The sequence below is a fragment of the Leuresthes tenuis genome, unplaced genomic scaffold (genome assembly GCF_036924035.1).
Source record: "Leuresthes tenuis unplaced genomic scaffold, fLeuTen1.0.hap1 SCAF_4, whole genome shotgun sequence".
NCBI classification, from domain to species: domain Eukaryota; kingdom Metazoa; phylum Chordata; class Actinopteri; order Atheriniformes; family Atherinopsidae; genus Leuresthes; species Leuresthes tenuis.
The window spans coordinates 23,905,864-24,194,221 of NW_027325358.1; the positions used below are offsets into that span (position 1 = coordinate 23,905,864).

At 40.2% G+C, this 288,358-nt stretch overlaps 4 protein-coding genes across 8 annotated transcripts in view; 2 read left to right on the forward strand and 2 right to left on the reverse strand.

The window, feature by feature from the left end:
- Window positions 1–1,283: 1,283 nt before the first annotated feature.
- adgrl3.1 (adhesion G protein-coupled receptor L3.1) lies at window positions 1,284–136,316 on the reverse strand. Of its 5 annotated transcripts, XM_072383332.1 has the most exons (26): window positions 135,738–136,316; window positions 120,722–120,802; window positions 103,368–103,533; window positions 94,419–94,632; window positions 77,246–77,355; window positions 69,013–69,027; window positions 67,112–67,900; window positions 52,784–53,194; window positions 51,941–52,044; window positions 50,469–50,654; window positions 48,993–49,031; window positions 41,243–41,426; window positions 37,016–37,138; window positions 36,603–36,808; window positions 32,945–33,121; window positions 31,802–32,011; window positions 27,119–27,339; window positions 24,447–24,513; window positions 23,224–23,315; window positions 18,651–18,819; window positions 17,299–17,427; window positions 12,140–12,233; window positions 7,250–7,378; window positions 6,231–6,248; window positions 5,270–5,572; window positions 1,284–3,854 (listed from the first exon to the last, which is right to left on the reverse strand). In XM_072383332.1, exons 3-26 carry the CDS (start codon window positions 103,525–103,527, stop codon window positions 3,211–3,213), a joined length of 4,794 nt encoding a protein of 1,597 aa, XP_072239433.1. In that variant the 5' UTR covers window positions 103,528–103,533; window positions 120,722–120,802; window positions 135,738–136,316; the 3' UTR covers window positions 1,284–3,210. The 5 variants fall into 5 exon arrangements, with proteins under 5 accessions (XP_072239433.1, XP_072239430.1, XP_072239429.1 ...); XM_072383329.1 differs by lacking the exons at window positions 69,013–69,027; window positions 77,246–77,355; window positions 94,419–94,632; ... (1 more) ...; window positions 120,722–120,802; window positions 135,738–136,316 and having other exon boundaries at window positions 7,250–7,288; window positions 17,248–17,427; window positions 67,112–67,896; XM_072383328.1 differs by lacking the exons at window positions 69,013–69,027; window positions 77,246–77,355; window positions 94,419–94,632; ... (1 more) ...; window positions 120,722–120,802; window positions 135,738–136,316 and having other exon boundaries at window positions 17,248–17,427; window positions 67,112–67,896.
- A 1,642-nt stretch (window positions 136,317–137,958) lies between these two features.
- LOC140304625 (multiple PDZ domain protein) lies at window positions 137,959–193,742 on the forward strand. The gene is made up of 44 exons (XM_072383333.1): window positions 137,959–138,125; window positions 138,862–138,952; window positions 139,595–139,761; window positions 142,600–142,827; window positions 142,978–143,046; window positions 143,163–143,285; window positions 143,489–143,572; window positions 146,231–146,338; window positions 146,455–146,557; window positions 146,668–146,759; window positions 147,057–147,270; window positions 147,550–147,624; window positions 148,255–148,334; window positions 148,949–149,095; window positions 151,196–151,381; window positions 151,563–151,724; window positions 152,130–152,339; window positions 154,106–154,273; window positions 157,143–157,266; window positions 159,851–160,049; window positions 169,167–169,472; window positions 170,830–171,027; window positions 171,750–171,927; window positions 172,761–172,871; window positions 174,069–174,134; window positions 174,448–174,519; window positions 175,018–175,105; window positions 175,738–175,946; window positions 176,218–176,309; window positions 176,405–176,528; window positions 176,699–176,785; window positions 179,532–179,606; window positions 179,702–180,046; window positions 180,262–180,345; window positions 185,429–185,622; window positions 188,707–188,854; window positions 188,959–189,030; window positions 189,260–189,356; window positions 189,479–189,519; window positions 190,599–190,721; window positions 191,006–191,110; window positions 192,255–192,358; window positions 192,479–192,602; window positions 192,834–193,742. Exons 2-44 carry the CDS (start codon window positions 138,940–138,942, stop codon window positions 192,978–192,980), a joined length of 5,742 nt encoding a protein of 1,913 aa, XP_072239434.1. The 5' UTR covers window positions 137,959–138,125; window positions 138,862–138,939; the 3' UTR covers window positions 192,981–193,742.
- A 5,106-nt stretch (window positions 193,743–198,848) lies between these two features.
- Window positions 198,849–204,112, reverse strand: tyrp1b (tyrosinase-related protein 1b). Its single transcript, XM_072383849.1, has 9 exons — window positions 204,061–204,112; window positions 202,996–203,354; window positions 202,672–202,780; window positions 201,806–202,019; window positions 201,291–201,495; window positions 199,886–200,053; window positions 199,438–199,617; window positions 199,199–199,345; window positions 198,849–199,120 (listed from the first exon to the last, which is right to left on the reverse strand). The coding sequence occupies exons 1-9, from the start codon at window positions 204,072–204,074 to the stop codon at window positions 198,915–198,917; spliced, it is 1,602 nt and encodes a 533-aa protein (XP_072239950.1). The 5' UTR covers window positions 204,075–204,112; the 3' UTR covers window positions 198,849–198,914.
- A 61,138-nt stretch (window positions 204,113–265,250) lies between these two features.
- ptprdb (protein tyrosine phosphatase receptor type Db) overlaps window positions 265,251–288,358 on the forward strand; it is a 170,138-nt gene continuing 147,030 nt past the window's right edge. The window contains exons 1-2 of the mRNA XM_072383343.1: window positions 265,251–265,359; window positions 265,542–265,655. The gene's annotated coding sequence lies outside the window, so the exon portion shown is untranslated. The remainder of the gene's footprint in view (window positions 265,360–265,541; window positions 265,656–288,358) is intronic.

Sequence of the window (288,358 nt, forward strand, 5' to 3'; positions counted from 1 at the left end):
GGGACAACCAACCCCTAAAAGGCGTCCTTCTTTAGCTTGACAGCCCACATGCAGGTGGCTTCCTGACTCTTCTTCTGGCTGAATCCGACTGATACTCCAACCCCTCCACCAGGTTAAGGTGGCAATTCTACGGAGGGACAGTTCACCATGCCATCCGCAAATGTAGGTCAAAGCTCTTATCATGAAAATAAGAAGCCATATGTGCACATGATCCAGAAACACAGAAGCTCATCTAAAATAGACAAAGGCAAAGTGGAAAACTCCTATGTGGTCAGATAAATCAAAATTAGTATCCTCCAGAATAAAAGATGAGAGGGGTCATCTGGCTTGCTGTAAGGAATCATTTCAAAATCCTGCTTCTCTAATGGTATATTGGTGTATTAGTGTCTATGGCACAAGCAAGTTACACATTTGGACAGGCACATTAAATGCTGAAAGGTAAATACAGGTTTTGGAGTAACATATGCTGTAGGCCATCTTTTTCAGGGAAGGTCTTGCATATTTCAGGAAGACAATTTGAATTGCAAACTGTATTCATAATGACAGCTTGGCTGTGTGGTAGACAAGACTGAGTGCTCTAGTGCCCTGCCTAGAGTCCAGACCTTTAACCAACTAAAAACATTTGGCGCATCATCAACTCATAAGCAGTTGAAACCCTATATCAGGCAAGAAAAGGGACAATATTCCTCTCCCAAAGGTCCAGCAACTGGTCTCCTGAGTTCCCAGACAAACTGTTGTTAAAAGAAGAGGGAATGCTACACTTACAAACTTTTATGAGATGTATGGCTGCCACAAAATTCTAGACGAGCTCATGTTTTTCATGAAATAGTAAAATGTTTCACTTTCAACATTTAATCTATTTCCTATGTTCCATTGTGGAATAAAATATTGCCTTTTGAGATACGTAAATCATTGCATTCTGTTTTTGTTTACATTTTTGACAGCATTCCATCTTTTTTGGTGTTGGGATTATAAAATGGAGAACTAATGCATGCATGTACGCCCCGAGGGTGGTAAGAAATCTTCCAAAATGTGTTGTTTGATATGATTTTGTTTTGCATTAGACTCTCAGCTAAGGCACTCAAAAGCTTTTTACAGACAGAAGCTGTTTTGATGCTCACTGAAAAAAGCAAGATTTAACTGAAGAAACAAACAAGATGATTGTTTCTTCACAGTTACATATAGTTACCGTAAACATATCTTTGTGCAGAAATGTATCTTTGAAGGTGGAGTTATCTTATACAATAACTAATAGCAATCGAGAAGCAGAAAAACCACAAAGCTATGTCAGTAATTTATTTGTTGGCAAACAACTTTCACTGTTACAACAAATATTAGTTATGAGATCATTCAACTTGGAACCCATACAAAAAGAATAAATAATTATCAGTAATATTGTAATTATAACCATGATCATAATAATTTAAGAAAGGAAAGAAAAAAACAAACCCAGTGCCACTTTATATACTCCTGCCTAAAGCCAGTTTTCGTGCCTCCCGGCTTGTTTTGCTGTCTTTAAACCAATAAACAGATAAATAAATAATTTCTCTCTTGGGAACATGGAGGGGGAGCTTTTGTGGAATACATGTGCAAACTACACTTCATACACTTAAGAATTTTTCCTCTGTAAATTAGTAAACATTGGCTTTCCACATTAGACAGTGCTGTTGTGTGCAGAGTTTTCACATGTTCAGTACACAGATATGGTGGAATCATGGCATTTCACAGATGAGAACCTCCCTTTTTCCAATAGTTACAGCTTAGAGCTTGACAATAAGATATCAGCCACTGCAGCAAAGGTAATGCCAGTTTGAATATTTGGCAACAGAGACGACTTCACTCATAAAATTCATGTTACTCCCGAAGTCTGATATCTCGTAGTGGAGTGTAGCACCTTCATTTTCTACCACATCGATCATCATTTAACCACTTCACTTTCCCTTTAGTTTTAAATCTACACAGTGGTAAAGTATATAGTAACAACTGATTTGCAAAATGTGACAGTGGTGCTGCTATAAAAAAGACCAGAGTGTAGTGTGTGTAGGGTATATGCATATTAATTAAGGGGTGCTTAACTGTATTTAAGAAAAAAACAAAAATGACATGAAAGATTGTTCCTTGCTCTTTCTACGGTCGGTACCCGACCAGGACATATTGTGACATTTCAGCACAGTCCATCAGACAAAAGGTTTGCAAATGAAAGTTCAAAAATAAAAAGCCTCAGTCATATGCAACATTTGTATCTGTATCTGTATTCTGTACAATACATAGAAACAGTTTGTGATTTCCTCATAATCCTTTGAAAACTGAAAACTTTTACAGAAGAAAGGAGAAAAAACAGAATCATCCTTTTTTTTTTCTTCATTTCAGTCAGATGTAATGTAATCTTCCTTCTTTGTTTTCAGCGAAATACACAGTAGCCGTAGTCACTACAACTTGCAGGAATGTTACACCAGCCCAGACACAACTCCAGTTTAGCAGATACGAACAGGAAAAGGGTTCAGAACATCGGCGTTACATGGGTATTGTTCAATATCCCATCTGTTACAGTTTTTTTTCTTTTCTTTTTTCTTTTATTGGTAGTGAGGGCATATATCATACATCCTTCACTTAATTGGCAGGTATGTGGTGCCTCTTTGGGGCCCAGTTTATATTGTGAACACCAGAGTTGAATATCCTGCTCTACCCTTCATAGGTGAAAATATTATCCAAGTAGGTGTCTTTAAGAGTTAGACAGAGACGCACATACAGACAGACAGGCAGCTCCATTAACCAGGGTCAGGAACCTCGCCCTTGTAGTGGTGGTGGAGACTATATGCTAGGATCTGCTAGAAGTCCATATTGGGGATCTTGCAGGGCTATGGTCAGTCTAAGATTCCACATTAAAGTAACTGGAATTTCAGAAAAGCACAATCTCTCCCCGTCCTGTTCCTGTTCCGAGTTAAAACTCCATTCCTGTTTGATGCTTACAAAGTGTCTTTAAGAGCCACCCTCACAGTCTGCACCATTTATGACAACACAATCAGTCCCTCCTTTCATTTGACCAGTGATATCTCAACCACGTCGTCATGAACTATTGTCAAAGTCACGCACAGTGTATCAATCCAGGGACGGGCCAGCTCACTCTGTCAGTCAACAACACAGAATGTTTTAATTGGAACTTTGAAAGGGTTCATTTTGGGCTCAGGAGGGATAGAAGTCTTAATGGCTCTATAGACTGGTAACCAGGTGAGAAGGGTCCACAGGTGGCTCCTCGGGAGATGAGTCGGACTCCTCCTTACTCCCAGACACCATATATCCATCACTGCCACCACGACCCATGTGGTAGTAGCTTTGCAGCTCGTGAAGGTGATTCCTGGAGCCCAGGTTTGGCATGCTCTTATAATAGACGTCATCCAGCTCTGGAGCAGTGGCACTCTTGCAAGGCTGTAGCTCCCCGGAGCTGTCTTCTTCTCCGTCTGTTAAACCGTTCATCTGCCCATCTGGGAGGTCCGTCAGCACTGGCATGCTTGTGTAGAGTGAGTCTCTGTGGTTTGGTGAATGCGTGTGCTCGTCAGTGTGTTCGCTGGTCAGCAAGGGAAAGAAGCTCTCGCTGGGCTCCTGGGGAATGCGCCGCTGTCGGGAGAAGCTGTGAGGAGGTGGCGGTGGTGGGGGGTGGCTGTCTGGGGGAGGAGGCCGTGGAGGGAGGAGGGGCGCATTGGACTCCTCTCTGATAATCTCCAAACCAAGGTTCTCCTCATGGGGGAAGGCTGCAGGGTTGTCCAGCACCATGGGACTGTTGTCTTCTTTACTGCTGCCCACACACCCACCAACTCCACTGCTACTGCTGCTGCTGCTGCCCCCAGCCAGACTCCCTGAATGAAATAGGCAGGAATAATAAAACACTGCATATTATACCGATTCCTGCATTGCTAGTAACAAGAAACAGTGCAGATGTTACTATGTGGATGTATTACATCAAATTTCTTGGAACCCAAAAGACATTACTTGAAGCAAAGTACAGACACGCCTCTTTTGATTCTTACGGTATATAGGGATCCCATTGGTACCACAGGACCCAACACAAATCTCGTGGAATCGGGTGGTTTTTAACTGTGTGGTCGGAGGAAGCGGCCAATCCAAAAATAAACAGCATGTCCACACTAACACCAGCTCTGGTACTGAGCTTAAAGCAGATTAAAGCAGGACTTTACAGTAAAAACACAAAGCTAGGCGAGTCTGTCAGAAAGTATAAAATTAACAAAAATTGAGGGATTGTTTCCAGCCATTCAGTTATGTGTTACACCCTTTGAGGCGAATACTACCAGTACTACTTTGTTGTGTCGTTGTGCAAACATGATAGAAAGTACAACATTTAGGTGTTTTACTGCTAGTTTACCTTGTACTTATCTCTACATGTTGTTTGTTGCTGGCTGCACATAATTTAGTATGCTTTATGAATATGTTGCTTATATTGCTTCCTAAGTCTAATATGCTCTGGTCTCAGTGGACTTAATTAAGTAAATGTCAGTAGTTTGGTGCCCTTCCTCAGGGCTACCATGGGATTGGGACCCATGTCTTGGTCGGAGATCTTTGAAGGGTGCAAACACCTGTGTACATTTAAATTTTTAGCCAATGTTCAATCACACAACAGTAAACCTATAGATGGCGATTTATTGCACATGTTTTTGCGTGTTATTGCGATTTATTCCTCCAAGAGCATCACAAGATAATAGATAATAAACTGCTGCGCATGGTTGTAGTCGTCCATGTGCACATCTAAAAGGGACTACATTTACAGACTCAACTTTATGTAGGATGTTGGTTCTTTTATCTAATTGGTTGTTTTCTAACTGGGTAATTGCCTGGTTTGATTCAGCCTGTATGGTTTAGCTCACTTTTTCAAGGTTCATGGTTTTATTTTTCACCTCTCACCTTTCACCAAAAATTAATTCAAATCAATGGTGGATGTGCACCAACAAGTTTGGCATTTCACCATAGCCAAGTTGATAGTATATTACCATTTTTTTTTTTTTGGTCACAGTTTTTCTTTTAGCTGCGCATCAGTGGCCAGGAACTTCATTATTCCAGATTAAACTCATCCCTTTACTACAAATGTATCAATAGCATGAATGTTTGCAATAGCAGACCGAAAAAGTCCAACACATATTTTGTTGTCCCTATTTGTCAAATTCAGATCTTTATAGTTAGATTATAAAGCAGCCTATCCAGATAAAAAGCCTTTACTTGTGATTGTTAATCTTAGAAATGAAATTAAACCACAAGTCACCTCCGTTGGCCATACTGCTGTTGACCAGCTTGTTCATCAGGTTGTGACTGCGCTCTGTTGTGCCTCTCTCGTGATTGTTGAGGTAAGGTGGGATGTAGTTGGAGGTCAGCTCTTTCAGGATCTTCTTCTCCAAGGTTGTCTCCTTGTGGTTGCTGTGGGTGCCATAGCCGCTGCTGCGATCTAGAATCTGAACGCAGTCACTCAAGTACTCGCTGCTGGCCATGCTGTAGTTGTTTGCATGGTTGCCATTAAGAGGGAGTGTATCCATAACACTGGAGTCTCTTGCGTTGTTCAGGATGCCCTCTGAGGGGGGAGAAAAGAAAGAATCATCAGGATTTTTCAATAAACCACATGATGGTTTGTCTGGGCAAAGATTTGAATTATTGTTTCAAATCACAGTACGTGCCGTGAGTTGAGGACTTAAAAAGCAGATGATCATTTTTTGGAAGGAAAAGTGGAGGACAAATGGTTCCATAATATATTTAGGAGAGGCTTAATGAGTACTTCCTTTTCTCAGTTACAACATAAAAAGGAAATAATAATAATTTAATTTGTGAAAATGTTTCGATGTGCCAGTTACAATGATTACATTGCAAGGAACTTCAAAATTAAATTAAACAAAAGAAAGAAAAAACACTAAATTAATCCCAAAAGGAATTATCATAACTTTAAGCATGTAACTTTAAGGTAAAATGTATTACATCTCAAATATGACTTAAATGTAAAAGTAAAAAAAATATTTAAAAAAAAAAAAAAGCATAATAAGAGCATTACTGGGGAAAGAATCTAAAATGGTGTCAAACTAAACGATGCAGCAGTACAACTCATTTTCTCCAATCATTTGGTGGACGGACAAAGACTTACTGAGAAATTTGGTTAGACTTCTTTAAAAGCAAGGAAGAAAAAAAGAATTGATGTTGTTGAAGGAGTTAAGAATGAATGTAATCAGTTTAGCTCTTACTTGTGTCTCGGTATGGCGCTGATGGACAGCATGAGGGAGGAGAAAGAGAGAAGACACACAGGTGAGTTCCTACACAGCTCACCAACTTCACAGCAACAAATCAAAATCAGTACAATACTACATATACAGTTTATAAATACACCAATCAGCCATAACATTATGACCAGCCACCTAACACTGAGTAGGTTCTCCTCATGTTGGTCCTCCACAGCTCTGACGAGTCAGGATGTGGACTGAGACCATTTAAGGGTTTTCCTGAAGTGTCTGTTAGTGGGACGTTAGCAACAAATGGGTTGTGGGCTGAAATCTTTGTGGATCGGGCTTGCTTTTCCACAGATGCCATCAGATCCCATCAGATTCGAATCTGGTGAGTTTGAAAGCCAGATTAAAGCCTGAGACTTGAAGTCATGCTCTTTGAGGCCATTTTTAGCAGTTTTTGCAGCTGCCTCTGCTGTCCTGCTTGGGGAGGCTGCTACCGTAGAGGAGCGCTGCTGCCTTGTAGGGGGTGTTGCCTTATGGTTGATCGGTGTGGGAATTTCAACATATATTGCTAACTAACTGCTATCATATTATTTCTCTTTTCTTTAACACAGATAAAAACATAAAAGCATACCTCACAACAATAAAAGCATACCTCACAACAATAAAAGCATACCTCACACTTAAAACACAAGTTCACAGTCGTGTTCATGAGCAACATAAACCCAAAGTCTTAATCACAAAGCAAAATTATGGATGACACAAATTAAATGACATGAATAAAACAGAATGAAAAACTAAATGGCTCCCAAGTATCTTATAAAAGACATATTCAGCCTGCAACCAATAACATGCACACACACACAGACACAAATGTTTCTATACATGCATCTTGGAATGTGATTCACCTCACTTGGGAACCGTAATAAGGGTTCATCAGAATAATGAACATTTTAAATGAAATACCCATGCAAAACGCATCTAATAAAAAACTACAAGCTAACTTTTTACAACGTTCATAATAGGAACATCAGGCACACCTTGGGTGTTGTACATGCCCACGGCTGGGTTGTTATAGACTGCCGAGTCCCCAAGGAGAGTGTTATAAGGGTTGTTAGTACCATGGGGACGAAGGAGAGCATTAGTTATAAGATGATTAGCCATGGCTCCTGGTACAGGTAGATAGAGAAAGAGAGAGGAAGAGTGACAGCCGGGGCAAGAGAGGAGGAGAAAGGAAAAGGAACAGCCAAGTCAAGAGAGAAAAAGAGAGAAGCACTCGAGAGAAAAAACAGGCAGAGTGGAGATAGAGGTTAGAAGAGGGAGCGTGTAGTCGTCAGAGAGTGGAAGTAAGCAAGATTAAGAAAAAAAAAAAAAAAGAGGAAAGGAGAGTGAGATGGAGAGCGAGTGTGTGGAAGAAAGAGGGAGAGAATAGGACAAGTGAGTCAAACAAGCAAACACAGTTTAGGGAGAAAGCTGAGAAAAAGCTTGACAAGTCATTCTTGCAGCCACTGCATACAGGCTGAGGAAGGGGACGGAAGACAGAGACAATGAGCGTAGCTCAGAGCAGGCTGTGCTGCAGTTCTATACGCTTGAGCAGAGAGGCATGACTACAGGATAGTTGATGAACAAAAGAGCCACAAAAAAAAAAGAGTACATTTTCTCCCCCCTGCTAGGAGAAAGATTGTGTACACATTAAGACAAAAATCTGAAGACAAATGACCATGACAGGTCTAATCCACTTCTCCTCATAGTGTTCTCTACTGTGTCCTAAACAGCACACAACCCCTAACCCTATGTGTGTATATGTGTCCTACAGAATCAGAACATGGAGGTGAAACTGAGGCACGAAAACTTCTCAGTAGTTTCATGCACAGGCTGTTGGCGTAGAGCACGATTTTCCCTTGTGGTTGTGTTGGTGAATGTGATGACCATCGAATCTTATATTAGAAACATCACACTTTTCCCCTGTTTTGACTCCTTCGACCACTGTCATTTATTTTGATAAGGTACTAATTCAAAGAATATTAGGTCAATTTACTCTCTTTAATCTCTGAGCTGGCAGCTTCTTTTTTCTTCTTCATTTTTTTTGCAAATAATTCTATGATGTAATAATACTATACAAACCAATGCTACTGATTAAAGTGACCATAAACATGTACTGTTGGCAGGTTGAACTAATTTGGAAAGAAAATAAGTAAAATATTAAGTTGTGATGCACAAATCTGTTGTTTAGTCAATCACTGGTAAGCAATGTACTGCGTGTTTTGGTTTATCTCCAATGCGAAATTCATTTAAAAAAAATCTAATCAAATGAATGATGGACCATGGCAGGGTTGAAAAATAGTGCCATGGTTAAATTTTTTTAGTCTTCGAGACATGACCTAGAAATAAGTACAGTAGGAATATGTTGTTACCACAGCTATACTTTACATGGATTACTGGGTAGGTATGTCCAAACTGTCGACTGGTACTGCATGTTTCTTTGTCCATATTTTCATGGAAGGACCAATTATTACCACATAGAAGGATCAAACTTGCATCATCCACCTTGCTAACACTGGATCTTATCATTTGAGCTAATTTAAGTCCACCGTCACAGACCTATGTTGCTTACAGTGGAAGGAGGCCAAGATACTGGGACTCACCTCAGTGAGACACATGCTAAAACAGCACAATGACCTAACATGTAGACACATAAATGACATAAATCAGTTGTTTTTAAGAAGTAAAGTGTGTGTGTGCTCATCATCATCACATCTTAGGTGTGTGATCACTAAAGTATTGGAATCAATCAAAGTATTAGAAAAATTAAGTATTTAGAGTTTTAGTTTTGTTTCCTCAATGGTTTCCTGGTTTTTAGGAGAGCTTCTGACAGACAGGCCAGATTTTTGTTTTTGCCACATCACTGCTGAGCACACACACACGCATTGCCTTCTTAAAATGTACTTTTAACAGGAAGCCTTTCCTGTTTTTACCTGATTTTTTCTTTTTTAATTGATTGAATGACTGCACTACAGTGTTATCATATATTATAGTATTGCTTTGTTTTAGGTTGTTTCTATGTGGCTTCATTTTTCTAACTGTCGCTCTGTGAAATACTTTGTAACATTTGTTTAGAAAAGCGCTATATGAATTGAATGTATTATGTTATAATTGCATAGAAAATGAAGTAATAAGACTTTTCACAGGCAGAACATTTCCCTTAGAAATACAATTTAGTAGAATTATGTGCTATGTGCTGTGACTGACAAGTACGTCGGTCTTGTGACATGACAAGCTTACCATGTATCTTAGAGTTCATTGGCTAATTAGTGTTTTCGTTGCATTTCGATTTGCGGCGTGATTTTTTAACACAGTTAACCTTCGCAGTTTCTGAAGGTTTGTGCAAGATGTTAAGCTGCTACTGAGGAAATGGACTCCTGATACCTGAAAACAAGTTTATAGTGCCTCCTGATGTCTTTCCTGCAGAAATGAACAGCCCAGGATTACAGCTGTCACAGATGATGAGCCCAAAAAGTCCATCAGAAACATGTTCTGTCTGAAAAAATGGTTCAACAACCTGACTGCGAGGCTGTGGCTACTGCAACACTGAGACAAGCTAAACGTATGCTTTATGACAGAGCATCACTTTTTTTTGACAATATCATCAATATGTTGTGTAGTTGTTCAATGTGTGTTTGACACACATTTCCATATCACCTCAGTTATATGACTGCCTTCTTTAGGTCTTATTCTGTCATTGTCAGCGGCTGCTGCCATTACTCAGGTGTGTTTGACTGGCAAAATTTGCGCGTCTCTAAGGAAACAGTGTCAACTTATGTTACCGTCATTGCTGCTATTCCACAGAACTATTTCTTTTCAGGGGAACTGGTGTTGTTTAAGAGACAGTAGAGGAAGCGCACATCTCGATTTAGCAATATAGACATCTTTAACACCATGTTTTTTTTTTTTTAAATGAATTGATTGCAATCATTTAATGTAATTCCACCCTCACTCAATATGTCACAGTATCTAGTCATTTGAAAATCTACTCGCTGTTCAACACACTATAAAAGTCTGGGGGGAGGAAAGAGGTGTGAGTTTCTTAAGCCCTGCCTCACTAAGTGCGTGATAATTCAAGTGCTGACATACACCGTGCCTGCTTTAGTATCAATCTGTCATGCTAACAGCTTATTAGTGGCCTGAAGGAAGCGAGGGCCACCTCTCAGCTTAGAGACTAACAAATGGCAGCACACAGTCCAGTGTGTGTGTGTGTGTGTGTCTCAAACTGTCTTGCCATTTGGGTATCCACACCCTTATTACAATGGCCCTCAGACAGTCATACTTCTGGACTCTGTTCCTACAGTCCATTACAGTGCCTTACTCTGGAGTGAAGTAAAATGAAAGTTATGAAATCAGCAGAAAACGTTTTACTGTACAATTCTATTAATGTGTCATGGTGTAAGCTATTCTGCATTCAGTTACAGTCAAAGGAATAGGACAGCATCTCCTCTTTCAGTTCAAAGGTTTTACATATCCCAACCAGTGTGAAGAATCCTCTAATTCTCTAAACTCAGATTATCAGAAACACATGAAACGGACTGTCATTGCAGATTTAACTCAATATAACCCAAAATGCAGGAATAATGTGTGAAAAACTAAGTAAACTCTAACAGCTTCCAGAGGAATTAAGAAGGTAAGTAGCAGCCAGAGGCTGCTCATCAAATGCTCATCAGAAGGTGTGAACGTCTCCATCAAAATGGAAGTTTTGCTGCTGTGGAGCATTCAGATAAAGACATCAGCAATGATCCAGAGAAGCAATTGTTGCTTCACATCAACCTGGGAAGGGTTATAAGATAATTTCCAAACAATTTAAAGTCCACCGTTCTACACTGGGAAAGATTATTCACATTATGCAATATATTCAAGACAGTTGTAAATCTTCCCAGGAGTGGACGTCACTGACAATGAACTCCTCTGTATACCAAAGTATCCTCGAGGTAAATGTGCAGCCATCTGTCTGACAGCTAAAGCTTGGCTGAAACTGGGTCATGAAACAGGACATTGATCCCAAAAACGGCAGCAAATCTACAACAGGATAACTGAAAAAGAAAAGAATCAATCTGTCAAAGTCCAGACCTCGACCTATCTGAAATGCTTCATGTGGGACCTAAAGAGAGCTGTGGAAAAACAAATTAACTGAAACCGTACAGTGGAGAAGATAGGGCCAAAATTCCTACACAACACAGATTTCTTGTACGACTGATAAGGTCATACAGAAAATAATTATTTCAAATGATTGCTTTTAAAGATGTCTTTTTACAAGCTACTGAATCATGGGATGTACGATGTTTTTCACACACTGCTCCTACACTTTGGCATAATTTTTCTTAAATAAATAAAAATCCATCTAAGATTGAAATGACTCATTTTAAAACATGGCAAGGACCTGATTGCGGTGTCCTGATATGCAAAACTTTACAGCTGAAACTGTAATAAAACAACATTAGTATAGTGTAACTGAAACACTTACTATAAAAAAAATAAAGGTATTCAGCTTAGTTTTACAACACACACTAAGGAAATTGATTTCTTTTTAACCACAATATTTCAAAAACTCATCTACCCATGGAAAGAGAAACTCCCAGTTGCACAATTATCTTATAGATTTACAATTCGACCACAAACTAACAGATGATTCACTTCTGACAAGTCTGCCTCTGTCTCTCCTTCCTCTAAAGTCACCCTTTGAAACAAGATTAAAAAGTAATAATATTTACAAAATTCAGTCTCCTAAACATCCACTCTTCAAGATTACGACACAGCTATCAGCAGACTGGACTTCCTCTATGTTGCCAAATGACAGCGTATGCTGCCTGCACAACCTGCTATTAACACAGTAGATATGGTGACAGTGATGTGGATGCAAATGATAGGTATCCAATGGTTACCTCGGTTGAGCGTGGCGGAGCTGTTGATGTCTCCAGTGATGAAGGAGGACTCCTGTTTCCTCACAGTGTCGTTCCACATCCTCCTGATGCGACTCTATACACAAGAGAAAAGAAGCAAGAGAGAAGGAGACAGGGAGAAGAGCAAAGAAAGTATGGGCAAAGGCAAAGGGATGTAGGTAGGCAGAGATAATGATGGGAAAAAGTGATGACAAGGAAGGGGTTAGAACATGGTAGGGGGGCAAAGAAATATGGTGAGAAAATATGATGTGCAAAAGAAAGGCAAATTAGTGCAGGGGAGTAAAGGAAAAAGCAAAGCAGTCACCAACATAAAATAAACAGACAGGGAATAATAATAATAAAGCATCAGTGTCATTCTCACTTAGTATACATGAATGTCAGCAACAGTACCCATGTTAGTCGGGGTTTGGGATATCTAACTTTCAGCAAACTAATTAAATGAGTAAATAGAATCCACGCTGTATGTCTGCAAACAAAACTTAGTGGCATTCAATCCAATGATGCATGTATTTTTCAGGGATCAAATCTGCCCACAATAAATAATCAATAACAAGTTGAATGTGTGTACCCTGGTGAAAAAAAAGTACTTTATTGTATTTCAAGTATTCAATTATTTTCAATACTATACTGAAAATGTACTCACACGAATTGTACTTTTTGTAAATATATAAAAAGTATACTAACATCACCTATAACACACTTTAAAATAATTATATTATATCACACTTTATAGAAATATATTATACTAAAATATACTTTGAGTGAAAGTTATGTATAATTTCTAAAGTGTACTTATTTGAAATTTGGACCTTGATGACGATGCGAATTGGATTGAAAGGAAATGTCCCACGAGTAAAGAACCACGGAGGACGATGGCTGCAAAGGTCTTATTATTTGGAAGCAAGTATGGATAATACCTATTATTTCCCCAACTCTTTCAGCAAGCTAGCAGCTAACTGTTTCATTTTGTCGTTGTTGGGAAGAATGTCTGGGCTAAACTTAGTTTTTCTTACTCTCCTCGTTTTATCAGATTCATACAAATAACTCGTGTCAAAGAAGAATCTGTTCCTTCTTGGTGAGGCTATATGGGCCGAGGAGGAAAGCAGGGATGCAAAAAAGCTAACGTGCAAAGTTATTTGCAGTAAAATGTAGATAAACTATCAAATTAAATGTAAATGTACTGATTTGCTCCCTCTGACTGATATATTGTTATATATGACAACATTAGATGAATAATACTGAAACATCACGATGTAGCAGCATTTTGGTGTTGTAGCTGCCGGAGGTAGGCCTACAGATAGATTCAACTACTGTTTATCCATTTTTACATACGGAGACACCAAATAGGCTATATCTGAGGGGTGGTGAGATAATTAATGGAAGATTAAATAAGAAGACATCTAAAATGTGAACCTGATTACACAGAGCTTTCTGTAGGATTCCAAAATCCAAAAAAGTTGGAAACCACTAGTTCAGTCGTTAACAATGTGCTATATTTAAAAAAATAGTTTTTTTACACCAGCCAGGAGGATGCACTGAAGCAACAACGAGCAGAAATGAACAATCTAATAATGAATATTTACAGTCAAGACGCCAAAATTTGGCAAGAAACACAATTTGAGAAAGTTTTCCATTGTGGTCAGCAGAGTGTGCTCTACATAATCAATGATCTATAATCATGATCAATACCTACTACTTCGCCACTACTACTGCACCTCTACTTCCATTGTCTGTCAGGGTGCTGATGAAATTATTTTATAGTATAAATTTATCCTGGATTTAATTAGGCTTGGTGTGCTAGTGAGAATTTTACATTGTGATGAGTCTTATTTTTGTCGTTTTGTTATAAACATTTTTGACAGGCAAAGTAAACCAAGATTAAACAGGCAGCCAAGGACCAGGTGTTACAAAACCTAAAGACTTCCCTGTCTCAGAAGAGGGCCCTCAACACACAAGATGACCACTGCAGTTCTGAGGAGGAATCTCCACAACGCGTTCATGGGGTAAGGCCTACTTTTTTCTTGAGCAAGTGGCTGCAGTGTTTACAACAGCAGACACTGTGGTGTCCTTCAGACACTTCACTAACAGGTGTTGATTTGAGAAAAATTGGACGGAATCTTTTCGTCCTGTGAACATCTATTATGCATTCTTTCTTCTGTTAATTGTTAAGGTAGTTTGTTCATTTTAGTTTTTTAAAAACATGACTACAATTTATAATAGTTAATGCCAACATCAACTGCTGTGATATATCTTTTTTTTCTCTAGTACAACTCAAATTTCAGGATGCAACTAATCATTTTCCTACTTTTACTATATAAACTTTTTTCTTCAGGGAAAGCGAGCAAGGGTTAACAAGGCAGCAATATGTGTGGTTTTACACCCGGCACCCAGTCCCAGTTCTGAGGACGCCACATACATCGGGAGTCCACACTGGCATGACATTGTAAGTCATCCTCTTTCCTAGCTGTTGTGTACTCTCAGACACAAATTCTTTCTCTGTTGTATTGCTTTTCACGGCTATTTTCTCTTTTCACTTTTTAAAGTTTCAGGACCATGCCTCAGATGAAGAGCTGGGTTTCTCCTCAGCCCAGAGAACAACAAGTACATTTATATTAAATATTATATTATTATGATAAAATGATATTGTATTGAATGAATAGGTCAGGCAAAGGTCAGAGATCTTACACCCAACTGCATGGAAAACTTTATCTTGCAATTGTTACACATCATATTTCCACAAATAAACTGTCATGTGCATGCCAACTGAGCATAATTTATTAAATTTACTTTTAGTTAATATAGTTAACAATATAATCATCAATCAACAGCTGGACTAACTGTAGTAGTAGTAGTAGTGTGTCTGTCGTGTTTGTTGGGATCTAGAAAAAGCATAAAATAATCCCGATTTATAACATACAAAATGAACACAACATTATATCTGAGGCCATTTCCTCCCACGATTCCTCACATCAGGTTCTGTGTACGTGTGTTGTGCCGTAATGAGGTTTGATGTGATTCTAATCTCTTTTTTCTCCTTTCTGCCTGGTATTTCATTGTCCCTTGAAGCTGACGGATGATAATACTGGTCATGGCATGGCACCTGGAATGAATGAAATCATGTCATCCCTTCATGGCTGGTGTTCAGATTGGAATTAGAAGGGTTGACATGTCAGAACACAGGATGACTCTTAAACAATGATTCAGGGTGTTTTCACATTATTGTCCTGTACTGAACTTAAGTACCATTACGTTGACTAACTAACAAACCAAATGTTTTCCTACTTATTAGTACATTCACCTAGACCTGCCAGAAATGATTAAATTAATGAGGGAGTGTGTCTGGGCACTGGTGTCCTCGTTCAGGGAGACCCCTTCATCTTTATCGTCATCATCTCCTGTGGACAGTGAAATTTAAATGGTATGTTGTAATTGAGGGCTCAATGTATGTATGCATTACTTGACAGTTCATTCATTAAGAATTCTATATTTGCACTATGGACCCTTTCGTCTTGTGTTGGCAATTGGGTCAGCAATAAAGTGATGGGATTTTATAGGTTATATGTTTCACAAATCAGTCATGAATTATCTTGCTGTCAGTGTGAACCTCAACACCACTGGTCATAGCACTCTCTAGTAGTTTATATGTACTAGCAGTGTTTCCAAGTAAAGACTAAATTAAGCACATTGTTGTTCATTCCTCATAAGTAGGTAGAGATAATCTAACTAACTTGTCCTCTCTTTCTCTCCCATATGCAGCACCCCTTGGCAGGCTGCATGGTTTCAAAGAGGCCTTCCTGCGGCTGAATAGATCTGGTATTCACAAAGGAGGGCCTTGCACATGTTGCCAAAGTGCAGGCTATTACAGGTATGTCATTGTTTTGACTTACATGTAGTCTATTTAAAAGCTTCTGTGATTTCTGTAGCAGCTAGATCACATGGAAACAGACCACCAGTAATTATTAAATACTATTATTAAAGACTATGTACTGGTAGCAATATTGGTATACCATATTGATACAATTTCTCAGAGTTTCCTGATGTACTGTTAAAAAATACTACGAATATGATGCGTGACTTACAGTATCTCTTGTCTATTCGGTTAACAGATGCCGTTCTTCTGGAGTGTCTCTGATGAGCGTGCGGCCATCAGACGAAAGTGTAACAATGAGCAGTTCAGACAGAAAAAAGGGAACATGTGCTGTGTGTGTTTCTGTATGGTGAGAGGGGCTAGGAGTGCAATAATAAGGAATGTTGTTTTTCATTGTTCAGTATTCCTCAGTGTTGTTTAAAGTTTAATGTTTAGGTCTGCTGCCTGAAATGGACCTATTTCTATAAAGTGTACTGAAGTACCAATATTTGAACATGTGTTATAACTTTTATAATGAAAATGTTTAAAAGCCATACGTAAATGTTTATACATTTAGAGATAGTACAAGTTTTTGTATTATTTTCAGTATTATAATTTGAATATGGTTCAAATACATAAAAGCATATTTTTCAAGTAGTCCCACAAATCTTTCAGCCTTTAGTATATTGGTAATACATTTGCAAGAATGTAGTATAGCAAAGTAATGATAAAATATATTGACTATTAACTGCAAAGTATGCTTTTTTTGGTAATTGGAATTAGAATATAATTAAGATAATAAAGATACAATTAAGCATATTATTACCACAGTAAGAATATATTAAAAATATAAAGCGTATATATTTTTAAGACACTATCAATAATTTTTAATGTACTTATAATACAAACAAAGTACACTTAAATTTTATTAATTAAGCACATATAGTCATATACTTAAAATATACTTAAAGTTGTTCCACTTTAGCACATAAAAGTACACTAAATATACTTCAAGTTGCGCTTTTCTACAATTTAATTACAATTCAAATATATTCAGTACAAATTTAGTTTGAAAATAGCGAGCCTCAAGTTAACTAATCATAAACACTCTTGAAGTATAGTGATGATTAGTGTGGCTTCAAGTACACCAAATTTAAAACTTCAAGTATGCCAAATTTTAGTAGACTCAGCACATTTATTTTTCACCAGGGTAGCGATAACCCCAAACCCCGTAAGGCCTCACCTGAGAGTCTGCTGTGCTGTAGCGTCCAGGTGTGCAGGCAGGTAAGCTCACCTGTGAGCCTGTGGAGTAGCGGCCCGGGGTCCTCGAGGTGGTGGTCTTACTGGAGGACGAGATGGAGGTCTCCACGCTCTTGCCGCTGCAGCAGTGAGTGCGCAGACATTTGCCGTACTCTTTGCGCACCTGGGCGGGGGAGGGGGGTGTACGTTTAATTGTAAGAGCGTTGAACAAGCACATTAAAGAAAGGAGAAGGGATTGACTGATGTTCTGCCTTAACCTTGTGCACACTGAAGCATATTTTCAGTGTGATGTAGTATGAAAAAACAAACTCTTTTTTTACTCAAATTCCCTGAGTAAACACTGAACCCATGAAATTTGGACATTAAAAGATTAACTTCATAAACTTTCCTCAGTCAACATTCACCCTAAAAGCCATCTGAAATGGCCATATCCTTTAGGGAGACATATGATGCACTTGTAAACACACAGCATCTGCACTTAGATCCCAATCAAGTTAGAACAAATAAGACTGTAATTGATTTTTAACAAGCTAGTTGGACTGGCAGACGTGTATTGCCACATGCTCTGTTTGAACAGCTGTGCGCTGAGTTGCTTCATGTATCTTGGGAGAAACTGCGTTGGGCTGCGGCCAAAAAAAACCTCTGCACTGTTCTGAGGACTTTTCTCCGGATAGCTGATCCCACAGCCTAACATGCACATACACTTATTCACCAGTCATACACTTAAAACTCTCTGCAGGACTGCAACCAGATGAGGGCATTAAGCATTTGATGCATTTGCTTTCGATATTCTACTCATATTCTGCTCTCACAGACACCGACAGTGTGTGGGAAAGCCTGTAAAAATATCCCATGATATGTTGGCTCTTCTTGGAAGCCACATATAACTCATGTATAAGAAGTAACACATCTGTGCTCACAGTTTCTAATAATCTTTTCTGTCAATCTACCAGAAATAATACACAAAAGACATCTTTAAGAGAAAAGGAGAGTGTTAGCGAGGCTGAAGGACTAAATCATAGAAATCATCAGGGGTGTGTTACTGTTACCACCACCAGTCAGACATCCAAATAGACATTTATTGCATCCCCCTGAGGCCAATATTTAGAGTAATTAAAACTGAGTATTACGACGACGAGAAGCTTTCTGTGCTGCTGAAAAATGAAAGTCAAGCTGTAAGATAAGAACCTCAATTTGTTACCTGTGGCAATACAGACGATAGAAAGAAAAAGTGTGAGAACTGAGCAAACTGATTGAACTGACTGATCAAACCAGTGGCAGCTCTGCCGATATTTTTGGTGTCACCACTAATTATTGCTAGCTTCTATAAGTGTTTGTATTTCTCCATTTGTCACATTTCTGTCTAGTTTTGTCTGTCTGACTCACCTTTTTCTGTAAGATGCAGTGGAAGATGAAGATGAACATGCCCTGCAAAGAGTTGAAGATGGTAAACAGGTACGCCATGATCACGGTGCTCTCGTTGATGTACATTAGGCCGAAAGCCCAGGTCAGGCCCAGCAGACACAGCAGGGCTATGGCACCGATCACCCAAGACCTTTGAAAGAAGAGAATAGAAAATGGATTAATGTTCTTTGCAACTGAGATTCAAACGTGCAAAGTTGGTCTTTTCTCTGGGATTTGAAAAACTATTCAAGGCTGATAGGTGTGGGACCAGGAGTGAGGGATTAGATATGGTTCATTCAAAGCCCTGACACTATGGGAAAGGGATGGAGAAACAGTGGGAGTTTTGCTTAAAGGAATTATATCCTTACTAGTCAGGGTGGATTTCCTCATTTAGATCTCATCTCTAGAGAAGGGAAGGGAATTTATAATCTAGGTGACGTAAGACACTACACTATGAGAAAAAGGAAATATTCTACATAACACTTTTATCAAGATACAGCCAAACTTCATCAGCCTAAATACATGGCAGGAGGTAAAAAAAAACATTTTCACAGCCTAAAGTGTGTCTGGAAATCTCTTAGTGCAATCATGACTATAACAGTGTAATGTAATCTAATATCTAAAATAAAAAGTTTTCAAGGATGTGAACCACAATTTCAAATAAAGGTTATGAAGAATGAGTCATAGGCCAAATGCCAAAGAAATGTGGTCATGTTGAGGCATGTATATCATTTGCAAGTCCTTGCCTAAGTGTGTGTGTGTGAATGTATGTGTGTTTAAATGTGTCTCTGTGTGTGCATGTGTCCATGTGATTGGCTTCACGGGGCAGTAAGTAGAGGGACATTACAGCCATTACAAATGACATTTCCTACAAAAGGTCACAGTTTTGGGTCTGCCACAGCTGAGAGGATGACCATTAATTTGATTGGCTGACTGGGCTGTGGTCACCTCTAATGCAATGGATAGAAACAAGGAAAGCGGACAGTGAAAGAAAGAGGAGGGATGGAGAGAGAACAACACAGAGGGTAAAATATTAGGAGAGTCATGAAGGAGGAAGAGAGACAGAGGAGGAGAGTAAGTGAGTGAGACTGAGGTGATTGATTCGACGTTGCCCTCTGTGGCACCATTCAGGCGAGACAGAACCTCCAATAAAGCTTGTCTGATGACCCTCTTCAATAAAGGGTACACTCGTCTTTCTCTTTTCTACCATTTCACCTCTTCCTCCAAAGCTCTCTTGAGTCTTAGGTTCTCTCAGCTGTTTTCCCTGAATTCACATGCTAAGTTATAGTATATCAAAAGTGCAATAGACTGTTAGATTTTAGGACCTAAGAAATCACAAATGCACAAGAAATCCCTTTTATAAGGCAGTTCAGTGTTTAATGTATAGACTTTAAACAGGTTGCATAGACAAATAAGATGACAAGTAAACCAAATTGTCTGTATGAAGACAACAGCTGATTGGAAAGTGGCCTTACCAGAGCCAATCCACAACAAAGATAACTTATGATGGCTTGAGGTTAAAGAGACAAAGAAAACAAAGGGAAGAAAAACAAATATAAGACAAAAAGAGAATGATGATGATTAATGAACAAATTAACCACATTAAGACAAGATTAATGAAGTAAAATAGATCTAGCCAGCCTTAAGTGTGCTCACTAAGGAAAGTCATTACAAAGAAAAAGAAGGACCCAAAAGCCTTTAATTATAAATCTTCCTTTGAATTTCATCTTTCATCTGGTTCATTTATGACATTCGTCTAAACTGCAGAAAAGCAAAAATCAGCTTTTGTCTTTATTTTCTGAAACACTTTACCCTTTAAGTTCTACTTAAGCAGCTGTCATGAAAGATGCATTGGCAATAATATCTAAATGATACCTCAAGAAACAAGTGAGTCATTTTGTGATTTACATTACAATTTCTGAGCTCAGCAAGTCCTTGAGCTTCGAGCCATAACAAATTATGTGAATTATACTGAGACTTTTTGTGTTTAGTTGAGTTGGAGTAAGAAATGACAAAATCTTAGCTAGTTAGTGAGTTGCTGGACAGAAACTCTGTACTATAGAAATGAAGATTTGATTAAAATATTCTGTAAGGGTTGCATGGGTATCAGGAACAAGACTGAAAACAATATAAGATGAATTTAGTGGGAAATTCTCAAAATTATGCAAAATTAAGGTGAAATGTGCTTCATCCAACACGGTGACATTAAAAAAGACAGATGGATATTAGATTTGAAGGAATAGTTATACATTTTGGGAAATATGCTCATTTTCTTTCTTCAGAGCTGGATGAAAAGACTGGAGCCACTTATGCAGGTTTAGCAACTGAATGAAGCTAGAGCTACAAGCTGGTTAGCTTAGCATAAAAACTAAATGGTAAGAAAATCAAATGCTCAATAATCAACCCATTATCATTTTGTTTAATCCATAGAAGGAAAAAATACAAAGCGTGACATTTGAAACTGCATGCAGGATTATCTCTCCAGTTGATAAGAAATAGTGTGCAGTCGACAGCGGAACTGCAGTATAGCACATAGTCCCCATGAAAGCACAAGTTGTCATTTTTCCATTCTGTTTATGTATAACTTAGAGATGTAAATAAAAAAATGACAAAATAACCTTTTAAGCAGTAGAGAACTTTAGAGATGCTAGTATGAATATTTTGTTGCCATTAAACAGAGACATGCAAATTGTTTCTTTGTGCCTTCAGTGTTCTTATGCTAAGCTGAGCTAACTGTCTATTGGTTCCACCTACATCCTAAATTTACAGACAAAAAAACAGACAAAAGTTTGACATAAAACTTTATCCTAAAGACGTGCTTAAAAGGTTAATATTTTTTTGTTCTTTAGTATTGCTTTGTTTTAATGTAGGACTGTATGAAGTACTTATGACACATAAGTGTCTTCCCTGCTGTAAACAGTGGTCAGCAACCTCTCAGTTTGGAGCTGACGGACATGCCGAGCTGCTCAAAATAGACAGAGGGGGAGGGATTTTTTCCCCCCATAAAACCAAAATCAAACCTCACAAATTGCAGTTGGAAACATTATACTATACTATTTTTGCATCATATGCTGATTTTCTATAGCACTACATATTCTTGATGAGTGAAACATCAGAACAGGTAGCACAGAGTCACCAGTCAACAACTGCTTGTACAGTACTGTGCAATGCTGACGCAACACAAAATTCTTTGGCTTAGAATATTTAGTGCCAATGTAAATACTTGTCTAAAGTCAAAGTGAAGCAGGGGAAAATATTGATAATATAGAATGGAGTCAAACTGCTTTAGGTTTTTGAAGTTTGAGTCATTTTATACGGCAAAGATTCGCTTTTTGTCCATCTTCTGTCCATCAGTTTCCATGTCTGCTTCTCCAAACTAAGAGTGCTCTGACTACTGTCCACAAGAGAAAAGGCACTGACCACACGTAAGTACTTCGAACAACTCCACTTCAATAAAAACAAAACTAATATCTGTCTTATTTGTAGGAGGCAGAAGGTATGCACACAGACCTGTCTGTAACATGTTTCAAAGGAACTCATCATTGTCAAACCTGAGTTTGACAATCCATTAACAGGAGCTCAAGTTGTGTTTGTTGCTTTTAGCTGTTAGACAGTCTTTCCTCTGACTTTAAAAAATACATGCTGCTTAATGGGGTTAATTAGTCCTCACTTATGCGGCAGAGACAAGATGGGTGAGGACCTAAGGGTAAATTACACTCTGTACTTTTCTTCACTTCAGACAGGTAGATCGCCCCACACAGACTCACAGTTTTACAGTAAAAATGTTCTGCTGTCAACACCTTGACTTTTGAGCTGTGTCACAGCTGTTATTTTACAGACAGTAGAAGTCTTATCTGTGTCCTACACGAGTAATATTTTTCATTAAAAGTTTATTTTAATTTCTCTTTTTCATTTTTGGATTCTTCAATCCAAAATTTGTACATTTTTTGTGTGGATGGATGCTTTCCATAACTACATAAAATATTGGAACTCTCTAATCATAAAAGGAGCCTCATATTTTCACTGTGCCATAAGATACTGCTGTGAAACTAATAAAACAATTCTGTCAACAACACTTTCTGTTGGTTTAGGCCAATGATTATTGATACATTATTTGGGGCTGTTGTTTTATTTACAACACATAAACATAATTTACCCCATAAAAACAATATCTCAGCTCATCTTTCTCTTGGCTTTGCAAAGAACCAGTCCACCCAAATCAGTTTTTGTTGAAAACAACTAATGATACGCTGTCTATCACCCATCCACTCCTCAATCTTCCGATCCAAATCTCTCTCCAAGTGAAAGCTAATATTTTGTCATCCTAGCAGACATGAAAAATTATATTGACAAACTCAGTGAAAAAGAAATGAACAAATTAATTAATCAAAATCATTTCAAATGGAAATGAAAGATTGAATAGAATCTAATATAAAAAAAAGCATATTCCCCAAAGTGTCAACTCTTCCTTCAGCCTAATTTACACCCACATGCATAATCACACTTGCTTTCAACACTTGGAACAGCGTTGTGGTGGCAGAATAGAGGAACTTACTTTATGTTGTCCAGACACCCAGAGTCTGGTTTAAGGATGGCTGTGTGATGGAACATCTTATAGAGGGCAATACCAAGGAAGATTACATTTAGCTGAAAAACAAAGACATTCACATATGCAAGTTATTCTTCTGCAGTGATGAGACTAATAAAGACACAGTGTCATTGCTGCAAAAGGCTCAAAAACAGTACAAATCATCTTATTTTTCTCTTCCAGCTGTAATTGGTTTGTGAGTATCAGTCCAAAATCTGCAACCTTTTATTGGTTCAAAGTACAGCATCTCGAGCTTCAGGGATAAGACAGCAGTCCTTACATTCTTTAATGATCATTGTTAAAATAAACCCAATTCTATAGGTGCTGTCTTTTTGACTGGCTTGATAACGTGTAGATGGGGAGCTTTAGTAAGTAACTTTAGACTGCCTGGCTTGTTTTGCTGGGTCTCAGAAGCTGTCACCAGTGGGTGTGGGCTGTAACGCAGCAGTTTCTAGCAAGTACTCCCCCCTTTGCAGCACTTGCTAGATCAGTGCTAACCTGTCTGACATATCTAAACTGAATACAAAGCATCTCAGAACACAGGCAACTGGGAACATGTTGCGTTGTTTCATTTTGTATCCAACAATGCTTTTTAGTTTTTTTTTTTCTGTTCCTGTCTGTGAGTCTGCCGGGTTGTCTAACTCTATTTCGGTCTATGTTGACTTACTCAAGGTAGAATGTCTGTTCCTCCCTCCTCACAACAGTTTGCTGACTGCTGAAACTCATTCAGCATTGCTCGATAAAAAGACTGAGAAAATGAGTCTAACTCTCTGGCAGCTTGTGTTTCCCCAGCAACGGCTCCATTGGCATCACCGTCAAACAGCTGGGCCAGGACGAAAAACAGAACTTGGATTGTAAAGTAAGTTCCCAATGGCAACATTAGTTTGCTGAGTTCTTCATAATCTGTGTAACGAACACCGGTGTGTGCTCTATGTCCCCTCCAAAGATTTCAAGGTTGTTGGAATATGTGCCCACTTGAGAGCTAATCCATGAGTGGGGATTATTAAATTGACATATAAACTTCCTTGTGCTTATACTTACACTACTGGGGAGCTCAGGAAAAACTTGTAGGAGATTATCCAACACCTTAATGTAACCCCTTGTTCCTGCACGAACATGCAGCAGCCGTTCTCTCTGTGCGTGTAGAGCTATGTCAAGGGTGTGTGAGAATGTACGTGTGTGTATCTCACCATAATGATGAGTGTAGCAGGTCCTATAAAGCTCCATATGAAGTATGTATCCAGCCGCAGCCAGCACCTAGAGACAGAAGATGAAGAGTAAGAAGGGGAGACAAAGACATCATGCATGAGAAACACGGAGAAGAAAAACAGGAGAGGAAAAAGACGCACAGGGATTAAAAACATACTCTAGTCTCAGATGGATGTAGGCACGCAAGGATTTACCGTTACAGGACAGGACATGCATCACGGTCAGACACACACAGGAGGGGAGGTGGAGGAAAAAAAGTACATTACAAGACAAACAGTATATCAAACTCCTCTCAACAGAGGGAGGACAAAAGGAATTGGGCTGGATGAAAAAGTGAAAGAGATGAAAAACAGTACAAAAGGTGTTACAGGTTGGAGGAAAATAGACGACATGTGCACCTCAAACATACATCACCCACAGAGGGAGAGACAGCGAGGGATGAGCATGTGTGATAAATAAACCTTTACTTCCCCCTTAGGGCACAGATATATGCCACATCCTGTGGTCGCAGAAATATGACATGACCGTGTTCATTTAAATACTGAGTTATGGATGTAGACCTCACAGGGCTATTTATGGAGTCTGAGAATGGCTGTGAAGTTAAAGGACAGAGGAGGTGCCTAATTCATGCACACAAACACACATGTAGGACACAAACACGCCCGGCAATTTCTGACCCTGAGTCTCGCTTTGGTTCTAAAGGATATACTGCTATATACTAAAATATATTACCCAAAACATCTTCTGTCATCAATGGCTGCAAACAGGGTAAGAAATGAAAAAAAAAAAAAAACTCCCAGATTGCCCTCCATTGAGGTCAGGCCTAACTGGTTGCAGAGAAAGGTGCCAGAGAGAAACCATTGGAGCAAAATTGCCAACTGATTCATGACCAGCTGCTTTTGAATTATTAATCTTTCAATTTCCAACACATTAGTGAGCCCTCCATTATAGGTCCCTGACTGTGTCACAGTATCCTCCATTAGGGCTCCTTTTGCTAAGTCATAGCCACCTTCATGATGGGCCGTGAATGAGACTCTGCCACCGACTAACGGGCAGAGGAACGGGGGTGCGTTGCGTGACAAGGTGACACAGCAGGGATGGCAGATGATATTTTCAAAAGTTTTGTCCCAACGTGTTATGTCAAAAATGATAAGCAGTGTCATTTTAAAGGCTGGACTGATAAATGAGTCCTAAAAGGCCTTGCTTTTAATGAAAAGTACTTTGCAGTGGAACCAGTTCTGTCAATTACTTTTCAAATCAGTGAGGGCCATTGGGCATAGAGCTATTTAAAAGCTATTTGCGTGCAATATTACCAAAAAACTACTAAAGAAAATCAGTTTTACAATGACAATCATGTACATCAAATATGCGTGAGAGTCTGTTCTTCATTCTAGAAAAGCATACCATGTCATTTAGCTTATTTTTTCAAGTGTTAAGCCCACTGTGTCAAGTCTTCTGCAATGCTTTGTTGGATAATGGCATGCAGTGTGATTATTCAACCAGAACTTGGCATTCAGACTCTCATGTTTTAATGATTGCCCTGCAATGAAATATTGATCTAAGTGGCCTGCGAATTGGTGTGTCTTGATAGTTAAACACAGCTAAATTCCACCCCTCCCTTGTCTTCAAACCTCCATTAGTTGATGTGTAGCCAGTGGACAGCTGCAATGTGTGAACTACAGAAGGTCCCAGAAGCAGCGAATATAAGCATTTAAGCATGTGCATCATGTAATGGTGCTTTTCATAGCTTTTCATTTAAAAAAAATAATATTCTGCAGGGAGGTGCTCTTTTATATGCAACTGAGGAAAGAGATTTTTCTCATGCCACATCCACATTGTCAATGTCCACTTTGGATCGTCACAGAATGGAGGACGGGTCATGTCATGTCATGCCTAGAGCAGTGCGTACATTACATGTGCATTATGTATTTAATATGTATATGCAGTAATGAGTAAAACTGTGGCCTCTTTATAGAGTCAAATCATGAATGGAGTAGATGTGCCACTCGAGTGTGACTGGGTATCGTGTTTGCTCCTGTTTGTTTGTAGGTTGCTTATTTTGCATATGCCTCATATGAATGACTTCTTTTGCCTTGGAGTCACGCAGTGTCTGGGGTTGGACAAGTCGAGCATGCATGGCTACGTGACCTTGTGCTTTTAAAATATGTCCTCATCTTTCAATACTATGCATTCCGTCCACAGAGGCCGGTTTTGTTTCAACACACACAAGTGCGAACCAGTATGGATGTGTGCACACCCTAACAGACTACTCCATCACTCCCTTTCCAATCCTTCCATTCTCACACTCTTTTTCTCCCCCTCAGTCTGCTCTGCTGCACACCCCCCCTCCTTCTTTCCTGCCTGCTAAATCCTTCCATATTCACACATTATAGCTGCCTCACTCATGCAGGCACTCTGTGGTGCCTCCTCTCCTGCTTGTCCACATACTTCCCTCCTCTTTTTCATCCCTCTCAGATTCTCTCCCCTCTCAGCCTCTCTGTTATTGACTCTTGAGAAGTGCCAAAGCTTGTAGAGTCCACTGTGGCAGACGCAGCCAAAATGACAGCAGCCACTGCAGGCACTCCTTTTTTTTTTTTTCTCACTTGCCATTCATCCTCCTTTCATGCTACACACTCCTCGCCGCCTTCCTTACACTCTATCGGTGCCATAGCTCCTGTAGTCCACTGCAGCAGAGACAGCCACTATGACAGCAGGCACTCCATATCCTGCCAGGTAGAAGTACTTAGTCCTGGAGTGTTCGCTCTCAAACACCTCTACCAGCATGATGTAGAGCTGCACCCCTTCCAGGAACATCCAGGTGAACGCTGCCAAGAAGAAGAAATGGAGCAAGGCCGCAAAGACTGCACAGACAATCTGGTGGGAGAAAGAAAAGATTAAGGGGACTTACACATACACACAAACCACACAAAAAATTCTCAGGAAGCGTTTAACCTGGTAGACACTTGCACTGATGAAACACCACAGGCGATGAGGGTATTTATCAGATTTAGCGAGGAATGATTTATCATATTCAGGAAGAAAATATGAGGGATTTCACATTTGCCAATACTTGGATAGACGAGAGTGAGAGCCTACAGTGCCTTCCATAATGTTTGGAACAAAGTCCATTTGTCTTTGACGTCCCCCTCTGCTCCTCGGTGTAAAGTTCTAAATCAAACAATTCAGACTTGATTAAAGTACACATTCCAGACTTTAATCTAAAGTCATTTTCACACATCTCAGTTCCGCCATGTAGAAATGACAACACTCTTTGTGCATAGTCCGCCTCATTTCAGGGCACCATAATGTTTGGGACAATTGACTTCCCAGGTGTTTGTGATTACTCAGGTGTGTCTCATCGCTTAGTGCAGGGATAGGTTATCTAGGCTTGCTTCTACTATTTGGATTCTGTAGTGGCCATTGTTCAACATGAGGAGAGAAGCTGTGCCAATAAAAGTCAAAGAAGCTATTATAAGGCTGAAAAACAATAATGGCTGAAAATCATTAGAGACATCAGTCAAACCTTAGGATTATCAAAATCATCTGTCTGGAAGATCATTAAGAAAGAATGCCCTGGCAAGCTCTGTAATCACAAAGGGACTGGTAGGCAAACGAAGACCTTCACTATTGATGACAGAAGACTCCTCACTATGGTAAAAAAAACTTAAAAAAAACTCAATCGCCTGTCCAATAGATCAGAAACAGTCTTCAGGAGGCAGGTGTGTCTTTGTCAGTGACGACTATCCGCAGAAGACTCCATGACTAGAAATACAGAGGCCACACTAAAAGATGCAAACCAGCTGTTAGCCACAAAAACAGGATGGCCAGATTACAGTTTGCCAAAAACTACATAAAGACGCCTACTGAATTCTGGAAAAAAGTGTTACGGACAGATGAGACCCAGATTAGCCTGAGTGATGGCAAGAAGAAAGTGTGGCAATGAAAAGGAACTGCCCAAAGATCTATAGCATAGCAGCTCATCTGTTAAACTTGGTGGTTGGGGTGTTATGGCTTGGGCATGTATGGCTGCCACAGGTACTGGCACACTAATCTTCATTGATGATGATATCTTCAAGGCAACACAACAGTTTCTCAAAGCTAAAAAAAAAATAGAACATTTTTGAATGGCCAAGCCAGTCATTTGATTTAAATGTAATGAGGGGGGCTATGTATAGACATTGCTTTGATTTCTGCATTATGAAACTGAAATGTATGAAAATTACTTTAAATTAAAGTCTGGAATGTGTCCTTTAATCCCGTCTGAATTCTTTGATATAAATACATAGAACATAATCAACATACTGCACATGTTGATTATATTAATCTGTCTTACAGTTTCGTTTCCTGTGAATATAGTAATTATAACAAATCAAATACAAATGATAACATGTATACCCACTTGTTTAGACTTTATGACTGTATACTCACAATGAATGTAAGTGAAAATATATTAAATTGTACTTTTTTATCAAGCCATTGAACAGTGACGGATGAAAGCGATGCAAACTTGAGAAAAGAACAAGAAAACAAAAACACTGGCAAAAGATGGGAGGTGGGGAAGTGAAAAGGGAGTATCAAGACTAAAAACGTGGTATGGTGCTTATAAAAAGAGGGTGACAAAAAAAAACAGGGGAGATTTTGTCTGTCGAGTGATGGCAATGTTCTAATCGAAGGAGTCACTCCTAAATCATTCAATAGAGGATTTAACAGATTGACTTCAATAGTGGGGGAGTTTGCAGTTAGAGACAATTACCTAATGTCTGAGAGACAATGAGTTTAGGGGACGAGGGAGTCACTCATTTCCATTTCTAAGGGTCACACAGTGATGCTTTCACACACAGGCAAAGATGTGCACACATGCGTGCACCCACACAGGTTAAAAAAAAAAGTGTCTGCTTATGCAGAAGTCATTAAGTTTTCCTTGTGGAATAACAGGCTTAACCAACTGTGAGCTAAGGACTACTGCTAAGGTGTTAATGGGGGTCAAAAATAGTCACCAGTAATTAACAGGCGAACAGAATGCACAAAAACATACAAAGAAACATGATCCTTCTCTAACAGACACACACACCCACAGAGAAAGAGAAATGCATTGCTGGGAAGACAAACATTCCATCAGATTGCTTTGTCTTTTCATTTGTGAGGGGAATATTTTTGCTCTAAACACACAGCAGGAGTGGAAGGTCTGCGGCTGTTTTTGTATACTGCGTGGGAGACAAAGTTGGTGGGGGGGCAGCTTTCAGTCCCCACAGCAGCCCCACACAAGCCCTGATTCAAACCGCTTCCAGACAAGAAAAAAAAAGCACCAAAGGTGAAGATTCCCGAAGAGTCTTACAAACTTTGAGATTAAACTGCGTATGCCCCAATGTATCTTTTATGTTATAAGATTTGGGTGCAAGTGTAGCCTTAGGGTTAGGTTTGAAGTCCTAAAGCACGACTGAAATATCAAATGTAGACAAACACAGATTGTACAAAACAGAATTTCAACCATGTGGTAGAGCCAGAACAGTACCACGCATTTTATGAAGACAAAGCTTTACACTGGCATCATAAAAAAATGCTTTACAAACTCTTACTTGATTTGATTGATTTTAAGAACCCCCTACACATTCAGGGGCAGGACTTTTTATTTTGATAGTCCTACTTGAGAAAGCTTAGGTCCTTTAATGTTTACTGCAAGATGTTGCATTTCTCTATGTCTGTGGCGAAGATTGCAATCTGCTTTGCAGCCATCTGTTGGGGTAGCAGCATCCGAGCCAGTGACTCAAAGAATCTCAAACTAATGAAGAAGGCTGTGCTGGGGACTGCTCTGGAGTCCCTGGAGCTGATTATGCAAGGAGGAATGTTGCAAAAGCTGCTGAACATAAAGGACAACACTCCTGTGCACACTGTGCACACTCATTGACATGGTGATCAAACAATGAAGTGTGTTCAGTCAGAGGCTTCTTCAGTGTCGCTGCAACAAAGAATGGCACAGGCCATTCCTTTTCTGTTTAAGTACACAGGACATCACCACCTGCTCTGCCCATAGAAATGCACAGTGTGCTGGAACCATTTTTTTATGCTGATTCTGAATTAAAGAAAATACTATCTAATATTTCAAAGTAATCCCAATCTTGGTCTGAATGTTAGTGTGTATTGTTTGGCCCAAATCTTGCTCCTGATTACTTTGCCAAATGGTATTCAGTAACATTGTTACCTGGGTGACATATTCCTGTACAATAAATGAGTACTTTGGCAACATCTACATTTCAAACATAAAGTTGTCTCTGCTCTATCTCAGTGGTACTTAGCAATTACAACTGGTGTAGCATAAACCCTTTACAACACAATATATATTAATCAATCTCTGGGAAAAAAAAAAAAGAAGTCCATTTATTATATAGCACAGAAGCCTGGATGTTACCCCATCTTTCCTGCAAGGTAATTCCATTATTTAGCATTGATGTGTACAGACTGAGGTCTCACTTTAAGTACCAAATGCAGGTTAAACTTACATTGTCAAATCTTTCTCAGTTTAGATTTTGTTTCGGGAAAAATGTTTTAACTAACATATTCCACTCAACTAACAGGATTCCGTGAGAAAAGAGAGACTGAGGCTAATGTTGCCTGATGGACAAATGAAGACTGAAGCACAGCAATGGTGTCATCTAAGCCAACACATAATAATTATTTCATTTATTATGCGGCAGGGTCTGTGTAAAGTGCACTTTGCATTGTGAATCATTTTTGTGGTGACTGGGAATTGAGGTATTTGACCGCTACATATTTATCATAGCAAAGTTACTTTGCCATTCATGCAGTACGACCGTTTATGAATTGGTAAAGTTTAATGCCGTTAATTTGTGGTCGCGTCTTTTACTCAATATGATAATGAGGGGTTGAGGACATGTAGCAAAGAGTGTATGAGAGAAAAGTTGCACAATCCAATCTGGTTTGAATACAAAGACACGCTTTGTTTGACAACTGCAAAGAAAAGTTTGTTTTTCACTTATTTACACAAAAACGACATTTTTAAAATCCGCTGCCTCCTGTTCACATAGCTGTAATCTGGTCAACAACAGGCAGAATGTAAACATGTCACAATTTATTTTGCAAATCATTTTGCAGGATCAGTGGTCAGGGTTAGTTTGCAATTCTGCCAAGACGGTACCATTTTTTAAGAGATTCTGTTTGAAATGTAACCTCAGAGCGGAAAATAGAATCAATATTTTCAATTCTATCCTACTCATTCTACCAAAGATGGGCTTGTCATAGCTTGTAGTCAAAGAATACCGACGAACACATTCTGCATTATTTGGACAGACGTCCAAAGAGAAAATGCCACCCTTCTTACCGGCTGATCGGCCTTGTTGATTCCAACCAGAAACAATGACTCAGCGATGAAGAGGCTGATACAGAGGTTCTTGTGAATGGTGTTGCGATCGCTCTGCAGCCCTCTGAAGAAGCAAAAGGTGAAGATGCAGATCAGCAGGCAAACCAGTGACAAAAGGATGCCCACCCACGTGATGACATCAAGGAGCACGTCGTGCATGCTGTCTGTTTTCTGCGAGGAGAACAAGAAAAGAAAGGCATGCTTAAGTCAGTCATTTCTAAAAGCACTTTAAAAACGCCGCTACTATAACCGCGTTTAACCTTGGTTTGCCAAAAACATACAGGAGTCATATTCGTGTAAGATGAAACAGAGTGACAGACAACTCCTTCCCTCCCTACCACCATCGCCTCTGACTGATGTGAGTCTGGCTGTGTGTCGCTGAGCGTTCAGGGCCACAGCGTTACGCTGCGTTGCACAGGTGCGCTGGCTCTATCCATCAGTGTCCTGCAACCTGGCAGGCAGAGCAATGTTCAACATAACATTCCTGTGATGGATCTACTGTTCAAAACCTCACACAGTGTTCACAGAGGGCTGCCAAGCCGGCTCTGACCATGACCCCTTTAGATGTAACACACATCCTCGGGCCAAGAGGGAGAGAATGGGTGTCGCACAATATCCAGAGATACGAGAGCTGATTTGTGAGGAGAGGCGTGGTCTCAGCGTAACAAAAGAGGGAGACAAAAAAGTGCTTATCCCACACAGGGCAGGGCAACTATGCTTTTATCCACCCACTATATCTAATGGATATCCAAATTAGTGATCTCACTTAACAGTCAAAATATCAATTTTACAATAACGTGATATTGAGCTTTGCTCTGTATCTGCTTTGGTAGAACAGAGCCCTGACAAAATAATGTTTGTTGCTCATAATACTTTACAAGTTTAATGCAAACTGTCTTAACAAATTACCTGCAAAAGTTTTCCCAGCTAAGTATGGTCAGACTCTAATCTGTTCCACAGATGTTTTGGTCTTTGTCTCCTCTTTCCTTGCCTTCCTTCAGTGTTTGACAGCTTGCCAGCCACTGCTAATCAAATGATGAATAACTGACCTCTTGATATTTCCCCCCTCCCTCTCCTGGCAGGCGCAGCAGAATGAGCACATACCTTGACCTCCACGTGGGCCATGAGCACCGCAAAGCTGGTGAGGTGGGTGCAGGAGCAGCTGGTGTGTGTGCGATTGGTGGCTAGAAGACGGCAGTCCTGCGTGGACCAGAATCCCATCATGGTGCGCTTGGAGTAGCTCCAGAAGGAGCAGTTGGGATTGAAATTCTTTTCCGAATGCTGGAGGAACAGAGAGAGGGTGATCAAGAGATACCCAGACAGGCAGGACGAAGCTGAGAGACAAAAAGCAGGGGACCACAATGGCAGAAAATAGATACTTGGCCATGGGGAGGTGGGAAGTAGAAACACAGAGTGGTTGGAGAGCCAAAAAAAAGTGAGAAACTGGTGGGAGCGATTGGTGGAAAAATGATAGGGAGGAAGAAACACTGAGAGGGAGTCAAGCACTCACAGCAACAAAACAACAAACAGAAGGGACAGAACGCAAAAGTGCAGCAACAAATAAACACGGAGCCAGGGCAGGAGGTGACAGTGCAGTGTCGATGCTTGTTGTGGGCGGATCGGGAGTGTAGGAGCGGCTTGTGTTGTGTGTTGTAAAGATACTCTCAAAAAGAGCAAGTGAGGAATCTGCTGACAACAAGCTGGGTCGCCAAATGGATACACATTTTCTTGTAGATGACAAACACAAAGTAAATTGTAATTGATACAGTATGGAATTCAGCCTGTTATTGCAAATGTCTTCTTATGTCATTAAGTGGAAGTCAAGTTTGTCTTCAAAGTCTTCAAAAGAAAATTGCAAAGTAGTCGCAAGACATTCTGACCTTTGAACACAGACTGTAGATGACACTTTTTTACATTTTCTGATCAAAGACGTGACCAAGAGCTTTCAAAGAAAAGGCAAATGATCAAATATTCAAGCTAGCAATGAGTCAACACAAGACAAAGATCTTCATCTTTTGAGCTCCAAGTTAAGTCGAGTCTCCAGTTAGTAAACCCTACAGCAGTTGGGACCTAAGTCTTGAATCTGATTGCAACTCATTCTAAGTGAGGGGCCTCATTCAATGCTGTATTATCACAGAAAGGGGACCTGGATGAGGCGTATGCAACTTCTCATATAAGTGTCGGGATTTTAAAAATTTATCTCAACAGGAATAAATTTGGCACTAGCATGGAAAACTCTGACCTATGCATAGGAACTTTGCAGACACACATAACTGAGGCTATTTTGTAGAAACTGACAATGACAATCTCTGAGGCATTATTGACATATCATTTCACAGGTTACTTAAATCTACATTATCATAAACACTGAAACCAGCAGGAATATTTGGGCTTGTGCCAGGAAGGCATAGATATTCCATATTAACCTTTTTAACTGTAAAAGACAAAGGTCAACTGAAATCACAATTTCAATTTTGCTCATTATTTCATCAGTGCTTGCTCATCATCACATTGTCCAACACTGGAGTGCAGAGGAGAGACTGAGCTCTAGCTTCTGACTCTTGGGGTCAGATGTGGAGCACTGCAGCGATGTTCAGATGCTGCCGGGATGTGGCGGGTGGCGGGATTCATGACATTCTGACATCCTTTTTTCCCCAATATTGAGTGTTAATATATTGAATCCTTTTCATTCCAATCATATAAATCAGGCTAATTGATGGAATTATCATCAGTTTGTTCAACACAATGACAAACCCACCACACAACAACATGATTTAATAACAGTGTCTTCGCCCTGAGGCTCCCTCAGCTTTGCTGCAGAACGGGCCGGTACAGGTCATTCCTGTCTACAGCAGTAACCCTGCGCCATGACTCACTACAATGGCTGTTTTTAGTAACTTTATTTAAATTACAAATCATTCATAACTATACTGCAACAATACAGAGATAAATAATGAAATATTCTAGAATAAAGTAATCGGCGGTTTATCAGTAGTTCTATATTCTGAACATGTAGTTTTACCGCCAAGTAAGACTTTAGTTTTAATATAGTTTTTTGGGTGTGAAATCACTACCGTGGACATGATTGGGATTTCAATGCATATAAAAAGCAATGGATGCATCTCTAGGCTGCCAACACTCACTCGGGTTTCATCAGTCACCTTACCTGGCGCATCTTCACAGCCTGAGTATACAGGCCATGTAAATCCTGCGAATAAAACTGGTGATGGCTCTCGCACAATCATTGCACTCCATATTTCAATTATGAGGACTAATAATAATGCGTGCCTAGTTTGTTCTGTCCGTTGTGTTCAACTCTCAAACTCCCATTTTCACGACAGTCAGTGATATATCCCAGTGTGGGGAATGGCACTGACTGCCGTCGTCATTTTTGCAGGGTGTTAATTAATCAGACTGTTGGCTGTAAATATAGCCTATAAATACTATAGTGACACACATGCGTAATGCTGAATGAAGGATGCACTGGCACTGTGAGAGGACAACATCAATGGAGACATTAGGGTGGAGCGAGTGTCCAGGGACAGCAAGAATTTTCTTGGCTCGTAAGTGTCTCGATTTCTGTGTCAGAAAAAGTCAGTTTGTTTTTCCCGTCTACAGTTGCATTGATTCACGGTAAAGATTCACTGATCAGCAGGTTCATTTCGGTGCATCAACATTCAGGAGGTGCTTTCCGCTGATCATTTATAATTACATCTGGGCATTCCATGGGAGTAGTACGAGACTGATAGACGTGCACATTTTCAGGTGGATTTATAACCTGAAGATTATTTTATGGCTTATGCCATTTATGCTTTTGTGCATGTGATCATTTTTATTATCAGCACCATTTTATAAAATACAACCCTATATTCTATTAAAGATTAAGACAAATCTGGTGGAAAAAAAAACCCAAAACAACAGTTCTTGCATTTGTTTCTTGGGACATTCCCATCTGTCTGTAAGAGCTTGTGGCATTCAACTATAATTCATCCATTCATCCATAAGCCCTACTTACTCAATAAGAGTAGACATCCCTCAACAGTGATGCAAATTAAATCAAATTTTTGTAAAAGGGATAAATCATGGCGTACTTTTCCAGGCTTTTCAATCATTTTTGCTGTCTTGTAGTCAGCATTTTGGAATTAGACCGAATCTTGGTCGTAATGTGAGTCAAAGATGATCGGCGGCAGGATACGGTGGGCAGCCACTGTGCATGCACTGATGCAGAGCAACACAGTTGAGATAATTCTGACAAAATAAACAACTGTCTGAGACTAAAGTGACATTTTGTAAACGTTACTATGTGGTGCATTTGCTCGATTCTTAGGTTTGTGTTGTTCTCGATGGTGAAAACGAGCTCTTCTGGTGGCCCCTTCCTGAGTAGCTGTGAGCTACCTGTCAGAATTCTTCCCAAATTCTTCAAACTAAGAGCGCTCTGACGGCTGTCCACTGTCAGTAAGACACTGACTACCCATAAGTGCGTCTCATATTCCATAAGAATATCTCCTTAACTAGATACCAGTACATTATACTTTAATATGGAGGACAGAGGAGTGGCCCTGCAGCAGAAGAACTGGGATTCCAGCCACATTTCTGTCGAGTAACTGTTACGATATGAAAAATGGTCAAAGATAAAAATGAAAATATCAAAATCAGACTCTGGTCTTTTTCAATCTTTTCTTTTTGCTATTAAATGAAAAATGAAAGCTAGAGAACAGACACATTATTAAAAGCTCTGCCTACTCTGTCTCTGTCTACTTACCTGCAGGTGTTTAACAGTGAAGACCACAGGCTCAGACAGGTAAACCTTATTGCTCTCCTTGTTAATGGATGCCGTGATGACCGGGGAATTGACGATAACAGAGTAATTCGGATACACTGCATCACTGCTCAATCGGACACTGGCATTCTCCGTGGGCAGGTAGGAACCCAAGTTCCTGTACAGCACAAAGGCCATCCTGATCTCACCTGTAAGAAGACATATGGAGACTGAGCTCTTAAAAATTGTTGCCATGTACCACTATTACAGAAATGGATGGTGGATGTGAGGAAAAAGCAAGAAAATTCATCTGAAGAAAGAAAGTCAGTTTGACAGGTTTGGAAGAGAGAGTCAGAGGGTTCATGAACTCCAGGGTGAGAGTGAGGGACAGAGAGGATTTGAGATTTGTCTTTTACCATTTCGGCCGTGCTGTTTGAGAGTGCTGGCTGACAGCTGGATGGAGTTTCCATGTTGTTCTGACTGAGGGAATGTCAGGTCTTCAAGGTCGCCATCCGTGCTCAGCCTGGCTACCTCAAGCTCTGAAACACACATACGCACCCTAATGTCAAGTCATTGCTTTGCACATTACATCAGATTTGCTTTGCAGAATCTTGTATCAGCCATGTTTTCTCACTAAGTGCTTCACAGCAGAACACAGCCTTTCATCCTGAAGCTGTTTCTAGTTTTGTCTGAAGAACGACAATAAAAAAAAAAAAACTGACACGTACATAACTGAAATAATGAGAATTTTTATACTAAAATAGGTAACAATGTTTCCAAGCAACTGATGCAACACAGTGAGGTAGATTATCCTGCCTCTCTTGTATTGCAGGAATCTAATTTCACAATCCAAGTTCGTTAGCACGTTCCCGATTACAGCCGTGTAATGTGTTAGATAAAGTTTCTAATTAAGGACTAATTATACCTTTGGTGTATCGCTATCTTGTGCTTCTGAGTGATTTCGTGATTTAGAATTGCTCTCATGGGGAAAACAGCTCCCTAATCACACAAACAACACAACGACATCTCAGATAAAAATGAGAGTGGATGAAGAGGTAAAAGCGGGTAAGAGGTGAAAGGGAAAGGAAGTTGAAGAAGTCGGGGAGGAGAAGGTAAAAAGAAAAAGAAGAGGGCAATCAGAGAAGCAGAATGGATGAGATTGAAAATGAGCAGATGTGTTGAAAGGAGAGGACTGGAGTGGAGACAGATGGAAAAAAGACTACAGTCTTTCACTTGGTTTAATAGATGGGGCTCTGAGGCTGGAGATACTGAGGTATAGAAGGAGAGGAAGTGGAGGCAGACGAACAGGAAGACACAAACACGGACAGTGATAGGCAAAAGGAAAGGCTGGCTCAGTGTCCCTTACTTGCACATTACTCAAACATTCAAGCTAGGTACACACAAATACACATGCACCCATACCTACAAACATCAGCGGGGTATCACAACACGCTGATTCTAATCTAATTAAAGTTTCCTTGTCACGACAATCCTCCTCCGAAGAAACACACTTATCATTATCGTTATCACATGAACACGCAGCTACCGCTGCGTTATCCCTTCAAATCACTGTTTTGCTTCTAATAATAACACTATTTATTCATCTGCCTTATACTGCGCCTCACAGTCTCACACACACACACACAACCCTACACAATAATATCACTTTCAGTAGCTGCACCAGCGTCTCTAAATTGTGTCAAATAATTTATTCTTGTCACTCTCATCTGAAGGGCTTGTTAAAGAAAGTGTGTGTGTGTGCGTGTGTGTGGGGGGGGGGCTTAAAAAGTGTGAGAAAGACAGTAGAGAAGGAGGAATAAGAAAGAGAGAGAGACAGAAGTGGAGAAACACAGAGATGACAGGCTTTATGGGGCCGGTTATGAATACAGGCGAGAGATAATCATGGTGGATCTTCCCACTGGATTAGCTGGAGGGGAAGATTAACAGCACAAAAAGAAGAGGAATGGAGGAACAAAATTTTCCGCAAAAAGGCGACTTCCCGTTATAAGTTCCTCTGAGATGCAGTAACCCACATCTTGATGACTGTTTATGTAACTACATATATGTGGCGCATTCAGGAGAAAACGAAGTTGGTGGAGATATAAGCCTGAAATTATGTAAATTGAAACGATGCAGGATGCCAGCTGTTGCACCAAACAGTTATTCTTAAAGTTAATCAAGAGCATAACAACGTCCGGCTGTGAGGAATCTCATAGGTCCGGACAATTTGTTCGCAACTACAGAAATGGAATTCCTACGCTGTGTGACTTAAGTAGCTGCAATATGTTTTTCCGATGTGAAAGTGAACAAAATTAGACAAAAAAAACCTCAGAGCATCATTTGACATTCTACTGCCACCATCACCCTCAAGCATGCACTCATCCAGTCTTCTTCTTTTCTTATCATCTTCAGTTTCCTCTCTTCTCCCGCTCCTCCTCCATGGCTTTTCATCTGTGACTGAGTAGCATACAAGCACGCTGAATTCCAGTAGCAAGGGAGCCATGCGGAGGAAATTTTTAAATATCAAATCAAAAAGGGAGTAAACAGCAGGATAACCGAGGAAAACACAAGAGGGTGCAACTTTCTTCTCTGGGCGCAGATTAAATGATGGCTCACAGATATATCACCATCTAAAGCCATGAAAAGCAAAGAGGCCTTTTGCTCTCTAGTAAAACTCTGTTATGAGATGAGATGATGAGCGAGAAAAGAGTGGAAGCAATGATGGAAAGAGGTGAAGGAGAGAGGAGGAAAGTGATGTGCACAATGGCATAATAACTAGCACTGTTCTGCTTTGTCAATTCCGCCTACGAGCAGAGAGAAGAAAACATGGAAAAAATAAATAAGTAAATAAAAATGATTGTCTCTGGCAAACAACTCGTGCCTGCCTTGAGGCCAAGACTGTTGCCTGTAGTTTGTTAGATGAGGATCTCTGCGGATATGACCCTTTAAAAACATTTTTATTGTGACCTCCATCCGACAGGGTGGGGGAATTCCCTTTCCTTTAGTTTGCTTTATACATTTTTGTGCTATGAGTTTATCATGTTATCAGTTTGCGCAGTAACAAAGATGAAGTTATCCACTCCCACAGTGAAGACTTCACTTGGACAGCCTGAAACACATTGCTTTTAGTCTGAGAATTTCTTGTGTTGTTCACCGTCTTCATTTTAGAACATATTAGCATATTGCCAATAGCCTTGCTAATTTGGCACGCTTCAAACAAAGAATAAGTAGCTGCCTTAAACTCTGCCATTCTTCACCAATTAGCTGGCCAGTCAAAACAGTCTGAGCCAGTAGCTACGAAGGAGCATGTCAAACAGACGGTGATGAGGCGCTGCAACAATGAACAGTGTTTATCTATATAGCAAATTCATCATGAATGAACTTGACCAAAGTGCTACTCAAAGTAAGACAATACAGCAAAAACAGCAATATATCCCAATTCCAACAAATATAAAACCATATATCTTAATAGTAAAATATATTAAAACTGCAGGTATCGCAAGACTCTCACTTTGAAAAGAAGCCCAAAGTGAATAATAGTGAATAAGTGTTTGTAGAAACAGAGCAGTTTTACTGTTTGGTTGCCTTGGCTATGAGAAGCTGGACCAAACAACTGATGAAATCTGCTTGTCAAATCTAAAATTACCACAAAAATGATCCCCAAGACTTTTCACAGATGAGTAAATCTAAGAACCCAGATGGCTAAGAGCACCCACGTCAACAAATGTTCAAGATTACGACCTGTCTTATTTTCATTCAAGCTGAGGAAATTTTGCTTTATACAGTAGATGCTCTCAAATTACACAGTGCAAATCACTGAATACGATGACTTATGTTACTGCATTCATAGAAGCATTCATTCATTGTCCCTCGTTTATGTAACCAGATAAGTGTGGCTCCGCCATTCTTTTAGTGTTGCAAACATATTACTTCGTAGTGCCGTGCAAAATGAAACAGCTACATCATTAGATCAAATGTGTTTGATTCTGACTGAGATATATTAAAACAATCGGATTCTGTATGCATGGAAAATCATAAAATACCCATTCTTTCAACATGTTTTGCACAACAAATTTCTGTTCTGGATGTCCATGCACTCAAATGTAAATGAACCAGAATTATAATATTTTTATAATTTGAGTATAATGTTTATTATTACATTTACATCTAAAATGTATAGAAGCTGGAATGAATTTCGTAAAAATGTTGTCATTAAAATGTTCTCTTGGGATACAGTGCAACATTTCTAAAAAAAAACATGCTTAAGTGCTTCAAAGAGAAAAAGTATTGTACAAATTCCACGCAGCAAGAAGGTCCCTGGTTTGTGCTTCACTGGTTAATTGGGTTAATTGGCATCACTAAATTGGCAGTAGGTATGAGTGTGTATGTTTTGTTGTGTGACTCTTTGTGTAAGCCCAGTGATAGACGGGAAACGTCGTCCCATTTCAGAGACTCCGGCCTACGATGACCTAGCACGGATAACATGGGTATAGAAAGAGGATGGATGTACCCGAACAGGTACTTTTCTTTTCTATTTTGGTGCAACATCTCGGTGCTGGCCACAGTTCTGATCCATTGCAGTAAAGTTCAGTGCCTTGCTCAACAGCCTTTTTGATGGGGAAGAAAGCTTAAAATGTACTCACGGATATATTCAGTGGTCTCCTGCACAGTGTCGGTCTTCAGGAGGTTGTCAGCCAGCACGAAGGCGCCAGTTTCCACCGTGTCGAGGAGCAGGGTAGCCGAGTGCAGCTGCTCACTGGTGGGCAGCTCTTTCCACGCAGACTGGGCTCGTGGATGCAGCAAATTATTCACCGTTTCCACCATAGCCTGAAGCAGCAAAGAAGACACACGTAGCTGAGGCTAATGCTAACACTTTTAATACTTTCAGTCAGTCATGTTAAAGAGACAATGAATGAAAATCTATTCATAATACAAGCAATTTTGCAACACCAAAACCACTGCAGAAAGCAGTCAATGGGATGCGACAGTGAGAATAGAGTAGCTTTTCATTTATCATGTTGATAAATCATGGCAATCAAGACAAAAAAATAAAGGTTAGCAATGAAAATGGGGCATTCCCATGCAGACATAACGAAAGCAAAAACAGAAGCTGAAGATGTTTATCTAAAAAAGCTGATCTTATCCACTTTACAGTGTTTATTATTCACTTTTTTTCTCTTTGTATGTAAGAAATCACAGATGTTCTGAGATTTGAACTAAGCTGATTACTTGATTGCAATCACCATGTGTTGACACCACAAGACCTGGCTCAGCTTTTCTTATTTTCTTTCTTGCCTGTTTTTAAAACAACAGTCTTATCTTTGAGTTGGAAAGCTTGCGCTTGAGGGTGTGAGAAGAACTTAAGAGTTTTATCAGATAATGTCTTCTGGTTCACATCCAGCCGCACAGGGCCGTTCTGAATCCAAAAATATGACCAATACGAAAAGAGACGAGTTGGCTCTCATGCTGCAGATGAAATGTTTTCCGTGAAACAATACAGATTTTGTCTCCAGCTCACATTCCCTTATGCTCTTTAGAATTCCTCTCCTCCTTTTCAGACATGAACACCGCACACACACACGCGGCTGACGCAGACACACACACACATCTCAGAAGACCCAGGGAGAGATAAAGAGACAGAGAGAAAAGAGAACTGGTGAAAGGGGGTGGGGGGAGGAGGGGGAGCCATGGGAGAGCGATAAAACAGTCCAGTGAGTCCATGGTGACAGGCGTCCACTGGGAGCAAGAGAGGCGGAAAAGCGAATACAGGTGCTATCAAACACACACATCTCACACTCCCCTCTGTCTCCTTATTTTCTGCTGCTCTGTAAACCACCCTTCATGCAGACACACTCCCACCCTTTCCTCATCTCTTACTCATCTTTCAATGCTACTCTCTCCCTCTTGAGGAGAGTGGAAGAGAGGGCGGAAAAAGTAACACAGGTGCCATTATACAGCAGAAGGGGTCTCCAATGGGGAATTGCAAGGGCAGAGAGGAAGAGTGAGAGACGTCAGTTTATTGCCATTCACACATCCACAGTTTGACTTCCACTTGGTCCCCGTCACTCAGGGTAAAGGAGGAGGAGGGAAGACAGCAGCAGTAAACGGTGTGTGCTCTAAGCATGCATCGGATAAGGCAAAGCATAAAGAGACGCGAGATGATGAATCATACAAGTGTTGACTGAAGAGATGCTACAAAACATGCAGCTGTCCTTTGGAATTACAACTAATCCTGTTTATTTTGGGGGTATGATATCCACATGTAGTTACAGAATAACACACATAAAAAGCTGATGCTTCGCCAACAAGCTAATATGATGATATTATGTCCTCTTTTAGCACTAGCAGCTAATTAGTAGGGATGCATATTAGATGAGTTTGGGAGGACCACATGTAAACAAAAACTAATTAATCTACTTCTTGTGAAGCACCTAATACGCAAATGTACACCGTCAAACTTGTTTCCACCGGCATCCTTTCAATAGACAGCAGGCTACAAGCTCCAATGTCCTTTCAAGAAAAACTTTAACTTTTTTAAATTTTAATTGTATTTTTCTAGTAGGAAACACAAATGGTGAAACCAATGAGAGACTTTTAGCTTTCTGTCTTATGATAGGAAGTCATCACGGAACTTTTTAACCTGAAGGGGAGCAAATCCTGGGCTCTCGCAAGAAATATTTGTGACTCCTGTTACTGGCTCGCGTTTAGTTTCGAAACTTACCTGAAGAAGAAAAAAAAAAAATCAAAATCCAGCATGATTTATGAAGGAAGCAAATTCAATTGACCTAAACTTCACTCTTCCTACCCTGGCCATAGCTGATTAATGATAAATACCAGACGACACAGAGACCCGTGGAGTTTATAAAGCCATGTGTAAACTGTTTGGTTAAACAAGTACAGTCCCACCTTTGATCATGGGTAATATCGATATCCAGGTAAGATGAGGATGACCTTTCAGGTCATTTTCAGGTCTTTTCAGGGAATTTTGCTTGTGATGTTAGCATTGCTTTATTAGCCTGACTTCACACACAGAAGTATGGCTCGTGTGATGCCAGTCAAATTGCAGCTGGCTGCATAAATGTATTTTCAAAACACTTTTTAATCAACCGTGCAGTGTGTCTATTATACAGTAAAATATCCCTTGATCAAATCACTACGCTGCTTCAAAAATAGGCTTAATAGTATTATAATTCATGAAACTACTTATAATTGCTCTGATATAATTTATGGTAATTATATAATTTAATATTGTCATGCGGATGTCGTTTATTGTGTTGTTAAATCCTTATAATCATGCTTTACTAGTTTACAAACTGCTCTTATTAATCATCAATTAGTTCTCAGTGTAGACAAAACTAAATTAATGATTATCACCAAAAATAATGATGATTATAAACCTGTCATTTCTTCTAAGGGTGTGGGAACACACATCATACAGTGGAATAGTGTGGAATTTGCCTTCATATTCTTTGTATTTGTATAGTATCCAACAGTTTTTAACACTCTTAAAAGTAATCTGTGTTCGTCCAAACAGAACATTTATTTTACGTTTTTGCCACTGAAAAACCTTCCATGGCCTTAAATTGCCTTGGGACATGACTCTACACTTTTTTTTTGTTGACAATTTCTGTTCTATCTACTCTAACTTGTTTATGCTATGCTCTGTTTAACACTTCGAATAGTGGTTCATTTCAGCAGTAACTGTTCAAACTCAAGAAGCTCGATGCTCAAGAAGAGGGAATTAAATCATGCAACGATGCATGCAAGTGGAAGTATCAGAATGGCAATTCTATTGCTTTCTGCAATATTAGAAGTACGCTGCTCGCCCGGCGGCCGGCTCCCATACCGCTCAGCCAGGCTGTGGGTTGTCCTGACCAGCAGCTCCTAGAGCTTTCTCAGCTCAGCTGCGGGCTGAAAGCCGCGGCTCCCTGCTCAGCCACGCTTTTACGGTCTTTTCCCCCAAGCGTGTACTAACTTCTCTACTAGCTTGCGCTAGCTTTTCGTTTCATTGGTTCCAGATGATGCAAAAAGCCCCACAAAACAAGATGTCAGGATTGATTCTCCCAGCATCATACGTAGAACACACACTGTCTGACCTTCCCTATCTGACACTGTAAGTGGTGCTCTGTTGTTCAAATAAGAAACCCTCAGCCAGAGCACTGGCTTATGGACATCTTATGGAATTGATCAGGAGTACAGTGATTGTATACATGCATTACAACCTGAAAGGCCTCGATGTTGTTTATCATAAAGCAAAATCCTTTACTGGTGATTGTTTTAATGCTCAACTATGTAAGCTGTATAACACATTTTTCTTTTTGATTTTTAAACATCCTGCAAAGATATGTTACAAACGTATCTGCTTTCTTTTGATATCATCCTTTTAATATCTAGTTTATTGCTGTTCCCTGTTCACCTGCAATGCAGAACAGTCTAAAGCTCACCCCAATTTTTCCCTAAGGCAGTTCCAAAGTTTTACATTTTTAATTTCTCACTTCCAGCTGATCTCGTTTTAGTTAATTCAATTGCTTTAAAGTTTAATCATTCTAATTATTCCTAACTGATTTTTACTATTTAACTTAATATCTTTTTAAAAACTATTTTCATCATAATTATCACGCAGGTCTCTCTTTCCTCTGTTATGTTTCCAGTAAGGCCTCCTAGCTTTAGGTCTAAGTGAATGTTGAATGTTGAGTTGCACAATCTGAACATGCGTGTGCGCTACTAAGTGTGTTGGCATTGTGTGTCCGTGTGCCTGTAGTTGGGGGTGTGCACTAGAGGGTTGGAGAAGCATTGTAGTGCATCATTCTGCTCTACTTGCTGTACAGTAGCAACCGAGGCAACAGAAACAGACAGAGGGGAGGGTATTCTGTACTGCCGGCACGGCACATTTGAGAGCAGTTGCGCTTGTTTCCATTCGCTCACTCTGCTGATGCTGCTCGCGAGCAGTCCCTTTGATGTGTTCTAGATTACCCTGCTTTTCTCTCATTTAACTTTCCACTGCTTCTTAGTGTACTTTTAACTATCTCGGGTTTTCACATCCATGTAACTTTTTCATTGAAATTCCTTTCGCTGGCACCAAGATTATGCCTGTGGAGGAGAGAGATAGGTAAGGAGAAGAAGGGGAGTGATTTCCTTGAGGTCCAGACATCTCTGCGTCCAAAAGTCTGAGGTGGAATATATGTGTTTGTGTGGGCATATGTGTGTTGGAGTGTCAGTAAGCTCTGGTGCCATTGGTGACATTTCTATCCGCACAAGTATGAGGACTTGAGGGCTAAAGTAGAGACAGGTTTTTTTTCTATTTTTTTTTTATTTTTAGGGGTCTTCAAAGAGGAAAGAGACTCTGCAGAGACAGATAAGGGTGTCGTTTGTGTTAGAGTGTGAGTTAGCAAGTGTGTGTCGAAGTGAGCCTACGTATTGCGGGGAAGGCGCGCGCTTGTGTGTGCACATACACACAGACAGAGTAGTAAATGGGGCAGAAGTGAAATGCTTTGAAGCGTTGGGGTAATCCAGCGTAAACAGCGACGGCAAGACAGACTCGAGCTGGGCCGGTCTACAACTCCTAGCTACGCGAGAGGAACATGGGCACACGCTTAAGCTCACGCACATGGACGTACAGTATGTGTACACTCGTGCACAATAATGTGTAAAATTACAGAGTTGGGATGTGAGAAGTATGGGAAGGGGGCGAAAGTAGAGGAAAGAATGGATTTACTTGCCTGGCTGAGCTATCAGAAAGTGCATGTTTTAAAAATGTTTCCATCAGAGAGGCAGGCTTATCTGTCATTTGGTGTTGTCGTCTCTGACAGATGAGTTTGCAGCTAAATCAGCCCTTAAATTCACACTATACCATGTTCCAAGCTGCTATCTGTACAGGGCAAATTAAAATTGTCATTGAGCATTGCTGTCTCCTCTCTGCCCACATTATTGTTTCTCTGTCTCTCATATTAATTTCTCTAATTTCTGGTCCACCCATCCCTGTTTCTCTTCCCCCCTTCTACCTGGCAGACTACCTCCCTCCACCAGTGCACCCTAAAGCATCAAAGCCTCTCCAACACCACCAACTTCATTGTGAATAAATTGCCAATTTGGAAGACATGAAACGAGTCCCCAGTTCCCCAAACGAGAGTGAGTGAGGAGGAGGGATGAAGTGTGAGGAGGAGAGAGAAAAGGAGGGAGAGAATTCAATTATTTTTTGTCTCTATTAAGAGCCCAAACCTCCTGCCCACTCTCTTCACTTGGCAATTAGAGCTGCAGATAATTAACGAGGAGAGGGCAGCACCACGCCACATCCCTAATCATGCACATTTCTATCTGGCAGAGTAAAGGACTGTTGTTATAATTTTGTTTCACATAACTAGGGCTAATTATGTAATCGATCAGTCCAGGCCTCCTGCTGTACCTGAGGTGTGTGGCCGAAAGTTTGGATGTGAACCTTTAACCAGCTCTGTGAATGCAGTCGTCCCCTAAAAGCCGGTGTGATTGTTCCGATGTGGCAGCGTAAGATCATTGTTGAAAATATATTCATATATTTGTGATGCATGCGAGGGTGTGAGTGTGTGTCAGCTTGCATATAGTCCTAAGCCATGTTCTATGATGTGACATTGCTGACTGGTGCTGACGTTAAGACTTTTCAGGGGAGAGCGGAGAAAAGCCTGCATCAGGAGAAAAAGAGCAACCCCATCAAGTGTGTGCACGCGTGTGTGTGTGTGTGTGTGTGTGTTGAGGGGGTGCAGACAGAAATCTCTGCAGCCTATCTACAGCACATGAATGAGGATGTCAGGGTCCTTTAATGTAGTAATTTTAGCTGATCAGAAACATGCCCAAATGGTGCTAGATCCTCTTTTTGATGTGCAAGGCTATGCAGTCAACACAGACAAACATCAATACAAGCAGGCCAGCAGGACAAAGAATGAACAATATTGAGCCACAAACACAGGTAGTACTGTTTCTGGTGTTATTTGGTAGTGGTATTATTTTGTAAGGCACCGAGGCTGTGATCAAGCTGTACATACGCATCATACTTCAATGAATTTCAATGAATAGAGATGGATAAACAGTCATTTGGTTCCAGACCAGCCTGATTGCAATGCTGCAAACAGAACTGATCATAAGATGAGCAATTATTTCTATTGATCATGGCCTCCCATCAGTCATTTTATTTCTGAATGAAAAAAGAATAGAATATAAAAGAAAAGAAAAGAAAGAAAGAAAGAAATACAACCCCAATTCCGAAAAAAGTTAGAATGGAGTTTAAACTGCAATTCAAAACAGAATGCGGTGATTTGCAAATCTCATAAACCGATATTCTATCATTTTAGCAAAAGTCTCAAAAGTTTCAAAAGTTGGGATGAGGCTAGTCTAAATAAAAAATTGTGGAGCAATTTCAGAATAATAATCGTCAATGTAAAATTGCAAACACTTTGAATATTTCATCATTTACAGTACATAAAATCGTCAAAAGATTAAAAGAGTCTGGAAACATCTCTGTGGCCAAAAAATGATTTTTGAGCCGTCGGACACCACTGCATTATTAACAGGCACGATTCTGTCATGGAAATCATGGAATGAACAAAGCACATTTGTCTACAAATGCAGGGTAAAGCTCTATTGTGTGTGTATGTTAACACGATGTGGGAAATCCTGCCGTCTGATCTGGGCCAAAGGTCATTTAGAATGGACAGACCAAGTGAAAAGTCGGTCTGTCGTCAGACAAATTGAAATTTGAAATTCCTTTTGGAATTCGTGGCCACCGCATGCTCCAGAATGAAAGAGGAGTGGGACCATTCAGCTTGTTATCAGTTCTAAACCCTACATCTCTGAAGGTACGGGGGTGCATTACTGCCTCTGGAACTGGAAATGTGTACATCTGAGGCACCATGGCCCGTAAACATGACCCTGTCCCAACTTTTTTGCTTATATCTTTAAGTGAAACAGTAAAATGTCTCACCTTTAACAACTGATTTGCTTTCTATGTTCTATTGTGAATAAAATATTGGATTATGTGATGTGCAAATCATTGCATTACATTTTTATTTACATTTTATACAGCGTCAGAACTTTTTTAAAACAGGGGTTGTAAATAAAGTCGAGAGAAAAAGAAAATGAGCAATCCCTTTGAGGAGACTAAAAGTTTCAGACTGTAAATCAGGACCAGGACAGATCTCTAAATAGGCCGAGCTTCTCAAAGGGTTGGGTTGCAAAATCATAAGACGACTGCAGCGGCATAGAATTCAAATTCTATGTTGAGCATTGAAATGTGTGATAGCGCACACAGACACACAAAAGCTTGCTTGGCAGATTACATGCTTAATGTTAAAAAGAAGAAGAAGGAAAAAAAGACACGTGGGACTATGGCGTGGCAAAGTCATCGACCAAGCCATGAAGAAATACCTGTGTGAAAAATCTGCAGGACCTTTCTCTCTTCTGAAGCTGGAAATTCAAACAATTATGCTGTTAGCAATGCAACACCTCTCAATCACACACAAACACTTTGCATTCACTTTCACTTTGGTGGCCAAACTACATTGTTATTTCCCTTGCTTTGCTTCAATTCCCTCAACCGTATTTGTGTTTCCGGCCTTTTTCTACTCTCTTCTACCCTCGTTCTCTTCCACAGTGACTTACCGATTGACTCTGAATCAACTTTCAAGTAAACAGATGGCATTAATTACAAAGGCACTCATGTGTGATTGGCTATATTAATTTTTCTAACAAAATTAGCATAATAAATGAGTATATTACTCAATAAAATGCACACTGCATGTAACATTTTTTAAATCAGAAATAACCCTTTCCTGTGTAATTCCTGGGGGGCACTTAATAATTATGGCTGACTCCATTTATAAAGCTTAGTTGATTTTCATTGCATTTCCAGTTCAATTGATATGGACAGTACATAAAAGCAATGCAACACATACAAAAAATAATAACCTTGAAATGCATATTGAGCATCTAGCCATGGCTAATTTTAAAATCTTGTTTCTGAGTCAGTGGATAGATCCATTTAGATTTAATATTGCTCTTTATGTTGATGGACAAATGCTTAATCCAATTATTTGCTAAGTAGTTTTTGAAAGCACCTGCCCTTTTCCAAATTCTTTTTACAGAGAACTTCTACTTGGCCCTGAGTAACAATCAGGTGAGTCAGGTTAGTCAGTCAGCCAATCCCATTTAATTAAACTCACACACTGAATGCCTATTTGAAAAAAAGAACAGAACTTCCTCTCCACTTCTGTGCTAAAAGGAGATCCTTTGAGTTTCCCCTGAAGTAATCCTGAAGTAGAGAGTCAAGTCTTATTGTCATTAGCATCTTACTAGCTGTAGCTCAAAGACTTACGCTAAACCTACGCTCAATGAGATATAACATCAAATCTGTCCCAAACCTGTGATGTATGTTTCAATAAGAATAACCGAGACAGAGTTAAATTAAGTTTTGGTCCCGATCTGAAAAGAGTTGACCCTGCCAATGTCTAAAAGCGGTTATCTATCTCAAACAACATTTAGCTAAACTTATTACTAGGAGTCACATGCAGAGGGGGATAAAATAATGCCTAAAAGCAGTTATTCATCATATCAGTGTTATTGTCTGTCTACTTCTTCATCAAACTCTTTACAAATATTTTTTTTAAAACCCTTTTAAAACCCCCTGAGCCAAGGCAAAAATCAACCTCTTTTGGTTGACTTGGCCAAGTCCCTCTGTGCCCTTTTCCCTCCTTGCCCATCTTTCTCCTTATTTCCTGTCATTTACAGTAAGTTGCAAGCCTATCCAAACTGTATCTGTAAAAAACTAAATCTTCATCGCCTCAGGATTACTAAAGTCTATCTATCTATCTTTATACATCAATTTCTAGCTTCCTGGGGCCATACCTTAGTGAGACTGCGGGCCGCACTGTCCTTGCCCCCAGGAGTGAGGTTCCTGAGCTGGACGTCCAGCAGCTCGACCAGTTGGGCCATGGCCCGCACTGTGGATGGCACGTCGCCAGGCCGCAGTAGTCCTTTGGTCTGCTCTGCCAGCTCCCTGGCCACAATTGCTGCCGTCTCACCCGAGCGAAGCTGCAAACCAAAGTGGATGGCAGTGAGGGGGGAAAGATACAAGTGAAAGTAACAGAGAGAGATGGATGACAGTAACAAAAAATAAAAAAAGAAGAAAGAAAAGTTAGCTGGGGTGAAAAGTGAAAGGAAAGTTGGTGAAAGGGGAAAAAGTTTGAGTGTAAAGTAAAGAAACACAGCAAGTGAAAGGAAAGTAACAGCAATGACAGATGGAGAAATGACAGCACAGCAGAGGAAGGACAAAGACAAAGGACAGACGGAGTGAGACGAATAAATGGGAAGGAATGAAGGTGAGTGATGTGAGGGGTGTAAAGAGGAGAAAAAACTGCGACTGCACCGGGTCAGTCTGAAGAGCACTGAGTTTCGTGTGTTCAGTAACTTGTGAATGTTATCTTGAAAACATGAAATACTTCTTTTAGAGAAACAATTCCAACTCTGGCAACACAACGGTCAGTGTTTGCCTCATAAAGGAAAGACGAAAAGCCTTCACGCTCATTCGCAAACTATCAAAAGTCATGGAACATGGAACTTCAAATGTGTGTAATGAATACACACACTTCAAAATACACACATTGAAAAACAGAACAAACCAGAACAAGAAAGAACTGTTTAAGATAACAGCAAATTTCTAAAAATACTATTTAATTCAAAGTCTTTTATCTTTTTTTAAATTTCTCCTGGGCTTTCTGTTCTTTTGTCTTGTTTTTTTTTCTACTGTGTTTTATGAATAGTTTTGTCATTTCTCTGGTTTACTTTTTGTTTCTTTCTTTGAAAGGCAAACAAAAACTTTATGACTTGGAAATAGGCGAGAGAGAGAAAGATTAGCGATAATCCAACTTTCCCAGTGTTGGAAAAAAAAAATCTGGGAAAAGTTTATTTTTCTTAATTTTTATTCTTTTCTTTTGTTTGTTTGCTTTCTCTGGTGCTCTGTTTTTCACCCCAGGGCCACCATACTCAGGGCAGCAAGGTTTTTTTTTTTCTCTCTCTCTGTTTGTAGCCTATTAGCCAATTAGCCTATCATGATGTCCACTGGGGAATTGAAATAACAATAACAGCAAACTGAGAAAAAATGACCTTATCAGATATTTTCATTTCCCTATAGCTATGCCAGATCTCAAACATGACTTAAGGTTAACGAATAAAGACGGAGACATGGCCTAAATCTTTCCCTGTGGCCTCAGCCTCTTCACGAGTGAGAAAAACTGCTCTGGGGCTATATCCATAACACACACTCTTAATCCAGGGGCTCAGTGGGCACTATGACAGCCAGCAGCAGCGTTCAGACTTACTTTCTGCATGATGTGGTTGACCCAAGGTGACGTGCAGTTGCTGAGGTCAGGGCCTTGGGGATCCCAGTAGCCCAAATGGGCCACGCACATGTACGTAGCCACGCCTGCAAGACAAGCAAAGCAAACAGGCTGAGACAGTGTTGACATTCATCAGGAGACACAGAGACTCTCATGCTGCTTGGCATTTTGTGTTTGCAGAGTCTGCCTGTGTGACAATGGTAGCTGGAGGATGGGAGAGAATATATAAATATATATTTTTTTATCACAAAAGCTATTTGATTAAAATGGTGGGAATTTGAGCAGTGAGGATGTGTTGTGGAATTTTACACACAGCTTGTGCTCTTCTTCATCCAATAAAAATGAAAACTAATGATATTTTCATTTTAAATGTCTCCACAGGTCAGCATTTCCTGATCCTTTTTAAAATGTAAATATATTGATATATCTGCATTTATCTGTTGGGGTTAGTAGGTTGTTAGTTGAGGGATAATGCATGCATTTTATAAACCACATACTATTTGTGGTGTGTAGACACACAAAAGCTTTAATAACCTTTTTTTGCACAATAAAGTCATGATAGGGGTTGTAATTAATCTTGAAACACATCCAACATAACTGGAGGTGTAAATCTGTGTTTTTTTAAAGTAGTTTCACTCATGACAATAATAATAATAAAATTAATAAGAATAAGAATAAGAATTATTTAGAAAAGAAGCAGAAGAGGAAAGACCACAATGATGTTAACACTTGAAGGATTAAAGGTTTTTATGCAACACTTTGCATGTCTAAGTGGTCATGATAATGAAACTCTATGCTACCCATCTACTCATGCAGCTTCCTCACCCAGGGTCCCGACAGGGCAAGGCTGCTTGGCCATCTGGCCTTGCTGTGTCCGAGGCCACGATATGTCGGCCGTCAGCCTCGGACTGCAGAAGTCTTGGGGAGGCAGGGCAGGGGGCTGTGGGACTGCTGGCGGGACCTGCACCGGAGGGGATCCTCCACCTTTCTTAATAGTGTCAGGGATCTGATTGTTGTCAGTCGACGAACCTCCGGCGGGAACTAAGATGGGCTGGCGGACTGTGGTGGTCGTTCGGTACCGCTGGCCTGGGGAGGTGGTGAGGAGAGGCCTCGGGGTGGTGTAGTAGGGAGGAGAGCGTGTTGTTGTCGCGCGGCTGGTTGACGAAGAGGAAGAACCTCCCCCACCCATCGGACCCCTTCCTCTGGTGGGTGGGATTATTGGAGGTGGACGGTAATCTAGCAAGAGAGAAAAAGCATAGAAGAAAAAGAAAGAATTTAAAAAAAAGAACCAAAAAGAAAAACCCAACCGAATTATAGCTTTAGTGTTGTGAGCAGCCGCTTACAAGCGTAAATAATATACTGCAAACACAAGCACATCTGCAGGCATGCATTTATGCAGCACTGAATAGCTGTGACAGCGAGTAGCTCATGTTTCTGATAACTTCCAAATGTAACCGTTTCATCCCTTGTCACAGTAGTAACATCTCAGATCCTTTATTAAAGCAATGTTGTTCATCCCTTTCCAGCATAGGAATAATTTCTAAACAATTTTGTTAACAACAATCTAACAGAACGGGAGAATTGGGATAATTTCCAATTAAAACTTGAGTCCTAAAAAAGACCAGTGATTGGTCTTCTCTGAGAAAGATTACCAGTCTTTCCCGAGGGACTGTTACACAGCAGTGGTTCTTGCTGCCTAACTTGGCGGAAAAAACATTCTTTCGGCGTCATGTATGATTCATAACACTGTGACATCACGGGAGGCACTTAAATGCATAATGGTACAGTCTTTTACTGTCAATATTTCATTGTAAAACAGCTCAGTTATTCACTATGGCCCTGTTTTAGGGACAGGTATAAAGAATGAATGGATGTCAAGATGGAGAGAGTGAGGAATAAAGCACAAGTTTGTCAAGTATTTTTTACCTGCTGTGTATTGGTATAATTAATTTCCATTCATGTGTTGTGATCATACAGTTTTTCCTTCCTTTGCTGTAGAATTACTTATTAGTATCAAAGCTAGACATACATACATCCATATATCTATCTATCTATCTATGTATTTATATATATATATATATATATTTATACATATATAGATAGGTAGCTATATAGGTAGCGTTTTATCATAGATGGACAGATATGTCTCCAACTGATCCCAGGAACAACATCAGAGAAATCTGTCCAGAGAAGCTCAGTCCAAGGAACAGCTAAGATCCTGCAAGGAACCCTCAAGCTCCCAGGCCTTTGATATAGGACCTGAGATTCAAAAGTGAGCAAACACCCACATGGGGGCAAGTGGTGAGTTTTTTTTTTGTTTGTTTGTTGTTGTTTTCAGATGAAAGCCTTAGAGGTGTTAAAAAAAAGTCATAGTTTGCTTCCAGAAAAGGTATAAAGTTGCCTTTGGCAGCTTAAAAGTCTACCCTGATGTTGAAAATGATTGATTTCATGATTTTCAGCAAAGGTGAAAAGCACCAGGACTTTTTTTTTTTTTCATGATGTGCCTTAGGCTACAGTATGTACTACATGGTGGTCATTGCCACTGAAGCGTTACACTGTTGTCAACTCCCAGTGGGGCTGCATGTTTGTCTGGAAAGAGGCTGCAATTGTATAAATTTCCTCATTACATCTCATTATATAACTTATATAAGTTTCTGGTGTACTGTATATGGACTTCATGCTGTTAGGGTATCATCAGACTGAGCAGTATGAGCTAAATGAAGTGAAGAGATTAGATTTCTCGGAGGCATCCGCTGGGTTATGCATATAATGAGGTATTTTTCTGGAGTGTTTTGGTAAATGTCTTTTTGCATGCTTGTTCCTTAGGGGTTAATGGGAAGGTGCGAGAGTGTAGAGTATGCATGTGGGGGGTAAGAAAAAGTGGGTGTTCATTTCATTGACTGTGAACTTCAGATGTCCCTTCCTGTTGATTTTAAGTGTAATTAAATGTAATGCTCTTCTCTCCATTTTTCTGTGTGACTGCTTGACCGACAACCATCCAACATACCATACGTTGTGTGTTTCTGTATCTAAACTATGCTGCTTCTAAATCCTGAATCACTGCTGCCCTACCTCATGCATCCTCCGTGGAATGTTGCCATCAATCATGCGTGGCAGCCGCAGCCTAGGGACAAGCTGTCAATCTACCCGTGTTTGTGTGAGCGTGTGTACTCATGAAGCAGAGACTGTGTGTGCCTATCTGGACTCAAATGGGAAGCTCCATTAGGGGCCCTGCCACAACAATAGAAGAGTAATGGTGTGTGTATGTGTGTGTCTGAGGTTGATGTCTGCTGTCATTTGAGTACAGGCCAGAAAACAGAGCGGCTGGCAGCTTACCGGTGAGGTAGCACAAAAGTCTGCAAGCATCACAGGCAAGGGGCCACGGCACTTCACTGCCACTAAATGTCTAACTCTGTTCCCTCCTCTTGTCTTCTCCTGACATTTTTTTTCCATTTTTTCGTTCTTTCAGATACATTCTTTATCCAACCGATATCAAATCCCAAATTTCTCAACGTCACCTTTCATCTCTTCATGTACTCCCCTGTGTCTTTATTTTGTCCTTCTTTGCTTGCTCTTTTGCAGCTCATTCTCTTGCAGTGTGATGAATTCATCACTTGCATCACTCAAGGCTGTAGGGAACTACAGGAGCATGACATAACAAGTTCATGAAACATTTATAAAGAAGGAGGCTAGGTTGTACTCACGGGGACTGACATATCTCCCTGCATTTAAACTTGGAAAGCCTTCAGGTAAACGTGCTTCGACAGCCTCAGCTAACCTAAACATCGCGCTCCTTGCGAGAACCGATGAAGACAGAGGAAGCCAAAAAAAAAAAAGGCAATACAAGAGACATTCCACTGTACCTATGCTCTGCACATGTTTGTGGGTGACATATTCATACATATACGTTTTAGAAGAAAGATCCATTAATACATCCACTGCCTGAAAAACTTTCACTGCACTGCAGAAATGTAAGAAATTTGACTTATTTTACAGACACACTGCATTGCTGCTGTGCTGGCTGCCTGCCCTGTGAGATCCAACAGCAGCATTAACTCTATTGTTTAAGGCTAGGCATTGAGCTTGAGACAGCAAATTGTATCAATTATATATCAGAGTATGGCAAAATTAAAGGTCTATGAAGGACCGGTAATAGGCTTAATGTTTGACTTACTTCACAAAGGAATCTGCAGCCTCTCATTTCAAGGTTTTAATCATTTTTTTCTCCCAAAAAAAAAATCCTGCTAATAATATGTTTGTGAAACAATAAAACATGCAATCTTATCATCTCATAATTATACAGTAAAGACGGCAAACAACGGAATAATTCACCATCCAATGAGGTAGCCTGTGTGATACCGCGGAAAGCAGCAAATCAGCTGCTGATATTGAGACCCTGTGGTGAGGTAATGTTGCCAGCAGCTGTTTCTTAAGGCAAGAACAAACATCCAGGATCAGCTTTTAAGTTCACATAAATAAAAAGGGCTCTAAGTGCATAGAAATCTGGAAAAGTAAAAATCCAAACGTTGCATTTCTATTCTATTCTATTCTATTCTATTTCCTGACCTGTAGTGAGCCCTGGGGAATGTGAACAATAGCAGGCCTGCATTAAGCTGTTCCTGAAGATGGCATCTGTCACCACACTGGAGGGGCCACATAGATGCTTTCAATCATCCTGGGATGCCAACACATCTAACATGCAGACTGACAGCCTGTAAATGTGTGTGTCTATATGCGTATGTGACTGTGTGTGGCAGTGTTTCTCTGTTTTGGTGAGGCTGCCTAGTTCTGCTTCTGCACTCCTGCCCCGAACGCTCTTGTTGACTTCTAGCTTGGCAAACAGAGGGATCATAAATCCACAACACAAAAGGTAGAAGAAGGCAGGCAGGAGAGAGGAGAGGGAAAAACGAACTTCCCCTGGCAAGTGTTGCGACGCTGTCAGAAAAACAGACAGACAGCGAGGGAAGAAACAGGAGCAAAGAGAAGAGGGATTTGAACTAAGACAGAAGTTTCTCGGAAGTGGGATCAAGTGTCTATTCTACTTAAAATGCGCGACGATTATAGCTTGCACATAAGTTACTTCCTTGCATCTACACATATATATATATATATATATACAAGCCAGCTTGAACAGCAGAGAGTAGTTTGATCCAGAGGGGCAACAGAAAAAAGGATAATCTGACTGGAGGTCATAAAGCTTTCTAGGCTGGATAGTAGCACACACACAAAATGCTGATAAGACAGAATAAAGCTCTTCAAAGCAGTGATGCTTTAAGATAAAAAAACAACTCCGACTAATAGAGCCTCCTTCAAAATGGCTGCCAGGCACCACCCTGTTCCACAGCTAATGTTTCTCATATAGACGGCCCTGTTGGCTTGCCTCCTGGTTGCACAATCACATCATCCCTCTGCTGAAGTTGGCGGCACCTCCAGCAACTTTACCAATTACATGCTTCTTTCTTAATCAGGGAAAGTTCCCATGTTCAAAGCAATAAGCTAAGAGGATAAAGCCCTTTTCATTTTTCTGTATTGTTTTTTTTTCTGCATTACATAAGTGAACCATCAGCATATTTCTTTAAAGCCTGGATTGTGGCCTGTGCTTTCATAGACCTGATATATTTACGTGAAATTCAGGGAAAATAGCGGGTATGAATACATAGAGGGCATCCAAGAAAATCCTATTAGACTTCTTGCCTTTAGCAAGTTACCAGATGGCTATTCATAATTTTTCTCGCCACTTTATTACCATGTCCTACAAAATATTCTTCCACCTGCATAATTTCTATATTTCAACAGTTAAATCTAAAGAGACAATACAGCTTCGGTGGCACGCTGTGCTAGCTGCTCTCATCATTGTTTTTGCTTCCTGCAAGGCTGCGGGCTTCCCTTTACACTCTATTGTCCTGGCATGGCCTGCTTAATTTGGCATCTGCAGTTTGGCAGAGGAGGAGTGGTGCAGAGGCCAAATGCACACAGAGGGTTCTGGCTGGGGCTATCCAGTTGATAAGGACACACTGCAGGCAAAGAACAGGTGCGGCAAACTTTCTGAAGCAGAGTTCAGTCTCTGCTGACATGACTGTGTCGTAATCTATTTGGGAAAAAGGGAGACAGGCAGAGAGGGGGCAAGTGGAGGCGCAGGTGATGGATGCAGTTGGAGAAGACAAATAAGAGAGAGTGAGGGTGTAGACTAAGGCATTAAAGACACAGTGTGTTAATTTTGTGTCGTATGGCAGCGTTTATCGGTGTAGAAGGCTGCTGTATCGTGGGCAGAGTCTGATTCAAGCCTTAACGACTCGATAGCTGCCTTTTACATTTATTTTGCTATAAAGCTATCCACCAGCCCTGAATGTTTTCAGACCATTAAATTGTATCAGTTGTTATTACCCTCTTTATTTTGTTTCTGATTGACTAGTTTTCACATATTCATAGGCCAAAATACCATCCAATCAGACCCCCAATAAACAGGTAGCAGCTCAGACTGTGCAGGTGTCCGTCTGCTGTACATTCTCTGCAGCAGGAGGAAAAGACTACCCAGTATTCTTCCTGGTGTTCACACATGAAGATATCTCAACTGAGATATGAATATCTATTAAGTTTTGAAATCTTTGACATAACAAAATAACACCAAAACTTGAACGATGAACAGAATGTCTGGATCAGTCTATAATGATAATGGAAGCCTCTTTTTCTCTGAGTTGGACTCAGAGGTCACTCTCCAGTGAGGATGAAGTATCCCCATCGTCCAAACAACGGACATTGTCACTCTCCACCTCACCCGTATTCCCCTGCATCAGAATATTTGCTGTCCAAATATTGAAGTATCTCGGAGGCCATTGCAGCTGTTATTATTCTCATCCTATCGTTTCTTCCAGACACCGTGAAAAGTACTACAAATTTCTGGATATTAATGGACCAATTTAATCTAATTAGGAAGCCTGTTTGCTAGCCATTTTGAACATAAAATAGCACAAGAGAAAACATTACGCTCTTCTTTTCATAGAGAAAATAAAAGTACCAATTCTCATCACACCAACCGCTGGAAAGATAAAGAAACAGAACAGCGTGAAATCTGTGGGACCATATGACCACGAATGGTGGAAATAGGTGGAAATGATGATATTTTCTCTGACTTTTGAGTAATTTCTATGAAGTATTTCGAAATGAAAATACACACTCTTTAAGGAATAGTCCCGAACTAGCAGGACTGTATTTTTCTATTCAGTGAAGTTACTGTTTACTGTTGTTCAAACAAACCCAGCCTACCCTCACATCTTGCCACCCACTAACAAACCCAAGATGATAAAATTTCAGTCAACTGGGCAACTGTAACAGAACTGCAGTATCGGCATAGCAACGGTTCTGGATACAGGAACCGCAATATAATCATAAATTACCTGTAATATACCTGTGGCATAGGGAATCTTCAAGTGCAAGTTTTGAGTCTTGGCCAAGGTACAAATGCTACAAAAGAAAAACAACTAGTAAATTACACAAAAGTCTTTTCTCAATGTTTTTTTTTTGGTTGCACTTGACTTAAACCATCATGGAGAACTCATGATGAGACAAATGTACTGTTTGTCTTTTTGAGGGACCTTTGGGAAAGAAAATCCACTGCCTGATAACGTCAATCTTCACGATTTCAATTGTTTTTCTATCTACATGGCAAGAGCATGGGAGCCAATCCCATGTAACCCAGTTAGATACACATTCTTGTTAATTTTGCCCAGCATCATTTAACTCTTTTGAACTCCTTGAGGATTGTACAATGTGGAATCATAAGCATACATCATCCTAGCTAACAGATGTTAACAAAAGTTGAGGACTCGTGCAGCTACCCTGGGGTATCCCATAGTCAAACCTTCCATTCATCCATTTTCTATACCGTCAATCCGTCGGTCGGGTCATAGTCAAACCTTTTTACTGAAAAACTTCAATTAAAGTACACAAATTACTGCAATCTATGAATCAAATAATCCTTCATCCGTTCCACAGCCTTTATTATACTGGAGCCACGATGTTGGAAAGTAGGGATTTTTCCCCAAAAAAGAATTCATGGCCAATTAAATTAAAAGCAGTACCAAAGTCAAGGAAAACATAACCTCCAATTTTATCTATGCCATTCAATCAGTCATCAGTTATTGTATTATCATGGTACAAGTTGAGTGGCCACATTGCTATGCACACTGAAACTCAGAATCAATGCCACTGATAAAAAAAATAGTTCAGGATTTAAGAACAAATAGGCTGCCTATTAATTCACAGAGTGGAGCAAGAATGTTTTCATCGCCACACCTATGGGCAACGAAGGCCTACAGGCCCCCAGGAGGCCGTTTAATGGGCTAACAAGTTTCAAAGCAGTGGAAAGGATTCTGAATTCAAAGATTTCCCCTTTTTAAACTGTCAGAACAAATACTGAGTAATCACGCCTTCATTTTGACACGGAACGAAAGCACACCGACACACACACATATACAAATTTGTGTCGACAAGCCAGAAATGTGCTGAGGGTTATTCTTATCAGCAATCTAGTGAAAGAGGGTCACCACTTCACCCATTAACTGTTGCTATTCTCTCCACTTTAGCTTGTTTTCAACATTTCCTGCTCTGCTGCTGCTTGATTGCAATCTATTGCCAAGGAAAAGAGTGAAGGAGAGGAGAGGAGTAAACGGTGCAGAGGAGAACAGAGGAAAAGGGGGGTAAAAAAAAACAGGTGGCGGGGGTGATCAAGACAATAGTTACTCTGTGCTTGACTTCCTCAGGAAATGGGACTCTGTGATTTTGGCCATAAAGAGTCCAAAGGTCAACCTTTACATTTCTGTGCCAAGCAAAGGTCATTTCTATTCATCTGTAACTTTTAGCAAATGACTTGTAATTCCAGTGTTTGGCTACTTTCTGATGAAGATTGATGAAGTCATTTTTGACACTTTTAACATGAAGCTGCAGTAAGCGTTCAGCTTTAAAGGCATTTAGATGGGTTTTGCTTTTTTTTTTTTGGTTACAACACAGAATAATTTCTCTGTATGAGTCTGAACAATGCATTCAGAATTTAAAAAAAAATGTTCAAAAAAGCTTTTAATCTTCCTGCTGGATATCAGAATATCTTTTCTTTTTCCCCTCGTACATGCTGTTGTTAAAAGCAAAACTGACAGACTTGAGCAGATTAGCACAGCGCTGTACGAAAAGTGAGCTGAGAAAAATGGGAAATGAGTTGCACACAAAGGTTTCTACACAACCGTGGCAGGCAGCAGATGTTTTTTTTGCCTTAGAAACTGGATAAAGTATATATATATATATAGTTATATATATATATGTGTGTGTGTGTGTGTGTGCGAAAGTATTAAAATAATTTTGCATCAGGTTTTAACTTGTCTTAGTTGGTTACATTTAGGTAGAGATGATGCTTACAATCCAATAGTGCTTGACATGAAAAAGGTTTGGAAACAAAAAAGTGGACGTTAAAAGGAGTTGCTCGATAACAGTCAGACTCTGGACACGAATATAAATGATGAAATTATGTCTAAACACTAAAAAGTTATGCTGAATTTCTATCATCCATACTATTTTTTAAATAGAATTGTTCTGCCCTATCAAAACATAACCTTCAATGTCAATGTCTTTCCTACATTTCTTTATACTCTGTATAATTGGTCTTTGGCTTTTTTATATTTCATATATACTTGACTATAACTGTTTTGAAAAGGGCCATATAAATGAAGTGTATTATTATTGCTCAGGAAACTTTCGTAAATGCTTTCTTTTCATACCGAATTCAATTTCTGCTCTGTAGAATATGCAAGGTGTCACTTTAAAGGACAAAGAGACAACACTGGGACAACATAAAATATAGTAAATACACGACTGTGTCGTTTTGGAGCTGCCACCAAAAGGAAACAACCAAAAATAGGTTGAAGTAGGGTAGCTAAAGAGAAGAGAGTAAAGCCAAGGATGGGAAAGTAAGCACATACAAGTTGGTATGCTCTCAGTTTTAACCCTGTTTGCCCCTCCCATCCCTGAAGATGCAGATAACATGAATAATTTTGAGACTTTGTTGGAAAACTTTCTAAAGTGTGGCAAGGCAGACTGGAGGAGATAAATTATTCAGATGTTTCATCGGAGCCATGCTGCTTGCGTTGGGCAGGCCTCTATAATATGCATGTAAGAAGACGTGATGAAACGGCTCCATAAACAGCGGAGAATGAGTGAGCGTTCTGGGACCATGCGGTGGAAGAAAGGGGTGATGCAGAGACAAGCGACTTTGACTCTGACTTTAAATTCATGCACTAGGCCTTTATAATATATACATCTAAGGGCACTCGATGAAATAGCCCTGTGTGATGTGGGAAAGAACTCGATGCGGAGAAGGAGGGCAGATTAGGCGGGAGATAAGCATGACGGAGACTAAAACAGGGAAAAAAAACGCTGAGTGAAAACGAGAGATGTATGAGAAGGAAAGAGGAAATTTTGAGATTCCTGCTATTGTATGACACTGTTTTTGTGTGAGAAACATCGGGAGAAAGAATAGAGATTTAACAGTCAAAAAATAAAACACAAACAGACGGGGGAAACAGCAGATGTAGAGAGGCAGTTCCCTTTCTTGTCAAGTACCAAAGGAGGGAGCAGACACATTTCAAAAAGATCATTTCCTGCTGCACGCGGCATTTGGAACGAGATATAATACATGAGAGTAAGCCTTAATGCTATCTGTTAGCCCAAGGTTAACTAAACCTGCTTCATTTTTTTCCTTTCCAGTTATAGCTAATTTCTTATGCTTCACACTAACTTCCTGTGGTCTACAGTATATGGAGAAAGATTGGCCAGACACATTTTTCAAAACCAGGGTCACTTCTTTCTTTTAATACTTAATACCTTGAGAGATACACGTCTTTCTAAACTAAACAAAAGGAAAATTCGAATTTCCCTGCAGAGTACAATGTTATCTTGCATGGAGCAACCCACCACTCGAGCACAGCGTCTGTTCAAGGCATTGTGAGATACTGTTCCCCAGTCAAACTCACCACTTTTGATGGCAAGCCCTTTTTGCACATAAGCAAAGGGTAGCACTTTTGAAAACTTTTCCTTAAATATATCGATTTAAATTTTTGCACTTGAGCACATTTCAAGTGAAAACCATAACAGGGTGAAAAAACAAAACTCACATTAAAGTCAGGAGAAGGAAAGACAAATTGAGTGAGACTGGTCGAATCAACGAGAGAAGAAGCTTGGTGGTGAGTCGGCGGCTGCTGGAGGGCAGAGCTTCTGCTGAGGACACTCGGCTGACAGATACGGTGCGTGCTTTTAATGTGGGAGTTCACTGGCAGGGTAGGCTGTCAGCAAGTGTGAGCGCGACTGGACTGTGAACTGTATGAAAACACTGAACAACAAATTAAAGGGGGGCATCATCATGGAGGTGATGGTTAGCATTCCACTAGCATTCTGTGATTAACTGGTATCTGAGAAAATGCACCAAGCAGAGAGTGTGTTTCCCTCACTGTTGCGCAATCAGCAGGTGGATTCTGGTCCATCAGAAGAGCTAATTGTGAGAATGTGAAAGTAATTACACCCACTCTGGAGTTTTTTGTTTACACCTGTGTGCTATCTGACTTTATTTTACTGCTAAGTGGGCCAATTATACTTTATGTGGCTTAAAATTGCCTAAGTTGTTTGGTCTCAACATTGGCCTAACACAGACTGGTTTTGGCATACGTGTTGTCTGCTATTTGCTCTTTTTTTAAGTCCCACTCCAGCAGTTATTAATCCCCAAAACACCCAACTGCACTTCTCTAAATTGTAAAGATTGTAGCCATGAGACATCTTTTAAACGGCTTTAAAATGCTTGAGTCATGACTCGACACCTTTTTCCTCATTCATTGATTGGAGTCCTATGACTATGCCAATCTGACTCCGCCCATGTCTCCGCCCAACAGCTAATGACAATGTCTGCCCTGCTTCCTAGCACTTTTAAAACTAATTCAGCTATAAATAAATGAACCAGAGAAGAAGAAGAAGCTCAGTTATTCAAAGTAGCTTAAGTATCAGTATGGCAATGTATGGAATTTTTACCAATTTGTACAATACATTGTCAACTAGCTTCTGGCCAAGTAGGCTGGTGACTCTTGCAGCTTGATCAGTGTCCAGAGCCCTACTCAGACTTATATTTCTTACCCTTTTCTCCACTATCTTGCCAGAGAAAAGTTTCTTATGTATCTTATAACACTATCTTACAGTATCTTCTGTAGAAAATACAGACTGCTGGTGGTGCTCTGCTGATTGAAAGTAGAAATCCTAAGCCATGGCACTGATGTCTTATTTTGCTCATGGTATTTCTTGTAACAGATAGAAAAAAACAAAAAAAACATCAGATGAACATGTTGGCAAAGTCAAAATCTTGATTTTTAGTTGAGGGGGATTGTAACAGAACTTAAAGCAGAAAAAGAGGCTTTGGGTACTTTAGAAATGCCATCATTACTGCGGCTCCACTGTTTAAAGGACTCTCAGAAGTGTCTGCAGCACATTGGAGCAGAAAAGATACTGTTGTGAAGTCAAGCAGTTTCCTCACAGACAGTTGCATAGGTGCTAATTAGTTTGAGAAATACATCCTCGGAAAGTTAAACACTGACCCCAATTAGAACACTGAGCAATATATCAATGTAAGAATTGTACAAAAATCTGTATCGGCAGTGACTAAAACCCCAGTTGCACCAACTGCATGCTAAATTTCTCTCAAGTAACATTACTCTTACTTTAATACAGGTTTTTTTGGACTCTTTTCACAAATGGCGAGCGCACATTTGAGTGCGCCAAAGTAACTGTGCTCCTGTTCCTGTGTTCTAAAATCAAACAATTCGAGCGCCTCAGAGTGAACTCTTTAAAACCATCTGCCTTTGTTATCCAGTTGGATAGACACAACTAAGTAATTGGTGCCCTCTGTGTTGTACCCCAATTACTTTCGTTCCTCAGTGGCCAACCTCGTCCCTCTCTTAGACCATGGCCCATTTCCTGTCTCATTTCATATCTTAAGAAGTCCACATGAGCCGAAACAAAAACAGGGTGCGCATTAAGCTACATCAGTAATGAGTGGAAACCCTCCGAATGGCCCCTTTCCTTGGTCTGTTTCCTGAAAGGACCGCAGAAAGGGAAGGAAAGAAATTTTGCCCACAGCCTTTACAGTGACACTAAACATTAAGGACGACAAAAAAATGTGTCAACATGTAACAAAAGAAAACGTCAATAAATCAATCAGTTGCCTCATTTTTTTCAAAGAAGGAGAGAATCATGTAGCTCAGGTAGCTAATTTATTCCTTGTCTTCATTGAGTGAGGAAGTGGAGCAAAGATGAGCACAAGACAGCAGTATATCATTGATTGTATGTATTTATCCCCCACTGGCCAGCAGTCTGGCCTCTTGCTATGCACTGGAGGTCATTCTCCACATTGAATCCCCATTGATCCCCTCTTTAGAGCCTCTTGAGACACCCACAGCTCCACGAGGAGAGTGATCACACCCTCATAATAAATAAACATTCATGAATTGAGAAACAAAAACTCATTCTGCAAAGTACATTAGCCAGTGCGCAAATCCATCATCATGCATGTGTAAACAAACACCTAAGTACACTTTTACAGCCTGGCAATCCTTTACACACACACGTGCACACACACACACACACACATACACACACTGGTCGGTAGAAACTAAATTTATTGCTGTCTCCCTCTGTAATTTCTTGTACTGCGTCTCCTAACTGCATGTAAGAGCATGCGTTAATTCAGACATCATTTAATAAGACACGCAGCCAGACTGCCTTGACCACTCCATAGAAAGGTGCTGAAAGGCAATTACACTGGGCAAATAGCCCTTCAGGCTCCAGGGGCCAAAGCCCTTTCATCCAAAGGAAAGAAGGAGGTGAGCTTGGACTAACACATCACGCCAGAGTTGAAAGTGAGTTACACTAGGTTCGAGAGTATTCCCGGCTCCTTCAAATGGACCCAGTAGTGCTGGTGAAAACCCACATCATTTGTTAATTCAAATGAGCCAACCTACAAAATTGATTTACGAGCCTTTCAGCACTGTAGGTTTCTGGGTATATATAACCATCCTGTTGTAAATGGTCCCAGCACCTGAAATTTTCTGCATCCTTCTTACCTCCCCGAGTATTTAATCACTCAGAGGTTTGACTTCCATCTGTCAGACATCTGACGTAAACTAGCCACAGAGATGCATTACATCTGCAGTGCTCAAAGGAGTTTGAAGCTACACTTGCGTCCAGCTGGTTTATCGAAGCTTTTTTGCTAAAAAGAAAAACTTTGCCTAATAGCTAAGGCTTGCCAATTTGTCATGAGAGTAGTGTGAGCGAACCAAACTGAAACAATAAGCGGATACATGCTTAAAATCTTTGTCCACTGATAAGTCTTTGTGGTTCCACTGCGCGTAGTCATTAGATCTATTGTTGATGTGAAAATAACACATCACAGTATATTGTGTGCGTGTGTTGTGCTTTAGCACCGATATGTGAGTTCATTCATAGTAAACGGGCCAAAAGTAAAACACAAAATGTGTGTCAAACGGGTTGAAGCAATCTTCAGACTTTCATCACATGCGGATAAAACACCTCAAGATACTCTTGGCTACATTGACTAAGATTGCACTGTGATTTGTTTAGCAGCCGTGGAAACTAAAGAGAAAGCTGGCAAGTGGTGCACTTAAAAGCAGGAGGACGTGAGGCTCAGCATTAACACAGTTAGGGATAGTTTTTTTCCCTTAAAGGTAGAGATCCAGATAGTCTTTAGATGTCTGTCTGATTTCAACAAACAGCAACTCTGCTGACCTCTACATTTTCATTCGTATCACGGATCAGCTGTAAAAGTGTGGTGAGCTCTTTTTTTAATCATCATTACTATTTGTTTGTTTGAGAACAGTCCTGATTGACAAGCATGACAGCGTAGATGGTATGCTTCTTTTTCTACCTTTTCAAGTTATTTGCCAGAATTATTCGTCACAGGGAGATTAGTTTCTGTCATGAAGATAAATATTAAAAGAAAAATCCTATGTGAAGATTTAAAAAAAAGACAGTTCTCAAACCAGTCAATTTTTCACACTAACTTTATAATCCACTGAACTGCAAAGCATAGAGGAGGAGCTGTTGGGCTGGACTTACCGTTGTTGCCAAAGTCCAGCGAGTATTTCACCACGTGGTAGTTATTCCAAACGTACAGCAGGTTGTCTCTGGGGTTGTAATCCACTGCTGCAATGTACTGGTAGGAATTGGGGAATGGTATGTTAACCGTCATCTCCTTGCTCTTGTCAGTGTTGTACATGTAGTCGATCTTGTTCCCAGTCCCTTCGTTGTCGTCGTCTTCATAGACGGTCTTGACGACATACAGGACTCCGCAGATCATGAAGGCATTGGACGCAGAGCGCTTGTCGTAGCTGGTGTCCCAGGAGCCCTCAATGCGCAGGGTGTAAGGGTTGAGCTGGCTCACCACGATGCGCCCGTTGTTCTGCTCCGTTGCATAGATCACCCATAGTCCGTTCTCATCCACGGCGAGGTCAATGTCCGACTTGCCCCCCCAGCGGTATGGCGAGGTGTCGTGGTAGTTGGCGTTGGCAATAATCGCCTCACCGCTTTTGATGCGTGTGCGCAGATCAAACTTTACAATGTTACGGGTGCGCTCTTTGTTGAAGAAGAGCGCACCGTCGTAGACAACAAAACCAGTCCCATCCACACGGTGCGGCAGTTTGTAGGTGGTGGTGGGGCGGCCTGCGATGAAGTCCTCCTTCGACGAATACTCTGTCAGTGTGTCGGTGCGGTATGGCGTCCAGGGCATGTAGTAGATCTTATCGGAGGCTTGCATTGGGTCTTTGCACCATGCACCGGACTGGTGGTCTGACTCAAAGAGATGCTCACTTTGGTACACTCCCCGCAGAATCCCAGGGCACAGAAATACTGCAAAACAAATGACAACATTTTCACATTAGATACGCTTTACTCCACTGATGTGAGATGTCAGCTATTCTCTGCAGAGTTTCTGACAGTGCCTGCTGTGGGTTTGCTTCTTTTTATAAATGTTCATGAATAGAATAACAGTGTTCTAACTTAACCTTAACCACCAATGAACGATGATGACATGATAGGCTTACTGTGTTGTGATTTGGATGTTGTATAGTCACTGTCATTCTTAAGCACAGCAACAGCATGCCTTCTGTTCAACAGATAATACCCTGCTCTCACAGTTAAGAGATGAAGAGAAAATGGCACATTTTGTTCTACTTCCACCCTTTCCCTCTATTCCCATATCTCCCTCCCTCCCTCCTCAGTTCCTCATTAGTTTCACAGCTCTTTCTTCGTTTCTCTCCCTTTCCATTTCTGTCAGTAACCTCCAACTGTAGAGCCAAGCACATCTTTTATCCTCTGCTGTTTTTGCAGTTGTTACCATAATCATTTCCCACTTCAGGCTCAGTATTCCTGCCATGGAATACTGAGGTCATGTTTTATGAGGGATGTGGGAAATGTAGTAAATTCTGGGGAGCCACTGCAACCAATCATGGGAACCTTTGTAACTTAACTGGAATGCTGTCGCATCCGCACAGTAGATACACAAAGACAAGCCAGATGTGCGTTGTGGTTTTCCCATTCAAATCAATGATACAATTCCAGATTTTTACATAAAACGCTTGGGAATATTGATTGAACATTCATTTGCTTTCAAAGATCTGGCATTACCTTAATATCATAAGGAAGTATTGAAATATTAAATGTCAGTGTAATTTTCTGTTCACTGGCTCATTATAGAAATGTACTCAACCCATGGAGAGTTTGTTAAGTGACATTCTACACAATGCCGTGGAATAATATGGCCCAAGAGTGTGTCTAATGAGAACCAGAGTTTCTAAATTGCCTCTATATGCAAGCTGTCTTAATATAGCAGCAGTGACTTTGAAGGGGATGTCAAGCTGCCACAAAGCACAAAATGTTTCAAGCACTGCCATCAGAAAGTGACGCCCAATCCCCGATTTGTAGCATGTTTGCATGAGTGAGGGTTTGAGTCAAAGACTTACCTTTTTGTTCTACTTCTGCATGAGCCATGAGCAAAAAGATTTGAAGAAGAAAAAGAGAGAACAAAGGAGAGAAAGAGACAAGAGACAAAAATAGATTAATGATGCAATAATAAGGAAATCATGATAATACAATCTCGGATCTCCATAATCGTCCTCATATTTCATCCTAACCTTGTGAGAGTGCCAGGATGCTCTCCATGTGTGATTGGTAATAACATTACATAAACGTCTGAGGAGACTGTAGTGAAACGGGAAGGCTTTCTGACAGTATTGCATCTCACATATGTTGCGCACGCACATACGTGGGAGCAGAGACGCACATGTCAGACAGACACAAAAAAAGAGGGATACTGAGATCAAACACAACGTGCACAAACACACACATGCTCATGGTGTCCCTGGTGGTCTAACCCCTGGTGCAGAACAAAATACAGCAAAGCAAAATTACCTGAGATAATAAGCTCTTTAATGTATGCTAATAGCGACAGAGCAATGAAACCAAAAAAAAATTAAACTGATTTGTTCAATGGGATTGCATTTCAGTGGACCAGTCAAAATGGCGACATTTAAATGCTTTCTGATACACAGTGGGTGAGCTAATGCTTTGCATGTGCCGTATAATGTGTGTGACTGGGTGTGAGTGTACAAGCATCTGTATGTGGACATAGTGGTGAGCTGAATCCACTGGTTAGCATCAGTGCATCAACTCCAGGATGGCGGTATAAGCTACCTTGCTAGTGGTTGTGATTTAGTCGAAAAAATGTGTTGTCTTAACCAGTAACTAACCTTGAGGAGGAAAAAAAAACAGCTGCAGGGGATTCATAAAAGAAAAATCTAGAGACCTCTTCTTCTGGGAATATCTGGGTTATTATATCAGGGAAGACGTCGGTCAGTGACGTGTTTACCAGCTCAGACTTGAAAAAGCTTGTGATTTACAGCAATCTTTGCCAGGTCAGAAGCGTTTTGCAAAGGTTTTTTCCATTTCCCCTAATGCGCACCAGGTCTTCTAAACAGGCAAATCCAACCATCTCAAGCAAGTGTATAACCTTTTTTTGCACACTGGTCAAATGGAATCCTAGATTTTTATACATAAAATGCTACCCTTACAGCTTCAAAACATCCTGCATTGAAATGTACACACTTGCTAGAAATCTCTTAAACATATGAATTTCATTCCTGCTTGGTCCCTGGAGGTCTGAGTGGAATGTGAACGTGGCAGAAACCTTATCCTGCAGGCACTGCCCTTCTGTCTTTCAAGACCGTTAGAGACCTGCTGTATGGAACTAGTCCCATGAGATGTGAGAAGAAAGGAGGAGAGGAGATGACAGCAGGGCAAAGTCCTCAAAGGAAAAACATTTCATAGAACTTCTGCATGGCACATGTTTATATATAGCACATGTGCTCTACATGTTGCAAACTACGCATATAAATTCTTCAGCACATTAAAGCCAAAACGCATCACCAGCCACAAGACAAACACAACACATGTGACGAACAGAAACACACGCTGAGATGTGCACACACACACACCCACACACAAGCAACCATTAAATCCTCGGCTCATGAAAAATGCATGGTAACTGGTGCAGCTTAGCACAACTCCCGATAAATAAGCAATCTCTGGAAGGAGATCGTGTCCAACTCAGAACCTAAAACAAGTGTGTACCTGCGCGTGTGCACAAGCGTTTTGTGTGTGCCATCAAAAGTTAAGATACAAAATGGTTCACCACAAGGAAGCAGTTCCCCTGTGAGGAAAGCTGGGAAAGAAAGCAGATAGGCTGTCTATGCAGAGGGGTGTGTGCGATGGAGCGACAGATAACAGTGGACTAAGCACAAACGTACGTACACAACATGCACACACACACAATACAAAGAGACAAATTGCGGTGGGGTGGACAGGGATTGATGACACCAAAACAACAAGGCCTTTACATTACCTGATGCTCCTATATCTCAGACACAGAGCAAAAACATGTAGAGTTCAAGGTTGCCAGCAACTAATAGATTTCAAATGAAAGTGTGGAGGCAACAAGTAAACCAAATGGCACAGAAAATGTCAAACAAATGTCATTCAATTTGTACTGCTGCTCAGTGTTTCACTAGATTAATGGAGTTTCAGGTGTTTTTTTTTTTAATCTCCAGGAGAAGGGTAAGAAATCAAGGTTTCTCATAGATCACAGATGTTCATTTTTCCGTGCGAAGGATTTGACGAGGAGAATATGAGTCAGTAGAACTTCTGTTGAAAACTCAAGGTTTTGTCAAGGGTAGCTCAAGCATGCAAGATGATTTGAGAGATGAGAAGTCTTCTCCAACATTGTTAATTTAGCCAGCGAGTGTAGCTGAAAGAAGAATAAAATGTCCTTATTCTCCAGAGAACGTCAACAATAAAGCATCTTCTGTCAGTCTCCCTCTTAATGTTATTCAGAACTGAAGTCTGCACAAGAAGCAGCATGTTTTTTTTTTCCATCCAGTATCTTTGACAGATCATTTGCAAAATCACCTGGACTGTACTGGGACTTATGTATCTGCAGGGGAAAAAGATTTGCTCATTATCTCCTAGCACGGCTTTGAATGAATATCAGAAACACTAGCAGGATAATAAGGATGTGTTGCCTCTCTGGTTTCACATTCATTAAAATCATCAACTTATTCATTAGAATCTGCTGTTGAATCTTCTCAACTTCACTGTAACAACTCTAACACTGTACCTTGGATGCTTTCTGCTATGTTCTGCTCTCTTTTTAGTTCTCTTACACTACACACACGCATACAGAAGGAGTGTTAACCCAGCTGTGCTGCAGTGTAAAGATAATTAGCATTTTTATTGAAAATGTATGGTTTATTAAGGAGGTGTTCGTCTAGGAGGAGAAGACAGTGCGTGCTCATGAGTGTGTGTAAAGGGTGTAGATGCGCGGGCACGTTCTCGTGCACGTTTCTGCAGACTACGAGTGGAGACAGCAGCCTCACCAGCGATTATCACTGATCTCCAATCAGCACAGCCGGCTAAAGCCCAAGGTCATTTCTGGACAGAGGCGTTTTCTGCTTTCTTTCTCCATTATTCTGTTCTTTCCCCTTGTCCCCGTACCCTCACCTGCCATTCCGTTTCATTATTTCATCCTGTGCTTTTTCTCCTTGTTCATTCTCTCCATTACCTCCTCTGTATTTTCACAACTTCCCCCAAGCCAAACCCCGTCCACCTCTCAGGCTGTGTCTTTTATCAGTTAATTCGTTCTCTCTGTTCCGCGTCTGCTGGCCTCGTCTAACCTCTTTCCCTCTATCTCTGCTTCAGCTGTCGCTCCGCTGTCTCTCCTTCTGCCTCCTTGTTCCCTTTCCCATCTTCTCTTCCCCAGCTCTCTCCCTCTGGGAAACACAAAAATCGCCTGCATATGTGCCCACACAAACTTATCATACACCAGACATGGCACACACAAGCAAGGAATCCTTGCGGCGAGTTTCCACGACAACTGGCCCGGACGCGCACACACAGCTCCCCTTGTGTGATCATGATGAAGTTATTCCAAGGGTCCAATCTGACAGAAGTCTTTAATTGGACAGACGAGAAGGTGATTTTATCTTTTAATTAGCTTTCCTACCGAGCCAAGTTCTATTGTCTAAAATAGACTGCATGGGTATTGCATAACATATCACTGGCTTTTCTGATTAATAATTGCTAATTGCTTCATAACAGCAATTGGGAGAGCCAGAGTATACTGAATGAAGATGAGGAAATGGATACGCATAGGCCTGTTCTTAATTGATGAACATGAATGGGACGACACAAACTTCCTCTTTTTTCTGCAGCGTAGATCCTCCTTGCTCAAATTAAATCTTTCCATGTATAAGAGGTGCCTTGGTGAAGCACTTTGTAAGGCAGTGTGTTAATGGATGTATGGATATTTATAGTATGCCTGCAGTGCAATGAGACTGTATACACAGGTGGCTAATTACTGCAAAAGCTAGCTGGCTAGTTTGGCACACGACCGCCATGCACTCATACCACAGAGAGAAAGAGACAGCACTTGATTGTAGCTTTGGAAAACAGCCAAAAAATAAAAAAAACGCCTTGCAACGACGAGAGATGAGGAGCAGCAAAGCTAGCGCAAGCCAAAAAATTCTGAGGGAATAAAGGAGGGGGGGAGATGGAGGAGCAAAATTTCCCTGAAAACTGAACAGTACATAATTTAATTACCTGTTTTACAACCCACTTTGAGAATTGTTTACAATGTCTGTGTCATGGGGAGCGTACCACTTCCACTTGAATAGCAGTTCTTCGGAAAAGTACATCTGCATCATGAAGTTGTGTCTCTCTGGTGCTCAGCTCATATTCTTCCCATGCTTTCAGTTTGTGATTAGCAACACATGCCCTCGATAATTGGTAGAAGGTGGTGGTTGGTGTTGTGGTGGTGGTAATGGTGGACGGGTGGGGGTGTCAGGTATTTACACTCAACAAACAGCGCTTACGCTAGTGTACTTAATGTCGAGGGAGACATGAGTTATGATCATCTCTTGATGTTACAGTCATTTTGAGTGTACTAAAGTCAAACATCGCCTTCAAATGTAACAATGATGTATTAAAGTTGGTGCTTGTATCCATTTCAGAGTTTGAGTACGCTGTCAGATATTTGAGAAAACAAGCCTTGTTTATTGAATCATCTTGATTCATGGCAACATTTTGGAGATATCTCACCAACTAATGTCTTACAAAATACATCTCTCAAACCAATTCTGTTGACAGCATTGATCTGCTGTGTCAACAGTGCCGTGTGATCACTGGAGGCTGCATCACCAGCCTGAATGTAAGCGTGCTGCAACATGCACACATTATTACAGCTTTGGTTTCAGAAATATTTCAAGTCAGAGCATTGCGATATACCAATAATAAAACAATATCGATATTGCGTTGATAATTCCCTAATGATCATGAAGTTGATCACAACTGATAAATCAAAACATTATTGATTGCAAACAGAGTTTTTTTTCTATGTGTACTACTGTTCGACACCTCCTGTTTGAGCGCAATTCAATTACAAAAAGAAAAAGCGGGTAACAAGTTGATATCTATTACAATCACAATAATATCGTTATCGTGAAGGGTTTTGGCCACTCGTATGGAGAAAATCTGATACCGTGTAAGCACTAACTTGGAAAATGAGAAATGATGGCTATGTTAAGAGTTGTGCCATGTAAAGGTTCATATCCGCTGACAAAAGTGGGGAGTGTTGATTAATCTTTATACAAAATGTTCTCGTGAAGCACTTCTCTAAACACACCCACAGGAGACAGGTTGTGTATCACGGTGCTACCTGATCCGGCCTGAGCACTTCAGACAGCAGTCTGAAGATGGTAATGTACTATCAAAAGCCCTCTCTCTCCTTCACAGTCCCTTTCTATAGCCTTGCTTCATCTTTTTGACTATGTCCCTCCCTCTGTTAACTGAGCTCCTTAACGACTTTGTATCAGATGCTGTCTATTTCTGTGTGAAGATACGTTACTCTCACTGACCAATTGTTTATCAGATCAGCATGCCACTCGCCTCCCTTTGATCTTAAGCCACTCCTCTTTAAAGGGACGAATCCATTAAATAAGCTGCGTTGTACTTTCAAGAACGCCCGCAATTACAGTGAAAATAAAGACAGAGCATGCCGACAAATCTCTGAGAGGATACAGTACACCAGTACACACTCTTTTCTTGATGCCTGCATATGCGTGCAGTGGGAGTGTGTGTGTGCGCCTGGTGGGGCATTAAGCAGGTATCAGGTTGTGTTTCCATCTGCTCCAGAGAGGGCTCTGATAGTCCTATTATTTAATCTTCTGGTCATACTAGACGCCAGGCAAGAGCCGTTTAGCCTGACATAATTGAATGCTTCAGTGTGGGAGATCACCTTGGCCGTCTGCAAGTACAATGGTGCCAAGGCTGAAGACTGACAAACTGTCTATAGTTTCCGCAGAACTTGAGAACTTTTTCCCCCCAAAATAAAGTAAAAAATATTCTTAATCAGTTGGCTCATATGTGATGCACACATTTCTTAAAAATATTCTGAGCCAGAGCTCTTTATCTGTTTATCTGATCTATATAAAAACAGCTGAAGACAGTTTCCCTTCTTATGTCTCAAAAGCTTGTTTGGCCAAGAGTGCTTTTTCAACTATCAAAACGTCACATTTACATTTCAAGCCACATCATTCAATTCTAATTTAATAAGGATAAAACTCGACAGTCAACAATCAAAACAACAACTGTAGCTGGCTGTTCTTTAGTCGTGCCAAAACGCTCAGCAAAGCATTTAGGCATGAAGCCATATCAGATTCAACATAAGAATCCTCAGTCTCGTTGCATAGCCACATATTGCATATATTAAATCTAGGACCACATGCTGAAGTGACAAAAAATTTAATTTGAAAATCAGAATTGATGTTTGGAGGTCTTTAAACCACTGAAAAAAAATCAGATACGAGTCATACTAACACTTGACTTTGAATCACTTAAGTCTGATAATGTGACAACAGATAAATGAATAAATAGAAATTTGTACACTGAATGTATATCATTGCCTTTTTTTTCCCTTTTTTTTTCAATTTCAGCTGTTCCACCAAAGCCATGTTAAAATCAAATGAAACACGGAAACAGAGAGGTGCTGTGTAAAATATTCCGTGTGAAGAAGTGTGGACACATGTTCAAGTTAAACCAGAGATAGGCCTAATTCTGTCTTTTCTTGGCAAATGCTTCCACAACATGTACAAGTGTGTGTGTTACTGACCAGCAATCAAACACACATTTGTAACAAGTCACAGGGCTGTCAGTAAAGACTCAGGCTCCACTCCAGTCGTAGAGTATTATGCTGTCACTTTTAGTGGTTTGCCCTGGATGTCGTGATCCCGGTCTTTAGAGTGCCAAAAGAGAACACTGTTTGTTTTGGGGGTTTTTTTATTTCCTTTTTTCTAACTTTCATTCTCACTCAATGTGGCATTTCCTTTTTTTCAAACTGCCACAGTCAGACTCAGTGTAGTGGCTCTTTGATTGCACCGATAAATGCAGGACGCATATTTTGGTAACATGTTTATCGTCATTTTTTCTCATGTCACCTTTTCTTTGTTTTTCGAAGAAATAATGGACTTCCCTTTGATATCTGTTTTCATACAAAAGTCCAGAGTCACCCTCTTTTTTTAATACTTTGCTCTCAAAGAGTCCGACTTTCTTATAAACCTTTAAAGTGGCCTTGAGCAATACTCATTCAGGCTTTCTGAGACATTGGCTGCTTTTTAACTTTTTAACTCCCTTTCAATCCAGTCCTTGTTGTTTTTTAGGTTTTGTTAAGCTACTCAACACTGACCTATGAATCATTCAAGCACAAAATAGCACCACCTAACTTAAGGGATGAACCAATGTTGTGACATGCTTCGATACAAATGGCCATCCTTATTTCCTGTTTTCCAGGCAAAAACAGATGAATGTTTCAAGGCTTTTGCACAGTACTGCAGATCACCCATTTATTTTGTGTAAATAGTTTGTGTCCAAACTTTAGATTGATATTGTACATATGTAAATGTTCACACCTCAGCAGGTGTTAGACAATAGTATGGAATAGTAACCAGACAGCGGCAGCACATGAACAGAGGAATCATGAGATTTCGCTTTCTCTTTAAGAAAAAAACCCCTGCATTTTACCTCTGCCTTTAGATAAACCCTCGTAGCTGGAATGTGATGTAAAATAAACATCAAGGACAAAAAGGTCTCTTTAAGCTGCTAAATATCCATGCTGATCCCTTTTGCATTCATTATGCAGTGAGCTGTGACCTAGATTTCGGGGCAAATTGTGCTGGTTCAAAAAAAAAGTTGCTGGGATATATTGTGGACACGTCTTATGCATGTTTAACTGCAGTGAATACAGCCTCCTTGTCGTTACCACAAGGTCAAAGGTCACACCGCCATCTCCCATTTGTCTTTCTCATCCTTCCTCCCTCAAACTTTCCCAGCCACTAAAGTCCTTATGACTTCCCTCTGTAGACTTACTCTGGCATCAAATTACCGTGAGCATGTTGTTGTTGTTAAGACTGTATGTCTTTTCTAAGATAAAGCAAATGGTTCCTTAATATTTAAAGTCAAATTCTGTAAAAACTGATTTCAAACACATTTAATTCATATTCCTAATATGTGACTGATTTCAGTTACTGGTGATAGGTGGTGACATTACAGACAAAATAAACTTGAATTATGGAAAAAAATAGCCGTACTTACTGTAAGGAACGCACTCGTACTGGACTTCCAGGTATTTGTATGTGCCTGGGCATGGATCAGGAAAGACATCAGGGCCAGCCACCACTGCACACTGGGTACGGTTGTTGCATCTAACAAAAAGAAGACAAGTGAAGAGTTAAATCTCCATCCATTTCCCAAAATGACCCTGCTGCTGAAACAAAGAGGACTGAGCATCACAAACCATCATGAAGGCAGGATTTATTGCTGGACTGTTGTATCAGAGTGCATCATTTTCAGTTAGAACTGAAGCACTCTACAACACAGTGCACGGATCGTGACATTGTGTGATAACTTTTTATATCCGTAGAGGCCTTGTAATGCTTTCAAATAGGGGAACAATCCTGGAGAGATGTGTAATTAGTCGGGGTTTGAGGAGAACTGTGATTACACAAGGACAAGCAATTTTTCATTTTTCTAAATGAAGAAGCTATACAACCCATAAAGTATGATCTGGATAATTAAACCTGTTTAAACTTAAGCCTAACGATTAAAGCACAAACAAACAGGATGAACGAAACAGTTCATTTCTACCTATAGCTCATTTAATGTTTGAGTGGGCAAAATGGTGCCAACACTACTCATCATACATTTGTCTATTGTTTCTCATGTTCTATTTGTTAGTCTTTGAAGAACAGAGAGCTTAGTAGACTATTTTTCAACTTGTGTGGATTGACTGACTGATAGAAAGAAAGAAAGCAAAAACATGTGGAAAACAGCAGTTTGATCGAACAGACAAAAAAAGGTGTCAAAATGTGATTTTTTTTCTCCTTTTTTACTTGTCAGCTGCTGAAAATATAAAGTAAACATTGATATTTAAAAAGAATCAATAAAATGAGGTAGCAAACTGAACATTGAGGATGTCCTCGCTTGACTCTCTCCTTTGCTCGGGCGCCCACAATTATATGCACTTATATATTTCTGTACATACACTCAAGAGTCATCTGTGCTAAAGGACCCTTTATGGTGTAAATGTGGCAGGCAATAAGTCCTCACTGGTACTTCTGGATCGAACATTACATTAATGGATTTGTTGAGTTCACTTGTACACGAGGTGGATACTGAAGAGCTGCAGCACAAGGACACTCCTGCTGCGTGTGTGAGCAGCAAGAACAATAACCTATGTCTTTAAGAGTATTTTGACCCAGACTCCAGATAATTAATTCTAATCATCAGGGGGGGTCCTCTCCTCTGACACACAAAATGTAAGTATTTTTCATTCTTATTAATATGAATTATGTAAGACAGCGCACTGTCTATTTGGCCTGTGAGCATATGTGTTTACATGCATGTACAGCAGGAGTGCAGCTATTGAAATGCATACAACAGATTTATTTGTGATTAATTAAACAATAAAGGGGATCTGTTGAGGGACATCTGTGTCTACATATAATGACTGATATAGGTAATAACATAAAATGCTACTTTACTCTAAGGTGTCACTTTATCTCAATGGTACTTTTCTGGTTTAAATTAATCTTTGAAATAACATGAATGAAGAATACCTTATGTACACGAATAGGGACAAAGAACACATGCAAAGATGAGGGCTATTCTGAGATGGCTGATGAGCTATCTTTTCTGCTCTGAACACTTCCTTTCAATTAGATAAACTACTCTGTCTTTCCCCTCTGCGAACACCTGTCAAACAGACAACATTAACAGCAAAAACAGTCAGATTCTCCCATTGAGATGTTTTTAATGAGCATTCTAAAGCTCCTTTTTAAAAGTATCACTCTACAATTTGCATAATGTATTATGCATGAGAGTTAATTTAATTGTTAGCTAAATACTCACACATAAAACACAGAGACGTACTGTAATGCTGGCTACACAAAACAATTTACTGTGACATTTATTGGTGCAGAAAGCCGACCAATTTGTCTGTGATCAAGTGAAGGGTTGTTGGGGTTTAAAAGGTTAAAAAGTGTATGTTTTGAAATGTCTGTCATATTCTAATAACAATGCATGCCCCTCCTGTCCTCCCTCTTTTTCTCGCCTCTGTGCTTTTTAATTTCTTGCCCCGGTGCCTTCATCATCGGTCACCTGTCACCATTGCAACTTGTGGACTGAGGGGGGCAAAGAACTGACACTGCCTCAACTTTGCTGACAACACCCACCAATGGACACGACGAGCTGGCAGACGGCAGTGAATCAGAGCACAAAACGTCATTTAACGGCTGCACAAATCTTCGAACTTCAAAACTGTCTGCTGCTTTTGATGTCATCACACCCAGAGACAAGTGAGCCGAGCTAACTGTTTCACTTATAATGGTGTGCTCAAAGTACTGCCACAGGCACAAGTGTAGTATTAATTATTTCCACATCCAGACTTTAAGCCTGAACACTGACAGTGCAAAGACCTCGGGGCTTTGTAAAACTGGTGTCTCATCACTAGAGAAGAAGGGAAAAAAAAAATCCATCTGATATACAAAAATCCAAGCAAACTGGGCAGCGAAACCACATGACATCATAACATTTATTCAAACTGAATTATTAATGATGGGTATACTTTAAATTTGGAATTTGTGTGGCTAACGCTAAGCAAACCTTGTTCCTGATCCCCATCCCCTTGCTAGTACTCACAATAGAAGTCTATAATACAGGATATTAACAAAGATATTCAAAGATTCTCAAGGACTTCTTAAAGACTTGTTTCATATTGTCTCTGAATATCGACATCACTCCAGCATCTCCAACAGGTCATGTTATGAGCTAAATCTGCCAACAGAAGTATTGTACCTCCAGTCTGCATTGAGCAGTTATGTGATTTATCAGTGTAGCTGGGTATGTAGCTCTGTTAGCTTTAAAATAGCTTCAACACTGGTAAAACCATGAAATGAGAGAAAGTATATTTGAGAGTAGACAGTGTTGTCTTTAACCTCTCTCCGTGCCCTTTTTCTTTGTGATATTCTGTCCTATTGGCTATCTTACGTTATCTACCATAAGAACCATTGTCACAGAGCGTGCTGCACATTTTAAAACAGATCCATCCAACTGCTGATTAACTTAGCTGCCACCTTTTAATATTAGATGATTCGCAGTTGTGGAAATTAGTTGGTACACCGCAGTTCCAAGGCGGAAATGCTAAATCATGTGGTAGAATTCTCATTTACAGGGAAAGGTTAGCTAAACGAAAAATAATCTCAGGTTTGAGCTTGCTGTGGGCAAATTGGGTAAATTTGTGCATATATTCTTGCTTCATGACACTGCAAAAACCGTTTCATGTCTGAGCCATAAAGAACTGAAGGTTATTGACTAAATAAAAGGTAGAGTGCAGAGATTTGACATAATCCCTTGTGCGCTGTATCTTTCCCCAATCACTCCTTCTCTATCTATTTTTGTATGCTTCTTTTTCTTCTCCCCACACTCTCTAAGCCAAGATAATAAACCCCTTTTGTTTGTTTTTTTAGCCTTTGTCTTTATCCTGCCCGCCTAGAAATCATTCCCCTCCGTTCCTCCTTCTTTGTCTCCAGTTCCAACTGTCATTTCTCTGTCTGTTTATCTGTCTTAAACCCACTTAGCAGCAGTTTCTGAAGTCACACCCAGATATATGTGATAGGCCTCTTATTGCCGCCTTCATTCTTTCTCTTTCTGTCCTCTCTCAGTTCTTAATACTTTTCTCATCCCAGCCTCCCTCAGGGCGTCATCTCCAGCCTCCCTCTGTTTCTCCCTCAATCCCTCCATCCTCAGTAAAGCCTGCGCTGACGTAACCACTCTGTCTGAGCCAGTAGCCTGAGCCAGAGCCAAAAAACACTCCTTCATGTCCCCAGTCCCTCCATCTCCTTCTCTTTTTTAAAAATTTTGCTCTTGTTTCCTTTCTGCCAACATGTTTATCGAGCAGCCACACAAAACATAAAAACATCAGCAAAAATTCACAGTTTGTGTGTGTTCTCTGCATTGTGGCCCTGTGATTTCTGTACAAGCAGAACATGCACACACACACACACACACACACACAGTCATACACAGGGGCGTTCGCCCAGGGTGCATAACAAGCCGGGACCACCACTGGTCATACACATCTACAACCTATTCTCCATAACACCAGAAATGGTTCTTTATTTTCTACTGTTTTTTTCTTGCTCTTTTTTTTAATTAGCTTGACCACATCAAAACAAAGCAGTGGCCTGGATACCGCTTTGCCCGCTGTTTTTGCTTCCTTGCAACACACACGCACGCACACGCACACGCACGCACACACACACACTTTACACAAACAAACCATTCACTAACAAAGCCGAGCTGTGGCAGGCATGGAAACAGAAAGCTCTGTTGCAGTGGGTGCTGCTGTTGTTATCGCCTCTGATGTTTTTCACTTTGTTCGGCAGAACTCCCTTCACTTCATCTCTGTCTCTCTGTCTCAATCCTTCATATAAATATAACTGACTGATTTGATCAGGCTGATGCAGGCGAAGGAAACATGTGTGGTAATGTTTATGTATATGAGGGAGTATGTGCATGTGTCTGCGAGCAGATGTAAAACAGAATAAATATTTGAGTGTGTGTGTTCAGTGCCCACGAAAGCCCACACGTGTGACTGTGCTCAAATGCAGATGTGTTCAAGATCTATAATTACAGAACAAGTGAGAGCTGGGAACTAATCCTTATGAGTTGAAAGAAGTATCTGAGAGTGACGAACAAAGCCTCAGCAAACTCCTCTACAATCAGTATTTGAATATAGTCAAATCATCCTGAGCCCATTGAGAGTCATCTTCAACAGTGTGTGAACACGCTTATTCAGCCAGCCTCAAAACTCCCCAGCACTCAGATGTTCTTTGTCCACACTCTGTTTGATGTGAGCTTTACTGATGTCTATATTAAGCAATTGGTCATAATGTTATGGCTGACTGGTGTATAAATACAAGCATTCCAGAACAAAACTGGACAATCATCAGCACTCTGCTCCATTTGTGCTGCCTTTAAATGGACAAGACAGGAACATGGTAATGTGAACTGATCTTGAAAACAAGGTCTGCACAACTATTTAGGTCTGAATGTCTAAAGCTTCAATTACCCACTGAGCCACAACATTAGAACCACCAGCTTGAAACTGCTTCAAGCAGCTTTGAACCGTTAGGCCATGGACACATGACTTCTGGGCAGGGCCAGAATGGGAGCAAAAGAAAAAAGAATTGACCAAAGAATTTGTTCCTTCACGCCCCACTATCTAAATCAAGAATTTTCCAGGGGTTTGGATTTTTCATGCAAGCACATTTTGACACAAAATGAACCACTGAAAATATGTTTTGGTTCTTCTCACTTGAAACCCTTGATTGCATTTATTAGAAGTATAACATCCGTGATCAACATGATATAGACAAGCCATGACGCTATTTTCAAGCAGACAACAGCTACAGCAGGTTAAAAATGGGGCCTGTTGTTTTAGCAGTTTTTGTTCAATCAAACCCAGAAAAAAGATCTGGGTATCTATTTTTTTTTTCTAAAAGCCTTCTTATCTTCTAATCTCTAACTGAGTATCTTGACTGATATTGCCAAAAGTCAATCCAGTCAAATAAGTCCCATCATCATCATCATCCTCAGCATTTCACTGATGCTTTGCCTGCTTGTTCTTTGTGTGCTGTTCTGACTGTTCTGATTCACAACACTTTTTTCTTAACAGCTATGGAAGCTTTTCAAGCATTCACATTTCATCTGCTTTAAGTTATTTTCTGGAGCGTCTGATGGATTGTCATCAGATACATGAAATAGTTCGGTCGACAAAAGCCAATCAAATTAAAACGCCCAACAAACCCCCCTGGGTGGGACCTCTGTGCATCGGGCTTGTCTCATCTTGAATGGATTTGATTCGGAGGAGTTTGTCAGAGACGTTTTGGCCACAGTTTTGTTTAAACAATAATCAAATTATGCTATGTGGAATGTTCCGATCTCAGTTGCATTATATACACATGCATAGACTTTAATCCCAACATTACATCAGATCAGAGCTGTTGCTGCATTTTGCTGCTCTATGACACACACCTTTGGCCAATCCAGTCAGCACCGTAGCTGAAGCAGATGGATGCAATGTGGGAAAGGGAAATGAGGGGAAAGTAAATAAAATATCCTTTGGACAAGTCAGGTCTAAAGTAATATTATAAGGAATATTGTCTTATTTAGAACAAGTTCAGTTTTTAGAGACAGGTTATCGTAGCCACTGATGACGTGTGATGATTAGTAAGCAACTGGAATCTGGTTCTTTGGTCTGGAAGTCTGCATTACCTTTGAAGAAAGACATTAATGAGCCTGGGGTGGAAGAAGGGATTGGCACAGGCAAAAAGTAAAGTACATTTGGTGCTTTAAAGTAAAAAAAAAAAGAAAAGAGGAATTTTGCAGAATTACTGGCAAACTGAGTGTGCTTATTGATCACTTAATTTGGATTTACAGTACTGTAGAAAAGCCACCCCTCATTTCTTTATATTTTGCCTGACAGGCATGAAATAGTAATTTTGAATCAACAAGGAGATTCCCAAAGAGCTATTAGCCGAATACTTTAGCATGGTCAGTTTTAGATAATGTCTAGATATTGCCTTGATTTATGCTCACCTGGAGCATTAACAAAAGCGCTAAAGTCCTGCAAAGCAACTGTAACCTAATTTCCACACTGGGTTTCTATATTGTTTGAACTCATCAAGTGGCCCAAATATACCCAATTCCTGGAAAAAGAGCAGCTATACAACAGCGTATAGCCGCACAAAATTACTCTCTCCATAGTTGGAATGTGATACATTCAGTTCAGTAACATTTAAAAAGACTGGAAGAGCTTAGTGATAATCTTATTTTACCCCATTTATGTGCACAGGGAGCACACAGGAAGTCCAGCAGTTTGGTTAGTAGAAATCTCAGACCACAGGAATGGATTTTTGCATACGGTGTGCTCTTGGCCATGGATGTGCATCAACACTTCTTGCAAAATAAAGAGTGATTTACGGGTGTCAAAAGTCTCAACTCCCTTTACTCGCTTTATCCGACCCCACTTTCCAAATGCTCAAAGAACACAAGTTCTAACTCCTGAACCCTTTTGTGACATGCTTCATCACTATATTTTTGAGCATCTTTTGGCATCTTTTCACATGCCAGCGGGAACATCGATGGCTCAGAATCCTGAGAAATCTCTTGGTTGAGCTTCCTTGGAGAGTTGTGCAATGTTCGAAACATGCAATATGGACTCAATGCGTGAATGTCACTGTCTTCTTCTCACTCTTTTCACCCACACTGTGAGGTAAGTTGCTGAAAACAGACTGGGAAGAGTATTTTCTGCTTTAGACGGCTGTGCAGGATCAGGAGTTATCTATGGAGTTATGCGTGGGGATGTTTCAAACAGGCTAAAGTGATCTGAAAGAAATTATCAAGCACATTAGCATATTTGCCTTACGACTATGTTTACCTTCTCTTTAATTAGAATACATTTGAAACAATGTGTGTATGTAGAATAGATTATTTGTCCACTGTTTGCTGCCATTTTGTTTTGTTGCAATTCGTTGTGGGATAAACTGCTTCATATGCTATTCAGTTAAACAGAATTACAGCTACATAATTCCACCATGGATTTATAGTGCGTGATAATCAAGAGGTTTCAATTAAAATAGAATGAATACAGTTTAGCTATGAGACAAAAATATTTCATATTTTAAAAATGAAATGGAAGAATGTGTATATTTATTAGCTTGTTACACATGAACCAAGAAATTCAACTGAAATCTTCAAACAGGGAGAAAAAAAATCACACTGTGAGAGTTAATCAGCTGGGAAAACAGAAAACAAAAGGCTTCATAAAAACAACAACAAGAGGATAACAAAAGGGGGAAAGATGGTTTCTCAGGGTTCTTCATGTCCTGCAGGAGCTCAGGAAACCCATTTGACAGCAGTCACAGCCCAGTTAGATCTTGCTGCAGGATAAAAAGCCCCTGCTCTCTCTCTGCCTCACACACCACACAAGATATTCCTCTGCTACTGGCCTCATTTCTGCTTTATTAGCCCCCCGATGTGGTTATACACACATATACAGTGGGGATGTTTGGAGAGGGACAATTGGAGTGATGGAAATGGATGGCGGACAGGGAGAAGAGGAAGGGCAGAAGCTGTGGAGGGGTGCAGATGAAGAGGGGATGTAGCGAGGAACTGAAGATTGATGCAGGGATTGTGGCTGACAGAAGGAAGGAACAGGGGGTGAAACTCAGGTGTTTGTGAAAGTCTGTGTAAATGTCTTCCGTGGTGTGTGCTGAAGCAGATGCATCACATCCTGCAGCAGAACCACCACACACCACACAGTGATGAAGAAGTGACAGATCTGTTTCACTGTTTGTCCTTCTCCCGCACACATACACACAAACACCACTCTGTCGAGGTCCCCAAACGTGTTCCTGTCAGCTCCTGAGAGGCCTGTCAGACAAGCTGCAGGTAAAATAGCAGGTAAAATAATGTATTTTCCCCTGCTGGAAAAAAAAACTTTGAAATGTATTACATTATTGATGTTTGGCTGGAAGATGCCACCCTCACATATTTTTCACACTGATGCACACTGTGCAACATGTATGCACATACACCGTGAATACTGCATGCTGCGTGTCCAGTGTGCAGCTCTGGGTCAAACTGCGCTCTGGCAAGCGCTTGTTTATTGTCAGTCTCATGTGGAATACAAAACGAACTGGATTCTGAAGCAAGCCAGTGATAGAAAATGTTGTGACAGAGAGATGATCTGAAACCACTCATGTCAAGTGAACACAAATGGCAAAATCTGGATTCTGGGCCCAATCCATCAGACTTTGGTCAGGTCAGTGAAGTCAATCACTGACACACTTCTGAGTATTAAGGTTTTTTCCAAAAATCGGGTACCATAGTAGAAAGCTTCTTCTCTGCACACATTATTTGCATGCAAATGGAAAACAGAGCGTACATCTCTGCACTCTGCATAATGCCTGCGATATTGTTAAGATAACATGTAACGACACAATCTGATTTCAGCACGGCTGCTGGAGATGTCATTCCACGCCGCTGAAATAACACATCAAATGGTGAGGGTTAGGGTAAAAACACAGGGCAGGATGTTATCCTCTCACAGTGCATATCCATAAATGACAAGTAAAACTAGAGAAACTCATACTATTAACGGGCAACATGGCTCGACGTGCAGTAACTACGCCTTTCCATCCGACCAGACTGCAAAGGCACATAAATAACACACACAATCACTTCTTCCCTCTATCTTCCTGGCAGGCTGACAACCAAGAACAGCTTTTGAGCTCCACCATCTCTTCTCTCCTCCCATCTCCTCCTCCAGTGGTAACCATGGCAACTTCCACGTCGTCCAATTCCAGGACACACTCGGGGAGTCTTCCTCCTTGTTCCACCTAGAAGCATTCCTTTGCTGATATCCCCACAGCGTTACTCTCTCCCTCACACCTGATTTCTCTATGTGCGGTAACACCTACGTCTTTCCCGTTTAAATCAAACAACCTGCTTGCACAAACTTCAAATGTGCCTGAAAACTAAAAGATATACGGCTTCACGTGCCACCGGGTTGTCCCTCGTGATTGGCGAGAAGCAGAGGAGCAAGTAAGACGGCATTAACATCAAGCGCTACATCGAGAGGCTGACTTGTAGGATTTAGTCAGCCTCACCTGATGAAGCACTAAGACTTCAGGATGTTGTGCATTTGCAGTGGAGAGTTGAGAGGGGTGGTCAGCTTGCGTCGTGGTTTGGATTTGCACTTCAGTGTCAGCGTCAAAGTATCAAGTCAGTCAGGTAGTCAATCACTGTCTACAAACCGGCATGTCTGAGGCACTGATTCACGCTCTTGTCTCTGGATGTGTCACACTTTGTGTGTGTTTGGGAGACAGAGAGAGCGTGTGGTGTCTGGGTCAGTCTCAAGCCTTTCTCAGGCAGCCGTGCAGCTTTGCTGCTCAGTGAAGCATGATAACTAAGGTTAGCAGAGCCGTGGTGACAGGGTCAGACTCTGACATGTGGAAATACAGAGGTTCTGAAGAAGCAGCGCGGTTGTCAGTCAGGGTGAATGTATGTTAGTTCATGAGTGGGTAGACGAAACAGAAGTATGAGAGGTAAAAATATTATTGATAAGATTACAGGGTAAATTCCCTCCTGTGATACACCTGAAGGAAATTGTGTGTATATAAGTTTTTAGTTTGCCAGAGTCTATGTTTAAGTTTATCCTTACTTCTATCTGTCTCTCTCTCTCTCTGTGTGTGTGTGTGTGTGTGTGTGTGGGCTCTAATTACTGCAGTGAACAAGGGTGACAGTTGGGCCCCCAGGGTGCCGCAGGGCATCTCCTGTAGTCGTGGTGACTATATGAGGGTGGCAGCACACGCGCATGCACTTGCATACACCATCACCCACACGCAAACACACTACGTGCACACACACACACACACACTAAGTAGGACATTTCTAGAAATGACCTCATTCAGTGGGAAGCAGGAAAGTTAACAGAGGCAAGATAGAGGAAGAGTGAAGAAGAAAGAAAAAGTCAGAGATAGCTACACTAACAAGATACACTTGTTAACATCCTGGTGGGTCCACCTCTGCAAGACATAACACACGTACGAAACACAGTCCAGAACTTCATTTTAGCGGATAATATTGTTTTTGTGCTTAAAGTCACTGGGATGAAATGATCATCAAAACTGTAAGATTAATGTAAGGTTTTAACATTTATTCATGTGTCATTATCTGCTCTGCCTCTCTCTTCTTCCTTTTTCATTACAGAGATGGATTAGACTCAAATGGAGACGGCAGGTGAAGTGCAGATATGCCTTAAAAACGGGGCTCGACTTTATGACATAGCTCACTAGTTACACAGTGCTAGACTGCAGCACACAGCTAACACTAGACTGCAATCTGTGATTCAAGTGGTTTTCTATAATTCAGAGAGTCAGAGGAAAGGAACTTCAGAGGTTGCTTTGCAGTCTCCCAAGCGAATGGTTCAAACACTGCTTGTGCATGCTAACTAACACATTCACACTCACAGTCACAATCATACAAGTGTGGATGTGTACATCAAAAAATGCACCTATATAGGTGTGTACCGTACATACACGCACAAATGCTGTCAAACACGAGCACACTAGCCTGGCGCTTTGACGGCTGATACTCAGTTCAAAAGAGGCAGGCTGTCAGAACAACTTCACCGAGCTTAGCAACTGTCAAAGTGTGTGTTTGTGTGTGGACAGAAGAGCGAGTGGGCATGCATGCCTTTTTGTGTATTCATGTCAATGCGGTCACAGGGTTACAGCATTTTCTGGTGTGTTTACAGCGATCATGCACCAACTGCAGGATCTTCGAGGCCACTGTGCGTTTCACTTAGAGACATGGGATGTCTCTCTTGCTATCAACTGGAGTGCATTTGGTCAATATATGGGCAAAATATAGAATACAAAGTGAAGTACAGGAAACATGCTGCAATCCATACGGCCATGCACTTAAGCCTCAACCCCACTTTTCCCCAGAGTTGGGGAGCGAAAAAAAGCGCCTGGAAATAACAGGAAAGGAGGTGAAAGCTAAACCAGATGGCGAGAGCGGAAGGAAAAGTGACAGTGAGGGTGAGAAATAGTGGAGTGAGAAGCAATTTGAGGAATGGGGATTGGAAAGAAGAAAACTGGGAATGAGAGTGGCAAAAAAATTTAGGCTTCAAGAGGGTGACAGGTAGGAGAATAACAAATAAAGCATGTTGCTGTTTAACACTTCGAAAAGCAAGAAAGAGAGGGAGAACCACGGATTAGGGGGTGAAAAACTCCCCAGCCGTGTTTTTCTTGTTGAAGCAGTTTCTCCTTGTGTTTCGGGACTGCTTTGAGAGGGATGGAAAGAGTCAGAGAAGAAGAGCAACAGAAAGAAAGATGGGAGAGGGAGAGAACGGAGGAAGAGGGCAAACAAGGTGACAAGGTGGCAGCGGCGGTGTAAAGGTGGCGGGGGACAGTCTGTTTGAAGTCCAGAAGTAATTTTCTGTCATGATAGTGGTGGCAGGGGTAACAAAACAAAGTGTGTTTGCCTGTGTGCCCTGTCTACACATTCTCTGGGCTGTCCATGCTTTCAGCCTCAAGTATTCATGTGTGTGGGATTAAGAGGGAGATTGGGAGAGAGAGTGAGCTGAAAGGTACTTGGTTCATGAGGCACTCAAGTATCAGTGAGGGGCAGGGAGTGCATTGAGAAGCATCTCTGTAGACGCCATAAAGTCATTTAATGTTAATAGATCACTATAGAGGTATTTCAACATTTTGGCTCGCAGCACTCTGCCTGTGCAGAAGTGAGCAGCTGCTTTGATACAGAGTCAATCTAATCATATACTGACTGTCATGTGAAAAAGAACACCCATTTTAATGTCTAAGCTTTAACATATCATAACATAATAATGATGATAATAATAATAAGAATCAGGTTTTAAAATCAGGTAAATGCAGCCTCAGATGAGCAACACGGCATATTACACCGTGTCAGTATCTGTTCAGAGAATATAAACCCAGCCGAGCTCTCAGATCGAAGGACTCAGGTCAGCTGCTACAGTCCAGAGTCCAGACTAAACACGGAGAAGCAGCATTTAGCTGTTATGCTGAAAACAAGCAGAACAAACTGCCAGTGGAGATTAAACTGTCACCAAATGTAGACATTTTTAAATCCAGGTTAAAAACATTTCTTTTCTCATGTGTCTATGCATGAAATCTGCACGGCATCTTTTAACTTTTCTAGACTGTTGCTTGTTTTTATTTATTTTAATTCATTTTAATTATTTTATTTCTTTCTATTTATATTCTTTTACATATTTTTTATGCTTTTTCTGCTCCCTGCTGTAATGCTTTTATTTGATGTAAAGCACTTTGAATTGTTTTGTACATGAAATGTGCTATACAAATAAATTTGACTTTGACTTTTGACTTTATCTATTTCACAAAAGCAGAAGAAGTTAATACACTCTTATAAACAGCAGCATGGTTTTCCTAATTAAATGTACTTGATTTAACTGATCATCAGCAAGTGTGAGCACCAGCATCAGTTTGCTGCTCTGGAAAATTCAAGTGTATGTTAAGGAGGAAAGACATCAGCAATGATCTTAGAGACTTAGATGTTGCTGCTGGGAGGGGTTATAAGACCATCTCCAAAGAATACAGAGTCCATCATTCAACAGTGAGAAAGATTATTCACAAGTGGAAAATATTCGCGAGAGGTGCCAATCTTCCAAGGAGTGGATGTCCCATCATGTTCACCCCAAGGTCAGAACGCGAAACCTCAGGGAAAGTGCAAAAAACACAACAGCTACATCTAAGACTAATTATTTTTGTCCCGGCATGGAAATCTGAAGAGGAATCCGATTCCCTAATTTTCTACCACTCAATTTTCCATTGGCTATTGCACCATGAGTTCCATCAGTAACTGCCATTACAAAAGCAAACATTGATGAAGTATGGCACATACAAACAACTCTTCTTAATTTTAGCAGCTAAACACTTAAAGATAACAAAGTCCAGAATTTATTCAGAACAATATGTTATCGAGGAATTATGACTTCTTGATGTGTTATTTATTGTCCAGTGTCCATAACATTCTATGATGTGTGTTTTAACAATTCGAGTCAGTTCAATACGTCACCCACAAGGGATCAGTGGCCTACCAGCCATCCATGGTCCAAGATGAGGGAAATGTAAGTATTTGAGGAAAAAACTGCCAGTCAAGTTTGGTCTGTAGTCTGAGTGCCTAGGCTATTTATTGTATGTGCTCTAGCACGTAATAACGTAGGGTTATCAATTACTACCAGTCTCAAAAGAGGCAGAACCTGAGGAAGAGATGGATGGAGTGGAGTCAAGTGGGCCACCCGGTGTCCTTAAATGATCCGCATGCATAGAGATGCAAATGGATGTAAAAAATAGCTGCTGTGTTATTTTGTCCAAATCATCTCACAGGCATTTCATTCGGACCTCAGTAAATTTTGACTGCTAGTGGCAACAGAAAGGGCATAACAGGTTTCCTTTAAGTCCTTTATGTGAAGATTGGATGATATTTTTCTAAGTCCTGATGTGCATGTAAAACCTTAGAATTAAAAGAGCGTGTACTCATGAGCATATGAGATGTAATTGGGGAGACATTATTATCAAAGATAAAACATTAAAAAAGGAAGTTGAGTAAGCAGCAAGACCTTGAAAACAATCTCAGTAGCCATTTTGAAATCATGGTGCTTAGGTTCAAAACCTGATAAAAACAAAGTGAGTCACTGAACTGAGGCCAGCATATCACTAAAACAGATTAGGCATAACTTTCATGGCCACGGCTTCATTTCCTCTTCAACCCAGTGTATCCCAATAGGGAGATAATCTGGGAAATGCAGCGGTATGAGGTCCTTTCTAGGTTGCCTGAGAAGCCTTGTGAGACCCTCTGGAGATATGAGGCTTTGATATCAGGACCAATTATGTGGTATGGGCACACACACAAACATACGCAGACACATGCACACTTTCACAAACGCACGTACTCTACACACACACACACACACACACACACCCACACACTCCTTGGCCTTGGAGTGTGGTAGAGAGGAAAACAAAGAGAATGTGATACAGAGGAAACACTGGGCAGGCAGAACATGTTCTGATTTTATCAACCAGCTGAGCTGAGCTTGAAAGCCAGAGACGATACAGACATAGAGGGAATGATAGATTGGAAACCATAAAGGCTGAAACAGACTGAAGAAGAGGGAGTGTGTGAGTACTGTGTGAGCATAAGTTGAATACACAAAAAGCCTTCTTCAGTGTTTGCAAAAGCCCCAATAAAGCCTTCGCTGTGCAAAAACAATTGCAAAAATGCATGCATTCGCCATGTGCACTAACACTGATGCTTGTGCTGCACCACATAAAGGCTCACCACACAGACTCTGTCAACACGCACACACAATCTCACCTAAAATATATGTGATAAACAGTTGTTTCTGGGCTGAGTCACCTCCATAGAGGATCCCTCAAGATTAAGTTTGGCCTCTGGCTCTGCTAATTGGAGCTTAAAGTCTGGTGGAGCCCCTGGGCAGTGTATGCTTTGTGTGGAGTATGCCGTTGGTGTGCATGTGTGTGGGAGCGTGCGCGCGTGTCAGCGTATAAATTATGGATGGAAGCGGCTGGAGGAGAATGGCCACACAAGCTGCGGCAGACAGAGCGTTCAGAGAGACCGAGCCGGGGCCAAAGCAACCGCAATCATAACTCCACCACATGTCAGAGACAGGTGGTTTGATAGAGAAACAGAGGACGGAGCAGAAGACAGAAAGATGACAGCAATATTAAACACAGAAGAAAGACGAGAGAGGAAATAATGGGACAGCAGGAAGAGGCTCTCAAAGTCAGAGGAACACATGATCTGAAAAATCCTGATACTAATGGTGACATGAATGAATTATTCATATTCAGACTTTCTAATTTAAGATAGCCTTGCTTCATCACTGCTATCTTTGTCCTGTTAATATTTTCCAGTTACATATGACCAACATACCTGTCCTAAAAGTTAGCACTGTACCCTGTGGAGAGCACAGTGGCAAAAAAGACAACTTCCAGCACAGTTAACCAAACACCAAAAGACCAATTCCAGTTCCACACTTCAGGCTACTTCCAGAAGTACAAATGCTGTAAAAGTAAGCAAGCTTTTAGTGCTTAAAGCAATATTAAAAGATACTCAAGTGTAGCTGAAAGAGTGCACCTGCCTGTTAATAAAAATACAAACTCAATTACAGAGAGAAGATGCAGAGTTTTGCCAGAATCAGACAGGTTTATTATATCTGGTGCCTCAACAAATAAGTGCAATGAAAAAAACATTTCTGCCTATTTTGTGAACAGTGAGCAAATATAATTATATCAATGCACTTTAAATGTTGCCTCCAACATCCTAAACAAAGCTCTGGTTTCATTCTTTTGTCACTTTATTCATATCTGCATCTTCAAACATAAATATTCCTAAAGACTTGTTATACAAAAATTAGCTGCCTCAATTTTGTGTTGAACAGGGAGGTTTAATGGTGTTCTTACCCTTTCTTTTATTCTATGTTTTCAACACAATAGCTTTTCTACGTTCACAAGAGGTTCATGCCAAATTTATAAGAACAAAATCAGGAGCATATGTCTGTAGGAGACACCTTTAATACTTTGGCTGCAAAAATATCAGTTTTCAAGGTATTTAATTGCAAAATATCTTGTATTTTTCATTAGTTACGCACCAGATGGGGTTCTTTATATAGTTTAATCTAATTTGATAATTAAATTACATGAAGCTGAAACTGAAATTTTCAAGTTTTAATCTCAACTTTTAATTTGATGTATTTTTCTGTTCATTGCTTTCTTTTTTTATGGAAACATTTCATATTAACCATCTTGAAAGGGAAAAAAAAAAACATTTCCAGTCATATCTGTCTTACTTTACGCGACATACTTTTCGGGGTAAGTATGTTTTTTCCTACTCTTGTAAGGTGTCATTTACTGCACAAAACTGCAAAAGATAATTTACCGGTGGCAAACATAAGATCACCATCATGACCATTTCCTGTTTCATTTACACATGCCACAATTAAACTGTGCGCATTGTTGTGTTTACCCCCCACACTCATTTTATAATCCTCCTTCCAAACACGGACAGGAATCAGACCATTGCTGGCTACTAAAACTGTGACATCGAACCCGTATTCATCAAGCCATATTTGTAATTTTTAATAGCAAGAAACACCAGAGGCGTAAAACAGACATCTGCGATTGTAAAAGCAATTAAAAATCAAAACTGAGCATTTAGTCATTGACAAACTGATAATGAACTGTGAAGCATTCATCGCCCTCGGTCATTGTGCTCCCCAACAGCACTGTCAGGAAAGGAGGCAGTCACGCTGGAGAGGCGTGCGGGTAGGTGTTACCTGACTCACTTTCATCCTGCAGCTTTATGGTATGGTGCCATAGTACATGTACAGGAACTGTGAGGGGCAGAACTGCAAGGTGTGGGGCCTGGATTCTCTAGATTTCCTATCATTTTTGTCCTCCATTCCTTCACACGAAGTTTGGCAGGGGTTGTGTTTAAGCTTTTTTTTCCCTGTGATCTTCTTAAAAGCAGGTTTTCATGTTGGTAATTCAGAGCTTGACACATGACCAGGGTGACCTATAAACTCAGACAAAGACACATACACACAAAGACTGACCTGAGTGACATGATCTTGTAGGCATCCGGCAGGTAGCACCGTGTGTTCTCCATCTGGGCCGGGTCCGAGTCGCAGATCTTGTCATCAGTGCGGCCGTAGTTGGCGCTCTCAATCATGATGACATCTGTGCCTGGGCAGCGTAGTTCGATGGGGTAGGACTCACAGGACAGCTCCCTGCGCACAACTGCCATGGGGATAGGGGCACGGCCATACACTGGACACACAAATACACACATTAGCATCACAAGATGCTACTTGCTCTAATGGCAGTTGTTTATTTTTGCTTATGAACCACACAAAAAAACCCAGACCTGTTGGTAGGACTGCTTTGGATCTCTGCACAGTAAAGGCTTAAACTGCACAAGAATAAAATGTCTTCAGCCAAAACTCTATTTGTACTCCTGTCTTAGAGACTTGATTATCCCAAATACATGAAAACAACAGCATCAGTGTAGATTTTTCACGAGGGCATGCCCACTGTCGCAAGTGAACTGAATAGGTAATTACTGCTTTGTAATTAGCTGTTTTGGACATCTTTGCAGATAGTGGATAATTGCCTGGGCATTTTAACAGACACTTAGAGCTGCAGAGATTACTCAAAGATGGCAATGCGCAATTATTCCCAGAAGTTGTGAGCTTGATGCATGCATCCACTCCAGTCAAATAGGAAACATGTCATTAATTCCATTGTCAATGCGGCTACTGAACTCGTGGATATTTTTGTTTCTGTGCCATCCACTCAACTGTGGAAAAAGGCTCCCACAGAAAACAGAGCTATGATACAGAGCTGCTGTAAAAGTGTTGTGTGATGTCGGTGGTGTGGGGCTGGATATTCCCAGGGATTTTGGTTGTTGTGGTGTAGCTTGGATGTTGTTATTCTTTGTTGTTGAGAGCAGCAGTCCCTGGGAGGATCAACCAACATCCCCTGATAGATAGGTTATTAGCTGAGGTGTTCACATGAGGTTTTTTTCTTTTTTCCATCACCTAAACCCTTCTTTGATATTAAAGTAGACTGTATTATTTCTAACGTTATACAAGATATTGTGTGTCAACAGCTACCTCCTCCTGAGTAAACTCATCTGACAATATGTGCCATATCCAGAGCAATACACATATTATGAATTTTGACTACTGAATAAATACAATGTATTAAATCTGGACCAAACTGGTGTCAAGTCCAAGTTTTGAAACAGCTTGCTCCTCCGTTTTAAGACCTTTTAACCAGTCAGAACCTTTTAAATGAGTTCCTGAAAGCATATTCACATGTACGTGTATGAACATGCGCAACAATCGACAGACACAGACCTACAACATCCCCAAAAAGCGAGTCGTACTACCACCTTCCTCGTTCTCCCTGTGACGGTAACCATAGAAACCCTTTCCTGCCTCCCTTGGCTCTTTCATTCGTTAGGGGAGCGTCATGGTGACACATATGCAGCAAAGAATCTGAATGAGCTCAATGACACTCTGCCCGGGCTCAACTTAATACTGCCCTTCACCACATCTTGCACACACACAGAGGCACACGTGCATACAAATGCTCAGTGTGATGGAATTTCGAGGAAGAAATTCACAGCCATTGTTGCCTATATCTGTGCGGTGCTGGTACCTGAGGGCATAACACTGATAATGGCAGGCCATAGCTTAGAGATAGGACTGATATATAAGTGACATTTGCTGAAAATGTCCTCTTTGATGAACAGACACTTGCACACACACGTAGGTAGATCGCCATAGGCCATGATTAGACCTTAAGCACACATTCAGATTGGGTGTGTGTCTCAGGAGTTGGTGAAGAATTGAGGGGCATCTTTTGGTTTCTGTGTGAGTAAGCTTTGCTACTTAGGGCACTGAGGCCACAATCTGTTAACTAAAGTGTTAGTTTGCTAGTTTTCAAAGGCTGCATCACAACAGCCTTTGTGAGGATGAATATATATGAAAGAAAGAGTTAAGTGAAGCATGCAGAGATCATTGCAAAGTATTTTGAGGAAGCTGTCTAGACTAGATTTGGATAAGATGTCTTATAGTGTTGCCCACCGGGCATAAAGCAGGCATAATAACACACAAGCACAAAAAACATTTGTGCTCTAAATTTCAAGGAGGGGTGCTTCTGTATTCCATAATAACATTTTTTATTGATTTTTATGACCTTTATTTAGGTCAATAGGAAACGTGATACTGAGATTAAAAAAAGAAAAATCTTTTAGAACAGCATCTTAGCAAAGCTCGCAGAAGCACAGTTAACAGATTATAACCACATGTGAATGTGCATGTGAAAAAGAATATTTGGACAACAGGACATAATAAACTATCATCTGGTCCTCATCAACTCAGAAAATTAGGTAAACAGATACACATAGATACATAGATACACATATTCCATTAGATCCAGGACTCTGACTTTTGGGCAATGTAACAAACTTGAAATTACAGTTCCAAGAAATTTATTGACATAACTTTTACTGTTTCCAGAAAATGCATCGCATTAACCTGGAAGTCAGATTCCACCCTCTCTATATCGAAATGGATATCAGAAATGATTACTTGTTTACCTTTAAAGAAAATCACGTAAGTCATGAGAAATAAACAAGACACCTTTTTAAAGGTCTGGTAACCTTTTTTTGAGTATATTGAAACATTACCTTACCCCAACAGCTGTGGACTCCATGTTAGCCTTGAACGAGTTCAGTTATAATTTGTTAAAAACATCCAGGTACATTGTTTAAGATGTCTTTGACACATCTGTCGCAATGTAATAATTGCCTTTCTTTTTTAATTATGATTATTTCTATGTATTTTCTTTATTTTCTTAAATACTAACATTATAATTATTATCACTTGTTTGTTTGTTTTTATTATTTATACTACTTTATCTGTGAGAATGAGTACAGTGCATAATTGAAAACGTCAAAATAAAGTATTAAAAAAAGATAATTTTGTTAATATAACTTCAGATGAACAATGACACATGACTTATTAGGCCGTGTCATTGTAATCAAACTGTCGAAGCAGTATGTGTAAAACTAAGCACAGTCCATGACTGAATAGCTTGTTGCTTTTAGCAGTAATAACTGAAATGCACAATAACTCAATTGAGGTAACTGTTTTCTGTATAATGTTACCAGTCTCATCATTGTGGAGGAATTTTTTCTCTCTTTTTTACAATGAAGCTTCAGTTTGTTGATGCTTGCAGGCATTTAGTTTATTCACATCTCTCTTAAAGTCCTGCCACAGCTTTCTAATCAGGTTGAGGTCTGGACTTTGACTGGGTCATTCCATTAACTTGATTATTTTCTTTTTTCAGCTATTTTGTTGTTGCTGCTGTGCTTAGGATCATTGTCCTGATGCATGACCTAATTTTAACCAAGCTTTAGCCGCCAGACAGATGACCTCACATTTGACTCCAGAATACTTTGTTATACAGAGGTTTTCATTGTCGACTTCAAGGTGCCCAGGTTCTTTGACTGCAAAATAAGACCAAATATCACCCCTTCCACCAATGTGTCTTTTTCTAACTGTACTGTCATAAACTTTAAAACTTAACATGCTAACTGAGGCCCGTAGAGTCTGAGATGTAGCACTTTTTTAAGCAGCTTCTCTGAACATTGTACAGTCTCACCTTTGGGGGAACTTGCTGGAAGGACAACTCCTGTTGCGATTGACAACTGTTTGGAATTTTTCTGAGAAAACGTTTTCTGTTCTAAGATCATTGCTGATGTCTTTCTTTTTTAAAAGGTTTTGCGGGTTTTACTTGACAGTGGTTAGACTGGAAAGGCAGCAGGGAGAATGGGGGAAGACATGCAGCAAAGAGCCTCAGGTGAGGACTCGAACGAGGAGGAAATACAGCTTCTCCCAACCAGCTGAGCTATACAGCGCCCTGCTGATGTCTTTCCTCCTTGGCATTGCATTAACACACACTTTAGTGCACCAGATCAGCAAACTGGTAAAAGTTCTGCTTTGATACAGGTGCTCACACCTGCTGATGATCAATTAATCAAGTGCATTTAATTAGCAGCACCTGGCTTCTACTTACCCTGTTAATTTCTTTGGAAGCAGTGAGGGTCTTTTTGCTTTCACACAGTTTCTGTCATGTTCCTTGATTGTTTTTGTGTTTTTGTGTTTTAGTTTTTTATTCTGGTTTCCTAGTTTCTAGTTTGTTTAGTTTCTTATGAGTTTAACTTGTCATTTCCTGTTTCACTCAATTCCCTGTCAGTCTCCAAGTCCACCCCATCTCCCGTGCTAATTCTCCTCAGGTGTTTCAGATCAGTAATCATCCTCTCCTCAGTATTTAGTCTCCTGTTTTGTTCTCAGTGTTTGCAAGATCCTCGCCATCACCCCCGTAGTCTACACTTTGTCTGTTTCTCGAGTCGCTAGTTTTTCCGTGTTTTCAAGTATTTCTTCCGAGTCTTGCATAGTTTGTTTCGTTAGTTTTCTCTAGTGCATTTCTTTTTTTTTTGTTTCTATTTTTTCTTCCAGCATTGCTGTGATTTTTATTTCTTGCAATAAAATCTTTAAGTTACTCCTGGCTCCTGTCTGTGTCTGCATCTGGGTCCTGCTCCTTCGCCCCCCTCGAAACCTCAATTTAGCTTCTTTTTTAGTTTTTTTAGTTCTTTTCAAAATTAATAACATGCCGCAACTAACATGCCGCATTTATCTGTGGTTGCATTTACCAAATCTTGAAATGGGATAGATAATTTCTTTTATTATTACATAAAACCTATGCATTGACGGAAGGTGAAATTCCTTTTTCACATGACTGTACATATAACAAATAAAGCTACATCTGGTGACTGGCAGGTTCAAACTCTTTTGAGCTCAAGAGAAGTTTCAAGCTGGAATGAGTCAGATTCTGGGTTGAAAAACAAACCAAAGTCACCAGGCAGGAGGTCTTACAGAATATCTGAGCTGAGTTTACTTAGTTGAGACATGGATTGCTCCATGACAGCTCATGTTGTGTACAAGCCTCGCCACTTGAGAATATTCTTGAATAATGGTTCTTTTCTTTTACTTTTTTTTTTTATTAATGGTGCAGCTTAATCTCTCATTGCTTTATGTCAAATTCCATGATTGAACCATCCAAATGTGAGAACTAAATGGCATTTTACATCTTTTTTTACATGGAGCAAATCAGCAAAACTTCCCTAATATTGTCCAGTGGACATCTTTGTTCAGCACACTGTGCTGCACTTGTGTGTTAAACTTTAAGTTAGTCATGCTGAAGGTGTGCCAGAGTGGGATGTCAGTTACATTTATGGGTCTAGAATCATATCGCAACCATATGGCCAATATAGAAGTAATATTTCTTGAAAACTATTTTCAAATCATAAAATAAATCATAAAATCATCATTTTTGATTATAAAGTGGCAAGGTGAAGTCAATTAAAAAACATTGCCACCATAAGCAGATCTAAATGTCATGACTGGCACATAATCCTGTCTCATCTGTCACCTTTAAGCTCATCTTCTACATCAGCTGCCTCGCTTATAGCAACGCAGTGTTTAACCTGACTAAAAATAATTCTCTCCACGTATATTTCCCTTTCCTGCAAATGAGAATGTTCAGTCACGCCGCACCTTTCGATGCAGACACACAGCACAAACACATGCACTCAGCCACATACAGTATGTTCCCATGTTTAGCTCCCTGCCTTTGCCCACATCTAATATTGTTGAGCTGTAAGTGCATGTTAATGCATCTGTCATTAGTTGTGTAAGTGGTGACAGAAACTTGGCAGCTGCTGATAGTACAGACAATCTTATTCAGACACTCTCATTGCCTCAGGGGGCTGAAACAAAAGGATATTGATTTCTACATTTGGGCCAAGAACAAGAGAGTGGCGAAAGAAGTGGATAGATAGAAAGACGGAGAATGAGAGGGTGAGAGGAGAAAGGAGAGAGAGATTTAAAAGGTGATATCTCACTTGAACTGCCAAAGCATTTGGCCAGTGCTGGAGTCTGAAATATATGTCCTCTGAGTAAAAGAAATAACTACACATTTTTAAGAGCAAAAGATATTTCAAAGGTTATTTTATTTTTTTTTGTCAATAAATTCTATGACAAGAGATGAAAATCAAAACAAGGCATCATACAATACCAGCAGAAAGTTTTGGGGCAGCTGCTTGTTAAAATGAAAACTTTCGTTCCATCAAGATATCCTGAACATTCAAGATTGCTCAGAACTGCTTTGCCCAGTCACAGAAAGATATCAGCACATAACTGTGCTACCACCACCGTGTTTGAGTGTAGGGCTGCTAATAATAATGCGATGTTCAGTGACTGGTTCCCTAAAAACATGTCAGCACATGTCAATGTGAATAGTTTGGTCTTCTTCCTCAAATATTCAGGAAGTCTGTTGGTGCTTAACATTTCCTCCATTTTATCTCTGGATGGGAGCAAATGTTGCTCTAAAAGATGTATATACCCTTCAGCAGTGATGGTGTCTTTCCAGATGTGCAGGTTGCTAGTTCAATAGTAATGCACCCATACCATTAGAGATTTAGGCTTTTGAATCTAGAAATGACAGCAACCAGGAGGGTATCTAACTTTTCATATTCAATATGTTTTCAGTGTTCCATTGTGAATAAAGTATTCCTCATGGGATTTCTAAATTATTGTTATTATTTACAGATTACGCAGGATCCCAAATTTTTTAGAAGTTGGGCTGTTGAAAAATGGGAGCGACTGAGCTTTTTGCAACTTCCAATGCCTCAGAAATGCTCTCGTGTACTTCTCCAGATCTATGCCTCGACACAGTCCTGTCTCACGGGTCTCTAGACAATTCTCTTTACACCAGATTTGGTTTAGTTTTCTCTCTGACACACACTATAATTTGCGACACCTTATGTCGATATTTGCATCTTCTTAATTATGTCTAATGAGTTGAGCTATGCACAGGTGGACTTCAGTGAAACTGTAGAGGCATCACATGTGTCAAAGATCAAAGCAGGATGCAGCAACGCTCAGTTGGAACTGTTATGACAGAAAGTCTCTACTCATATGTTCATGGCACATTGACGTTTTTCCTTGATAAATGAACAAAACCATTGTTTCTTTGTCACTGTGGAGCATCATGTGTAGATTCAGGAGAATACATTTAATTCATGCTAAGATTAATCTCAAATATAAACGTGTCAAAAAGAAACTGAAACCATTTAGTATGCACTGTGAAAACTGTCCATACAGCCAATATAGATTTTATAAATAACTGTCCACCAAATAAATACTTGTTGGGCAGACCAAAGCTGACATGTCATGATGCTTATCAGGGACAATCTTCTTTTTGGATGTTTGTGACAACTTCCAGACTGAATATTATCATGTATGCATGATTTCTCAGTTTTTAATGAAATCATGCTATTGGTCACCCTCTATACTTGTCTGATGCTTTAACAAATATTCAACCAATGATGAATATGATGAACTTGTGCAAATTGTGTCTTATTGACTTTTTTTATTGATATTCTTTTTTTTAGCAGCAGCACTTCTCTTTATGAAAATATTGTGAAATTTTTTCCCACGTTTTTTTATTTTATTTAATGCAATTGTACCTACTTTCAAGGCCCAACACGCTCAACAAGTCCACTCTAGTAAAATCTGCTTGTACCAGATAACTTTAAAGCCCAGAAAAATACATTTTGCTGTCACTTTTACATATTTGTTTATTTCTTCTTCTTTTTTTTTTTGGTTATTTCTTTACAACTCTCTCATATCCCGTGATAATGACAACACTCAGCTTAGTGGGAAAGATGAAGTGCTTTCTATGTGTCCTGAGAGCTAAAATGTCTTTGTTTCAGCAAATCCCTCCAAGTATAAACAACATGATTTGCATATGTCGACTTATCCTTCAGACATTGATGTAAATGCTTTTGACTGAGACTCATCTCTTGGTGTTAAAGCAAAGCCCTCAGTGGCTGCTTGCTTGTGAGCACCCCTATGTGTGCCTGAAACTGTCCATGTGAGTCTAAAGTATTTCAGCATTTAAAGCATATCATCTATGCACAAGCATGGCACCAGGCATGTGGGCAAGTACAAAGTTCCAAATTGTGATTGACAGCAGCCATTAATAGGATTAAGTCCAAGTGGGCCAGAGCTCCCTCTTGGAGTCTTCAAAGCTCGCTATCACAGGGGAGAGCAGGGAACATATAGATGACCCACTGGCACTGCATCTCCACTGTGCATGTGTGGGAAGCCTAACTATGTGCACATTAATAAGGTAGAGAATACATGTACATTGACGAATGAGTGAGTGTTTCATTGGAATCGCAGCTGCAGTGTTTCTCATTACGTCCTTGGGTAAGTGGGGGCGGATGAGGAGTCAAAGCCGTGCCATGAAATACCAGACTTCAGCTTGACGTATCACCTTTTCTTGCTCTCTGACTAGATATAAATATGTGGAAAAGAACCTCGTCATAAATCGGCGCTTGTTAAACTGACATAAGTGCCTAAAGATTTATGCAAAGGGACCAAAAGAGTTCAGAAAACTACAGCATACATCTATATGTATATTTATAAATATATATATATATATATTGTGTTTTGTGAAACTTTGTTGTGTTTTTTTGTTTTCTAGTCATTGAGTTTTCTGTTTTTTCCTTTTTATTTGTTCGCCTGGTCTTCAGAAATGCTGAGGTTTTGTTCAAAGTTGTTGTATTTTACACATCAGAGACACCGCTGCAGCGCGATGATGTTCCATTAGAAAAAAAATGTCAAAGTTTCATATTGTTTCATATTTTCTAGAATCAGTTTGGTACAAGTAAAAATGTACAAATCTAGGCCACACGGCCAGCTTTGTTTTTTTTTGTTTCATTTTAGCTTTTCCAAATGTGACATAAAAGAAGGAGCTGGACATCTTTATGAATAAGTATGAAAATAATGCACTGATTATCATTACATTTAAGCCACAAAAAAATTGAAATACTGAGGAATGAGTAATGAGTAATGTGAACTTACCAATGGCGATGGGAGCAAGCAAGGTTGAGATGAAGAGTAGGCATCTGGCCCACATGACGTCTGAGTTTGACCTGGAAGTGTGTGTGGAGGTACTTCCTGCTGAGCCCAGACAGTCGTGTGGTGAGCTGTTTCTCTCACAGCTCAGTGTTCCTGACACCATACAGGCCTGTAAAGTGACACACACACACAGAAGAGTTGCTCACTTGGCTGCCACATTATGACACTTCATTTAGCCCACTGGATTTGCTTGCAGAAGTTCAACATGCACGAAAGAATGATGACACATTTTCCCCTTCAACAACAGATCAACTTTCTGATTATTAACGAAAATATGAATTATCAAGACAACTGTATAAAAGAAGACTATAGATGATGTTGGAAATTAAAATGCAGTCTCTTGCACATTGGTGTCCAATTTATGAAATGGAGCAAACACAATTCAAAGAAGCTGAAAGTGTATTAAATGTAATATTTATTCACAAATGATTATATATTCAAAAGCTGTTCCTTAACAGATCCAATACAGCCGGAGTAACACTGCAATGGTGATAAAATGTTGAGCAGCTGAAAAACAACAGTTATTCTTGTTGGGCAGATTTTACAAACACATATTTCACAAAGCAACAAATCATATGCCAGATAATCAATGCACAACAAATCTGGGAGGGGAATGCAAGACTAAATGCTATATTCCGATTACTTAAAGTTTGCACGAGGGTGCCTCTATCCGTACTAGGATTCACTTCACTTAGTATTCCACATCAGCATCAAAGTGTGAAATATATTGATGTTCCGATCTAATTGTTCATTTCATGGTCCATCAGCGATAAACAATTAATAAGATGATGGTTTCTGAGATAAGTTGCAACAGTGTTGAGCTGGTAAGCCTTGTTTCCCCTTCCCTTTTTTTTCCCAGAACATATGAAGCAGACTAGCATTGTTCAATCACTGGCTCATTCGCCCACTCGCTCAGCCAACAAATAACTCAATTACCTTCTACCTGCACCCCCAAATTTACCCTTTCCGTGATACAAAGGGGGAAATTTACACATTTCCTCTTCAGAAGTTGTGTATTGATATAATTTTTGTAAGTATGCAGAAGGGGCCAAAGCATCACACAGCCATTATATAATCAAGCTATTTCATGAGCATAGTTCAAAGGTAACAGAAGCCCTATTTTGTGCCTAAATGTTCCCTGCTCTCAGGGGAGGACAGACTTAGCTCTGAATTAACAGACATGCCAAGTTTGTGTGTGTGTGTGTGTGTGTGTGTGTGTGTGTGTGTGTTTGTTTGTGTGTGTGCGTGACTTTAAGAGAGACAGGCAGCAGAAATTTGCAAGAGCTGGGGACAGATGGAGCAAAGCAGACAGCCAGAGCCATGGGAAATAAATCATGTGTAACAGAGACTATTGATCAGTGCGGCCATATCATTTTGGTCCAGCAGAGACTAATACAATAGTGAACTATCTCCATCACGCCATGCTGTGAAAGGAAATCTCTGCTTTGGCACAGTCTCTCCCATAGAAACTTTTGATACGTACTGTTACCAATATTTGTTTTTTTATTTATTCAAATGAAACTTTGAAATAACTTTGATATATATTTATATACATATATATGTATGTATGTTTGTAACGTCTCTCTTGAACACTGTCAATGACAAAGCCTCACATTGACATGACAGACAGATTTACCTACAGGCACTTCTACACTGAATCTGAATCTCTGAGAACAGACCCAAGACACACAGCAAGATAAGAGCTGTGGAGTCATCCAGAGCTTCACTGATGGGGTTCTTTTTTCGGAGGTCAAAAAATACATCCTTGAAATTGAAAATTAATTTAAGATTATGATCATAACAATTCAAGCCAATCTTAATTTCAACTGAGTCTGAGCAGTATGGTCAATTTGATTTGCATTCCATCATAAGGAAGTCAAATCATTTTATCCAATCAGGTCATTTTTATATACTTTGATCATAATCTTTTAGTTCTGGATCATAGAACATCCCTCATTCTTTATTTTACTTTTTAGAACTCTCTAGATATAAAAGCTTGCAATTGTACTTACGGTTCTTTTTCCATGGATCTAATATTGTTTTCTATGTTTTCAGCTCTTTTTTTGGCCAACAGAGATTCTATTCAAATCATCCAAATAGGTTGTTTGTGAATACCCTTAAACACAAGGGGTGTCTTCACGGCTGAAAGAGCGAAATACAACTTGCATGAGTGTTCTAACATTGAAGCAAATGTCATTTTCAAGTTTTTCTTTTCATCAGTCATGCATTTTTCTAATGGAGGAAGAAGAGAGGTGGATGTGGTGACTGCCTGCAGCTCCTTCAAATACAGGATGAGAATTCCAGATATGCTACATTTTTTTTCACTCTCTTGGTTTACATAAAAAATAACACTTTACGGAAACAAATTTGTCCTTTGTGTTTGGATGATAATATGACCTGGCTAGGGTTAAAAATCAAATCTACAAATACATACAAAATACACTCTTTTTACAATAATACCGACAGCTCATATGCGGTTGCTCTCAAGACCATTAGAGGTAGCATGCTCTCTAAAGGTTGGTTGATCGGTACTGTAAGGTACAGTTACAAAAGGTTTTAAAGATCTTTATTTTGGATTCATCTCTGTCAAACAAGGTTGGTGTAAAAAGAAAATGACAATTGTCTAAAATGTACGCGTCATATTTACAGCAAAGCTTTTTCACACAAATGCTTCAAATTCCATGATTCAGAGCTGCCTTCTTAAGGCTTTCTGTTAAAAATAACCTTGAACACCGCACATTCAAATACATTCAGCTGCCTAAATAAAAGCTTTTGTACCTGATTCCATGGGAGTGAGATTTCATTTCAGCTAACAGTTCCTGACAAATCCCTAATGGCTCTAAAATGATAGACTCACAACACACTCCTGTGCATTATTCTTGCCGCCGCTTAAACAACTGCGCAAACTGCCCCATTTTGATTGATTGGACCCTAACTCGGTCGAACATGAGCAATTTGACCAGCTGTCCCCAGCTAGACAGAGCAGGCACACAGCAACATATGGCCGGACGACACCAGTCAGAGCATTCCTCTGTTTCATAATTCAAAAGCTATTCCATCACCCCGTATGCTCCATCACTACCACACCCATTGGTTAATTAACCCTTTCATTTCCTCTGTGCTCATGGTGACTTCACAGACAATAGTTATGTGATAGCCCGGAGCAGTCCGGGACTAATCCAAAGTCAAATCACTCTAGTTATGTTCATAATTCAGTAGGGCTGCATTCTCCCATATGCTCAGATAATGACATAAAAATATACTCCATCCAAAGAGTCCATAATGAATAGACAGTGGTGACTGCCTCAAGCAGTGCCTTGTTTTTGTAACCTGCTTCCTTTCATTATCTTAATCTGTTGATTGGTTGGAATATTACGAATAAACACCATGTAATTATGCTAATTATCAGAACATATGTTATGTGTTTACACTCTGTATTCATCAGAATATCATGTGCATAAGGTCTGGAAGACATCATGTAAACCTGTGAAACTACTTAATGTTTAAAAGGGCACATTTTTTTAAAATGAGCTCAACATTTCTTCTCTGTGGAGCCACACCCAAATAGATAGCGACAGAGCAGAACATCAGCCAATGGGCAGAACCAGACTAAAACTGATATCTGTCACTGGATTTATGTCCTTAGATGTACCTGCTGCTATCATCCATCTCCACTTCAGTCATATCTGTTTAATCTTTGTTGAAAATATTCCAAATATAATAATAATCGATCCTTTCTGCCTTGAAAATTTTGCTGCCAAGAGGACATAAGATTTTCAATATCTTTGACACAAGAGACTTGTGACTTATAGTTTGTTAGTAAAATTATTGCAATTAAAAGTCCCCACGACATTGTGTACTTTAGAGAATAAAGTAAATAAAGAAAACAGACCACTCCCTGGCCGCCATGCATGTGTAAGTGACAGGAACTCTATGTCCTAAATATTTCTGCCCTGAATCTTCATTTCCTACAGCGTCGGCATTAACAACGCTGTCGCCAAGGTCGCACCACTCACACACCATATTGCATGCATCCATGAACTACTTGATGTCTGGCTCATTCTGTTCACCAAAGCAGCCTGAGTCAATGTGTCTGTAAGTGGTGTGTGTGTGTGTGTGTGTGTGCGAAGTCTCTTAACGAGAGTCCTGCCTGTCACAGCACTTCTCATTCGGGGATTCTTTCTTTCGCTAATGAGTGCTGACCGGTCTGGGCTACCTTGTCAACATGCGTCACACGCACACACTCACACGCACGTGCACCTGTTACCCCAACCCCCACCCCACAGTTTACACACACACGCTCATCACTTGGAGACCAGATGCCCTACTACCTCAGCCTGCAGTCTTAAATGTGTAGGGACTGTATTTGCCTGTATTTGTCTGTTTGTGTATATGTCGAAAAAGAATATAGCAAGGACATAACATTTCAGTAGTTAGAATAACATCAAAAAGCAAAGAATAAGCTACTATACAGAATTTCAGAATTTCCATACTCTCCTTAATTAGATAAGCAGAAAAGAGTTTCTTCAGAGGTGAAAGAAAACTGAATGCATCCTCATTAGATAAACCCTCCAATTGTTTATTGAGATATGTGTTGACAAAGCCCAGTCAGACAAGGCATTTGATGTGTTAATCTATATATAAAAAAAAAAAGGTTTCATGTAAATCTTCAACCATGTACATGTACTTAGTCAGACTAGTTTGTGTTTCAGTGTACCAGAATTCCAAAGGAAAGCACTCAGCAGCTTAAGCAAGCTTTTTTTTCTTTCACCTTGCCATTTTGCTTCACTTAGTTTTTCTTCACCTGTTTTTGCTTCCCTCTCTTTAGACTCCTCAGTTGTTCGTTCTTTGCTCTGCTGGAGAGAAAAGTCAGTGCGGAGCAAAGCTCGGGGGGCTATGCACCATGTTCAGTAAAATGGCATGTGTCCGCCAAGCTATGGTAAATTACCTCCAGTTGGCTTGCTAGGGTAGGTTTAACCACCATGGATTTTGTGTGTATGCCTGTGTGTTTTGTGTGTGTGGCGGGGGGATAGGGTGGAATGAGGTTGTGTGGGTAAGAGAGTGGGAGCGGGTAAAGGCGGTGTGGCAAATCATCATCAGTGCAGGTAGACGAGCTGGAAGAATTTTGATTGGAGTGACCGTGCATGTGACACACATGACAAACATACACACAAAACCAGGTTATTAATCTTGCAGCGTTGAGCTGGAGATGCCTGATCAGGATGGAAGCTGGTGGGAGACTGGCCTGTGGCCAATAATTAGAGACACAAGCACACCTATTACAACTTGTGTACACTTATATGAAGAGCAATGTATAACAAGCATCTACTCAGGACAAGCCATAATGAGCAATTTTCAAGAGGAAGGCCTGATATGCTGACTGGCAGCAAGTGGCCCCTTGGTGTGACCAGAGGCTGAGGGAAACTGTCAGCTCCAAACAATGTGAATGTCTTGACATCTCGACCACAACACGTTTCTGTACTGTTGCATGCGTCTAGATGTTTTGAGCATGGGGAAGCTCGCATACAAGCCCCCCTCGGACCACATTAAAATCACAATTAATAATGAGTTGGTGTCACATGTTTTACTCTGGCCAAATCTAAACTCAACGAGACAAACAGTCATGTCAGCTAGTGTCTCTCATTTTGAAAGTGTATATCAAGCTGGTGCAACCAGAAGCCGTATGGTTGTTCCCACTGGCAATTTTCATGTAATCATGTACAGTACACACACACATGCATGGAGACATGTATGAGTAGGTGGGTGAGGGGCTGGTTGACTATAGGAATGTGCACAATTGTCATTGGTGCCTGGAAGACAAGTAGCCCGGCTGGCGATTTATTTTATACAGTGGTTGTAAATCCTTTGTGCGGCTGAGCAGCAAAGAACTGCAGAGTGCTGCAGAGTAGCCTTCAAGGTATGGGTCACCCCCACATCAGTGTGACATGTTTTGGTCATTTAATGTCCTCACCGGAAGATGAGTGGTAGCAATTTAGTGACATTGTGTTCTATGTAATGTAAAGGCTGTTTTTTGGTCATTTTTCTTAAATCTTTAGTTTAATGTACATATTTCTTTTTTTAACATTTAGTCCAAACGTCTTTTTTCTAACAGCATATGCTGAGGAATAATAAGACATGGCAGCACAGATCGGGCTGAATCTGGTACCCTTTGCATTTTGCATGAGACAAATATTCAAAGAAGGCTGTACTGTCATATCAGTCCATTTCCCTCTGTTGCTCTGAAAAGAAAATGTTTATCATATGTACAAATGTGTCTCTAACATGACATATCATTTTAAAATCATCTCCTCTCCAAATAGTTCAAAGTTTTGGAGTCAGCATCTCATCCTCTACCTCTGTTAGACAGGCTATGCGTCTGGGGAGGCTCTGGCTTTGACCGGACCACTGCAGTTTCTGCATGGCTGCCTCTGGCTGCTCTAAGGACACTCCCAGAAATCCGATGCACTGAAACCCCCCTGAAAATCCATCGCCAACGACCTCGTGTGTAAGGCACATCCGTTTAGATTCCACTCTGCCTGGCGGCTAGACACCACTTTCTGTTCTGCTGTGCTCTGAACTTTCTAATGCTCCGGTCTAATCAAGTCTGTGCACACTGCCTCCCTCATGAGACAAGATTTTGCTAAGGTGGAGATATGCGACGAAGAATCGAAAAAGGAGGAGAAGTGGAGTTGAGGGGATGGTTGGGGAATGAAGAAAAGATGAAGGATAAGGGGGGGGGGGCAGAAGATGAAGTAGGATATGCCTGGAGGAGGTCAGACAGGAAAAGAGCTCAGAAAAACTGATAAAATAAGGAGGAATTAAGCAGGGGTGACATAGGGATGGAGACGGAGTGGAGACAGTGCCAAAAGCAAATTAATAAAGCACTTATATTTTATCTCACTGTTTATCTGTGGCATCAAATATTTCAACACAATTTAATAAAACAAAGCCTTTAGACATCAGATAATGTTTCAATAAGCTCAATTTCATAATGTAATATGCATGAGTTATATGTGCATCAAACTTACATAGGCCTTATTATGCTTCCCTACAAAGGCCACAACATGACTAATAGCACTTGGTCACAATTGAGTGTAACAGAATTATCTGACTATGAGACTTCTTTTTTAATTTACATACATATTTACATTCTGTAACACAAAGTTATGACTGCATAGAAAATAAAACAAGTAATGTGAATCAGTGATTGAACTCCAGCTGGTTATGCAAGCTAGATACAGCTAGCTAGTCATCCTCAACACATCCTGGCTATTATCATTAAAAAAATAAAATTTCATCTGTTTGTGATGACATAAAATTTTGACTGCAATCAGAAAGGAGGAGAAATAAGCAGATTAAGCAGTCATGCTAAAGGCTAACGCGCCGAGCTAATGATGCCCTTTTAGGAAAACACCCAGGCCGTTTCTCAATACCAAGTATGCTTAGTATGTACTTGTCTACTTACTAGTATGGACTTGTCAGAAGTACAAACTTCTGAGGACCGAAGTAGGCTTATTATGCATTTGTAATGGAAGTACTTGATTACGTCAAAGACATTGACGTTGCTGCCAAAAATAAAAACATTTGTAGAAAAAAAATAAAAAATTCTTGCAGTTATATGTATATATATAACACATATATGTCTATGGTGGTGACTTGTGTGTGCTTCAGACAGCACAAACGAAGATAGCAGAGGAGAAAGCTATCTTTCTCTTGTAAATTCTGTTTGGAAATGTTACATAAAGCATACCAACAGCAACAACCTTCATAAAGCGTGCCATCATTGCACAATTTGCATTAAATGTGAAAAGTCAACATTATCTGCAAGAATGTCAGCATATGAGTTGTTAACATGCATAAGTAGAGTAAAACCAGCATAAAGTACAGCATATTACAGGTTCAGGAGATTGTCTGCCCTGGTGTTAAAGAGTCTTTGTAGCCAACACCAAGTTTAAACCCGTGATCAGTTATCAAGTGAATGTGAGTATCACTCTTTGATGTTTTTTGTCTTTCTGGGGTTTTCTAAACACATAAAATTGGCCACAAAAGCCTCTCATTTCTCAGATTCAGAAGAGGTTGGAATGCTCAGCTCACATCTTGCTTGAAAAATGAAAGCATAAAATGTCACTCCAGATTTGAAATGGATAAAGTAGTTTACAGCTTTTTTCTCATATTCACTGGAGTCCTGAAATGTTCTCGAGACGGTCCACAGCAGTGGCATGAGAGAATGCAAAAGTCCACAATATTACCTACAGATTTTCTGGAGCGATTTTCCACTCATCCGCTTAGTAAAATCTCCAGATCATCACCAGATGAGGTAGTGTGTATGAATGTGTCAACGAATACTCTGGAGTCAGTGTTTCTCAATTCCGGTCCTCATGACCCACTGCCCTGCATGTTTTTGAAGTTTCCCTCCTCCACCAAACCTGATTCAAATGATCAGCTCGTCATCAAGCTCTGCAGTGGCCTGATAAGGAGCCATTCATTTGAATCAGGTGTGGTGGAGGAGGGAAACATCGAAAACATGCAGGGCGGTGGGTCATGAGGACCGGAATTGAGAAACACTGCTCTCAAGCATTTCCTGCCAGTTAGCGTGTGTGTGCTGGTGAAATGTTGTCCTTTCTACTGTATGCTGCTTTCTGCTCACGCCTTGCCATCATATATACTGACAGCTACATACAATACTCAAGCCAATGCAACTTGGAACCTCATCTGTTATTCACAAGTGTTATAAGGAAAACATAGCGATTTCTACAGCACAATTGTAGGGGCTGCCTCTTCTGTGCTCTTGACAGCCATCCCCCACAACCTCCTTCCCAACATTTCCAGCCGGGAGAGTGCATCTCCAGCTGAACGCCTCCTGCTGTGATGTGCTTTTATGAACAGCAACCTTGGACCAAAGTTCCTGTGAGAATGGCTTAAATTCTATCTGATTTGACTGAGGTTGTCAGAGCAATAAAGCATTTGCTTTATTCCCACTCCTTATTGGAATTGGAATCAGGTAAACTGACCAAAATACTCATCATACTTTATAAAAAATGTTCTGCATAGAGATGGTTCCAAGACTTTGCACACTGTAGGAACAAACCCTCAAGCATCCTTTGTAATTCTGGAATAGGATTGTTTTTAGAAGTTTTTTTTTTAATGTGAAATTGGGCTGCTAGCTTGACCAAGACTCCTGGATAAGATCAAATATATATATTATATTTATATTCATAAGGTATATCTTAACTTTTCTGGTAAAAAACAAAAAACAAAGACCAAAGAGGGAAAAAAAGAATACATGAACTGTGCAAATATGCCTCACAACTGACAAAGGACATTTGTATTTTTATTAAATAAATGAATACTCTAAACAAGCAACTGTGCGATATACATATATCTTCAACCCTTCACAGTCAAACAGGTATTCACATTAATATGCAGCCTCCTGCATGGCGCTAGAACCGAGTAACCCATAAGGGGAAGTTAATGGTTTGCAAAACTGCCCCTGAAACACTCACTTTAGTCAATGAGACAAGCACTGATGCTGATTCCACTGCCACTTATTTTGCTTTCCCCTTTTGATTCATCTGTCTTCTCCTTCATACCACCTTCTCGCTCCCCCATCGCCATCTCCCCCTCTTCCACTCTGTCACCGTGTTCCAAACCCAGTACTGTCACAGTGGATATGTCAAAGCCATGCCTTAAAGCCAGAGGCAGGGTTTGTGTGTGTGTGCAATTGTATTTGCAAGAGGAGAAGAGAAAGTTGCCTCGTACAGTATGAAGAACAGCTACCTCAGCAGTGAATAATGCTACTTTAAAGAGGAGGCAAACAGACAGGATAGGACACTCATGGCCTAGATTTAAACCCTCATGAAAGGACCAGGCTTGTTTCATGGGAGGATACGCTCAAATCTTTGTCACCTTTTTTGTTGAAGAACTTTATTGTCTTATTCATCAGTTATTTTTCAGGTTCAGGACAATTCCTTCCGTTTTCATTTTCCACTGCTGTCTTCCATCCAGTTTATTTATCTGCTTTAAACTCATCATATCTGTGCTGCTTTTTCGTAATGTCTTTTTTCTTGTCTCCTCTGTCTTCATTGTCATCTGCCAAACAAACCCAGTTCCCTCTTTTGTTCGGTAAACAAGATTAGAAACATCTATTGTCTCTGCATCCATTGTTTTCTATTTCTATTTCTAACTAACCTTACATGATAGACCTATAAAATGAGACTTCTGTTCCTGTTTCTCTAATGGTGAATCAAGGTCCTTTCCCTGAAAAATGTTAACTTTAGACTCTCTGAAAAATGCAAAAAAAAAAAACTTCAAAAGCTCTCATTGATCCCTGTGATTCAGTTGGTTGAGGAAAAGATGATTTCTGTGTGGGGCATTCGAGCCAAACCTTTGCCATTGCAGTACAGGGCAGATATGAACTGTGTATATCAGGGTACTGAAATATTTATTCAAAAAGGCCTTTCTGGGGTGCTTACCAGGCTCTTCATAATTTAATAATGCATAAGCACCAACACTGGTATATAAATATAAAAGGAGGCACTTAAGGCTGGATTGTCTAACTGCTGAGAAAATGGCATTAGAAATGCAAATAAATCTACCTAAGAAGAGAGTACATTCATTTGTAGACTGTCACCTTAAGTTTTTTTTTAAAAAACGGGTTGCTGGACATATAGAGAACTCTTCCTCTAACATAACAAAGAAAATATTAAACATTACAGCCTTTATGAGCTACTTTGACAGCAGTGCTGCTCAGAACAGCGATGTGCATGTAATGTCTCGTGACAGGAGTCCACAGTGATATGGGAGTATTTGCCAGCAAACACGTTTGTTAGTTCTTCATTTTTTTAGTTCTCTCCAGAAACAAAGTCGAAAATCTGAACTAAGCAAGAGATTTTCTTGAAAGTTTACTGGGATTGAGGAGGCACAGCTGTGGTTACACAGTGCTAGAAGTTTACCTGGAACATCAATACATAAAAATCAAGACTTATTACTGTTCCCTGCTGAGCTGAACTTTAGATTTCAGCTCATACATAAAATGGTTTGATTTAAGTTCTAGTACTCATTAATGTAACGGTAAAGCTAAGAAAATCTTTGCTATACTATCATACTTGTGTTAAAACACATATTTTGGAGTAAGTCAACAGTCTATGAAAATGTGAATGGCATCAGCCATCCTTACAACGACATTCAATGGTATTTGAAATGCAAACGCACCAGAACCATGATTCTGTGACTGGAGGGCAACATGGTTATTTGCTGCACCGGCAAAGATCACCACTGTCGCATTTCTGATAAGCTCTATCCATCACCTCTCTAAAACTAATGATACAATGAGCTCCTGCAGGATGTATGGGCGGCGATTTTGATGCAATCAATGGAGACAGCAAAAGTAAACACAGTGCTAAATGTCAGCTACAGTGATTGCACTGCCACAATATCACCTCGGGTGGGGGATCCAAACAACCAAAATCAATAATCTTATCATTTCATATTCAAATCACACAGGGCAGAGGTCTGGATCTTATTGCAGTTTTCATATCCCTGATGGGCTGATATGTTCTAATCAACAACCCGGAGCAGGCATGTGGATTGAAAACAGTAATTCAACCGAGTTAGAAGATAGATCATGGTGATATTTTTCTTTTAACTACTGTGTGTTCGTGTTACTTTGCTATGGCACGGTTTGATGTCCTTCAAAAAGAAATAAAGCAAGGGAACATATTGCATGTGTTAAAAAATAAGTCTTTTAAAACATTTTAAAGGACTAAGGACTATGTTTTGCAGAATGGTGCAGTTGGGGCAGATTTTCATTGTTCTTTGTTCAGGAATATTAAGGTAGGAAATTTAAGGTAACCAAAAGTTCATACCCCTACCCCTGTTATAAATACGCCTACTACAATGCATTAGCCTGTGGATGTTAGTGGGGAGCTAACTGTTCTGCCTTCATTATGGAAATACATCTTCCCTTAATGCCAGAATTTACCAAATTTGGGCAGCCAGCTGCACTGCAGATGAATATTGAGAAGAAGAAGAACTGGACTAATTTTGTGAAGAGCAAAGTTGAAAAACAAGACAACCACAGATGTTGGACAGGTTACAACCAGCTCCAATAATAAGATAAATGCTCGGTAGATTCATGGCAAAGTTATAGTTCTTGTACTGAGATTGTTACAAAACTGAATGTGCACGTGGCTGTGCACTGTGGATTACATTTGTGCAGTGTCAGCAGTCACCTACATATAGAACCAAACTTTCAAGAGTAAGTGGTTAGTGGATTGATTTTATTTTTTTATTTTTTTGAGCCAGTGTGAGGTTGAGGATCACTGCCAACAACTGCCTAATTTTTCACCTGTTCATTTTTATATGTGATAATATTTCATCTCTCCAGTGAGCTCTTGTGATGTCATATCTATGCAGTCTGGTTCCGTTGAAACAAAACTCTTTGACCACTGCTCATTTTCTCATGATTTCGAAACCCAATTTGACTTGTTTGGTGTTTTTTTTTGGTGTGGTTAGTACCACAATTTTTCTGTGATGTGCAAATTTAAAAAAAAAAATCTTCCTGTACTTTGAGTTTGAAGTAAGTTTTAGAATAAAAAAGAAGTTTAATATCACAGTAGGTAAAGAAATTGTAATGAGAAAATAGTTAATTGTCATGAAGTTGGAAAGTCAAAATAAAAAAAACATCCAAGGTGTGTCACTCTATGTTCACCCTGTGTTTCATCAATGCTTAATTGTGCTAGTGTGAAGTATATTTGATGAAAAATTCATTTTATGCTGCTCAGATCTCATATTCAGGTTGTAGCTTCAGGTCTTGAACATCGATTCCCTTTCAAAAGTGAGGTATTTCTGGATAGATTCAAGTTCCAAAAACATGAACTGAATGTGAGGATTACATATGGATGTCGAGGGAGTCTGCCTCTTCGTGTACAACAACTGATCATGCATGAAAGGAGCACATTCACCATGTTTAATCTTCTAAGATGTGGTATACAAAGAAATCCTTTATTTGTAGATTTGAAATATGAAAATCTAAACCCAAAAGTATTCCGTAAATATTTGCTCAACAACACACAGGATGTATTAACGAGAAAAGTGAAAAATATGTGATATTTGCTATAGCTACCAAAACTAAACCTTACTTTTCCATAAAAAGTTAAGGTAACTCAGCTTTTTAATACTTCATTAAAAGTGTTCTTGTTAGAATCCACGTCGAATTGCTTAAATAGATGAACAAACCTCTATAGTATGTAATTGGGATATTTGAACTGGTAAACAGACACATAGAGGGAAAACATCTGTGAGTGCATCTGCTCATCATTGCACCAAGCCAATTGGGAATCTATATTCACAATTTACTCAACATGACTAGAGCCGGTTCACAAGCAAGACTCTATGCAAACAAATGGGCGAAGACAACAGACTGCATACAGCCTGTGGAGATGACACTGAGGGGAAGAAAGGGCAATAGTAGCTGCCATGACTTGTTTTGTTTCATAAAGGCTCTTCACACAAATAAGATGGCTTATCCTACCTGGAATAGAGTAGCCCTAAATAGCTGCTTTTTCCAAGTTGTTGACAAAGAGCATCTCTGTGAGCTATTCCCTTCTGTCAAGCTTGTGCATGTGTGAGTGAGTGCGTGTTGCACATGGCGTGCTGCACTCAGGTGTCAATGGTTTGCTCTTGTGAGGAGTTTTGATGTAGGTGTTTGCATGAGCCTTCAGCTGTGTGTGTTCATTATGTGCGCGTGCATGTTTGTTTCCCTGATGTGCCGATCTTAGGAGGAAAGGAAGAGAGCATAAGGGAACGATTGGTATCTAAAGCACAGTCAACAGGATACAAAGAAAACTGACATCAAGAGTGAGACCAACAGAATTCATCCTGACTGCGAGTGATGCACCACAACAAATTTGCAGTGAAATTGCTGAAAGTCATACCTGGAATAATAGCTGAAAATGACACATATTTGTAAGCTATCAAATCATAAGCTTCATTTAATCTGGCTCATTGACTGAAAAAAGAACACATTCACGTTTGCATGAATGACTGAGGGGAGGCAGACGAGAGGAGAGAGGGCTGGATCACATTCACACATTAACACTGTCACACCTGGAAGCTGTGCAGCACAGTCACACAGTATCGCACGACTGAGCACGAAGCTGCCGCACTGCAAAAGTTAAAGGTTAAGTGCACGTGGGTCGTAGCCCTGATGGTACTTGTTGAGGGATGTAAGCGCCAAGGTTTTAACAGCTACTACGCTGCTAAGATTTTAAACCCCGATCTTTCAGTCACAAGCTCGCTTCCTCTGTGCCTGTCTGTTACTGCACTTTGATACATGACTGCTGAAGGTATGCGCAGAGAAGGTCGAGGAAAGGCGGGCTTTTATCCCAGTTCTGTACCCATGTTTGTTGAAATATGGACATGACTAAAGAGAATGCAAAAAATATTTTTCTTCCAATCAATTCATCTGCAAAATAAACTCTCCACTTATCACCTTGCCAACAAAATATGAAAGGATAGAGACTAATTACCACAATAATCTCCCACAGACCAAAAATATGTATTGAAATTATTGAAGTTTTATTTCATTAACAATAATTTACTAAAAGACAAGACAATTAAGTCCTTTCATTTGACAACTAGACATAAATCAGATGTAAAAATAATCCCACTAATAGTTTTTTGATAAATTCATTATAATACACATGAACAGCAACAAAATCTGTCGACATCATCTTGATAAACGTCAACAATCTATAGCATTGATTTATCACTTAGCCCCAATAGATAGAACTCAACTCACAATTACAGCATCTGTCGGGTCTAGTGTTTCAGAGACATCTGCATCATGCCCAGCACTGACTGCATGTGGATGTGTGGGTTTGCATGTCTGTTTGTGTGCGCTAGTACACTTCTACACACAAGAAGGCTGAGTCTAATTGCACCGGTCCATCTGCCGCCTCTCGAAAACAGGCTTCCATCCCACAGACTCAAACAGTGCAGACAAAAATACGCAAGCACAGACAACACACACTTGCCACAAGTGCCTGCCTCTAAGCCTTCAACTTGGACCCTGGACAATCTGCACCCATTCTGCGGCAGCTGTGTAGACGCCATTGACTGGCATGGTTTACAATATGGGCTCCATTGTCTGAGGACAAAGGCCTCTCAACTCAAGGGAAAGGTCAGTTTGTAAAACAATAAGCCCATGTTCAAGGGGGGTGGCAACAAGGAGGTGGAGAGTGTATGTGTGTGTGGGCTTGTTTTACTATATTTGCTGGGTTCAAAACTCAGGAGCCTATCATACTTGTGAGATCTAACAGATTTTTGGAACTTAACAGCTGGGCCCAACCACAGCTTGGATTACACCCCAGGTATTATGTTGTTTATCACAACTGTTTTAAGTTTTTATGAAGATATGGTTTGGTATAGTTCAGGTTAGAGGATGCTCCAGAAAATGTGTGTGTGTGTGCCTGTATATCCATGTGTATATGACAATTTGTGGTACTGCTTCCACAGATGTAATTCTAGATATCATGCTTTATGCTAGTTAGTTCAGCATTTAAATCAGAAAAATACATATTCATTCTTTGATAAGCTTGGCCCTGTTTGTTGCATGTTAGTTTTTTCGGTACAAATACTTGAAATGTCAACCATGGTATGAGAGAGCATATAATATACAAGTGCCCAGCAGAGTGTTTTTCCACTTATCTGTCCGTGCACAAGTGCTCAGTGTGTGAGTCACTACACATGTAATAATTGTTTAACCAATAAAAGCAATATGGAATGTATTTCAGTCTGAGCTCTCATTAGTAATGTGGTAAATGAAGGTTGTGAGGTTGTGCATGTGGAGCAGGAAACACCTGTTTCACCCAGGGAAAGAAGCACATCCCCCCATACGAAGAAAGATATATCCCATTTCCTGTTGTTCTTTCTTTTCACTCATTGTTTCAGTGAAATAAAGACAAAACGCGGCCTTGATATCTCAAAATTAGATTTCAAAGCAAGCATTCAGAGTCACATGAGAGTCAAGGAAAGAAAGCGTACAGGGTGAGACACAGAGGAGAGGAAGTGCGTTCAAATGGACGAACAAATTCATGTGGGTCAAACATCAAAAGCACATGTTAGTTATATCCTGAAATGAATCAAGACTTAAAACTGATTGAAATAATGTCTGTAAAATCTGTAAAATTGTTCCCGGTGACATAACCTCCAAAGAAGCCTTCAGATTTACGCAACTAATATCTTGAAATTCATCCCACACATTTCCTTGCCTGTTTCTTTCTTACTTCTTTTTTTTATCTTAGTAATGGGCAACTCGAGTGAAATGACCTTCACCATTAGAACAGATAAAACTAACTACAAAGAAAAAAAAATCATACAGGAGAAAGAGAGAGCACCCGCATTCACATTACTCTCAGCCTTTTCAATCAATATAGAATAAGATCGCACATGAAAACATGACCTCTGAGTTTTTATAAGGAAAAGATGCAATATATTTCTCCTCTTATTGAAAAACGGATGTCAAGCTTGATACTCTAGCAGGCATGTCAATATCCAACAACTGCAACCCTTTCCATTGCCAATAAATTGAATGTGCAATTCATCAGCCAACTCTAGGAGACAGTATTTCTAATTAAAAGGGAGCTCGTAAATTCGACATTTTACAGGTCCTGCTCAGCTTGTAAATATACTGTAAATAAGTTGTGGTGAGTGGCTTCATGGGCAAATGAAGGTCTACGTTTGTGGTTAAACTCCTGCTGATGTCTTCAATGAACAGTGTGCTGATCGCAATTAATTCAAACTCTGTTTGCTCCTGAGGGGTGAACAGTACAAGCTGTCTCTACACTCCCAATTCTACTCTATTCTGTTATTTCCTATTTTCACATCTTGCTGCATTCGCTGCATATTGCATGCTATTCCGTATTCCTTTTGAAGCGTGGTCATATCAGACTGGATTAGCAGTTTCAGAGGACACATTTGTCAGGCCAATTAGAGCACTTCCTGGCACAGATGGAGCCCCGAGATCTCTGGGGAGAATGCTGGGTCGCATTTGGGTTCTAAAAAAGCATAATTCATACAGTAGAGTCGGCAAACAGCACACCAGGTGTGTGTGTGTGTGTGTGTGTGTGTGTGTGTGTGTGTGTGTGTGTGTGTGTGTGTGTGTGGCTATCCCCACAGGCTTAAATAATCCCTCTGATAATAAGAATACATTCTGAACAACAACCCCAGTTAAATATGTTTAAGATCATTGTACAATAAGCTTGTGTGTATATAAGCTTCTGCACACATATTCTTACCTTCTTTTGTGTACTTTCCTTTGTCAAAGTAAAATGAAACCGCAGAGAATCACATCTCAGTGCCAGCTCGATGTCCTAGACCTGCAGAGATGAGAAAGGAGAAGAAAAAGAACAGAGTGGGGGTTATTCAAGCTCACTGAACTGAAGTCGCTGTCATTTTTCACAATAGAGACAGATAGCTATAATATGTAGTGAATGCGGGGTGCCATGTGAATAATGGCTCCCTCCAGATTGTGAACAGCCATAACCCACTCAAACACAAGAACCAGACAGTTCACAAGCCACTTTGGCTTCTGATTGCTTGTTTAGTGTTTATGGGTCTATGCCCGTGTATCCATGCACACATGTGTTTGCTCTGCCTCATAATGACCTCTTAAGTGTCAGGGTATCGAAGTCTATAATAGTCTATCTCAGTGCTCGCTGGCAGCTACAGCAAAAAAAGCTCTCTCATGCCGTGATAGCTGGTTTATATGGGTAACATTTCACCGTCAAATGCCAGGAACGAGGGAAATTGTTAGCTCTGTTTGTAGAATGCAGAAAGGCAGTTATTCATATTTAGAGTGTCATATCATTCTCTGTTTCTGTCATTTCTCCTTTCTCTATCTCCCTCTGTGTCTCTCTGCATCTTCCATCCTTGTGTACTTATATGTACACAATTGTTCTCCCCCTTGAATAAAACCCCTCCGTTTTCCATTAATAGCACTTCTTCACACCATCAGATGGCCTCTATAAGGACATATAAGGTCTAATCTCACAGATCAGTGTCAACACAGAGAAATGTCAGAATATGCACCGATTTCCTCTGTTTACATGACAATGGTCACCTAGCAGTGATGTTGTTGTTGCATTTGACTTAACTTCTTCGCCTATAAATTGAAGGGCAAGAAACTGTTATGAGTTACATATATATCATATCAATCCTGTAAAAAGAATTGCATACACACACACACTATATATACATATATACTCTATATATGTATATTTTCTTTTTAAATATATATGTATATATCTACATCTATATATATAGATATAGATATATACATATACAGAGAGAGATTTTTTTGTTTCTTTGTTTTTTTGGAAAGAACAGAGAAGGGAAAAACCTGATTTTGAAATATAATAGTGTAGATGTGGACTTGGCCACAGACTGCTTATAGTATTTCTTTCTTCATTTTTTTTTTCATTTTTTTCCCCCTCTTTTTTCCTGTTTTTTGGCCACAAAATGCAAAAGCAGATACGGTAAAACAGCAATAGTAACAGATTGCTAATTTTACTATTTTCTTGTTGCTTTTTTACAGTGATTGATTTTAGAGTCTTTTCCTTTCTATGAAAAGATGATAAAGACGCAGTATTCTAAATTACCTGTGGGTGTGATGGCTGTTTCCAATGGATACATAGCTGCACCAGAACATAGAGGTACAGGTCAGTGTTTGGGATTACAGAATGGTTCTGTTCATGGTTCTGTTCAAAGTTCCGGACTAGAAGGTACAAAAATGTATCGGTATTCAAGGTACCGGGCTTGTACTCTTCAGCTGAAGAGACAAAGTATATGTACATTTCCGTAACCATTCCTGCATCTTGAATTTCTTTTGAGAAAATGTGTCTATTCTAAGCATTTCCACTGTGGTTGACGTGGTGCACGGTTTTGTGCATCTGTTGGCATGCCAACTGCAGTGTGTTTTTTGTGTGTGTTGTGTGCATTGCTGTTTTTTTTTGGGAAAACCTGATGAAGCCCAGGAAATAGCTTGTATCAGTTTGGCCTTGAATTTGCTTCTAGTCTTTATCTGTGTGCCATGCAAGATTTTCACAGGCACACAAAAACAAGTGGAACATACAAACACACACACACACATCCGCACAGAGTGTCGGAGCCTGGACCTCTGTGGAGCTCTCGGGTAGGGCTTTGCAGTAATTGGGTCTATTAGCCTGCACAGGAGGCCACGAGCAGTTTCTCTATTTGGCAGAGACTGCAGGAAAAAATGGCTTTTCTGTACTGTGCATGAATATGCTCATGTGTATGAATGTAAATGATAAATGTTATATATGTAGGCGAACTCTGCAATGCAGGAACATCGCTAAAGGCAACAGATAATTAGTGAGAAATAAATCAAATGATAAGCTACCCACCAAGACAGCCTTGTTTTCTTCAGAAAACCACATACTTTGTTCACACTGAACTGGTTAACAACACTGGGATCAGCGAGGAAGGCACGGAGGAAGAAAGGTGGAACAGAAATGGGTTTTGATGCAGAGGAGAGGCGGTGAAGGACAAGGATTGTGTAAGCAGTGGAACGTGGCAAGGAATGAGAATTTTCATTAGGACTCGTTTACGCGAACAAGTGGGAGAGAGGCAAGAGGAGCTCAAAGATGCAGCCACTGAAAAGGGCCCTACGCACATCAGCAGTGCATCACCTCTTTGTTCAACCCCTGAAAAGGAATTCGTCATTAAATCCTAAATTTCTTTTTAGCTGTCGGAGGGCACAAATCAAGAACTTTCCAGGAAATATCTCCGTGAAGCAACATCTGGATGAAATTAGATCTTTTGTCAAGTGGAGAGAGATAAGCACAGAATCCTTTGTCAATACAATGAAAATTTTAGCAGCCTATATCTGCCGCTCACATTCACAGCCATTACAGGAAGTCGTGTTTCCTTCTTTGGGGGCGAAAGAGGGGCTAGGAAAACTCGGATAGCTGTTGTTATTGCATGAAGCAATGAATGCGATCCCTTATAGACCCACAACTGTTTTCTGAAACTTCCACAAGAAAAAACATCCCCAATATCAGTCAGTAACTGACGGTAACAAACTGAACGGCAACTTGGCGTCTCATGATATCACATAAAGTTTCCTTATCCTTATCACCAGGACAGAGAGGGATTTGAAAAACATTTTTAAAAATTACATTTTTATCTGCACCTCATCAGAACTGTGAATTAGAGAGGAAGTAAAAGCCACAATCAGACTTTAATTTACTCGTCTTACTCCTCATTACTCATGCAGGTTTGTCAAATTGTGATAAGCGATGTTTGTTCATGCAGGCAGATACAGGATATACATTTGCAGGAAGAAAAGGGAACCTCTAACGGTCGTGAGCACAACTGTATGTAAAGTGTAAAAAGGTGACCGTGACGGTAGCATACTTTTGACAGAAAGGTTGTTGTCCTCGATGTCACATCACACTAAGGCCTGTGGCTGAAAGTGCGGCACTTCGCTGCTGCATCCACCCTCCTCCTTCTAAAACAAAAGACACGGCAATGACGTCTCTGATGTGGAAATACTCATTTCAGTCCATTTCCCCTCTGCCGCCTGGAGGACGGTACCTAACAGGACCGCCACTGTGAGCCTTATTGAGGGGCAGGAACAAACAGCTATGGCTGTTTATTATTATGAGTATTACGCAGCACCTTTAATCTCAATGTTTCATGTCTGGAGAATGACAAAGAAAATGCTGTTGGTTACATTCTTAGAACAAACAAAGAGGGGTCGCTAAAGATGCCCAATCGATTTAAAATATTCTTCTTAACCTTCACAACAGTTTTTTCATAATTTCAACCAAGCAGCCCTCTGTAATTTAGCTGACTTACATTAACAATAATGTAATTTCCCTGGACAGAAATTATAGAAAAAAAAGTGTTATGAATAAGATGTTGCAGAATGATCTTGTGCAGCTGTTTTTGCCTTGCAATAAGCTTGGGAGTGGAAGAGATACTTTCACTAAATCTCTTTTTTGATGCTGCTGAGCTTTTGCTAACAACATCAGCCCATGAATAATTTCTCTATTGATATCAACAGAGAGCTCCATTTTTACTACATTCATCCACACTGCCTTCTGGTCTCCCCTGATACAGTGGATCTTACAGTAGCCAGCGGTTGACCACCATTTTGAAGGCAGGGTACAATTTAATATCATCTGATGAAGGCGGGAGGGCAGTGACAATGAACACTTACAGCTTTCACTGCGACTTAAGAAGAGGCACTGGGCAAATGGGTTTTGGGCAGTGATGGGCGTAACTTGAGTAAACAATGGACAGACAAGTTTTTGTTTCTTTTTTTTCCTTTCTGTCTTTAGGCTCAGCATCTTCCTGATGAGAAGGACAAGATTTTCACACGAGGGAGACTGCTTGACTTTCCCACAGGAAAACAATCATGTTTTCTATGAGAATGTCTCACGTCAGCCACATTATTCATTAGTTCTCTGTGTGTAATTAGGATGACTCTGTGCTTTCATGATGTTTTTTTTTTATCATGGATAACTCTTTGTAATTATGCTGCAAACTAAAGATTGTGCCATAAGTCACCAGAAATTGTGTTGATGCCTGTTGGTGGAGATTTATGGCTAATCCAAAGCCATCTTTTTAAAGGGCGGAGCCACTTATAAGATCATGTAAAAACCACAGCTCTCCCCGTTGGCTTCCAATCTTCCAATCTAAGCATGAGGAATATGGAGCAATAGTGTGCATGGTCCACCCAGGCGTAAAATTAAAGACTCCTGTCTATGTGCCCCACATAAATCCTTAAAAACGAGACACAGACAGTGCGAAAATGGGGAAAAGAAGGTGTGCATGATGACATGTAACAACGGCTGATTTGTCAAGTTATTGTGGACCGCTGAACTGTAATTAACTATTCTCAAGCTTGGACAGTGAGATATTACAATACATGGGTGCACGGGCACACACAAAATGGAAAAAAAAAAAATATATATATACAACATCTATCATTTTAACCTCAGAAATAGCTCACAGTTGTTGTTTTTACGAAATGATTGTTTTTTAAAGACTAAATATCATTCATCAAAGGCTTGTTTGAGGCTACACTGCAATTAAGACCCTAGACCAACACCATCACTCTCATCTGTTATGGATGTCATCTCATTTATCACACCATCTCTGAGAGCCACTTCAGATAGCATGCAAGCACACTGAGGGAGAACATACATGGAGTTTCTCACAATGTTAAAAAACAGATATGAGGCTCATGTAAGTTATTGCTGCTGGCCCACGGGCCAGAGTGGTAGTCATCCGTCTTTGTGTGACACTATCAGGCTCCCTTACACAACACAGAGGTGGTAAAATGGCTTTATTACACAATAGGAAAGATACTTCAGGGACAAACTGGCGGGGACCGATGCATGCCAAAGGGGGCTTGGTGCTTTCATCTGAAACAAGTTGCAATTTCAAAAACTCTGAATCATGCAGCGCATGTTAGAGTCACACGTTTTGAATGTGCTAACAGTAACAGTTTTGAACAAAGCTCTTTGAGAAAGACCAACCAGTCAAGGGAGATTTAAGCTTAGGTAGAGAAAGCTACTACATTTACACTCCAGACAAAGCTTTTCTAGTGAAATAAGGAGGAAAACATGCAGAGCGCACAAAAGATGCAAACTTAAATGATCTTTTTCATTGATGACAACTATATCTGATTATTTCTTTGTTCCATGAAGTATACCATCTAGTCATCTTCACCCTCCTTCGGCCCATCATACCAAACCAACAGCTAAGCTTTGGATCAATACTTCCTGCCACATATTCTCACTGCCGAAGACTTGGAATGAGACTGCCATTCGATATCAATCAGGCTCACAGATGTACCACTGAACGGGCACCAAAAATGACAATATTATTCTTTCAAATTTGCCATCAAATGACCAGTCCCATCAAAGTGCTTCGAGTCAGATCTTTCAGCCTGGTTTATGCTGAAAGGAACCAGATGAGCAGGCAATGGAAGACGTATGTAATGCAGTTAAAGTAAAAGCCCAGTAAGCAGGAAATTTAAGAGGGGCCAGGGGATGATGGTATTACAGCAGACGCTGATTGCGGACAATCTGCTGAGGAGGGAAAAGATATGGTAAATATCACTAGATTGCAGTACAGTGGATATGCGAGGCAGGCAAATGCTTGAAAAGCAGAGGGACAGGATGAACTAGACCTATTCAACAGCATGAAAACACAATCTACAGTCATAGTTATGTGCCACAAGACGTAACTGCTAAAGTAATTGGAGTACACACTATCATAAAACCAGAATTCCCCTTCAATTGTCTTATCCAATAAAGTAATCGAATATTGTCTTTCATTTGCATCACTGAAACAGCCCTTAAACAATCTGCCATTCTCAAACCTTGCAAAAGCTTCCTCAATTGATAAGAAATGCTGTCTTATACACCGCGGCACAGAGAGATTTATGCCCGCAGCCCTGTGATGACCTCATTGTTCATTGCCCCATAATTCAAATCTGATCCGCTGTGTTGCATCACATTGTGCATGACTCATTTCCATGTAGCCCATTCTCCAAACAGGCAAGGCCTTAGCACGCCACAGTCAAGCGACAAACAACAAAGCAAGGAATTTCCCATTAATACAGTGGTGACTGACTTAACACGTAAAACACACAGAAACACACTTTTTAAATGGACTGAGCTGGGAGGAGGGGATGAGTGCTATTGTTAATGCTTTCCTGCAGAGAACAAAATCATTGGCAGACCTTTGAGTTAGCTTCTTACAATCGCTTTTGCCTTTGTATACTGATTCTCCATTCAGCTCCCTAATAGCACTGTGTGTGTGTCACCATTGTAAATGGACAGCTGCAAACAAATCGCAGTAAGTCCAAGTGTGAATGTACAAGGTTCTGCATGTGTGGAAGCACACGAGTGCATACATGTTACTAGTTTGCTGCAATGTGCTTTTGGACCTTAAGTGTAAGGAAATGCATGTGTGTGTGTGGGTGTGTGTGTGTGTTTGTGTTGAGTGGTGACAGCTCAGAGTGGAGTTAAGGGTGGTGAAGGGCACAGGGAAGAGTGGACAGGAGATGTTAGACTGGAAGGACAAATGTTTGTGTCTTTGTGAAAGAGGGATAGCAACGACTGGGTGAGAAAGAGATTTTACGAGAGCAAACACCGACCTCAATCGTTATTGTTCTGTAAAAAAAACAATACCGTTAAAAAAAATCTTTTTTTAAATCTTCTCATTCAACAAAACTATCAGCCTATGAAATTTCAGAGTGCAATGATTTCGACAGAATCGTGCCTGATCTTTATGCAGTGCTACCCGAGGGCCCCAAGACCACATCCCATAAATATTGGTTCACAGCCTTGTCCCATAAATACAGATTCCTTCTGATTCTTTAAACCTATTAATGATAATACGTCGCACAGAGAACGGAAGTCCAAAACTCATAGCTTTTTTCCACTTGTGAAATTTCCCTCTATTTCTTCTGAAAGACAAAGTTTCAGCATGTAATATGTTGTATTTGTACCTTTTTCAAAATCATATCTATATGGTTAAAATGATTAATTGAATTATTGATATTATTTGGATTTTACACAGCATCCCAACCTCTTTTGGAAAAGGAAATTACTCTTCCATGGAGGAAGTAAGCAAAACCATCTGATTCAGAAGCTTGCATTGCCAACTTCAGTTACAAGGCTTTGATTTGGCCATTACATAATCCTCTGTTCTTCTTTTTCATCAGTTCTTTGCTGGATTTATTTGTGCACTGAGAATCACTGTCGTGTTGAAAAATCCACTTCCAGTTAGATTTCAACTGTTGGACAAATGGCTTCATTATCATGTATTACTATCAAGCACTTTTTGAAGCTACCCAGATCCCTGTGGTCATGGTGTAACCCTGAACTGTAAGATTCCCCCACCATGCTTCACAGTTGGTGTGATGCTTTTCTCCAAGGATACATCAAAGGCAAAACATGTCCACTGTTACAGTGGCTGAACAACTCTATCGTCAATTTGTTCGTCCGGAGGTCATAATTCCAAAAAGCCCAGTATTAGTTTGCATGGTGACTGGTAAACTTTAGTTTTAATCAGTATGTTTTCCTTTATCCTGTCATCAAAATGTGGGGTTTGCATTCAATAATCTGCTCTCAGGCTGAATTTGCTACGGAGGCCAATCCCACATAAATTGACAATAGTTTGAAATTTTATTGACATTCCAGAGACTTTTCAGACTTTTTTTCCATGTCAGAGGTCATTCAGAGGAGATTATTGTATTACTTAAAACCGTAACTTTAATCAGTCACTCACTTCAGTCAAGAGATTGGAAGTCTGATGTTGAACCCCTCGGTCTTATTATGGTTTGACGATGTATAAATTTGGGGGCATGCTTACTTTTTCCATGTGACTACTTTGTTATTCTATTCTTATTATGAAAATGAATACAAAATATCACGTTTATGATATTTGGTTAGTATATTGCATTGCCCATTTTTCTGTTAATGTCCATCTGGTCATTTGTCGAGTTGCCTTACTTGGTAAAAAAAAAACAATAAAATCAAGCAAAAACCTGAGCACAGATCACACTCACTGCCCTTCCTGATGTTAAAGTGACTGTGACTCATCTCATTTCCGACAGGGATTAAAAGTGTCATAAAATGGGGAGATGCTGTTAAAGTTTTAAGATGCTGTTAAAATCTCTCGGAAAAGTTAAAGGGCCTTCTTTTTTCTTTTGTCCAAGTAGCACTTATTAAAGATAATCTATCAATTTACTGTCACTTATCCCAAAGAAAGTAGTGGGTCTCCCTAATTAAGGTGCTGGAACAAATTAATACTTTGCATGGTTTGTCGACAAAATTGCTCCTATAATGTATTAAAGCAGTGCTAATTCCCTCTGGTCAATAAGTCGATCAACTATAGATTTCAGCTCCAGTTATTAGATACAATTAAAAGCCAGTGGGTTCGAGTCAACCATGTGTGTGCTCAGATGATTTTGTATCAAACTGCAGCTGAAGTTGTTTAACCCATTCAGACCAAAGGTTTTGTTTAAAAATGCCTTCTAAAACCTGAGGGATTTCTGGAAAACTGAAACCCAACCACTAAAACTTTTTTATAAGCTTCTAAAGAAACTAGAAAAATTAAGTTAAAAAATGCGTTCAGCACTCCACAAATGCTTCATCACACCTGACGCAAGCAGGCAGGTGAACAGTGAGCATTCCAACCACACAGAAAATAAAAATGACCAAAATAGTGTGGTGGTTCTAGCAGAAAACCATCCGAAAAATCTATATGTACGCAGAATAAGACATCTTTCTCCGGACGGCAGTTCTGATCAAAGTCATAATAATGAGTGAGCGAATGCCCTGAGATGTGACGGCTAGTCGTCGACTTCTAGTTTCCCCTTTTCCCTGGCATAATTAACTAGCTGCATACTCCTGCTGCATGGTGAACCACTAATAGAGTTGAATGATATCTCACATGAGTTTCACACATAAAGACAGGAGGACAAATCGCATAGCTTCAGTCAGTGGGGCAAAATGCAGGAAGCCTGGCTTATTCTCTGAGCGGAGGAGAGGCTAGGAGGAAGGATGTGTTAACACATGACCGAGCACTTTAGGTGGACGAGGAAGACAGGCAAGAATCTGGGCTCATTATTTTAATGCGGGAGAGAGATGTCATCTAGTGCAGGAGAGGGCTTTTGAATTAGGTTAAGCTTGGCACTCAGAGAGGCTGAAACTAGAATTGTGAATCATCATTGCATTATGAAACAGCACTGAAATTTTTACAGCTCTATTTTCATTAAAACATATTATTATTTCATGGGTTTTTTCCCTTTTGTAAAGCTTTAGCCACAAGAGAGACAATTATTCATGTAGGAAGGTTGGTTGTCTCTATGGGCATAACAAACACCACCTTCAGTTTATCTCCAAAGCTCCCTGGCACTGACCTTTGCCTTGCCATGCATAAATTAACTAAATAGAGAACTGGATCCAAGGAGCATTCAGTTACCAGAGTAACCATGGTTTTCTGAAAACTGAGTGAATAATTTTTTACTTTGGGAGGCGTCCTCTGACGTGACCAACCACCAGAGACATTGACACATTTGTAAAGAGACAAGCCATGAGTTTTCTCATCATCACCCAACTCCCCCTGGACTTGCATCAGGTATTCTCAAGCATGCTTGTGCTCACCAGTGCAATGAGAACCAGGATTCCAAAAACCAAACATGCTCTTTTCACCCAGCTCAGTGTCTCTCTTTGGGGGATATAACTTGCTCTCAAATCACACGCTCTGAAACCCATAACAGATCAAGCCGGGAAGGTCAACACCTCATGCCCATCCCAGTGGCAGCTAAGAATCCTCACCTAGTGCTGAGTGAAGCTTCAGCTCCACGTAGTCCCCACACACAAACAACCCCAAAACAAGACCCATGAGGTAGCCATACCCCTGGTAGAATGTGCTCACAGCACACAGAAGGCCGCAGTCCCTGGCGATCATGCACCATCATGATAGAATCCACCACCCAGTGTGATGGATATTGGCAGGATAGAGGGTTTCTTTTTGGGAAGGATCCCCAGATATAGAAACCTGGATGCTTTTCTCAGCCCCCTTGTCATGTTCAAGCAGATGGAGGCTCAGGTAAGAGAGAATTCAGCATGAATTCAGCCACCTTAAGCCCACCTTGAGCCCTCATCAGCAAAAGGCAGAGGGTAAAAAGCCAGTAGCTTTAGCAACATACAACTCATAAACCTCAGAATCTGGTTTAGGGTGCAATGTCATCTCCCCATAGGCTGATGAAAACTGCAAACAAGATTCATGAAGAGAAAAAGCATGTATCTCACCTATCCATTTAGTTGATGTCAGACCCAGCAACAGGACGATTTTAGTGAAAATCCATTTGTGTCATCACACTCCACTGGATCAAAATATAGTCCATAGAGGTTTTTATTTATTTATTTTATGGCCTTTATTTTATGGCAGAGAGAATGGGGGAAGACATACAACAGAGGACCTCAGGCAGGGACTCAAACCTGGGCCGTTACGTTGAGGAACTACAGCCTCGTACATTGAGCACCAGCTTGAGCTATACAGTGCCCCCTAAAGAGGGTCTTTAAAATGCTAAATAAAGGCTTACAAGCAACCCACCACCCTCTATAACTTACTTGTGACCAATGCTGACCAATTGGCATAGTACAAAAATCCACATAGGAAGCTGAAATTTTGCAAGATACACAATACTTGTGGGAAATGTAGTGTTACTGCCCCAAACAGTTACACATATGACATAGGGCAGCTGGTGGAGTGGTTATCTTCGACCCAGAAGGTTGGTGGTTCCATTCCCTGTTCATCCATATATAAAATTACCTTGAGCAAGAAGCACTGAACCTCATATTGCAACTAATATGTTCATAGATGTGATTGTAGGGGGTAAAAACAACTGCATAGAGTATGTATAATGAATATCGTGTAGGATAACACATTCCCACCACCCCTCAAACTGTGTCATCAGAAAGTGAGCATGTGGACAGCCCGCCAAGTGCCCGAATCCCTTCAAAGGCATGGTCCCAGTCATTCAACTCTGGGCAATGTCAGTGCCTGAAGCTGACTGTGAAGGAGATCTGCTGGTGGGAGGACATGGAGTTGTGTTTCCCTCATACTGGTGAAGAAGGTGAAACTCCAAATAAGTACCTTCTAAGATGCATAACAATGGAAAAAAATGGCAATATTTTTGAAAAATCTATCAATTTTTAAAAAAAACAATTATTCATTCTAGCATGACTGATTTGGTTTTGTTTAGTTTTTTTTTTTTTAAAGGCGCAGGAAAAATGTTTTTTACGACTGGGGAACAAGCTCCTCTGCCCTAAACTGAAAGACTGCTCTCTTCCCCAGGAATGAAGATATTACAGCAGTGTCAGGCAGAGCAGTGAACAGAACCAAACTGAAAGATTAAGACATTCAGCAGAGCTTTAGGCATTTCTTCGCATCGTGTTTAACCAAGGAGGGAGATGGCTGCAGCGATGCAACCACTCTGGGTAGCAATCTCTCAATGGGTGGGCAATTAGACTAGCACACAGAGAGAATGTGGCCCTCTCACTGGGAGGAGAGAGCCACAAATGGCCCTGACAGAAAGGGCAGAAAAGACTCCAGAGCAAACAGCCAGCCAGACGGCCATTAAATTTCTTAAAGGACAAGAGCAACTGGTCCGGTCTTGTGGAGGCCACCATTGCTCATATTTGTGGGCTGTAAGGGCTGAGCCATACTGATCCATCCAGGTAGCCTCGCAGTGCACCTGTAAACACCCAGAGGATGAGGGCTGAGGTCCCAGTCACAGTGAGGGTGGAACAGCAGGTGGGACTGGGATAATAAACCCATGAACGCTCCCCATCCAGTAACTTAGCTAGCTTTAGAACCGCACTGCTGGTGATGTATAGATTAGAGCAACTTATGACAAAAGGTCTGAGGTAAAAAGACTCAACTCAATAATGCCTCATCTTCCTCAAATGTCGCAGGGCATCAGGCCTTGTCACCAATGGAGCTGCCAGAAGGATTTATTTTCATTGTTTTGGTCACCAGTGAGATCCTGGTAACATGCTTGTCCTCCTACACTCTGGATGTGGATATACCAACTTAGGGCCTTCCATCACATACCAGTAACAAGTGCATCTCAGGGCATCTTCATGGTTTTGACCTTTAACCACTCACAAAGAATGATGCAGTACTTGAAATGGCATTGCCCACAAGCTCCGATGCCAGCTGACCACAATTGATTTTAAACAGTTTAGTCAAAGACACATTAACCACCTCTTCCAAACAGTATCTTTATCTAAATAATTATGATCAATGTTTTCTTTGAAAGAGCTGTGGTGGTAAGCGTTCAAATGGACAATCCTGAACTAGGACCAACAAAGAGCTCAAGTGATCTTCACAGAGAAGACTGTTTTGTGTGCCGTTCAGATGACTGGTCTCTCTCGCTCTGCCAATGCAGTGGTATGCGTTTGTCACACCAGAGGATGCTCTCCACTGAAAAAACGCAAGCAATTTTGACAGAAATCAACAAATTCTTCAAGAAACATTTGTTTAGATAGTTCTTGGGAATATCAAATTCTGGATTCTGAGAGCCCACAAAACACAACTGATTGCACAAGTGCTGAAGTTAGACTCTTTAATAACCCTTGACAATGCAAATCGACCTCAGTCACAAGCAGCTGCAGTTGTTACAAAACTGATTATGTGCCTGCTTGTCTTAATATCCTCGCATGTGACTCTCTGATGTCGAATGTCTCTAATGCATCATGTTGTCTGCCAAGGTTTATCTTCATTATCTTGAGGTTTTGATGTTTACACAAGATGCTTAACACATGGTCCTTTGTTTGAATAAAAACCTCCTTCCGTTTGAGGGTTAGATGTTGCTAATGGAATCTTCCAAATCGAAACCAAATCCTGTTTTATATTACCAGCTTCAAACAAAGACAGCTAGGTTTTCACTCAAGCAAAACAATGTGAATTAGCACAGCCACCTAAATTCTTGTGGAGTTATTTTTCTTCTCTTCTTTTCTCAGCTAGGATCTTTGCCCGTCTTGTGCATCAAAACAGAAAGGAATCAGTGACCTAATTAAAGGAGGACAGATAGACCTCCAGAAAGCCCAATGCTTGATTGCTGCTGTTGCAACATTATATAGCAACAGGGGCATCAAAACATCAGTAATGCAGGAGTGTCATTACTGTACGTAACCAAAGATTTTCTCTGCCAACATTGCATTCACAGTGAGATGTCTGACCAACATCATGTGGCTCACTCTTGAGCCCGTCAAGATACATAAAAAGAAAAGGATTAAGGTTGATTTCTCCACTGCTTAAAACAGATTTAAAAATCAGATAAAGCGACAGACAAGTACAGTATTTGAGATTTTGTTCTTTTCATATTTTCAAAACAAACAATCATCTCAATTTCCAAGGTTCACTTCGATACAAACATGTCTCACCTCATCCACTAAGCTCGGTTTTTTGTTTTTATCCTTATTTTTGTTTTGATACCAGCTGTGGCCAAAATGGCAGCGAAGCAAACCTATAATTTCTCCAGAGTAGACAATAGCGTCGAGTGCCCATACTGACCATTCCCCACCTGCTTAGTGGATTCCTTATAGACACTTTTCTTAGCTGCTGCACTGAGCCAACATATTGTCAACCAGTCCAACCTACATGCACTGAATACTGAGATCTACACAAAGAGTTTGCACAGAATGTTGAGAGCATGGATTTGGATGTTGAGGGTACAGTGATTCAAACAGGCCAGTCTAAAGCCACCGGGCAGACACAGACAGCAGTGACAATTAGAGGGGGACCAGTATTCTTTGCAAGGGAGAACAATGTTTAGATTTAGTCAATCATTAGTGTGAATTTGATTGTGGTTATTTGCATCTCTACCCTCACAAAAACCCCAAGCCACTGTTTTCAGCAGGACTGTGCCACCTTCAGTATAGTTTTCAGTTTCACATCAAGGTCATCCAGCACCTCGGATGCCTCTTCTGTAAATAAAAGCCACGGCTTTCACTCATGGATCCGCATGACTGACGTGTCCTGGGGTGCGCGGTTCTGCTGGACGCTGCTTTCTTACGGAGACCGCTGCATTTACTCTGGATTTTAGACTGCGCCTGACAAACGAGAGCGGCCCCAAAATGAGCTGACTGCATTCCCATATACTCGAATGACAGCCGCATAAAATTGGGAGCGAAAAAAACCCGGGGAGCCAGGCGAACTCTTAGTCTGTCATCCATCACGCCAAAGCGTGTGATTTGTCACTGCGCCCTGCAGTGAGGCTGATACACGCGGCCACGGCATGATTAATAATAATAATAATAACAATAATAATAATAACGTGTGCACCTAGGCCGAGACGCTGTCATGGGATAATGAGATTGCATTGATTATGTTCCAGAGAGGTAATAGGTATCATTGCTTAATGCTTCGACTTACAGCGACACCTCACACCCAAACGACGCCCATGCAGCCACAAGCCTCTGGACCATCATCTCTATGAGCCCATATTCCATTTTCCCTCCTCGTCCGTTGAGGCCAGTTTCGGCGGCCCCTTAAGTGCGATAATCGCAGGCCACATTCCCATGGGCATCCGTGAGAACCAAAGTCAAAGCTGCAGCCCGCAGAGCATCTCAGTGAGAGACACGGGTTGATATACAGCCGAGAGATTTACCGACGCTCACCACTGATGCCTAAAATTATTTTTTTTTTTTTTTAAATCTACATTTGAGAAGGAATAAAAAGCGGATTTCTTACCGTGTTTCCAGTCTGAGCTATAGGCGCGTATGTTCCAGCGCAGAGAGGAATCAGAAATAACCTTTTCTGCGCTCTTTCACACAGTCCCCGCAACACAAATATATCTTCCCAGTCGTTATGTTTCACTTGCCGGGTAGGAGCCTCGACTCCCGACTCTCTAGTTAATTTTTTGCAGCTGCAAAACGACGAGGTTAATCCTTCCTGAGAGAAGGAATATTTATAAAGCTGAGGGTTTAATAAGCCAATAGCTGCGTGCTCTGTATCCCGATCAGCGCTGGCACAGGGTGAGGAGGGTTTCCGCGTCCGTCCAAACGCACTGTGAGCCCAGCGGAGTGCTGGGGGAGGACAGAGGCGTATCTCTCTCCCTCTCTATACGTCTGCCTGTATCCCCGTCATCCCCTCCCTCCTGCCTGCCTATGTATCACGGCCGCCTTTATGTTCTTACTGACTTCTGCTGGGGTCTGCAGGCGCAGAGCGCAGCGAAGCAGAGCAGCGTGGTCAACACAGAGAGAGGGGTCAGAAATGACAAACCAATTTAGAGGCGCGGTGAATGCTCGGTTGATCAGAGCGCAGCCCGGCGAGAGGAGCGTTACGTCGCGAGCGGGCGGGGAGCAGAGGGTGGGTGGAGGGCTGGAGAGAGGGTGATGATTTCTGCCTTGGGAATGCGGGAAGTGAAAGAGGGAGAGACGGAGTGGGGTGTCTGGTGGAAAACACGGAACTGGACCTGACACCTAAATATCTGGACCTAGGGCTCCACCTGCCGTGTGAAAACACATGGGCTAAACCCCTTGGCGAGTTTGAGTTGAAGAACCACATCACAGGGCATCATTCCAGGTCACTCACTTTAGTTGTTCTCGAGATTTGCTGCATGATCTGAGTGACAATGGCTGGAGATTTGGCCTGCTTGAAACAACTTCAGTTATGCTCATTTTCAACTAAGCCTACTCAAGACAGAGCAAGAATATTTTTTGTCCCATTGTAAAATAGTATATTTTATTTCAGCCCTCGTGGTCGTTTTCTGACCCCCACCCATTTGCCTTTGACTTCTGACGATAACTAAATGGTGTTTCTGCCTGGAAGCAAACAAACTGACAGTTGTTTTTTTTTGTTTTTTTACAGGATTACAGGTAACAAAATGGCGCCAAAGTCGGTTAACGTTACTGTCTAAACAAACCGTTGCTTTAAATGTAAAGCGTTCAATGGCTAAACATTTGTCTCGGCCCTTTTTTACATTTAACTCAAAAGTAAATGAAACAAAACAGAAAACAAACCCCCAAAAATGTTATTTATTAGTCTCTAACCAGTTCCCCTTTGACGACCTTACGGCTCATTAACAAAAAATTGCATTTAAGAAGGCATGAAAAAACTATATGGCCATACCAGTTGAAAGTTAAATCAAAGTTATGTCCAACTCTTGACCTTTTGGGTCATGTATGGCTCACATAGCACTTCATTAGTCACTATTCAGTGGAATAGCTGAGCCATAAATGCCTAAATTAGCCCAGATTAGTGTCTGCTACTCGAGTAAAATCACAGTAAGTTTTTTACAGTTTCTCCCTGGAATAAATTTCTGACAAGTCATTAAATTAACGGATTTCTATTGGCCAACAGAAAGAAAGAAAGAAAAACTGGACGTGTGTAACAGGTCAGACTGAATCACATTGCCTGATAGCGCTCTGACCCAAGAGGGGGAACTACAAATGCATGAAAGCAATGAGGCAGAAATGTTGGATGAATAAAAGACTATGAAGATTAAGTCTAAAAATGGAAATTTATTAATAAATTCATTTTCCAGGTGATTGAATATGTAGGCTAGTGTCTTGTAAGGGCACATGCAAAACCTAAGTAAATAAACAGCTTACATCCATTACAGCCCCATAATAAATAGATCAATTGGCTTTAATAACACGTGTAGTATCCTGATATTTCTATATTACGAGGCAATCCCACATTTGTAAGAAATAAATGATTGTTCTAATTATATTTCAATGATGAAGGCTGCGCTATTTTAGGGAATTATAGGCGTCTTCACTACTTTACCTGGGCGTCCTGACAAAATTCATTAGCATCATTTACAGAGACATGTTTGTTTCCACTGATTACTGAGGAGCACTTCTTTTTCCATCAGCCCAAAGGGATGAGCTCTTTGTTCTTGAAGCTCAGAGGGGGGCATGCGCAGTGCACCGTGAGCTGGCGAATAAAGTGCTCATGTCCCTTCTCGATGTCTTTCAGCGCCTCTTAGTCAGCTGTTATGACTTGTCCCATCAGCAGTGAGTGTCTTTCTTGCTATTCGGTAAAGGTAACTTTTTCCCCCGCGGACTGGAGTGGTGGTGGCTGTTCTGTGTGAGCTTAGGGACCTGTTGATCGTCTGCTGGTGCTGCAATGGAGGTGAGACGAAGCTCTCTGCACCTAATGCTGTCCGTCTGGTCGTCATAGTAATATAGTTGAAACGAACCGGTCATGTTTGTGGGAGGGAGGAAAAATAACCGAATGCCTCTTAGATTGCACATAAGATTGCTGTGATAGCTCTGCATAAGATTGGCCGTAAGATATACAAATAATCTGTCTTTTTCTATATTAGGAAGCAGTCAGCATCGCTTTGAAATGAACTTATAGATTTCATTAGGCTGCCGTGAAGGGCATATATCCCTGGTGACCATCAATTGATCCTAATTAGATTTCAGATGAGACGTTGTCATTTCCAGGCCATCGTTTTGCAAATCAAATCATGTCACTTGTATCATGCTTTGAAGCTATACAGGCTTCCCCCTCAAGTCAGAATGGTCGGGGAGGCCGTGTGTCGCAGTTAATTACCATCCCTGGCTGATAAAGCCTTTTGGAGAAGACGTAAATCCCACTAAAGAGCATTAGGTGACAAGCAAGGCGCTTGCTTGCAAGCATGGCACAAGCCTTTGTAGGAGAAGATGGAGGGGTAAAATGATACATGCTGTTGAACAGATGTAAGATAATTACTTGTACAGTAGTTATTATTCAAGGGTAGGGGGCACACTAAGTTTTGCCTGGGAGAATCTTTTGCAAAGACATTGTCACAAAAACGTCAGTTGGCCTTTTCCAATATGTAGGATTTATATTCATGCACCTTTTGTTTTTATTCGCATTACAGGAGCCAAACAGACAAGTATGGCACTTAACTGAGACATCACAAAGAACATAAGTGACTCAAACATTCTGTCAGGCAGCAATGGAGATCATGGGTAAGTCCATTCAGTCACACTCAAATGCAGAGGACACTTTAATTCCAAAATGTTCCAGTAACCTTTGTAAGACTCCCTGTCTCTGCCATCATCTGAGGCTTACAATTAAAGTGTCAGACATGCTTGGTTCAGTAAGACAGGAGAGAGTAGTTACATGTGCAGGTGGCGCTGGACTCAGTCTCCTGTCAAAACTTTGGGTTGAGGAGTTTACAGGGCTTTAGCCGTCTGCCACATACAATTACTGCAGTTGTGGCTCTCGCTCATTAGCTGCTATTCTGCTAAATGAGCGAGGATAACACGAACAGATGCAGCGTGGAGATTTTGCTCTGTAGTGCAGCAGACAACTTAGTGTGTCTTCATTCGTTTTGCTTTGGCAACATATTAACCTAAATATTGGGAAATTAAATGTAATGAGAACTCACATGGAAGCAGTTTGCTTGAAAACCTCAAAACAGTTATTTTCATTATTTGCCCCTCTACTTTACCACTGATAAGTTGTGACATTTAATAGCTTAACATCAAGGTTGGAGTGTTGTGTCGGGGTCAGCTGGCAGCTGCCACAGCATGTGAATGCTAAGCCAAACTGCAGAAAAGCCTGTTTGAATGTCTGAATCACACAAATGACAAAGAATTCCTCTGCAGATACTCAGTGTGTCTTGGATGCTGTGGAGAGGCTGCAAGCCAAATTGAAAGAGAGGGGTGAGGCCCCCACTCAGGAGAAGCTAACCCTGCTAAAGACTGTCCTGCAGAGCCCCTTGTTCCTTCACATCCTCAGCTTGCAGCAAGCTCAGCGGAAGCCCCCGCCAAAGGTATAGCACAAGCATTAGTGTGTGGGTGTTTGGTATATATTGACTGATGAGGAAGGAGCTGGAATCATTCCCAAAATACTAAATGTAGGAACCAAACTGGATGAGTAATCAGCTTACCTAAGCTTACCACTAAAGCTGTATGATAGATAGAGTGGGAGGGCAGGAGGGAGAAGGGGATGGGAGTGGGGGTGGGATGGGGGTTTGGTGGCTTTGTATCATGATAAGAAGTCAGCAAAAATCATCTATAGGATTGTCAAAAGTTATGATCCCATGTAAAGCCTAATATGTATATGTACAGGTCAGCCACAACATTTACACCACTTGCTTACTATTAGTTTGGGCACCATTGTGCCGCCAAAGCAGCTCTAACCCATTGGAACACGGACCTCTGAGCCTTTCCTGCTGATCCTTTTGGACCTCTGGGTTGCACAAGAACATATTTGACATGTTCATTGAGCTCTTCATAGAATAATTAATAGAAATCTAATGGCAGAACATGAAATACATATATTTCATAACAGAGGCTCAAAAATTGTACAATTCCTATAATTTCCTTACGCTGTTCCCCACTCAGATACAGCTTAAGTTTTTATGCGTGCAGCACGTTGATGCCTTACATATCCATGTGTTGCTGTGTGATGACTAGAGTTTACTTGATCACAAATGCTTATAAGTAGCAAGGAGGGCATAGCAGGAGGCACTAATCCACAGATCTTTGTGTCACTCTGAACATTTGTGCAAGAGATTTCTGGTTGCTTACCTTTGGACTGCTGCTCTCATTAGCAAATGGTGAGGGCTAATTAGATTCAAACCAACAGATCTGATCAAATATTCTCTTTGTCCCACTTTCTTAACATGGGGTGGTGAGGAAAATCTCCATTTGAACAGAAAAAGACTATCAGCAGGACCAGACTCAGGAAGCGATGTCATATGCCGGTTGGGGGGTTACATGTTAAGGGGGGTAGAATTGATGTAAAATCCTAGTTCCAAAAGCATTGTAACACTGTGTCAAATGCAAATAAAAATAGAATCCAATGGCTTCAAAATCTACTAAATCTATGTTTTATTCCCAATAAAACACGTAAAACATATCTGATGTTGAAAGTGGGACATTTTATCATTAAAAAGAAACAGGTAAAGGAAAATGTTGCAACTAAATAGATGAATTGGGAGCACATCAGTAAAATGATTGGGCATGAAAAGAGCACCTTACAGAGGCAGTCTCTCAGAAGTCAAGATAGGCAGAGGTTCAGTCATCTGCAAATAGTGAAGGAATTGTAGAATAACATTCCTCAATGTAAAATTACAAAGACTTTGAATATTCCATCACTACAATGCGTGATGTTATCAAAAGGATGCAGCGAACCGGGCCTCGATTACAACAGCTCTCTCTGGGCCTTTGAGGAAATATTTACAGAAATGCACAAAGCTAGAAGAAGTTGCAAAAAACAATCTCAAGACGAGAGAGTATCCTGCAAAGACTGCGCCAAATGCCCAGTAATCCTGAAGCTGGTGCAGTAGAGACCAGAGATAACAGCAAACACTTGCAGAAATGTCTGCATCTCTTTAAGTACTCGCATGTGTCTGCTATATGAAAAACACTGAATAAGAGGCGTCGATGGAAGGATGATTTAGCTGCTGTGGTATGATCTGTATAGGGCTGCTCAAACAAAACCGAACTGAGGTGGCTCTGTAAAAGGAGTGTTTAATTCCTCGTTGTTTAGGCAGCCAAACATCTCATAGTGATTGTTGCTTTTTTGAGTCTCCGATTGAATAAATTCAAAAGATCACAGGCTGCTCTATGAATGATTTTGATATGAAAAGCATAACAGTTTTGTGTGTGTTTGTGCTAGTTTAGTCAACACGGTGTTTGGTTTTCTGAATGATCAATGCAGAAACACTGATAACTGCAGAGGGTTTTTATTTTCTTTCAGCTGTGGGAGAAATGTGTGACACCGTTTAGGCATTTAACTTACTCGTTTGTGCTGAGCATCATAGCCTGGTAACTGCCCGATGTTGTGCACTCTAATAAGATAACCTGCAGCCTCCACACACAAGCGTTTATTAAATTAGCCATGTTGCACAAGCCTGCAGCCATTTAGCATCTTTGCAGCCCAGGAAATGTGGCACTGGACTATGCCCAAGGTCTGGATTTTTTTGAAGGACTGACACAGAGAGTTTGTATTTGTTAAATAAACAAATGGTTTCCTATCCATAGCAACAAGAATATAACGGCAAATCAAACTAGAGTGAAGTCGCCCATTAGATTCTTTTGATAGCATGATTTTATTCTGTGTCGGCTGTTTAAACAGTTGCCAACCAGTTGAAAGGTTTTTTTTTAAACTTTGGAACAGAGAGCTTAACAGACAAAAGGCAACAGTTTTGTGGAACTAAAAAGAAGTCTTTATCTCAGATCCCTGTGTTCCTACTTATCTTTTTCCATTCTGCTCCATTTTAACTGTATCATTCTGGGTTTTTATGTTAACGCTCATCTCCCCTCCCTCCCTGTTTTCCCTGTCACATGTTTTTGTCTCACAATGTCTCCTTTTCAATTTCTCCATCCTTTCTATTTCCACCCACTCCTCTCTCACCTTCATGCCATTCCTCCCTGACTCCATATTTCCTTTTTTAAAATGAATATCGCCACTTTTTGATTAATCTGCTTCCTCATCTTTTCATTTACCTCACCCATCTCCGTCTTTCCTTTTGCCTTCTCTGCATCCCTCAGTCCACACTCTCTATCTCACCTGTGACCTAATCCATCCCTTCCATTCTCCTATTTCCACTTTTTTATGTGTCTAATTAATTCTTTCCTTACTGCTCTCTTGATCTAACAAGGCGAAGGGAATCTCCAAGTCTGTGTCCATGAACTGCGGCCCATGCCAGGGCTTAGCTCTGGGCTCGAAGATGCTGAGCCATAGTGACTCATACACATGGGCCGTGGAGAACCAAAGGCCCAGTGCTGCCAGATCCTTCCAGAGGGAGGGCAGCTTTTCCTCTCTAGGCTCACAAGATCTGTCCCTCACAGACATCTACCCTGACAATTCCATTCACACGGAATTCCAGGTATGTAGAGAATAGCCATGATAAAGGACAGATTATGTTACATTAAAGACTGTCTGTACATGAATAAAGTCAAGCCCAGTTGTCTATCATACGCGGGAATAGATCTCATGAAGATTTTATTTCAAGTGTGCTTTGCCTTTTATTTTTCAGTACTGCACCCCCCCTCGGATCTCCCGCACCATGTCAATGGGGAGAAACCTTTCTGCCATTGCACATGAGGTACAGTAAGCTTTGCATGTGTGGTGTTCCTATTAAATGCCGTTAAAAGGCATATTGTTTACTTTGTTTATTTAGATTTTTTTTCTTTTTCTGTTTCCCTTCGTCTGCCATGTTAGAGGCGTCATGTGGAGATAATAGAGCTGATGAATGATGGGAAAGGACTTGGTTTTGGCATCATAGGAGGACGGAGCACAGGTGTCATGGTCAAGACCATTCTGCCTGGAGGAGCAGCTGGAAGGGTAAATCTACCTGTTTTAATTAATCTCAATCACAGGTCACTGATTGCTTTTCTGTTCTAAAGTTCCACCATAAGGAAAGCGATTTAACCTGCAAAAATCTCAAGGCATTTCCTTAGTTGATAAAGGAAGGCTTAAAACATTCTAATGCTGTGCTTATATTAAATGTTTAGAGTTTTATGGTTTGTTGATATGATGTTTCTCAGGATAGTCGTCTGTGTAGTGGAGATCAGATCCTACGCATTGGAGATACAGAACTGGCAGGCATGAACAGCGAGCAGGTGGCACAGGTGAGCGATTACCTCGAAAAATTAAGGTGGGAATAGATCTCATGAAGATGACCCTTTTGTGTTTACCCGTAAGGACGATGCTTTAAGAATCATTCCATATCACATATGTGCTACATTCTGATTGCCAAATAGTTCCCTGTGAAGGGTATTCAACCATGTTAAGTAGGGCTTGGCACATCAACGTGTTATTTTTGCGTTAACTAATGAATTCATTATCGCCAACAATTATCTCATTATCTAACGCAGTTTTTGTTATTTATTATTTTTAATGTAAACATCTGTTGCTCACTGGCTTTTATTTAGAAAAAGTCCATCGTGAGCGAGCCTAGTATGTTGCTTACTGCTGCGGCGCTCACTGGAAACAGTCAGAAAAGAAAGGAATGGCGGATGAAGTGGGCTAAACAAACATGGAGCAGGTTACAGAACTTTTACACGGCCATTTTTATTTCAAAGTTCTTCCAGGCAGCGCAGTCGAGACAGACAGAATTATTTGTGAGCACTGCAACGTTGAATTGTCTTATCACCGGAGTATTTCAATCATTGACTGTACAGTTCCAATAAAAGTGCATTATATGCTACTTTTGAATTCATTATTGGATTTTGCATATAACAATGCGATTAATCGTGATTAATCACAGGAAATCATGCGATTAACACAATTAAAGAATTTAATATTTGCCCAGCCCTAATGTTAAGTAATACCAGTAATATTCAGCAGCAAAAACACTCAATGCAAAAGCAACTATAACCAGTGTGGGGAAGAAGTGAACAATGGTTTATCCCTCCAAATTAAGTTCAAAAGCAAGATTATCCATCAACTGCAGCAGCTTGCCTGAGTTCCAAATAAAAAGAGGAAAACAGCCAACGGTTACACATTGAGCGTGAGACTCATGCAATTCCTCATTTTCCTCATAGAACGCATCAATCTTCTCATGCAGTGAAAAACTGATGACTGGTAACTAATGACTTTGCATTGCAAAAAAAAAAAGGTGGCACATGTAAAGACGGAGTAGCACTATGTGCTAGTTTGAGGTTTTCAGAACAATCAGGATGAAAGTGAGAGATATCCACTGTAAACAACTGTTGGATTTCTGACACCAGTTATCAGAGCAGAACGCTGCAGAACGGTGTAGCTGACTTATCAGAGATGTGCCAGTCAGCTGTTGCTGCAGCATCTGCTCTCTGACAGCTCACTGGAGTGTGTGTGTGAGTTTCTGTGGAAAGGGTAATGTGGCTCCCGTGCTCTGAAACTATTTCAGCTTTTTCCATTTCATTCTTATAAATCAACAGCCCTTTCTTGCATTTTTGACAGAAGCAGTCTTCAGGTTTAAAACTGTTCAGACAGCTTTAATTATTCAAATCAAATGATGATGCAGCCACAAATGTTTTCTGAACAGCCTCAGATCTCACAGTAGAATGTTAATAACAGAGCTGTTGCAACCCGCGTATTAAACCCACAGAAATAATGAGACAATGTTCCATTTGTAATTATGTCACAGAAGCAGTAGACTGTCTAAATCTGGCACATTCGTATTTTGCGTACCTCGACACGGTGCCTCAACAACAAACAGCAGAAGGGACACTGTCAGAGAAGACATGAATAAAGATTTTAAAGCACAGCTAGGTCCCATGCTTAAGTAGGCTACGTGTGTGATATAGATCAATAAATAGCAAGCTAGGATCTACAGTAATCATAAGACCGAAAAGTGGGAATTTAAGTGAATTATCGTTGCTGGAGGGTGGAGAGAGGAGAAGAGGACAGGAGGAACAGAGGAGATGGAGAGTGCAACAGACAGATCGGGTGTAATAAGAGTTGGACAGGTGAGGAGGAGGAGGATATCGGGTAGATAAGACGTAGTTTTTCACCATTCAAAAACATTCAATGTTGAATTGGTTAATTAACAAACAACAAAAAAAAAATGTTAGCAAAACATGATATACTATGTGACTGTGCAATTTATTCTCAGTGTTATATTCCTGCTGCTAACAGTGAAAATGACAAAACTGAACAACAACTCAGAACTGTAGAAGAAGAAAAGAGACATAGTAGGACCACCTCTAGAACATTTTATACACAAACATGATTAAGCGTTAAAAGACTTGAGGGGATGTTAAGTCGTCAACCATATGCCCTCACCCCATTCCGGTCGCCGTGTACACACATGCGCACACACGTGCACACACACATGCGCGTGCACATGCGCATACACATGCGCACACCTCAATCACAAGGACAAATGGAAGAGATGCTTCTTGTAACTGGGTACCCAGCATAAGGCATGGAGAGAGTGCTGTCTTCATTTGTGACGTTGGTGACGTTGCAGGGTGTTCCAAATAGAGGAATTTTGGAAAGGGAAGTTCCCTTCGCCAACATTCCCTGAACAGGTTGCAGGGGTTTGAGAGGTCTATTGAAGTGGCCAAGTCAAATTTATTTATGAAGCACATTAAAATCAACTGCTGTTAACTGAAGTGCTGTACACTGAAAAAAGCAATTAAGACAGAACAAACATTGAATATCAGCGTGGAATGCAATTATATCCCAGCTATCGCAGCTTATGTCTGTTCAGGAGAGCTGGCTGCCAACAGATTTTTCATTTTATGTATTCATGCTCCCATACTATCCCTTTTCATCTGTTCACAAATGACCACCTGGTCCAGGTGCTGCGAAATGCTGGTAGCAAGGTGAAACTGCTTATTGCAAGGGATGTTACCAAGGACAATCATCTCTCCTCTCCCGTTCTCAGCCAGGACAGCTCAGATGGCAAGGTGTGTCTGTGCGAGTGCTGCATGCGCATGATATTTTATACAAGCTAATTTGCCAGTAAGAGATATTAAATGTGTAAGGGAGTATTTGCCTAAAATGTTTCTCTCTGCCTTTTCAGCTCAGTGACTCAAGCGATGACTATGAGTTCAGTGTGGAGTTCACTAAAAACAGCCGTGGTCTGGGATTTACCGTCTCTAGCTATGTAGGAGACCTAAACTCTGGTATGGAGCTGACGAGTTTCAGTTGGGGCATAATTGACTATTTGATAATGAATTGCATTAGTAATTGTACATTTACACAATTATGTGTGTGTTTGTTGGAATCTGTTCAGTCTACAGTGCCGGTGTGATGGTAAAAAGCATTGTGAAAGGCAGTACAGTTGATCAAGATGGACGCATGCAGATTGGAGACACCATCCTGTCTGTAAGTTCTGCTAAAAACACAACAGATGGCTTTTTTACATTTTATCTCTGAAGACATTTAAAATGACAAATCGCAAAGATATGTTCTGTTCTGATGATTTTAGCTGATAAAGGAGTATTTTTTACTTGACTTCTTTATTTTAAATCACCATCCATCATCATACGTTGATTTTACTTGTACTTTCCATCTTGTTCTGTCTTTAATAATTGTTACTAATGGTCACTTTTGAACTTAGCATCACACCTCCCATCATACCTACACTCTCAGTCTGGATCTTACATTTGTCTCCTCCCTCAGGTAGATGAGGTGAGCCTTCAGGGCTGCAGTGAACAGCGTGCCATGGAAGTGCTCCGAAGGACAGGTCCCCTGGTCAGGCTGAGGTTGCTGAGGAAAGCTGTCTCTCTGAGTCACATCCTGCCGCCAGTTCATCCTCTGAAGCCCCTCCGACACTCCCACAGCTTCCAAGCTGGCAACCCCTACAAAGCTGGCCTCAAAAAGATTCAAGAGACAGGTGCTTTGCGCTGACAAGGAGAGACATTGCTACTGGCACAGTGGTGTATTATAGGGAGGTTTGAAGTGACTTAAAGTTATGCATCCTCCACTGTTTGGATAAACCAAAACAGATTAGATTTTTTGGTATTGGTTCACACAGAGTCTACAACTGATTTTTGTGCTTCGTTGGGCCAGTGTTGGACTTTTCTACCTTTTGCTTGTTGCCTTTCTCCACATTATTCTTTTTTGTAATAAGACTGTGTCTGTGCATTTATCTCTCAAACTTCCTGTCTCCCAGGAATTTGCTCTCTGCGTGAAATCTCCCGGCAAGCCGCATATGGCAGCAGACAACCCCGACATGAATACAGAGACGGTAGGCTCCTCTTCCCATACAGCACAGTGGTGCAGAACTGGATCATGGGACTCTGTCTGATATGCTAATTGGGACCACGGAACGGCGATGTGTCACTGAACCGTGCCCTTTGATGGGACTCTATTTATAGTTTTGTGCAATCATGTGTTTATCCAACTCATTCAGCTCATTCCAGATGATTTGTCTCCAACCCTGCCTGCATATACGGCTGTATTTAGACAAGAATTTGTGGGCCTGATTAGAGAGTGCAGTCAAAATAAGCCCTGATTGCTGTGAGGCTTTAATAGATGAATGAGGAAACATTACTTTGCCAGGAAATCACAAGATGGTGGATGTGAATATGCATGCCTGTTTGCCTGCGGTGTGTGTGTGTGTTTGTGTGTGTGTGTGTGTGTGTGTGGGTGTGTGTGCGCGCCTGTGTAAGTGGTTGTGTGTTGACACTCTAGTTTGCCACAAGGAGAATCATGTTGTCTTCTGGCTATAATAGAATCAAGGTGATATTTTTTTATATAGGACCCATTCTTTATTGATTGGACTGTCTGGGACTTAATACAATTTGAATTTGTGTGCGTGTGTGTACATCATTTCATATATTTGTGTGTATTCATTTTATGTGTGTACATTCTATAGGTGTAAAACTGACTGCTGATGAAGAGCACAACCTGAAGAAGAGGTGGCAGCATGCAGTCGGGCCCCGTTATGAAGTGACAGTAGGTCTCTCTGTGATGAAGATAAACACTAAGTATAGTACACAAATGAAAAAAGGCTAAAATATGAATACTGTATGTATGCACATTTTTAAAAATCTTGTATAATGTTAATAGGCTAAACTAAAGACTCAACTCCTAGCAATATCTGTTTAATGTACTGATTAATAACTGTATTAATACCTGTATCTTCTTCCATCTGTTAATCTTATTGTTATTGTTCTTCCCAGCAAATCTAGTGTAACCAGAATACTGGGATTGTCTATTGTTTATTGTGTGTCTATTATATATTTGTATGTTATTTATTTTATAAGGATATCTGGCCAATATCCAGTACTCGTGGATAATCGGGCACCCTATTAAAAGCTTTAAATAGCTTGCTTGGAGCTACCTTTTCACTCATTCAGTTGTGTAATACTTGCTGTATACATCATGTATAGTGTTGCATTTCCTGAATGATGTGTGAATAAATTAAACTACTTACTACTTACTAACTTAGTAATTCAACATTATAAAAAGCACTTTTTCAAACAGACTAATGACTTCCCTCTGTGCATCTCTTACCATCTAAACCTTTGTTTCCTGTCATTTATTTGGCCCTTTTCCGTCTGTTTTAGGTGTGTCAGCTGGAGCGCTTCAGTGAGACGAGTGGTCTGGGCATCAGTCTGGAGGCTCGGGCAGGACATCACTATCTGTGCTCCATTTTACCTGAGGGGCCTGTTGGCCAAAGTGGCAAGATCTTTATTGGGGATCAGATATTGGAGGTAACTCTGAAACAGTCTCCCCCACTCAAGCAGCTGTTCTGCTACTCGTCCTTCACCAGTTAACCTTAAAATACTGATTCGAGCTCTTCTTGAAAGTGACACCTTTGAAGGTCATTCACTTTATAAAAGGAACTGAAATATGATCTGTGTCGGACCGATTACTGTGCCACGTACTGTGCAGTTATGTGAGAAAGAAACTACACCCTCTTTCAGTTGTAAGCTTTCACAAATCAGCACATAATTAAAAGTCATTTGGTCCTTTGTAGGTCCAAAATTTCTGTCAAACCTCCTAACATTAACACGTAACATATTACACAGTGTTGTTATTTATTTCTCAAAATATAGGTCAGAATACAGAATGTGCTGATATATAAAAACGCTAAAATTGAAAGAGTGGGTACTTTCTTTTTCCCGACTTTATATTCCTGGATTACAGATGGGACACTTGTACTTAAATCCCACAAAATAGTTCAAAATAGTTCAACTTACAGCTTGAATTGTTCTAGCAGTGACTCTGGCTACTTAATACTCCTGGATACCCAAACCTGAAATGTCACCCCAAAAAAATGTAGGCCTCTTTGGCAGATTTAAAGTATTGAATACTCATATATTGCAACAATCTTACTCCGGAATGTGTGATAACCGTTTCATCAAAGCTCAAAATGTAGACATGTCACAAAAGCCTCATAAATTGTGTAATGACTACATTTTGAAGGCTTTAAAATAAAAGATTTTGCTTTACAGTACATGAAACTATGACAAAAGGAATGTCTGCCATTCTTAACATGCCCAAAAACATTTGTAAGGACTTAGGAGCAGTGTCCTGTGACAATAATCCATGCTCTCAAGCTCCATGAGGCTACATTTTCTAAATTTCTGTCACGTTTTCGTTCGGTTTAATAAAATACTTGCTTGAAATACGTGATTGCGGGGGCCAATACCTTTTCTTCGTGACTAAAGCTGTGAAATTTATGCAAGATACCACCTCAGTGAAACGATTACAGAATGAAGTTAAAGAACTTAAATGTAATAAATTAGCAGATGACTCGGGGGGGATGAAAGTTTAGAAATATATGGAAAATGCTAATTCAAATTCCAGTAAGCGTAAAGAAACTTTAACTTTAAACAGTCGTGTATTTTAGACATGTACAAAATTCTTTATGTGAGCTTTTAAAATGATCGTTTTTTTCCTCTGGGGAAAAAAAACAAATACAATATAAATATTAATAAATATAATTTGGGAAAGTGTGAGGGAAAAAGAAAATGAAAGAAATTTAATTTTAGTTACGAGGTTGGCAAATATTGAACAAATTAAGCGTTGTTGCTCAGGAGGAAGAGCAGTTTATCTGCCATCGGAGGGTTGGCGGTTTCATTCCCGGCTTCCCTGAACCGCATGTTGAAGTGTGGGAAAAGAAAAGAACACTGTTGTGTGTGTGTGTGTGTAAATGTGGCTTGGAGTGGTACACTAGCTAAACTCTAACCAGAATAATCTTACATCATACATTATAAAAATCAGGTGCATATTTTTGAAGACGAGGAAAAATGATTAAATGACATGATGTGAAAGTGATGTAAAATGATGCATGACAGTATAGTCAGTATAGTATGACAGAACGAGTTAAATAAAGAAAGTTGATTCACTGTGATATGTTTCCATCCATGGCTGTCGGAATGTATGTGTTATAGTAATAATATTTTCTGGGTGTGAATACCTTTGACTCTGATATGTTCGTTTACCTTTACATTGTTTTGTTAAGTAGTATTGGATCCTTTGTCATTGATTTGACCTTTTTTTTCTCCTTGTAAAATATCTCAAATTGAAAATAAAGATATTGCCTATTGAAAATGTATGGTAAGGTCCAGGCATAAATATACGGTAGGGTTAAGAAAGTAAAACGTGTGTGGTTCAGGTCAGCCATCACGTCTCATGAAACTTACCTGCCCTTTCCAAAACAACTGACAAAATAATAAAATACTTGGGGAGAAACCTGGCTATCACACATCCTGTAGTTAGACTGGGTTGCAGCGAGTGTCACCAATAATACACCTCTAAGATATTTTAAATACACGAATAGTATATGTATCATATCTTCTTGACAGGTGAATGGGATCCCTCTCATTGGAGTGACACATAAGGAGGTTGTCAGTATTCTGAAGGAGCTCCCAGTGCGCGTATACCTCGTATGCTCTCGCATTGTGCCGCCTTCAGTTCTTGACAGCGATGAGGAAGAGGATGACGACGTTCGTCTCAGCCTGAAGGATCTGCTGGCGGAATTTAATGACAAGGTGAGGGCACAAACCGAGCAGGGAATGAACAGGAGACGCGAAGCATTAGCGTGGAAATCCTTTGGCTGACAAAAGTCTAAACTTACTTTACATGTAACACCTTTACACATAATCTACATTAAAAATGCCACTGACGTGCTTCTTTTGAATGCATCTTCTTTCGTTTGTCTGCTTGTCCCAGCTGGACCAGGGTTGTGTCATTCCCTGTCCTACAGCTGAGGACATTACAAAGCGCGGCGTGCCTCCCATGTCGCCTCCTTTGGCCATGTGGGAGAAAGAGGCTCAAGTGGTCGAGCTGGAGAAAGGCGATTCGGGACTGGGCTTCAGTATCCTCGACTACCAGGTCAGAGACTACAAATAGAACAGACTGGGGTTTAGCGTTAGGTTGGGAAAGCACCAGGAAAATCGAGAAGTGGACTCACATGTTTTGCAAGAAGAATGTATGATATGAATACATGAATGAACTGTATTTGGGTATATTTTTGTAGAAAACTGCTGACAAAGTGTCGAATTCAGCGTAAAATGAATAAATTCTTTTTTTTTGTCCACTTTTGAACCATCATCATTAAAGCTTCTAAGTCACATAAGGCTGGTTGCTCCTTTGGGAAAATAAATGTCCAATTTGCTTTCCGAAGGTTAACTGGCCTTTTTATCGCCTTGTTGAAGCTGCAGTCATCTCTCAATTTACTCTTTAATTTCCACTTAGATTTTAAATTAAACTAACGCTCTCTCCAACCTTAAACTGTAGGATCCTGAGGATGCCACTAAAACAGTTCTGATAATCCGCTCCCTGGTGCCCGGAGGAATCGCAGACCGAGACGGTCGCCTTCTACCTGGCGACCGACTGATGTTCGTTAACGAAAGTGATCTGGAAGGTTCCAGTCTGGATTATGCTGTACATGTCCTAAAATCCACTGGTTATGGACCTGTCCGCATTGGTGTTGCCAAACCCCTTCCAGTAAGTGAGGATTATTTAAGATATTTGCATATTCATCACACCATTTGGCTTTTTTCTTTTATTTCATGAAGTCTTGTTTCAAAAACCCTGTCCAAGAAGCAAACCTCTAAACAAAGCAATGTTATATCATGACAGAATTATTACATTATCTTGTCTTATCAAGCATTTTCATCATCATTAGGGACTTAAAAAGAAATTTCAAAAGACGGAGATTAGTATTATTATGATAATACTTTTTGTGATTAACTTATCAAACGAAGTTCTAACAAAGACAATCATGTGAAAAGGAGAAGTACACCCTCTCTCTTCAAAGCTTTGAAATATCGGAGCATAAAAAATCTGCCCCCCATCAGGTCTTAAAATGAGATCAACACAACCTCAGAAAGAATAATGCATGATACTCCATTATCATTATTTATTTAACAAAAACTAAGCCACATGCAGAGGCAGTGTGTGAAAAACTAAATACCACTCATGAATCAGTGGCTTTTAGACCCATCCGTAGTAGCAATAACTGGAAGTAATCATTTTATGTGTGACGTTATCAGTCCCTCATTATTTTGGAAGGATTATATTCCACCCTTTTTTTACAGCATTGCTTCTGTTCATTCAGGTCTTCAGGCATTGGTTCATGCACAGCTCTCTCCCACCAGAGCATTGCAACACCTTGATTCTTTTCTTTTTCAGCCATTCTGTTGTAGATTTGCTGCTGTGTTTGGGATCATGACCCAATTTCAGCCAAGCTTTAGCTTTCAGACAGATGGCCTCACATTTGAAAAGAGATGAGTTCCCGGTCAACTTAGTGCCTGTGGGTCCTGTGGCTGCAAAGCAAGCCCAAATCATCAGCCCTCCACCACCGTGCCTGACAGTTGGTATGAGGCGTTCGTGCTGATATGATGACTTCGTGGATTATGTTCAAACATCTCCACTTTCATCTCGACTGTCCAAAGGACATTGTTCCAGAAGTCTTGTGGTTTGTTCAGATACAACTTGACAAACCTGAGCCGTGCTGCCATGTTCTTTTTAAAGAGAAGAGGCCTTACTTGTTCAAGCTTTTCCTAAAATGTCCCCTCCTGGAAAGATTGGCAACTGTCTTGAATGATCTCCACTGAATAATCTTTCTCTCTGTAGACTGATGCCAAATTATTTTGAAATGGCCTTATAAACCTTCCCCAATGGATGAGCGGCAACAATTGCTTCCATACGATCACTGAAAATGTCTTTCCTCCTTGACAGTGTGTCAACGCACACCTGAATGCTGCAGACCAGCAAACTGCCAAAACAATCATGCAGAGGTGCTCACTGCTCCCAGAGGTATTGATCAATTAATCAAGAACATTTGATTAGGAACACCTGGGTGTGTTTAGTGTGTTTTTTCACACACTGCTTTCAGCTTTCTGCACTTTGGTTACTGTTTTGTTAAATAAACCAACAATTATAATAATTAGATTTCCAAAGATATGTAGGATAATTACTGAAATATACTTTTTCCCCAAGAATGGTGTTGTATTTCTTCTCCTTTTTGTTGTGGACTGTGGCTTGGTAACGAGGAACAGAGAATCCAGTTACAGGCCTTCTGCATTTTTAATGTAGCTGAGAGATGAACACAATCCTCGACCACACTACAGATGGAGAGAGAAGGGGAGAGGAGTGCAGGGTGTCTAATTTACAGTCACCTTCTGTAGCCTGTTTGCTTCAGGGTGACATTTTTTTTATTCCCCCCCAATGTCCCGGGCTTCAACTTTGGAATATTATTATATTCTCAGCTGGAACTGTGTGGCGGCTTGACGCCGATCTCAGAGAGGAGCACACGGGCCTCATGTGATGACACCGACAGCCACACTCAGGTCAGCCTGCTAGCTGAGCCAGCTGAGGCTAATATCAACACGACTTGGAACTCCGAAGAGACCAGCTTCACCCCGCCGTGTGACACGGTATGTCATACAAAACAAAATTAGCAAGTTTTTCAACTTTTGGAAAGTTATTCATTCCTTCTCACTGTTGTGGTTAGAAAAGAAGAGAACTCTGGTTCATGTGAGAGTAAAGTCACTTATATATGGGTTAAAAAACACAGCATTAGAATTTAAGATTAAAAAAAAAAAATTGTTCATATTGTTCAATTTATTTTTTTAATCTATTTATTCGTTAGTTTTGAAGCACCAATTGTTCTGTGGATAGTGTGTGCAGAAGACAAGTCGAGAGATACAATACGGTCAAAAATGTAAGCTTAAAACGTACCATCAAGTTCTTGAGCTTTTAAAGATCATCTGCCTTTGTTGTCAAATCCCTCACAATCATCATTCAGAATTCTCGTTAGAAATCACCAGTTGTTTAATGCTTTAAACTCAGAGGGAGGCATCTCTGCAGTGACAGTGTCAGTAACCCTGCTGTAGCGTAGATCGTGCAGTCTATCACAGAGGAAGGATTCCTCATCGTCATGCAAACCTGAGATTCTAGGGGAAGCCATTTTAGCTGCTCGAAAGAAGATTACCGTGTCAGTGCCTGTTCTCTTTGTTCATGTTCTTTAGTGGGGCGTTAAGAGGCTGGTTGTATCAGTATTACCGGGTCAGGTATAGAGAAAGTGCTCTGTGTCATTGACTTAAATTGCGGCCTCACCTTTTTCTACTCGCTTTTACTTAATTGCCAACAATTTTCTGTCTGAAAATACTTGCTGCTTGCAAAGACACACGGTCTGACACAAGGACAAAAAGTTCTGCCTCAAGCCTCTCGTATGGTGTTCTCATCAAAAACAAGCTCGTTGCAGAGGAAGTTTCAGAACTTCAGTGCCGTTTGTGCTCACTGTGAAAGTTCAAAGATCTCCTCATTGCCCTTTTTCTTTATTAAGTGCCCGAGGGGATATGAGAAGTCTACCTTTCTCCATGTTTTACATTTTAGAGTTACTCCAAAGGCCTTCACCTTAGTAATGTTTCTCAAGCTAAGTGGAGGGCCCTCCTTGAGAGGCGTAGAGCCACTGCAGGGGGAGATGACCAGGAGAAAAATATGGAGAGACCTTTTTTTGGATTCTGAAGGGGGACATCTCAGAAAAAGGTTTGAGAACAATTGTCCTAGAAAGTGAATAGTTCTGACATTATTTTTTGTTTCACCAGAATTATTGCTGTAGTGATAGTTTTGGACATCAAGAACTTGCTTAATTTTCTATATATATGATATAAATCCCTTCTGTTTTGCACACCACCTCCCTGTTTTTCACTGTTGGTAGCTGAACCCACTTTTATGGTGCAGACTAAGTCATCAGCAGTGGTGATATATATTGCTTGGATTTCCTATATATTTTCTGTTAAAAAAAATCACAGTATACTATGGATGAATCCGGTTAATTTTGTATCTTTCCTATTTTGCACCAACATAAGCTTAACAGTAGTTCAGAGTGAAGTACAGTGTCGTGGCAGCTGTCAGGTTGATTCCCAATTAAGCTGAAACAAGTCCACAGAGGATAAGTTATGATAAGTCCGATGAGCCAGGCACTTTTCCTCCGGTGCCACCAGCAGGTTGATTGTGAAAAACTAACACTATCAGCCTGAGCTGTACGTATGTTCGCTTCTAACTGCCACATGTCAGAATTCCAACATGTAAACTAAGATGGTGAAAATTTTAAACTTTGCTCATTAGCATTTGTTTGTTAACTTTTCGTTCATGTATCTTCGCTGACATCTCATCCAATGACATGTCCTAAAAGGCTGGGATGCTGTGTGAAATATAAATGTATCAGAATGCACTGATTTGCTATTTAAACTCTATATTGACTTCTTCCTCATAAAATACCTGCTTTCCTTGAATATTATTCTTGCACCACACTTGAAAACACTGTTCCACGGTGGCAAGTTAACCACTGTGTAGGGGCCATTTTAGCACCCAATCTGTTGCACTTCCAAGTCATGCTGTAGTAATCCCTGCTGAACGTGATTTAACATTGTCTTCCTGAAATCAGTCACCCTAAAGGCAGCACATGTTGCTTTGAAACCTTGCGATGTGTACGAATGTGCCCACTTTCTATCACAAATGTTGACTTCTGATGTATGCTCTAATAGGGAATTGGATGGTTTCTCTCCTCTTCCGTCCAGATAATGCAGTGTCCATGATTTCCAACAATAATTTGTCATTTCGATTGACTGCAGTACAGTTTCACCTGTGGATGCCGTGATGGACTGTGTTCAATGACAATGGTTTTCCACTTCTGAATCATGTCAGTTTTTCATGTGCTGCCAGAGGGCCAGAATACCACCACTATGAAGTATTGCTTTTCCCTCTTGCCCCTTGCAGAGATATTTCTGAATACTCTGACCCTTTTAATGTCTTTAAACTCCATAGAAATTGAATAGAAACTATTTGCTCAATCACGTTACTGTCTGGTTCCCAGGAGACCTTAGTTGTGAGGTGCACAACAATGTTTTTCACTGATTTTTCTAGCATTACACAACTTTTAGTCTTTTCTCTCCCTGTGTTCTAGCTTCAGTTATGAGCTGTTTGCATAAGATTTAGCTAAAAGTTAGCATATAAGTTCTCCATTTTAAAAATCTCTATTATTATTTTTTTTGTTTCTTTTTAGTTAATTAGAGTGTACAAATGATTTGAATACATCCTGTTTTCATTTACATTTACACATCCACTCTTTTTTTGTTATTACCATGTTAGCGTACGAGCTCAGAGCACCACTCCTCTGATAAACAGTTCTGATAATCCGCTCACAATCGCCAGCATGACTCGAAACTTGCGTTTCACTTGTGAATTTGTCGCCCCACCATCAGGCTCTCACTCTTCTGTCCGTTCTCGTCTCTTTCTCAGGAAGACCAGCTGCGCCATCGCTTCGGCATCATGGAAGATGATAACGGCCAGCAAGCTCCACCCCTGCCCCGTCGCACAAGCTTTGAGAGGACAATCACTGTTGTCCGGGGCAACCGTAGCCTTGGTATGTTCTCCATCTTTCTCATGATGATGGTGTCTTGGTGTGTGTACATCGCAGGCATGGCGATAATGACACTAATAGGATGGGGTGATGACGACTGCCCTGAAGAGGAGTGGTGATGTAATGTGTTCCTCTTACCTGAGAGAAGAGATCATATCTGTGTGTGTTTGTATGTGTGTGTGTGTGCGTGTTTGTGTACAGTATTTGTGTGGGAAATTAGAAAGGGGATGAATGACTGCTTAAAGTAATTTGAAAGAATGTCTAGAAGTCATTGAAACTCATGGATATACTGTACGGTGCATTAAGTTGTATGTGGAGCTAAATATCTTTTAATACCCCAGTGATGAGAATAAACTGTTTTAACTGCAGGTCAAATGTTTGGCTGTTCAAACATGGCAGGAAAACAGCAGGGTGCAAGGCAGTCCTGCACTTTATCTAAAGGCACTATACAAAGCATAAGTAAACAAACTCATTTGTATTCTGGAAACATGTTCGGGTAAGGCGCCACAGTGCTTGTGTGCACGTGTGTGTGCGTGTCTGTCTGTGTGAGAGACAGAAAGAAAGTTTGAAATTATGTAAATTTTTTGTGGTAGAGAAAATCAAGGTCACAGTATCACTGCATTCTTTGGTTCTCATGTGTTTGAAACGGTTTAGGTCCTCTTGCTGAAATTTGAAATGAAGCACGGTCTTCTGGAAATTCACAAGTTGAGGGTTTGCAGATAAGGATTACTTTCTTCTTGTTTTATTTTTAAATTTAAAGATATGAACAGTCACCAAAAAGTGTCATGCAAAGGTTTGGGCACCCCTCAGAAAAATGTCCCTATCAAAGGGGTCGGCCAATTTATTCACTTATTACTCTCTTGATCTTTTTTTTTTTAAATCAATATAAGGAATGGGACCCAAACATGTATCCATACATGTTCGATTTTGTTAAGGTTGAGGGACTGTGAGGGATATGGCAGATCTTCCAGCTTGTGCCTGACGAGGTAGTCCATTCTGCATTGAGTTATTATGAGAACATATCTTCTTTTCATCTTTAACTTTTGAACAGGTTCCAGTATTTGCTTTCATTTCATTCAGTCCATTCCTCCCTCTGCCATTAAAATGCTCGCTGTGCCTCTGACTGTAGCATAAGCTTAAAGCATGATCAATCCTTCCCTTTTTGTAATCAATCCATCTATTTAATTGCAATCTGCCGTTTATACCACTAGATGTCAACACATCCTTCACACTGACACTTTAATCAAAATCATCTAGGAGCTCAAATCTCTTTGGATGCCCATATTTTTGCATGACACCATTTGTCATTTTGACACTCAGATTTGGTACAAAACAAAAATTGCACATGATTCTTGTGTTAGATGTTAAACGTAATCTTTTATCTTAACTTTATGCCCCTTTGAAGCTAAATTTAACTACTCACAGTAACAGTCGCAGTCTGTATCATTAGTGCTTGAATGACAATGTGGTACCATATTTATTTTTGCTACTTCTTCCACTTACATATATATATATATATATGTAAAAGGCTTCTGTGATGACTATGATTTTAATGCCCAGTTTTGGCAAAGAGTTTATTGCAGGTTTGTTCAGGAGCATCTGGATGTCTTCAGAGCAGGTTTTAAGAGAAAAAAAATTCAAATGTGGTATTTTTTTCTTGCCGTGCTCATCTCAAATATGACAATAAGAAGCCTACATAGTCTCAATCAGTTGTTGTGAACCCTGTTGTGCTTAAGCCTTTGGTACTGTCAGGAAAGTTAGAACTTTTCATTAGTTATACTTAAGCATTCTTTTTGCAGAGTGTGTAATAGTTAATATTAGTGTTGTAGAACTTCAGCACCTTTTGACTTTGAAACTTTCAGCTTTATTTCTACCTTTGAAATGTGTCTGTAAGCGGCAGGGGTTGTGTCTCAAGTTGATTGTACTCCAAGCACTATGATTGTATTGTAATTTGAATGTAAAAACAAAACAGAAAAAAACCCAATAAACTGTTTATTTGATCCAAAAATAAGTACAAAGTCATTTCTTTGACCATCTTCAAATTATATACAACCATGGTGTTGTGGATGTGAATCGTTACTAGATAGCAAGGCTGTTTGCCACCACCTTAGATCAGTCTGCCTAATTTGTTACAGCCTTCCCTTTCGGCAGTGTCTGTATGTGTGTGCGTGAAGTGTGCACACGTGTGTGATGCCTGTTACCTCTGCCTGTTTGCATTAATGAAGTGTCATAATCCACCTAGTGCGCAAACTGATAATGCCAAAGTCAGGTGTTTGTGCGACGGGCATGTGTTACCCCTCCAGTCACCTGTGTCCTCTGTGGGTGTGAGTAAGCGCCACCGTGTCTGTGCACCTTATGTGAGTGTGACTGTGGAAGCTGATGGCCTGCAAATCTCAAGCATGTGTGGCCATGTCTGTGTGCTAATCTGCCTTGTGTCTGTCTTGATTACGCTGATTATTGCCACCATCAGGTGTTTATTTGGGCGACTGTGTCTGGCATGCGATCAAAGTGGTCTTAGCCAACCCTTGATTCATCTGTGCTTTCATGTGCTTGTGTGTCTTTTATGTGTTTGTGTGCATGTTGGCAGGGATGTCGGTGAGTGCTATCAAGGACGGCTCAGGCATACTGGTGCGCAGTGTGGTCCAGGGGGGCTCTGTTTGCCAGGATGGCAGGCTGGGGGTGGGGGACGCCATCTTGGCCATCAACAGAGAGCATACCTCCAACCTGACCAGTGCCCAGGCCAGAGCCATGCTCCGCCGACACTCTGTCACAGGGCCAGAAATAAGGTGAGGTCACAGCGTTACAATATGTGGAGAGTTCTGTGTTGATTTGTAAAATGTTTAAGTCTTGGAAAATAAATATTCTCGACATCAGCACTCTGCATCAGTCATGTCAAGTAGGAACTATGCTAAAGAATTACTGGTAACACACTCCATAGGCCCAAACTATGGCCAATAGTACCGTTTGTACCTTTAACTCAACTGGATGTAATGCCACTCCATAAATGTACTCACATAACTTCCCTTCAGATTGAGGTCTTCTACTTCTCAGGAGGCACAGACATTGCTAACATTTTACAAAACAGTTATCTTGGTAACACCAAGAAGTTGCTAGAGATAAAAGATTAAAGTTAATTTAGACCTATCCTGTGTCACTATCGTCCCAAATTTCTGATTAGGCTAAGTTTAGGAATCAGAAGGTGATCTAGTGTTGAAAAAGTGAAAGACAGGATTGGCTCAGACTGTTTGTGTAAAATTTGTAGATACAAATGCACCAATAGAACTTCAGTGTTTGTGCCAGCAGCATTTGGAAGGCAGGAGTCTATAAATTACCTTGCAGAAGAGACTAAACTAGCAATTAAACATACCACATTTTGAAAGAAAAGCTGTCACTTATTAAAATCATGGGTCACATTTAATTGCATTTGGAGGCCCAGATGAATCCCACTGGTAGAAGTGCAGCATGTGTGGCGAGCCGAACACTCAAGCCTGGAAATAATGGTTAAAATGCAAGTAACAAAGCAAGTAAAATAATAATATTAATAAAATAAACAAATAACTTTTTAGTCCTTTTCCTTGGTAGGCATACCTTACTGATTTTGCACTACCCATTTGTTTTTTTTGCTGCCTTTTTTTTTTTTTGTGTGTGTTATAAATGCTTTGGAGAGTGAACAACATGCCTTGATTGGTTCATTAGCCACTCTGAGCATGTGGGCGACTGTTAATGTCAAGCCTTTAATGATATTTGTGCTTCAGTTTTGCTCTCACTTGAGTTCATACGTTTAAGGACAGATGGAAACACCTTACATGTCTTTTTTTTAATCTCTTCATTTTCTAAGAGAATTCACTTTGCTTTTACATGCGTTGTAAATCTTTAAAGTGATATTTCAAAATTTCACTTTAGTGTTACTTGATAATAATTGGATAAACACCAACATGTTAGCAGTTGACTGACATAGTATTGAATGCAACAAATTCATATTTTCATTACTTTAGTAATTAATAGGTCATTTACATAAATACCAAACTGCTATTTGAATTTGAAAGAAGAGATTAAAACCAAAAGATTTATTCGACAGGTATGTTGTGGGGAAAAAAAAATCTGTTGAACCGTCTCAGTTACAGTGAAATGGCTTATTGGGACAAGAACAGAGCCATCACCATTAGTGCTTCTGCCCATCTCTGACTATGGCAAGACTAATTATCTGCTTTGAAATAAAAGCCTGCGATGTTAACGGCTTTAAGGCCTGGCACACTCATACAGACGTTTTCACTTGAACCAGCTAATTAGAGCTCTGCCCAAGCTGAAGTTAAACAGAGCCACCACAAATTAAAGTAAGGTGGAGCCGTGTAGTCATAATGCAAGAATATTATCAGATCAGATATCTCAGTGTAGCACAAACTGTATGTGCACATGGTTCTGGGCGGGGGAAACATAATGGTGAAAATTACACATATGACGTTAATGGCCTACAATGGCAGGGAGAAGTGACAAAAGAAGACGAGATGAAAACCAAAAAAAAAAGAATCAAATCTTCAAAGTCCTCCCAGCTTTCTCATCAGTGCGGATAGTATTGTTCTAGCTTATGAGTTCAACTACTCTCCTACTGTTTATAATGAAATCAGTATTAAACTATGAACAAGTTAATACATTTTAGTGCAGTCAAATTAGCCGTCTCGCCATGAAAATACATTGCCATTTTTGGTGTCATGAAACCAGAAATCCATAAAAGTTGTGTGTTTTGTGTATTTTATCTTTTTAAAAAACACACGCCTACTGTATCTACATGTCATATTTCCAGACAGTTGGGCTGATGTGTTTTCCCTCGTGACCTCAAAAAGTGTCCCAAACATTTTAAGAGAAAGATGAAATAGTCAAAAAATTTCGAAAACTAAACAAAATACCATTGGTTGGAAATAAAATAATGGTTCTTGTTCAAAAACAGGTTAAACACCAAACAACCATACAATACAAGTAATCAGTGTTAGCATTAAAGTTCTGCCATTTTACCTTGCTAACGAGCTAGCTAGCATCTACACTATCAACATATGCTCCTATTGGCTGTATACTGACATACCCTCTACTTTTGCTACACAGCCATGATGGTGGCCACTAAGGCTGAGAAGTTAACAGTGTTCCACAACTAAAAGTACACCATTGGGGAAATTTAAGTGAACTGCATATAGCCCAACTCTTTTGGGTTATGAAGCATGTAGCCTTACAGCAGCTCTTGAAACGGTCCTCATTTTAGAACATAGCTGTCCTTTTTCCTTTATATCAACACAAAATAACTATATATATATAGGAATACAGTCAAAACATTTTGTCAGTGTATCAGTAGTTTCATTAATACTGTAGGTTTTTTTCTCTGCTTGGATATACACAAGACAGCCTGTGGTTGTTTTCCATGACCATGTTTATGCAAACCACAAAAGTCAAACAACACAATGATACCGAGTGCCCCACTGGTACCAGGCCAGAGGAGGTACATGCTCTCCTTTTATACACAATCAAAAACGCTAGTAGTCCGCAGACGATACACAGGCTGACATCAAACAATGTTGGTGTGGACGGCATGTGGTCGTGTCCTGAGCCTCAGCGCATTACTACATTTAAAGAGCATAAAGTTGATTAGAAAATGCCTTGCAGCTGCACTTATCAGTCTCACCGGGCACTGCTCACAGAACCACTTTTTCCCACAGATAAGATAAGCATTAAAATGTACTTGGTTAGAGTGAAGAAAATATGGATTTTCTTAAAACTAACCATCTCATCTGTGTAAGAAGTCTCCATTCTCTGGTGCTGTGTCACTCCTCGTTATTTAGTGGACATAGTGAGCTTGCCATTTTGTAGTGATGTCCAAATGTAAAGTGAGCTTTTATATACCCGAGATAGTGTACTCAAAGTACCCCAAATTTGCAATGTGAAAAGTAATGCATAATCACCGGTGGTCACTAACCCAGCAAATATAAACCTTAATGCATTGCACCAAAGGAAGAAAGGCTGAGGATAAAGTAGACCCGCAGCAGCACTAAAATCTGTCATACAAATACTTACTTTCCGATGACCTTTTCTTTTTTTAAGCAATCTAAAGCATAAATTAATGTTGCTTTTGTATATTTAAGGAATAGGAAGTATCTTGTCTGAGATAATATTTATCAGTTTGTTTGTCTTTTTAACTGCAGGCACAAGACAAATGCTTAAGTTGTTTCAGAAAAATAATGTTAAATTGAATATGATTATGATGTGAGGGCAGACGAGCTGAGGACCTAAACGCCTCAGATGGGAGGCAGACTTGAATTAAAACTTACCAAATACCTTTTAGTGCAGTGAGTCCCAGACAGGGTTTACAAATTACCATTAATTGAGAATTTGAGTATAATTCAAGAACAATGAAGGGAGTTCAACAACAGCTGAACACAATAACATGACAGAATGGAGGCACTGATTAGATGAACAGGTTGGACAGACAGGGAAAATAGAGATACTAACAAAGGGGGGGGGGGGGGCTGGACAACAAACATATACACGCACAGGCTGATGAGACACAGGTGGGAATAATCGAGACAAACCCAGGGCAGGCCACCAGAGGAGGTAAAACCAGATAAAACACAGTAAACATAGAACAGAGTTTAACAAGAACCAAACAAGACATAACATCTGAAACCATAGACCGTGACAGATTAATGTGAACAAAGCACAGAAGCTAAACCTAAATGGTTCAAGGCATTAAGCATTTATTTATTTATTTGGGAAAACAAAGCTGAAATGTGCTGGATACACAAAAAGAAAAGAAAAAAGTACACTGGTATTGCCTTAAATGGTGAAGCAGCAGTCATGTCATTCAGGACACAGAGAAAATAAGACGAGTAGTGTCCCAAAGCGTTCTTTCATTATGATGACGACTTCACCATGCAGTCCTCTTCAAATACAGTGTTATGTACCTTTTTATGTACCTTTTTACAGTGAAATTGGGTTGTTTAGCCAAACTTATGCACCCAAAATAGGAATTAAAAAATACAGAAGTATGCAATTTCACAGGGTTTTTTTATTCCTCCGACACAAAATTTCTATTTAAGTATATCTACTTTGATGCACACACATATAGTGTGTATATATATATATATTTAGGTTTTTTTTTAAAGTGGATTCAGTCAATGTTATTTGTGCTGCGTTGATGCACATGATATCATTTACAGTTGAAATATAAAACAGCATTTGAAAGTGTTGCATTTTCGTTCTTTTTTGACACACACAAAAAAAAACAATAACTTGTACAGGTGTATTGATTTTCTTCAAACGCGTAACCCAAAACCTCCGATAAAAACCAGAAGTGCCAGCAGAGTGCTTCTTTTTTTTTCTAGTCACTCCCGACTGTAGACACCCCAGGGGTTCGATGTAGGACATGAGTGGCATATTCAAAACAGATCCCAGTCACTTATTTAGAACAGCTATTTATATTACACTCATGTGCACTTCTTGTTCTGTCATAGTTTAAACACATCTACGCTGGGAAATCACAAGCGCTATTAGTTTTAAGAGAAGGCTTTTGGGAACGCAGAAATCAATCAACTCCTGAAGGATTAATTGAATTCCACTCACATTTTTAGATACCCATGCAGATCTGTACTGACAAGAATGAGCATAATGAGTGAATGAGTGTCCATAATAAATACAGCTCTGTGCTCTCTGACATGACTTTCACTTAGTCACATACCAATAAGTGATGTTGGGTCCGTTTCGGTCTTGTTTTCGATGCTGACTGAGGCACTACAGTCATGTTTAGATTATATGATGACATTTTAAAGGCTGCCTGAAGGGAAAGTGGGTAAATTATTACTTGTCATAACATCAGCAGTTATGGCTCCACATTGAGAACGCTTGTTTGGCTGACTGGGGATGTGCTCCACCCCCGCCACCCCTCTGCCCTGCAAAACACCCACTCAACTTTCTCTCAGTTTTTACTCTCTCTTGCTTTTAAAGACACACATATACACACATTAACACACGCAGGCACGGCCTGTCAATGGTCTAACCTCCAAAAACACCTTAATCCTGCTATGGGAAATATCTCTGAATAATTCATCACTCATCTCACCTTGAACAGTGTTATAAAAAAAAAAAGGAGCGTTTTTTCATGGATTTTTTTTTTGTTTTATCCTTTCTTCCAGCACACGTGCACGCGCACACAAACACTCATTTTGCACACGCACGTTCCTGCTCGTTCTGCCTTCTTCTGACAGCACTTAAGACAATCTAAGAGCAAGTGGAGGCAGATGAGTTGCTTTGGCAGTGAGACACAAAGAAGGATGAAGACTTCGTCACAATCAACCTGCCTCTTTTGAGACGAAGCAGGCTGTCCACATGGTTCAGTTTCAACAGCTTACAGCAGAAGATTTAATCCAGCACCCCGAACATAACAGGGAAATTTACTCTTTGAGCACATTCATACTGAATTTGTGCTGTATGCAACAAAAAGAGAAATAGAGGGTGCGAGGGGGCTTTAATAATGTCCTTGACATATATTAGCATCATTTTATGAACAGACCCAGGCTATCTTAAGTGAGAAATCTTTTGTTCAATTTTTCTAGTTGGAGGAGGGCACATCCATATCTACTTTTCTATATTTCTGTAGAAATTTGACCTTAAAAAAACATCCCCATATTTTCATGCAAATCTTTTCAAACAAAAAAGAGAACAAGACACAAATGAACAAGACATAAATGCTAAATTTGGTCCTTTTTTTTATTATTATTATTTCTTCGCATCTGTGAATGGCAAAAGTATTGGAGCCTCTGCGGTTACTGTTTCATTTTGAAGGTCAAAGTAGAGCGAGGTTTTTTCATTTGTGAGTGAGCGCTGTTATGAAAAAGAATTTTGGACAGACGTGACCAACCTTGAACTTTTAGATATGAAAAGGAAGCGACAAAACTCTGCAGTTTAGAGTTTTTTTCAATCTCTGAAAGCATCCAAAGGAAACATCAGGACATTATCAGCTATCCTTTTCTAAACATGCTGAATCTGTCATGTGGCTTTGCATTTTGCAAGTTAGAAGGAAAAAAAGATGGGACTCAGAAAGCCACTTAGCTCCTCACGAAGTACGAAGTTATCTCTACCACTGAAAGGCTCTGTTTGCAGTTGTCACGTCATGCAGAGTAAAACCCCTTTGGAAGACCCAGAGCATGGCCGTGCGCTTTGTGTTTGATCAGTCAGAAAGGGCACATATCAGCCCACTACTTATTGACCTCTACTGGCTACCAGCGACAGCCCAAATTATTTTCAAATCACTAACGTTTGCCTACAGAGTGGCTTCAGGGTCTGCACTCAGCTATTTATACTTGCACAGATTTATGCTCCTTCTCAAACCATTTGTTCTTCTAAAGTATATAATCTGGCATTACTATCCCTATTCATAGGGCAGTCTCAGTCCTGTGTTAATTTTTGTTCCACATTGGTGGAACAAGCTACCAAATGCTATCAGATAAGTCTTCTATTTCCACCATCAAGAATCTCTTAAATACTCATCAGTTCCTCCTTTCCTAACACATCTAACACCGTAACACATCTAACCCAAACTCACTTTGCACCTCTTTTCCTGTCCCACTTATATTTTGTCTTTTTAAAATTCATCTAGCACTTAAAGCTTACACCAGGGTCTCTCACTGTACATGTGCCAGAATGTTTTTCACTTGTAAGTCACTTTATAGAAAAGTGTCTGCTAATTGATTCAATGTAAACGTACATGCAAATGTGTGTAATCTCAGTATACTGAATCTCAACAGAAAGTATGCCCTGAAGAAAGATAACATCTGAGGCAAACATGTGGTGTGACTTAAAACATGTTGAAGAGGAATAAAGTTTATGTTTTGGAGCGGCCTCGTCAAAACGCCAAACAAATAGAAATGTTGCGGAAGGACCTGTGGTAAGCGGAAACCCACCAACATACCAAAGATGTAGCTGTTATGTTCAGAGCAATGGGCTAAAATTCCCCCTACGTTCCTGAGCAGAACTTAAGAGCAGCTACTGGAAAAAAACTTAGAGGCAGCGAACGCATGTTAGCCTACTGGCTGATGTATAGAGACAGCTTGAAGCCAGGATTTGTGTGGACAAGTGTTAACGGTCAACATCACTGATGTCTGGAACTGTAGTGATCGTAAGTCACAACTTTAGACATATGTTAAACTGAGCAATTTCATTGGCTGGCATCTGTGGTGCTGCTTAAAAAACAGAAAGAAACCTGAACAAAGGGAAGCTATGGATCCACAATTCAGTTCAGCATCAACCCATTTAAGGGTTGTGTCATTTGATTATTTGCCATTACAGTCCATCTCCAAAATGCATATTGGCCACATAAGATATTCATCCCAGATCCTGAAAGCAAAGGGTCTTTTACCACTCATTATGTGGCTGGCTGTGTATTTTGAACTCAGGCATTAGGCGCTACACTCCTGTAATTAAAATGGCTTTGAATGACCTAACTATGACACCATGGCTATAAAGAGTTACGCCTCTATTAGAGGGTGTAAACTTAGACAGGATGCTGCATCACAAGTATCTCACATCTGTTAACAACATCCCCAAAGCCCTGAATTGGATTAAGTGGCTATAGAAAATAGATGGGTGGAAGGATGGATGATGTCTACGTCTTAACCGTCAAAAACCAGAGCAAAAACACAATACAGGAACGAATCAATCAACACTGCGATGAGACACAATTTACACAATCTGGAATCAACAGGATTCCCTGCAGAGAGGACCCTGCTGGGTCTGAACACACAGACCAGCACACAAGCTCAAGAGTGCAGCTAGGTCGCGTTTGCATGAAACACTGATTATTCTGTCAGTCTGACCGAAACCAGAACTTCTAAAAGTGTGTAAACATGTTAATCCAGCTGAAATTGTACAAAATCAAGTGTCTGAAAACCAAACTAACACACTCGGATAATGGTGTTATGGTTTTAATCATCCCTGCATTTATTCAACACTCCAAAAGTCCATTCTTTTTGCATGTTTTTTCGTTAGCAGTAAAAGATAAAAGTTTGCTGAATTCCCAATAAAACTGCTCTCATCCACACATTCCTTTTGTCACACGGCTCAACCTGTCAGAAGCTGCAACTGAAAGCAGCCCATTGGGACAATGTGCCAGCTCGTGGTCGCTCTAAGCATTTCCAGACTGATGCTCCGTTTTGATAAAATCCGGATTTTATAACCGCAGCATCATCACCGCTAAAGTCATTTGAAGAAGTGCAGTGAATCAGATATACTTACATGTATGGTGATCTCCCACAGAGGAAGTTAAGCGCCAGAATGTCGAACATACTTTGGTTAATAACTCTAACTCAGCCCTCAGTACTGTCAACATTATTTTACACCACTGACAACAATCTAAACCAACCAACAGTTCAATTAAGCATCAATAAACAAAAAGGTTTTGAAAGTAAAGTAGCTAGAAACAAATGCTCCGTGTAGCATGCTGGTGACCTGTTGCATAATATTAATGTTATGAGCAAGGTTAGCTTGAAGGCTCCAAAGAGACAAAAAATACAACATTGAACATCTCAACTTGTTTGAATAGCGGGCTTCTGAACTTCTGAATGTCTCAGGGTGTTTTTTTTTACATTCATCCAGAACAAAAAGCCTTGGAGCCTTTGTGTTATTGTGTAACATTCGCAAACTTTCACAAACTCTCAACTTTTAGGGCACACATGATATGATGTAACAGGAGAATAGGCTTGGTAAAGGCGATCAAATAGTAACTAATGAACAGATTATTTGCTTTTTTTTTACCATTATTCTCTCGCTTGATTCAGAATTATCTCTCGTACATCTAAACAGAAAGAGGACGACGAAATGTGATTAACATTTGAAATGTTTTGCTTTTCCTCCCCCACCCCCACTTTCAGCATAACCTATGTCCCAGCTCACCGGGTGGACGAACACCGAACCCGTCTGTGTTTGCCCCCTCTGGCCTCCATCTCAACAGACAGCGCCTCCTCCTCGCCCACCTTACCACCTCCTTCTCCTGAGCCTACGTCAGCCTCAGCCAGGTCCTCCAGTCCGCCAGCCTCATCCACTCTCAGACCGTTTGCTTCATTCAAATTTAAAGCTCCAACTCCAGATCCACCCACAGTCAGAGCTTCTGCTTCGTTCAAATCTGCATTCAAAGGCCCAGCCATAGCTCCTAAGATCACCCCAGCCTCAGACTTAAGGTAATATAAGAGCCAAAGGTTTCAGCTTGTTATTTATGGTCACCTAATGCCTGCTTGGGCTCGAGAGTGCAATATAAACCTGTCAAAGAGTTTGTTAGACTTTGAGGCTCCAGCTTTATTACAAATTGATATGTTTGCTGAAGAGAATTCAGACTGTGGAACGCTATATCCTCTGAGATCTTTAGTGAGTTTAAAGCAGGCTTTTGATTTTTTTTCTTTGTTGTAACACTTCACTCAGTTGCCCAGCAGCTCTATGATCTGAGTTATTATCTGTCCCTTTAATTAATCATATCCACGAGGAAACTTTGTGTTTCAGTATGCAGCCAGCACCGTGTGTCTTTTTGTTCCAGTCCTCCTTTTCTCCTCTCCATTCTTCTCTGTGGTTAAGTCAAAAGCTTCTCCCTGCGTTGAATCTCTGGGTTATATTTAGCTGTTCGCTTATGGATCTCAGTGCTGACTGTCAGCGAAAATGAATTGTTTCGCTTCCGTCCGTCCCTACTTTCACTCCATCTTCATGCTTCTGCCTTTCTCCTCCCTCCCTCACTGCCATATCTCTCAGCCTTTTCGTCTCTCTTATCTTTCAATCACATCTCTATCTCTTTGTCTGTGTGTGACTACATCTGTCTTTCATCTCACCCTCTGTCATCTTGCCCGGTTCTGTAGCTCTTCCCCTCATTTTGCTTCTCCTCCCTGCCTGGTTCCTATCCCTCTCCTGGCCACTCTCTTTCAGCCTGGTAGAACCATTTGTTCTGCCCTCTTCTGAACATTTACTGGCTACGGGCTCCCGCTGTGCATATAGCAGTGCTATCACTTACATCCTTGGGCTTATTACAGCTCTCCACCGTTAAACATATTCATGAAAAAATATTTCCTTCTCTACGGCTTTTTTTTTGACACTGACACATATTGTATATACTATAAACTACTTTATACTTTAACGCACCCACATACACACATAAACTTTAAGACACCGTTTTACTGTGACCTCACAGGCAGAATATATGTGTAGTCTTGAGGCCTCAGAATAAGTTGGTCATCGTGACTTGTGTGTCAAGAATTGAAAACATAGCTTGAGTGCTTAGGCTCCAACTAATAATTATCATATACACAAAAAGTTAATGATTGCTGGATTAAAACATTTAAAAATGAGTTCAAAATGCCCACAGTTAAAAACATAAAGACATTCAATTTGCATGACAGAAAACAGCTCAAACCATTAAATTCTCACATCTGAGACTGCAGCAGAAGAATGTTTCCGTTTAGCATTTGTAGACAATTTATCATAAGGATTTCCTCTCAGTATCGCATTAAATCCAAATGATTTATTCTGGTGTGGGTGTTTTTTTTCCCTCAACAGTTGGCAGATTCCAAAATCTTTACCTCAAAACAATAAGGAAGAGGAAAAACGCAGAGACGCTGTGCAAGAGAGAACGGACAAGTTGAACGCAGATGTGAAAGTACCGAAGCCGGAAGTGCAGATAAAGATGGACGGTAAAGAAGACCGAGATGAAGAGCTTAATTATCAGGCCACAGTGTACTGGGATCAACCTAAAACGTGAGTGAATAAGCTATCTTCGTAACAGCTGTAGATAGACTTGATTAAGGTTTCGTTTTCTAGGGGTTTTCAAACTCTGTCTATGATGCCCTTCAACACCTCTGTACTCAGTCTCACTTCAGCTTTCAGCCTCATTTTTCATCACCCGTTGTTTTGGAAGCCTTTGGTTGATGTGACCTCGTATTTTAAGGATTCACCAAAATTCTGCACTGATACTATTCCCGTTGTTGAAGATAATCTCTAATGCATGCATTCATATTTAGATCTGACCATGTACCCTAAACTGGTCGCGGAGAAAGTTGTTTGACAATACTGGGTCAGATGGGGCTCTGTCACTGAGTTATGCCTCTGCCCAAATTATGTCCACAGAAGGAGTAGAGCAGCAGAACAGACTTGCCAGGTCCGGAGAAAGGGACTCGTTTCCCAGCTTGTATTTACTGCATTTGTGACTGCGTCCCACTTGCATAAATCTCATAATATGCCCTGCACACTAAAAAAATAAACAGCTTTTGTGTGGCTCCTTGGCAGTTGTGATATTCCGTTGTTTCACCCTAATCCCAGAAACTCAATAAGCACTACTAAACAGTGGAAAGTGAGTAGAAAGTGAAATATTATAAAATATATAATAATATATAAATCCCACATTCATCACTGTAGCTGTACTTGTAGTAGGATCATCAAGCTCTGCGATATTTGCGAATGCATCCTGCTGTGTGTTTCAGAGTGCAGCTGACTCGAGCACCAGGCCAGTCCCTGGGCATCAGCATAATGGGAGGCAGAGGCATGGGCCGGAGACTGAGCAGTGGAGAGATGATGAGGGGTGTCTTCATTAAGCACATCAGTCCCGACAGCCCGGCAGCACATAATGGCACCCTCAGGACTGGAGACAGGATACTAGAGGTATGTGTGTTTGGACGTGACGTGTGTAATGGTGTGTTGCAGACACAAAGATGGAGACGCACGCATTAGACACGGAAGGAAACAATGGTGTGTCTGTGCCGTGCAAATGGGAGTGTTTGTGAGCAGCAAAACAAAAGAGGGATACATGTGTTTGCTGCATTAGTATGTAATGTATGTACCTGTGCTGTAACAGCAATTTTGTGCTGGTTGTCATCTCTGTTGTATTTCAATTTGACATTAAGTACAATTAATAAAGTCATTAAAATGCTTTATTTAGATTTGGAGACAAAAAAAGAACCATCTGTAGGTGGTAAAGCTGCTGATCTCTGGATAATCGGACAAGAAAGGTCAGGCTGGTTTGAGATTATAAAAGGGCTGCTTTAAGTCAGAAAACTATTTTTTCCATCTGGAATGGACAGAGTGAAATCAGAATGCACAACATGTAGAACCTTGAGGCAAATGAGCTATAACAGCAGAAGACCACATCCGAGGCTCCTGTGAGCACAGACTTGCCAACACTGGGCAGATGAAGCCTGGAAAACATGTCACTCTGTTGTGGTTGTTAAGCATTTTCAGTACAACACAGACCAAAAAAAAATGTTCTTATCATTTCTCAATAGCTGTTTTTGGGAGTGCTGTGAATGAAAATGCCTGGCATTCAAGATTTTTCAGAAGAATTTCAGATAAAGAAATAAACTAAGATACACACTTGATCTGAAATAGTTTTTCAGTTGAACTTTCTGGGGAGAAAAGGTTTTCCCGACTCACATTGGCCACATTCCAATGAATGTTCCAGTGAATGGTGTGTTGTGATATCTTTCTTCTTGGCCAAGGTGAGCGGTGTGGACCTAAGGGATGCGAGCCATGAGGAGGCAGTCGAGGCCATTCGCAGGGCTGGAGACTCTGTGGTCTTCCTGGTGCAGGCCGGACAGCACGGCTCTCAGGTACAGCATCTCAGAAACAACCTACACTCGTGTACGCGTGTTTATCATGGCTGCCTCGCGTTATCCTGTGCTCGTTTGGTGTGTCAGTTTTCTGCATCCTCAGAAATGACCTTTACGTGTACGCAAGCTGCAGTATGTAGGTGACCGGTGGGGGGGGGCGTAAGGCTTACGTTTCATGTTTGGAGGTTTTTCATCGTCAGTTTCTCACGCCGTGTTCAGTCCAGGAGCCTCATGTACGATCTACGATGCTGCCGCTGCTGCCTTTTCTGTCGGGATCTTAAGGTCAACAAAAGCTCTTTCATTGTTTATCAGAGTGCTTCTGGTAACACCCTGTAAAACAGCTTCCGGTCTTAGTGATCCGGCGTGCCACATCGTAACAAGTGTGCTACACGGCTGTTTACGTGAACACGAGGTGAAACAGCAAGTGTATTTTCAGCCTGATAATTCTTTCCGGTAATTTACAGTTACGTGAAAAAGACAGCACGCCCGCTTTCAATGCTGTGGTTTTTCATATCCCAACAAAACTAAGCCAAAATGCAGAAGCAGTGTGTGGAAAAACTAAGTACACCCTTAATGCTACAGAAGGAATTAAGAGAGTGAGAGTCAGATGCATGTATTTATCTAATTATAAGCAATTATGAGTGCCTCTGTAAAAGTATTTTTTGACAGGTTTTGACAGTTTGTTGGTCAGCAGGTGGCAGCAAGATTAGGTTTGTTTCTGGAAAAATGATGTGTGAACAAACAAGCCCAAAGTGCAGGTGTTTTGGTCATAATACACAGCAACACCTCTGGTGAAAACCAACAGCATATGGGCAGAAACACCTGATACCAACTGTTTAGCACAATGGCAGCGGGGGGATTCCAAGTAAAGCAGCAAATCTACAGCAGAATGGCTGAAAAAGAAAATAATCAAGGTGGTGCAATGGTCCAGTCAAAGCCTAATTAAAATGCTTCTGTTGGAAAAGCAGAAGCTGGGGTTAAACAAATGCCCACAAACCTCTACAAGCAACGTTGTCAATAGGAGCGCGTCAAACGTCACCATCAGAACTGCACCGATGTTTGTAACACATTTTCCACTTGGAAGAAAAACAAATGAGAGCAAAACATCTTCGACTGATAATCTAACCGACATTTCATGCATGTTTGAAAGTCATAGTTCTCACCTGTCTACTCTGCGTCTGTGTTTTTCGCCAACAGTCTCCTACTATCATCAATCATGAAAGACTAGCTCCAACATCGGTTTCCAACTCGCACAACAGCAAGGTAATGCTGCTCGTTCCTCTGTGTTCGATGCCACGCTTTGCAGAGAAATGACTGAGGTGTTGAGTTTACTCCAGCCTCGAGATAATGATCCTTTTCCACTGCTTTTCAAGTGTAGAGACTTAATATGCATTGAGGTTTGGCTGTATGGCTGTAGTGTATGGAGACTATATATCCACTGTATTGTGTATGGCGTGATGAGTCATTGACACCCACACAGTAATCCTAAAAGGCTGAAGAAAGGGGGGTTATTTTGATTTGTGTTTTGGAAGCATTGTGTGCAGAACCATATCTGTGTTTCCCTACATGATTTTAGGAAGCAGAGACTCTCAGCAGTCTTTTCCTTAGTCTCACCCCTGCAAACCCCTTCACTCCCACGCCCTTTAAGGTTGGTACGTTGTTGTGTGTTACCACGGGTATGCAGCATCTTAAAAGCAGCCTTGTATTTACACCCGAACAACTTGCAACAAAAGTAATTAACGTGCATATTTGTAAATAGAACCCCTGAAGTTCAAAGTCCCCTTGCAGCTACCTTGTTTGTTAAAAAGCCTTTGTGTTTTTTTCCCTCTTTGATGGAGATGTATAACTCTAAATACACAGTGCATTCTTTTGAAGTTATTTTCCCATGAACTTCTAAGTTTGCTACAAAATAATGCATGATTCTGGTCATCTTTCATGTTATTTTTAGCTGACATTAAAACTGTGTTCATTAATTCATCTTGTTCGTCAGTTTGTTTTGGGGTTGTTGTTTTTTTTTTTGCTTTTTTTTTGCCTCTGCTTCGTGAAGCACACTGAACAAGCCTCGGGGGTCGTTCAACTCAAGCCTGAGGGACCCCTGAGGCATCTCAAACTCTGCCTTTTCAATAATGCAAAACTTCTCCCCAAGGCCCCCTCGCCAACATCCGAAAAAATGGATCGCAGAAGCCCCGTGAATGTCACAACGGCAGTTGAAGATGGGGACGACACCAGCAGGAGTAAGTGTGCGTCATAAAGACAGACATATATAGGGGTCCTACAAAGCCCAGAGGCTCAGGAAACTTTACACTCACACATTCATTTAGTTCCTAACTGACAGAAAACGAACCGCAAGTATCAAAGCGGCACCTTTCATGGAACTGAGATTCAGTGCTTCTTTAATGATCTCCTGGAGCACAGAAATCCCAGGACCATCCTTTACAGAAAAAAAGTAGATCATGCCAGCCCATAATACCTTACCTGTAACATTCAAAGTGACATTCATTTTTTTTGTACAGTTGCACAAATTGTGAAAATATTAGGACAGGAGAGTAAGTGTGAGCAGCCTTTTTTTTTTCTTTTAATCACCAACCCAATGTGCTTTTTGTAGTCTTTCTTTTATGAAATACTATGAAAGTGAACTGAATAGAAATAAAAACTGTATTAAAAACAGACATTGTCCTTTTTTTCCTCAACAAGTCTGACATCCCTGTCAGGCAAAATGCAGCAACACCACACATGCTGTCCTCCGGCTTGTGAAACTTCTCCACTTGTCTCCATATGTCAGCCATTACATGTGGTATGCCAAACCTTTTGGTTGACCCATCTGCTTCTCGTCCTAACAACCTCCTGTTTGTTAACTCTCCCCTAGAAAAGATGCTTCAGCGCTACGGCAGTCTGTCAGGAAAGCTCCACATGATTGAGCTGGAGAAGGACCCCGCTGCTCCCGGTCTGGGAATCAGCCTTGCAGACAACAAGGACAGCTCCAGGGCCCGCATGAGTGTCAAGATTGCAGACGTTGACCCTCAAGGGCCTGCTGGTTTGGATGGGAGGATACAGGTTGGGGATGAGCTGTTGGAGGTAAGGAGGAGAGGGAGCAAAAAGATTAACAAACCAATAGAAAATAAGACAAATGAGCAGTAATTGTGATTTTGAGGCATTAAAAACACAAGAAGAATTGAGTATTTTCAGCAGATCTATCATAAAAATGATCATTTAAAGTATTTAAAGTTTTTTGGGTTTTTTTGATGAGCAACCCTACAATAAAGCTGATGAGAGCAAATTAGGAACGGACATGTTGAAAACGATCTTTTCTTTCAGTAGAAAGTGCCTGACGTTATGCTTCTTTCAGATTAATGGTCAGATATTGTACGGCCGGAGCCACCAAAATGCCTCCACCATCATCAACAACACTCCATCTAAATGCAAGATCATTCTGATCAGGTAACGTGACCATGTGCCATTTGCACATTCGCTAACTTGAAAAGAATAAAGATCTTAATTAGTCAATCAAGACTTTTTATTTGTGGTTTTCTTAGAAATAAAGCGGGTCAAATGGACAAGGGAATCAGAAGGCAGTGTGAGTACACAGGAGACTCCCAGCCAGACCCTGCAGAGGGTGGGGGATTATCCAGAGACGTAGAGCACATCTTCCTACCTCAGGTACAACACCTTCACTGCTGTTCTAGTGTCTAGTTTTAACTTGTCTGGGCTTTAACCATTGTCAGACCTCTTGCTGCACATGTCTGAGTACCAGACACCAGCACAGGAGGGAAAGAAATCAAATGTATAGTTAGCTGTCTGCATTGGTTATCTCATCTCTCTCTCTCTAGGATCATGTAGGTCTGGGCCTTAGCCTCATCGAGGACAAAGAAGGAGTGGTAGTCAGGTCCCTGATCCAGCACGGCACTGCCAGTAAGGTGGGGCACCATCACAGAATGACTATCTTGTTCTTCACCGTCTTCTACAATAACATAAATAAGTTGTCAATACAGAGATCTCATGACTCCGTTAAGCCAACAGGACTACACCGCAACCTTTTTATTGTTGCTTCTTTCAGCTCTAATACAGTCCCAGTCAGAAGTTTATAAGCACTCATATTTGACATGCATGTCATGACAATATTGAGCTTCAGTTATTTCTTTGAGCAGTTCTTTTTCTGGGACATAATCATTCTGCAACAGACATTTTCAAAAGCGAAATAAAAACAAAAATTTAGCGCCAAAGCTATCATTTTGAGTTTATTTTCTTTTCTGTATTAACTCGTGGTCAAAATTGTACTTATACAGTCGGGATTATACATACAGCACTCCTAAAATGTGATGAAATTCTCCTTGGAAAGATGTACTACTCTTGGAAGCCATCAACTCTTCTTGGCAGAATTGCTGCTGTTTTGGCATGAACCTGACTTTTAAGCACTGTCCGTGAATTTTAACAAGGGTTGAGGTCAGGAATATAGGCAGTCCATTCTGAAAGTTTAATGTAAGCCTGTTTTATCGATTTTCAAAAACAGTTTTGATGGCTTTTTCGGCTTACCATTACTCATGGAACAGAAAATTGTGTTTCAGCTTCTCTGGCTGACAGTTTGAGGTTATTCTGATGAAGTCTGAGATACTTTGTGCAATGTACAGTTCCACTGGCAGCAAAACAACTCCAGACAGTGATGCCACCACCACCATGATTAAAAGTTGGTACATTGTTTTTTGGGGGGTTGAATACCTCATATGTACCCACTCAACGATACCTTTGATCATTATGGCCCAACTTTTCTAATCTGACCGTCAAACTTCCCTTCAGAGGGCTTTCTCTTTGTCCGTCGGTTCATCTGCAAATTTAAGTTAAGCCTGACGGTGTCAATTCCGTAAAAAAAAAACAAATGCAGATATGCAGCCAGTCAGATGGAGAAATAAAGAAACTTTAACAAACTTAAACTATAAAACCCAACGAAAGGCATTGATGGGAACCGAAATCCAAATCTGAAGCAACGTGGTTTCCAAAACAGGATTTAGACTCTGATATTCAGGGATTCAGAAAAAGAACAAATTAGAAGGGTTTGAGAAAACTGGCAGAGAACAAGGAAAAATCCTGGGTCACAAGGAGAATACAGGGACAGAGACAGGGCTGTGCTTATATATTTGATATAGAATTCTAGCTGTTGAACAGTCCTGGGTGTTTCTTTGCCATATTTTGAATGATGCTCTGAATGTTTTTAGTTGGAGAGAGGTCTGGACTGCAGGCAGGTCAGTCCAGCACCCAGACTCTTCTACTAGGAAGCCATGCTGTTGGAATAGACGCAGTATGTGGTTTAGCATTGTTTTGCTTAAATTTAATCTGGATGGGAACATAAGGTGCTCTAAAACCTGTATGTACCTTTCAGCATTAGTGGTGCCTTTCCAGATGTGCAGGGTCATAGGCATTATTGCTGCTTCCTCTCTGTGAGGACCTGTGATTTCTAAAAAGAATTTCAAATTTCGATTTTTGACTTTGCCTCAATTTTAGATGAACTGTGGCCCAGAGAAGACAGTGGTGTTTCTGGATCATGTCAGAATCACATATGTCTGCCTTAGGGCCTGAAGGTCACAGTCCCTTTCACACAGAGATAATTTGTAGTAGCAGTTTTTTACTTTGCTGAACCTCTGCTTATCTTTACTTCTGAGAGACTCTGCTTCCCGAAGATGCTCTTTTTATACCCAGTCCTTTTATTGACGTGTTGCCAATTAACCTAATTAGTTGCAACATGTTCACTTACCTGTTGCTTTTTAGTATCCCTCACTTTTCCAGCTTTTTGCTGCACCTTCCCATCTTTTTTGAGATGTGCTGCTGTAACAATGTCTCGTTTTCAGCAGCTGAAGTGTTTTCTGTGGGTTTTTTTGTGAAGCAATATTAGTTTATGAGATTTTCAAATGACTGTATTCTTTTCTCATTTACATTTTACACAGGTGGGAACCAAATGCAGGAAACAAATCAAATTAAGCTGCGCAGAGACAGAATGTTTTCAAAATAAAACTCAAAGTAAATTAGGATACAGACCATCTCCAAAAGAAAACCCACAAAGCTGATAAAAGAAAGAAAGAAGCCTAAAACCACAATCCATCACATGTGTTGTATAATCATTCTGTCCAATCTGCTTGAAAATCACACAAAGCCAAACATTTCCATGACATGCAAGTCCATGATGGGTGTAACACTGAAAAATTTCAGTTCCATAACTTTAGGCTTCATTATGGAAGATCTCTCCTAACTTTCATCTCTGGAATTACTTGATTACTTTGATTAATTACTGGAATTATTTCAGCACACGGGTTGCACTCAATTGAATCATTGAATTGAGTTTTTTGGCCGGCAATCACTGGTCTATCAGAATGAAGCTGCTGATAAACGCCACACAGTTGTACAGTATACAAAGTTGCGAACCTTAATGTTATGGCTCCTGTGTATTGATATATCTGGAAATATTTCAACTAAATGAACACTGAAACAGTGGTTGCCTTTTGTAAAGAGATGTCATCGTGTGCTAATGAGCTTTCATGTATGGCCCCGGGCAGCACTTATGCAGATATTTGTCCAGAGGGTGTGTTTGATTTCTTTTTTTAATCTAATTTCCCCTCCATCTGTCTTTCATCCATTTTGCCAAACTTACATTTTTATTCATATCCCTGTTCACAGGACGGCGGGGTAAAGGTTGGAGACAGAATCCTAGCAGTGGGTGATGAACCTGTGGCTGGACTGTCGCTGGAAAAGGTTCAAACGCATATTCACACACACGCTGCACTATCTGCTCTCCAAGGTTGAACTGACTTAATGATTTATGACTCCCCTGCCCTCTTTGTATTCAGGTGTCCAGTTTGATTCTCAAGCACCGGGTCACTGTCAAGCTCTCTGTCAGCCGGTCCAAGAGTCTCTCTTTGTCTTCTTCTCTAGCTCTCCCTTCATCACTGTCCTACCCATGCTCTCTCCCTGCTGCTCCCTCCCGCCTCCCTCGGGTCTCCTCCCCCTCCTCTTCATCTCCCAGTACCGTGCAGACCTCTTCGGTGGAGCGTTCTGATTGGATAGGCGCCAATCCCACAACTTCTGACCCCCTGAGTTGCCCAGTGGTTGCTGGAAGAGAAACCACCATCGAGATTTGTAAAGAAAATGTAGGCCTGGGCCTCAGCATTGTCGGAGGATGTGACTCTCTCCTGGTGAGAACAGCCATGTCATATCTGAAATTTCAGTGCACACTTCCTGTGAGAGGTCATTTGTTTTATTTGTGCACAGAGAGGCATCAAATGTTTTATCCATCCTCGATAACCCAAAAAAGAAAGTCTTTCAGCCTCAAGTTAGGAAATATAGTGGTGAATATATTCTTTTATTATGGAAATAATGACTGTTCTTTTTTTTCCGCATTTTACACCAGGGGGCAGTAATAATCCATGAAGTGAATGATGGAGGAGCTGCACAGAAAGATGGAAGACTGCAGGCTGGAGACCAGATATTAGAGGTATAACACACAAGCACACACACCGAAAACCCAGATATACAGTTCTGAAGTATTTTGACTTAAACAGTATGGATCATTTATTTTTATTTTCACCAGTTTATCGTGTTTGTTTTTCAAGACCTGCTCTGGTTGGAGACATTCTATAATCACTCACGTTCTGTGTTGTTTTTAATTTCCTTAATTTGATTTGTTTGCAATTCAACATGCTATACTATCAAAGATTGTTAAAAAAAAGGAAGAATGAACCCATTCTAACCTGGACTACACTAATACACGTGTTGTTTTACCCCTCGAGTCCGGAGCGACGCACATCAGCATAGCATAGGCAAAGCCTAGACATGAGACACGAGGGCAAAGTCAGTCATTTACCATGAGAGCTGAGGGTTAAACCTCTCAAATAGTTTTCATTTTGCGTTTCTAGTTTGTTCAGAGGCTGAGAAATAAAACGTTTTTAGTGGAAAGCTTTAAAGTGCAACCTGCAGGTTAACAACTTCAGTGACTTAAAGTTTAGAAAGCTACAGGAACAGCTAGGTCTACAAAACTAAAACTAAAAAATCCTCTATAAGACTAAAGCATCTTTAAATGTTATCATAAAGCTTATACAATGCCTATAATAAAGTATTTACCCCTCTTGGATGTTTTCTCTGTTTGTCGCTTTTATAAATTAAATCATGGTCAATATGATTTGGCTTATTTGGCAAAAAAAACAACAACTTTCATGTCAAAGTGAAAACAGATTTTTACAAACTAATATCACTTTTTCATTTCATTTCATTTCAAGCCTTTATTTAAGCCTCGAAAATCATTGAGGTTTCCTGCATTTACAATGATGTTGAGGTACAACAACAGAAAAAGAAAAAAATACAGACAAAACAAAGATAAAGGCAAAATTAAAGCATTAGGAGACAATACTCAGTACTCCTTCCCCTTTAAAAACAGGTGCACACTGAAGTAAGGTGGTTTGAGAGCAAAGTCTTAAAATGTCCAGGAGTGGTGAGAGAATCATGAGAATGTTTTGAAGATGGTTCCGTGCGGTTGGTGCACAAAAAACGAAAAGCAGATTTTCCTCGTTCAGAGTGGACCTGTGGGACTTTCAGTGTAGGATAGTCAGCTGAGCGGGTTTGCTAAGTTCCTGTGGTCCAGCATGGATGATACACATGGTGGTAAGTGTCCAGTGAGAGCTTAGTGAATAAAAAGATAAAAGTGTTTGTGCTTTAAAAGTGCTCTGTGTGAGAGAGGTCCAGCCAACTTTGTTGTACAGGGAGCAGTAGTGAGTAATATAACCTGATGGCAGAGTGATAAACTGAGTCGAGGGGTTTGAGAGTGGTAGCAGCAGCATGCCTATAGATTATGTCACCATAATCAAACTGATAAAAAACTGATAAAAAGATTGCCTCGACTATGTTACAATTAGTGAAATGGAGATCACCTGAGTGCAGGTGATGCAGGTGAAGTGATTGTACTACAAAAACACAGGTGTCTGGGAGGTCCAGGCTCTGGTTCATCAGTGTTCCTGCTACAACTGCATCATGAAGACAAAAGAACACTCTGAGCAACTCAGAGAAAAGATCATTGAAAAGTATGAGTCGGGAGATGGCTACAAAAACATTTCCAACTGACTGGACATCTCACAGAGTTCAGTTAAATCCATCATTAAGAAATGGAAAGTATGGCGTACGTGTAAATCTGCCAGGAGCTGGCTGTCCTCACAAATGGAGTGACTGGGCAAGAAGAGGACTGGTGAGGGAGCCCACCAAGACAATACTTTCTTATAGGCATTGTATAGCCATTTTTTTCGAAACCCTAGTTCTTCTTCTGGGTTTTTTTTACACGTTAAGTCACTGAAGTTGTTGAATGGAACCCCAACTGATATGACTTGCCTGACTTATTGGACAAACACTGGCTTTGGTTTCATAAATAAAAAGACTGAAGATGTCTTTGTTTTTATAATATTAGAGAAAAATCATAGTCTATTTTTGTTTCCATTGCATGATAGTGAAATAGAGGTGATGTAAGATCCTCCCCCAAACGGCTCCAGTCATTGCACATCGCAGAGAAATAAATATGACATCTATTTGGCCTTTTAAATGTGGGCCAAAGGAGGTGAAGACAAAGCTTAAGACAAAACAGGGAGTGTACACCAAGATTAAAAAGACCAGAGTTTGGTAGGTGAAAGTGCTGTGCAACAGTTGTTTTAATTCTAATGGAGGAGCTCCACCTTCTGTCATCAGCTGTTCAAGTTTTACATGTTGGATTTGGCCAAGGAGTGCGGTGACTTTGACTGTGGACAGTCTCACTAATTATGGTTCAGTCTTGTTCTGTTTGAACTTTCTAACTTTTCAAGGTTTGAATCGCTGGAAACAATGAGCTGTCATGGCTGAGGGTTCTGTGGCAAAACGATGACTTTCAGTCAGTGAATGACAGTTGTGTTGTAGTTAGTTCTCTGATTTAGCACAGCTAGGAGCTGATTTGATATAACAGTGAATGTGTCATGGCCTACAAACAGCAGTAGGTGTGTGTGTGTGTTTATCTTCTGTAATTTCAAAGAGCATTTGTTCCAGACGGAATATATCAAAATCCAGCGGTACATAATGACAGTATGACAGATCATTGTTGACCCTGTTACCACAGGCGACATACACGAGCTCGTCCCTGTTAGTGCCAGCTGACAAAGATATCAAATAAATCAAGGAAGGCGTGGAGAGCGCACAGCTCTTTCAAAAGTTGTTTTTGCTCTGACGGTTATTTAGGAACGTTGTAAAGACTTTCTTTACTTCCCTTTTTTTGTCTTTCAAATATAAACTAAAACCAAAAGCAGCACCATGTGGCACTGCATTGATAGCTTTTGTAACATTGTTAAAACATTTGTTTTCAGTTGTTAAATAGTTGATTTAGATGTAAAATTCTAAATTTCTTATTTCTGTACTGATAGCTGCGTACATCTATTTTGTGATTATCAAAAGAGGATACTGAGGATTGAACATTTTCCATATACAGTTCACCATCTGAAATTCTGAACTAGGTTCTCAGTCCTATAATGAACTAGTAAATGGACTTGTACTTGTATAGCACTTTTCTAGTCTAAGTGACCACTCAAAGCGCTCCACTACATGCCACATTCACCCCACTCACACATTCATATAGCACGTCTTAGGATACTTAACTACGTGCTTTTTTCTAAGCATTCACACACATTCATACACTGGGGGAGCAACGTGGGGTTCAGTGTCTTGCCCAAGGACGCTTCGACATGTATCCTGGGGAAGCCAGAGTCGAACCACTGACCTTCCGATTGGTGGGCAACTGCTCTTCCTCCTGAGCTACAGCCGCCACATTAGTTTCTCACTTTTGTATCCTCTGAATTGTCCTCCTTATATATATGAGTCTTTGAAGTACAGAATTATTGGCCTCCTTGCCATCTGATCAGATGCATGCACATCTCTACATTTATCTATTTCAATACAAATTATCAATTTATTGTAAATCAATCTCTGATTTAATAGGACAAAAAAACTTTTTTTAGTGCATAGCCAACATTTTTTTTTTTGTCATTTCCACACACTGATGGAAGCTTTTAACCAGCAGAAGCCTAGTGAAAAATACTTCAGTCTCACAAATAACATCACACCAGTAAGGCAGCTTTGACAGCAAAGGGAAAAAACACAGATTCAAAACAACAACATGTCATACACCTATAGGAAACTAAGAAAAATAAGAGCAGCAGCCATGCTGGTGTGGCTGGCACCACTTTTCATCAGTTTCTGTCGCGCCGTCTGCAGTGAGAATGTTGCTGTGTTATTTCTAGCTAAATGCTAAAATAATGAGAGAGAAAATTACTTCATTACTTTATTACTTCATTATTATTACTTTTTTTTATGGGATTGAGATCAGGCCTTTGTGATGGCCACTCCAAAACATTGACTTAAGCCACTTTGTGACTAATTTGGCTGCACGCTTAGGGTCATTGAAGACCCAATTGTGCCCGAGCTTTAACTTCCTGGCTGATGCCTTGAGATGTTGCTTCAGTATTTCCTAATGTTCTTCCCTCATAATGCCATCTATTTTGTGAAGTGCACCAGTCCCTCCTGCAGTGAAGCAACTCCCCAACATGATGCCGCCACCCCTGTAATTCACAGTTGGGATGGAGTCCTTGGACTTCCCCCTTTTTTCTCCAAATGTAACAATGGTCATTATGGCCAAACAGTTCAGCTTCAGTTTCATCAGACCACAGGACATGTCTCCAAACATTAAGGCCTCTGTCCCTGCGTGCAAACTGTAATCTGTCATTTTTATGTTGCTTTTGGAGTGATTGTTTCTTCCTCGCTGAGTGGCCTTTCAGGCCAGGTCGATACAGAACTCGTTTCACTGTGCATAATGCCATTCTTTCCAGATTCAGCCAGCATCTTCACAACGTCTTTTGCTTTTGTTCTGGGGTTGATACGCACATTTCGCACCAAACCACGTTCATCTCAGGGACACAGAACCTGTCTCCGTCCTGAGCAGTATGATGCGGCACCTTCAAGCATCTCGAAATTGTACCCAATGATAAAAGTTTTGGAGGTCGACATTTCTCCTTCTGATATCTTGCCTGATTTCTTTTGATTTTGTCATGATGTCACACACTGAAATGTTGTCAACTAATCTATCAAAAACTTTCAAAGCCTTGACATCATCATCGTCTGGGCTTTCCCAACCAGTTTAAAGGCATTGTAATCTTCGTGTCTGTTAAGTTGAAATAAAAAAAACTAATAGATTCTCTCTTTCATTATTCTGGCATTTAGCAAATAGAAATATTTTTGGTAATCCTAACTGACCTAAAACAGGAAGGGTTTAGTCTGGTTTAATGTCAAACTGAAAAAAACAGTCAATGTAAACTTCTGGTTTCCAACTGGTGCAGAAATGATTTGCAAGCTCTGTGGCTTCGACTGGAGCACTCACCTCACAGGGTCAAGAATGTCGATTAATGCTACATGAATGAGCACTATGAACATTCTGTTTGTCAACTAAAAACGTCTCTTTCGTTTCAAAGTTCACAAACAATACAAACGCTTATATCGTTAATCTCACTCTCATTACTCCCAAGGTAAATGGCATAGACCTGCGGCAGGCCACGCACGATGAGGCCATTGCAGTGCTGCGGCTCACCACCCAGCGGGTTCAACTGAGTGTCTTCAGGCACCAGGAGGCCTACAGGGAGGAGGATCTGTGGGATGTCTTCAGTCTGGAGCTCAGGCCTCGTCGTGGAGAGGGACTGGGGTTCACCACTGTGGGGAAGAGGTACAGTCATGATGCTCTGACAAATGGCGAGCCTCCAGCTTGTTAGGTCTCTATGCAGCTTTGATGGGAAACTATCAAATATTATGGGAAAATTTGGTGTCGCAAAGACAGATTTTGATTTTACTCTCTTTTACTAATAAACGAACAAATAATTTTCAAAGGGTTCATAGCCAATTGTCTCGGAAATAAAAAAAACATTATTGCCATTGGTGAAATCTTCTGATTTTGGTATGAGAACCAAATTATTTATCCATCCATTTTCTATACCGTCAATCCGTTAATCGGGTAGCGGGGCCCCCAAATTATTTAATTTAACAAAATGTCCTCAATCACTCATTATAATAAGTCAAATCACTGAAAATATAATTAAAAAAAGAAGCTCTTAAAGATATGATTTAATTTCAGACAGATCCCCAAAGACGTGTGTGAGAAAGGTGGCTGTTGTGTATCCGCTGTGAGGTCATGGAGTCAAGTGCAACAGATTAAAATGAAACACACTTGTGCCTAAACTGAGATATTGATGACACTTATAGTTCTGTCACAGCACTGGAAAGTGTTATTTGGAAAAGTCTTGGCCCAAATATCGTGAGCTGCACCTAAGTTGCCTCTGACAAACCGCTACCGCTGCATTTAATGCTGTATTGTTACTGTAAACTTTCATGTCTAACCCTTTCACTTGTACCTCTACTGTAACTAATCAAAGAAAACAGTATAAGATAGATGTTCTAAGTCAGTAATTTGGGTAAAGTTTGTTTAGGTAGGACTTAGCTTAACATGTACACCTACACTATTTTATTTCTAACTCTTTATCAAATGATAAGTTAAACTAAGTACTTTTAGAGCATTTTTACGCATTTATTTCTTCTTTTTCCATGAACTATGTAACTGCTGAGCATTTGCTGTTACTAGCAAAGTAAAAAAGTGCTTGATAACATGATATTGATTTTCGACATCACACTTTTTTTGTAATTGGTACACTTTTGTACATTCAAGTACTTTCAAGTACACAAACAGGAGCAAAACTGTTGGAGACAAAGATGCTATGTAATACTGAGAAAAGGTTTTCTCTGAAGAGATAGAAGGGAGCCGTATTACCACTCAGGAAGTGAGATAATCTGTCAAAGACTGGAGCTACTGCAGATCCTTAAAAAGGGTGTTCTGATGAGGGGCGATGAAGAACAGGTGTGACAGCAGGAGTGCCCCAGCCTCCGCCCCAGACTCCCAGGAAACCTGCCCCGCCCTCACCAGACTCAGAAACCAAACAGCAACAACAGCCAAGCATGATCGTGACAGCTGCAACCTTCCCAGACCTAAACCACATTTGTTGCCAGGATGTATGATCTTGTTAATGAAAATAAGAGCGTGAATAAGGTCAACTGAACTTCTTTTTGGATCTTGAACACCTTTCACCTCTTATCTGAAGGCTTCTTCAGCTCTGAACTAAATGGTGGGTTGTGTCAGCTTATAAGCAGAGGGGGTCGTTACAGTTACAGTCTCCCCTATGAATCAGATTAGCCATTCATGTAGCCTTCTCTGAAAAGTTGGAGTGGTATATCTGTTGTATCCACCTGCACCCAAGTTTAGCGTGAGTTCAGATGTGTTTCTGGTAAAATAAAATTTAAAAAAGAAAGAAAATGATGTCAGCTAGCAGTGATTTAAGATGAAGCAGGCACTTTGCCTCTTTTGACCGGTTGATTAATAAAATTTTTTGGTATGGCAAATATAATTTGGTCTCAAAATTAAGATTGAGTATTTTCTGTTGAACCCCGCCTTTCGCCCAATGACTGCTGGGATAAGCTCCAGCCCACCCGCTACCCGACCGACGGATTGACGGTATAGAAAATGGATGGATGGATTTTCTATTGAACACACTGAAAGAACATGTAAACTCTAAAGTCATAACATAACATGACATAAAAGTCCAAACTCCAGGGCATATACTCATTCAGATGCACCAAAAGGCCCAACACAGTTTCCCACCCACCCATCAGTGACTTGTAGCCATGACATCTTAACTGGAAAGTAAAGTCCCATGTGTGTAATATCCTGTTCATTCAGGAAAACATGGAAATCTGCCAAGGAAATTAAATCTGCATTCAGGCTGGTGGGGAAACAAAAAAAACAAAGTAACTGTTCAAAAAGAAATGTTCTGAGTTATAGAAATCCAAACAAAGAGGAGAAAAAGAAAGCCCTGTCATGTCAAGATCTCAACTTCAGTTACCAATTATATCAAACTGAGTGTTCCCTTAAGTGTGTTTCAGACGTAGGTTACTTACTGACTCTATGCTCACATCATGTATTTCACCTATAGACGTGTATTTATCTATAGGTGACAGTCCACTGTCTCCCATCTAATTGTTATTCACTGCCCTCACCATCTCTTAAAGGCGATGGGCCTTGAGGTGTGTGTCTCAGTTGTTTCTCTGACCGAAGAGACGTTCTGCATACAGACGGGCCTCTTCTGGATCTGTGAATGGGGTCTTGTTCCCGTTGTGCATCACTCTCAACTTGGCTGGAAATAAGAGTTCAAATTGAAGTCCGGACTTGTCTCATAGCAAGTTCCTGGCTTGAGTGACAGCAGCTCAGAATTGAACTAAAATGGGTGGAAAGTCTCTGAAAATTTGAATTTGCTGGCTATGTTATACAAGGTTTTTGGTCCATTAGTCCCTCTGCAGGATGTCATCAGAGGCAAAGGCCCTATGTGCTCAGTTAATCACTGGTCTCTCTGTTTTTAGAGAAAATTGGCTGCGATTTTTTTTGGGGGAGGGATTGTGAAAAATTGTGAAATGTAATAATTTTAGAGTCCATATTTAGGGGTTACATGAACTAAATTGAAGGAATCCAGCAGTACCTCCTTTATAAAAATAGGTGTATGGTTAAAAGTTACATTCATCTCACGAACAGCCAATCAGTCGACCAACTGGAGACCCCACAGAGCTCAAGGCAGAGACACCAATATCTGAAGGGTTCTTTCTGGCAAGGTGTGGTACAAAGTCATGCAAAAAAATCAACGGCCTAACAGCTAACAAAATGTTTTCTTTAACCTTGGGTTGACCGTTTTTTACCTCTGTTCTCTTCCGACAGCAATGACACGGGCATCTTTGTGTCAGATATCATCAGAGGAGGTGTAGCAGATTCAGATGGCAGGTTATTGCTTGGTGACCAAATTCTGTTAATCAATGCGGAGGATGTCCGTGCAGCAACGCAGGAGCATGCACAGAAGCTTCTACAGGTCTGACTCATTCACACTTACGCATGCAAAAGAGCACACACCAATAAGCAGCATGTTATGCATTTTTTATGACCTCCTCTTTCTATGAAATGTGTCACTCTCAGAGTTGCAGTGGGGCAGTTCACCTGGAAGTAGCTCGTTTCAAAGCCGGTGTGCAGTATTCACAGCGGAGTCAGGTAAATTGTTTGATTTGGCTGACAGGGGCTTGTCAGTGTCAGGAAAGAAAATACAGAAATGCTTGAGGAGAAATGGCCATATTTTGATTTAAACTATGATGAAAGACAGCCCTAAATCATGGAGCTCAGTCACTTTACTGTAGTCTGTACAGCAGGTATTAGTCCCATGCACCATTTTAACAAAAGTGTTTTGTGAACTTAGGAGTATTTTAAGTTGTGTTTTATCCAGAGCGAAGACTCTGACTGTTCCACTCTGACACCCCCAAGTGGATGTGATGTGTCCTTTAGCCACCAGAGGGAGACCAATAACAGAACAGGGAGCTACAGTAAGCACTGGCGCTCACTTATGTGAAATGTATAAATCCTGCTCACTTTAAGGATTGAAATCTATAAATCCGACAACTTTCTCTGAGCAGAAAGTATGATTTTCATTTCTTTCCTCCTGCAGCTCTTCAAGACCCTGACATCAGAACAGTAATAATACAAAGGGTAAGGCAGTCTTGGAAAATTCACACATCTGTATCAAAAATTGCTTTAATTACTTTCACATTATTTGTTACAGAAATTCTTTATGACTGTCGTGTCTCTTTTATGAGACAAATTCCAAATTAAAGATAACCAGCTTACTTGAGTGGACCGCACACACTAAGAATTGGGTGCAGGAATGATCCAGAGATTGCTTATTTTGCTTTAACTGTGTCTTTAGTGACAGAAATGTACAGAAATCTTTTATATGCTGATGCTGAAATGTGTCCGTTGGAACAGCCATCATACTCACGGTCAATTAAGAATCACCACTTAACCTATTTATGGTATTCAGCAGAGGACCGCATAGACGAATATGTAAAGAAAGTAGTGCTTACTCATTATCACACCATTTGTCAGTCACAAAAGAAGTTTGTGTGTCTGTGGTGTTGGTAACACGGGGCTGTTGGTTGTGGAAGAGGACAGGAAGAGGTAGAGACAAAAAAAGAGAAGAAACCGCATTACCTGGGTGAAATCATGGATTCTCCAACTGATTCTCTGAATTAGATTTTTCTCTGACAGACCCAAGGCCGATTGAACACGCTGAATAAGCTGAAAATAATGTTGATGGGGTCTGACAGTGAAGTCAGTGCGTTACACACTGAAAAGACAAGAGAGACAGATCATTGGAGCTGATTGTTGACTTGTGCCATGTGGCCACAAGGCAACATGCAAACTCAAGACAAAAAGGTCACAGCCAGACTTCGAACCTGACTCCTTTTGCAGGGCCACCTCTCCAGTGTGCAGCTCAAACCTACCTATCAACAGCTTAGCTTATCTACTTTCCTGTACCATGGCCCAAAAAAAATACAATTTTATAAATTAGTTTCCTGTGACGATTTTGTACTTCTACAATTTAACAAAGGCCTTTTCTTGGCCTTTTCCGTGCCATATGGGATATGTTTCTGAGAACTGTAACATTGAGTACAGAGCTTTATTTTTCTATGGGCTTCTTCAGATGATAGCATCATGTGCAAAATGTGCCGTATGACTCACAGTTATTAACTAACAAGGACTTTAATGCATCTGTGGTGTCACCACAGGATCCGTGTGACTCCCTGGGCATCCGTGTAGCTGGAGGAGTGGGCAGTCCCCATGGCAACATACCTCTTTTTATTGCTACCATGGATACCAATGGACTGGCTGCCAAAACTCGTAAATTACAGGTGAGTACTGCAAAGATTTATCATTGTATTCTTCATCTCATCATGACAGTTCACCTCCTGTCATCCTTTGCTTTTAGAAGTAAAAGTTAAATGTTTTGATTTGCTTTTCTTTTTTGCAAAAAGAAGCTCTTTTAGCTGTGATGCATTTTAATTAGAAGGGAGAATATTCTGGGGCAACATTTTGTCATAGCTGGCAGTAAGCTAGATTAGAGTACTTGCAAAGAGATTTAATCAAATCTAATGCAGTTTCCAAACAAGCATATAAGTAAAAGTTTGTCATTCAGACCGGAGACAGGATCCTCAGCATCAATGATATGCCCACTGAGGGAATGACTCATGACCATGCTGGAGCCCTGCTGAGGAACGCCACCGGCACCATCAGTCTGCAGGTAGTGTCACACTGAGACATATGGCAGTCAGTACATGATGGCTGTTAGGCAGAAAGTTTCTGTGTGATAAGGTCAGCAAAAAAAAATTTCCCTGCACTGTCAGAGAAAGACAGTGATGTGTCCTGGCGCACTTCCTCCAGGTCATTTTTACTTTTAGCAAACTCAGCAAGACATTATTGTGCATAGAAAACAATTCCAAGAACTCTTGTGTAATCATGCAATAAGATAGATTTGTGTCGCTGGGGTGAAAATGAAATGTTTGTCAGGACTCAAGTAATTCGATGTTGAAGAACATTATTCGGAAGTTGCTGCACAATTTATTGATGCAGTTTTATGCAGATTGTTGAACCTCTGCCCATCTCTACTTCTGAGAGACCCTGCCCCCTTAAGATGCTCTTTTTTTACCCAACCACGTTATTAATCTGTTGCCAATTAACCTAATTAGTTGCTTCTCTTTGTACCACTGACTTCTCCAGCCTTTTGATGCCCCCATTCAACTTTTTTTAGCCACTAAATGTAAGATGGGCACGTTTTTCTTGAAATAGTAAAATGTCTTACTTTTGGCATGTTGAGATGTTGCAAATCGATGCATTCTGTGTCTTGTTACATTTCACACAACATCCCAATAGTTTTGGAATTGTGCTTGTGCGGGCAAGTTCTGCAATGTATTGCAGAAAAAGAATATCTGATCGTTTAACAAATGTTCTTAATTTCAACTGAGATAGAAATCCTTAATGATAATAGGGGTAAAAAGGCTTATCTTCAGTTCTGTTAATGTTTTAGGCACAAAAAACCAAGAAAAGCTGGGTGCATTTTTTATGATTTATCCTCCCATGAGCTGAAAGTGGTACAGGGGGTACCACTTTCAGCTGATTGGATTTAGAGGGTCATTTTTTTTCTTCTTCTTTGTTTATAAACCTGGCAGGATGGCATCATAAAGAATATGCCACAATTCTTCTATGGATCTGTGTTGTCTCCATCTGTTTCTTTGTGTACTCCAAGACTGACTCATCATTGTTGTTGCCATGCACTGCAGACTGAAGGAAGCCAATCAGACTCCTTCCTGATAGAAGATGATATTAATATCGAAAGACCACAATGTTTCTCCACTGTACTCTTCATATTTCTGTGTGTTTGTGACCAGGTGACAGCAGATGTTGACGGATGCAGCTCACAGGATCACAGCAGTGTGCATGCCTCATCATCAGGCCAACCCAACAGTCAGACCTGCGCTCACAACAACCTCTAGTGAGAATCTTAATCCCTCAAAAGAGACAGACCACAGCTCACTTTTACTTCAGAAAAATGCATTCATGCAGGTAAATTCAGCAACAAACACTGATTCATTTTGCATTGTGCTCCCTGCAGTCCTCGCACATATAAGACCATCACTCTGGAGAGAGGCTCGGCAGGCCTGGGCTTCAGCATTGTAGGAGGGTTTGGCAGCCCTCACGGAGACCTGCCGATCTACATCAAAACTATCTTCAGCAAGGTGAGAAAACATCTGCCAAGTTTCCTTTTCGGGACTTTTTATCTGATGAAAACTCACTACTTCTTCGCTGTGTCTTTGACAGACAACTCAAACACAGACTCTCTTTGCCTTGCTCCTAATTGTGTTCAGAAAAGAGTCACAAAAATATTACAATATTATCCTGTTTATGGTTTGTAATAGCTGCTGAACTTTATTGTTTGAAAGCCTTTGTGATCTCTTTGCACCCTGCAGGGGGCAGCTATCGAGGACGGCAGGCTGAAACGTGGCGATCAGATCATTGCTGTGAATGGACACTGCCTGGAGGGCGTGACTCATGCCGAGGCTGTGGACATCCTGAAAAAGACCAAAGGAACCGTAGTGCTCACTGTGCTCTGCTGAGACGTGGCGCCACTGCGCAACATTTTGATTACATCTTACTAAAAAAGGTCTGTGGGGGCATCGCCGCCTTTTGTAAAACGCAACACACAGGCGTGATGAGACAAACGCGGAAAATAAAGAGCAGTTTTTCCGAAAAAGTTTTCAATTTATCTGTATTTAGTTTTGGGAAGCTACCTCTAACTCCAAAGATGGCTCAGGTGTGTGTACATGCAGGTCTTATTGGAAGTCATCTGCTTCCGTGATATGAATCTTCATACCACTGTGATGAAGGAGCAAAACATTCTGTCAAAAAAAAAGAAAAAAGAAATGCTCCCACAAATCAAAGTACCAAAAGTAGGTAATAAGTTATTTCCAATTCTCATGCATGAATGTGCATTATTACCCACATAAACAAACTCATGAGTAAACTGCTAAACTCAAGAAACATTGTCACATGTGCAGTATTTCCGCTGTCCCTTAACTTTAGTTTGTTCAGAGTTAACTACTGTGAGAAACTCCTAAGACTAAAAACATGCCAAGTGCTTCTGCCAATCTTTTATGTGGCAATAAGGTTTTAGGGGACATTTGCTTCAACAGCCTGTTTAACTTTTCTTTACATCCTCACGCTCTGATTATTAAAGATGTGTCATGATTTCTTGATTATTATTTATCTTACATGATGTGTTGATGATTAGCAATAATGACCCCCTTATGTGAAGCAGATAGAGTAGTACACATGCATTTTGTTACATCTGTTAAAAGCAGCTGCTGAGTATCAGCTATTAACGGATTTCTTGCTTTGTTGTGTTTTCATAGTCTTACACCTGAGCAACTGTTTTCTTATTGCTCCGAGAAAGTATTGTAACTGTGTCATGTACATTCTTTATTTAGAAAGCTTCTGATACCTGTTTTATATGGATTTATTTACACTGTCATGCTGTTTTCTTCATGGTAATTCATTCTAAATTTAAGGAAAGAAAGGAATTCTGATGATAATCACTGTCTTTTTTAAATGTTCGAGATGTCACTTAATGTTAAAAGTAAGAAAACACATGCTCACTTTAAGCATTACATACCTAAACCAGATGTTAGAGATGGCTCAGGCAGGCCTACCTCCATATTTTTATAATAAGACACAATATATTCAGGGACAGATGTGCTCTATAAGGTTGTCGTCATCATAGCCACAGTACTAATGTGTCAGTTTGGCATTGTGTTACTGGCATTGTCTGTTCATTTGGGAGAATTTTTAATCAGAAAATTTACATATTTCCTTTTAACCCGTTTCTGTAATACATCTACAAATGATGTCATTGTAAAATAAATACAGCATTGTGCAAAAGTCTTGAGCCACTCCTCAGTTCTTTATTATATTTTACTTCCCAGGAGCCAGATTTTCTTCTAATCTTTTGAAGTTGTTTTAAGTAATGGTTCTCCAGCTTTCTCAAGGTCTTTCAAGGTTTTTCTTTAGACTTTTTCTGCTTTTTTACTAATTTTCAATTCAGTTCAATTCAGTTTTATTTGTAGAGTGCCAAATTACAACAAATGTCATCTCAAGGTACTTAGATAATATAGTCCAATTCAAGCCAATTAGAATACAATTCATTGTAATCATAATCCAATGAAATCCAATTTTCAGCCTGGAACTTGTATCTGACCATTTGTCCCAGTGAAATGTGTTACTTGTTTATTTGCTTGTTAAACCACTTAAGCATAACCTATGCGTCATTCAAGTATAAAGGCAACTAACTCAAGGGATGAAACGTTGTGTCTACAGTTTAGCAAAAAAAAAAGTTTAAGTTGTATCTTTGGGCACTTTGTTATCAGCAGCCTGTCACAAACATCGAAATTGTTCCCATTTCTTTGGTTACATCAATGACAAAACCCCCAAAAAATTTACAGGCATTAAATAGTACCAACAAAGGGATTTCTAAACAGCTATTAGCTGAAAACTTTGCATATCTCAGTGTGGTGTACAGCCAGTCCTTTGAGGAAACTTGACAAGTAGAAGACACCTGAAGAAGAGGCCTAAAAAACTTAAGGGGGGGGGGGGGGACTGTTGTCCAGCTTCAGGTAATCCATCCACTCTCCACTGAAGCTTCAACTTCAACTACTTCAACTTGAGGGATGAAATAATATTGTGTCTACACATAAAAGCCAGCTTGGCCAAAAAAAAACATTTTAAATTGTGTTGCTTCTTAGATATAAAGTAGTATTTTTGCTCCGTGGAAGAGTGGCTGTCAAGAAGCCTGTTTTAAGGAAGAGAAACAGGGTGAAAAGGCTGAGGTAAGCCATATGACACAAGGATTGGGTTGAAAATCAGTGGCAACAGGTCTTAACGAGTGATGAATCCTCCCCAGAGCCCGCACCTCAAAATTATTGAAGCAGTGTGGGATCAATTTGACAGAGAACGGAACAAAAAGCTGCCAACATCCAAAGAAGAGCTTTGAAATGTCCTTCATGAAGCCTGGAGAACTACTGTTGAAGACTGCCTAAAGAAATGATAAGAAAGCTTGTCTAAGAGGGTTCAGGCTGTGATGAGCAATAAAGGTGGTCATAGCTACTGACTGCTGACTTTAAAGCTTGTTAATGAGGAACAAACTGTTTTTGCCTTGTGTACTGATATTTGTACATTGTTCAATAAATCTCTGCACCTATTTCTCATTTTGCTGGAAACACATGTATATATATATATGAAAAAGGGATGGCTTAAGAATTTTGCATGGTACTGTATCTTAAAAATAGTTATGCTTTAACGATGAAAATGATAATGAAAACAGCAAAGCTTCGGCCAATTAATCTATTTTCACATTAGTGAACCCCATTTCACTTTGGACATGGTTTATTGTTGTGGTTATGTTCATTGTTGCTATATTTCTTGCTTTTCTGTCTGGCTTTGTCTATTAATGTTTATTAATACATTTCCAGAATCATCAAGGTAATAGGATAAAGTGTTTTTCACAGGGAATGACAGGGAACTCAGATATACACAATTGCAAATCATGAGTGCAAAGGAGAGAAGAGGAGGAAAAAGCTTTCTAGATGAAGATAAAGAAGTAACTCCAAAGTTAGGACAAATAAATATTCCTGACTGAAAAGCAAAGGGAGATTAAAGCCTTACACTTTTTTCTGTTAATTTACACAAATTTCACTTAAACCACCAGTGAAACTGTCGACAACTTGACAAACAATGCATTTGCTCACAAATGTCTCATTTAGGAAATAGGAGGCATCTCGGGAGATCCTGTCTGGAGCGTCTGCATTAATCAAAGCCATCTGCTCACATTGCAAGCTTTATTGAAATCCAGCCATCACAGTCCGGTTTATCCTGCTCCAGATGAACAATTGCTTGCATGAGGAGGGTTTTAAAATGGAGAAATGGCAAAAGGCTTTTGTGCATTTTAGGATGGTAACACAGTATTGTAGCTTTTTGATTATAATAATTACATTTCTTAGAGGAGTTATTTAACATCTCAAAGTATTTTGTATTTTCTAATTTATTCTAGGTGGATATGGGATACAGAATCTTTCTTACCCACGTTTTCCAGAACACAGTGCTGTCTGTGGCTGTAAAAGCTACAGTGTAGGTTATGCTGCAGCTTTAAATAAGGTACAGTAACTTTCATAAAAGTACATCTGAAAGGCACTAATGATCCTCTCTCTCAGGAGAGCAGCGATGGCCAAATGATTGTTGAGTGCATGTGTGTGTTTTACTGCCACATTTATCCATGATAATAAACCCACAGGATTGGGTCTTTTTCAGTGTAACCTTGTGGTTTAGAAAAAACAGCCAACTCAAGATGGATCCAAAAAAAAAATCTGCTTCATCTCCTTCCATTCTCTTGAGGCTCTTTTTTTAAGATATCCTCCTGAACTGCAAAAATGCCAATCCCAAGTAATTCAGTCCAACGCTGAGTCTGAATATCCTGCTACCCTTTAAGGAAGACAAAAATATCCCCACAGGAAGATTCACTGTAACTTCTGTACATAGTGAAGGCTTACAGTTAATTGCAGCTATGAACTTAGGTGCCACTATCTCCATGTCATTCAGCAACACTGAGTCTGGGCTGTCAACCTTAAATGAGCAGGGCTGATTGGAAACTTGGCACAGAGACGTGTGCATCATCTTGCTCAGTGTCATAGCCCAAAGCAAGAAATAATAATTATGCTCAGTCATGCAGTTAGGATTGAGAAGCGCTGCACATCCTGCAGTTTGGGAGTTTTAAAACCACCTTCATTTATTTAACAAGAATGTAACAGTGAAATAGTATTTTTTTTAATTCAGATAAAAGACCAGTCATTAAATTCTCTCTCTAAACTAGAAAGTGCTTATCCATGGTTCACAGTTCACACGTTTCTTTTTTCCCCCTTGGTCTAAAAAGAGATGCCCTTCTCTGTCATCAAAAGCCACAATGTGCACCAATGAAATATTTAAATGAAGCTGCGTCCCAAATCCCCAGAGAAACTACTGGGGACATGTTTATGCTTGGGCAGCCTTTGAGCCTCCAGAAATGCAACATGGGATGATAAATATTGCATTCTGTGCGCCTTTGTGCAGATTTACGCTGGGCCAGGTGGTCCCACAGTATTTTCAGGCAGAATCTGAAGCAAAGTCTGTTTTTTTTTGTCCTGCAGATAAAAAAGGTCACAACATTTTTTTATTTTACTTGTGCATTTAAGACTCTGCTCTATGTTATAGCTCTCAGATGCAAAAGTCTCCCCCAACCCCCCTATTTCCATGAACATTAGCTTGTAAAACACGAAATGGTTGCAGCGATTTAGATACTGTTCAACTGCTGTGGATAGTTTTTTAACCCTTGGCCCTTCAAGAGTTTCCTAAACATTTTTCTGCACACCATGCAGAGATTTACCAAGCTTTAGGATGGTAACATTTTTGGAATCTTGCATTGGTGCAAAATATGACTTTCATGAGGCAACACAATTTCACTAAACTATTGAAATGACAAAATGTAAAATTATGTTAAATCAATTGTCCTACAAAACTGTGACAAGAGTAAACAGTTTGTCAAAGGTTGCAGTTTTTTGTATATATTATTAAAGTTTATTGTATATCTTCGTGTGTTTAAATTTAAAAGAATTCATCTGATAGTATATGTGTGTAGAACCATCTATCACAAATGGCAGACTGAGGTAGCTCAGTGTTGAAGCGGCTGTCTCAAAAAGGAGTAAAGCGCATAGTTTTCCCTTTGCAAATGTTCAAATCGACTGTGAATAAACAAGGATTTGAGTTGCTTTGCTTCATTTGCAGTAATGCGTCATATCCACATGAGGGTGTGTGTGTGCTGTTATGAACACGCCGTGGTTTGCTCTGATTTAATCAGGCTCACTGGTTAGAAGATTAACATTAGGTGGAGTGATTTGCCAGATGGCCTCGGGCTTGGGACAAAACAATTTGCACCTGCAGCTAAAAAGGCCTGTATTAAGACCAGTCTGTGGTCTGTTTCTACAGGCATGCCTGTTGTTTCCAGAATGACAGGCCTACTTAAAGTACAAAATCAAAGGAATGGGAACGCAGGCATTAAAGTGTCTGTATGGCATCATCCATTTATCTTTCAGGTAGATTAACATAGCCTGGATGAATATAGTAATATGTAGTTGGCAGCAGAGAAGGGTATACTATAATTTTGGAAATTAAACAATCTGTCGCAGAGCAAAAGAGACCGCAAATTGTATTCTTGCAGTGTTTCTCAGCATCTGGTTGTCCATTTGTTAAGAGCCTCAGTTAGTCTGACCCCAAAGCTACAGTTTGATTCCCCATAGATCCTGCAGAAGACCTTCTAAACCCTGCCAGCCCTACTGAGCACAGCAAATACAGACAAAAACACAACAGGTTCTGGGTTTAAAACCAGTTTAACTTTATTTGAGGAAACTGGTGAATAAAAAAGGTGAAACAAATGCATGAAAATGTCAAGGCCTCTCTCGAAACGTGTGGGATCAGACGACAGACTGGGATTTGCCCAACCTCCTGTCATCTTCTGAGTAACGTCGGAAAGTTTCTCCCAGCAAGGGCTCCAGGGCCTCGGCTGAGCGATTCGAGCGAGCTCGTGCGGCGCAGGCAATGACGCTGCCCAGCAGTGCTACCACCACCACCGCTGCGACAACAGCCACAGTTATGATCTCAGACAATGTGAAGGCACGAGCTGTAGAGGGAAAGAGGAGGGAGGGTCATTAACGGTCACTCAGTTTTCTCAGTGTGTGTTTGCATGTGTGCTCCTCACCTGGCCACTGGACCTCATATGAGTATCCAAGGCTTTCTGGGGCAGACACAAACATCTCAGCATTGGTTACAGGAGGCCAAAAAGGAACCATGTTGAACCTGCTGTTGTGTCCAATTGGAGCGTTCTCCTCAGGGTAAACAATTTCACCTGCAGGAGGGGAAGGATTGTTGTTATCCATGTATTTATCATTCTAAGTGAATTCTGTTGCCTTGTCTGCATATGTATCAGTTTATGTGTACCTGGTTGGTGCCTGCGGAGCCACTCATCAAATACTGCATCGGTGAAGGTGTGCAGCAAGACAAATATGGGATCATTGGGTGACAGGTGAGTCTGTCCACCTGTCCCATTGAGAAAGAGATGGGCCAGGTTGTGGAGGCTGCGGACGACGGGGTCATACATCCCCTGGGGGGCACTGTAGCCTAGAAAACACAGAACACAAAACAAAAGAAAAAAAGTCATGAAAACTCAGATTTACCAAAATTAGGAACAGCAAATGCTGTGTCGGAGCGTACCATATGTGCATGTGGGTGGAGGACTGAGTGAGTGTGAGTTCCTGGCTTGAGTTTGTATCTATACTGTCACACAGAACTTGAGCAGCTTTATTTTTCTCAGCAACTGAGCCTCAATATTCCCATTTTGATTGATGGAGGGGGTGTTAAACTTCCACAACAACATATAGCTGCACACCTTCGATGGTATTCCTGAAGCTCTCAGAGGAGGTGGAGTAATATGGAGGAGTGTCAAAGGCGTTGAGCTCCAGACAGTCCAACACATCCTGGGGCTCAGGAAGCCTCTGCACCATGGGTCGTGCCACGTTGCCCGCTGGGTTCCTCCTGATAGGACTGCTCTCTGAACCTTGTTGATGAAGACAGGATGCAGGGTCAGAGATAACGCTGGCTGACTTAAGTGAAACATAACAACACAAAGCAGAACTCAGAATCAGCCCTGTGTTTCACAAAAAAATGGAAAGAAATATGATTGTAAAACACTTTCTTACTCTGTGTGGGAGACTTGACTGGTTTGATCAGTCTGAAACATGACAGGGTGGCATTTAAGTTGTTCAATTTTTAAATAAGAGTCAACAGTAGCAAGTGGGAGCCTTGTGACTGAAGTTTTTCTTTTTTTTTCTTGCATGCATGATCTATCTTTCTTTTTTTGTGGTTTCTCTCCTACACACAAGCAGGGGGGCTACATAACCGAGTTGTCTCTGTGTTTGAAGATTATTTCCTTAGATCAAAGAAAGCAGGAGACTGCCAGACTCTTGTCTGCAACACAGGCGTTGATCCACAAATGAGGCAACCCCCCCAACCCCCCCAAGACTCCATTTAAAGAGCTGTTGCTTGTTAGCCTAGGAAATACCAGACCTGTCATGACTCTCCAAGAGGCAAAATTAGACAGATCCATCAAATGTTGGCCACTTAAATGTTCTACCAGTTATCGAGCAACTGTTTTCTCTTGTGCATATTACATTAGAAAGCAACTCTCTTGAGATGATTTTGTTACTGAATTACAGCGAAACAATTACCGACTTGCACCTTTACTCCATAATTTAAGCCAAAAAGAAAGCGCCATATGAACTTGGTATGTTTGAACACAAAAGTGAAAGGTTGAGACTAATCTTGTGCCAGTGTGGAATGAGAGCCAATCCCTACAAATCTAATCACCTTGTCTAGCTTATGCAGTATTAACATATTACGGCATAAGAGTCCCCTTATTCTACTCTAAATCTCGTGACTCGTTGTGAATCTACACTTGGAAAATCTATTGTAAGCTCCAGAGTTCTTTAATGAGAAATTCAGCTCACTAACTGAAGAAAAAAAATAAATAATGTGCAGCAGATACTCAGAGCAACCCAAAAGGCAAGGTCTAACGACTAGAGAACCAGTAGTTTCAAACAAACTGCGCTAATAGGCGAGCAGTACTGAATTGAGCACAACAGCTGTGAGGTATTATTTATAGCAGCTAATGTTCTACATGTCTTTTTACAAGCTCCTTGCCCTCTTTTTCTCATGCAGCTGAGACAATGTTGTATATCAGCAGCGCTGCTCGACTTAACGTTAGGTATAATGAGTATTTGTGTAGCTGTCGTAACTGTTGCAGATTGTGCCCAAAGTGTCGTAGTCCTCCACACTCTCGCAGATGACCCTCCACTGAGAGAACACAGAGTTGGAGCTGATGGAGTTCATATCGAATGTGCTCCTTGCTCCCAGCAGGTCATCGGTGCAGATGTCGCACTCGCTGCCTCCGATGGCGAAGTTCCAGTAGGGCAGGGCAAAAGTGGGGTCGCCCAGCATGTCCTGCTCAGATGAAGAATGGATTGATTAAATGTGTACTTTAATCAACTTCCTTCTTATATTCCACTATTAACTCTTTTTATTTTTCATCACATCTTTTGCTGCTTTCCCCCTCCTTAGCTTATCTGTGTCATTACTATTCACTCCCGCCTTTCTCCTGCTATATAACTTCCCACTCCATTTTTAAAGAAATTCATACACTCTTCCCTTCCTTCCTTCGTTTATCCCCTCCCTTTATCATCCCAGAAGCCTGATGCCCTCGCTCTTTTGCTTTTCCAATCCTCCTCTCTCTCCTTCATTTCTTTCGACTCACCTGCATGTCTCTCTCCAGCTGGAGCAGATGGAAACGATGCCAGGTGACAAAGCCTGGGCCCTCATGGGAGAAATCCACGCCCCCAAAGCTTGCCTGGCCTGCACCAAGGTACGTCTTGCTGACAGAGTAGTAGTGGCTCCAAACAAAGTAGTTGTAATAGGTGATGTTCTCAAACTGTGGGGTGTTGCTGTCAGGCCCAAGCACCTCCTGGTACCTACAGATAAGGCAAGGATGTCACTCTTTTTTTGTCTTTCTCTCGACACTGCCAAGAATTAGCCAGTCTATCCCCCAAAGTCCTCCTGATTGATTTTAGGTGAAGGGGAGTATTCTAAGGAAGATAACGTATATACATTTTTTTCTTCAACATAGCTGTCAAAGGCAACTTGATTTTAAATGTGTGCCTTGTAGCTTAAAACCCAGGGCATACAGGAGAAAGTACATTTCTTGATTAGATGGTTTAAATGGGTTTCTGTACCTGCTGGCAATAATTGCTTTGAAATTAATCTACTGCTATCCTCAGCTGATTTGTAAGGAGGTTATTCACAGATTTATGTAGGCCTAGTGTTACTTACAAGAGTTTAAGTCCCTTTGCTCCTACCTAATTTGCACTTACACCCTGCAGCAAATATAGAAAGCTTTCACAAGAAATGTTGTGACGTTACTGGCAATCAACAAAAAAAAAAAAAGAAGCATGGGTTTACCCCTATCTGTGTCACATAGCTTTCTATTGCCCCCCTCAACTCGAATAGAGTTAAAAAATCAATGCAAGATCAAAGACCAGCTGGTTAGAAATCTACCCTCCTTTGACATCAGGCCATTTAATGAATTACTAATACTCATATCATTATGTTATTAGATTTATGTACCTTCTTGTACAGATGACTAGGTCAGGGTGAACAGTCCTCTTTGCTTGGTCCAAAGCATTCACAAACGCCTGCTTCTCAGCTGTGCTCATCTGCATGATATTCCTCCTTACTAGAGTGAAGTTAACAAAGGAAAACATGCAGATGAACAAATCATCATAACAAAAGAATGAGTGGTTTTGAGAGTAAAGAGAAAAAATGTTATCAGAATTGGCACAGATATTTTCCTGGATGATGTAGACCTGTGCGCTCTTAAAGAGCACAGCAGGAGGAAGACATCACAAGTTTTCTTGAACTTTTAGGTCCAAACAACATCCGTTCTCTTACCCACAGAGATTCTCTGATCACAGTTTGGTCCGGTCAGCCCATGTCTGCATCGCCCACAGTTGTAGCCACTGAAATTCCCATTACACTGGCAGGTGCGGTTGAAAAATCTCAGCGGCCACCTCTCTCTATCATCACGCCCAGCATACGGGTACTGCGGTCCGTGCCGCCGATTGTCGGCTGCGATGGTCACACACTGCCCTCTTCCTGTGCTGGAGCCACACTCATCCCCTGCCACCCCTGTAGGGGATGGGCAGCACTGACCGCTCCGCAGCCCTTCGACGGTGACGCACTCCCGGGGGAACTGAGCGAATGATAGGCTGACACAAAAGGTCCCCACCAGGAGACCCACTCTCCATATGCTAGCAGAACCAGGGAAGAATTTGAAACAGGAGGAGGTGTTTAGGTGTTTTAGTCGAGAGAATAAGGGATACTACCGACAGTTTTGGACATTGAGAATAATTTTTCTATGTCCTTCCATCCTTTTTATACCACATAGAATTTTAATGTTCAAGGGGCCTGAGTCATCCCAGAACATATTTGGTAAAAGGAAGACAAAATACACTCACAAAAACTTGTTGTGGTTGCAGTCTTTCGTTAAAGCGAGTTTCTCCTAAACTATTTCCCCTAAGCTTTACTTCTTAGACGCCCCTGTAGGCAATGCCACACATTGTTCATAATTCATAAAGCCATTAGCTCACAGCTCTTACAAGTTTCTTACAAGAAAAGCTTTAACAATAGATTTTAAATGATATTTTCCTATACATTTGTTTTGTAGCCAGATTTACCTGTCTTTTAAAGTATGTCAAAGGAATGACTGGGGTGTCCAATCATTTAGCAAGACCAATTTTATTACAATGAATAAGTGATGGGAAAAACCTAAAGAAAAATACCCAATAGAAAAATGATAGAAATGTTTAACTTGTTTGCACCTCGGCAGGAACAAAGCATCTCACATCAATGTATTCTGTTTGTACAATTTGTTGAAGCTGTCAGTCTTATATGAAGCTTTAAGAGCTTTAGAAGCTCAGTGTGTAAAAGATAATCAGTATAAATGTGCTCCCTTACCTCTGACTGTGCATGCTGCTCCTCTGTTTGCAAAACTGTTGCCCCCCCCAAGAGTCGGTCCATCTCCCTCTGCAGTCTTAAATAGCTATCAAGCACATGACCGGACCTTTGCCGCGCTTGTGTAAGCACGTTCACACTAATGCACAAATGCAGCGCCACACACGGAAGGCTACACAACACTTGAGGGGACTTAAATGCTCTCTCAAACATTCGTTCATATGCCTTGTGATCATGGCTCAAAGGACGGCTGCATGCGTTATCACTCGCAGGAAAGACAGTGAGATGGGATTCATACTTAAGTCACACTTAAGAAAACTTTGTTACAGTCGGGTGGTTTGCTATGTGGGGAGGCAAACAGGTGACTGGAGGAAAATTCTTGTTCATGTGTACAGGGAAACTGAAGACAAATCCACACTGAGAGGAACGAAGAAAGAAACACATTAAAGATTATCTTTTTAATTTGGTGTTGCTCAGATCCAAAGCGAAAACACAAAGGTCAAGAGTTACAATGAGTGTCAGTCAAATCAGGTGTTAAACTCTATCCAAGTCATGGAAAATCTTTATTTTTTTCTTTTAGGCTAGTGTTGAAGAATTTATATTCACTCTCACGCCTATTGCCCCTTTTACAGTGTTTTCAACAGCTTAGTGTGGCATCACTGATGTAGTCAGTATGAAAAACATTCCCCAGCAATTCCATTGCAGGCTAAAGACTTTACAGACATCAAACTACAGACGTAACAGCTTTAGCACAAGGACACACTTGTACATGTGCAGAATAGAGAATTCTAAAGCATTGCTTTATCTGTTCACTCACACACCTACATTCATACATGGTAAAAGTGTTATAGTCCATCTTTTCTTCAGTTAACATGTACATGCAGGCAGACATACAGTCATATACACTGGATATAAATGTGACACATTTATATTTGTTATTACAACTGGAATTAAAAGCAGTCTGTCTTGGATGTGGTTCACGTTGTAGAATTTCCTGTGGTTCACTGAGTATGTACACTTGGTAAATTAAGATTGGGTGCACAATTTGAAAGTGGCTTGTTGGGTTTTAATTAGATACGGTAGGAACAGACAAAGGAGTTAGACCCCCCCGCCCCTTATATGGAGCTTTGTGTTGTGAGATCTTGTGAAGAGTCTGGTCCTGGTCCAGAATTGGCCCCTTCTTCTGTGGAGCGGGGCGGGAGGTCTGACATGGCTATCGCATGCTCATCTTCTTGCTGCTCCTTTTGTTTGGCCAGGGTTGAAGCCACACCGGACGGGTTAAGCACAGCTATCCTAGCAGAAAGGACAGTATGTCAGTTGGCTGAGATTGAACAGTTGTAATGGATCATTAAAAAAAGAGAAAAAGATTACTGTTTGATCAGAGAAACGACTAACACTGAGTACATCTACTATAAATACTGTAAAACACGCCGCGATTTCATACTAATTTGGATAGGATCTGTTTTGTTTCAGAGGAAAACAAAGATCATCTTTTCCCAGGACACTCTAAGGTGAAGGTAAAACACAATGGAATTTAGTGTGTTTATAATGGCTGTCGAAGTGCTGCTGAATATCCCGCTGAGAGCAAATGCTAATGATCTCACTGGAAGCTCTTTTTATTTCATGACTTCCACACCAGATGGAGAATCTTACTAACTGTGCTAAAATGAGATACACTGGGAAGTAACAACACACCTAGATATACATAGATCAACTCACATTATGGAGTAATTACTAAGTGTTGGTGTCCTACTAACACGCATCAGTCAGCCACCCCTCAAGAAAAACCAAACCAGCATCTCAAGTGTTGAATCAGGTGTGTGTAGCATGTGAGTTGAAGTTGTGCATCTTACTAGTTTAAGATCCAAAGGTTTTAAACTGCAGCGATCTGGCTTGAACCCCACATGTTTTATGTTAGAGTTGGTACAGGATCAGGTTGGTTATTGTCAGGTACAGCAGAATGTTGTATTGCTGGACATGTTTCTCTCTTTTTCTCTGTCTTTCACAGTAACATGAAATAAAGTACATAAAATAAAATACATAAAATACAGTTTAAGTCAAATTAAGTCAGACTGGATGTTAAAAATTCACAAAAAGCTATGTTTTGGTCACAGTTCTGGGCCTTTTCAAGTGGTTAAACATGTAATAAGCAGGTGTCAAATTTGCTTTACTTCTCATTGTTAATGCAGTTCCATTACAGAGATCCATATGCACAAAATATGCCGCCACATCTTGCCTTTTCGGCAACAGTGCGATTATAAATTCAGTTTACCTGCCTGATGGCTACGCATCAGTCAAAGTCAGCTGCAGCTGACTTTGGAAATATTGAACACCAAAGTCAGCGTAATGCAGTATACATCATAAAAATAACAAGATTATGAGTAATGATATATTCTGCTCATAAGCAAGCAGTGTGATTAATTACAGTCTGTGGAAATACATCCATTGTATGTGTAACTAAGTATATTTACTCAACTACTCCCCTCAAGTACAGCTTTGGGGCATTGTACATTACTTGAGTGTAAGTTACTGGTTTTACGGAAGCTGAGAGCAACATTGCTCGCAGTTATTTATGTTGCTGCCATTATCTTGAAAGCCCATTTTGATTATTCTTTTATCTAAAATAAGAAAGTTCTTTTTGCATTAGAATAAGTTAATTTATCATGTTTTATCAAGAAATTGGCCGTTTGTTTTCTTGACAGCATAGCACATAGTTAGTAACCTGCTATCATGAGAAAACAAGCTCGGCTTTCTCCACATGTGACTATGGTGAGCTCGAAAGCGAGTAGTTCCCGCGTTAACTTCTAATTTCACTCTTCAACATCATTGTCGTGGCAATCGATACAACTGTTTGTGGTGATGGGAAAACAAACTTTACAGGGTTGAAACAAAATTTATCAACCCATTGTCTCAAGGTAACAATATACACTTGTCTGTTATCATTACAAAACCAGCTCTATTATCCCGAGATAATGTGATAATTAACTTGTGATGTCTAGACGATTTTTTAAAAAATTAGAAAGACAGCCTCTCTCAGCAGTTTGCATATTTAGTTAGATAACAGGTGGATTAAAGGTGTCAGCGAGCTAAGCTAAAGGCTACTCAAATTGGGGGCCACGGGAAGAGCTTTTTTTTGCTAAAAAAAAATCTAAAACAACTCAAATGATTTATGGAGAGCAAACACTATATCATGGATACAGTGCTGAAATGGACATTATCAAGGTCTGAGTTGCATTACAAAGTTAGAAATATGCTCCTCTTGTTCCACTTGCATAATTTCTGATTCTCCATTAGACAATGACCATAAGTACATAAATACAAAACGCAACTTTGTACTCACAAATAACCCTTTAAGTCAACATTAGCAGCTTCAACATTCAAGTGCTGATTGCATCGATCATTTTATTCCAGTCGTATACATTATTCTGAGATAAGCCAGTTTGCATGTTTTCTTTCACTTTTGATACTAGGAGTATATCCTGATGCAATTAGTTTACTTATTACAAAAATCTAAATGCAGTTTTTACTTATTACAGAAGACTAAAAATCTTCCATATGGCTTCTTCCTGTTTTCATGGCCACAGTTCATGCTGTATCAGCGCGGTGCCAACTTTTCTTGCTTTGCACCATGTGTCCTTGGGTCGTAGTTTGCACAAGAAGCAGCCCTTTTGTCACTGAGATGCTAAAGATTAGAAGTGTAGATGGTGTTCCAGAGATTAATTCTGTTGATTTCTCGGTAGGGAATTTAATGATCGCCTCTTTCAATGGCAACAGAATTTTAATTGCTCCTTTCAAGTCTCTTAACAAGGACACATTCTGAGACGACTCTGTTGACTATTTAATAATTCACTGTTGGTTTGTTATCGCCTGTGCAGTTTTTCTTTTTCTCTTACACATGTTCACCTGCACAAGTGACAGACATACAGTCAGCTTCAACTGAGTGTCTGTGATTTGTGTCTGAGACGGGTTTTTACACGTACACTCAATCCTGCCTTGACTTCTGCATTTTTCCCCTTTTTTGACACATTATTACTACACATTTTCACATGGTCACTCCCAACACACACACACACCTCTGGCTTATCACTGATCCGAGTCTGCTAGTCTGATTAAGAAAAATCATGCTATTACTCAGTAATGCTCTGGGTTCACAGTCTCCCTCTTTCATGTGACGCAGTGAGCAGATTCCTGAGCATGTAGGCTACAAAACAGCCTAGAGGTAATCAGCTGAGAAGCACACAACTGGTAGTTTCTATGAACCACAAGTCTACAGGTCAGCGCACGATATTTGGTCAGCTGACAGTAGGAAAGTCTGACATTTGACATAGTTTGATGCTAGCAGAGTCACAGTGTAGGATGGAAACTGGGAGAGAGAAAAGCATAGCAGAGAGAAACTAATACTGAAAGCAATCTGATGATGTCTGGCAGATGCTGACCATGATGTCTTCATGTTTGTTTTAGAAGATTGTTTGGGAACTTCTACACTGAATAACAGTCACTGCAAAGCTTCAATGGAAAAAAAATGAAAATCATCGAGATTCCACTAAACTTTTCAAAAAACTTGGTTAATCCTTTTCATTGAAGCCATTCTGGTGCCTTTTTGTGACACTTTATGTTGTTTGTGCTTTAAATGTTGAAATCCCCCTGTCTACACATTGTATGTCTCTTTACCATCACTACAGATAGTGTAAAGTGTTAACATACTGTTGAGCGTCTCCGTTGCCTGCAGGCAATGTGTCATCACTGCAGTCACCTCCTGTAGCTGCCTCTGGTTCAACACACCCTTCTTCACATGTTCGCTGCAAGGCCGGGGCACTGCACACACACAACACACTAACAATGCTCCTTTATCATTGTAATGTCACCTTTAATATTACACAGCGTCTCTTTATATTTGAACCACACGTTGCAGTGGGGAAAACGTTTTGGAGGGGGGGAAGAAAATAGTGAAGCACGTTATTGAAGTCAGCAAATTAACTTTTTGTGAACACCGAGGAAAATATGGAACCAATAAAGAGCACAGTCTCTTCATTTCATCATCTGCCAGTGTTGAAATGTTAACTGCAGCTTGGGTAACATCAGAAGCAATCGTGTACCAGCACTGCTGTGAGTCCCATCTGTGAGTGGAGGCCTGTTGGTGCTACAGCTAGCAGTCAGATGGCTTATTTCAGCTATTAGAGAAGAAGCACTTGGATGTGGTAGATTACTGTGAATGTGGAAGAAGTATTATTTACATTCATATACATGAAAAGTAAACATAAAACAGTCTGCTTTACAAAAATGAGTCAGAACATGAACTCTTGCCACATTGCATTTTAATTGGGATTGTAAGGGAGATATTTGTTTTTGACTGTTGGATGTAAAATAGAGCTAAGCCATCCAAAACTATATTAGATGGCAGGCAACAAGAAATAATATTGGCTAGAAGTTGAACTGTAATAAAGCAAATCTGGATACCATCAGAACATTGGGGGCAGAAAGTCGACTTTTTAAATGAGTAGCTTGTCGATAAAAGAGAAAAGCACATGGCAGCAGCCCGCAGAACAGGACAGGGTTCACTGTTGAGCACTCATCCACACTGATTGCATTTGGCTCTGATTTGGCATCACTCTTGAATTTGACAGGGGTTAACTTTGATTATGATTGGACACTAGCTGGGGTAAGAGCCAGATCTGGTTGGCAAGTTCCTTCATAGACAGACCACAATTCTTTTTTTTCTTATTCTTTTTCTTATTTTCTTATTTTCAGCAGTACATGAAAAGCAGCACTGATCAAATTGTCAATTTAGCAAAGTTATACATGATAAAAAAGATAAACTAATTTGAAAGATGTACAGCCTCTGGCAAAGTGATACATAAAACTTACATGAAATTCGATAAGTCACACGAAACACAGATTTATCTTTATTTTTATGTGCCTCACAATCGCTTTGTATTGTGGAAAAATTATGCTGGCCTAGTGTTGATTGCTTGCATATTGTGATATCACCCTAGTAATATGGTCACCACACACTGCTGTGTTTTTACTGTAAATCTGAATGCAACAAAAATCTTCCATGTAAATAGTAAATTTACACGGAATTTTATGAATGCAGCTTGTGGAGGCAAGACTCGTTTACACTAGCGCTAGCTGTCCGTGGTAATAGTAATATATCAGTTAGAAAGCTGGTTGCTTCCTCTTCACTAGTGTAAGAATTAATTTTTAAAAATTGCACAAACTTTTAAAGCGCAAAATGATATATCAGGATCCCTTGAGAATCTGTTTGCTCGTGTAATCGAAACACATTTCTTTTAACAGGTCAACAAACACAGCAAAACAGTTCTGTTGTCAAATACTACAAAAACATAATTTATCAAAGCGATGTGCCTGTGACCTGAGTTAAATGAGTTAACCTCATACTTTATTTCCCCCAAATAGCTTGTCAAATGCACCCATAAACGTCCAGGCATATCAGCCAGACCCGTCATGCCTCAAACATACCATTCTCTAAAGTTTGATCAAATATTTTCAAAAAGACCTCAAGTTATTAGAGTTAAGTTGCATCCATTGCAATCCACTTTTTTATTCTTTATTTTTGCAGTGCAATGCTATGATACTCTGTATACCCTGTACTTTTACTTTTGATTAAAGATGCCATTCAGTCTCAAAAGAAATCGCAAAAAACTCAATGTACACATAATGCCACGACACAGAGTGTGTTCAGCAAAAGGCCCAATACATTTACTGAATTATTATTTTGTGAGAGATCTTGATACTTTTGAATTGAACAAAAAAAAAAAAAACTTTATTTAACCAGGAAGATCCCGTTTAAAAACAAGAATTCCTTTTCCAGGTAGTCCTGGTCAAGATGGCAGTGTGAGACTTTCAAGCACAAGCTTTTTTTGGCACCTGCATCTAAAGTGACACTCAGTAGTACTGCATAAAGGACCATTTCCATTCTCTTCGCACTGGCTTTACTTTTTAAGTCCTCCATCTTTTTCACAGTCTGTGGCACTCTGAGAGAAAAGAGTGTGCTAACCTTTTTTTGGTGCGGCATTTGAGAATATAGACAATGATGACGACTGTCTCCATAACAAGGAAGACTGCAGCAAAAATAGCCCCAATCTTCCATGCCTCCAGGTCTTGCTCACCGCTCGTCTCTAAATGGACACACAAAGAAAAGAGGAGAGAAAAAGAAGAGGGCCATTAAAAAAGGAAGGGATTGGACTTGATATGCAAGATTACAAATTAAAAAAACAAGAAAAATAAATCATTTGTACCACTTGCTGCAGCTAATCTAAAATTAATGGCCCTGCAAATGCAGAAAAAAGGAAGGGAATTTAAAATAGCTGCAATATATATATATATATATATAGATATATATATATATCTATATATATATATATATACATACACATTATACTTTGCCAGCGATGAAATTAAAATACCTTTGTTTTTCTTTTTGTTTGTTTTTTGGATTTGTGCTATTGCTGTATCAGTTAGTTATTAATGAAACTGTGTGTGAGGCGTAGGGACAAATGAAGTAATTACATATCTTCCATTTTTATGAGGCAGAAAATAGCATCCCATTTTATGACAAATTGGTCTCAAAGGTATTCTTCCACCAGTTAGAGTGTATAATTAGCCTTTTGAACAACCTACTATAATGGAACAACATTAAGAAGACAACTTTCCATTAAATATACCTATCTATATAACTGCTGAAGAACTGTATTAATGACGTGTATTTTGGGAAAAAAAAGGATGAGTTGCCCACTTATTCTTCTACCTTCTATTTTACCTCTGGTTCCAGATATGTCTTCCACCAGCTCATTGGCCTCCCCTGGTTCCTCTCCTTCTGCCTGAGGGTGCTCAGCTAGAGCCTCATTCTCAAAACTATCCATTGTAGGTTGGGCATCGGCGGGGTCGTGTGGTGAAGGGTCAAGAGTAGGGATGATGAACTTGTTGCCACGGTCAGATCTCTCGTGACCAAGGGTATTTTCTCGACTCTCCACCTCAGCAAGCGGTGGCTTTGATGTAGGAGGCTGGTTTTCAGGGCTCTGCTCTATGGATGCTTCGGCACCATCCTCAGGCTGTGGGCCAGAGATCACCAGTATCTCTAGAAGAGGGGTTTGGTATGTGACACATACATGACAATTAAGCCAAGAGGCCAAGGTATAGGGTTTGTCAAGTGTACCTATGGAATGTCGAATAATGCATAGATGTGCTGTTGCTGAGAGTGAGATGTGGGCCTCAAAACACCCGAGGATATTGCATTGTGACAGAAGAATTTTAGAAGCTCACGCACATTAATGATCCTTTCAAGATAATCTCAATATTTTCTGCATGGAAAATGATTCCTTCTGTGTATTTAAAACTTTGCTGGTCATGCAAACTGCACAGATATTCAAAAAGAAGTAACTGGAATTAAATGCCTTCATAACTGGCTGCCAACTCATTTTAGATAAGAGATCTTTTCAAGATTTTATTTACTGAAGGTATTTGGATTTGTTGGGGAGCTTGATAATTCAGACTTCATCATGGAATTCAGCAGGAATTAAGCAGTTTATTCCACTGAAGACTAATATCTGTTACTGTCCTCCTGGGTGTTTTTTTATTTTTTTTATGCAGACAATAGCAGACAAACTGCAGTGAAATTAAGATAAAAGAATATGGGACCTCTAGTGGTCATGAGTGCACCTGCATGTAAAGTGTCAAAACATGTCCATAAGGTGACGGTGATAAGTACAAAAACTTTATTTTAGTTCTCACTATGCTTTTTGTCAAATTTGATGCCCATGGCTGAAAGCACTGTGTTCTTCAGCAAACACTGAAGAATGGAGTTCGCTGTAATGTGGAAATGGTCATACAAGTTGTAATTATCTCCCACTACCTATAGGGAAAGTAGTTTAAGAGACGCCCTGATGGGTTGTATTCAGGAGTATGTTCAAAAGGCCTATGTGGTCATTTTGATTGAAGGACTTAAATCGCTTGTGTTAGGACTAGTCTACATTGGAGAAATTCTTCATTGGAAACACTTTTATCACTCTGTTTTTTGGAATTACACACATCTCACCTTGATCCTCTTTAACACTGCCATGTGAATCCTCCAAAGCATCCTCTCCAACTTTTTTGTCACCTCCCTCATCCACCATTGTCACAGAGTCCTCCTTTATTATATCATCTTCATCTTCTGTTTTTACCCCTAAATCTGTTCCTTCTTCTACCTCTTCTTCAGTTCCTCCCTCAACTAAAAGGCTATCTTCATCTTCTTCTTCTGTCTCTTCTGTCCCTGTCTCAATAGCTTCCTCCTCTTCTATTGGTTCTCCTACAACAGGTTGTGTTGTTTTTACTTCATAATCATTAGAAGGCAGTACTGTCAGGCCATTCTTCTTTTCATCTATTTGAGTTTCTTCTTTTGGAGACACTTCTTTTTCCCAGTCATTCCCTATTTGTTCTTCATCAACTACTATCAGGCTAGGTTCAGACCCTTCCACGGTTTTTTGCTCTATCTGTCCACCCACTGCCACCTCCACAGCAGCTAGAGTTTCCTCTGCATCCTCTATTGCTGTTTCAGTTTCATTTTTTTCTTCTGACAACACAGGCTGCTCTTTGTGGTCTTCATCCCCTGCTTCCCCTGCCCCCTCTGCTTCTAAAGCCCCTTCTGTCTCTTCTCCATCTGTGTCCTCCTGACTGAATTCAGTTCCTAATGATTCTTTAACAATCTCCAAACCCTCTACGTCTATGACTCCAGTCTCCACAACTTCTGAGGGCTTCTCCACAGATCCAGCTGCTGTTTCATCAGCTGCTGTTTCACCATCTTCCTGGACAGCTCCTTTCTCCTCTCCAGCTACATGTTCAAATGCTTCTTCCTCTGCTACCTCCTCCGGCTCTTGAAGACCAGTATGTTCTTCCACACTCTCCATAGTAACATCCTCAGATGGTTGCTCCAAAACTTCCTCCTCTGCTTCAGCCTCACTCTCTCCTGCTTGAGCCCCCAGCGCATCCTCTTCGGCCACTTCCTGCTCCGCTGTAATGTCTTTTGCTTCACTCGCTTCTTCTGCTTTGCCCAAAGCTGCCTCTACCACCCTCTCCAGCAGCTCCTTCAACACTTCTTCTGCTCCACGACTCTCCACCTGCTCTGAGGCTTCCTGCACAGCCTGCTGTACATCCTTCAAGCTTGGAGGGGAAACTACTGGCACCACCTCTGCAGCAGGCACCTCTGGTTCCTGGGGTAAGGTCTGGCCATCTTGGTGTGTGACTTCAGTGGGGGACTGGATGGAGGTAGCTACACCTAAGAAGATCAAGCATTTTGGGTGTTTTGTTGTAGCTGCTAGTAATAGAAAAAGCATTTAATATGGTATGATTCCTGGTAGGTTATGGCATGCTTACCATATATGGTACCAGAACTACAAATCAAATCAGTCATTTTTATTTCCACCTTCATTCTGTCATACCCACACTCACTTATCCATTCATTAATTTGCAATACAAAATTCCAGATTACACACAATCTCTACAAAATATATTGTGCTAAGTCTTCTGGACAGTATCATAAAATAACATTGCATTTTGAACCAAGCAAACAGTTTATTTCATCGACATTAAATACGTTAACGCAAACTTTCATTTGCATGACACTACCTTCAGATGTGCATTGTTGTATTAGCAAAATCACCAGGAATCCTTTCAAAGTGCTGCATCTCATGTTGCCAGGAAATATATGAAACATAGAATCTCCAAAATAATCCAAGTCTCTCCAAGGAAAATACTCTTTTCTTCCTTCTGTCCCCAAAAGTCTTGCACAAATGTCAAGGCTGAGCGTGTGCACCACCGCAAAGCGGATGCCGAGTGCGTAGGCTCTGGATGGTTGGACAGTAAATTGGGCCTTTCCAAGGGAGTGTGATGTTAAGAGGTGGCGAAGAAGTGGGGGAGGGTGAAAAAACGAACATTGCCATGTTAGATAGTGCCGCTCCAAGGTTTCGTCGTACATCCAGGTGTCTCTACATAAAGTAGCGTTTCAATGTTAAATGCTTTTGAGACTTTTACAAGGGCTGTGGTGAAGTATCGGCGGCATGTCACACACACAGTGAACTCTGGTGGAGCAATTATAGGTGGGCTGTGAGATTGAGGCATGAGTGACGCTACCAGTGGGGCTTGACATAGGACTAGGGAAAGCAGATCTCCATGTAGCACGGAAGCATCAAAATAAGGCTGCAATGCATCTGAAAAATGAATGTTCTCGTGAGTTAGTTCTCACAGAAGAAAGGAAATGGCTTCTTTGTGTGTGTTAGGTGTTTTATACACTCATGGCCTTTCCTTCAGACAGTGCACACACTTTGATTAGAGCACAACAGAAATACTCCTTCTGTTGGCTTATCTGATATGTATATTTATACATTTATACATTTGTACATATATCTGTAATTTATCTTGTGAAATAAAAGCATGTTTATGTTACATGGACAATGTGCATTCTCGTACAACATCATGGTAGCATGGGGTCTCCCTGCTACTACTGTGTATGGACAAAGACAATAAAAAAACCCAAGGTAAGTTTTGGTGAAGTGGTTTATTTCTATTAATATAGAGGTTACAGTAACTGAGACGTCCTGCGTGTACAAGACAAACTACTTGACACAACTACTAAAGTGTGAGCTTGGGCATCTTTATTTTCTTCTAATGAATATGTATGTCTGCAAGGATGCGTGCAGATCCACAGGTAGACATTTCAAGATGTCTAAAAGTGCAAAACTGAGTACAGTAATGTGTAAAAATGAGACAGTCCTCCATTATCTTTATCGTTAATTGCCAGGAAAAATGCAGTTTGTACAATTCTAACGAGCTTGAATTTCCGTATTTGGTCGGACCTGCCTGAACCCTCTAAGACAAGCTTTCCAGCAATTTCTTTAATTAGTCTTCAGGAATAGTTCTCAAGGCTTCATGAAGGACATTTCAAAGCTCTTCTTTGGATGTTTTCTGCCTTTTGTTCCGTTCTCTGTCAAAATGATCCCACACTGCTTCTGTAATGTTGAGGTCCGGGCTCTGGGGAGGATTCATCCCCCCATAAGACCTGTTGCCATTGATTTCAGTCCACTTCTCGTGTCATTTGGCATACCTCAGACTTTTCTCTGTTTCCCTTGCCTAAGAATGGCTTCTTGACAGCCACCCTTTCATGGAGAGCATTCTGACGAGGCTTCAGTGAACAGTAGGTGGATCAACTGAAGTGTCCAGATGCATGTCTCAGATCCTGTGTCACATCTTCGCTTTTTTTTAAGGACATCTCTATCAGATACCATTCGTCCGCCATAGATAGTTTCGTAGTCCTGCCTCTTCTTCTTCTGTACAGTTTCCTAAAATTTTTAAAGACAGACTGAACACCATGCTGATTTTTCAGCTAATAACTCTTTAGGATTATTAGCTTCAGTAAAATAGTTTTAATCCAGTTGAATTCTGGTATCTTTAGTAATAGATGTAACGAAGGAAAAATGGGCAAGTTATTTGTCTTTGTGCCAGGCTGGTAGTGTTAAAGTACCTAAAAATACCATTAATAACTGGTGCTTTACTTAGGTTTCTGTTAAATGTAGACATAACTCTGGTTCATCCCTGAGTTAAGGGGCTTTTTTTTATGCAGAGAAAATAAAACGTTTCTCTACCAACAGCAATGGTCTGGCACAAGACTGGACTGAAAATGTAAAAAAAAATTAGACAATTTCTAAAGAAAAACCTTGAAAGATATTTTAAAAGCCTGGGGAATTATCACTAAAGACAAACTTTACAAGAAATATGGAAAGTCTGGTTCCTTGAAAGGAAAATAAAGAAATGAGGGGTGTCTTAAGACTTTAGCAAACCACTGTAAATTACACTGTGTGTTAAGGTTTTATAACTTTGGGGATGTCACTATCACAGAGGTGTAGCGGAAGGTCAATTCACAACAGCCAGGCTGTCTTTGTGTAAGCTGATTCAAACGACCCTAAAGCCCCAGCCAAAAATAATGAATTCCACAATCAAGAACTTTCCATATTGTAGTTTTGGTTTTTTTTAGATCAAATCTATGGTTACATTTGACAATTAAATTAACACCATCTCATCCCAGTCTCTTGTATTTAAATGTAATAGTTAAATTTGTCCACAGTGCCATGAAAAAAGAGAGAAAAAACACTGGCGTACAGGTAAAAGTATAAAGTAAAACTAGTTTCCTTAAAGGATCTTAATTAAGTTCTCTCAGATATTTTGGAGAGGTAGGAACTCCAGCAACACTTGTAATATATATGTGTGTATATATATATATATATATATATACAGTATATCTATTATCTGACACGTGGCAGTTTGTGGCCTTCATCTGAGTCATCCCTGTCATTTGTATTGGGCAGCATTTATGTGACAGAATGGCATATCCTCACTGGGATTTTTTCTTTTTTTTTATTTCTAAGCCCAACCATTTGTTTTTGAGAATGAAACAACGTTGAACATTTCATCAACATTGTCCCAATACACCATATTATATGCTGGACTTTTGAAATTACGGTTTGAAGCGCTGGTTTGCTGTAAGATATGGTTAAAAAGGTGCTTTGAATTTTACCAAGCTGAAATCAAACTAGTTTACTGCACTTGAGGATCAAAGATTTGTGACAGACGTCCTCTCATAACCAAGCCAATTCAATTAAATTTCATAATGGGACAACTTTTTGCTCTCTCTTTTAACACTTTTAACTCAGCCGCTTAATTTTGTTGCAACAATTATTGTTATGCTAAATGCTTAAAACCATCAACTGTGGTCCCATGAATAGGGGCAATTGTGCTGAGCATAAACAGCCCTATTCATTCACGCTAAGGTCAGTGGAAAATAGAGTTTGAGGCTAAAGCGGTTTAGCCTAAAATGAGCCAAGCTGTCGAAATTATTAAATGCTGCAGAGATGACAGTTTGATACATGAAAGTCTCATCTTTTTACATCATATCTCTAATATGTTTCTTCCATTTCCATCCCTCCTTTTGTGAAAAGTAGTATGCTTTGAATATAACAAACTCTAGTTGCTCTGTGATCCGCACAGTAATAGTAGCCTTTCTGATAGATATTTCCTGCATTGTGCTTTTTAATAAAATCAGCTGATCCTGACCACAGGCTCCATTGCGTATTCTGCCAAAAGACCAGCATGACAAAAGTATAAAACCCCTCTCATGGATGAGACTCCTCGACTCACCAGCTTATCATCTTTCTAGATCCTCAGCAGGGACACTCTTCTCAAAGCTATGAAACTATCTACAGAAGTAATAGAGACCCTTCCTCTGTCAGTGTTGGTATAAGAACATGTCAATGTTGTTCTCTGTGCTCTTTGGGTTCCTTTTGAAGCCCAATTGGGTGCCGCACAGTGATCTCTGCTCCAGTATGATTTACTTGACAATTCATTGCCAAATCTGCACTTCTCCATATCGTGAGTCTCTATTCTCTGTGTCAAAGCAAACCATGGATAGGAACTGAGTCTTGGGAGCCTCAGGGGAGGAACAAAATACATCTGAATGACTTTTTCTAAGTTCGCTCCTTTGCATGCTTTTGGAATTCTCTCTAACTCTCACTTCTTGATCTATCCCTCCTTCTCTCATTCGTGACAGCGGGAGATTAAGCCAAAAAGGTTATTACAGTCACATGAGCTTCACGTTGTGCTTTGTGCTACCAGGCAATAGCACTTCATACTTGGCTTGTGACTGGGCTGCAGAGGGGGATTATTACAAAGATGCATACTGTATATTGTCTTATCTTAACACACAAATAACTCAAGTTTATACACATGTATACACACAGATCCAACCTACATGGTCGACTGTAACAGTTTTATAAAGACAGATTCTATTTTGATGTTAGCTAAAAACTTTTAAATAATTCAAACATATTTTTCTGAATACTGTTATGGAGCCCTAAAGACCAGTGTCTATAAATAATAGGTTTCCCCAAAGGGTGCTTCACAACTCTTATTTTGTGTTATTCATGCAAAAACCAAAACAGCCTTTGTGAATGTGCAAATTCTGAGCAGCGTGTAATTTCTGAGGCTCTTCTCTGTGTTGGGGTGTGAGGAGCAGTGCCTTGTGCTGTGAGGCCATAAGAGTTGCTGTCTGTATTTCACATGTAGATGTTGGAATTTCTGATGCACTTTCCATGAAAAGAAGGTGGTCGAGGGGAGTAACAAACATTAACCTCTACCCTGGCTCAGTGGGTTTACTCACTAACACAACCACATTTTCAAGCCTGCTGCACATGAGTGGGATTTGCAGTCTCAGTCCAACTTCCACTTTTAGGGGAGCAAAACTATCAGCAGCACATTGAAGCATGTGCAGACGTGCGGTTGCTAATGGCTGCCATCTACAGGCAAGGACGGTGAACATGTCTGCAGCTTTGCAGGCAATTGGTAACCAGTTGCACTTTTTCTTTATTTTTTACTTTTTATCTTAGTGGCTGGAGTGTTCACAAGAACTTTAATACATTGTCACTGTTAATCACTGAGCTTCTGGGCAATGGGGGAGGAAGCTCTCAAACTGTTTAATCAAAGTCCCAGTGTGTTAGTGCAACCTTGGAGATGAAATATTATATTCATAGATATATGAAAACAGCACTGTTTTATCAGTGCTGAATGCTGTAAAATCAGGAAACAAGTTGTGGAAGACGCCACTAGTCGCCCTTCTCCCCCATCTGTCATGTTGCCCTGCCATATGACTATAGTGGCCCAGAGGGACAAACAGAGCAGGTCTTTTATGTTTTCAGTAAGTAGGCTACTGTAGTTTGAGAGTTGGTGGGGGTTATTCAGTTGGGTGCTGTTTGTCCCACCAAAGGTTTAAGTAAAGTCTTAGTTCAAACTAAAAATACTCCATTATAAGTAAAAGTTCTGCATGAAAAAGGGTACTTATAGTGACTAAAAGTACATAAATATAAGCAGTAAGTACAAGAAAAATGCATGGTATGTTCCTCATATATATGTCTATATATATCTACATAGATATATATAGACATATATATGACATCAAACAATATTTGAACTGAAGCATTGGAGTGCAAACAGTAGAGGTGTGATAATGTTTCCACTTTAAAGCAGTGTTTCTCAATTCCGGTCCTCATGACCCACTGCCCTGCATATTTTCGAAGTTTTCCTCCTCCACCACACCTAACTCAAATGAATGGCTCCTTATCAGGCCACTACAGAGCTTTATGAAGAGCTGATCATTCGAAACAGGTGTGGTGGAGGAGGGTAACATCGAAAACATGCAGGGCAGTGGGTCATGAGGACCGGAATTGAGAAACACTGCTTTAAAGTAACACTAGAGAATTTGGCAAAGTTTTCGCTTTCACTTTAGAGGAAGACAAGTCCAACTAATCTGCCAAGATTTGAGGAGGTACTGTCAACTTTGTCCTGCAACTCCTAAAGAAGGAGGAGAATCTGTGGTGACTTTCATTGAAATGGCTCTATTTGTTATAGAGAACCCAGGGTTTCACCAGCTGCTGTGAAGCTATAAGCTAACCAACTCCACTTTACAAAATTTATATCTGCAATAAACAGCCAAACTAAAGCCCACATAAAGGACTTGTAAGTAAAGCTTGTCAATTTGCCATTACATGTGATTCATGGATATCTTTGGCTATGGGGGTATGACTGTCATGTTAGTTTGTCGCATTCCTCCTTTCCTCCTTTAATATAACTTCAAGCCCCCAGTGGACTCACATAATTGAGTGCTACAGCTCTGACGTGACTTGATGTGGGGTTTAGTAACTAGGCCACTGAGGTTGGGATTAGGCCACTGAAACATCAATTGCCCAAAAATTGTGGAGCAGTAGTAAAAATGGAATCTGGGATTTCCCTGAAAGAGAGAGGATGCTGATGGGAAGTGAATAAGATAACCTCTTGAGAGTTAAATGATCATGTTGAAGTCCTTGAGAGAAGGCTATCACCTTTCAGTGAGCATGAAAAGAGTCCATTTACTCATACATACCTATCCATAAGAATTACCATTTACTCCACAATGTACTAAATGTACTAAATGCCTAAACATATGGGAATAAACAAAGGTTTTGTTGTTTGAACTGAGACATGTTTGAAATTATTAGTCATTCATAATACAGAGAAGTTCCATTTCATCTAAGCATTCCCCATCCCCCGTCTTTCCACCTCTCTCATCCCCAACACCTTCCCCCTTTCTCTGCATCTGTAGTTTCAAGAATTTTTCAAAAGGATGTTCCCCAAATATCTCCAAATATCTAGGACATCTTTTTGGGTCACCATTAAAATGATCACCCAAACTCATAAAACATGCAAAGAAGTTACCTCTCTTTTAATTTTATTTTTTTCCCATGTATGAAGATCTGAGCCTTCATACTGACGCAAACAACAACATCAACCAGTAACAACAACAGAAATAATGTATGCTCTCATTATAATTCCTATTTAGAGTTCTAATTTATTCGGCCTTAGTGGGGTACAGCAGTTTCAAAGGAAAAAAAAAAACATGAGGAGTGGCTTGTTGATAAGGCATGAAAGTTAAGTCAATTCATCCAGTCTTCCCCTCTGTTTTCCCCTCTCTTTTTCTCTCACAGATGAAAACGAAAAACCCTCTACATGCACACATCACTCAGCATATTCATTTCAAGTAGTGACAATTTCCCATTAATTACAGAGAATCCATATTTCGTTGTTTGTCTGTGCCTTTGCAAAGGGTCTATGATCTGCAGCTCAAAGCAGAGCGGCTAAGACAGAAGCCCAAAACCTCCCCCGTCAGCTCCATATGTTTGGAGCAGGCTCCAATGCTGAACGATTGACAGCCACATAAGAACTGCCAAAGAAAACATTTCAGTCAGTCCCACTCATAAAAGTACATCCAATACCAGAATAGATCAGCTCCATAAGTCATCGCTCATTTCACTTTCATTTTCATTGGTTGTTGTGTCTCTATAGAATGATTAATGGTGTGTTTTAAACATGCCTCACCGCTGGCTGGGGGTTATAGGTGTGTTTGTGCTCACGTGTCTTCTGTGTGAGAACGAGTGAAAGAAAGAGAGGGAACACTTTTGTCCAACTGCTTCCAACCACTACTCTCATATGCTCACAGCACTGTCTGCCAACATACAACATTTTCTTTCTTTTCCTGTAATGTTAAAAAAAGAAAAACAATACCTCCCTGCACATTTCTGCCTCTCCTTGTAAATGGAACACTTATATAAGGCACCATTGTGGATTACATAAATACCTCAAAGTTATCAATATTTCATCCTCTGTGCATTTGATGTGTTTGGTAATTGGATATTTATGTTGTGTGCTTCCTCTCTAAAACCCAGATTAGACTTGGGCGTCAGGGTGTTTATACACATACACACACACACACATATATATATACATATATATGTATGTAACGTGGATCCTATACCAGAGGCCTGGGAACCTGAGGATTTTACACAGTAGAACAGATTTAGCTGTTCCTTGGACGGTGCTCTTCCAGACAGAAATCTTAGATGTTACTTCTTCAACCTGCCTGAGCGACTCTCGCTTCTTTGGTGGTTACAGCCCCAAGTGCTCCAATTACCACTGGAACCACTGTTACCTTCACTTCCCACATCTTTTTCACTTCCTCTTTAAGCCCTTGGCATTTTTCAAGCTTCTTGTGATCCTTCCTGTTGAAATTGCCATCCTTTGGGACTGCTACATCTATTCCTATTGCATTTTTCTGCAGTTTGTCCACAACCACAATATCCAATTGGTTAAACATCATCAGTTTATTACTCTGAATCTGCCACAGGATCTCAGCTCTGTCATGTTATACCACCTGTGGAGATACCTCCCATTTTGACTTTAGATAACAGCTGGACTGGGGTATCATTACACAGCCTGCTCCTGGGTTTCTGCCTGTTGCAGCAGTCTTGCTCAGCACCTTTCCTTGTGCTGTCATGGTTAGTGTCTTTCAGCCCACCATTGTCCAGCAGCTGGAAGCGCTTCTTAAGCCACTTCTTCAATCTGTCAAATGTACATTTCAATGCAGGGGCTTATCCCTTCATGATGGTTTCTTCTTTTTCTCATTTTCCTAATTGGCTTTCTACAGCCTGTGGTATTCATTTAGCAGTTTGTTGCCGGGAGCATCTTCCACTTGTTATCCTTGATCCTTGTTTTCTCATCCTGGAAAGAGGCTCTGAAGCTCCATCTTACCTCAACCTGCCACACAGCGTACACTTGGTGGTTACCTCTGCAACGGACTTTGAATTGGCCACTGAGTTCTTGATGAAGGCTTGTGAGTTCTGGGGTCCATTTGTGAGTCATCTAATCATAGGCTTCCTTATAGTCAACTGAGATGGTGCACAGATTCATCTGTATACTATACAGTCTCAAGTGACTGTTCTGTCGATCAGTAGATGGTGCTTGGCTCCTCTGGGGTTACTTCCAATTACATTCTGGGACCTGCTTATGCATTGGGCCATATGCTTACTTATCTTGTCTGGTATGATGCCTGTCAGGAGCTTCCATTTTTTACATAGGCAAGTTATTGGAAGTGCCGCCTTCTTGGAACATGTTGGTGTGTGTTACTGTGCATACATTGTGTTTAGCATGGGCATGTGCACTGACATTAGTTTCCTCCCTCTAGCTTATTGAAAGTCATCAAAGTCTATTTGTGTACACATATTTCCATGTGTTTTCGTTTTAGTGGCAGTTCAAAGAGACAACCCTACAGGAAAAAATCAAAACTTTGAAAAATATGAATGAAACATTGCTGCTGTTATTATATTCATATGCACATGTTTTTTTTTCTCTTTAGTGTGGGATGGTTATGTAGAGACAGGTCAGGAGATTAGCCTTGTTGTGGGGTCTCCAAATGGCAAAAAGAGATGATGGTTCTTCTTTAATGAAAATGGAGAACAGGGACAGAAGAAAAGAAGAGGAAGAGAGGAGGAGGAGAACTACTAACATGGGATTCCTTAGTGGGGACTTGAATCTAATAAATGTTTCATATTTCTGACAGTTAATCTGACATAAGAACTGGCTGAAAATATCTAACAAAGCATTCAAGAACCAATCTGGGTATCATTAAGCAGTGACTAGCAATTGAATGGAATATCATTAGACAAATAGAGGGAGCGGGTGGTTGGGAGTGAAGTATATTTATGGACAGATGGGCTATATGTGCTCATGAAGAAGAGTACATAAGCAGCAGCTGACATCTCTTGATGTAGTTCCCTGTCTCGACCAAGCGAGGGAGCTGTTGGGTTTGATTTCAGAGATCCCAGAGGAGTGGAGGCAGTAGCCTGCCAAGACTAAAAGGAAAGAGAGAAAAACAACAGAGATAGGAACAGAGAGAAAGAGGAGGGAGGAAGAAAGAGGGAAAATGAGGAGGAAGCAAAAAGAAGGTGACTGACTGCATTACATCACTGTTCTCTGTGAGAATACTTCTCTCCAGCTTACGTCAGTGGGAAAGATTCCAATCACACTTTTGGTTCAGGAACAACACCTTCATTATATCTACTGCTGTATCGCAACAACAAATACAGTCTTACACATCCGATGTATGACATTTGCTTTGGCTTGTGAAATTTGAGCTTCACATGCGTTATATTTGATGCATGGAAGTTAAAAAATCCTTATCTATTTTAAAGATATTGCTGCGTGAAGAATATTGCAAAGTACATTAGGCAGACAAGGAGAATTAATTTTAGCTTGGTAAACATGAGCGCAAATGTATCTCGTCCAAGCTATTCTGGTGTTGACAGCTTTACTGCTCATCAGACTAACAGCACCTCTGCCCCGCTGCTGATGTGCCTGCTTACCCGCCTGCCTCCTCAGCAGCTCAGCAGAAAGTTGAGAAAGGAAGAGGAAAAAGAGGTAGCTGCAGAGTCTAAGAGGGTGATCTGGTATGTATAGCTGGCACGTGTGGGCTTTTTATAAAAAAAATCATCTGTGCCCAGGTCTTACAAGAAAGTGGTAAAAGGGCCTGTGTTTGAGAGCTAATCATCCCAAGCACTGTTCTTTTGCCAGGTAAAAAAAAAACAGCTCTTTGCCTTAAGGTCCCAGGTAACCTGTTTGTGGGATTTTTGCTGTGGCTGCGGTTTTTCCGGTCTCATCATCAATCATTAGACTTTCTCGCTAGCTGTTTGAATCAGGTTTACCCTGCTGTGAACACATTTAGTGTTCCAGGATCTGCGTGGGTGCTTGTGCGTGGGTTTGTGTGAGTGAGCGCCCGTGTGTGCATGTCCTGCTGCGAACGCAGATACAGCAACACTCAGCACTGGACATCGCAGCATGCAGCACCTAAGAGCGATTGAAAGAAGAGTGTGTGTGTGTCTGGTGGGAAAGTGCTGCTTTATGAAAAGGTGGAGAGTGGAAAAAGATGGCAGGAGTAAATGAAAATACATTCACATCAGTGAGTACCAAAGCAATACCTGGCTTACACAAGCCTGCATGCTTCTCTTTCACTCACACACATGCACACACACACATACACACTTACAGTCCAGGTGCACTGGCTGGTCACTGCTTTTGATGAAGCAGCTACTCCCAGGCAGAAATAGGTCAGAGAGTCCCTGGGCCTCTGGAGCCAGGAAGGCTCTCTTCTGTGTCTCTGTCTGTGTCATACACACATAAATGCACCCTCACCTCACAAACCACTTAGTCAAAAGGTGATTTTTTAATTTCCTATATATACATAACCAAGTAAAGGCCCATCAACTGGCTGCTGTCCACTTCTGTAACGATCCACTCTCTCGGTGTGCTTGCTTTGTCTTTGTCAGTGGGACCAGTTGAATAGTCTTCTTTTCTAAGGAAGGCTCCAAACTGAGTGAAATGACCAGTAAGTATTTGAGTGTTAACCATGATAAGAGCTGGTCTTAATTATTTGATCCAAAAGAAAGGAGCTTCTGTGCTCTCTTTTGTATCTTTTAGCAAATTAAATGCAAAATGAAACACATAAGGTAAGGCAACACGCCGTTATTTTCATATAAATGTACCACCTGTGTTTCGTATAAACAGGACAGGAAAGTGAGAGTGAGCAGCATGGGCGAGTGCCCTGTGTAAACATATTTCACTATCTCATTATACTGATATATTTCATACAGCCTCCATGAAATAACATGAAAGATGCATTGGACAAAGCATCTGTGGCATTTTTGTGGAACATTGTGAAATGTATAAGCTATCAGCTATCATTACTGCAGACCACATCACAGCTTAGTGTAAATTAGAGCTCTTGAGACAAAGTGTGGTTAGATGCTCCTTACGAATTTTTAGTATCTTTCCTTAATCTTATAACGTTTTTTCAGTGAGACCAAGGAAAAGTGCTTAGGAGAAGATGATAGGGGTTAACTTTTTGACTTTTAGACCATACCTTCTGTGTTTTCTGTTGCACGTGCCCCACTGCTGTGGTCAGTTTGTTATGTGGGCTTAGTGTCCCCAGTTTAAAAGCAGACTCCATAACGCTTTCTGATCGATTCAGAGATGAATTTAGTCTTCTCCTTGGTCTATCCTAATTCTTCCTTTTATCACACAACATTGCATTCACTATGGTTTACCTAATCCATACATGTAAGTCGTACTGTTTAACTAACTGACACAAGCCATAGTATTGTTGTTTGAAATTTCATTAATTTAAGTTAGAATTGAAGCCATGAGTTTCTAGCTTGCATTTTTTTTTTCGAGGTCTTTAGCGGGTCATGACACTTGAGAATATCGTCATTGGGCCCTTCTTTGGCAGCTCATCTGTACCAGCTCATGTCATACATTTTTTACAGAAAAAAATCACATGAAAACACATATTAAGTTGACCGAATCTTGAAAACCAGTTTAAACAAATGAACCTTTAGAGGAAGTTCAATACTGAAGATCTGTTACGTTTTACTCACTCATTAGCACACTATCAGCAATTTCCACATTGATAATGATGTCATCACTTCAGTCCAATAGTCTTTCCGCTTTCTCGTCTTTCTCGCGCAGCCAATCAATCTCTTTTCTGTTCCTTTTAAAATCTCACTTCTGCTATCATTTTCCTCCTAGATCATGTGTCATGTATCCCACATCCTCCCCAACACCCCCCTCTCCCTCAGCCCAATATAGAGCCTCATCCTTTGACAACCACAAGTGTCTAGACTAGTGTCTAGTCTCCAGGTTTTCCTATCATACTTCACATCACGTCCGCTTTGATGCTGAATGTAACTGCCAAATTTATTTAGTCTAATCTTATTTATCAAACTTCATTCCAATCATTTATTCATTATAGTACACCTAATAGATTTGTTAATCTTTCATTTGATCTGTCTTGACATGCCAATAGAGTGAGAAAAACACAAGAAACAGTGAAATTCTTAATTCAGATCTGCTCATCTGTATTTCTTCTAATTTCTTTTCTCCTCCTCAAGAAAAGAGGATAAATATAACACGTATAAATATATCACTGAATTATCAAGAGGTAAAGCTGGAAGCGAACACAGACAGAAGTACCATCCGATGTTTTAAAGATGCAAATGTAGTGTATTAAATCTCTTTTTTAAATGCATTAGTTTAAAAATCATGTGAGGTATAACAAAAAAAATACCCGAAAGATCTTGTTGGACAACCAACCAACCATGTCAGCTAAATTAAATGAAACTAAGTAATCTGAATAGGGGAAAACCAAAATTCTTGGATCTGCACTTGCTTACTGATTTGTGGCAAAACCTCACTGCTTATTCCGTATTTGTCTTAGTTTCTGTTGTGATCTATTGTGCGTTTGTTTCATCATACTAACCAAGACATTACATCGCTATTACATGAATTTACACGTGACATCTCAAGCTGCAGAAAGAAGCCACTGACAGTCAAACACTATCACTATGCTTTTAGTGTGTTGTCTACTTTCCAGACTAACAACCAAGCGAACATATCAACATCCAAATCCCCTCTTTCTCTTGCTTCTCTCCTTCGTATCCAGAACTGGGATTAGCTGTTATGTCCAAGGTATGGGAATGAGGCTTACCTGCAAGTGGGCGCCTCATCCTTGGTCCCTTAGCAGAAGAGAGGGAGATTAGCCCAGTACGTTACACTCTGGGATTACTCACTAGCAAGGATTAATGGATACATGCAAACAGTATTTGCTGTTTTGTGTTGTGGATTCTTAAGTGCTGCAGTTGGGGTTCTACTCCTCCATGTTCTTGCATCTTTAAGATTACTTAGTGAGATCACCACCTTGGTGAAGAGGGGCACTTTGAGCCTTTCAAACAGGTAAACTGATGGGGAGAGGATTAGTCAGCAAATGTAAAGCGGCACATAAACTGTCCCGACAGCACTCCATTATTTCATATATGAATCATGCTTTTTTCTTTACATTCCAGTTGTCCTCACGTCAGTAAGTTGGTGGCTATTTGTTAGTTAGGATCCATGCTGCTATTTTTTCTTTCTGTTTACTTGCAAGTTCTGCCCAGTCTGGGAGACGGCAGCTACTTGTTGGTCCTGACGATATTTTTGTTTTATCCCCACCTGCCAAGCAAGGCAGCTGCCATCGCAGGGAGAGGATCTTGCGTAAGTCATGCGGCCCGCCAAAGGAAGACATGAATAATACTGCCAAGGTTTACTTGCATTTTTGCCAGAGCCAAATCAGGGAAGGGCAGTGATTCGTTGTGCTTCATTTGAAGTACAGTGCAACTTGGAAATGAAATTGGTCTCCTGACAAATGCAGTCGCGCTGACTCGAGCACGTGGTCTCTCACTTGCTCATTCTCTGTCTTTTAAGCCTACGGAATGTGTTATTCTGAAAAACAAGGACTATGTATTTTGATTGATTTTGTCTAGTCAATTACAAAACAGGAGAAGAATAAGAAAACTGCTTGTGCTTCTCTTTTTGTACTACAGAACAATCTTCTTCTTTTTTTTTTCTGCAACAGTGCTGTCAGTACTAAACATCACGAATAACACATTTTCTTCAAGGTGCTCTGCGCTGAGCAATAAAGGGAATTTACAGTCTGGACAACCAGGATGACAAAAATTATAGATAGATTGTAAATAAGTTTGAGAAGTACCCAGAAATACTTCCAGGTAGTGGCAACTTGTAATTTTTATCTGAACCACTCCATACAGTTATGATTGCACGGCGCCATCGCTGATTATGTGCTGACATTTCCTCTGATTTGCAAAGAAGAAAGAAAAGGGTTTCCTTTTCGGATCAGTGGTTTGCACACATGAACTTAAAATTGCAGAATAAAATATTAGCTCATTTGTTTGTGCAAATAGCTTTCTTTGTTTTTTATTATTATTTGTCCCAGGATGCAGATATCTTGAATGTCAACTATTAGGTCGGGCATTTTCAGAGAAACCTTCTTGTCGTGTGTTACTCTCCTGCTTACTGAGGGAAACATGAAGAAGCATCTTTTCCCTGCTGCAGATTTCAAAGCTATGCACTGGAAACAAAGCAAATGTTTTCATCTTGACTTTTAAGAGAACCTACGTGCTATATATATCCTTTCACCAGCAGAGGAAAGATGACAGCTCTCTCTTCTGCGGCTGTGTTTCTCTCTGATGAAAACGAAAAAAAATTAAACAATCAGTCACTTTCTCTCCTCCCTACATCATTCACTGTTGGGCGGCATTGGCACCACAGTGTGTGCGGCATATCTGTGCATAGATGTGTGTCTGTTTTCAGCCATCTTCTTAGATGTCAGCTTCAGCAAATCAAAGACGTGAATCTTTGTGATGTACACAAAAACATGTCTGACATTTATTCATAAACAAAGAAACATTTAAATCATATAATATCTTGCTCACAAAATGAATGTTTTCTGAGATGCTAGCTCTGAGGACGGAAGTGGTAATTCTCCTCTTGTGCTCAGGAGGGTGGGGAAACAGAAGCTCAAAGGAACAAACAAGAAAGGGAGCAAAAAGGAGAGAAATATGTTGTCTGACAGGTAGCACACTTTCTCTGCAATGATGATAAGACACATGAGAGATGACGTACGCATGAATGTAGCTGTCTTGTATTGATTACACCATCTTTTCTGTGAAATTGTCATTGGGTTTAGCTGCAATTTGTGCTTTCAGTTGAAGGTAATAAATAGTAAAGGGAATGCTCTCAGTCAAACGTTTTAAGTTAACACTTTCTTTTAAAATACACTTTCTGTTCACTTGGAATACCAGTTCAGGCGCAATAGTTTAATGACGTCAGTTCTTTGCACTTTTTTAAAAACTTTTTTAGATAGATAGATAGATAGATAGATAGATAGATAGATAGATAGATAGATAGATAGATAGATAGATAGATAGATAGATAGATAGATAGATAGATAGATAGATAGATAGATAGATAGATAGATAGATAGATAGGTAGATAGATAGATAGATAGATAGATAGATAGATAGATAGATAGATAGATAGATAGATAGATAGATAGATAGATAGATAGATAGATAGATAGATAGATAGATAGATAGATAGATAGATAGATAGATAGATAGATAGATAGATAGATAGATAGATAGATAGATAGATAGATAGATAGATAGATAGATAGATAGATAGATAGATAGATAGATAGATAGATAGATAGATTGCCACGGTCGCGCAACCAAAGGTAACCCAAGACGAATCTCTGAGAGTGTCAGAAATTTTGGATGATCATCCCGCAGTGTGACTACTGCTACGACCTACATCTCCTAATCACCAAATGGGAGCATACCATGGAGTGATGTGTCATTCCATGATAAATACAACTTTGGCACTGACGTGTGAAAACCACATCAGGCCTGAACAGTGCAAATGGAAGCCAAATGAGCAAAGCATGAGTTACGGAATTCAAAACAAAGAAGCAAATGTGTTTCAGTTGTGGCAGCAGAGGTCTTGTCTGTGATGTGTCCTCCAGATTAGACCACGATTGTGCCAAAAAGATCCATTGTGGAAGGAAAGACGTGAGGAATCATAACTTCTAAGTAAGTAGCAAACCAGTGTGCGTAATAACACACTCAGTAGTGAACAGGGCAGTCATTTGTCAGCGTGTCAGCTCATTAAACTTATTTTACGTCAGTGTATCTGTCATGCTCCTAGAGACGCAGGCTGCTGCGATTTTTCAGATATCATCATTGTATAGTCTGCACCCATCAAACACGATGTCGTAGCCAAGTTTATAAGATGCCTGTCGCCTGTCGGTGCCTTGCAGTGAACTTATACAACGGCTGAAATCAGTGTGTAGCTGCCTTTAGAAAAGCAGCGCTGCCCATAAGTCTGTCCTATAAAGCCATTTATTGTACAAACAAGTTGAAGTCCATCATTCATACAGTAAAATTTTCCCAGGAGTGAATATCCCGGAAAGTTTACCTCAAGGTCAACTGTTTGAAAAAAGAAAAACAGTTTGGCAAAGAGAAAAAGCAAAAAACTCAAGAGCTACATCTCAGGATTAAATGAGATGTAAATAAATTTAAAAAAACATTGTAGGACAGCTTAGGTTTGTAAGGTTGCATTTGAACAAATCACAAGAACTCCATAACAATGTATTTTGGACAGACAAGACAATCATGCACAGCGCAACATTTTGAGAAACCCAAACGCAGCATATCAGCACAAACACCTCATAACAGCTGTAAAGCATGGCGGTCGAGGGGTGGTAATGTGGGCTTGTTTTGCTGGCCACCATGCAGTCATTAAGTCGATCATAAACTCCTCTATAGTAAAATGTGAGGCCATCTGTCTGACAACTACACTTTGGCTGTAATTTGGTCATGCAACAGGGCAATGATCCCAAGCCTGGCAGCGAATTTACAGAAACATGGCTGAAAAAGAAAAGAATGAAGGGGTTCCAATGACCCAGTCAAAATTCAGACCTCAGCCCGACTGAAATGCCTTGGCAAAACTTTTACAGAGCTGGGGATTGAATAATGCCTACAAACCTAAATGACTTGAAGCAACACTATAAAAAAAGAGTGAGCCACCACGATTTGACAGTCCTGGTTTGACAGTCCTCACTCCATTTCTGTTGTTTTCCTATTCCCTCTTCAATTGTTTTTTGTCTGTCTCTCCTCTAGTCTGTGTGTGCGTATGTCTGTGTACAGACCTTTACATTAATTGCAGTTTATCTGTGAAAAAAAGACACTTGTTAACCTCCAACTGTTCCGATTTGGTAATTGCCATACCATACAGAAGCGACTTAGCCCCATAGTGTTGTGTGCTTGCACATTGCAGAATCAGCTCAGTTGTGACAGCGTTAGTGAGAGTGGAACAATGCAGGCTTGCAGTTACACACATAACCCGTTTCGCCTCTGTTGCTACCTTTATCGCAGGCTCAGAGGGGTATCAGAGATGGATTTTCTTTTGCCACTGTACTTTCACATGTGACACTGGAGTGAAACAAAGGCACATCAGTCCCAGCTTGAAAGGCATGTGTGAAAAGGCCTTACATCTGTCTCGGCGTAGCCATCTGGCTCAATGCACACCTGTGGCTGATCACTTCACTCTCCTGCAGTTTATTTACCCCAGACTCCTTATTGCCACTAATTGCCAGTTTGTCAGTTCACCAAATGTAGAAACTCCGGAAGATCACCTGTCTGTTCTGATTTGAGTCATGTAGAGAGTCTAAATATCACCAGTCTCACATCTTAAGCACCCACAGCATTATTCAAAGAAAGACTCATTGCTTATCAGTAAATCCTTTGCACACTGTTTCTGGATTTTAACTTATTGTTATTGTTAAATAAATTATGTTATGGTGTAATATAACCCCTTGGTGTGCTGGAGAGAGTGCCACTCCAAATATTATGCAGCAGAAAAGTATAACTTCCTGCTGTATTTACTGTAAACCAGAGTAAAGCCAACCAAAAACTCAACAAGTGTCAGATGAATTAGTGCATGTGGTCCATATAGATTTTTACATACTCCTTTCTTGTTTTCAAGGTGAGCTTTTCTGTTGAGGATTCTTAAATGAATTGTTGACAAATTAGCCCTCAACCTCTGTTTTAAAGTGAAACCTTCATATTGTATTCTTCACTAAGAACTACTAATAATAATGATATTTCATGGAAATGTGTTTTTAATGCTGACTTGAAGTTTATGAAGAAATTTCAACTTCAACCTTGGGTTTTCATGCTTATGATAGTTGTTCAACTCTTAATAAATCTTACTCTTTACCAATTTCATGGTAAAACAGAATCGCTGGTTGTAGACATATCCGTAGACCCGTGTGAAGTGAGAGGGTCTCCTCTCTCGGCTCTTTATCTTAGTAGTTAGATATAGTGAAAAGCCTATGGATTTCGCTGAGAAGCACCTAAGACAGACAGGAATTGCTTATCTTTACGTAAAAAAATCATTTTTGCTATGTTGACCTTATAAGATTTGCAAGCAAGCCTATTTACTGGTTTTAGTTATTACATTTTACATTCACTTGCATTAATTGCACTTTTCTTTTTTCAAACAACATTAAAATGAGATTGTGTCCATGCTTTGTTATTGCATTAATTTTTTACAGCCCTATTTTTATTAGTGTCCTTTGCTCCCAAGACAGTTCAATGCCATCAAGGTAACATCCACTCAGACTGATTGGGGTTGTTAGGTTTAATGAAGCGAGATAACGAGGAGGTATGTAAAACTGAAGACTTCCAGTATTCTGTCAGTATTCTGCTTGAGTCCTCTGGTGTGTCCTGAACTATAGCTGTTCTGGCAAAAGTTAGATCTTCACCTGGACATGATTTAACTTAGTGTAAAGACAACAAAAACATATATCATGTTCTTTAGGACCTGTGATGGACTGGCGACCTGTCCAGGGTGTACCCCGCCTTTCGCCCGATGACTGCTGGGATAGGCTCCAGCCCACCCGCTACCCGATTAACGGATTGACGGTATAGAAAATGGATGGATGGATGTTCTTTAGGACATCATTTATATACAAAAGTAATTTAGCTTGGAGATGCTTGTCTCCATAACCCAGTTTTTATATCGATTTCCAACTTTTGAACTGGACCCAAGAAGACCAATAGAAACAACTAATATGGAAAGATAATCTTCGCAACCATCTATGCTAATGGTTCCAACCATTAATTCAGATTTCAGGGGAATTGGGTGTTGCACATCCTCTTTATGGAATCTGTTTAATTACACTGTTTTACACTGTTAAGTTCTCTCACACTAGTTTGCCCTGGGGAGCTCTGTAAACTTAAAGATCACACAACCAGAGACCATTTTAATGGTTGCTGAAATTAGTATTTCTCCAGGCAACAGTTCTACTTTCTCCCACTCAGAAACTGGAACATTACATGTAACCCACCAAATACTCCTTCAATGTCGCCTACTCTTTCTGCTTTATGCGGGGTCCTCCCACCAGAAACCAAAGAAAAGACACATATCTAAAAATCCACTGGATATGGTGCTGGATCAAATGTTAGACATGAAAATAGAAGGATGAATAAGCACACCAAAGAGCCCTTCTTCAGACTTGTCTTAAGAAACATCATGACAGCAAAAAATAAAGTTCTATATGAGAGCTCTTTGGTGTATAGATCCTCCCACCAGAGCCTTCTCATTTGCACCACTTTTAACAGGTTTTTGAGTTTTTCTATACTGCACAAGATGCCTTTAATGTGCCAGTTCTACTACAGTATTAATTTGAAATGTCTAAACTTCAAACTAACCTTCAAAGTGATGTTAGTGTGCATGTCCCCAGGTGTACAAAAATAAGACTAAGTTTGGAACTAAATTAATAACAAATACAACAATCACAAATGTGTGTTAGCGAATGTGACAAACCTCCAAAGCCTATGTTTAAATGTACACATATTTTTCACATTTCACAAAACTAAAAAATGGCAACCTTCACCTTGCTAGATAAATTTTAATGTTAGGCTGACATGTGGATTGTTCTTCATTTACATAATAACCAGAACAACTCACTCTGCCACTCTGGAAATTATATTCTAACTTTCTCTGGGGGAGATCGTCATACATGTAAATAGCTGAATTTACTGCACAGACACCTTTAATTTACCTGAATGGTGAGTTTATCAGATAATGCTGTGGTTATAAAATCAGGATTTTATTAGAGCAGAGCGACAGTCTGGAAATACTCTTAGTGACCACGAGTTGACATCTGATATGCGGAAGTGGATTGTAAATGTGCTTACTAAGTTATTTCACAGCGGAGGACTATTTCATTAAAAGAACAGCAAATAATGACAATAAAGAAAAGGTGTTTTCACTCCTCTACTATCTGGCCTCAGCAACAGTTTGGTTAATTCTGACTGGTTGAGGCTAGCTCTTAATAGACAGTGAAAGCTAGATGGCACATCCAATCATCTGCCCAGTATTTTTAATACACCTGCCCTTTTCCAAATAGCCTCCAACAATGACCTCCCACACACCTCTGAATTAAATAAAACATCTGCTTTGTGATTTGTGAAGGAAAAAAAAACTATGGATGCTGGCTTTAAAGATGGAACCAACTCCCTCAAAAATAACTTTCAAGTGTGTTTGTGTATTGTGTGGCTCACATTCTTATTTGTGTTTTCCATTCATTTCAAAAGAGCCCATTTGATAGATCGATTAAAATGTTGCTCTGTGTTTTAGTGCAATCCTCAGTCAAGCCTTTTCTTTGCAGAGTTGCTGTTCAGATTAAATGCTACCACAAGTATTTTTCTATGGAAAGGATGGGATAAAATACCCATAATAATAATTATTATAATAACTGTTCATAGGACATTCAAAATCTCCTTTGAAGTGATTCATTGTCACCTGCAAGGATCGTATTCAGGATTCCATTTCTGCTAATGCAGGGAATCTCTTCTAGTAATGTTATTACAGTTCCCATTTTGTGGAAAGTCCTGATCAAACTTTTGAACTTTTAGTCTTCTTTGAACCAAATGGAACTCATGAAAGCCATAAATTGCTGGTGGTATCGGAATAAAGAAGGTTGTAGGTGTATGTAATCCTTGGAAGATAATCATGATCACGAACATAGCGATGCTTGCTGTCCTCAAGAGAAAGGCTTTCTCAATCTTCCCACTCAGTGTGTAGACATTCCTTTTCTATCACTGCAATTACACAAAAAATGTGCTCGATCATACATTACACCGCATTATTTCTTAATTGCACATTCATAATCTTTTCATAAAATCTTGATGTTTGATGTGTGTCGAACGCCTTCAGTTCAGAAAAAGGGTTTTGCCACACATAAATGTTGCATAAAATGTTCAAAACTTTATGTTTCTCCAACTCTCATCCCACAGTCAGCTTTACACATGGTCACTGATGATGCAACTTCTACCAATAATAGATTTTAAAACCACTTTTCATTATCAAGTTTTTTTTATTTTTAAATACTATTTGACTTTCTTTAATTCTTTTACACAGCAGTAATAATAACAGTCCAAATAATCTATTCTGTTCTCAAATATTGGTTGGGGGGTGTATATATATTATACTGGTAAGCACTTTTCTCACAAGCAAGGGTTCATAAAGTCTTTGTGCTTTTGGAATAAAGTTGGGATTTTAAAGCTACTTTTCTGATGCCAATTTGAAACCTCATCCCTTCGTCTAAATTTTCATAGCAGCTGTAGGGTAGCATTATAAAAAAAAAGAAAAGTTAATATGTGTTAGGCATATTCGGCCATGAATTCAGCTGTATTTCCCTTGCAGGAATGACGGTGTCTCCAGTATTATGTGCCTCTGAATGCTTGGATTAACACTATTATCCCAGGTCGAGCCGAAAGTTGTAGGCAATAAGTTAAAACAGTGAACTGTCAAAAAACCCTTTTGCATTAGTTTAGGCTCTTAGCTTTGAAAATACATTTAAACACATGGGTACATTCAACAGTTTTAGAATTTTGTCATTTGATTAATAATCAGGTGTTGTAAGACATAGATGTGGTGTTCCTCCTCCACCTTGTCATGCGCCATTGTGTCTGTTTTTTCTTTTTTGTCTGATTTATTCATTAAAATTAACTAAACCCTTCCCACAAGAAGATTATAACTGTAGTTATGTGATACATAGTTTACCTGAAATTAGCTTTTTATCATAGAAACATCTGTAAAGATTCTGTTATCTGTCACTGTGCATTGACCTTGATAATAATGATTAAAAATCAAAACAATGACACGCTACAACACTCTCCGTTGAGATGACTTATTTTGAGTTTGGTTAGGGTTAGTTTATCGTGGTGGAAGGATCTTTTTTAATAATGCTGATGCAGTATAAATGAACAAATAAAGTCATTTGTTGTTAGTAACAGCCACTGTGTGCTATGAGCAGTGAAGGTTGTTTGTTTTTCCCAAACCCATTATTCAAGACCTACAGTACTGAGCAGAAGTTTTGTGCCACCCCCCATTTCTTTATATTTTGCTTTCATCTACTTTATTGTAATCTTTTAAAGTGTTCGTGACCAGAAAGTTATTTAGGTTTTTCTTTGGATGTTGGCTGCTTTTTTGTCTGTTTTTTTTAAGTCACACTGACCTATGAATCATTCACCCATAAAAATGACACCAAACTCAAGGGATAAACCTTGTGTCTCCACATAACAGACGACTTACCTGTCGCAAAGAACCAATTTTTAAATTCTTCAGGCACTTTGTTTCTTGCAGCCTGTAACAAAGACAATTAAATTGTTCCCATTTCTGTAGTTGCATTTATGAAAACTTGAAAAGATAAAACATTTTGTCAGGCATAAAATAATATTTCTGCATAAACAAGGTCATTCCCAAAGATTTATTAGCAGAAATCTTAGCATGTCTCAGTATGGTGTGTGTTGAGTCCTTCAAAAAGTGAAAAGCAAAAGAAGTGGCAAGCCTAAAACACTATCAACTGCAGGGGACTAGCACCTGAAAGGGATGTCCTGAATAAATAGATTGAAGAAATAGATAGAAAAGGCTGAGGAAAGCCAAATGACACAACAACTGGGCTGAAAATCAGTGGCAACAGGTCTCATGGAGGAATGAATCCTCGCCAGAACCGAAGACGTCAACATTACTGAAGCAGTGTGGGATCATCTTCACAGGGAATGCATTAAAAGGCAGCCAACATCTTAAGAAGAGCTTTGAAATGTCCTTCTAGAGGTCTGCAGAACTATTTCTGAAGACCGCTTAAAGAAATTACAAGAACACTTTAGTCTAAGAGTGAGGTTCAGGCTGTGTTGAAGAATAAAGAAGGTTATATTGACTTTCCAGCTCATTTTTGCCTTATATACTATAAATCTATTTAAGTTTGCACATACTTCAATAAATCACTTCATCTTTTTCCCATTTTCCTTTTGCACAGTACTGGACATGGCCGCCTGAATTTGACCTCAGTTTAAGTCTACATACTTTTGGATGTATAGCCATGCCAATATTCCTGTATTCTTTTGAAAGATACTAAAAAACTGACCAATTATTCATGCTGCAGTGAGGAGTGGTAGTCCTGTCCATGACACTAACTGGCAAATTGCAAAACTCCAATGGCACTCAATGGACTCAGTTCAATTAATCCAGGCAACCCTCTGTTTAACATCAAGATGCCTGGTTAATTAGTGATAGATTTAATGTCGTGGGCCAGGCAAGCCTAAACCATGATCCTTCCCAAAACCCAACTGAGTAGTTCTTATTGTGTGGCCACAATGTTGCTTTCAGCTCAGTAAACTCTTCTATTTGTCTGTCTGGAGGTCATGGAGGATAGATACATAGATAAAAATGCACACTAGCTTGTTTCTATTTACGGGTGTGGATTAAGTAAACTAGGCTGTGTAATGTTGTCTATAAGTTGGGGTATAGGCAAGACTGTGCCTGTCTATAGAGAATGTGAAGGTAGATCGAGGCATGTTGTATGCTAGCACGGAAACGCCATCTTGTAAGGAAAGCTCTCCAGTTACCTCTGCCTACTGCCATTTTTGTCGGGTTAGTTCTTGTTCTGTTTGTCGAAAAAGACACAAATCTAACAGAGAAGGGAGCAATGGAGAAAGATAAAAGGAGAAAGATGGACTTTAATAATTGAATAGCACCGCTAAATGCAACATCTGCTAATTATTAAGCTGGTGTGCTGAAAATCTGATCCCAAGGAACAGCTGACCCCTTTTCTCACTATATTACTGTGTATAAGATGTGTTTTAATCCTATGATTAATTGGAAATATGTTGTTTCAGGTTGCAGTATGTGAAGCATATGGTTATGAAGAAAAGTAATGGATTGAGACAGGATTTTAGAGGCTGACACTTCAGTTTGACCACAAAAATATCATCCTGAAGTTAGAATTCAAGGTCTGTGCATACAAGAGACAGTCACACAGCAAGCGGGAACACAATATAGCATCTAAACAAACTGACATGTGACATCCACTTTGTATTATTTATAAGAAAAAGTGTCATCATCATCATTAATTGGGAACAAAAACAGTCCTCCAGGCCATATACAAGAGATAAATGGTGAGAGGTCTTTTTGAATCCTTCTTAAATTGTTATTTTGTCACTCTTCTTCAGTATCTGGGAATATTTGCCACTTTTATTCACCAAAGGTAGAAGCAACTGATCGTTCAAGTATTCATTTATCTGAGTAAAATGTTCACTCCATAATAAATGGATCATTTCCATCTATTTTTATGTGCATCAAGTGTTTTTGAATAATGAAAACTATCTCAAGCCAACATAAAAAACATTATTACCAAACTGAGGGAGATGTTGAATTTTTCTGTATCCGTCCATCTTTTTTAACGTGTAACTGAATATGCACATGAAAAAACAACGTTGATGGAAAAACAGCGGGGGACATCTTTCAAAGCCTTTCTTGATTTCACAATGTTTTTTTTAAATACCTTTATTCCTTCGTAGTTCTTTAGTTCTTACCTGTAATTTGGTTAGGTTTAGAAAAAGATCTTGGTTTGAGCCCCCTGACCTCACCAGAAATGGATCCCATTTTTTGAGTTTGCCAAAAGGAAGTACATCTAATCTCTCTAACTTTTTCACGGAAGCAACTACGTCATCACTGTTGGGATTCAACTCTTCACCCTGGAATACTAAACTGCTTACATTTAACATAATTTTCCATGGAGTGCACACTTTTTTGAGAATAGGGCTTTATTTTTACAAATGCTCCGCTTCAACTTATTTTCACATTGTTTTCTTAGTAAAACTGATTTGTGGCCTGGAGTTTCAAATGCTTTGAAACTAGTCTGCTTTGGCAGGGAGGGCAGGGGAATGATTAACAGTGCTTTCATCAGTTTCATTATTTCAATTACCCTTGTTACACTGATTAATTACACTCCTCAAATTATGATTATTCATTCCAAAGCTTATGGGGGCATTAATCTCAAGAGACTCTTCCTCAACATTTGTTATACCGCATGTTTTTTGCTCTGCTTGAAAATGGCTGGAAAGCTACCCTCTATCAATGGGATCAGTGAGGCATAAACCAAAAAAAGCCATCTTCTTCAAAGTCCCAAAGGTTTTGTTCATCCATTACGTCAAACAAGTAAGTGCTTTGTAAATGGTAGTCATTACTGTATTACCAATCTAAAGTTTTGTCTCGTGAGCTCTATCCACCTGTCCTTGCATAAACTTGGTCACACATGTATATACAATCAAGAGTAAAGGATTTCTTTTCCTTTGAAGGCTGTGGACATTTGAACAATTTACACTTAGATTTAGAGAGATGGGATTTTTAAGCAAAGGTGTGATGTTTATTGGTGTTTACTCTTTTCACCCAATCCCACCTTGAATCAAAATTACTGCGTCTAATGTCATCTTGTATATATTTTCAATGTTAAACCAACTGAATGGAGATACATTCATTGCACACTTCTGTTTCACACTGACCCACAAAAAACTGGGGTGGCTCCCACTTGAAAGAGCAATCCCAAGTGGAAGAGGCTAAAAGTCTGCCTGTCTTTCTCAAGCGGTTTTGATTTGAGGCCATTGTTACTTTTAGAAAAAGCATGTCTTTTTTTGTCTTTTTTCTTAGTCTGTGTTTAGTCAGGTTTTCAGAAATGATTTTTAAAAAAAGGGTTTGAGCGGGGCAAAAGTTACCTGGAAAATTACAACAGAGCTTGATTTCTGCTCTCTTACAAGTGAGCCAGAGCAGAACCTGTTACCCTGGTAACCACAGAGGCTGGTCTGACAAAAATATTTCATAGCCAGTCACTGTACATTTAGTGGAGAAACATGTTCTCTTCCATGGTACAGGCATGCCTTTTTTGCACATGACAAGCTTCTGTAATGCAGTCAACAAGTTGTGCTCATTTCACCTGCTTCTGTAAGACGTATACGTGTTGAATGTTCAGATGCAATCCTGAATACAAAAACTAAAAGAGGGTCTATGGCTGTGCCTCTCTACTGATACTCACCCGCTGTATCAGGGTTAGTAGGGAGGACAGTGCCAGCAGGCCCAAGACTTACCTAGCTCACTTTTTTTGTTTGGATGAAATCTTTATCCACCAGAAAATCCTCGCCAATATCCTTTGTGCTGACGAGAAGCACTGTGATGAGTCGTTCTCCATCTGTGTGTACAGCAAGCTGTCGGGGTCCTCACAAAGTAAAGAAAAAACATGCTTGTTTTGTATTGGTTTTCATGGTTACTGCCAAGCCTGAGCCATGTTTAAGAGCCACCATTAACATGAATATGTCTGTGTTCATGTGTGTTTCTTCATCTGTTTTATTGTATTTTACTGCAAACTTTGTTATGAATAACAAGACTTCATCTTCATGTTGAACTTTATTAAAAAATAACCTTTTAATTATACTCACTGTGAGACTTAATGCAATCAATTCATTAGTCATACTGATGAATGAGTCAGGATGACGATCACATGATATAAAACATTTTAATGACCTTTTCAGAATGATTTCCTTTTGCAAAGACAATATACATACAGTCTGGATTTGATACTATTCACATTTGTTCCATCTTTAACAGGTACAAAATGCAGACAGAACAAACAGTGTGCTGTTTGCAAACAAAAACTACAATTCCAGTAGTTCTGCACTCAATTAAATCCACACATCCATCCCTGCTGAGTTAGCAGCTTCCTATAAATACTTAGGAATCTTAATTGATGAAAAACATTTCTTTTACGTCTTATATTGAATATCTTTTAAAGAAAGAAACACTGAAATTGGGGGTTTTACTTCAGAAATACACTGAGAAAGCATGTTGCTGCTACCTGCTTACCTCCTACTGACTATGGTGATGTTGTTCACATGAACTCCTTCATCAGCTCTCTACAGATCTTGGACACTGTTCATCACAGAATTTGCTACAGCTGACAGGCTAACAAACCCTCCTGTGTCAGTGGCAACTGAACTTCATTCCACCATGGCCTGCAATGACTTCGCCAAATTCTTCACAGACAAAGTCTAAAATATTAGACAAGCAGTTGGTACATCAGCATCAGGTTCAGCGTATGTACTGTGTCCACCGAAAACTGGTTTAAACACCATGACACTGTTTCAACCCATTGACAGTAAAGACCTGGAGGACATGTTACGTCAGCTGAACTCCTCTTCCTGTTTCGACATCCTGCCAACAGGTTTTGGATTTTGGAGTCAGATATTTATTTTTCTTTTATACATTTTGAGCGTAAAAATAACAACTAAAGAGTCTTTACATTTAAAGTTTGGTTGTGGGGTGTTTTATTTATTTAAAAGCATAAACAAAGGGAATAGCATAAGAGTAACCCAGACCCCCCCTATATGTACATGAGGCGGGTGTTACAATTACAAATCAAAACTCTCCAAAAAACGGTGGAACAGAACAGAGCTATGAAACTTACCGTGAGTTAATGAATACATAAACTATGGTTCTGGATAAATTACAAATAAATACTCTCTGCAGGCGAGTCGCTCGACTGCAGGCTCAAGGCAAGACTGGGAGTATGATTCACGAGGCAAGTAATGCAGATCGAAACAGGACGCAACATACTGGCACAAGACAAGGAGACACAGACTATTTGAGCACATGAGGGACCAAGGGGAACCGGTGGAAACACTTGGGAATCAGGGAAGACAATCAGACGCTTGACACGGGAGGAAGGGCAAGATACCTGGAACGAGAGGGGAAAGTTAGTATTTCAAAATAAAACAGGAAATGACGAGACAAGACATGAAACAGAACGTAAATTGTGACAGTGATGGACTCAGACCTAAATTTGGAAAAACACATTAAGGCAATAACAAAGTCAGCCTACTATCATTAAGAATATATCAAGGTTAAAAGATCTGATATCTCTGCAGGACCTGGAAAAACTAGTCCATGTATTAATCTTTAGTAGGCTTGATTATTGTAACAGCATCTTTACAGGTCTGCCTAAAAAGTCAGTTAGACAACTGCAGCTCATTCAGAACTCAGCTGCTCGAGTCCTCACTAAGACCAAAAAGTGGACCACATCGGTCCAGCTCTGAGGTCTTTACACTGGCTGCTTGTCCATCAGAGGAGAGACTTTAAAGTTCTGATGCTGGTCTATCACTGGATGGTCTATGTATTTAAGTCCAGGTTGAAGACACATCTATTTTCAGCTGCATTTGAATAAAGCTCGTAATCAAACGTAATCATATTTTAACAACTGATTTTATCACCATTTACATTTTTAGCATTTTTGTTACAGTTTATTTTATCTTATCTTTCATATATACAGTTTTATTACATTTTTATTCACTTATCTTTATTGTTCTTATTTTTTCTATTGTTCTTATTTCTTTCTTTTTTGTTTACATTTTAAATCGTGTTTTTTATTTTCACTGTTTTAACATCTCTGTAAAGCACTTTGAATCACCTTGATATTGAATTGTGCTATACAAATAAACTTGCCTTGCCTTGCCTTTCAGAAACAGGAGCAAATTGAATGATTGACTGAGGCCACGATGCTGTGTGGGGAAAAAACATTTCAAGACAGTCTCCAGCTACTAACTTTTTCTATGAAAGATCGTCATACATCTAAATATAGCTAAATAATCTGCACAGACACCTCTAATTTATCTGAAAGGTGTTTTTGTCAGATAACGCTGTGAAAATTAGGATTTAATTAGAACAGAGACGGTCTGTAAATGCCTTAAGCGACTGCTAGTTGACACATAGTCCTAACAGGCCGATTTTTACTCACAATACCTGATGTGCAGATGTAATTTGACTCCACAACCTCATTATCTGGGTGTGTTAATCCAGTTTTGAGAAGCACAGTTTCATCCAGTTTTGGTGTGACTAACACCATTTTTTTTTCTAGTGTTATGTAAACTTGCATTTTGAGATTTCTTGAATAAAGAAAAGTGTATGAAAATGTATATTTTTTCTATTGAGGAAAATCTGATAAAATACATTAAAAGTTTATATAATCTATAGGTGTGGAGACACAACGTTTGAGGTTTCACCAGAGGCGCAGGTGAAATTTCAACTCAATAAGTTATTTTTGAGTAATTTGGGCATTAACTGGCACTCAAGGAGTTACTTTTGTAATACCCTGTGGGCCAATAGTTTGCACTAAAAAGCCATTGTAGAATTATTTGAAATCATGGATAAATAACAATGAACATTGTTAAACAAAGGCCTACCCGATTAACACCAGCCATAGATTATGAAACTGTCTGGAATACCGATCACCTACCAAACCTCGTGCTTTACTCAAAATACATTTTATTTAAACATTTGTGTGTAAACTCAGAAGTGTAAAACACAACACATTTTATGCAAAAAAGCATGTAACTACTACATGAGTAACAGATAGTATGAATTCAGTGTAGGGCTGGTAAGATGAGCCAGATCCGACTTCACATAAGGTTCAGATTAAAAATTAGACTTGGATCTAAGAAATTCCGATATCCGTGTACAACTGGAACACATCATTGTAGCACACAAATGCCAGGCTCTCAATGTAAATTAGTCAAAGTAACGGGACATTAATCATCGGTTTTATCTGCGATGTTTACCGCCTTAAGTACGAATGGAAGTGGGGGACAGATCGGGGTCACTATGAATCTGGGGGGGTACTGTACGCCCCCGTCCCCAGTGCCATCTGCGCCCATTAGTTTGACAATTGAATTGTCATTTCAGTTTTTAAAATGTCTAGAAAATTACATTTTGATTGATTCGGTTGTAATATACAATAATTACTACATGAAATGAACCCCTTTTATCACAAAAAAAGAAAAGAAAAAATATAATATAATATATACTATGCCAGTGCATCACAGCTCTACTGTGTCAATGTAACCAGCCTGCTCATCAAACTCTGTCAATATCTGCATCTTGCAAAGGATAACGTACTGGATCACAGTGACGTTCTACATTTTCAAAGTGTTTGATGAAATCGTCCTCTGCCTCCAAAACATTCTGATAATGGTTACATGGTTACAATAATGGTTTTCCTGGGATTCATAATCACAAATTGTCCATGTATACTGATAATAATTTATGTGGAGCGTTATCTTGCGGTTAACAAAACTGTGGGTTTACTGAGTTTGAAGCAACCGAATGCAAGCTGGTCTGACGTAATCTGGTTGTCAATACTGCTTTTGTTCCGGTGCTGTATCTTTATTTATGAGATCTGGATTTCGGAATACTGGTAGTGCGATGACAGTGTGCTGGGTCATTAAGCTGTATTGTTGAATTGCTGCTCAGGCCCGAAAGCAGCCTGGCCCAGGAGAAGTGGCCAGGGGAGGAGATGAGTCACAATACACAAACAGATTTCAAGATAATAATGACCGTGCCTTGCAAGCAAAAAAAACAAAAAGGTCCCAAGGGCGTTCGGTAAAGGCCCCTTTTAGAATGTCTATGTTTCGCTATGTAAGGATCACTTGTAGTGACAGGGACATTATTTGCGAGACACTCACAATCTGAATGTTCAAGGATAACCTCTTGCCAGTAATACTAGAGGATTCGTAAGGATTCGTACATGATGGATGATCAAACTCAGTTCTCTTAGTTTTGTCATTAGTATTTTTTTTTAAATCTACTGAAAAACCACTGTTAAAGTGAGTGGATTTATCTATATACAGGCGGAGCTCACACATAATTGATAACTCTGAACTGTGATGTCCTAATGTTCCCCGACACGGATGGTGAAAGAAGAAAACATTATCTGTTGGATCAGACGACTCATCGTGGTTATCAATAAAGTCCGGCTAGTGTCCTGTTGAGAATGTTAATGTCATATTGACATCTGTCATGTGTGCTGCCTGAGGGCCCGAAGGACAATATAAATCCACTTTGATTTTCTCGCAGACAGAGATGTCTCCAGATTTTCACAATCTTTAGCTTTGTGGACTTTTTGTTTTATGAGCAGCGTGCAGAAAGTCTGCCCACCTTTATTTGTGAGAGACTCTGCCTCTCTTTGGTGCTCTCTTTCTTACCCTGTTACTAATTTGTTTGTGTTAAACTTTGTTTGCGTATGTGTGTATTTAAATTTTAACATATATCGTATATATATTCACTTTTAATTAGGCTTAAGATTAACTTCAAAATAGGCTACACATAGCCTAATAAAATCCTGGTCTTTATCGGAGCTACAGCATGGAAACAGTGTTTAAATGACATCTAGGTCTGGAGTCTCTACAATGCCGCAGTAAAGAAAAACTTATTACGAATCAGAAAATGTGGTTGGTGTGTTGGTGAATATTCAAGAATAGAGAAAAACTGAAAATAGAAGAAAAAAAAAAGCTTTTTATAAAAGCTAACTTGGCAACAGAAATGTCTACTTTAAAGAAAAAAAGAGCAGTCACTGAAATGTATTTTATACCTTGGAACATGTGAAAAAATTCAATGTTTAAGTGTCAGACACTGAAGAATATTAGTTTGCATCAGTCTTATTCTTTCATGCCAGGCAACAGAAGACAGCAATGGACTGTAGGTGGAAATAGCAGTCTGTTATGTTTCTTGTAATTAACTGTCCAGATGTCCTGGCTAAACTGAACATCACTACAATCAATATCATTCTTGGTCTCTCTGCGAACGTATGTGTCATATGGTTGGCAGGAGTTGGAGATAAAGCTGCAAAAAATCTTTTCTCTTAACCAGGCCATCTGCAAAGTTGTCATCTGTATGTCGGGATGTTCATCACAACAAATACTACCAGCTTAATCTTGCAATTTTTCTAAATACCTTAGAAATACTATTACCAATTTTGACTGGCTATCTATGCTATGACAGTCCTGATGGGCAGAAGCCTTTCCTTAAGGTGCCTTTGTGCTGTATACAGGTTATACTGTAGGAGAACTACACCCAGCCCATCAATATGTGTTATTTGGCATAGCTCAGCAGCTTCTGAGATATAGTTCTTTTTCATAGAGAATAAGAATGAGTGTGACATAGCTGGGCTGTATCCCTATAAAGCTTTTTTTTTTCAAGTTGAAAAGGACTTTTAAAATGGCAATTTGTGGTTTTAAAGGTGTTGAATCATCACATCTCACACTTTGTAAAATATGAATTTTGACAACTCATTATGTTGAACTATAACACTTTACAAAACAACCCAACAGTGTGAAAAAAGAGTGTTCAGTCAACTTGAAAAATAAGCTTTCTTTTTTCTTACTTTTGTTCCTCTCCTCCGTTGAGTTAAATAAAAGAAACTTCACCGCCGAGGTGTGCCGACGCAGATGTGCTCTTTCATAGACATTGATTCATGTCAACAGACACTATTTTCGGTGAGCAGTTTTTACTCTCTTTATTTATTTCCTCTTTTTGTCACAGCATTCTGTGAAATACTCCTCTTTGACTATTGCTTCACGTTTAATAGGTGAAGAAGTCTGCATCTGGAGGTTGGAGGGGTTGGTGCTACAAACCCAGCTGGTAAGAGTCTAGATTGAGTCGTGTCATGACCGTCTGTGCCTTCAAGTAACTTTTCTTTGTCATTTTTGCTCTCAGTTGCTACTTCCTTGTTCTTTCACTGGCTCTTTTGTCATTGTTATTTATATTACAAACTACCTGGCCAGGGTTCCATTTTAAAAGTGCATGGTTCAGGTCAGGTAATACAAACAAGACGCTTTAGGGTAAGACTGTACTGATTGCTGAGTCTTGCACCCTCAGCTAAACAACAAAACATGCTGGACACACAAACCACATGGCTTATTGAAAAACAGTGAGCCACACAGGATGGCACGGAAACAATGCAGATTTTGTCTTCGTCAGCAAAAGTATGTAGTTTTCTGTCATATTACTATTCCTCATTTTTTTCTGTGAGACTGGGCTGGTTGGAAGTGGACAATGCTGACCGTGCAGCTATCGGTAATGAATTATGTTGGCAGTTAAAATCAGAGACTAGTGTTTTCGTGTTGTTTTTTTACTACTGGAGCAACCAGACAATATGCAGCTGTAGAGCAGTTCCCTGAGCATGGAAAATTGATGAAAAAAGGTTATCCGGTGCATTAATAAATGATAAGAAGGGACTGTCTGGGTGGGAAGGAGAATTTGTTGGTTTCCTTTTACTTGTAATTAAAAAGCCAGCAAAAATATTTGAGTTGCTGAAAATATTTTTATATTTTTTTATATTTTTGATTTTCTTGTCATTTTGTCAAAATAATATTTTTCTTACATTACGGGTATCACAGATATCCAGATAGAATTCGTTCAAACTTGACAGACTGATTTTTAAACTTGATCGAGTTAGCAGCAGCAGTTTCACAGAAAACCGTCTTTCAGAATCCGATGGTGTGCACCGTGTCACTTTTTCATCAGTGCTGTCACCTGATATGCTGTGTGGAACTTTGACGGAACATGAAAACTTCCAGTTGTTTTAGTTGATCACAAAATACACATAAACCAATTATTGGAATAACATTCTACAACTTTCAGAGTTCTTTGTCATTTTTTTCACACGTGACAGAGTAGCAGCAGGTGTCATTTTTAGCAAATTGTGTTTCTGCCGCACTGTTTGACCACCAGTGTGACATGTTAGTGTTGTCAGATTATTTGTTGTGGTAATTAGTAACACTGCGCGTTAGCTTTGCAATTTCTTTCTCAAATAAGCAGTCCTGTTACAATTTCCATTTTATTTGCTTGTATGTTTTGTTGTCACAAAAGGAACACAGAAGAAACCTAGAAAATAGAGCGTGTACTCCGCTCAGCAGTCAGTCCTGCATAGATCGGTGCACATATGCAGCTCGCAGACAGCAGAGGGGATGCCGTTTAGGTTCAGGAAATTCTCACACCATTTTGAAGTTGTTGACTTATAGAGCAATAGATCTTGTGTCTGGGTGATGGTAAGTGTCTGTTACCAGTGAAGAACTCTGTATCAGATTTCAAGAAGGACCGACAGGTGAAGCACAGCTACACAACACCTGCGACTCTGCCAGTGTCACAGCCCCACAACACCAGCCAGTTCTCAGCTCAGCAAAAGATGTGGCTCTAAATTTAATGAGCATGTTGCTGGTTCTGTGGTGACGGGGAGGTTGCATATTGACCAAAGATTGCAGTGAGGTGCTGATCACTGGCAATGCATCTCTTAAAACAACTTTTAAATGTGTGTTCCCATCTCTGGCATCCGCATCCAAATTTATTGACCGGCATTTCAAACTTAGGGTTTTCCTCAAGATCAGTACAAGTAAGACAAGGACACTTGTTTGTTTTATAGGCCACACCCTCGTCACATGGAAAATAGAATATAATACCCTTATTGTGACGGAGGAGATGCAAGCAACAACTGCAGAGTCGCCATCCTTCGTTAAGATGATTGATAAATTCCACATAACTTAGTGAGCAATGTGTATTGAGCCCATACACTTGCTTTTATGTTTATTTGTAAATGTAATTATTAATACGGCCCTTTAACTTATGTAAATTAACATATGTGTCATGATCCATGGGTTTCTTTTGTGTTTTTCTATGTTCTGGTTTTCATGTTTCGTTATTTGCTTTGGTAGATTTGGTAGATCCTGTTCTTTTGTTCACTTCTGTAGGTTTTAACAGCTTCCATGTTGCACCTAGTTTCCTTTACCTCACCTTCCGTTCATTTTGTAATCATCTGCTTCAGTATGTATTCTCCAGGTTTTCTTTTGTTTAGTGCCAGTTCATTGATTTCTTCTCCCTTTGTATCTGTCTCAATCTTTTTGTTTCGTGTAAATAAATCTTTCGTCAACTTCCTCTCTGTTCTGGCCTCCTCCCTCTGGAAGTCCAGTTTTTGGCTTGTAACCACATTTAAACTGGTACCTTGACACTATGTAATAAGATATATTCAAAGGTAAAATATTGTTCCACTTAAGAACTGAAGTGCACAAGGAACTGTAAAGGGTGTTTTATATTTGGTAACACAGAAGCAATGTAACTAATTTCTTTTAAGTAAAAGTAACGTGGAAACAAAGTAATTACTTTTTAATGGCAGTAATACCATTATGTAATTAGTTACCCTGAAAAGTAACGTTACCCATCGTTGTTGAACACTGATTTTACAAATTATCACTTGAGCATGCAACAAAAACCAAAACATCACTTGAAAGCAATTTTTAAATCTGTTGTTGCATAGAAAAAAAATGTAATTTTTGAAGCCATTTGTTAACATGGAGCCCTGTCCTCCTCTTTCTCTGCAACTCAGCTGAGTGCAGTTTCTGATGACTAAGACTGAGAGAGACTGTTCACTAGAATCCCGTCTCACACCCCATCCACCACCACCACCACAGCCACCTGCTTGTCATGAATGAAGTCTTTGTGATTGACACAACAACCTCATCTGGTTTCCCCTCACGTCCAGTAAACACCATGGCCAAGAAGCGGTGACCTAGTCTCTTACATGGAAGCAGATGATACACTAGATCGTAAAATGTACTCAGAGATGGCGTTTTAATTTTTAGTTGGAAAACATCCCAATAAAATCTGTTCCTGGTAGCAAATTATGAATCTTGTCACTGACTCACTGCTCTCCTTCAAAATGTGTGAAAGACCAGAATGTGATTTACATGTCCTTTATCCTCTTTATCTCTCTTTAATTTTCTGTTTTCCTTTTGCTATGCTCCTTTTTATATGTACTTAGTAAGAAAGTGTGTGATTGCTGATTATTTGTAATCAGCAGTGAAAAGATAAAGAACTGCAAACATAGGCCAATAAGTTAAATGTCACCTCAGGTAACAGTGCTATATTCTCTAAAAAGTCATTCCCTCTTCACCTAAGTTTCACCTCCTAACTGTGATGTGGTAAATTAGCTAGATATGACCTATTGAAATTGTCGAATTGTCATTGTTTGCAAAATGTATGCATGTAGCATTGCAAATAAAACGTTAAATTTCACTGAAAGCAAAATAAATAAATTTACAAGAAAACATGATACATATGTTAGAGGCAATAGCTGATTAAAACACGACTGAGAACTATATATGTAGAATTCAATTGTGGGGTTACACTTTTTCAAAGATTTTCCTTTCAGGATTTCAGGATCAGAGCCCTATGATGCAGCAGGGGTGACTAAAGAAGTCAAGCAAAAGACAATACCACCCCTAACACAGGCCTAATACAATGCATTAGCACTGAACTAGCCACTATGCCATCTAGCTGTATATCTGACACCTAGCTCACTTCCTTGTACCTGTTACAATGGCATTAAAGGACATTCTTATTCTGATACCTGTCCTGCCTTCATTACGGAAATAAATCTTGCCTTGATACTAGAATGAACTAAAATTAGGCTAACCTTCACTCCTAAGCAGCTTCAGATAGTTGAGGTGCTACAAACAGCTTAGAGAATTTTCACAGACTAAGAAATCTCACACTGTGATTGTTAGGGGACTGTATGTGCACTATTTACTGAACGTACTCATACAGTTGGTTTTTTTGTGAAAAGCTGCACATTGGTAGTTAGCGAGCTGTGCAGCTACTCTGAGAACCAAACTGGCAAAGTAACTGGTTGATAAATGCTTGGTGGATTGACTGTCTACATGGACAAAGAGTTCAGGATCACTACCAACAACTGCCTCATTTTTTTAACCTGGTAGTTTTACAAACTTTCACTGGAGACAGCTGGGTTTAAAGGGTACACAGATTCACCGCTGTGAAATACTGATAATTTTTTGGTGATTTTGAAACTTAGTTTTTCATATTTGGTAGTTGTTTTAATCATTGTTTGGCTGGCTTGTTTATCATACATAGTATGGTTATGTGACTAACTAGAAATGAATATTTACTGTATTTTTTCTTATTCAGACTTTAAAATGACTTGTTGAGGCTAATGGTAGTAATTAAAGGTGCTCTCTTACAGTACACTAAGTGTTGATGTAGGGCATGTATTGGTATATGTTTAATATTCAAGTGGTAAGCCAGTGAAACCAACCAGTTAGTTTTGTGTTGCTTGCATTGATTTGTTTGTTGCTTTATTTTTGGAAGGAAACTAAAGGCTTTAAGTGCAGCTGCAGGCTAGCCTGTTGGCAGCTGTATGCTAATAGCTTGTCTTGTTTGTGGCTTTGAAATCAAAGCGAGTCTTTTTCTGGTCAGTACTAGCCTTAAGGTTGTCTATTCTGGGAATATATTGATGGGGGAAAAGCAAATTGCACTAAACAAATCTTGTTAGTTTTGCTGAGAAAATAGTTCTTCTGCTAATCTAATATGCCAGTTAGTAAATTTAAAGGTATATCGTTAAAGCTTGTTTTTTGCAAGTATAGTTAGAACACGTCAGGAGTTTTTTGTGAGATCTTTCTATTCTTGAAATATGTAAAAAAATTATAATAATAATAAATTAAGTGAATTCATCAGGGTAAAACAAGAGTTTTTAGTGAGACTCAGACACAAAAATAAAAGTGATCGTTACTGCATCTTTCTGTCATGCTTTCTTTGCACACACCACCCCTCTCAGCTGTCATCCCTCTGCCCTGATTCTCTTTGAATCATTTTCAGTTCCTCCAAAGTTGTTTTTTTTTTCTTTTTTCCTCTTTCCAACCCCCCCCCCCCATCTTTCGCTGGTTCTCTCTACCTTTCACCACTCTCTATCTTTCATGCCTCCCTCCCTTCCTCTCCATGTAGGCTGTGTGATATGTAAATGCACAGACAGCTGCTCTCGTTCTCCGAGTTTTGATTCAGCCATCGGCGTAATTACCAGCTCTGTGAACTGTGACTCATCCCAAACTAGGTGAGAGCAGCTCTGTTAGCCAATAAGTGCACTCTTTTTCTCTCTATGTGGTCTGCTCTCTATGTTCAACACACATACACACACACACGGGAAATTCATTCTGACATTTCTTAGACACTGGTGCACTCATCACCTTAACTAATTGTATGAAATTTGGGGTCATTTTGCTGCATATCACTGATACAATTTTTTTCTTCATCTTACTTCTATTTTTCTTCTGTTTTTGACAACACCTTGCAGTAACATCGTTGCTCTCTCGCTCCCTCCACCCTGAGCCTACTTATCTCTTTAATGGGGATATCAATTAACATGGGAAGCTGAGACCTCAAGGCCCCTTGGAGAATAAATGCAATAACATCTTATGCCACAGAGGAACCCAACCACTCATCTGCTCCCTCCGCTATGCGTTTTTTACTCCTTCATATTTTTTTTTATATATGATTTTTCTGCTCTGCAGAGAAAAAGTGACTCAATTTGTGAACGCTTTCTTGATTTAAACTTTGTACTGTCTGATTTTCCATTTTCAAAATAGGTCAAAGGTTGCTAATTCCCATCTGTAAACTAAACTCAGTATATTGGAATTTTACACTGTGGTTTGACAGCATGGCGGGTACAGGGATATGACTATTCTAAAAGCTCATATTGCAGAAAAGAAAATGTCTGTATGTCTTTGAATTATCCAAATGACAATATCAAAAAATACTATTACTGCCATCATATTTTTCTTGTAGCACAGAATGGTTACTGCATACAGTTTGATTTACAATAATTACAAAACAGTGTAAAGAATGTTATTTTACCGTGTGTCTTATCCCCTACCTCTGCTTAAATACCATGGAAACATGGAAAAAAACACATCCAAAGTGACAAAATAGGCCATGTGTGACTTCATTGGTTGTGCTTTTAAAAAAGAATGACGCAATATAAAGGTAAGCATATGTATGTAAGCAACTCTTCAAAATGCTTTTTTATTTCAGGGTTGCCATGGGTGTAGTGCATGTGCATATCCCAAAAGATATAGATTTCTGGGACTTTTCAGGGTCCATAAAGTTGTTATGGACCTAGAGAGCCATTATCTAGACTTTTTCAAAAAGTGCAATAAAGGACAAGAACAACTGATGTATAATCTTGTCCAGTTAGATGGAAGAATTTTAACTTCCATTTCAATACATAAAGTAGAAATGGTAGGCAAACAAGTTGATCCCATCACAGAGAGACATGTTTATACACAGCTTCATACTATAAAAGTATCAGGTAGCAAGTATCAAGTAGGTAATGAGATCCCAGATAGGCTGATATGAGTCAGTAATTATTCTTAACATGTAGTTTTATGAACTAGGTGTTCGTAAACACCACCTGAAAAAGGCAAACAGCAAACACATTGACCATGTATTAGAACTGACGGTGGATGCTGATCTACTCGACAAAAGCCATTAACAGAAAAAAGGGTTGTGTGGAGGTGTGCTTTGATGTCAGTATACATGAATGCATATGTACTCTAGAACGTAACTGCAGTGAATCAGCTGGAAAATAAGTCTATGGCATTTTTTCTTTGATTTACCTCTTTTATTCTTTGACTCACGTTGAGCCTTGGGGACAGGCTTTGAGTCTTGTGTTTGCAGGCAGTCATGGAAGTCACGGCTTTGTGAACCTTCAAACCTTAGAGAAGTGTTAAAATACATGCTTTGCCGAAGATGACAAAGTGTGTGTCCAGTGAGCACTGACACAATTTAACCCCTGCATACATGGACCTATACATCAAATAGAATAAAACACTGCATGACCTGATCATCTAACATCTAGAGCTGGACTTTCACGCCATTATCTTTCATCATTTTCCATAGTCATCACCCTACTTACTGAATGAGCTGTGAACATTGTTTTTGAATAGAAATCTTGTATTGAAAAAGAAATCCTATAGGTGAGGCAGTGAATTTCCACAGAGGAATCAGATTCAAACGCTCAACAAGATCCCAATGACAGAAGAGCAAGAGTTTTAGAAACTAGCGAGCAATATTCCTACCCTCTTAACAAGTAATGATGGGTAAATTCATTTAATGGTTGAATGAATTATTAATAAAAGTTACTATCCCATAGTTATTTTACCTGTTTCAGTCTAATCTAATGTATCAAAAATTAGCTGGAAACTTAGCTGTTAAACTAGTAAAGAAACAGACGTTTCTTTACAGACGTTTTCCTCATGGAAGTTAGGACAAGACTTGCATAAGTAGAATAAATAACATTAATGGTGGCATTTTTCTAGTCAGTAGTGCCATAAAGTGACAGTGGTATGAAATTAAACCATGTCACACCGTTCAAAGATTTTTTTTCTCTGCAGACATAAGTTACAGCAGGATGTGCACTAATGGAATCGTTTTTGCTATGTTACACTTTAAATGAAGGAACTCTATTTGTCTTAAGAAATGCACAATATATATCTATAAGATAAAATCTATAGACACTGGTTACATACTGGTTTTCACTTGGTTACTTACAACATTTTTCATCACCTCTTTGGCAAGACTTAGCTTTAAAAATAAGCGATGACTACTTAAGATGCCTTTATTTGCACAAAGAGCAGCTGAGGATGTCCTGGAGTGTCTGGTATCAAAATCTGATAGCATTCCACAGATCAGATTTGTTTGGTTTTCCTCTTGACTGGCCATGACCTGTGAACAAACCAATCAGTCGTATATTTGATTCTGAGCCAGTCACACTTTTACAATTTTTGAACACATCACAGCCACACAGATTTTGGATAGTTGTGGCTCAAGAGGCAAATGTTGGGAGGTTGGTGGTTTGAGTCCTAGCTTCACAGTCTACAAGTCAAAGTGAGTTTTGAAACCCAGATAGACTATATCTGTGGCCATATCCCAGATAGACCATATCTAAAGGCATATCTGTGGGATAAACAGCAACCTTTTTTAAAATTAGATTTTAAAATCAGTTCAAAATTCAATTCAAAATTCAGTTTAAGATATAATTGTATGAGTATGGGGAACTTTTAGATTGTCAAAGATTTGCTAGAAACACACATTTTAATTTTTTTCTTAGAAAAACTTATTTGTGTATTCTGTGAATTATAGTCCCTGGAATGAAAATTGTAATCTGAATCTTTATCTTTAAAAGATCAGTAAGATACACTGACTGTTTACTAACTTCCATCCGTTCTTGCATTGGATAAATCATAAATATTTGACTCGACCTCACAGTTTAGGGTAACATTGCAGTGCCTTTATCTGCTAATTTAGATCTTAAGGTCAACAGGGAATTAACATAATCTGTGTCTTAATGGAGCTGCACAGAGATTGAGATATGGAAAAAAATATATATTCAGAGGTTCCTTAGCAATGTAACCATACTATAACCATGTATATTGAGAAATACCTGAAATAATGCTGACCTTAAAGCACATGCTTAAGCAATTGATGTTTTTCTGATACCCAAACCAAGATCTTTTCCTAAACCTAAACAAGAAGTTTTCCTGCCAAAACCTAATTTAACGGTGATTGAAGGCAAAAGCAGCAACAGTCTGAAAATAAATAAATGAATGAGACAATACAATATTGGTGACAGACTTCATCATCATGTAGGGTTAAAGGTTTGTATCAACTGTGCTGCACTGCCACCATCCCCACCAATCCCTGATATTATACTGTTATTGAAAACAGAATCCATGCATCCACTATGAGAGAACCGCTAACTGACTACAGGTTCTAAGGATGTGGGCTTGTTATTTCTGTACATCACCTGCCACCGCCACATATTGCATTGTTAAAGAGGATTTAATCATGTTACAGCAAACATATTTTACTAAAACTTATCTAACCACCGATGAGGTCAAAGGTTGAATTAACACACACCTGATCCCATTCATACCCATTACTCTCTGGCTGGATCGATAGCGCCTTGGTCTGCAGCTCATTTCTCAGTAACTGTCAACAGGGGAAAGCCAAATCCATAGGAAACTCGTTGGCCACCATCAGAAGCTTCAGGAGGAATTTATTAATTAAATTATGATGTTTATCAAGTGGAATAAGGTTGATTCAGACTGTTGTATGTGATTAAGTGTTTGATGTTACTATATAAATAACATGAGCAGAGGCTTTATCAGATCTGAAGTTATAGTTGCATGCATGAGAATGTACACGTGTGTTGTTTCCCCCCTTTCATAAGTTTTTTTTTTTAGATTATTATTTAAATCATGTTGCCTTGGTACCCCCTGTGCTTTCAAACCCCTGGGTGGTCGATATGGCCTACTTTTTGAATTTCCTGCTGCACACAGAGAGGCACACAAACAACTGGCACACTTACAATGCACCGTCAGCCCTACAGTACTTCCACAGCGCAGATACACAGCCATACAGACAAATCGGCAAAACATGTATGATTATGCTGTGTTCCATACTTTTTGATTCCTGAGGGGGACCAAAAAGAAAACAAAAAGGGTCTGAGGAGGCAAAGCATGGATGGAGGAATGGGGTTTTTGAAAGCGAAGTGGAGAGAATGAGCAGGGGGGGGGGAAAGATGGTGGAAGAGGAGGGAGAATAAAATACAATGATGTGTCACAGTATAAGGAGCAGAGCCAAGACACACACACAGTGTATAATCTGTGGTGTTTTTTTGCTGAGCCGGTTATTGTTGCATTAAAAATGTAATGCCAAATATGTCCCAGTGTCTGGCTTTCCTTAATGATGACAGCCCAGGGGGATAGATAATTAAGACACAGAGATGAGGAGCTTGCCTCTGTGATGCTTTGAATAGTTCTCCAATGAGTCCTATTCAGTGGTTTTGTAAAGGAAATAATTACTATGACCCTATCTATCCAAGCTCATGGAAGAACAATCTATTAAGAGCTTGTCAACACTGAGCTGCAGAGTAAAATGTTTGATGATCTACGAGTATAAAATGCACAGTTCAACATACCAATTCATGTGTTTTCAAAAGTGAAATATCTTCCGTGTCTCTACCAGTCTTCAAAGCCTGTTGCTGCTTTGTACAAATGGTTGAGAGCATTTACATTATATGCCTGAGTCTGACTCATAGACAAAGTATATTTGGATATTTTACTGCCCTAAGTGGCTTTGCACCCCTTCCCCTTATGACTAACACTATTTTACTGTTTCAGGCTAATTATTAGCTGTTCAAAAAGTCTCATGGGCTCCCTGAGGGTAATGGGAAATTGAGCTGAACCACTGTACTTCTGTTTCAAGGGGGGTGAAAATACCACTATGCCAACCTGTAGGGGACATGCAGGTCCAGACTGGTGATGCCAAATCAAACCATGGAAACCTACCAAATGAAGGCAGCAGTGATAGATGTGGCAATGTCGCGTGATAGTAACACCAAGAAGGAGTAGGGCAAGCATAAAAATACAGAAGCTTGAAAGAAGTGGTAAAAATATGTCAAAAGCTAAGGCAACAGCACTGTTAATTGGATCACCCAGTGCTGTGACTAGAGAGGGGCTCCAGCAAATCCTACGAACAACAGGGGGAGGAGGAGGAGTAAATACAGTACTGTGCAAAAGTTGGAGGCCATTTTTGCAATACTTTAAAGTGGTCTTGAGCAATAGAGCTTTTTGGAAGGTCAGCCAAAGTTTTCTTTAGGACTTTGGCTGCTTTTCCCCTTGATTTCCAGTCAGATGTTTTTGGGGAACTGGACAAGCAGGGCGTAGAAAAAGTGGCAGGCCTACAAAAGAAGAAAAAGAAAACTATACCAGATTAACAGTGTCTGAAAGTGAAGTCTTTTATGAAAGAGAAAAAAAAAGAGTCCATACCTGACACAGGACCTGAGAGATGCATCTGGTCCTTCATTTAATCCATTTACTGTATGTAAGTTTTCAGCTAATAGCTCTTTGGGAGTCACCTTCAAAAAAATCATTTCATCCCTCTCAGATTCTGTTATCTCTGGCATTTTATATCGATGCAATGGAGAAAATGGAACCAATAATGTCTCAGGTAGTAACAAGTGCTTGAAGATACAAGTTAAAATTGGGTCTTTTCCAAGTTGTCTGTTATGTGTACACAACAGTTTCATTGTGTTGTTTCGTTTCTTGAGCTGGATGCCTTTGTATACTTTTATGATTGAAAGAATAAATGATAAAAATAACAAAATAAAAATCACACATTCCTCTGATAATGATCAGGTAATAGGACTGGACAGAAAATTAGTTTAAAAGCTGCCAATGTCCAAAGACAAACTTCAAACGACCTTCCGAAAGTCTACGGAACTATTCCACAAGACCACCTTATAAGGTTAGGCGAAAGTCTGGCTTTTTATGAGGAAACTATAAGGATTTTAGGGGTGTCTCAAGACACTGGCCTATTACTATACGTATGCAGATTTGTCACCAATGCACCAGTATCTGGCCCAACAGGTCAAACACATTACCGGTATTTTGTGGGTATTTTTAATGGAGGGTTAGAGTTTGGGATTTCCTGGAAAAAATGGCAACATTTGTATGACTAACCCTGTACATATTCTAACTTTACTTTTCAGAGCCTTTTTCCCTAATTGTTCTGATTTTTCAAAATTGTGGGCAGTCTTTGATCAGGCCATTGCGGCTGACCGATCAATTTATTCCGACCAACCAGATCAGGTCTTTTGAAAGGATGTTGATCTTCCAAACTTCTGTTTTTTTTATGTAAAAGCATAAATATGTATAAGCAAATAACACTGGTATTTCATGGGAATTTTAAAAGGTTTTTCCGTGTTTGCATTTGCCAGGCAAGAAGAATACCACAAGCTTAAAAAAGCTCAAACTTCATGTCTGCTTCATTCCTCGTTTTCCTTATTTTCCCTCAGGTTCATATTATGCGCTGTTGTTTAAACAGCTGACATTTTACCAATGTTTACAGAGGTTTCTTCATGGCGGGTGCTGGTGCTGTGTTCACCTCGCTCTGTTTTTAGCTGCCTTTCAGGTCAAAATATACTGTAACTTTGTTAAGATCTATGGCATTTATTTTGTTTGTTGTGCTTCCAATCCCTCTTCGAGGCTGAGTTTAAACAGGGTGATTCATGAAAGAGAATGAAGATTGACAGGTGGATACAGATTCAAGAGAGGGTGCATAGCAATAAGATTCATCACCTCAAAATCCAGGTTTAGACCTAAACCTACTGAAGGGTCTTAAACCCAGAGAGTCTTAAATAAAATGCTCTGGAGCCTACACAGCTTTCCCAAGCAAAAGAAAGAGTCTGAAACTTTAAATCCAGAGTATAAAGGCTTTATAATATGCACTTCTGCCCTCCTATACTTCCTCTGTGTGCCCTTTCAAGGAGAAATGAAAATGAACAGATTGATTCATGTTCATCCACTGAGACACTCCTTTTATATCAGTTGTGTCTTTTAGTGAACAGTGTTATGTATTTAGCAATAGATATTACAAAAGGACAAAACTAGAATGTTGTACATCACACAGTGTGGAAGGTCTGATCAATATTTCAACATATATCACAAGAACACTTGAATTAACCCACAACTATATATATATATATATATATACACACACACACATTCGGATACACAAAGTTATACAAGTACAAAGCTGACACACACGCACGGGTACACATTTCATCCCACATGCTCTGTAAATAGAGAGCAGGATGTTGCAGACATTTGGGTGCACGGACAAACAAGAGATGCTCCTTGTGAGAGAGAATGAGAGCAAAAAAGCAAGCAAAGGAGGAAGAAGGAGAGGTAGAGACAGAGAAACACACAAGAGAAGAGAGCTGGGGGTAGGTGGACAGATGAAGTGGTGACTCAGGAATGAGATATGAAAAGAAAAGATTCAGCACTTGGAATTATTCCCTTCCTCCTCCCCTTTTCTCCTCTCTCCAGAAAGGTACAGATAGTTATGGACCACCCCCCCCACACCCCCACCCCCACACACACACACACACTCACACACACTCACATTGGTTCTTTCCCCACACCCCCACACCCCATGTAAGTAGCAACTACCACCAAGCAGTCAGCAATGCAGTTAAGAAAATAAAAATATTCACGAGATGGGACACCAGCCATCTACTGGCAGAATTCTTAATATAAAGTTATAATACAAAAGTCCGATAAAGAATAATATGAGTGCAATAAAATATGACAGTGGTTGGCACATAAAGGGATCTGGTTTAAAAGTGAAACATTGCACCCACAAAATGTTTGTGCCTTTTATTAGTGTTGTATTCCAATGATGATTATGTAATTGTGGACCAAGATCTGTCTGGGGACAGAATAAAATGCATATATTTAATCCTAATAGATGAGGTTAACTTTTTATGAAAAAGCCAGACCTGCCAGTTCGTCTAACATAGCATAGAACTGTATACTCATTCTCCTATGATATGAGGACTCATACATATTTCGTGTGCAATGTGTTAAGAGCTTGAATGGTGGCACTAGTGGCAGCTCATGACAGTAACTCTGAACACATTGTGTCTTTCTTTGTATCTTGATGAGATTTTTTCTGTGAAAATACTGTTTTTTTAAACATTTTTTTAATGCCGGTCTGGATGCTGCTCTGCTGGAATGATCTGTTATGATCTTTACATCTGTTATGATGTGTAACCATGCCAACAGGAAAGTCATTTGCATATGGGAGCAGCTAAATAAGCTGTCCAAAGCCCAATTAATGCCTGGGATAAGATGCCAAATCCTGAAGAATCTGAGAGGACATGTTGAGGATGCAGAGCGGGAACAAAGCTGAGAAAAAGAAGGAGGAAGTAAACTATTTCTTCCATTGATCATCATAGGAAATGTGAAATCACTGGCAGATAAAATAGTCAAGATCAGAGCTCTCAGTAGGCTGCAGCGGGAATATTGTGTCCTTCACCAAAACATGACCCAGGAATGATCAACTGATTTAAAAAAATGTTTTAATTTTGTTAACCATAACTATGACATATCAGTATCAATTATTTATGCCGCAGTAATAAAATTTCCCTTCAGGGAAAATATTGCAGACATAATACTGAAGGGATTATTATTATTAATTTATATATTTATGATAATTCATTAATGTATTATTTAAATTTATACAGCCATGTAAGTGTGCTTGTTTTATTGTGTTGGTATAGTTTGTTTCACATGTCTTTGTAACTTACACAGAGACAGATGTGGTAAACAACCCACTTGTTGGCCCCTTTTTTTTCTAATCACCTAGTATAAAATGTCATTATCAAAAGCCATGATCATATAAAACAATGTGGAAGCTCAAAAACAAATAATTTACCAAAATGATTAGATACAAATGGAACAATATTTTTCAAAACTATAACCATTTTGTTGAGCTACATCTTTGCCTCTGCTTCACACAGTAATTTTAACTATTTCATGTATATTATAGGACATCATATCTGATAGGAAATTGCATTTTTTCTCTAGGTCAAGGTCAAAGTCAAGTTAATTTACATAGCACATTTAAAAACAACAAAAGCTGGCCAAAGTGCTTCACAGTTCATAAAAGTTTACAGCCAACAGCGAGGTTATAAAATAGTGGAAATAAAGAAACCAATACAAGACAAGAAAAAGAATTTCTAAATTTAGATGTCATACTCCACTTGAGTTGATACTTTAGCAATGATTTAAAATAACTCTAAATACAATAAAACAGTCTGTGCTGTTCATAATAGGCGAGGGATTCGAGTGATTGCAGTTGTAGTTTTTGTCAGTAGGATGAGGATGACAAACACTGCGAAATTACATGAGATGCTTCCACAATACTGTAGATCTAGCTCTGTGCCAAAAAGGCAGGTTTTTCTGACAAGATATGTGGGTACAGTATGTTGAAGGTAAACACAGTGCAAAGTTATCCAAAGTCTGCCTTTCCCTCATTTTGTTTTTCTAATTCAACTCTTCAGCATTGGTAAAGGGAATGTGTCAGGTACAATACAGCAACTGTATAATCCCTTTGTCTGTTTTTGTGTTTGTGTGCATTTGGTAGGATCCATAGGTGAAGATATCCATGGCGGGTGCATGGGGTTTACATCCTGCTCAATGTATGTGAATAACCACTGAACCTCTGGTGGATCTAGTCTGTAGTCCGTATGTAAAATATTGACATAGCAACTGTCCAATGGACCATTGCTCTGTGCGCTACCTTTTTAAGAAAGTTTGTCATTTGGCTGTCGTCATCTTACGTAAGGTGAAGTGTAAGGGAGTGTAAGATCTGATCAATGACACCTGTTAATCCAACTGTGCCATGACCTTATTTTACCCTAACTTTAAGCTATGATATAATTCACATGGGTGAGTTATACAAAGATTCACACTTTGTTCAGTTCTCATGGAGAATAAAGTCAGCTATAGAGACCAAACTAGTTTATTGTTTTCGGCTGTAAACCTGTTTATTTATGCTTTGAAATGAGTTATTTCAGCATCGGGGTCCAAGAGGGTCGACTTGCTTTTGCCACAGGTAGTAATTCAAGGAATTCCAGTTTTGGGCATCAGTCTCACTTTTCAACTGCAGCAGTTGTTGCTCGATCCAGTTGCTGTCTCCAATTTGAAGCCAAGAAAGCTTTGAGTCCCTGTAGAAATTAAATGAAGGGAAATTAAATGAAGAATTATTTATGAACCATCCCTTCAGCCATCCGTTTTATATATCCGCATAATCCCATTTCAGGTCGTGGGGAGAACTGGAGCCTATCCCAGCTGCCAGTGGGTGAGTGGCGACTGGTTGACTGGTCACCAATCCATCACTGGGCTAAGCTAGAGACAAGCAACCACAGATGCTCACACTTTCTCCTCGGGTCAATTTAGAATCACCAATTAACCTAACATGCATGTTTTTGGATGGTGGGAGGAAGCCAGAGTACCCGGACAGAACCCACTCATACAAAGGGAGAACATGCCGGGAAACCTCTTAATGTGAGGCAACAGTGCAAATCACCACGCCACCATGCAGCACTTCTTTATAAATCTCAAAGGGAAATATTAATGTTGCAGTTTTCTCACAAATAATTAACTTGTAAAAAAAGAATACATAAACACACACACGTATACATACATATTTTATTTTATATGTACACAATGTGTTGCATTCTTCTTTTGGGTCAGCTTTGCTAGGAAAAGCTGGGTTTATATTACTGTTTTTGATTCATATTCAAATTATGTGAAAAACTCTACTGGAAACCCCAAAGTTAGAAAAATATATAGAATGTGGGAAAAAAAAAGTTTATATGCTAACTTCTTGTCTGTTTCCAAGAATACTTGATGCCCCTAAGCCTTAGAGGGAATGAAAACATCTTTGTGAATAATGTCTGACCTGACAAAGATTAAGTGATGTGACTCACAGCTGTTTCTGGTCTCAGCTGGCAAAGAAAAGATCCCATGAGTATCTTCCTTGATATGATACAACAGCTCATTAAAGTGATTCCTGAAGAACAGCTCTTTCCTTTTTACTTTTGTGGATGTCCCCCACAGCTATTTTTATTATTTTTCCTCCAAGAGGTTTGTCTCTGCTCTGGACTACTACTAACTACTTCTTCTTCTGAATTACAGTAGCCTATACCACCAGATGGTGACATCACACAACTCAGGATTCTTTTGTTTTTTTCAAAAGGTCACTTTAGATTTGTTTTTCTGATTAATAGAAACCTAGTTGAAAGTAAATGATTCCTAGATATGTGTGAAATGCTTTGAATATATATATATATGAAAAGTTTTGAATTTAAGTTAAAATAAATCTTGATGAAACCAGACAAACACGTGACTACTAAAGTCCGTGTTTAAAGTTAGACTGAATTAACTTATTACTTTGCACATCTCAGGGGGCTACAAACACATGCAGGAATAAGGACAGAAGAGTATATCATGCCTTTATCTGTGTCGGCTCAGTAGGGATAAATATTAGAGTAGCAATGTTGATTGGAAGCCAGGGATTTGCTGCACTGTATTTGGGAATATTTGGGAAATGTATCTGATGGCTGAGTGTTCTTTTTTTTTAAATGACTATATTAAGATTTCCACTATAAGCTGATCTAGGAAAGGCACAAACCGGTGCCTAAATCTGGAGGTTTCCTGTGACGAGGTATTTTCTTGTTTTCCTGTTGCGGCGCTTATTTTATTTTATTGTAACATTAACCAGTAGAATCGGGAAGAGACATACTTTATTAAGACCTTTTATAAGTCCAGGGTGTGTATTTCCTGGAGGAAAGATGGTCTGCGTTCACAAGTTGACCCACTTGGGTAACTTTGAAGTGGTGAATATTTTGGTTCGTTTGTGTGGATCGTCTCCCTCCGCTGCCTCCTCGTGCCTCTCCCTCCCTCTCCTCCGCCGCTTATCTCCGTGCGCATCGTCAGCACTAGTTTGAAGTCAAATCTGACAGCCGCTGCCTTGCCCGCTCCGTTTACCGTCTCCTTTACTCTCCGACGGTCATCCCGCCTATTTCAAAAGGTATAGCAACGGCTTAGTGACCTAAACACGTGTTAATATTGATGTAGTTTTTTATTTATTTATTTATTTATTTTCAGTTGGCGGGTGGGCTGGCGACTGAGCTCGTTTGCCGCCCGGGATGCGCGAGTCTATGGGTTGACGAGCTTTTCTCTCAAACGTGGTCTCACCTTCTCTCTTCGCAGCTCAGTCGGGACTGTGGGACCGCATCTGGTCGCTGTCTACAACTTGGGGTGAAGAAAGACGCGAGAAAACTCCTCGGAATTCTCCGTACACCGAGCGCTGATCCGGATTTTGTGGTGAGCACTCTTTGACTTTGGCCGGTGATTTAAATTTGAATCCTTTGCGTCTCTCTTCTCATAAAGTGCTCCACCGGATACGCTGCCCGGGGCTGCCGCCGGCTAAATAACTCGGGGGGGGCTCTTGTTTGGTGTCAAATAATCAAGGGAAAGGGACTTCTTTTGAGTGTTTCTCCAATTGTTCTCACATGCCAGGAGCAGGGACGGAGCCTGTTAACGCTGCTCCTCCGCTGCCCTCTTTCACGCTCGAGCCCCCTGGCAGCGAAGCTCGCGCTTATTATGCATCTGATTTTCAACGCTGCCATTTGTGACAGTTTCTAGTATTGACAGTATTTCTATCACGGAGGGTGTAGAGGGCAAAAATGAGTGTGGAGAAGAGGAGAGATGAGGAGTGTGAGAGGAAAGAAACATTTGAGGCATCCCTTAGGGAAGTGCTGCTTCCTTTCTTTTATTAGAAGCGTTTTATTAGTCATTTATGTCTGTAAAGTGATGACATTATCCCAGACTGCGCTGCAGCCTCTTCTTAATATGCCATTATTGTCAGTTCCATTAGATATAGAGTGACATTCTACACTATTCCTGACCGTACTGAGAGAAGAAATCTATGGGGCCATTTGCTGCTTTTATTGTCGTGTTTATCAATTAAGCTTGTCTATAATGGAGATATCACACTTCCTCCAACATAAAACATTACTCTCCCACACACCATCCGTTAGCATCTCACCTCCCACATATCCACACTTGCTGTCCACTGCCGATTATCTGGTTATATGCCACCATTTGAGCTAATAGAGAGCCCCTACTTAGTGTAATGACATCTCGATCTGTCAGCCTGTGCACAACAGAGGGTTGCTCAAAGGCTCATAAGCCGTGTCATCAAGGGCAAATTGAGAGGCCATAAAGACACTGAAGACAAGACAAAGTGCCTGTAGAGGTTGTCTGAGTAGTTTTCTGATGTGTTTTATTGTCCTAGTACAGTATGGAGCCATCATTGTAAAGCATGTACCCAGAAATGTGTGTCTTTGGTGTGTGTGTGTGTGTGTCAGATGGAGAGATAGAGAATTGGATTTGCTCAGTCGTGCGTGCAAGTAAAGAATGAGTGAGCAAAAAGAAAAGAGGAGCAGAGAGAGATTATGCTAACGCAAAGTTTTAGAGGAAAAAGAAAACCCATGTAAGCAGTTTTTCTTTCAGCTTATATGTTTGCATGTGTGTCTGTCACAGTCATCACTAACACCCAGTCAGGCTCCTCCAGCGTGAGGCTAATATGAAAGAGGGACGCTGCTTATTTTAGCTTAGCTTTATGACTGCAAGCACCAAGGCGGAGAGTCTAAGAGGATGGATCAAACAAGACCACAGACTGGAACTCAAATTTAGGCGGCTCAGGAGTCGGGCGGCTCGAGACAGCGGAGGGTCCACCGTACTGTGTCTCCATCAGGCTTTTGCTGTGTTGGAAAATTGAACAACAGACAAAAAGAAAAAAAATAATGACATATCCCCAGTGGGTGTAATGATGCATCAAAGCAAATTCATTTCATCGGAAAGTGTCCCATGTCATCCCTCCTCGATTTACCTCCTGCTCTCTGTTTAGATGAGTTTCGGTCTGGAATTCATGCAGATGTTTCAGCAGAGAATTCGAGCCTCGCTGTAGACAAGGCCAGCAATCACGCAATGAACCAATCATTTAGCCTCTGCAACCTCCATCAGTTTTTCCTGTCAGGTGAAAATGAGATGTATTCTCAGATGACGCGGCTGATGTGGTGTCACCGATGGCAGTCCAGATGATTATGATGACAGCGTTGTTAACGCTCCTCTTAATGATAGTTGTTATGCTGATGATCTGAATATCGCATATAATGATACTAAATACAAACGAATGACAAATGAAAGGAAAATCTTGAACCCTTCACCCCCTCAATTAGGGGATCGGTTGGCTCTGTGGTTGTCCTTTTAGCGGCCATGTTTTGTGTCCGCTGGGGCGGGAGGTTCTACGTGATCGATTCTCTCCAAATGAAAGGTTTTTGTCCCGACGAGGCTCGTAGCCTCAGGGAGGTCTTGACCCCCTTCATAGAGCAGCAGAGCCTACTGCATCCTTTTGATGAGCGTGAAGATGAGGTGATTCATAGCTGTAGCCTACATCTCATTCTCCAGATGGCAACCCAGATTTTGGATCAGCTTGTTAGACACTACCACCATCATGAAAACACCAAACTAAGGAGTGTCTTAGGGAGGAATTGTGCTCCATTCCTACAGCAGAGCTGCACAGACATGTAGAATCAGTTCCAAGGCACTTTGAAGCTGTTGCAGCAGGAAATGGCGGTCCAGCACCTTTGTAAAGCTTTTTTTCATCCATGCCCCTAAATTTCCATTAATTTGATACTAACTGATACTAACATGTCAGAGACGTCTCCACACATCACAAGTCAGAACTGCATCGAGTCACATTAATTAATTCAACATATGTCTGTTTTTTTTGGGGAGGGGGGAGCATCCACCCAAATTAGAATGCAATTTGGGTGGATGCAAATCGCTGTTGTGACTTGTGTTTTTTTCTACCATTACTAGTTGAAGCACTTTAGTGTTTTTTCACAAAATGATCGGGAGTGTGAACTGCTGAATGCTCTCTACTACATTTTCGGGCAAAGAGCTGCAGCTTCTCCTCTCCGTCTGACACACTCCAACCACGACTAGCAAAGAGTTGGTTCTAGAGACTGCAAAGCAAAAGGTAATGTTTTGTCTACTCTACTGTAGGTTTAATAAAAAGCTTGCAGATGAGCAGAAAGTCCTTGATCAACGAGAGGAAACTTAGAAAATACATTTATATTATATTTAGTATTATAGTGTATTCAGCTGCCTCTATCTGTTGATGAAACATCTCACCCAATCACAGCACATTTAAGGCTGATATCAGGCTAATATCCTATGACTGTCCAAATTCAATTCAAGTCACTAACGCTCCCGACAGACAGAGCGACTACTACTTATCCAAACTTCATTCAGGCTCATGCTTCTTCTTGGCCCCTGCGTTCCTCTCAGGAACATAATCTGGCACCCTCAGGCCCAAAGTAGTCATCTGTGATTCCAGGATGGTGGAACAAGCTTCCACATGCTATCAGAGCAGCTCCGTTCTTCTCCACCTTCAAGAATCTCTTCAAGACTCGTCTCGCCTGAGAACACCTCCTTCCTATAACGCCTCTATCACCCTTACAAGCCTACTCTGCACTTTCTTACACTTCTCTGCGCTTGCATTGTACAGCTGTGCTGCTTGTACCCTGGCGTTATGATTTAGTGCTTAATCTGTAGGCCAGGCTGTCACGCTGCACTGACGCTCGAATGTTGTTCCTCATGTGAGTCGCTTTGGATAAAAGTGCTCGCGAAATAGACTAAATGTCATCTAAATGTAGATGTAAATATCAATTGTCATGGCAGTATGACATTGTGCTGGAAGAAAACTGGCTATAGAAGAAGTCGGGTACTTTACCCGCTGTTGATTTTCTGTCGATTCTAAAGCAAATAGCAAATGTTGCACGTGTGCTGCGGCTCTCTCTTAACTGTTCAGGGTAAGTTTGAGTGAAGCCGTGACGAACATAATTGTAGAAAAGACAAACGTCTTCCATTATTGCCAGGCAGCCAGTGCCTGAAATGGGTTTGGCACTTTATGTTTTTTCTTTAATTTGTCCCCCATCTGTAGGTAGGTAGCTGCATTACGTCATGGTTATAATGGTGTTACTCTGCTGCAGTCATACCGGAGTAAGATTAAAAAGACGTTCTTTTCCTCGGTGCTCCGCATTCTGACAGCCGTGTAACTTCTAGTATGTTCGAACAGACACAAACACCAGGTTAAGGAGCTTTTAAAAAACGTAGACAAGTATCTTTTGCTTGACAGATGGGCCCTATTTGTATTAATTGCTATTAAGATGGCGGACTGGCACCGCCACAGTCATGAGAACCTGACAATCCGTGCAAAATGGTAGCAGAATGTAAAACAAATACTGATTTTTTTCCATGTGACAGATTGTGAGGGTTTTCTTTTTTTTCTTTCTTTCTTCCGCTTGCTGTTTGTTCTCCCAGATGCACACTTGATAAATCACACATAACAGCACGTACACATGCACTCACGCGCACGATATTAAGCCTGACATGGACAGATTTGACAAATAAAGCATTGAACTCATCTCAACAATACCAAGTTACAGACACATCTCCTTCCATAATTAGTCCAAACCTTCTTGTCGGCATCCACCCATTCTGTCAAGCCGTGCGTGGCCTTGGGTTTAAAAATAGCTGAGCACAAACAGAAATACACACACAGAGTTTTAGCAGGGACAGCCCCGGTGTGCTGGCACCAAACCAAAGAAGTGGCGATAACAAGGTTGAAGTTAGTCAGGGTTTTTTTTGCCGGGCCTCAAGCCTTCGTGCACCGTTTTCTAAACCTGATTCATCCCAAAATGAGATGTTTTTCCAAAGTAAGGAGATGAAAGTAAGGAGAAAAAACACACTCTCTGCCTGTGTTTCCCTTTCCCTTGCCAGTTACAGTTGAGCCCCCACCCAACACACACACACACATACCCACCCACCTCTCTATTACTCTCATACTCTCACACACACTATCTGTTTCACACCCAGTTCCTTCCTCCCATTCTCTCACATCTCTCTCCTCCCCTGGCACCTCGATGTGTTTCTCTTTAATTGAGATGCATTTCAATGTGGTGCAAATTAGCTTTCTCCAGCTCAAGTCTAAACTTGTCCGTGTGTGTGTGCCCGTGCATGTGAGCGTGCGCTGGTGTGTGTATGTGAAGAGAATTCCCACAGTTGAAAGTGAAGGCGCTACCTTCCTGTTCATTTCTCCATCTAGTCTTCTGATGCCTCCTCTCTCCCACAAACTTGCATTTTCAATACGGCTCGAATAGAAATAGCTTTTTTTGGACTCTCTTCATTTGTGTCTTTTGGCTGGAGGGGTTTATTTGGCACCCCTCTATGGATTTGGATTCTGATCTATGCCTCTGAGAGATGACGGTGCATGGCGGCTCATTAGGGAGAGGGACCGAAGTGAGGGGGGGTCACAAAGGTTATAAAGTCATGTATCAGTTATGCAGTGCTTATCTTACTTTTTCCCAATTTGATCTTGTGCTGTTATGCTAAAGACCCAAACTGCTGTGCACAGTGAGGTATCACCTGATAACTCAGGAGTGTATGACGGATTTTGCAGTTGATAGAATGTTAAATATAGTTTCTGAGTAAAGCAATGAAACTTTTTTTTAATTAACAGTTTGTGTTGAGTTCCCTCTTTCTTTAGGAAACTTGTACGTTATCTAGAAATTAGAGCAGCGATTCATAACCTGGGGGGTTCACAGCAAAACATGTTGATGATTAAAAATCTCTGGGGTTTTGGCGTTATTAACAACAAAGTGGTGAAAATGAAACAAAAGCAATTCAAAATTACTTTCTAATTTAAGCTCTTTTTTTTTTTTATCACAAAACAATTTGAAACCTCTGGCTGGACTGTAGATACAACATGTCATACAGGACCACAAATAGACCTGAAAATGGGAAATTACATCCATATAACAAAGTCAACCCTCTCTCCGTTTAGGAGTTCACGTGTCAGGAAGTAACGGAAACTAATCTAGTCCTGACCGGATTTCAAAATCAGTCAGCACATGATATATTACATCATGTCATTATTCATTTAACAAAAATAACAAGTAAACATGCAGAAACTGTGTGTGAAAAAGAAGGCACAGGTTTACAGGCACATGTTTATGCGCAGCTTTCTTAAGTTTCTGCCTCAGTATTTCATTTGGGGTGAGGTTTGGACTTTGTCTGGGTCATGGTGACACCTTAACTTTAGTTCTGTTTCAGCCCTTCTGTCACACATTTGCTGCCACGCTTGGGATCGTTGTCCTGTTGCACGACCCATTTGATGACCTAAGATTTAGCTGTGAGCCTCACGTTGACTCTAGAATACTTTGGTATACCGAGGAGCTCATGGTGACAACAGAAATGTTCAATCATAGCAGGGTGCTGAGGTCCGGTGGCTGCAAAACGAGCCCAAATCATCACCCGTCCACCGCCGTACTTACCAGCTGGTGTTTGGCACGTGTGCTGATGTGCTGTGTCTGGTTTTTCCTCTCAAAGCTAGCACTGTTCATTGTTATAAAAATCTCCCACTCTGTCCAAAAAGACTTTTTGATTTGTCTCGATGGAACATTTGTTGCAGTTTCTCTTAACACTGCATGGTCTGACCTTTGGGTGAACCTGGTGGGACTTGCTATGAGGCGACAGTGTTAACCACACCACCATGCAGCCCTGTTTTAAACCATATCAGGATGTTTTATTAATCCCTACCCGTGTTGTCTTGGTACATAAACCTAACCCAAGTAGTCTAATTTCTTTACCCAACCTAACAGCAAGAGAAAATTCAATTATAGTCCGAAAAACACAGCAGAAGTGAAAAAAAACTGCGAACCCGCACCTGGCTTTTCTCTTTCCTTGTTAAAAGTCTAGCAAGTTGTTCCACTGCAAGCCCGACTTGCGTGAACCTTTTCCGCCTTCACAAACCACCAAAGGTCACGTGCGATGTTTCCGAAACTCTGATATGGGTCGTATCATGGAAGTGTCCACGTGGAGTTTTCAGTTGGAGGATTTGTCAGCATGAACCTGGCATGGTGGCTCTTTGTGCCACTTTCTGTGGGTATGTGTGCACATACGTGTGTGCGTGTGAGAGAAGGCGAGAAGTCATTAGGGAGAATGATGCTGACAGAGGGGTGACCTTGGGGCTCCCAGTCTTCCTCCTGTCGATGAAAGGGATGACTTAGTGCCTCCCTCCCTATCCATGATGGCTCATTTATTATCATTAGGCACATAGTCAAAATATGCTGCTCAGACCCTCAAGACAGAGTCGTATGTGTTTTGCTGGGCATGCTTGCCTTAGTGTGTGTGTGTGCGTGTGTGTGTTACTCATAGTGAGAGACAACAGGACAGAGATAGAAAAGAAATCTTTATCTCTGATGTTAAGTGCTACATGTCTGACCATATGTGTCAATCTGTGTTTGTCACAGGTGAGCTTGGCTTTTAGTTAGTGAACATGTGGTTATCCATATTTTGATGGCAGACGTGTTGCCTGTCAGTCCACATCTTCTCGTGAGCTGCGCCTCTCTGCCTGATCGCCATGCTGTATGAATAAGAGCCCGTGCCACGATAACCATAACCTTACGTCACCTCAGCCAGCCAGCCAGCAACCTCGGTGGTATATGGCTACATCAGGGCGGCCTCCGAGCTATCGTTTCTCAGCTTGATGGATGGAGACTTCTGTGGGCCAGTCAATACCCAATCTGAGCCCCACTGTCCTGATTTAAGATACAGCAGCACCCAGGTGACACACTCAGAAGCATGCCACTTTAATCACTCTGAGCATCAACTATACACTGCCAGGATTGGTGTGTGGTTGAGTTAGTGTGTGTCTGGGTGTGTGTATGTGTGTGTGATTGTATTATTATCTCACTCAGTCAAGCGCTGCTGTAATCACACAGCGATCGGCAAGTGCTTGCACTTCTGACAGAGTTAACATTTCTTTATAATGTAGAGGCGCTGACATAAATAACGTATAGGAGGGAGGATTTATGCTATGTGCTGCTGGAATTGTAACAGAACACATACATTATCGAAAAAGACGAACACAATTTGTACCAAGCCTAGTGTGAGCTAAATGTTCCTGTGCAGTAACCCTGCATCCAACGAAATATGTTTATACGCTAGATATTGCTTTGAAATTGGCAAAATGTAATTTCTGCAAGCTCGGCATCATGACAGCGCTGGGGTGTGACATCTTTATGTTGCTAAATCCGGTTCCACAATGACCGGAGTACATGTGAAAAATGTCTGGAGAATCATGACCGGGCTCTTGGTTGGATGGTATTATCAGCTGATTCTGCAGACATGTTGGTATTAGCATACGTTGAACATGTGCCAGTTTTATGCATTTATTATAGGCTGAAAAACTTGACTGGGGCAGCATGGAAATGGTGTCATAATATAGTTTGTGGAACACTTTGTCTGCACTTATTACAAAACTGTCCGCTCCACACGAAGCAGAGAACTCATCACAGCAGAACAGACAGTGGTGTCTTCATGCTGAGTTGCTTGCTAGTTTTAGATGTAATCATTTATTAGAATTATAATTTAGATCCTTTGGCAGAAAAGCAATATATTCACATATTAAGAATATAACAAAAGTGGTGTTTTCACTTAATGTGCCTTGGAAAAAAACCTATTACACACAGAGATGACCTCTAACTGCAAGTTCTCTTCCTTGCAGTTAACCATGTTGGCAGTGTCGCGTCTGTTTCCCTTTTCACAGTAGCCCATATTGGAAAAATCAAACAGATGTCAGGTTTCTGTGCACTGGCAAAGCAAATCTGAAGCAAATTTTTTAAAATGCCTGGTCTGAAGACAATAAACGAGGCAGCTTAGTGCTACCAGAGAGAAGGTTTCGATATAGGCTTTGCTGCTAGCGGTTTTAATTCAGTAGAAGTAGTAGTTGTCCTGTCTGGAAATATACCTCGAGGAGTTAAAAAAAAACAAAAAAAACAACAACAACTGTGGTGGACATCTGCAAAAGGAAAAATTCTTCTGGAATTAACTTTCATCTGGGATATTATATCTTATCTGTTTGAGCTCTTACAAAAAGACTTTTTAGTTATATTTTGATTGTATTTGTGTTGATTTCAGCACTAATTGCACTAGACAAACCTGCCAAATCATTGAAAGTGACTAAAAGCATTTGAGAGATAAGCAGAAAACATCACAAAGTTACTTCCACTGTTCATGCATGAGCTCAGCTGGACCTGAACCGCACTCTGTGCAGTACAAGGAACCTGACAGGTAAAATGTACATCATGTCTGGGCTGATTTGGGTATTTCTTCCAGTTTTCATTCAAAATATTTCATGGGTGAAAAGAGCCAGTGACAGAGAGAGGACAGGGGTTTGATGCTGGGCAAACAAAGGAAAGGACTCTTGCATCCATGATGTGTTTTCACTGTTTGACCACTTGGTTAATGTCAGTTAGATCTTGGGATTTATGAGATTTATGATAATGTGGTTTAATGAAATACATTGAGAAATCAATACATTCTATCTCACGTCAGCATTAGTTCAGCAGTTACTTTGATATTTAATTCTCCAACATGACACAGGTATCTTTAAAAACCCTTAAAAATGTTCACTGTAAAAATTCTGCAGCGACACTGAAAATTTGAATTTCGGCATGATTATATATTTGTTACGGCAATATCACAAAACACCTTTTGCAAAATTGTTTTGTACCTGACACCCAAATGAATTGTGCAAGCACGTGAAAGCCACATTAGCTTTGCTTCTTGCAACAATCACAAAGTCAAAGCGTCTCGTGAGTGAATAGGCGGGCAACTGAAACCCGGCACCGTTACGCCTGCTGTTTCTGTTTATGAGCGCATCACGCAGGAGCAAAAAGCTTCGGTGTGTGCGGCAATCAAGGGGAGATTGTGTTTGTATGAGCGAGCTACTTTATCAGAGAGTAATCTGTTTGTACTGCTTCAAATTGTTCCCTTTTGACAAGTCATCACTCACATACATGCACTTACTTTCTTGTGTACACACGGAGACTCGCTGGCGCACACGCCGTCACGTCCCCTCCCCTCCAGCCCCGGCGCTCTGGCTGTTAGTCTAATTTATGAGGTGCCGTTAATTTGGCCTAAACGCTCGTAGCGAGACCTCCCTCTTCTCGCATCCCTTCATCTCTGCATCCCTCTTTCTCTTCCTCCCTCTCATCAGTCACTCGGCAGAGTAAATCAGAGGGGTGGTATTGCACAGCAGGCAATACACAGACTGGACACCTTGACTAATATACCGCTGTCCTTCTCCCTCCCTGTCTTTCTCCCAGTCTAACTCACCAGTCATCCTTTTCTCCAAGTCTGCTGCCCACTGCCTAAATCAAATTTGGCTCCTGACCTTATATTCTTTTTTCTGCTCTCCTTTTAGATTTCCCTCATCCTAATTTAAGTCTTAACTTCTTCCACCTCTCCTGTGCACTTTTCCCGCTCTACTCTTCTCCTTTCTCCACCTTCCTCCTCCTGTCCTCCTCCACTCTTCCTCTGCTCTCTGTCTTCAATCCCTTACCTTGCTTTGCTCCTCTTTTCCTCCTCCCCCATTTTCCTGTTCTCATGTTAGGTGTAAATTTAGAACAGAAGGCAAGAGGGGATGCTTTGCGTTCTAGCGTGCGTGTCTGCGTGTGTTTGTGAGAAACTACACATGAAAGCTTCTCAGAGTCCCCATACAGCGCTGATGGGGCTGATTAAAAAGCTAAAGCCTTGGTGTTCGTCCACATTTCGGATTCACATAAAATCAGATACACACAGCCGGATGAGCAGACACATCAACACGCACAGACGCACAAGTTTCATCTCTCATTATCCCCCTTTTATTGCTCTCTTTTGCTTCCTACTTGTCATATTTATTTCCCTGTCAGTGTCTCAAACACAAATACACCACAGTGACTGGTAGAGGGCATTTCCACCTGATACCGTGGAAGTGAACAAAAACAGTGTCAGCCGTCTGAGACTCCCTCATCGCTTCACATTGTTCCCTGTAATTCCTTACACCACGCACACTTGGGAGCAACCCTGTGCTGTAGCCGACTGCCCAGCACACCTATACATCACTGTCCATCTTTCTTTCTCACAGCCTATTTTCTATCTTTCTCCCCCTCTCTCATAGGTTCTGGGTCTTTTTTTTCCTCCCCTTCGTTTCCCTCTCATCCCTCATCTTTCACACGATTGCGCTCTGCGCTCTTATCCACCGACCCCATCTCTGTCCTTACTTCTCTTTTGTCTTCAAATTCCCAGAGCACCAAGGCTTTGGCTTCCTCTCAATAATGTAACAACATCTAGCCTCCTGTTCTTCTCTGCACCCCACTCTTCCTCCTCTTCACCATCTCTACCCCCCCATTTCCCTCTCTTGGCAGAGTCCTTACAGTGCACACTTAAAGTCACAAGATAAAGCATCCTACCTCAGCCTTTTCCCTTTGTGTATTATCCAGCACGGTTATCATTAAGCAAGAGCTTCATAAAACACTGCCTCATTCTTTGTAAAGGTCAGACTCTTTATAGCAAAGGACTAACTTAATTAGAATAGAACAGAATCACAAACTAGAATAGAAACATAGACCTGAATATGGTTGTTAAGTAATATAAAAGTAGGATGGAATAGAATAAAAGTGTGGAAAAAAGAATGGAATAGAGGTAAAAAAGAAGTGTAAATTACATGGAAAACAATCGCATAAAATGATTTCATGTGATGTAAAACAATGTAAAGTAGAACAGAACATATGCATAGACTGGAACAGAACGGGATACAGAAGAAAATAAACTACTATGCACAACAAATGTAAAAGAAAGATGGAGGATTTAACGATAGTCGGTGTTTGCACTGAGCGAAAACATTTAGTCTTGCTACGGCCAAAGTTATAGCCCTAATATCGGTAATCTAAAGCTTTATTGAAATCAAAGTACAGATCTCTTAAAGAACTTCACATTCAGGCTGCCCGTACAGAGAAAGAAGTGAAACTTTTGGGGCGAAATACATAAAACATAAAGACATACCTCATTATTACTCTGTGAGCCAGCACCACGACTCGTTACCAGTTGCTTTAACAGTCGCTGTGTGACAGTTTCAGACGGAGATTGGACCCTTAAGCAGAGACACACTCAAAGCAAGTACTGCCTCGGCTAGGAGAAAGCTGAGACCGGCCGGCTGAAGACAGCAGTTTGATAAATGCACATTAAACACGGTTTAATGCCTACATTGGTCCAGACAGTTTAACAAGAAGCTAAAAAAAAGAATGTTCCAATTTCTCTAACTGAGTTCCCTACTCTGATGCTGATTTCGTCGTGCTCGTGATCATGTTTATTAGGACGTTAATGTGATAAGGTCAACAGTTGTGACTTCCATAAAAGCACCTGTGAGGGGTTAGTCAGGTCTTCTGTTCTGCACCGTTACACCATGGATTGCTGTTCTACCTCCACCACTCACCTTCAGCTACTCTCCTGCTTTGCTCTCACTCACGACCGGTTAGGAGTTAAATGCTCAAAATGCACGGTTCGCATTTAAAAGTACAAATCACAGACTTTTAATACTCATGGGTCGCTGATGAGGCCCTAAAGAAGGCAAAAGGTTGCCATCACACATTTTCACAGTGTAAAAAAAAGAGGATGTTATTCCACGTGTTTATGTGAGACCGGTTTAAAACGCACAGAAAATTGCTCCCATAAAAATAAATAAAATAAAAATATGCCCATCTGCCTGGAGTGAAATGAAATAAGTGTAGTACAGTAATAAAAGCACAAATACTTAAACCTAATGTGAAAAAAAGGAGCTGTTTAGTCACGGCCCGTGCTTTTGTGTCTTAGTTTCCATGTCATGTTTTGCGCTCTAGTTACATTTCTGCCTGTTATTGATCTTCATTCTGTATCCCAGTTTCCTTGCTTCCTGTTTTATTTTGTAGAGATCTACCCCCTTGTGCGTCCTGTTGACTCTACTTCTGCTCTTGTTTCACAGCAGGTCTTAATTCACACCTGATCCTTGTCAGTAATTTCACTCTGTATACTTCCTCCTTCCCAGATCACTGTGTTGTTTCTGTCCCAGTGTCTCCCTGTCGGCTTGTTCCTCTTATCAGGCATTTGGATTTCTGTTAGGACCTTATTTAAAAAAAAATACTCTACTATGCAGCGGCTGCCCTGAAAGACTATTCAATTCTTTCAGTCCAATATCTGCCTTGCTCTTGCCGGTTGTCTGCAAATTGGGTCCTCCTCTTAACTAAAGTTAAAAATGATCAGCAGCCTGAAGGAAAAGCAAGAGTTGAGTATGTGTAAAATTTTATCTAATGTTTTTCCAACGGCGTCTGTTCTGGTTTATCCCCGATGAGTCCATACTGCTGAGTTATTTAGACACCTACTGTCATATCGAATAGCTATTTGTGAGACTGTATTTATGTGAAACATGAAGGGTTGCTGGAAACATTCACTAATTCACAAGTAACAAACATTCAAAGCAAGACAGTTTGATAGATATGATACTGTATAGATGAAAAGCATATTCTTTGTTTCACCACTCCTCATCAATCAGTTGGAAACACCTTCAACGCAAATCAAAATGAAAGTCGTGGAAATGCAGGACCTTCAAATCAAGTATGAATTAGATGTGTGTTCTTGTGCGAATCCGTAATGCGGCTGTATCTCTGTGAGATCTCCAGGAGGCAGGCCAAGTGTCTCTGGATGAGTCGCTTCTATTCGCTGTGTGTGTGTGTGTGTGTGTGTGTGTGTGTGTGTGTGTGTGTGTGTGTGTGTGTGTGTGTGTGTGTGTGTGTGTGTGTGTGTGTGTGTGCAGTCAGACACATAGAAGACAAATAGAACCACCAGTCTGCTTACCCCTCCAGTCACACCAATGTAATCAGAGCTCAGCAGCCATAAACCACCGGCGATGGACACTCTGCCCGGCCGCTGTCGCACACACACTCGCGCACTCGGAAGCACAGTCGCGAGTAAACGGATCCAGAAAAATGACTCTAAGGGTACAGTCGTACACAAAGACAGATGTGTGTGCGTAAGCTTAAATGTGACTTTAAAAAAAAGAAAGAAAGACTGTGCCGCCGTGCTGCCTCAGACACGAGTTCAAGCTTTCTGCCCAAGAAGCTGCGCCCAACATGTTCCACTCTGTTGGGGCAGGAGGGATGTCTTGTGGCCCAAAGGGAATTTTAATCATTCTGCTCATATTGCCATTATTATGAGAGTGTGTGTATGTGTGTGTGGTTGGACTACTGTATGCTCCCTATGAGTAATGTGAAAGCTTGTGTCTTTATCTCCCTCCCTCCGTGTCTTCCCTTCCATCACTTTCAGACCTTCCATCTGTGTCCGTGCCCCCCCGCCTCTCTCACCTCTTGCATCTTGGGCCATTTTGTGTCTGCTTGTCATTTTGTTATCTTGTATCTTCTGTTCTCCCTCTCAACAAACTCAACGTTTAGTGCCTCCCTCTTCCATCTCACTGTCTTCCCTCACTCTCTCTCCGGCTTTGTGGTGTGAGCGACGGTGGATGAGCGTGCTTTAGGAGATTTACTGCTTGATCCCGTCTCTGTCAGGTGTAGAGACGAAAGGAAAGCGATGAAGGAGCGGGGTGGGGAGGGGCAGATGGAAGACAGCGGCGTACACTGGGAGACGGCCGAGAGGGGAGGGAAACGGTATCAGAGGATGATGGTAAAAGAATGGGATGAAACAGAAAAGATTATTCAGGGGGGAAAACGCTGTGAAAGGAAGCACAATAAGAAAAATATATAAGAGTATAGAACAGAATGAGAGTCTGCTCTGGGTTTTTAAAACCGTCTCTGAGAATAATAATGATACAGAAGCTCAGATCTAACTGAACTACCCTTTTTTTCCCCACTTTCTCACCTAAACATGAATACACACAAGAGAGACACAGAGGAATTCATGCTGTCAGTATGAGATTAAACAAACTTTCACACACTGACCAGACACCGATTTGTGTCTCTATTTAAACAGGAAGGTGTCAAGTGGTGATGGTGCAGGAAGGTAGGACCCAGATGCAGTATTTCTCAAAAATCAAAAAGGTTTATTCCAAACGCAAAAAAACCACAAAAAAACATGAACCAATGGCAGAGCCGGATCTCAAAAATACTAAAACTGTGAATAACTTACAAAACTATGGAAAAACAAGACTGTGATTAAGTAAGACTTTGGGAAACGAGAATATGAGGCAGAACCAGACTTAGCTGTTCGTGTACAGAGCCTGGAAGGGAAGTGGGTATTGTTCCCAGACTGTGACTGAACCTGGAAACTAAATGCTGTGGGGAGGTGATCGGTGATGATGTGCAGCTGTTAAACAGAAAACAGGTGACATGAGTGACCCTAACGTGACAGGGAAAAACATGACCTGAAACCTGAAAACATAACCAGAAACATAACAAATGACCTGAAAAGAAGAATTTTAAAACATAAACTGTGACAGAAGCTTTGCTGATCTCACCTTCATATTCAAAGCTTGATGGCTAAGTGCTGTGGGACTGTGTGAAGTGTGTGCTGGTAAAACGACAAAGTCGACCTTGATTCAGTAGCTTGTAGAACCAACGGCTGAAGTGATATGTGTCTGTGTGACGTTATCAGTCTCTCACATCATTGTGGAGGAATTTAGGACCACTCTCCTCGCAACAGTGCAAAATAAGCCCACGTCATCAGGCCTCCACCAGCGGCTGCTTAACAGTTGATGTTTGGTCTACAGCAGACACGGTGCTTTCTCCTGCAACCTTTTGGAAACAAACCCTACTTGTTGCTTTCATGAACTGTAACATTTAACATGCTAACTGAGGCCTGTTGAGTCTGAGATGCAGCTCCTGGGTTTTTCTGTTGTTTCTCTGAACATGGCGCCCTCTGACCTCGGGGTGAACTTGCTGGGACGTCCACTCCTGGAAAGGTTGGCAGCTGTCTCGAAACTTGCCCACTCGCGAAAAATCTTTCTCAGTGTAGAATGATGGAGTCCAAACTGGAAATGGCCTTATAACCCTTCCCAGATCGATGGGCAGCAACAATTGCCTCTCTAAGACCTTTGCTGATGTTTCTAGTCCCTGACATAGTGTCAACACACACCTGAATGCTGTAGACGAGGCACTCACACATGCTGATGATCAGTTAATCAGTTTGATTAGCCTGTATGCTTGTAAAGAAAGAATTCCTGTTAACACATTTCTCTATAGCACGACATTGTAGATGTACAGATCACACAACACTGCATTGGCCGTAGAACCAAATCATCGGTACAGCAGAAGCATAAATTATGATGCAGTTGTCTGCTTCTGTTGTAATAATTGTCTTTCAGAGGGGACTGTTTTTCTTCAAATGCAACCGAATGCGCCACGACTTTGGTGTATAAAAAATGGATGTAGCAATCGTTTTCGTTACCAGCTGATTCGGCAGTGACAGTTTTTTTTGTGACAGGAGACATGTTCAAAGGTTGAATCTAACCTGGAACCAGAGGACACTGTGCACGAGTCGCCACAGCCCTCACTTGTCAGGGGGCGTGTGGGGACTGACTCAATTTAAAGCCAGCCTCAAGGGGTCATATGAGGAACCGCAGTTACTGCCACATCTGAGCTGGCTTCATTTTTCAACCTCCGACCAGGCAGCGTTTCTTGTCAGGCTTGTCCCCTCCTTGACTGGCGGTCAAGTTCACACTACGTCAGCTGGTGAGCGACAACGGCGCTGAAAGTCCACAATCTGCAGATGCTTCTTCACACACTGAGAATGAGAACCGTCAATAACAATAACGGATTCTTGGTTTAATTTGTGCCCTTTATGTTAAAAATCAACATTTGTGCAATAATCTGCCAAACCATAGATTAGACAGACCACTGAATATTTCTCACATATAGTCTGCGTAACTGCAGTGTTTCACCTGCATTTTAATGGAAAGCATGTCTGCCATAACCCTCCTCTTGCTCCTAAGATGTTTGTTAGTTATGACAACCTTAAAGCAGCAGTAACGGATGTTTTCTGTAAAGGGCATTCGAACAGAAAGCGAGTTAGCTGGAAAATTTTGCTCCAAATGTGCTCTGCTAGCTAGCTATCACAAACCTCTTCCTCTTACACAACAAAGTGATTGATTGGGGTCGTTGTTCTGTTTTTGCATCCAGGCTTTAATATGCATTGAGATTTTGCAATCTTAATTCTTCTCAAAGTAGATTTTTATGATTGCTGTTTTTGTTTCAATGAAATTCCCTATTTTACATTGGTCTATACTTAATAAATTCAGCACTAATCTTAACACCTGAACAAATAAGGGCTTATCTGCATCAACATCTTGACAAATATGACATGATACATATTTGACATTCTATTTCATTGAGTCTGCATTTCATTGAGCACATTGTACAGTTTTCAGGAATCTAGAAATCAGCCGTACAAAAACAGCCACGAAGTCACTGCACAAACAGATGTTTGACACACATGCACGTGTGCATTCATGAATGACCACCACGACACACTGTGAATAGAAAGCAGGGAAAAAAATCAACAAAAAGATGTACCGAAGTGGAGAAAAACAGAAACGGAAGTGTTCTTCGGAACCCATCTGTCCGAGAAATAGTTGAAAGACGAGCAGAGACAGCAAATATGGCGGGCGGGGGCTGACAAACTGCAAACAGCATGCGAATGTGCAGACAAGGACCGAGACGAGAAAAAAATAAAAAAATTAGATGCTGGAGTGGATCGACAGCGCGCTGAGACAAAGAGGAAACGGCGAGGAGACAGAGACAGGAAGAGGGAGTGAAAGACAGTCAGCTTGAGAGAGTGACAGAGCAGAGTCCTGTGAGGGAGAGTGTGTGGGTGAGTGTGAGAACAGCGCCAGCTAACTCGTCTGTCAATCTGAATCTGTGATTGACACCTCGGGGTCCAGCACTCCTCTCTTAGACCTCTGGATCTTCCTGTCAGGATGTAGGGCACAGGGTCACACACGCCAACAAGCGCACAAGCTTTGAGACGGGCACATCTCCCCTCTACGACAGAAACTATAGTGGAAATGTGCATGAGTGTGTGTCGTTATGACTCTGTGCATACGAGCGCACTTACAGCAGGCACACATGAATGAAGGCAGGATTTAAAAGAACTGAGGTCTCCTGCGGGCTCCACTTTAGCTGACTGGACCTTAACCTTTGACACATGACCTTTGACCTTTACAATGTCAGCAATGCTGCTTCAGTGTCAGCAATGCGGATCTCTCACATCAGACTGTGTAGCAGGTTGGCGTCGTCATATATTTATTCTCATTGGCTGCCATTCACTGTCACACAAGCAGTGCCGTGAAACAAAGAATGTCTTAACACAGGGTTAAAGATCACAGATATTACCGTGTGCTTGAGGTTGTCAAAAAATTAGATTTAGCACGTGTACACTATCGGAGCACATTAATTGTATTATCAGAGGTCCTTGTTCATTTGAGGCCCATCAAACTCTGCGCTTACAGCTTTAGCGCCTTAGCATTTTAGCTGAAATAGCTGAAAAAATGAAGTGATTCCTGAAATGTGCCGGTACATTTGTGCATTTTCGCCTGAAACCGCACACCCTGTGTACACATCCACTTTCTCCAGTGAGAACAACGACCGGATGCAGGGTCTCGAATCAAACATTATGCAACACAAATACACCCTTCGTGCACAAACTGCAGAGCTGCCACAGCAGAAGCGGTCCGGTGGCGCTGTGCGTGCGCCTTCACACACTTTACTCGGCACCAATTTGGGCTCCAATTTGCAGCAAATAAACACAAAGGAAATTAACTAAAAGTTTTTTGCAGATGCTGATGCGTTCTTGTCAAAGGAGTTGTGAGTTTTGCACGTAGGATACAGCAGCTAACATGATCTTCAGGCCAACTCAGGCCAAAGAAATATTCCCAGGAAAACAGAATACTTGTCTTCCCCTCAATGAAGCTCAATGAAAAAAGAGGCTTTAATATCAAACTATCTATCAGTGCATCCTGCAGTTCTGCTATTTACCATTGTGAATGCATTTTTAAACGCAAGGATTTATCTCCAAAAACTGATGTAAATTCATGAAAACTGCTTTAAATATCTTTTAAGCAAGAATTTCTGAGTTTATTAGTTTTGACTGGACTGTGGGAGTCAAACAGACAGCTCATGATCGAGAGCTGCAGACTCAGCAAAAGTTAACATGTCCGCCTGCATTAATTTGCTCCCACCTATACCGATCCGAACCGGAGCCATTAAAGGAGCTCTTTTTCACAAGTGGACACAATTTCCTGAGGTCTCAATGAGCAGCGTCTGAAACGTGCTTGAGTCAAAATAACAAAGACAATCCATCAGCTCTTCTTTTCAACCGTGAATTTACAGCTCTACGATCGGCCGGTTTTAGGGTGCGGGCTGGCCGACTCAGCTCCACTCCACCTCTCTGCTCTGCACGGTCTGCCTCTTTTCAGACATTATTACTGTTTGTGAGAGAGCAGAGAGTGAAAAGCCTGAGATCTCTCAGTAGCACTCGCAGCAGGGCCAGCTCAGACTACCACACACCGAACTGGGAGGAAAATACTCGACTCAGAACTTTTTTCTCTGATACTTGCATTTCTTTTTTCTGCAGCTGGGCTATTGACAGTTGAGAGTTATCGTATGTGCTGCACTGGCCCAGATTCTTAAGACTGCAGCATAGAAAAAGTACTGTTACGGCCAGGTGGTTGGTTAAGGTTATTCTTAATCCTTCACATATGGACTTAAGATCCTGGGCTTCCCTTAAACCCTGGGCTTCACTGTTGGTCCATTCATGTGTTTTATTTAGGTTGTTATAGACTAACAATAAGAACTAAAGCTTGTGATGTATGGGTCAAAATCCCACAATCGGTAATAAAAGGAAAGCCAAATAAAATTCAGATGTCTTTGTCTGGTTAGATCATAGTAAACAAAGTAGTGGCAGAGCTTTATTAGCCACTGTAAATAGTTTCCCAATCAACTATATTAACTGCTGATGAGAATTTGCTTTTAAAGGCAAAACAAATAGCCTTGACTACCAATATCTGAGATACAGTGAACGCAGCATTTGAAGATAATTTGCTTTTGAGTAAAAAAAAATGGGGAGGCTGGATAATTCCACTCTGAGCTGGGAGTGTGATGTGGAAATCTCTTCAAGTCACTGAATGGTACATTTTCAAAGCTACGGCGTTCGAAGCGAAAGGATTGTGGTTTTGGAGTTGACTTCAGACCCAAATAAATGCACTCAAGCACACAAAAAAAAATTTGGGTTTTTTTCATAATGTGCTCCCTTCAGATACCTGCAAATGCAGAGTCATTAGATAGAGAACTGAATGCCAGGTAAACCCCTTTTCCACTGCCGACAACAGCCAGATGCTGGTGAGTGTTAGTGTTGTTTTTTCCCCCATAGTGTAAGGAGTTTAAGAACAGGGAAGAGAGAAAACAAATTAGTGTTTCCTTTGGTTCCTGTAGCCCTTGTGCTTCCTGAACACTCACTTTCCTAATGTTTTCGTTTGTTTAGTCCTCTAACAGTGCCAGCACATCCATCATCATGCAGCATTATGTCGCAGTCATTCTTTATGTCCTCACAGCAATCAAACCGACCACTTAATACGTGGCCAAAGGATTTCATCCAAAAGTCTGCCTTTGAAAGCTGAACACAGTTTAAAGGTTTTACCAGCTTGGCTTGTACTGATGAAGCTTCACAATGAGGGAAATGGAGCTTCAGGATCGCCAGAGGGAGGGCTGTTGCTTGCTCTATTTCTAGACTTGGACTAATTTACACAATCCATATGGTGCAAGTGGTGAAGATGTGGCAGGTGAGGCGACTGTAACAGTGTCTTCAGTGCTTTCAATGCGCCTAACCAGCATGCAGTGATTTGACAGAGCGACCAAAAGAAAAAGTGAAAACTTATGATGTACACGGTGATATATGCAGTTTTGGAAGATTCTCTGGGAACGGGAACGTGAAGGTGAGACGGCAGGGAAAATACTGAGTGGAAATTCATTTGAGATTTGGGTTGCCTGCCATCTTTTACAGTTGGAAAGTGCTCACGGAACAGTTGTGGCTTTCTGGCAGAAGTATAAATAACGCTGCAGTTTTAATGATGAAGTAGATAATGATGCCTCTCTTAGTTTCTCGAATTCGACTGCGATTCTTTTGGGTATAAAGTAGTGTGTCCCTCTTTCAGGCCCCATTTTCTGTGCAGATGATGGTTGCAGTAGTACTCCATAACTTGAAATGCTTCCATTGCAAGGACAAGGACAAAATGAAGTAATGGCTTGAATTTAATTAGGAATTAATTTTGAACACGATTCTCCATGTCCTTCCCTGTACACTCCAGCTGCTTTCCTTTTGTTATTGTTTCTGTGCAAGTCTTTTTACTGTATGAAAGTCAAATTAAAACTTTCTTCATTGCACACACATATATATATGTGTGTATATATATATGTGTGTGTGTGTGTGTGTTGAAAAACTAAGCCAAAGAGCAAAGTTTTGCATATTCAACGAGGGACAAAGTTGGAGCATTATGCTGCAGAAATAAAGTACACGTATTATTGTGATTATTTTAAAAAGTCTCGAGTTCAGTTTGAATTATTTGAATGAAAGCTTATGATTTAAAACCTCGTTTTCCCACAAACGCTGACCCTCCATGAATTTCCCAAGAGACACAACTCAGTGACGGTACATATTTAGATGTGCGCTCCAGCTTTTGGCAGTGGTTTGAAGACGACTTATCCTCTTTAGCTAATTGATAAAAATTAGACGAACCCGGTGTTCGTGCATTACATGGCGTGCATGCGTGTGTATAATATCACCTAATGATTTACATGCACATGCTCAGTAATTAGAGGATAGTGTCCATCTGGCAGTTTGTGTGTGTGTGTGCGTGAGGGTGTGTGTGTAAATCAGTAGGGGTTTGTGACTAATGGGGTCATTATTGATGCTGAGTCAGGATTACTGCTGATTGCAATGGTTGGATACCGACCTAACGAGTGTACAGATACACAAATAAACCACACACCCACACACACGCACGCCTGCACTCTCACGTCTCTCGGTCACACGCATACGCACACACTTTTTCATTTCTTTTAGGTTCTCACAGGTACACTTATGCACATAAACCTCCCGCCTCAGCTAATAAACGCACTCAAGCAGACAGCCCTCTCTCAACCTCCCTGGACCTGCTTTGCTCTTGTGCACGCGCTCAGGCGCATAAGACGTGGACACTTTCCACCGTACAGCCCCACGGAGCGCTGCCATGTTAAATATCATTCACTTCTTTTATTCTCATTGTGTTACACGTGATCTTTACACATCTGATGGAATAAACGTGCACATCAACATGCAACGTACACACTACCCAGCCAATAAGGTACAGAGAAGTGAGTTCCAGATCATTTGAAGTTACTGTGTAACAGTAACAAAGATCCACAGCCAAAACTTCAGTTCAGAATATGTTATTTTCACTCATATTGTACATCGGTGCGTTACCTTTTGTGTTCGGCACTTTCCGCCTCAGCTCTCTTCCCTTTGAAGCGCCGCTTACTGAAAGTCCTGAAAGTAGCTCGATATCTTCTCATATACAACAGGCACTGACACATTCATGGCCCCTCGATAAAGAGTCTCATAAAGGGGTGATTTGAGGCTCATGATCTGTCTTTGGTGAGAATCCAAAAGTTAACAGTAATCCGCTGAAATGTTTTTAATCCATGCACCAAAAAGCTCTTTTTTTATTTATAGATTTTGATTTCTTCAGAGTCATTCTTTTGGTTGACAGATTTGGCTCCATGTGATGTTGTTGTTACTTTGTGTATCATTAGTGCCCAGATACGTATCTGTTGTGTTGTTTTGCTGCTTTAGATAATTTTTTCTCGTCGTAAAACTTCTTGTTGATGTTTTTGATTTCTTTTACACATATGATTCCAAGTTTTCGTGTTTTAATGTATTTGATTCGATATTTGTAGTTAACTTCTGAGTGTGTGAGTGAGCCAGCTGCCTGAACTTAGGCTGTGTCATGTTTTCCAAACGTTTCTTTAATTTTTGCATATGGGAATTTTTGGAGAAAGATGTCGAACCTTCAACTTTCTTAACATATTGAATTGTGATGATGGTATAACAGGCAAAACAGC

Excerpts from the sequence above, each read along its gene's own strand:
- adgrl3.1 (XM_072383332.1), bottom strand. The coding sequence starts at position 103,527 with ATGGTGTCAGGAACACTGAGCTGTGAGAGAAACAGCTCACCACACGAC. Across the intron at positions 23,316-24,446 it reads CTGCTACACTCATCATTATG|CTAAATGTAATCTTCCTTGG; the intron begins GTGAGATACACA and ends TTTGTTTTTCAG. Across the intron at positions 3,855-5,269 it reads CAGCAGTATGGCCAACGGAG|GGAGTCTGGCTGGGGGCAGC; the intron begins GTGACTTGTGGT and ends TATTTCATTCAG.
- LOC140304625 (XM_072383333.1), top strand. Across the intron at positions 143,573-146,230 it reads ACAGCGAGCAGGTGGCACAG|GTGCTGCGAAATGCTGGTAG; the intron begins GTGAGCGATTAC and ends CACCTGGTCCAG. Across the intron at positions 180,047-180,261 it reads GAGGATGTGACTCTCTCCTG|GGGGCAGTAATAATCCATGA; the intron begins GTGAGAACAGCC and ends ATTTTACACCAG.
- tyrp1b (XM_072383849.1), bottom strand. Across the intron at positions 202,020-202,671 it reads CTAGTCATCTGTACAAGAAG|GTACCAGGAGGTGCTTGGGC; the intron begins GTACATAAATCT and ends CCTTATCTGTAG. Across the intron at positions 199,121-199,198 it reads ATATGAGGTCCAGTGGCCAG|CTCGTGCCTTCACATTGTCT; the intron begins GTGAGGAGCACA and ends TTCCCTCTACAG.